This window comes from Sarcophilus harrisii, chromosome 4 (assembly GCF_902635505.1).
Source record: "Sarcophilus harrisii chromosome 4, mSarHar1.11, whole genome shotgun sequence".
Taxonomy (NCBI): Eukaryota; Metazoa; Chordata; class Mammalia; order Dasyuromorphia; family Dasyuridae; genus Sarcophilus; species Sarcophilus harrisii.
In genome coordinates this window covers 188,869,578-189,125,759 of record NC_045429.1, presented here as the reverse complement: position 1 = coordinate 189,125,759, position 256,182 = coordinate 188,869,578, and the positions used below count along the sequence as shown (strand labels likewise).

The 256,182-nt window shown below is 34.3% G+C and overlaps 1 protein-coding gene across 2 annotated transcripts; it reads right to left on the bottom strand.

The window, feature by feature from the left end:
- Positions 1-15,541: 15,541 nt before the first annotated feature.
- LAMA4 (laminin subunit alpha 4) lies at positions 15,542-186,243 on the bottom strand. Of its 2 annotated transcripts, none has more exons than XM_031964386.1 (38): positions 185,382-186,243; positions 136,066-136,167; positions 123,008-123,132; positions 117,413-117,493; positions 104,976-105,190; positions 102,178-102,273; positions 99,460-99,611; positions 97,473-97,583; positions 87,654-87,765; positions 81,455-81,622; positions 78,133-78,326; positions 72,427-72,543; positions 70,290-70,438; positions 66,955-67,096; positions 66,251-66,347; positions 61,606-61,722; positions 59,771-59,950; positions 58,220-58,359; positions 56,358-56,531; positions 55,315-55,460; positions 53,570-53,732; positions 50,588-50,721; positions 49,336-49,507; positions 47,241-47,372; positions 45,670-45,812; positions 42,435-42,573; positions 39,845-39,982; positions 37,292-37,425; positions 35,934-36,098; positions 34,775-34,928; positions 31,943-32,127; positions 30,503-30,692; positions 28,257-28,412; positions 26,192-26,351; positions 23,304-23,434; positions 21,938-22,031; positions 20,875-20,994; positions 15,542-16,006 (listed from the first exon to the last, which is right to left on the bottom strand). In XM_031964386.1, the coding sequence occupies exons 1-38, from the start codon at positions 185,574-185,576 to the stop codon at positions 15,861-15,863; spliced, it is 5,469 nt and encodes a 1,822-aa protein (XP_031820246.1). In that variant the 5' UTR covers positions 185,577-186,243; the 3' UTR covers positions 15,542-15,860. The 2 variants fall into 2 exon arrangements, with proteins under 2 accessions (XP_031820246.1, XP_031820247.1); XM_031964387.1 differs by having other exon boundaries at positions 102,199-102,273; positions 185,382-186,233.
- Positions 186,244-256,182: the final 69,939 nt, after the last annotated feature.

Here is a 256,182-nt window from a genome sequence, read left to right as displayed (position 1 = left end):
GAAATACAAAGGGTAGAAAGAAAGAACTTGAGCAAAAATGTTACTGTAATGAAAAGGGAAGATCAGGACACAAACTCAGAAGATGACTATGAAGGCAAAACAGCCATGAGATAAGCCTCAAAAATAAATGTGAATTTGACAAAAGTTTAACAAAAACAAGAATTCTTGGAGAAGCTTAAAAAACTTTTAAAATCAGAGTGGTAGAAGAAAAATTAGGGAGAAATAAAAGCAAAGGAAGAAAATTATAAGATTAAATAGTTTGGTAAAAGGAGGCACAAAATACTAAAAACACCTTAAAAACAAATTGGTCAAATAAAAAAGGAGAGGTGTAAAAGCTCACTGAAGAAAATAATTTAAAAAATTAGAATTGGGCAAGTAAAAGTAAATGACATAAAATCAAAAGAATGAAAGTAAAGGAAAATGTGAAATCTCTCATTGAAAAAACAGTTGACTTGGAAAGTAGATTGAAGAGAGGATACTGATTGGTCAAGATCCAGAAGGAAGAAGTAGAGCTAACTAAATCCCATAAAAAGGTCTGACCTGGCTTCTGTGTGTGTGTGTTCTCATTTAAGGAATTTGTGTAAGAACATCAGTTCTTACAAAAATGTAAAATCTTTCCTGCTTTCATCAGTGAATCAGTGGAGCTCTTGGTAAGATATTTTGTTTCTTAAAAATGGGGGTTCATTGGGGATGTAGACATTGAGTCAGGGGTCTCAAAACATCAAAACACAAGAAGATATGCATCCCGTTGATTATGGATTTCGATGTCCACATGGATTAGCCCCAGCATCGCCCACTCATAGACTCTCCAAGATCCTAAGATCATGAATCCAGGAAATCAGGAAGGGAAAAAAAAGGCAATTCTGTGCACAGACCAAGGGAGTGTGAGATTGGACAATCTCATATTTGGTAGTTGGGTCCGTTTTTAGGGAGTCTGAGGAGGTGTCAGATTAGTAAAATAGGAAATTTAATGGCATCAAGGAGTGGGAATCCCTGAGACATACCTCTAATATAGTCTTAGAAGAAAGGGGATGCTAGGAAATCTAAATATTAGAGACCTAGTATCACTGGAGTGTGAGAGATCTCCATGCTGGAGTATAGGAAGGATCTTTACACAGAGATTTACAAGAAACTCTAGGGGAGAAAGGAGTAAAGAAGTGGGGGCCTTAGGAAAAAAAAAGGTACTTCTCCAGGAGATAGGGAGGGAACAACTTTGTACTAGTAGACAGAAGGAAAAGCAATTTAAAAGCTTTGTGTGTGTATGTGTATATATATGTGTGTGTTTTGTCTTCTATATTTCTCAAAGTCGAATTTAAAAAGGAAAAGATCTGGCCATTTAGGACATAAAGTGTTTTTTTTTTATATCTCTGATTTGTCTGTTTGTCAATCATTTTTATTCAAACTAAACTGAATTTTTCTTATAAGTTTTCGAGCTTCTTTTCTTAGACTGAGAAATGGCCAGGGCTGCTTTGTGTGCATTTATGTCTAGCCCAGCCTCTCCAAAGAATGGTAAACTCCCTCAGAAACCTTCACCCCATACTCTGGAGGCAGCCTCAGTTTCTCCCCAGATAAATCCCTATATCCCCTGATTCCCCAGAGTCACAAAATTCTTCTCAGGGGTTTTTGGTCTCTATAAAAGGGTGTGAACTATCTCCATGTGGCTTGGGGAAATCTAGGGAAATCCATTTTACACTTTAAAGTATCTTTCCTCCTTATAATGAGCAGTCCATATGGGTTTAGCAAAGAGTACAAAATTTAGGGGGCGAAATAGGAACAATTGCCGTTTTGATCCCAGAGGCCTTGTAACTCCATCTCAGATCTCAAATAGTTTATTGCCATTTCAAAGATTTTTTTTTTTTTGAGAGGGAAAGGGAGTTTTCTCCCAAAAATGTGACCTAAATTTTTGTATTTAAATCGTATATGATATAAGATAGTATCTTTCCAAATTGTATATTGAGCAATTTGTAATATGAGTTTTGCTTTAAAATTTTGTCAGCTCTGCTGGATACATTGTATAAATTTTGTGAAATGTGGTCCAAAGTTTTTTAGATACTACCTATATTCTGTTTTTTTAAAAATAACCTTTTATTGACAGAACCTATGCCAGGGTAATTTTTTTACATTATCCCTTGCACTCACTTCTGTTCTGATTTTTCCCCTTCCTCCCTCCACCCCCTCCCCCAGATGTCAAACAGTCCTATACATGTTAAATAGGTTACAGTAGATCTTGGATACAATATATGTGTGCAGAACCGAACAGTTCTCTTGTTGCTCAGGGAGAATTGGATTTAGAAGGTATAAATAACCCGGGAGGAAGAACAAAAATGCAAGCAGTTTACATTCATTTCCTAGTGTTCTTTCTTTGGGTATAGCTGCTTCTGTCCATCCTTGATCAATTGAAACTAAGTTAGATCTTCTCTTTGTCGAAGAAATCCACTTCCATCAGAATACATCCTCATACAGTATTGTTGTTGAGGTATATAATGATCTCCTTGTTCTGCTCATTTTGCTCAGCATCAGTTCATGTAAGTCTCGCCAATCCTCTCTATATTCGTCCTGCTGGTCATTTCTTACAGAACAATAATATTCCATAACATTCATATACCGCAATTTACTCAACCATTCTCCAATTGATGGGCATCCATTCATTTTCCAGTTTCCAGCCACTACAAACAGGGCTGCCACAAACATTTTGGCACATACAGGTCCCTTTCCCTTCTTTAGTATCTCTTTGGGGGGGTATAAGCCCAGCAGAAACATTGCTGGATCAAAGGGTATGCACAGTTTGATAACTTTTTGAGTATAGTTCCAAATTATTCTCCAGAATGGCTGGATGTGTTCACAATTCCACCAACAATGTATCAGTGTCCCTGTTCCTGGGATGTTCCCACATCCCCTCTAACATTCTGCGTTATCTTTCCCTGTCATTCTAGCCAATCTGACAGGTATGTAGTGGTATCTCAGAGTTGTCTTAATTTGCATTTCTCTGATCAATAGTGCTTTGGAACACTCTTTCATATGAGTGGTAATAGTTTCAATTTCATCACCTGAAAATTGTCTGTTCATATCCTTTGACCATTTATCAATTGGAGAATGGCTTGATTTCTTATAAGAGTCAATTCTCTATATATTTTGGAAATGAGTCCTTTATTAGAACCTTTGACTGTAAAAATGTCTTCCCAGTTTATTGTTTCCCTTCTAATCTTGCCTGCATTAGTTTTGTTTGTACAAAAACTTTTCAATTTGATATAAAAATTTTCTATTTTGTACTACCTATATTCTGAATCTTAAGGTTTGTCTTGCTTTTTCTCGCTTTAACAAAGAAATTATAAAGAACTGAGTTTATAAAATTTCATAGAAAATTTTTGAAAAGGTGGTTTAAAAATAAGGAACAACAAAAGATTGCAAAAACAATTGTTAAGATTAAAAGGGCTATAAGAAGCTTGTATTGCAATTAATAGGACTCAGGTTAATGGGTTTGTGTTGGTGACAGCCTCAGGGTGAATCAGGCACCTTGAAGTGGAATCAGGCATTTGATCCTTTTTTGGCTTGTGTGAATTTGGAAACAAGAGGTAATTGAGTTTGAATGGAATATCTAGTTTGAATCTCACAAACTACTTTGTGTTAATTAATTTTAAAATAACTTTTTCAGTTTGTGTGGTGTGTGAAAATTAGAAACTTGACTCTTAAATTACATGAAATTCCTACACGTTTTTGTGATAGGTTATATTATAGCTATTTGACTGTCACTTATGATAATTGTGAGAACGTTAATTAAGTTACTTGGGCTTATTATCATAATATTGAAACCTAAAATTGACAATTACTATGTGTGTGGGGAAAAAGTCCACAGCAACTTTAAGGGTAGAAAAAGGGTGGTTTGGACAGGTGGGGGAAGCCAACTCAGCTCCTGCTCTGGGGTCCATTTCCCTAATTTGTAAACTTTTCAGGTTTGGAAAAAGCTTGGTTCTAGGTATAAAATTCCAATTTCTTCCTTTTTTATATTTCTAAAAAATTTTGATTAGAATTTTTGGTAGTTAATCTGAAATTTAGGATTGAAAATTTTATACTAGTTATTTTCATGATTTCACGTTTTTATTTTAGATCATTTGGTTTGGGAAGGTGAGGGTATAGTCCCACTCTCCCCACTGAGTGTGACTGCCCCTTAGCTTTGGTCTGAGCCCTTTTTCCTGGAAAACAAACCCACTCACTTGTGCTGACACTCCTCCCCCCCCCCGCCCTTTCTCTGCCCATGCCCTTTTAAATGAAATTCCTTAACAACTGCTTCTGTTGTTTAAAGGAATAGCTTATGTTTACATGGTGTTAATAACGGAATATTTGTTTTTAATTTTTCAAATCTGTGGTGGTTTAAAGTAGTCATTTGTGATGCTTTTTCAGAGTTTGTTAGCCATTGCAAGTTCTTTGAAAATGATCACTTCTACTAGTTTCCATCTCTTGAGCAAATTTAATACTTATTTAAGTGCATTATAGTCTCATTATTTAATGAATATGATAATAAATATGATCTATAGCTTTCTTTAAGTACTTAGAGCAGGATTTCAACTTGACAGTCCTGCATATGGCTATGACTGCTCCACAGATGCCTGGAATTGATAGTTTAGGATCTAAAACTTCTGATTAGTGGAACTTGCTATTGAAATGAAATCTCTTGAGACTATAACTGATACTCTTTTGAGTTTTGAATTTGGGAATGATTGATAAATTAAATCAATAATATTAAGTACTATTTGAGAGATATGATATCCTGAGTCTGGTCATAAGGTGGGATTGTTACTACATGATTGATTGTCAACTATGATAAGGTGGGATTGTTACTACATGGTTGGTTGTCAACTATGACTTACTATGTGGTCTTAGGCTGAAGCCTGAAGGACCAGTTTTGATGTAATTATAATCATACCCCTGCTTTTTCCTCTTAAAGCACATTTCTATAATGATAATAAATGGTCAGTAGAAGCCTAAATTAGCACAATTCAAATATGCAAGATTTTGCTGTTTTCAGTCTGAAATTATGTAGCCTATCTTAAATAAATGAGTATTTGACCAGGTAATCTATTTGTTGCTAGGTGTATATGTCTGTATGAAAAAAGGTCCTTAAAAGTTTCAAAATAATGTAAGAACAACTGTCTGTGGGACCTAACTTATTTTATTGATTATTGAAATTGAAGCTGAGACATCTTTATAGTTTAGAGAAGAGGATTTTAGTGTATTCAAGTTTTCTTAGAGGGATCTAACTTATGGAATATTTTGTTACATTAGTGGGAAAGTCAGTTTTATTTAAGTTTATTACTAATGTGGGAATAACATTTATTTGTATTGCGTGGCCTATAGCACAAACATGTTTTTTCATGAAAAACTTATTTGATATGAAAAGCTGCTGGCCAATCTATGTTGGCCTCTCCCAATTCATCCTACCACAGACCTTGCTTGCAATGGTTTTTTAAACCCTCAGGCCAGTTTCTATTCCTAGGGCCAAGCCAGTGGAAATTTCTCTAGGCCTAAACTAGGCTACATTTCCTTCAGTTTCTTGTGAAATCTATTTTCACTGGTCACAGGGAAAGAGAAACTATTAGGGCAGGATCTTCAGACTGATATTTTGTGCCCAAGTGACTCCTGAAAGTGCCATTAAACCTCCTCCTAAACCCTGTTCAGAAGAGGGACACTTGTCTAGGCAAAAAAAAAAAAAAAATACTGGCAGAGAGGCTTTACACATATGCCTCATGTAGAAAGTTGTGTTAATCTCTTGAGTTAATCTCTCTATCTTAATATCTGGCTTTTGACAGGTAAATGAAACCTGTTTAGGAAGGATTTTGTGAATACTTCTGTTATCCTGAGGGGATTCCCTCTATTTCAAATTTGCTTTTGGGTTATAATATAGCTTCTATTGGAAGAGATAATACCTAATTAACTACTTACAGGATCTTCAGGGAAGATAAAAATCCCCCTCCCAAGGATGAAGGCCCTGCTTTAGTGCTTGCTCTCCTTTTCTCTCCATTCTGTGGGTTCTGTCCATGGGGGATAGGAAAACTCTTTGGTTAGACTAGAACAAAGCTTGATCTTAACCTGTTGTCCTCTCTACCCAATGCCTGAGTCCTTTAGAACACTTTGGCATTATCTCTTATCCCCAAAATAAGAACCCTGGAGAGAAGTTACTTATTCCTTTCTGTGAGGGAATAAAACAGGCTTTACTAGTTGCTTATTTCATCTCTGGGAATCAATCAGTTTGTGTCTCATGGCAGGGAAGAAGATTCCAAATTCTAGGGATTGTAGTAGTATGCATACCAAATCTGGAATGTATCTGAGGGTTTTTCTCAGAGATGAACATACCTCAAGTAAATCTTGGGTGATGATGTGGAGGCAACTCACTTAAACCTGCTTTGCTTGGGAACTGAATGGGCACTTGTGCATCAACCCAGTTGGCTATTCCTTTCTTCCCCCCCCCCCCTGCATTTGATGAAGAATATAAGACTGAATTTGGAAGAATTAAGGATAGTGATTGATGAATTTAAGGCTAGAAATCTAGTTTTGGATTTGGGTCATTCCTACTCTGGTAGATAAATATTATTTGGTAAGTTATACCAGAGAGGCAGTAAAGGGAATAGCAGAGTTGTTAAAAATCGCTAGCATTTAACTCAGCATAAACAGCATGGGAAAAAAGAATGACACTGAAAGATGATTTCAAGATTCTTTTTTTTTTTTTTTTGATCATGACTTTTAGGTAGACCAGTAATTTTAAAATTATTGCTCCTGGATCTATTTTCCAGGTCAGTTGTTTTTCCAATGAGATATTTCACATTTTTCTGTTTTTTCATTTTTGCTTAATTATATCTTGATTTCTCATAAAGTCATTAGCTTCCATTTGCTTAATTCTATTTTAAGGAATTATTTCCCTCAGTAAGCTTTTGTACCTCTTTTCCCAATTAGTCAATTTTGCTTTTTGAGGCATTCTTCTCATTAGCTTTTTTTTTTTTTAAATTGCTTTTGCACCTCTCTCAATTCTTTCCCTAATTTTTCCTCTATTTTACTTGATTTTCAAAATCCCTTTCGAGCTCTTCTATAGCCTGAGACCAATTCTTATTTTTCTTGCAGGCTTTTGATATAGGAGCTTTGACTTTATCTTCTGAGTGGGTGTTTTGATCCTCCTTGTCACCAAAATTATTTTCAAAGGTCAAAAGCTTTTTTTGTTTTCTGCTCATTTCTCTAGCCATTTACTCTGTTTTTAACAATTGTTAAATTAAGACTCTTGTTTTCCAGGATGGAGGGTGCATTGTCCCAAACTTCAAGGATTTTGTGCAGCTGTTTTCAGAGATCCTTTTAGGAATTTGATCCTAAGCACTCACACTTTAGTTGTAAGATCTAGTATGCTATCTGGGGCTATGCCCGGAGTGCCCTGTATCTGGATGGCATATTGGACTCCAGCAGAACATATTGGACTCCAGACTTTTCTGCTGAACTGCTAAATTGCCCTTGATTGGAAAATATCTTACTCTTTCTTATCTTTTGGGGTATTCTGATGCTCAAAAATTTGTTTAGAGTCATTATTTAAAGAAATTTGGAGTGGTTTGGAGGAGAGATTGGGCAAGTTCCTGCCTTTACCATCTTAGTCTCCATGTCCTCAATAGAATGACTCTGGACAGGTTATTAGCAGGAAAATGAGGAATATGTGTTACAACTGGAGGTAGTTTCATTCCTAGTACAGCCCTGTCACAAAAATTAGCAGAGAATTCAGGGATTAATAATCCATTCTATGTAAGAAGATCTGTGCAGAGGTTAATAGACTTTTATTAAGTGGTATATAAAAAGGATTAGCCAAATTTGAGCAGCTAGAAAAAGGATGTGGAAACCAAATTGTTAAAAAAAAAAAGAGGGGAGAGATATTGAGAAATGAATGGGCATTTATTTGGTTTCTATAGTTATGAAAAAGGAGAAATGAAGCCTAAATTAGAAAATTGAAACCCACAAGGACATCAAAAAATAATTAGGATTGGAGTTTTAGATTTGAAGGGAGCACCCTGGATTTTGCCCTTCCCTTACTTGGGTAATCTTCCTTCATAGGAATGAAGAATGTAAACTCCTTGGAGGTACAGGGACTGGCTATGTGATAAGAATAAGAAAAGGGAGTTTCTCTCTTGGAAAAGGAAGGTGATCTACGGTATGAGCTCAACCAAAGGAAGAACTGTTCTATTCACATTTTGCTTAAAATTGGGTATATTACATATCTTATAAGGGAGAAAGGTAACCTGGAAAGGATCCCAATTGGTCAAGATTCAGAAGGAAGAAGTAAGGATTAACTAAACCCCATAAAAAAGTCTTGACCTGGCTTCTGTGTGTGTGTTTACATTCTATGGAATTGGGGTATAACAATTGCAAAATAAATCTTTTCTGAAATCATCAGTGAGTCAGTGGAGTTCTTAATAAGATATTTTGTTTCTTACATGGGCCAAGGAAATCCCCAAACCCATAAGAATGTGGTAGAAACCAAGTCAGCTTTGAATATGTTATAAATCAAATTTATTATATTGTTAATGCTTTTTAGATCCTGAGATACCATTTGAAAGGAATATACCTAAAAGAAAATCAAAAACAATTCATTTGCTACAATAATTGGCAACACTGTGATAAAAAACTGGAATAGGTAGTTATCCATTGAAGAGTGATTGAACAAATTGAATGAATGTAATGGAATATTACGGGTTACACAAAATGAAGAAAAAAATCAGTTTCATGTAAACTAGGACAGAACAGGAAAAGCCCAATTCAGAATAATATACATGACTACAATAATGTAAATGATCACAATACTAAAGGCAATTTAGATTACCTACACTGAATAATATTGGTTCCAAGGCACAGATGATGAATCATACCTCCCTCCTCAGGGGCAAGTCAGAGTTGAGAGAGAGAGTATTATGGATCTGATACCAATATTGCATTTAGTATTGTCACCTTATTTGCTTGGCTTTGATGAGATGTTTTTCTATTTTAGAGAGGAGATATCTATGGGGAGGTATGATGAGAAATGGCTATTGTGTAAAAAACTCAAGACATAAAATGTTTACTTCTATTTGTTCAGTTCAGCAAAACATTTCTACTTTTAGTTCTTGTAAATCTTCTCATGATATTTTATATTCATTTTCATTATTTTTTGCTGCTGTTACTGTTCAGTTTTAGTCATATTTGGCAATGGGACCCCATTTTAGAGTTTTCTTGGCAAAGATACTAGAATGGTTTGCCATTTCCTTCTCCAGTTCATTTTATAGATGAGGCAAAAAGAGTTGAATGACTTGATCAAAGTCACACAGCTATTAAGTGTCTGAGGCTCAGTTTGAACTCGGGAAGATTAGTCTTCCTGCCTTTCAGGCTATTATTCACTGAGTCACTTAGGTGCCCTTACATTATTTATTATTGTACAGTAATATTAATCTACATTATCACAAATTGTTTTGCTATTCCATGATAGATATGTATCTACTTTATTTCCATTTTTTTGTTACTATGAAATAATGCTGTTATATATAATTTAGTGTAAATGGAAACTCTTGGGAAATATGTCTTAAGTAGCAGGATATATGGGTCATAGTTATGGACATTTTAGTCACTTTCTTAGCATAATTCCAGATTGCATTCTTAATTAGTTAGACAGATTCACCAACAAGGAATGTATTAGTTTACCTAGCCTTTCTACAACACTCTTAAAAAGTTATTGAACAATGTAGAAGCTAGGCTAGAATCACACTTTATAAAACCTATAAAAAGAAATACAATGCATTATTTCTATTTTCTTCCCATTTCCCTGTTATATTGGTTCCCTATTATATATGTAGGTTTCTAATGATTTCTTGCCCTCAAGAAATAGCATATGGGATATTGCCAAAATGTGTGATTGGTGAAGGAGGTGAATAGATCAAATTACAATCTGAGTGATAAGAACTGGACATTGAGAGTACTCTAAAAATATAAAAAGACCTAGAGGAAGAATTTTGGTGCAGGATCTATGGAAGAGCACAATGATAAAATGATAAGAATAACACAGGATAAAAAGGCCAAGAAAGGTTTTGATATCTGAACTGCTAGGATTGCCTACGCTGTTGAGATTACATATCCATTGAAGTATTGATAAAAATATCGAATTCTCATAGCGGGAATGAATATGGCAATAATTTCTGACCGAAGGAACAAGATAATTAGTATGAATCTTTTCATTTTTGGATTGTTTTTATTCTTTATACCAAACCTCTGAGAATATAAATATTCAAATCAATGCCAGGGTACATTAAATTATTTGGGTACGTTTGGGCAAAACTATTTTAAATAGACATATGCAGTACAATGTATTTCATAGGGTCTTCCAAATCCCATACATCTGTATTTATATGGATGTGTATGTAATTATAATAATACAGATCCCTTTACCCATACATTTCAATTGTATACGTTTGAGTCTGATAATCATGTTTTTGAAAAAGTTCCTTAGTAGCTATGACTCAGAAAAAAAATAAATCACCCCTAAACCCCAAACTACATCATGGAGCAGCAGCCAGCCTATATTTGCTCTCCAATATTATTGTCACTCAGATGGTATAGGTCCAGTGAGAAAGAACTACTTAGCCAGCAGTCCAAAATGTTTTTGACTTCTATAAGGCTCCAAGCCACAAAGGTAATAGTAAACTTGTATAGAAAAGGGAGATTTTACCAAAATGTCAGGGTACTTACCCCACTGGAAGTCCAAATCAGTTTCCTTTCCAAAAAAAGCTAATGTAATACATATAAGTAAGTGCTTCAGAAGTTTTCTGTATCTGTGGTCTCCCATGAATACTTTGTCTTGGGTTTTGGGTTTTTTTTGATTGGTGAAAAAAAAGTCACATAATTGACATGTGTGGGTAAAGGGATCACAATAACCCTGAAAGCTAGATTCTGTTATTCCATTTTGCAGTTGAGAAAACTTAGACAAAGGTTAAATGATTTGCTCAGAAGGTTGCACAGCTAGTGTTTTAGTCCTTTGGCTGATCAGAATTGATCAGAATCCTAAAGTCTTTCAAAGCTGGTTTTCTCTTCTTCTCTGATCCCCCTCTCCCCTAGCTTTTTTTGTTTTTCTAACATTGTTATTATATACATTTTCCTCCTAATTCTGCTCACTTCATCAGTTCAAAAAGGTCTGTCTGATTTCCTCTAAAACCAATTCAATTTCCCATTTCAATTTGTATCATTCTCCTTATATCTGTTATTTCTATTTCTTTTACTGTTACAACCTTGTTTATATGAAGTTTTCAAATTACACCTAAAATCTGTTACAGCAGTTTAGAAATCAGAATAGTACAATAGGAGACTCTTGATACTCTCCTATTTAGATGCCAATGGCATTTCTTGGGCATGGAATATTTATATATAGTAAATGTACAGGAAGATGGTAGTCAGAATCCTAGGAACTCACCTGGAAGGGCATTTGTGTCTCTCCGTGTATTTCTGCACTAAGGCAATCATTAGGATTGCTCTTCTCCCTCCTGAAGAAAGGTGAAAAGGGAAACAGGTAAAGAAGAGAGAGTTGATCTGTTGGTTCTGTCTTGGAGGCTAGCATAGAATTGATTCTTCCATCCAGAATATGTCTTCCTAAGAAATCCAGCAATCAAATAATCTTGAAACATCCCCATTGCTGAAAACAATCAGACATGGTCCTTTGTACTTGTTAGGTGCCAATGAGGCCAATAAGAATAGATATCTATCTATTGAGGAATGACTGAATAACTTATGATGTATGAATGTAATGAAATAGTATTGTTGTATAAGATATAATGAGCAGGCTGATTTCAGAAAAGCCTAGAAAGATTTACATGAACTGATGCTGAGTGAAGTGAGCAGAACCAGGAGAACATTGTACATAGTAACAGCAAGATTGTGTGGTGATCAACTATCATAGACAGCTCTTCTCAGCATTATAATAATTTAAGACAAAGGACTCATGACAGAAAATGTCATCTGCATCCAGAGAAAGAGCTATGAAGACAATGCAGATTGAAGCATACTATTTTCACTTCTCCAGCTTTTTATCATTTTAGTTTTTTTTCCCTTATGGTTTTTTCCCTTTTCTCTCCCAACATGACTGATATGGAAATATGTTTAAAATGATTGTACAGGTGTAATCTATATTGGATTGCTTGCTTTTTGGGTGAGGGAGGAGGTAAAGGAGAGAGGAAGAAAAAATTTGGAATTTGAAATCTTACAAAAATTTATGTAGAAAACTATTTTTGCTTGTAATGTAAAAAATAAGATTAAAAAAACCAACCCCCCCCCCAAAAAAAAAAAAAAAACAAAACCTAGGATACCAATATCCTTTCTGGAGTGGTGCTTTCTGACCTCAGACAAAGCTTTCCATCCTTTAGGTTCAAATTGATTTGTTAAATTCTTTAATTGATCATCCACAAGAAGTAACCTAAAAACAGAGTTTTAAATTTAATCAACATAATAGATTAATTGTTGGATGAATGAATATGCTTTCAGAGCCATTAGTATCTGTGAGAACTCCTGGAGGCATGGGGTTTTGCTATATCTATATTTGATTCTGTTTGCTCTGAAGAAAGGGGACAAGAGGGCATTCCTAGAGGCAGAGTTGTGCCAATCTCATTGTGACTATTTCAGATTATGGCATTTTTTAATGATTTTTTTTAGGAAAATATTTTCATATAACTGGTTGGAATTCAGTTGAAATTAGGGACCATTTTTTTTTCACACTGTTCTCTATGCAGAATCTTTAGTTACTCTTTCAATCTTCTATTTTGAATTAAATTATTCTCTTCAAAGGCATTAACTCTCTCCTTCTTTTACTATTACGACCTTGTTTATATAGCTCAATTAATAATTTTCCCAAATTATGCCTGTAATATATTGTAGTAATTTAAAAATCATTATAATTTGGTAGGCATGTGAATGAGAAAACATTATATTTCAAATCATAAAGACTCAAATACTAAGAATATACTATGTGTTCTTATAAGTGACAAATATATGTAGTGAGAAGAGTACTTGCTGTTCTAGAACTTGAGATCTAGGTCCTGTTTCCAGTCATGCTTCTGATTCACCAAGAGACCATGAGTCACTGCATGATTAGGGGCAAATTAATTTCTTAAGAATTCAGTTTCCCACCACCTGTGAATTGAAGGGGTTGGAATAAAATTCTGTAAGGACCCCATTTGGATCTAAAATTATTTGTAATAGAATTATTTTTGCCAAAATGGCCCTCATCTTAAAACCATGGCATCATAGACAATTCTACAAAGCTATTTGGACCCTAATCAGAAATAGAAGTGGTTGCATTTAATAAGGGCTATCCTAGAGTTTACCTACCCCATCCCCAAAGTAAATCTGGTCAGGAAGTTTCTATGTTACATCCTTTGTCCCTGATGTATTCTCTTGCTTGGAGTGAATGCATTAAATTAAAATTAATAAACATATGCTAGTTGAGTCTTATAAACAGAATGCTATGCTAGGTCTGAGATACTTCATGTGTTTGTTGTTTAGTTGTTTTCTAGTTGTATTTGTTTTTTAATGACTTCTTTTGGGATTTTCTTGGCAAAAGATACTGGAATAAGTTATTTCCTTTTCTAGATTATTTTATAGATGAGAAAAATGAATCAAATAGGGGTAAGCAATTTGCCAAGGTCACATAATTGGTTAGTATCTGAAGTCAAATTTGAACTCTGGTTGTCCTGTCTGTGGGTCCAGTGCTCCATCCACTGTGCCACTTAGCTGCCCTCAGCTCTGAGATAGAGTGATGAGATAATTCCTATTCCTAGTTTATAATCTGTAATAGAATGTGACATAATAGAACAGTATATTCACAATACACATATGTACATGTCTATGTATGTATATACACATATTTTTTGCATCATCCAGATTATTGCAATATTTTCCTTTATGGTTTTCAGTCCTTCATATACACTTGTAATGGGCTGAGGTTTGAGTTGATGCACTGAGGTCCCAAGTCCGTGAGGCTAAATAGTAATTGGGCTATACCTAAATTGGGCTATAACCCTAACCCTAAATTTCCTATACAACACATCAGGACTTGCACGGAGAGTGGGCAGGGACCATTCTTTATCCAATCATGTATATTAATAGAGTGTAGCCCAATTACTATTTAGCCTCACGGACTTGGGACTTCAGTGCATCAACTTAAACCTCAGCCCATTACACACACTGATAATTATACCATTCAATTATTCAAGATCATTCATTTCTCCAACTTCATAATGAATACTAAAGTACAATTCTCAGACTGGCATTCAAAACCTTACATTCAAGTTAGCTGGGTAGTACAGCAGAGAGATTGCTGGGCTTCAAGAAAACCCAAGTGGAAATCCTGCCTTAGACATTTACTAGCTGTTTGATCCTGGGATAAGTAACTTAATTTCTGTAATGCCTCAATTTCCTCAACTGTAAAAAAGATGATAATACTAGCACTTTTCTCAGAGGGTTGTTGTGAGGATCAAATGAGATAATATTTTTAAGCATGGTGTCTTCAACATGGTGTGGACACTCAATGAATATTTATTTACTGTTTGTCTTATGCCAATATTATTAATGAAGAAGTCTAGCAATAATACTAACCCCTGATTGAATTTTAAAATAAAACAAGAAATACATGTGAGATGAAACAGAAATTTGTTTTCTGTTATTCAGTTGATCTAATTGCCTTTTGCTCTTTTCTTGCCAATTGGATTCAACTCCACTTGTTGTGCCACAGTTCTAATTGTCCCTCAATTAGGGAATTGGTCCTGCCTTGGTTTCCTTAATTGTTCTGCCTCAATCTCCTTACTTGTAACCCGCCCTCCCCCTCTGGTTCATGAAGACTGATATAATTCAGGGCCATTTGCTCTAAGGTATAAATTGTCAGTGTGTAAACTCAAAAAGGGGGACTCCAGACGTTGTGTCTGTAGTCAGACACTTTCTTAACTCCCAGCTTGTTAGAATTTATGGTCCTACCCCCCCAACCTGTCATACCCAAGTTGATGGTTCCTACCTAGAGACTCCTACTCACCAGAGTTTGGACTCCACTGCCCTGCCTTTGTTTAGCTACTGTGTATAAATATGTCATGGAGAACTCACATAGGCTGCTGGATGCTGGCTGGATGCTGCATTCTTGGAGATGCATGCCTTGAGACCAAACCATGGATTCATTTGGTCCCACTAAATCTCTCCCTTTAAATAAAATATTAAAAAAACCTCTCTAATCTCTATCTTGCCTTTGTTTCTCCAGCATTACACACTTTCTTAAAAATTAAAAAAAAACTCTTCATATCTCCTACAAATAAAAAATATGACCATTTTCCTGTCAGAACAACAAAATTGTATCAATAAATTTATTGTCTAGATATATTCTTTAATATGTACTTTCAAAGTAAAGTTTAGAGCAAAGTTTGGGATTGGATAAAGCTTTTATAACATCTTCCTGAAAAATGATGATTAAATTAATCTGTGAATCTTTCAGCACAATGAAAACATATGCCATGACATGTTTAGAAACAAGATTTTTATTTTATTTTATTTTTTACAGACAGGATCAGGACACCTTACCAACATAAAATAACTGTGCTGTCAGTACACAGAAGTTTAGCATTCCTTTGGTTTTCAACTGCAAATATTTAAGATTGAAAATGAGCATTCAAGTGAGAAATCCTAAATACAATCCATCATCTCTAGGAGCTCATGACTCATTTAATCTTGTTTACTACATAGGTACTTCTGTTTAGAAAAAGAGATGCTGTTCTTTGTTGCTGGTAAGTCTTTTGTTTGTTCAGTGCTCTAAAGAACTTTGTACTTTGGTTGCTGCGCTAGGCTTAATATTAGGCTGCTGGACAAGAATTAATGCTCACAGCACCACTGACCAGTGCTGCTTTACTGAAGCTTACTGGACGTTCATCAATCACGAAGTTTCGGATACAGCCAGAGAAGGGTCTACCCATGGTCAAGCTTGGTGTCAGAAGAGACTCTGCAAGGAACAAGAAGAGGAATTATTTCACCCCAGTCCCAGATGTTTTTGCACTGTGAAAAAAAATGTAATGTTTCAAGCAAGAGCATGGTGATTTGCATGTAAAAATAGTAGCTAATAATTGAATTAGATTGGGCAGAATCTGACTTCAGATCGTTAGAACCAAACAATAGAGAGACCCTGACAGTTCACTTGTGAAACACTAACTTTTAGGGAAAGTATATAACAATCTCATAAAGTCCTTAACTACTTGTAAGATTTAGATTTAAGAAAACTCAGTTAAATAACTAGTATTTTTTTGAGTAACTTTTCTTTGAAATATATAAAGTTTTGCTTTGATTTCTATGGTCAAATTTCTATTTGTGATTCAATTAATTCAGTTGTATCCAAGGTTCAAATGTTATTTGTATTATACAGTGACCTTGCTTCTCACTCAGAGATTAGTTTATGGAATCATCCTGTATGGTAAAAATCTCACATTATCAAAATTACTTTTTCAATATAGGATTGTCAAAATAGGTGTAGCTGGAAAGGAAGGAGGGTGGGAGCATGCTGGGCTTTATGATTGTTAATTTTCTATATGAGGATCAGTACTTCAGAAATAAGGGATTGATTTATGGTTTTGTCCATTGTCTAGATTTAAAAAGTGTTAATAATATAGATTACACTTAAAAGTGTGTGTGTATACATTTTCCCCCTAGAGAGCCTTGTTGTTAAACATTTACTAGTACACTCCTATATTGCTTTATAAACATTGTTTGAACTCAATAGGAGACAAGGTTTAGAGACTGAAATTATCACCAGAATTTGTCTTGTAACTGTTACAATGGCTAATTGTAGCCAAAGGCTACAAAGGCATTAATGACTGCTGCTGCTACTGTTTCGGCTGTTGCTCCTGCAGCTACTCCTCCTATGACAACTACTCCTACGATTACTACTATACTACTATTATTACCGCCACCACTATTATCACCACCACCACCACCACCAATATTAATTGGCATATGTATAGTGTTTTAGAGTTTGCAAAGTGCTTCACATGCATTTGAGCCACATGAAACCCCTGGGGTAGGAACTCTTGAATAGAAATCAGTATGTCTCAGAAAGTAGATAGAACTGAAATGACTATAAACAATTGAATGTTAATTTTATTTTTTTCTCTCACAGTCCCCAGCTAAACAACTAATAATCTGGAGAAAGAGGAGAAGTAGGATTTCTACTTGAATAAAAGAAAATAGAAATAAATAAAGGAAAATTAATGATCAAAGGAAAAATTTTTTGAAAGTTTCACGCATAAGTAATTCTTTTAGGAGGTAATCACAGAGCATGGCTTCAACTTTTTTTTATTAGTATTTCGCTTTTTCTAATTTTACATAGAAACAATTTTTAACACTCATTTAAAAAAAATTGAGTTTCAAATTTTCTCCCTTTCTCTTTCCCTAAATTAGTAAGCAATATGATAAAGGTCACATATGTGCAATTATGTAAAACATTTTCACATTAGTCATGTTGTGAAAGAAAAAAAGACCAAAAGGGGGGAAAACACCCATGCATCTTATTTTTTCAAAGAAGAAACAAGATACAGGCAAAATTCAAGTCAAGGAAATCAAAGTTAATATAGCAGGGAGTTTCTAATTGATGATAATTCTAGGAAGATCAGCTATTAGCTTTCCTATTCAAAGAAAAAAAAGATTATCTGTGATTTAGATTAAGATGAGATTGCAATATCCCACAAATTAAGATTAGAGGTCATACGAAAAAGTTTGTGGGAAGCAAGATCTCTAGAGGAAATAGCAGATTCATGTCCACCATCTCATGTTTATTATGGAGATTATACTAGCAGAATTAGATGTGGGGAGAAGAGCCAAAATTATTTAAATTATCTCCTTTTTACTTTTCTTTTTTTGGGAGGGGGCTAAGTATGAATTATGAGTATATGATGTGATTCCATCGTTAAAGTCTCAGCTGTGAATTTTCATGAGCCTCTTAGACTTTGTACAGTTCATTTCATCTTTACATCACTCATTTTGAGGTTGATTTTGAGTCTGTCACTGAATTTTGTTAATTTTTCTGTGTTTCTCTTTATATTATCTATTACCTCCAAGTCTTTGTGTTTTAGTCAGATTCTTAAATCTCATATAAAATATACATATTGATATGAACTTGAGCCTTTTTTCTCCCCAGAGGATGAGATTTTGGATGGTAAACAAAGAAAGTGAAAAATGACTTTCCTCTGAATTGGATACAGATGCCCAGATATCATAGGGACTTGTGTTTAAACTTATTTTATTTTTATCTTAATTAATAATCTTGAAGAGAGCTCACAGATCATGTTTATTAATTGCACAGGCATGATTAAATGAATTGGGAACATAGAAACAATGTAAGGCAAAGCACCTTTGAGAGATTAGAAACATTCAGAAAATTTAAATTCCATTTAGGTAAAGCTTATTCCTTTGTGTGTAGAGAAATAAAAATAGATAGGGTTTGGCATTGTTGATAAAAGATGGAAGATACTTAAACATTAGTAACTCAGAAAGGGGAATAGAAAATGGTCAGGACTACAAAAGGGACATCTTCATGCAATTGTTATAGGTTGACTAACAAAAATGAAGATACATAGCCAGAGAGATCATACTGCATGTAAGTGTGGGGAGAAATCCAATTCCTACTTAAAATTGCAATAGAATCACAAAATTCTAGAGCAGAAGGGGAAATAAGGAAACTTACAAAAAAGCTATGAAATCCACATGAAAGTGAATTGCTATAACTTGACATCTCTCTTCCAAATACTTCATCATCAAAAGTATGAAAATCAATTGCAGAATTAGAGAATACCAATGATAGAGTAAAAAGAGATGAAAAAAAACAACAACTCAGCACTTCATTGGCTAATTTAGAAACAGGTACATGATTTGGTTAAGGGCAAGGACTGTGGGTTAGAGCACAGTCACTGATGAAAGATTTTTTGTACATAACAGGCATTCAGTAAATATTAGTTAATTTGATTGGAAAAATAGGGTCCAAAAGACCAGTAATATTTAGGGAAACTACTATTTACTTTGTTGTTTAGTCATATCTGACAATTTGTGACCTCATTTGGGGTTTTCTTGGCAGAAATACTGGAGTGGTTGGCCATTTCCTTCTCCTATTCATTTTATAGATGAGGAACTAAGGCAAACAGGATTAAGTGACTTGTCCAGGGTCACACAGCTAGCTAGTTAGCTGAGGTCACATTTGAATTCAGCTCTCCTTACTCTAGGTCCAGTAGATCACACCACTACTGGCCCCACTTTTTTACTATTTTCCAGTAAAACTACTTGTGAATTTCACGTACAATATTTTCCCATTAATGTTTTCCTCCCTTCTTTGTTTTGGGGACAGCACCAGGTGGGAACAGAAGATTCTAATATGGTGATATATAAGAAATAGGATTATAAGCTTTAGCAAGTATGTATGTTTTTTGGCACGGCTTTGAATTTTAAACACCAAAGAAAACTGTGAAAGGTAGAAATAGTGTCAATTTTCTGAATGTGCTAGAGTTATATTTCAGAAGAGAATTTTGGTTGCAAAAGGAAGGAGGTGGAGGTTGGATGACTTTTTTTAAGCAAAGGGGTAAGGAGAAAAGGGCACATTTTTATACCTCTATGTATCACTTTCACTAGCTTCTGAAGTACTTATTTTTGTTTCTGCTGCTTTTTGGAAGACTCTCAGAAGGCAAAGGGAACTCAGTGTTTCCAATTACAAGTTTAGAAATTTATTGATGATTCTCACCCCTCATCCTCACCCCAACTCTTTGTCTCTCCCACTACTTTCGTAAAGTATTTGGGAAAGGTGAGGTGAATGCCTTGGAAGGAAGTAGTCTATAATGCTTTTGCAAGAAAGTAAATGAAAAATCTTTACAAATCCCTAATGCAAAGGTTTAGAAAACTTAATCCTATGTCTGCTCTATTAGCTGCAACAATTATACTTAGGACCCAGAATTCAACTTCTGCCACTATTAATAAACATTTGAAATAAAAGTAGGTATAAAGAAGATAGAAAGTTTTGTTTGGTTCATAGCAAAGTTAAAAAAAACTCCAATCCTTCTTAATCCTTAAAACATTTTCTTAATACCATTCTAAAATATTCTGCATTCTTCAATGACAAGCTTTAGTGATGTTTATAGATTTTTTCTGCAGATGGTTGCAGCTGTTGTCTCCATTTAGATTGATTTTGGAGAAAGGAAAATATATGTCCTTCCCCTCCTCCAGTAAGTTGTGGGCAGTGACAACAAACTTAGCTGTTTGTGTGTGTGGGGTCCCCCAAATTCCCATGATTCTGGAACTGTTTACATGACTAATTTCCTCCTTAACTCTAGTTTTCAATGACTGGGGATGTGGGGTTCTTAGGGATTTTGCAAATATATATGGCAATGGCGAGTAGTTAGGATAAAATATTTTATCTTAGGAATTTCATATTTTCCAGTTCTCTGTTAATTTTTCTGTGATTTTGGGTACAATCTCACAACTTTGAATGCTAAGAAATGAAATTATAGAGTGTTCTTTGTTTGGATGAAGAATGAAAATCAATAACCAAGGGATTTTCAACAATGTAATGACAGTTGTGTGAAACTAGTTTTGGCATTCTCTCAATTGAATCAATAACACCATTGCTTCTGAGGAATGTACAATAACTGTACAATAGCTTCACCCATCGTCCTAGTGTCTTCTCAGACCAAAAGTCCCTTTGATGGCCCACATTCTCCTGTAGGTAATGTTTAAATTCCTTGAAGGTAGGCAGTGTTACATTTTTTCCTTCTTGTATTTGTTTCCTCAATGTAAGAGCTTAATAAATATAACCTTAATTCATTAACTTAAAAATCTTACCTGGCACACCTCCAACAAATACTGGTTCTCTGTGATCAACTGATTTTGGATTGAGGGGACCAACCACATGGTTGACTTCAGAATCTACGTCCAGTTGAACCACATTGGAATCTCTAATAACTTAAATGCAATAGAAAAGCTGATTTTAAAACATACCCAAAAGCATTTACTTTGTATGCAAAAACTGAATTTACTTTGCATATTATCTCTTATTTAGGATACTTTTCTTTCCTTTTATATATATTTATATAGGTATCTATTGATATATATATATATATCTACTGACATACATATACACACTGATATATAAGATCTCATTGTTCTCTAATAAAAGTTAAAGAAAAGTGGAATTGGCAGTGGACTTGAATTTGAATTCCACTTCTAACACTAGCTGTGTCAACTTTATCTCTATGAATTGGTTTCCTTATCTGTAAAATGGAGTAATAAATCCAGTGTCTACATCTCTGAATTTGTGACAACCAAATGAAATAGGGATTTCATGGGCTTGCTATCCCAGTAGGAAGCAAGGAGTGATATATTTAGAAATGAAAGTAATGGTTCAAAAAATTAAAAAATGAGGTAGCATGAATAAAGTACTTTGTAAACCTTAAAGTTCAATATAAATATAAGCTATTATCAATACTTTTAAAAATTTAAAAATGACATTTTCAGTTAAGGAATAAGAAAATAATTTGAAGACTTTTCTCATGTTTTAACTTTGGAAAATTAAATGTATAATTATAATTTATATTTTTAAGGTAATTTTAACCATGCACTGAATTAGATAGATATAACAATTAGTAATATGTGTTAATTTAAAATTTAATAGTTTTGATTATATTAAAAACAGTACTATGAATATGCCATGATTCAAAGAATGGGGAATTAACCCTAGAAAAGACTGAGTCAATATATATCTTTAGCCAAAAAGTATAAGCATTTTTTTTGCTACTTTCCTTAGTTATTTTGATCATATGATCATTCCATATGTAATATTGTTCAGTCTACCTTCCACATAAATTTCAACATACATGAGTGCTTATGTGCATTCTTTTTTATTCACCTGTTATTCTGTGCCATCTGCCATCACAGAGACTCTGTTTGGGTGTAACTGAAGTAGAAAAGTCTCTGATACCATTGTTGACCTTTGTTATGACCTGTAAAAATAATATAAAATCACATATCCACTTACTTAACTGAAAATTATTTTTTGTTTCACTTTCCTCCTCAGATACACTTGGCATTTTCCATATTGAAACAGAATTCCTAATATATTGTATAACAGAAAAACAAAGATAAACAACCCATTCGTAGTTTCAGAGAAAAAGATTTATTCTGTATTTGTACACTAGGGGACACTGTTTTGCCAGATAAGTCAAGTAATCTATATATTCAAGTCCCCAAGTGAGAAATTAAAATAGTGACAAATTTTAGAGGGAAAAAAAAAAAAAAGAAAGCATAGGGAAAGAATAGCAAAGACAGACAATAGATGACATTCTCTTATTGGTATTTTATATGATTTAACAGAAAAAAGTATACTTGAGCTTAGATAAGGTATTTAATATATGATACATCATTGAAAATGTAGCTTTTTCTTTATTAGTGCTTATATACAAGACTCTTAGGAATCTGTTAAATCATGTCCTACTGTACTCTGCTATCCCATTTGGGATTTCCTTGCCAAAGATAATAGAGTAGTTTGCCATTTCCCTCTTTAGTTCATTTTATAGATTCAAGAGCTGAGGAAATCAGGGTATAGTTATTTTCCCTAAGGTCAATTGATTAGGTTGGATTTTAACTCAGGTCCCCCTGATTCTAGGGTCCATGCTCTATATCTGTGCCAACTAGCAGTCCTCTTATGAATCTAATGTGATAATATTTTGTAGTAGAAGTCATTTTAAATTATAATTGAAAAGTTTCAAATTGCAAGTCATTAAGAAGAACATACAGATCAAATCTGGTGGTCTCTTGTAAAGAGTCTGATTATATGCTTTTAGGGTCATAGTTTGTTTTATGAAAAAGTACATTCACTTTCTTTGCTTTGGCAAAATTCCCCATGTTTTTTTGGTGGGGACTGGGAAGAACAGGGATGGGAGAGGAGTATCGTGTCACTTTGCTATTCTTAAATACTAAATTCAAATACAACATTATTTATACAGTCATCTCAGTTACTAGGGATCTCAGGTGCCATGTGATACCCCCTCCAACAAACCAAATATTTTGTGCAAAGTGCTCTTGCCGTGTAGCTTTTATTGATATACTAAGGGAAGGAAACTTCAAAAGGTTCATTGGAATTAAAATGTTCACATTCAAATGTAATTTTATTACTTTTCCATTATCTTATTAATATTTTTATTTCACAATTCCATAATAGAAATCATTTTCTAATTAGAAGAATCTAAAGATGGAAGATATGAATAAGTTCCTACCTGACCATTTTTCATGTGAACATTCAGATACTCTCCATTCACACTGTGACCATGGACCAGGATTCCTGAACTACTTCTGGGACGAACTTCAAAGGCTATTTCAAACTTCAATCCAATATTGAAAGACTCATCTGTAGAAAGAAATGTTATCAATATACAATTATGTAGAACATATTGCACTCCCCGCCAAGCTTTATTTGATTCTATGAGGTATAGATTTTACATTTTATTATTTAAAAATTTCAGACTATATTCCAGTAAATATTTACAAAATAAGTATTTTTATTATGCTGTAGTATTATGAACTGTATAACTATAGGCAAATTACAGAACTTCTCCAAACCTAAAGTTTTCAAATTTATAAAATGGGGCTACTACTTGCTATATCTCACAGGATTGTCATGAGCTTAAATGAGATAATGTATATAAAGCAACTTTTAAACCTTAAGTGCCATATTAACATTAGCTATAAGCATCACTATTAAATTTACAAAGCATCACTATTCCCTGGAAGGGAGAGCTAGGTGGTACAGGATATAGAGCGCTGGAACTGGAGTAAGGAGCACTCATCTTCTTGAGTTCAAATCTGACTCATATTCTTGCAAGTTGTGTGACTCTGGCCCTTAACCCTGTTTACTTCAGTTCCTTATCTGTAAAATGGGCTGGAGTAGGAAATGTCAAATCACTCCAGTATCTCTTCCAAGAAAACACCAAATGAGGTCATAAAGAGTTGGACATGACTGAAAAGCTTCTAAACAACAAGAAGATTCCCTGGAAATTAGAATTCAAAATCCTCAGAGGCACACCCTCTACTTGCCCTATATATGCCAGCATCCTTTTTTAAAATTTATCAAAAACTGTCAAGAATATCAAGGATACAAATGAAAAAGATGCGAAGGAAATTAGGCTAGCAGTACCAGATTTTGAGATTATTACAAAGCAGCAGTCATCAAAGCAGATTGGAATAGATTAAGCTCACAATACACAGTAGTAAATGACTTTAGTAATCTAGTATTTGGTAAACCCAAAGATTCAAGCTTTTGGGACAAGAACTGGTTATTTGACAAAAATTTCTGAAAAAACTGGAAAGCAGTTTGGCAGATTTAAAAAAGAATGTTAAGGATAGATCAACATCTCACACTGTATACTAAGAAAATGGCAAAATGAGTACCTGATTAAGACAAAAAGTGACACCATAACCAAAGAAGGGGAATAACAGATGTTACATCTGCTGTTGGTGCAGGTATGAGCTGCTTCAGTCATTCCGGAGTACAATTTGGAATTGTGCCCAAAGGCCTATCTGCCTATCTTTTGATATAGCAGTACTACTACTAGGTCTGCATCCAAAAGATATCAAAGAAAAAGAAAAGACATAGGAAAACAGTGTACACAATAATTGCAATATTGTAATGATGATTTAACTGTGAATGACTTAGCTATTTTCATCAATACAATGATACAAGACAATTCTAAAGGATTCATGAAGAAAAATATTCTTTATTTCTAGGGGGAAAAACTGATAAAAGTCTGAATGTAGATCAAAACATAAACTTTCTGGGGCTGCATGTGAGTGTTTGCAACATGACTAATATGGAAATATGTTTTATATGACTTTACCTGTTTCTCAAGGAAGAAGGAGGGAAAAAGAGATAATTTGGAACTTAAAAATTAAAAAAAAAGAATGTTAAAATATAATTGAGAAATAGTCAATGAAATAAAACTATATTGGGGAAAAATCTAGGTTTTGAAGTTTTAGAGCACATAAAGATTTTATGCAGACAAGGATTAGACAATGCTTTTTATGGTTTGAATGAAACAAAAGGCACAGAGATATGAGTTTATGAGTATAGTGAGAGTGGGTAAGAAAGAGAAAATACAAATTGTGTGCCAGCTAGGAAAAACACATAGTGCTCCCAAGCAACTGTTTGTTCTTTGCAGTTGGGAAATTTTGGGATGTGGGTAGGAAAGTAAGACTTTTACTTTGCTTCAGGAGTTGTCTTTGGAGTTGGGGGCATAGAAAACATTAGTGAGTTACTAGGGATGATCAATCAGGAATCAAAGTTAAAGAAACTTTTTCATAGGCATGGAGTATGGGATCTGTGGATAAGTGGATAGAACCAAATAGAAAAGGGGTGGAGTCTAATGGAATCGGAATAATTAAAGAATAAGAATGTGACCAATTAGGAGCCAAAGAAGCAGTAGAAGAGAGCCACTGTAGTCTGATGGAAACAGGGCTGGGTTTAGAATTAGGTGATCTGGTTTCAAATTCCAGTTCTTTCATTTAATTACTTGTATGACTTTTGGTAAGACCTGTTTAAACTTCAGTTTGCTCATTTGTAAAATGAGGGAAATGAACTTAATGGCTTCTAAGGTCCCTTTCAGCTCTAAATAAAATATATGATGTTATGATCTATGAAAAGAGCTAGAATCTTTTCAGTGCCAGCCCATAGTATTTAATAATTATAATTATCTGGCTTCAAATTTTACTAATAAGTATTCTAGTGAGTAAACACATGATTTGTTAGTGAGTTAACTTTTCCTTCAGATTTCAATCTGTTTTTCATTTGCATTAAGGTAAATTCATCCTCTTTTCTCACTCTGTTGATAAATGACTGTTATCTGCATGGTGTGGTTTTGATAGTAAGGAAGAAAAGAGTTATAGTGATTGGAGAAGAGTCATCTTGGGAACTTTGGTAGGGAGTTTTCTGAAATTCTTATCTTCTCCCCACTTAATAGTATTTTATTTTTTTCCAATTACATGTAAATATAGTATTTGACATTTATTTTTATAAGATTTTGATTTCCATTTTTCCTTTCCTCCTTTCTTCCCCTCATCTTCACTAATACAGGAAGTAATCTGTGAATCACATTATTTAGCATCATATTACCTAGAATCACATATCCTCCTTCTGATGAAAAATACGTTCCACTTTCCATTGGACCTTCAAAACAAGGAGTCACACTGAATGTTTGAGAAGCTGTAGTAATTGAGGTCCCATTGAGCTGAAGATTGCTAAGACAACCACTGAAACTGTAGACTGAATTGATCTGAGGGAAGAAGAGATTAATGGAATATTAATTTAAAAAATCAGTTTTCTCATGTTTTCTATAAACACATTAAAGCAGGGATTGGGGAGAGCAAATATACAAGGCTTACAAGAATTAAGGGAAAATAACAAGGAATATTTGTATTTTACTTATTGAACTATTCAGGTGCCTGGTCCTATCTTGCTTTTTGTCTTGTCTACAGGCTATTTTCTTAAACTTTCATTGTAGATAGAATTTGGTATTTAATAGTGGTAATCTGAGGCAGTTAAGTCAAAGAATTTTTTACACACTCATGAAGTGAATTAAATATTTAAACATTTAAGTATATTTAAATCTATTATGCTTTATTAATTTGTTGCCTGGCTTCTCAGAAATTGCTTATATATTTTGTATTTACTTATATGTGTACTTGCTTTTTCTTGGTAGAGTGTAAGTTCCTTGAGGCAAGAATTGCTTCATTTTTATTTTAGGGTTTAGCTTATAGCACCATGCCAAGTACAGAGCAGGTGCTCCATGAATGCTTGTTGATTAATTTAATACTGCTAACTGTACTTAAAAACAGCTATTACTGTTGCATGAAAATAAGGACAATAGTGCTTGTTGGCCATTCTGGCTAATCAAATATCATAGAATTTATTTTTTACATTTTTATCTATTGACTGGTTGAAAGCACAATGTTATATAGGATGTGAAACTTGAACCTCTCAGATGTAGTAAATTTTCCATTCAACTTTTTGGAAATTTTTTCCTCCAGAATCTTTTCAGTAACACGCCTTAGTATAGTATATCTAATAATTCTAATTCTCTGATTTTAAATGTTACTTATAACTATTTCAGTGAAAAATATAGGGTGTGGGAGTAAGCTGCCTTTTTGACTATACTTTAGATTTAAATCTGTTTTTAATTTGTATTAAGACAAATCCATCTCTACTCACACAACATTGATAAATGCCTGGAAACCATTTTAGTAAGGTAAGGATAAAAGGACTATTTAAGTGTACCATAATTACCACTTTAAAAAAAATGGATTACAAAACTAAGTTCAGAGTTGAATGGGTATATATATTACAATAATGCATTTGCTCAATAATTTAATCTACTAGAAGTGAATTCCCATTGCCATTTCCCCTCCGTTACTTCCTTTGATAAGATTCTACAAGAGGCCCCATGGTTTCATTGATAGAAATGTTGTCTTAAGACCTGTGTTCAAATCTTGCATCTAGAAATTATTGGCTATGCAACCTGGAGCAAATCATTTGACTTTTCAAGGTCCTGGGTAGAACAGTCATCAATCTTCTTTTGGAGAAGGAATTTCTGTACTAGGGGTTTCCTATTGCTAAGTAAACAAGTCTAGTCACTCTTTTCTCAGAAAAAAAAGGATACCATAGATCTTGTCTTTATGTTTCATGGAGATATTAAAATCTTTTTTTTTTTAAATTCATCCTTATATTTATAAAGATCTCAGTGAATGTTGGCTAGATGGCTAGGATTGGCAATTATTTCTGTATTGACATCTGGCTAATGGTGATCTTTACAAAAAGTTTACTTCTCTAGCATTACAGATATGTTTTACTTTTCCTGTCAGTCTTTAGATACTGAAATATACTTCATTTCACCTCTATAGCAGAATGGATGGAGACACTTATGTCCCTTTAATCACAAGATTATCAGAAAACAAGTAGCACTGTATGTCTTAGCTCCTGCCTCTGATACAACAAATAATTATACTCATACTGCTTTCTCTAATCTGTCAAATGCGGTGAGAAGACAGAGTGGTGATGGAAGGGGAAGAATAGATAAAGTCTTATCTAGCTCTAAAATTATAACTCTATGACTCTGTCTATATATGTGGTTTGCTTGGCACCTATTAAGTAATTAACAAATGCTTGTTCAATGATTGATTACCTGGACATTTTTAATAGCTTTTCCAGGAGCAACACCTCCCAAGTAAATAGGTGCCTCAATTTTCCAATCAGCACCAGTAGGAGGAAAACTTTCTTCTAGGACCCGGAGACCATCAATTATCAAACGACCACTGTTTTTTTCTCGAATAAATATCACCTTAATGAAAGAAAATGAAAAATAACACAGGGACAAGGCTGAGGTTACATATAGTGAACAAAAATATTGCATAAGACATTATGGTTAAAATAACAAACATATACTGTGAGATGAAAAAGCATTTTGTAAAAAACACACTACTCCTTTACATTTGAAGTTTTTTATATGTATATTACATCTTATGTGGTTATATTTTTGTATAATTAAATTAATTTAAATGTAAATTAAATTTACAAATATATTTATGTTGAAGCCATTTATAATCATGTGTTTTCTTACCTGGCCAATAACTTCTTAACATGTAATCACATATGCTAATTCTCTATTCTCCTCTGTATTATTTTCAACTGAAACAAGCTTAAGTCAGATGGCATGGTATAATGAAAAGAAGACACGGTTTGGAAATTGAAGAGATTCAAGTTCTAGTTTCAGAATGACCACTGTTTCAATGTGTGACTTGAGGTCACAACTTCTCAAATTCTTGGTTTCCTTGTATGGCTTCTGAAGGCCAATAATTTATGGCCCCAGCTTATCTTTCTCTTGTCATTCTACACTACTATCCTTCCCATATTCTGGGGTCCAGCCAACTGGCCATCTTGCTGTTCTTCCTACATAGCCTTCTATGTCTTATACCTGTGAATTGACAATTTCTTCTTTCAACATCTGGCTCTGCTTCAATCCAGATAAGAATCTTATAAAAATCTACCAGGTTTAGCACTCCCTTACACTTGTTTCCATTCCGACTGCTTCATATATTGCATTTTCTTTGAATATAGATGTCTTCCTTTGCTTTCCCTCTGCTAGCTCAGTTATCTTATACTACATTTTGTCTTGTGGGTGTTCCCCAGTTCTTGTACTATACCAGAGAATCTTGAATCTCAGTCAAATTACATCACGATTTCTCCTTTTCTAAATTATTTTGTATTCATTTACCCTCTCCCCCAATATTTTACATATCCTCATATATGTACATATTGACTCCACTGAGAGAATACAAACTCTTTGAGGGAGGGAAATGCTTAATTTTTGTCTTTGTTGTCCCATCCTTAGCATTATGTTTTGTATTTAGTAGACGCTTAATAAATGCATGCTGTTTGATTGATTGGTTCTCTTGGGAGATTCCCTATAGGGTATGCTGCCTTTTTTGATGCCTGTGGTCCTACAAATCTTCATTAAATTTGATTTCATGTAGACATATATGTATATGCGCATATATGTATATATAAGATATATACAATTATAAATCTCTATATACACATACCTGTGTATGTATATATGTATACACATGTGTATCTATGTATCTATCTATCTATCTATCTATCTATATACTCAGAAAGACAGATATGTATTTCAAAATAAGCTTGCCCTGTTGCTTTCTTGGCTCCCTAAGGCTACACATTTGAGTCATTCTTCCAGCTTTCCAGTGTGTTTTATGATCTTAAAAGTTGTTTACTATTAATTTTCATCTTTTTCTCTTCATGTATTTGTGGAATTGACACTCATATTAATCAAACTCAGGATAGAGTGATTTGGTATTATAGCATTATTTCTATTAAGGTTGCTTATTTCCAAGTATAGTATATTAAAAAGCCCTGTCCAGTTATTCCCACTTAACTCATCTTTGCTTTTTCCAAACTCATATAGAACTATTATCTATACCATTTTATTTTGTCCTTAAGCATATACTGTTTTGTATGTACAAAATAGCTACTTAACTGATCCATTTCCATATGCCTTGCCTTTGTGATTCTGTTTTAAATTTTTCTATATCTATCCTTCACTGCGTCTTTGGACACAATAGGTGCTTAATAAATACTTTAGGCAAAGAAAACATTATAGATTTGAATATATCAAGTCAAGTGGAAATAAGAAATCTTAAGTCTTAATTTTCTTTGACTTCAATCGATGTATCAAAGGATAGGCCTTTGTCTCTTTTCAGATGCCTCAGGATTGTTTTATTTTAGGAAAGTTTTTTTTTAAAAATGTATGCTAGAATAGTGATTTTAACTTATACTCATATTAAACTGTTAATGCCTCTGTGTTTGGTTCAAGATGTTTAATAGTCAACTAACTTTCCTTTTTCAACTTACATCATGCCACAATCCATCATTATACTTCTCCTGACTCCTAAGCTTCAGTTTTTTATGGCCAGCATTAAACATGAAGACTAGCCGTCCATGTGCCACAAAAAGAGTCATGAAATCATTTTCTTCTTGATCAGAGACATAGAAGATCATTCCATGGGAAGAGCGAGTTTTCAAACGAATAGAAAACTGAGACCTGGGAAATGAAAATTAGAAAGAAAAACTATCTGAAAAATGTAATTTACTATAATTTCTGATCTCCCCCCAAAAAGATATTTGTGTTGAGTAATTGATAGATGATTTTAAAATGCTTAGAATAGAAAAATACTACCTAATGCCGATTGGTGATATTAAAATTGTCTTTCTTAGTAGAATTAATGAACATTTGTCAAGTAGCATTGAAAGATAAATTTAGTTTCTTATAAACTTACCTTTCTTAAATGAAAAGTTTCCCATTTAAGAAAATAGTTTTTCAGGTATTAAATTTGGGGCATTTAGTTCTTTGGAAAATATATTTGCTGGTCTAGTTCAAATAAGTGTGACAAGAAATCTCAAACTTAAGGAGAAACATCAACTGGTTTATGAAGATTAGAGGATTTTGCCAAGATTATGATTTTTCTAAATATTTCAGATGTGTTCATGCCTTCATTGATAAAAGCCTTGATTATTATTTTTCTTTTCTGAGCAACAATAAAACATATGATATGCATATGTATATCTATATGTATTTGTAGCTATAGGTATATCATATATAAGTATATGTAAATGTACAGGCTACATATGAATCTTGAACAGAATTTGTGATTTCATTGGTTTAGGGAACTTTTAGCTAAAGAAATCCTTTCTATCACTGTTTAGTCATTTTTTAGTCATATCTGACTTTTCATGGCTTCATTTTGGGTTTTCTTGGCAAAAATCCTAAAGTTGTTTGCCATTTTCTTCTCCAGCTCATTTTACAGATATAGAAACTGAAAAAGGGTAACACAGTTAGGATGTGTCTAAAGCCAGATTTAAACTCAGGAAGATGAATTTATTTGAATCTAGGCCCAACACTATATACTGGGCCACCTGTCTTCCCATAAATTTTCTTCTTCTTTTTGGTGAGGCCCAGCGTCACATAGGTAGCAAGTATTAAGTGTCTGAGGCAAGATTTGAACTCAGGTTCTAATGACTCCAGGGCTGGTACTCTATCCATTATGTCATCTAACTACCCCAGCTTATATCCATTTTATAGCTATCATTATTCCTAGGAAACTATTTCATCTTTTTAAGTCTCTAATTCTGCATTTCTAAACTCGGAATAATGATAGCCTCTTCCTTCCAGGGTTATTATGGTGCTTGAAGGAGATAATGTATGAAAAGCATTTTGCAACATTAAAAGTACTATACCATATATAAGCAAGCTATTATTGTTATTATTATTAGAAGGATTGGGTTTTACTTTACTTTTCAGCAAAATTTCCTTTTAAATGTTCAAACTCTTGGCGGCTGTTAGCTGTCCCTCCATATTGATAGGCATGGGAGATTGCTTTTGGACTGCTAGAAAGTTGACAGTGAGAGTCCCGGAAAACATTCTGTTTTAAGGTTTTCAGGCCAATTGGATTCCGAGGTGAGTCTTTATTTTTCTCATTCTGTATAAAAAAGTAAATGAAAAAACCTATTAAAATATAGAAGTGAAGTAGTAATAGATGAGATTTACTAAAAATTCATGTTTTAAAAATTTTTAAAAGTTTTATTCATTTTTAAACTTAAATACAAAAATAAAACAAAAAAGAACATTTTCATGTAAACAGCACAACATAAATAGGAGATTTAGTATAAAACCATGAATTTTCATTTCACACTGCTAATTTTTTTTAGAAAACTATGTAATAAATACTATACATAATTTTCAAAGCTCCACTTTTTTTTGAGCTTCCTTCTAAGTTTTCTTTTGTTTTCTGCTCTATATTTTTATTTTTTCTCTCGCTGTCTAAAGCAGGTTACCATTAGATACACATATACATATTTGTGTGTATAGGTGTATAAATATATATGTAGATGTATGTGTATATATATAAATACATATATAAAATACATACCATAGATACATACACATAGTCCACATCCACATATTCCATACTATATATATATCTTTCAGTTCTTTCTCTGGATATGGATAGTATCTTCCTTCATAGATCCTTGGTAGCTGATTTAGTATTTATTTCTTAATTGTTCAAAGTTATTCTAAGAACAATATTGCTGTTGTGTATGATGTTCTCTTGGTTCTGCTCTTTTTTGCCCATTATTTCATATACATCTTTATCTTTCTTAGATCAACTAGTTCATCATTTCTTATAGCACAGTGGCATTCCATCATAAAAATTAGTGTTAACAAAATCAACCACCAATAATGGTTTACAGAAATGAAATGGAAAATTTTCCACATTTGAAACATTACCTCATAGTTTATCCAGCTCCCTCATTTTATAGGAAGGTTAAAGATCTTGCTTTAGGTTGCACAGGATCTGAGCCCAAGGCCTCTCTGCCCAGCCCCTGTGTTCTTTACTTTCCCAATTTTGTTTGCTGGTTTGACACAGGACCATTGTAGGTCCTTGATAGTATCTTCGTTGCCTTATCCTTCCCTCAATCAGGTTCTAGGAGCCAAAAGAGCTACTTTGGATTTAGATCTGGATTTGGAATCAGGGGACCTAGATTTAAATACTCACTATGCCACTTACTATTTATATATCCTTGGATAAGTGAGGCACTTAACATCTTTAAACCTTAGTTTCTTCATTTATAAAATTGAAGGGTCTGGACTTAAGTGACCTCTAAGGTTTCTTTCAGTTCTAAACTCTGTGATTTCTTTTTCTCTGAAATTGAGTTTATTTTAAAAGAATAAATAAAAACAGATATTGACAATATAATATGCTAGGAAGTAATGAACTAATAAGTTCTTCATTTTAAAGGAAATGCTGATGTAATTCAGTATACAAATTATAATTGGAAATGAAATATAATTATTATTAATTCCTATTCCTATTAACATAATTCTATATGTTTAAGAACTTGGGATATAATAAGATTTTAAAAGATTGTCTATTTTAATTAAACTTACTAGTTTTTTTTTTTTGCTTGAATTTAAAATTGAGGGATTAAGTAGAATCATAGGCCGATATTTTAATTTGGACTGAATTTCAGAAAATAGGTAAAAGAAAATCACACACAATCACACACACACACAAATTGACTATTCCATAATATATCTTTTTGGGTATGGTAATATTTTGATTCAGAGTTTTTCTTTTTGAAATAAATAATATCGCCCCTAATTACATAAGAGCTTTTTAGTTTTCAAAATACATGCAAAGATAGTTTTCAGTATTCACCCTTGCAAAACCTTGTGTTCCACACAAGGTTTGTGCTTTCCCCCTCCCTCTCCACCTGTTCTCTCCATTAGACAGCAAGTAATTCAATATAGGTTAAACATGTGCACTTCTTTGAAGCATAGCCCCAATTACATGATAAAACTTCCCCACCACCACCACCAATTTTAACACTTAAAAATGTTTTGAGCTCCAAATTCAATTCTTTTGTCACTCCCCCTCCTCCCTGACACAGTAAGCAATCTGATATAGTTATACATGTGCAATCATGTAAAACATATTTCCATATTTAGCCATTTGTGGAAGAACCCAATCATAATACCCCAAAAATGAAAGAAAAAAAGAAAGTGAAAAATAGTTTGCTTCAATCTGCATTCAGACTCTATCTTTCTGAAGATGTTTAGCATTTTTCATTATAAATCCTTTGGAATTTTCTTGGGTCATCTATTGTTGAGAATAGCTATAAAACATTCACAATTGATCACCATACAATATAGTTATTGCTGTGTAAAGAGATTTTCTTAATGAAGAGTTTAAATAGCCTTCATTAACACTGGAAAGGAAAACTCAGATTATGTTATAGGCTATAAATTATATCTTTTTATAGCCTATATTTTAATAATTAATTTTAGGTAGGGAAAGAGGGACACATAGAAGTATTATGATAAGTGTTAATGGAAGATACCAGAGGGTGTGACATGAAGAGAACATATTTAACAACATCCTTGTAGAATCTTTTCTATAACTGAATTGATGTTATGCTGTCTGTAAATTACAGTATCTGAAATCTAGATATATCATCTTTCAAAAAATGTAATGATAGAATAAATAAGTTCCATTAAACACTAGACTCTCCAAATATTAAATAGTTGGTAAGGGGAAATTAAGAAAGTTTCTCAATACAACTTACCTTTTTGTTCTTATTTATTTTGGGCTTTGAGGAATTTTTTCCCTTTTTGTGCAGGAGAGAAATTGGTGCTGTTTCAATGGGGCACTCATAAAGGGAGGTTTGGATTTTCTCAGAGTACCGTTGAAAATCTTCTACCTCTATATCCCTGTCCAACCTGTATTGTGGGTTAAAAAAATGTGTTTTTAAGGGCTGTTGAAAACTGGGAAATTAAATCACTGACCTGCCAAATTTATTGATAAAACATGACTTATATTTACTTTTAAATATTCATATAATCTCAGCGCCTGGAATATAGTAAGTCCTTAATAAATACTTTTTTTTGATTGATAGATCAATAAATTTAAAAAAATCTCCTGGATTCATTGTAATCTTAATCAAGACACATTAAACCATGATTTAGTCAAAAAGCATTTTTCGTGTGTCATCTATATGCTTAGAACTTCTGAGAAGTGACAGCTATTTTCTCCTTCAATATTTCTTTTGTGTGAGTTGAAATTCTTATGTATAACTTCAACTCATTTCTCAATTCCTGAATTCACTAACATTGTGTAAAAGAACTAGTTGTATGACTTTATTTTTATTTTCTATTAATTCCAAAATTTTAATAATAAAACTTTATATCTCTTGATATTGACAATTTTTCCCTAGTACTCTCCTCCCATAGACCTATTCTATATAATAAATAATAATTTTTAAGAAAAAAAGGAAGAAAAGGAAAAAAAATCAGCAAAATAAAAGAAGCCTGAAAATATACCCAGTGTTTCACACTCTTGGACCCTGCCCATCCCCTCTCCCCTACCCCTGCAAAAGAGTAGGATTAAGAGTGTTATATCTCTTCTTTTGAACAGCTTTAAATAAAGCTTTTGAATTTATTTTCAATTTTTTAAATAAAATCATCATCTAGGGCATTCCCCCTTGTAATATACTACTATTCTATTTTATTGTAAAGTTTTAAAAGTTTCCTTTCTTTGAGAAGATCAATTATATAATCTTAGCATTAGAAGGAACCTCATATATCATGCTTAGCAAATCTTACTCAAATGAAAAATCCACTGTACAATATTAATATTGTTATCTCCTACTGGAAAAAATTATTCAGCAATGTTAGCAACTTCTTTCTCAGATACACTGGATAATTTATAATGGAAATAAAACATACCTGGTGAAATAAGCGTTGCTTATGCATCCAGTGAAATTAACATACTGGGGACTGATTGGTGAGCCCCCAAAATAGAACTTGCTCTCTCTGGCAGGAGTCTGGTCTGTTTTTCCTTTGCTTGGATTATTTTTACCCAATCTGTCCTTATCCACGATGAGTTCATATCTGCAAAGAGAAAAGTTTCCTTACTATTGCCCATTGGATATCTTATTCAGAATGAACAAGAAAGTGGATAGACATTGAATTTGGAATCAGACATGGGTTTAGGTCATGTGTATGTCTGCTATTTGCTATTTGTGTGACCCAGGTCGAGTCAAAGTCACTTTATCCCCTGAGCTCAAATTTTATCACAAGTAAAGTGGGGAACTACAATACTGTGCTAGCTTTGTTGTGAGGATCAAATGATCTGTTTTGTAACTATGAACCATGATGAATTATGTCATCAATTATTTGCTCTGCATTATTCAAAGAATCAATCTCTTATTCTTCCTGTCCTAAACTAAGGCTGACATGTAAAGTAAACTAATAAAGATAAAGATTTTAGGTAATCTGACAGTGTCTGCTATGATCCTTTGGGATTTGTGAGGCAAGTAGAACCCATTCATTACTTTTTGTCCATCTTCTAATATTGGGTGGAAGACCATTCATAGTTCTTTAGTTGTTCATATAAATAAAACCTGTTGGGTGGATTTTGATTATGGGAATACAGAAAAATGCTTCTTTTAAATGAATTCTGGAATTGACCCAGGAAAAAAGCAGTTATTTTCAGAACTGGTTTCTAGTCACTATGGTTTCCATTTTTTTTTTTCCATCTAGAGACTTTATTCTTTCAAAAAACAAAATCAGAAGTTTCTAGCTTGAAGATCAGCAATTAAAGATTTTACAATAAACCACAGTTATAGGTTGCTTGATAATTAAATATAGACTCTAAATGTTTTGTTTATTCACTTAATGCATATTCATAGAATGTCTGTCTTTCAGGTTCAAAGATATTCAAAGGTTTGTTAAAAGGCAAATAATGTTAATTGTACTCTAGGGTCTTAGAAAATTGGGAGGTGCTGATCTAATTGTTTCAAGAGTTCTACCAAAGACTCTATACTCTGATATTTTTGAATGTTAGTAATTTAACTTAGATATATATAAACATCTCCAAAATTAAGTCATACCTCTAAAAAAAGAAGTCAAGTTGACTTTTATTTGTCTGAACATATGAAGACCAGAGGTGTATTCTTTATATTAGGTAGTAGAACAATAAGTAAGTCATGTGTGTGCAATAGATTTGCTTATAGTTTACAACCAATATTTCAAGGGCAAAGAAAAAATATGGCAGTAAAATAAGAAACACTAAAATGTTTTACCTTGTGGGTGATATAGAGGCAATGATGAAATGAGATTGACCATCATCATACTTTTTATCTGTTGACTGAACTTTGATTCCCTTTACATTTAATATTACTGTTCCCTTATCCATGGAAATGGAAAATATATCTGACTGAAAAGTAAAAAGAGAAGTTTAAGTATTGAGTCTAGCTATGGAAAAGATTTATGAGTTATGTAATTAAAAAAGTATTATTAAAACATTTGGATCACAAGAAAACTGAATGCAAAATAAAGGACATTTTATTTTTCTGTTGACTTCCATGATAAAATTGGAGCCAGATTTCCATGAGGAAAAAATTAATTCTGCCAACTGAAAATTTTTGGTGAAGAAGGAGTTAAGGTAATGGCCAGCTTCATGTCATAGTGGAAACTATAGTCACCATTAAGCAGTTCTCTTTTTCCTTGTAAAATTTGCCAAACTCTGGGTTTTCTACCTATTGTCAACCTTTCATTTATATTTCCCCAGAGACCATAATTCTAAGGCCATGGTCACCTAGGAGAAGATGAATAGACATTCATCTGTGAGTCAATGCAAAAAATGTATCTTCATGTACAATTGGGTGTTTATAGCTTTCAAGAAGCTTTCCTCTTTGTTGCTGATCTGACCATGACATATTCCAGGCTATGATTTTGTTCTGTGATTCATCCCCTATTTCTTTTGATGCTATGTTCAGGACTTCATTTTAGTGGTCTAATTCAGACTCCCTTGTGTTACTGTCACCTTTCTTCCAGAGCCATCATCTTTAGGTTTTTGATTTCAGCTTAGTAATACTAGCCTCAGTTTCTAATTCTATCCTTTGCTTAGCAGTTTGGTTTGGGTATTCTTGGTCTTGCACCCAAATTTAGGCATAGATGTCTAAGCTGTGTCTTTTGAAACATAGGAATTTTCCCTGTGCCTAAGAAGTCCCTAATACTTAACAATCATCCAGGAATTTTGCTCCCTTTCTGTTTTTGTTTTTTTGTAATACTTATAATTGTAATAATAAATAAAATACTGAGATTTTACTTTTGAGCTGCCATATAATATATAGATTAATCTAAGACTTTGATGCCTCTGGTTAAGCTGAATAAGTTTTTTGTATATTTTTTACCAATTCTTTACACACAAAATTTGAGCAGCAGCATAGTTCAGTGGAAAGAACATTGGAATTGGTGTTGGGAGACTGGTTTTGGAGCCAGCCCACTCCAATTTTGTGATCACGAGTGAGGCAGTTAATTTACTCTACATTTCAGTTTTTCTCATTTGTAATTCAGGGATACTAATTATACTTTCTATCTTATTGTGAGGGAAGTGCTTCATGAAACCTAAAGAGCCATACACTTGTAAGTTTTGATTTTTCCTGTTGCTACGGACATTATGGAATAAAATTAAGTGATTTGCCCAGAGTCATAAAACTAAATGTCTGAAATAGAATTAGAAGTTGTATCTTCCTGACTCTATCCAGTGTCCTTAGTTGTCTTTGTTAGTCCCTTTGGGGCCACATAGACAAAAGGTAAAGGGGAGGACTTGAATCCAGTTTTTTCTGAGGCTTTCTTCAGGCCATGCTGCGTCTGGAATTCCCACAAGAGGCATTCATAGACAATGTAGTTCTGTGCTGACAGTTTGCTGTCACACAGATTTGAATATACTCCAGGTCAAATCACATCTCCTAAGATATAATAAATGTAAGTAATAATCTTCTGATATGATTTGGTTAGCCTATGGTGTGGGTGCTGCCTTCTAACATTAATAGGATAAAGTAGTTCTGCTGTAACAGATATGTTTTTCCTTGGCTTTCAAAACATTTAATATTTATTCTTTAGAACATTATGAAAAAAACAGAAGAAAGGAAAGAGTGAATCAGAGATAAGACTCAGCTTGCTCTCTCTTTATTACGTTAGTCCTATCAACTCCTACTGAGTCTTCAGTGGAAGCTGCTTTCTGGAACAAAGAAGATTCTACCAATTGTGATGTACAAAGGCCTTATCTCAGTAGAACTCACATAAAGTGCTTCTGGTCAAATTTTTCTTGTCCATAGATAGGATATTTTTATATTGAACTCGCTGGGGATGCTGCATATATAGGGGATGTACATGAGAACTGAATCAACCCTACTTCCTCAATAAGCTTTGTGTACACTGAAGCCTCAATTAATGAATCTCACTCAGTGGAGAAACCCCACTGAGCAACCTGCAGCTTTTGTACTATTGTTCTGTTGCAGAAATAAAATATTTCCTTAAGTTAAGTTCTAATGTTCTATAGCAGGCTTGGGAACATCTGTGCATTCCTTTTGATTTCTTCTAAGCTATAGCATACATCGTCTTGCTCTTGATATGCATTGTAGAATTGCTGTATTTAGTTCACATTTTGTATGTATTGTATGTACTTTCTGAAACTAGGCAGGATATCTATCCATTCATTTAAACACAAACACCTTAGATTTAAAATTAATTTGAATTTATTACTAGCTTGAAGTTATTTTTATTTTGGAATCAATGTGACAATTAGGATATGGAATATCCCCTGATGTCCTTTAAAAGCAAATACTCACCCCTGCAGCATAATAGAGTAGTAGTCCATTGGGCTGCAGTGTCCGGAAATTAAAACCTCCTTCAAAGGCATCGAAGAAAGATATTTTCTGGCTTGAAGCAATGAAACCCTGTCCATTGAAATATGCTCTGCGGGATATCTGCGTGCCAATTAAAGAATACACATAGGGCATGCTGTAGTTTTAAAACAATTAGGAAATGCTAAAACAAATGCTACTTTAAAAAAATTTTTAAATCTATATATGGTGATTTTCATGTGAAAAAATTCCCATTTTCCCTAGTCAGCTTACAATGACATTTAGACATATTCATAGCCTGTCAAAAAAGCCTTTGAGCAAAAATAGTTATATAAGCTGCTTAATTAAAATGCTTCCCTGGGTCCTGGAAGAAATGTGACCTTGATGCGAAGACAGGTTTTGCCAAATAAAGATTACAGGCTATAGAAGGATATAATCTATTTTTCATTAAATATAGTAAATGGAGTATATAGAAATGAAAGAGGCCTGCCAGCAATATGAATCTCGTGTACAATATGTCAAAACATTCAGAAAAGGCCAGTCTGCAACACTGAGTAACTTAAGAAATTAATTTGTTGTTTCTTTTCTTTCTCTCACATTTTCTTAATTTTCTCTTGCTAATCGTCAATTAATCAACAAGCATTTATTAATTACTATCTATTAGTGCTGTGTTAAACACCTGGGGAAAAAAAGAAAACAAATTAAAACTCTCCTTGCTGTCAAGAAGTTCGGATCCAATGGGAGAGATGACATTTTTTTAGACCTAGTCCTATATGAGACACTAGAAGGGGGACATACTGTTTGGATTAGATAGATTTAAATGTTCAGATAAATTGAACTAGATTTTCTGCTGGTTTTGCCAGATATTTTTTTTCCCCTAATTGTGTTGAGGAAACATAACCCAAAGAGAAGATATTGGAAAGGGAAGGAGCAGGATTTGAACAAACAGGAAAAGATATTGTAGAGGTTATTGTGATATATTGGGATATAACCTTGGGTCTAATAGCACAATGCCCATTTTTTGGGTAATACTCACTGGGGTTAGGGATTCAGTGACTGCAATCTGGAAAGTCTATGTAAAATTTTTTTGGCCTTCTTTTTGTATCAGAGAAGAAGTCTGAATTATTATGCTATTAAATGATAAAATATTTTGGTATCATCCAATACTATAGATATGTCATGCATTTCTGAGTCTCTGAACTTTTTTCTGTGTTGTCTGCTGACCTTTGCATATTAATTGCAAATTCCACAAAACTCCCCCCAATTTCCATTTAATTTCTCGTGCCAACCTTTGCCATTTCAAAATACGAAATAGGGAAAATTGTGTTGTGGAAGGGGTAACTATATATCATGAATGCATGGGACTGACATTGTTGATTGATGGTTAGGTCTCAGTTCTTAAGTCTTCCAGAATATAGGCCTCTTAATCTGTTGGATAATTTAACTATGCATGGAGGTAAGCTCACCCCTTTTGAGAAGCCTATATGATTTTTCCCATTCTACTGGAACAACTAATATTGCAGAAATTTTCTTTTTCTTGAAAACAAAAGGACTCTTCTAGTGTTAGTATGTCCAGTGACTTGGATTTAGATGACATACATTTTTTCCTTTTTTTCCTGATTTATGAGTATTTATTTTCTCTCCTGTATCCCATTGTGAGGAGAGGGAAGTCATGACAAATATGGATAGTCAGATTGTATGCTGAAAATGACTGGAATATGAAAAGAAGTACTCCCAGGGTACATTTTTACTCTGGGAATTTTAAAACTAGAACTTTATAATCATGTCAAAGACTACAGTATTTTGAAGTGTTGATTTGTGTCTAATCCTTCTTGTTGCCTGGAAGCATTCTAAGTTAGAGATGTGACAGGTTTTGAAGATAATTGACTGTAAGACATCACATACATCTGATGCTAAGTTTTATCAATTGTTTTCAGGAATATTTGCAGCTATTCCGATCTCACCAATTCAACTGAATTTTATCACATTCAAAATAAAAGGCATGTCAAATCATAAATGTATGTATTCAACAACTTAAATGTTATATAGCTGCTATGTGCAAGGTATTGTGCTATATTTTGTAAGGATGACTGTCTTAAGAAACTTGCTAGTGTAATCGAGTAAGTATGTTTATAGGTATGCACATTGTCACTGTATGTCAGCTCTACTTAAAAATTTATTCTAGAAACAAAATTCATTTGCTTCAGATAGAATCAGGCTACATTCAATCTTGTGAATGGAAGGAATAGGGCTTACAAATGAATAGGTCTAGATGTGATGCTTCCAAAAGTATAAGAATAGGAGGAAGAGTAGCTTTCCCAAACTAATTATTTGAAATAACCTCTCATACTTACCTCATTCTTTTGAAAAGGAAAACAAGCAAAACAAATGATTTCCAAGGTTTTGTTAGGCTCAATGATTCTATTTCTAGCTAGGAAAGCCAACTATTATTAGTAGCAGGGAACTCAGAATTTATATACTTTTTCAGAGGAGGTAGACTCTGAAGATTTACAAATGCACTTGTCCTATAAATTAGTGATTTTAACTTCTTTCTGGCATATTGATTGATACTTACAAGTGAGTCTTCTGGGCAGCCATAACCTACTCCTAATGTTTCTGGCTGCTCCAATAAATTGAAATCCTTCTTTTGGAACTGGAAACCCTTCATGCAGCCCCTGAAGTTAACATCTAATGGAAGGTGTACTTTTATATTACTGCAAAAAAGAAAATCAGCTTATAATTCAATTATTCTAATTTAAATATTGCATAAAACATTCAGGACATAGATGTACTATTGAAAAGGACAGGATTTCTTAAATGACATAATTCTTACCTATCTTTCAGTAAAGTAAATATGTTTATAAAACTAATTCTAAGCTCTAGAAAGAATTTGAAGTAACTTTAATCTTCAGGCTATGTGTCATTTGATCATCTACACCAATCTTGAGTTTGAATAGAACTTTAAATATAGAACTTAAAATATAATTTAAAATTTTAAATTAATCTAAAGTTACATAATATTGTTACTTTACAAACTCATAGCCAATGTTGAACTCATAGACTCCCATAGACCATCTTGACTTTATGTTTCTTTCAGGGGCATCACCATTCGCCCAATCACTGATCATGGAAATTTTATCTTCCACCTATCCTATCACTCTTATCTTTCAATGCCTCTCTAAATATTAATGTGATACAATTATCTGAAATAACAACTAAAAAAAGCAATAATAGGCTGTCTTAAAAAGAGAGAGTTAAGAATAAAATAAGTGATAGCTTTGTTATATTTTCCCCTGATAAGATCATGTCTGAAATATTTCAAAGGAGGGCCAAAAGGACAGTGTGAACACTACTAACCATGTTATATCAAAATTGGTTGAAAAAATTAGGGATGTTTTAGCCTAGTGAATGTCATTGGAAAGGTTGTGAGGTAGAGGACAGAATTAGACTTTGTTTGAACCTTGACGGGCAGAACTAGGGACAAGGAAACAAACAATAGAGAGGAAGATTTTAATTTTATGTAAGGAAAAACTTTCTAACAATTAGAGTTCTTTCATGGAATGAGCATCTCAGGTGGATTTTTCGTGTCCTGGAGGTTTCAAATGGCAGCCATGATATCACTTGTTAATAGTATAGAGGGATTTCTACTTAAATGTAGATAGAACCAGTTGACTCCTGGGGTCTCTTCCAACTGTGATGTATAAAATGTTCAAGAGACATAGTTTCTGGATAATTAATCATTTTATTACTCAAATTAGCAGATAATTAATAAAAAGAACCAGTGGCATTCTTAAAGGCCAAAGAACCCTTATGGAACCCATTCAACACTTATACACTCTTGGAAGAATGAATGTGTCCAGTAAACTCTGATTGGTTTACAATTAATGAGAAGAATACATATTATAATGAGAGGGGAACCTATTCTAATGAGGGATTGGGGGATGGTGACCCTGATCACTCTTACTCTTACACCACCCCTAGCCTCAATCTAGACAAAGAAAATCCTCTCCCCCAAATGGAGAGTAGAGCACAATGGGCCAGAATTCACCTTAGATTAATTTTTTTGGTAAGATTTTCTAGTTCGTTGGTCAGTAACTCTACCTATATAAGATGGTCTAGGTAGGGTATAGTTTGGAAAAGTTCTGGGATCTCCCAAATAATTTATTATTTAATAATAATTTCTCTTACAACCCTGTGATTTGAGCACACACACATCTGTATATGGATTATTAAAGAACATCATAGATCACTAATTAAAGAAGGTCTATTAATATCAGATTTTAGAAGCTCACAAGAAAACCTATTTCTAGGTTTTTTTTTTTTAGAAGACATGCTAAGCTACTTTCAGTAGTTCTTTTTGCATATGTCAGTATTTCTGAAATGGTGTCAGGGCAGGTGTCCTAGACCAGGGTTTCTTAATCTTTTTCTACTTGTGACTCCTTTTCACCCAAGTAATTTTTACATGACTCTGGGCATATAGGTATATAAAATAGGTATACAAATCAAACATTTATTGATATAATCATAATTCCCACATTCAATTGCAAGATCCCATATGAGTTCATAACCTATAGGTTAAGAAATTGGATCCTAGACTGTAGTGCCATATTAAGCAATGTCAGCAAACATTTAAACATGTATCAAGACATACCATGTGAGGTATAGGTAGTATAAAGACAAATGTTGGGGCAGCTAGATGGTGCAGTGGATAGAGCACCAGTTCTGAAGTCAGGAGGACCTGAGTTCAAATACAGCCTCAGACACTTAACCCTTCCTGGCTGTGTGACCCTGGGCAAGTCACTTAACCCGAATTGCCTCAGGGGGGAAAAAAGAAATAACGATAAATGTCTCTCTTCTCAAGGAATTTGCATTCTTTTGGGAGTAAAAACATGCACATAAATGAATAAATACATACAAAACAGATACAAGGTATTTTAGGGAGTTATGGCACTAACAGTTAGGGGTGAGAGAAAGGTTTTCATCTAGAAGCTACTGATTGAGCTGAGTTTTTTAAAGAAAGAGAGAAATGAGGAATACAATCAAGGCATCGAAGATGGCCCTAGTAAAGACTTAGAGATGAGAGAACTGTGTGCAAGGAACGGTTAGAAGGTCAGTTGGATTTTATACTAAAAGAAGGGGAATAGTGTTTAAATGTTTGCCTAAAAACTCAAGCAGGCAAGTGATCACATGGAGGGAAGAAGAAGTGACCCAAGGACACTCTCACAGTCTCTCTTTAGAACTTTGGAATCTGTTGCATGACATAGGAGACACTGGCACAGATCTGCCCACATTCAGAGGATCCTGTGCTCTATAAGCAAAGCAGAATCACAATAGCTCAAAAGAAATGTGAGATGCACAAACTTAGAAACATTTCCCCTCCAAATATTCATATGGACTATTTGCTCCAGACCAATGGTAGAGCCTTCCAAATTTTTATTGGTCAGATCAGCCACAGTTGCATACAATGTACTTTGACTCCAATGATACTGATATCATTTTGATTTTTAAGAGTGAAGGACAATAACAAACCAGAAAGTTAGACTCTGGCGAGATTGTGAAAGGCTTTAAAAATTAAACAAAGGAGTTTATATTAGATTCTACATAAATAAAGAGCCCCTGGACTTGACTGAGTAGGAGAGTTCCATCAGAACCTAAGGAAAATCACCTTGGTATCTATAGGAGACTTGAGAATGCAGGGAGACCAATAAGGAGGCTACTGTAATAGCCCAGGTGATAGATGATCTATACTATAAATCAGTTGGTGTTTTGCCTAGTATATGAATAGATACTGATTTAATCACAAAACTCACCTGGATTGTAACACTTCTGGAGGAGCTCCTCCAATGTATATATCTGTAAAAGGTATTTTCATTTTTTCATTATCCATGCTTTTCACATGCCGTCTGTCAACTACCAAAATCATTTTTTTATCATTGTGGTAAATGATTGAAATCTGAAAGGAATAACAGCACAGTCAAGGCCAATTTAGGAAATTGGTAGATCAGAAATGAAGTAGTTTGTTTAAGTATTTGTACCCAGGCTGGGAAATCTTTATCAGTCCCCCAAAGCTAAAACCTGTTTCTTTCAGATTACCTTCCATGTAGTAGGTATATATCTGGAATACACCTAGTTATTCATGAATTGCCTTCTCCATTTGAATGTAAGCTCCCTAAGGGCAGGGATCTGTTTTTTCCTTTCTTAGTAGACCCACCACTTAACTTAGTACTTGGCCCTAAGTGGTGCAGTGGATAGAGTTCCTCTTCAAATCTGACCGGACATTTACTAGCTGTATGATTTATCCTTGTTTGCCTCAGTTTTCTCATCTGTAAAATGAGCTGAAGAAGGAAACGGCAAACCACTCCAGTATCTTTGTTAAGAAATCACAAATAAATTCATGACATCAGGTGATACTGGACAACTTTGTAAGCATTTAATAAATACTTGTTAACTGACTGATAGTCAGTTAACAGGTACATATAAGCAGATGAAGGTGCATATAATGCATTTCTACCACAAGTATGCTATCTTCTCTATGCTGCTTCTGAGTCATGAGTTTGTTCACTGGAAAATGGGCATAATAAGGTCTCTAGGCAGACTGAAGATGGTTGGTGAGGTGCTGGAAAACTATTCTCCCCTCTGGGCCCTCGATGACAGCTGTAAGCTGTTTGCATCTTGGTTGCATAGTAACCATCACTTGTGATTTAGTAATTATTCTCTAAGCCAGCAAAATTGCTATTGCCTTCCTCTTTTATTAAAAACAGAACTCTGGAAATGAAAAGGAATGACATTCCCTAACTGCAAGTTTTCCCTAAAGCTGACTGAATTTGAAAACCCTCATTTTTACCTTTCAGGGACTCCATTAAAACATATAATTCTAAGACAGTTTATAGTGAAGACAGAGCTGGTCTTAATAACTGTCCTCCCCTGGGAGATATTATGATACACATGTATTATACATATTTGTGTATTTAATAAACACTATTATTTACATGCAACTATGTGCCAGGCATTGTGCTAGGTACTGGGCATACAAAGATTAAAAAAAAAGAAAAAAGATATTATCTCTATTCTCAAACAGCTTAAGCTTGATTGATTGATTGATTGTTTTGATGAATTATATTTAGAGCTGTCACAAGCCCTTTAATCAACAAGACATTTTTGAATATGTCAATAATGCATTTTTTATGAAAGCTATCAATCCTTATTTAGGAACTAGTGTGTTGGCATTGGATAAAAGGTGAATGATCTACTTTGTGCCTTAATGAAATAGTCCATTCCATTTCATTAGTAGGAAAAGCTGTTTATGGGGACAGATGTTTCAAGCAATGAATCATTTTGATTCATTTGATTAATTCAGAATTAGGTCTTCAATTATTGGTACCTCGTGGTATTTTGCATCATTAATTGGCGCTTTCTTCTGGGAGTCTTCAAGATGCACAGGGCCATTGCTGAACCCAAAATCATAAAATACATTCAGGTAGCCATTTCTCATCTCCAGGCTGAAAAATGTACTCTGTGGACACAAGACAATATTGACGAATCAGATGATGGACTTCTATAGGAACATAAATCATAGCAAGTCCTTATATGTAAAATTACTTCTACCAAAACATCTGTGAAACAACAGCTATTTCTTAACTTAATATGATCTTTCTTCAAATGCCAATGTATTGTACTAGTCAAAACTACTATCTGTTCTTGTATTCATCACTCTACTTAATGAGTCCATGGGAAAAGTTTTGAAGCTTAATTAGATTAGATAGATCATTTTCATTTCCTGAAAACTGAGTAAATTGAAGTCTATGAACTTAACTGCTTTGTTTATTCCAATAATGTATGAGAATCATCATAGAATCACAGAATGGTAGAGTTAGAAGTAGTCTCACAACTCATGTAGTAGTCTCACCCGAATCTACAAGGGCCTCCCACTGAAAAATATTCACCATATAATCACTTATTCTTTCCCAGAAGATCTTTAATTAGGAGGAACCTCCTGAGGCAACTCATTACACTTTTGTATAGCTCTAATTGTAAAAAAAAATTTTTTTCTCCTAGCTGTCAAGCATAAATTAGCCATTTTAATTTTTTTTAAAATTTCTGTTCTCTGGGAGGCTAACAACACATCTAAATTCCATTTTTTCATGACATCCCTTTAAGTACTAGGAGATAACCAGCAATTCTCATCCTTCACATTTTTTTTGTCTATAGATTATGCATCCATGATCCCTTTAATCAGTTTTGTGTGAAATCTTCTCAAGGCCCTTTACCAACCAGATTACATTTTTTTGGCTTGTAACTTATCAATGTGTATGCTAAAACATGGTGACCAGAACTGAACAAAATACAAAGACCATATTAAACCAGCAGAGCATATGGCCCCTTTCACTTACTTGTTCCTAGAAGCAATGCCTTTAAACATAAATGGAATTCACATCATCATTTTTTGGTTATAACATTATATTGCTGCCTTATTTTGAGTTTTCAGTCCACTAAAGCTTGCCACTGTCTAATCATGTCTTCCCATGTTGTATTTCTGAACATAATTTTTAAAACTTAAATTATATTAGACAATGTGACATCCATAAAAATAAAATGAGAACTATTGAAATCAATGTACACTGAAAAGAACCTTAAAACCAAAAAATGAAAAAAAAATTACTGTCATTGACAGTAAATTCTATACAGAAAGAAAAAAAGAATATAAAAAAGTGACAGAGAATTAAGAATAAAATGATTCCTAAATTCTATTTGTAATCTCCCAGTGTGTTATTAAATGGTTTAAAATCGAATTTGTCTTTAAACTTACATATTGCATTGAGACACTGAATTTACAATAATAACCACAATATTATTGTAAATTTTGGCCACATATGTTCTAATAACATCATTTTGTGTCAGTTAAACTTCTTCTTTACTATGCAACTATACTGGAGATGTTTTATATTAAAATTAGGAAATAGCAAGATTCAAGTAAATGTGTAAAGCCATGGAATTATGACATAGTTCCTATTTCCAAAGAATCAAAATATAGTGGCCATCAGAGGCTTCTTTAGAAATACTGAAAGGTATTGTAATCCTCTTGTTCAAATTTTGCTAGAACCTGGAACACAGGAGGGTCTTAATAAATGCTTACTAATAGATTGACAATGTTGATATTACTTGAGGTCCTATTCTCATATTTTGTTATTTTTCATTTTTCCACTCATTCAACACTTTGTTTTAGCTGCATAGAAGAATTAAGAGAATATCATCAAATTATAGCCAACTATATAATGCATGGTCCATTTGTTTCAAAGAACCAACTTATTTGGTCTTATTGCTACCTTAAAAATAATTCAACTTTTTCTTCAAAAGTTGAAATGCAATCTGATGACAAAGTATGCTTCTCCAAGGGGAATTCTTTAGTTATATCCATGTGAACTGAAGAAAACATAAAAATAGAGATGGCATTATTAAAATGCAGAATTGTTACTCACCCCATTCACCATGAGGAGCACCAAACCATTGGCTGTTGGTGTTCTAACTTCAATGTCAAAACGTGTTACTTGTCCAAATTTTCCTCTTCTTGTGATATCCCTTACCACTGCATAACTTGAACCATCAAAGAAATAACTGGCAGCCCGACTTTGAGTGAAGGCCAGTTTATCCCTGAAATAGTAATGTAAAAAAGCAAAATGAATAAGATTACATGTATTTTTTGTTCTACTCAGGGGAGATGCTAACTATTCAATCTGGTACCTTTTCTTAATGATCCTCACAACATCTTGGTGGGGGACCACTATTTCCATTGGAGTAAAAAGGAAGAAAAGTTAGGAAAATGACTTGTCCAAACAGAGTGTTTTGTCCAGGCCCATACACTAGGAGAGTATTAGAATATTAGCGTTTCAAGTTTCACTGTAGGGTTGTTTCCTTCTTAGTCATGTGACATACAAAACATTTTAAAGACATAATTTCTGGGTAATTAAAAATTTTATTAATTTTTGATGGGGAGTAATTAATAAAAGAATGATCATTTGGGTAGCTCTCATAAACCAATGATAGATCATGGAGGCCTATTGACATATATGCCTTTGGAAAACTGGGTGTTCCTGACAGATGGTGATCAATTCTGATTGGTTGCCAATGAATGAGAATGAATATTATAATGAAAGATGTGGGGATATGACTTTGATATGTCATTCTTACTTCCATTCTTACTTCTTCAGCCTTGTACAATCTAGACAAATGTTCTATTCCCCTGTCCAAGCTGGAGTAGAATACAGAGGATCAGAATTCACTCAGATTAAATTCTTTTTACTCTTTAATCAGAATTAATGTTCAATTGTTGGGTGGGGGCTGAACAAGACTGAAGAGAATGTTAAAATCCAATCTCATTATCAATCCTTTACTTCAGGGACTGATTTGACCTAATAGAGAATGATGAAATAGGAAGGGATAAAAACCTTAGTCCTAATTCAATAAGAAAGAAATAATAATTTCTCTCACTTCACAAAACTATAGGACCACATACTTAGAGCTGGAAGTTGTAGAGTATTTCTTGTCCTGCTCTCTCGATTTGCTCTGTGTACACAGGAAGAAAAACTTAAGGAGACGATATGACCTACTATGCTAGTTCAAAACTAGCTTTCATGAAGGAGATTGGATATAATAAACCTCTGTTTATACCTGACCTCTCTTAGACTATTCTGTAGTTGTGCAGGACTTCCTATACTCTTAACCATATCTTACCTTGCACTGGGTATTGATTTTGAAGGGTCCATGTTGTAGATGTGCTTAAAATTATATAAACTGATCACCTCATTATTCAAAGTAGCCAACTCCAGATAACCAATGAAACCGGGCAGATTCAAACTAGCAGGAAGCTGTGTTGTAGAGAAAAGGGATATAAAAAACACACACATAGACACACAAAACAAGATCTCCAATGCACAGGGATTGTGGACTTAATGACAGGGTCTCAGGGCCTTTAGGACTAACAAAAACCCTAGAATAGAGATGATTGAGTAAAATGACTTAATATTTTAATTGATTTGAACATTTAGATTGTAGGAATGTTGTGTAATCCCCAAACATCTAGTCAAAAGTGAAAAATTCTGTGAAGCCTGTATATACTTAGATATCACAAAACAGCCAATTTCTCAGATCTGGAGAGCAGAGATGATTTAATTAAATTTTTTTGGTCTTGTGTCCTCAGGGCTAAACAGTCTTTAGCACATATTAAGTGTTTAATAATTGCTTATTGATTGATTGATTCTTAGATATTTCCTCTAAGTCCCACCTGGGAAGTATGAGCAGTCAGTTAAAATTTTTATTTGGCTCTCCTGGATGGAAATGATACTTAATTATTTAATACTTAGGGAGTTGGAAGGCAATTACCAGCAGAACTATTAAGGGCAGATGAGGAAAGGTTGTTTGCTCTGTGTGGTGCTGTTGAAAAGTTTTTTATTCTTTAAAAAGCAAATTACCAGCTAGTCTAATGTCATCAGTAACATAGAACAAAAGTGATAAGTTGAGAAGGAAGACTTACAATGTTGCAATAAAGCATTTATTTCATTTTGATCAAATAAACATTTATTTAAAGTCATTGTGTTAGATCTTAGGAATATAAAGAAGCTAAAGATCTTTACTAAAATTGCTTATAGCCTAATGGGGTGTTGGTAGGTGAAAGAAATGATATGTATACAAGTATGTATGATATAAGAGAATATGTGCTAAAGGCAAACAAGATCTGTACAAAGTGTTTTGAGATAATTTGAGGAGAAAGAGATTTCTTTCCTCTGTGTGTGTTTTGGGGGTGTGTGTAAGTGTGTGTGAGGGAGAAGGTAAGGGTGTGATTAGGGAAGACTTCATGGAACAGGTGGTACCTGAACTAGATTTGTATCCAAGTGGGACAGTAGATAGAATTGTGTCTAGAGTTAGGAAAACACATATTTCTGAGTTCAAATCCCATCTAAGACATTTAGAAGCTGTGTGACCCCACTCAAGTTTTCTGTATACCTCAGTTTACTCATATGTAAAATGAACTGGAGAAGGAAATAGCAAATCCCTCCAGCATCTTTGCCAAGAAAACTCCAAATGAAGTCATTGATGAATCAGACATGACTGAAACTACTGAACAGCAGCAGCAGTAACAAAATTCTTGTCCTTGTGGAACACAAGGTCTAGTCAAGGGATATACAGAAATATGGCTCAAATTCATAATGATATGAGAACCACTAATCCACACATGAAGGCCTACAGGCCATATGTTAATTTAATATATATATATATATATATATATTTTTTTTTTATGTACATGCTATCTTTCCTATGGGATATAAGCCCCTTGAAGGCAGGGCCTGCTTAATTTTTGATTTTGTATTTCTAATGCCTATTATATAGGAGAGTAGATACTTAATAAATACTTATCACTTAATTGATGAATTGATTGATCAGCTTAATGGGAATATCTTTTTGACACTATATAACTGTTTCTAAGTCCATATTTATCAAGGACAAGTTTTCAAATTTAACTTGGTCTGCTCAGTGAATTTACTTTCCAAAAGTGAACGTTCTGTATCGTTAACTAACTTCCCCATTCTTGGACCATGTATTTATTTCTTTGATAAGTCTCACAGGGCACTTTAGAGTCTTGTTATTTGTTTATATTCTTTAAAAGTTATATTTATCTGTGTGTATGTTCTTTTTACTATATGCTTCCTCTAGTACCTAGGTCAGGGTATTGCATAAAGTAGCTGTTTAATACATATTTAATGAATAAATGAATTCATATTCCTCATTAGTAAGTGGGTATTTTAATTATGAATTAGTCTTTGGTGGCCTGGTTATGATGAATCAATCCCCTAGAGTCTTATAATCCCTAGAAAAACTGAGTGCAGAATTTGCTAAGCTAAGCACAAGATTGTGATGTTGCTAACAAGATATAGCCTAGTTTAAAAAACTAGTTTATTTGGCCCAGGCCAAACTAGACAGTCTTGTTGCTATCACACATATTATTTCATCACCTATGGAGGCACCTGAGTAAGAATAAGTAGAATTTCAAATTTTACATTGTTGGCAAAGAATGGAATCATTAATAATGGGTTGAAAGTTTGGCATATTAGTGGCAAAATAAATAAAAATGAAACAGATTTCTAGATGCCACATTCAGTGTCCTCGTCACTAAACTAAAGTACCTCTTTTTGGGAGTTTCAGACCTGTGATTTCATGGTTGGGGAGCTTTCCAATGAGGAACTAAATGTAAATTGGCAGTCTTTATTATTTTATAGTCTTAGAGAGAGGTCTGAGGACAATAAGAGCTTAAGTGCCTTGCTCCTTATGTATTAGTCATGAATCTGATCATTTCATCCTTGAGGCTGGTTTGCTGGACACTGACTCTTAAGCTTCTAATGACTTTTTGACTTTGTATTTCTAATGCCTATTATATAGGAAAGTAGATACTTGATAAATACTTATCACTTAACTGATTAATTGATTGATCAGTTTAATGGGAACTTTTTTTTGACACTATATAACTGTCTTCTAAGTCCATATTTACCAAGGACAAATTTTCAACTTTAACTTGGTCTGCTTCTAATGAAAATTAGGGTCACCTTGTAACTGAATTATTCTAAACCTGAGAGGCTTGTAAGAAAAATTGCTTAAGAATTAAAATTTACTTGTAAGAAAAATACCTTTAGCCAAATATTCAGTAGTTACAATTTGTCTTACCTTAAAATTTGGTGGCACTCCTCCAACATAAAAGACAGTGTCCTCTGGACTCAAATCTAGGAGGGAGTCATCGCCAGAGACTTCTCCTTTCTTGATAAACTTTTCTTCAGCTGTGCTAGTTAGGCTTGGAACTGTTAGGAATATTTTCCCATGTTTTCCTACCCTGTTTAGATAAATTCAGTTTGATTAAAAAAAGTTATCAGGCACCTACTATGTGTCATCTATTGTACTAGGCCCAAGATAGGAAGATTTAAAAAAACAACAAAAACCAAAAAGTAGTTCATGCCCTCAAAGAACGGTTTACATTTATTGACCAAATAGAAACTATGAAAGGCTCTCTCTTCCTTATGTAAAATGTTCTTAGCAGATATTTTCCTTTTTGTTAAAAGGCAATGGTTAAATTTTATAGTAATAATAAAAATCCACAAGCTCCAGAAATCAGTTAAAGGAAGAAAAGATATCTTGTCTTGGAATAAATTCATGGTTTTTATTAGCTAAGATCTAATAACTAGGAAGCATCCTAATTGGAGGTGATTTCTCTTAAAATTTTTTTTTCTTAGAAGAAAAAAAATGAAGAAAGCAAAAATTGGGATGAATAAAAGAATGCAAGAAAATATTTATACAGGAAGAGAAAAAGTGTACAAGATACAAATAGAAAAAAAAAGTTCTTGATAATTTTCTTTTTCTTCCTGTATGTGTTTTATGTATATATATTTATATATCTATCTATCTATCTATCTCTCTATCTATCCATCCATCCAGGTAGATCTCCATTCATGAAAATAACGAATCCTGTAGACACATTTTGCACAACATATTTCTATTGGGTTGGAACCAATGATTGTATTTTAAATTATTATAACTTCAGATAGTGGCTACTTCAAGGGATTTATTATTTGCAAGAGTTAGGACTTCTTGATCTTCTATGGTTTCAGTTGTATTCTATTCTTCATAATTCCATTTGAGACTTTCTTGAATAAGATACTGGAGTGGTTTGTCATTTTCTTTTTGAGCTCATTTTACAGATGTGATTTGCCCAGAGTCACACAATAATGTGTGTCTGAAACTGTATTTGAACTCAGATCTTTCTGACTCTAGGTCTGATGCTCTATCCACTGTGTTACCTAGATGCCAATCAGGATATAAATATCTCTCTATCATCTGTCTACTCTATCTTAAAATATCATTAGAGACAGGGTCTTATAGGATAAGGTTGTATCTGTATATATTTATATACTCATATGTTTTACTATAAACAAGAAAAAAAAATAAAATTTTGGTATACTACTGTGCTGTAGAAATGATGAGCAGGTTAATTTTAGAAAAACATAGAAAACTTTGCATGAAATAACAAAAAGTGAAATGAGCAGAACCAAGAAAATGTTATATCTAGTAACAATACTGTTCAAAGAATAACTATGAATTGTTAAGCTATTCTAATACTCAGATCAATACAAAGGACCTATGAAGGAAGATGCTATCTACTTTCAGAGAATGAACTGATAAATAGAAGTATGTAAAGTATGTTTTTATTATCTTTAATATCTTTATCTATATTCACACATCTATATATCATATCTATATTTATCTATATCTGTCAAATGGTGGTCTTTTCTCATATGGAGTGGGAAGGGAGAGAGACAATTCAGAATATAAAATGTAACAAAAAATTAAATTAAAAAAAAGAAAAAGAGAGGCTTCTGATAAGATTTGCAAAACAACCTATATCAGCCATTCATGGTTACCTTTCAATTTTGACAATACTGAAGTGGGCTGGCCAAGTGCTGACTGGTTTAGAGTCTAGAGGAATCTCCACTTCCTTGTTTCCCAGATTATAAATGTATACCAGGTTATCATTTTTGATTGCAAGACCCATATAATCACTTTTTGCCTGAAACAAGAACAAGGCTATTAATGGAATAGTAACAAATCATTTTTTCTGTCTTTTAAAATTCATATTCCAATGCAGGATTGCCAATGCAGGCAGTGTTTAGATTTGTGTGTGAGCAGTCTACCTTGTTCATGTAGGTTTATTTGGCTATATTGGAATTGGCTCCAGCCTGCTGATAGCACCATGGGAATAGAACTGAGTGACTGCAGATGTGTTTCAATTTAATTCTGAACAGCAGTATGCTGGAATTGTTTAGTTGATTAAGGGAGCTAGTGCTGATTGATAGCATAACTCAAGACACTTTCATACAGTATTTCGTGGTAATATAATATCAACAAACAGAGGCTGTTTTAAAGATCTGTGCTTCTGAAAGGTTTATTTGAAACTCCCAGAGCTAGCAGTTAAAAGTTCATGTAAAGTGACCCCCCAAAAAAAACCATACACTGAAAAGCAATTACTTGTCTTTGAATCGCAAATTGGGTCTTTGTCACTAAGTTCACAGTCATTTTGAATGAATCCATTCCAGGGTAGAAATTTTGTATGTTTGGAGATATTGCCTTAGGATAATAGAAAAAGAACTGGAAGGTAACTTGCAGGTTATCTAATTATGGAATCAGAGATAATGGATTTAGAAGTAGAAGTAATCATGGAGGTGGAATCCAAACTTCCAAGTTCTATAGAAAGGAAAATGGAAGTCTAGAAAGTCAGGTAACTTTGCCAATGTCATAGAAGGTCATACTTCCCCAAGGTAAGGGACAGAACTAGAATATGAGTCCAGGACTCCTATCTCTAAATCCAGGGTACTTTATATAATGTTCCAGAAAAAGAGTTTAAAAAATTTAAACCTTTCTGTTATATGCTTTATCTTAAGTTAAAATAAAACTTGATTATGCTTACATTTTTGCTTCCAAGATATAAGATAAATCTATCTGCATTCTCATTCTTCACTGCTGATTTTGCTGGAGGTTTCATGTACAGGCTCATGGAAGTAAAGGCTTTTAAGTCATCCACGCTAGTTTTGGTGTTGACTTCAACTGCTGACTGACCATCAAACATCATGGAGACTTGAATCTAGAAACAGAAAATATTGTCCCATGTTAGATATTGAGTATATGGTAAGAATTATGCTCTGGGGAAATTAGTATATTGATCACTGTTTTTTTTTCTCATCCCTTCTTCCTTGTCTCCATCTTTGGTCATTAGATTCAATTCAAATCAATTCAGCAAACATTTATTGAGTGTTCAATATTTGCAAAGTGAAAGGTGCTGCAGATGATGCAAAAATTAGTAAGATAAGACCCATATTCTCAAGGAATTTGCAATCTATAGTAGTTAAGTGTATAGATAGTTATAATGTAATGTAGGGACAGGAACTGGTGATTTGTGATTTCATTTATTTAGGGAACTGTCAGATGAAGAAACTGGTCAACCAGTTCAGCTCATTATCTTTTCTCCAACTTCAAATCTTAGAGTTGACTAGGACACTGAGAGGTTGTGATTCATCACATAGGTTGTATGTGTCAGGTATACAGTAGTTTCAAAAAATCTTAGTACAATTTTTCTATTAAAGCTTAAAACTGAAAAAAAACTTTGCAATATCATAAATATATATATAATTATATGTATGCATTATATATTTATATATTTGTAATAAATATATTTATAAATACCACATATTTCTGTATAATACAAATGAAATATATCATGCATATAAATATATAATTAAATTTATTTATATAAGTATATATTTGATATCTAAATATATGTATTTCTTCAATCCTGAATTCAGCCAAATTATTGGTTGAATAAGCATAAAATATAGTTATATTTTAGTCATATATTTATATATTACAATTTATATATATCATATGTTTATATATAACAAATATATATGTTTACACACACTTTTTGGGAGGAACTGTAATCTTACTGTTGTGGGTAACTTCCAGTGTAGAAACCCCCTCTGCTAATGCAGATCAGTGATTTATCTGTAATTTTCATATTCTAGAGTTTCCTGGGGCACTTAGAGGTTAAGTGACTTTTCTAGAGTCACATAACTCCTGTATGTTAGGAACATATTTTTCTGGATGTCAAAGCTATTTATTCTCCATGCAATTGTGTTATATGAAATAACTAGGGGGATGATTTTGGAAAAATGTGGGGAGACCTATATGAACTGATGCAAAGTGGAGGGGGTAGAACCAGGAAAACAGTGTAAAAAATAATAGCAATATTATAACAATAATCAACTGTGAAAGATCTAGCAATAGATTATTGCATTTGTTCAATTGTTCAAGACAATTCCAAAGGCCTCATGAAGAAAAATGCTGTCTGTCTCTAGAGAGAGAACTGAAGAACTTTGAGTGCAAACTGAGGTATATTTCTCACTTTATTTTTCTTGCTTTTTTATATAATTAATATGGAAATGTTTTATATGATATCATGTATATAATTTATATCATGTTACTTGTCTTTTCAGTGGGTGGGGAAGGGATGGGTGAGAAGGAACGAATTTAGAACTTAAAGTTGAAAAAATTAAAAAAAATAATGTTAAAAATAAAAGCACAATCAAATTAATGAATTGGGTGCTTTCTAATATTAGTTTTCCCTTCAAATGATGCTGAGATTTTCCTAATTTATGGTTCATATGAGATTATGCAGCCCTAAGAACTGAAGCTAGAAAGTGATCTAAGGTCTTGAAGTTAAAATTTTTGCTTTCAGGATCACAAGGCACCCACTTCTCTCTTCCAGTGTTTTACCTTGCTAGCTACACTCCTGGTCTGTGCAATGAGCTCTCTGATCCTCCGAATGCTGTCTGAAACGTTGCTTGCAGACCTCTTCTGCTCCACTGTACGCAGCTGATCCAGGAGCTGGGGGACGACTTCAGTCAAATTTCTTACTGAAATTAACAGAAAACAAAGACTAGCTATAAATGTCTTGATATCATCTAAATTTTCAGGAAGTTAGATGTATAAATAGACAGATAGACAGAAAGATAGCTAGCTAGACTGGTAGTACACTAAACAATTACTTTGTACCCAAGCATTGTACTGCAACCAAATGAGGAGATTCAGTTTTAGTGAAATATCAGGAAGAGAAAAAAAAAATCAGATACTTTTCATCAGAAGACAAAATAAACTGGAAAGCTAAGCTTATGATCAATATCCATCAAAGGATGCTATTAAGTATTCCGGTCTCTATAAAGTATGAGACAGATTTTCTTAGAATAAAAACGCCTAGAATATAAAATCAATCTTCTGCAAGAAGCCTTTTTCAGTCCTCCTTCCAGTAGATTATTTACTATATAATCTACTGATTATCTACAACAGTAAAAGTCTTAGTATAGTTTCAAACTTTTATAACTTTGGTAATGAACTAAACTAGAAAAATGTCATAGTACAATATATAGAAAAATTTACCTCAAAACTAGGAAGAATTGAATTCAAGTCTTGTCATAAGACAAACTGGGGTCAAACTTTAATAGCTTAAAACTGCACTAAGATTTGCAATATCTTGTATGTCTCATTCAAGGACTGAACTTGTGATTTCTTTAGAATGGAGGGGAAAACTTCCTCTACTAATGAAGGCTGCAACTCATAATACTCTGGGTTAAGTGATTGCCCAGAGTTACAGCTACATCCAGAGAAAGAACACTGGGAATTGAATGTGGACTGCTTGCATTTTTGTTTTTCTTCCCAGGTTATTTTTACCTTCTGAATCCAATTTTTCTGGTGCAACAAGAGAACTACACGGATCTGTACATATATTGTATTTAAAATATACTTTAATATGTTTAATATGTTTGAGACTGCCTGCCATCATAGGGATGGGGTAGAAAGAAGGAACAGAAGTGAGTGCAAGGGACAATGTTGAAAAACTACCCATGCATATGTTCTGTCAATAAAAAGATATAATAAAAAATAAAATAAACCAGCATATCCATCTCAGTATGCAAATTTGCTTTCATCTTTAATAAAACAATTATATATACCAAACAATTATTTTAAAATGCATTTTTATGATTTATTATCAGTAAATGTTTGATTTGTGTCCTTATACCTAGAATCACATAAAAATTTCTTGGGTGAAAAAGAGTTGTGAGTGGAAAAAGTTTAAGAAGCCCTGCTTCACAGAAGGGAAGTAATTTTCCCAATGTCACCTTGTTTGTAAGTGGCAGAGCAAGAATTTGAATACAATTCTTCAGATTTCAAATCCTCCACTCCTCTCTCCACTGTACTACATTGCCAAATACATAAATATAATGGCTAACTCCAATACCTAATCAGATATGAGAATATTCTGTATAATACCTGCAGCTCTAGCAGAGTCTACTGCAGTGTTGTAGGCCGAAGAATCAAAATGGTGAAGACTCTGTGACCAGTTGGTTAGATTGTTCATCATTGGGGTGGTTTCTCGGCCTACCACCATGGTCGTCTTCTCAGCTTCTGCAATGATTCGCTTTGAGTGATCCAGACGCTGCTCTGCATCCCCTAATTTTTCAGATCATAAAGAGTGATTTGCTTTTTAGAGAAACTGAACCTTTAGTTATAATATATACAAATTCATTTATTGAATAGAGGAATAATCTACTATTGAGACTATTAGTCTTCTAGACGAATAGACTATTGAGTTAAACTTCAATATTTAAATGCTATTTGACAGTTTTAGCTCATTTAAAACAGACATTTGTGCTATTAATCTCCAAAGATAAAATGTACATTATGATCCTGAAACCCTTAATAAGGTGTTATGTTCTCTTGACAAGGTTAACAATTTTGTCATGGTTGATTCCTCTTCATCAAGGTTAATTAACACTGATCAAGTCTTTGTTCTGGTATTGCTGATGTTTCCTTGATAAAGAATATTTCCATTGAACTTTTGATACCACATTCAAGATGATTAATTGATTCACAATTAGTTTATATACCTTTGAACTTGAACTTTAAAGGGAAGAGCAGAAATAGACTAGCTAGGACTTCCAGAGGGCTAAGGACAAAGTCTACAAATGAAGATTAACTCAGTTCCCTAGAACAGAAACTCATGCATCTGTGAAGTTCTCTAGCAAAGGAAGTAGCCACTAAGATGATATCTTTGCATCTTTAGAACAGCAAAGAACCAGCTTGGTTCAGGCTGGGAACAACAGGTTTCCTAACCAGCAGTGGTAGAACGGAATATGTTCATGTTTTTGGATTCAGCCTTTTGTGATTTAGAGAGTCCCTTCCTGGACAATGCAGATAAGGCCAGCATTGAACCTGAGTAGAATCAAAGTGAAGGAGCAAACCTGTACTTTTGCTTTGTACTGAGACTGTTAGTTAGGAAGCGTGTTAGGACATCTAAGTGTTTTCTCCTCCTGCGTGGTAAATGGTCAACACCAAGGTAATACTATGTCAGTAGGACTACATAAATTTTAGGATAAGATGAGAATCAATGAAGAAAGACAAAAAATTATATTGACTATTTATATTGTCAATTATATTGACACATAAGTTAAAAAAAACTCCAAAATTGAACATCACATTGTTCTTTTACTAATTTATTAGATCTAGAAATAAATTTACAAAGAATCTACCAATTTCTTTGTATTAAAAATCATAAAGGAAATACCAGGGGTAATATGCTCCTAATGTTTTAATACTATGAATGTTCGAAAAAAAGGAAATCCAAATTACACTTTTTACATTGTTCTTAGGTGAGTTTTTTTAATAACCCCTCCCCCCTTTTTAAATGGGAATTGATTTAGTTCTTTCTTCTCCCTACTACTATCTCATCTTCCATTTTTCTCTTGTAATATATGAAATTTGAAATGGAGTTGTAACCCTTTCAGTGCAGAGAAATGCGTTCCCTAAGAAAACATTATAGTCTCAGTTCAAGCAAAACAAATGCCAGGGTTTTTATTATGGCTCTGTGACTTCAACTACACAATGTTAACATGATAAGAATTGGAATGTGGAGTGTTACAGAGATTTCTATGAGCAGTTAAGGTCAAAGAAATGATGACCAAGTTTGGGCATTAGGTATGAGCTCCACAGAGGCTGCTACTTCCTCAAATGTTTTAAGTACTTATTACAATGTTGTGTTTCATGTCAATTCAGTGGTTAATGTGGTAAACAAAAAGATAAGCCTTGCTTTTACCCATGTCTCTTACCTTTCTCTGCTGCTTGAAGTTTCTTAATAGCTTCATCTAGCCTGCTTTTCAGAAAAGTCTTTCGAGCTTGGGCTCCATCCACACGCTGGCTGGTATCAGCCACAGCCTGTTCGTTGCCTATGGATAAAATGGAGAAAAAATTCTGGAGCTCAGATAACCTAATTCAATTGAAAGCAATGACAACTACTATCAAATCACTACCAAACCTTGCTCTTCTGTTTCTGTGTCATCTGTGATAACTTATTTTTCATATGGCTTTTTAAAGGTAGAAATATGTAAAGAATTTAGAACACACCAATTTGTTGTGACATGAATTATTCCCTGGGGGGACTACATCGATGTAAAAAGGACTTTGATTGTATGTACACAGTCAAACATTAGTTCTGAGAATATCTCTACCTTAAATTTTGATCATTTAATCAGAATGGTCAGTGTAGAGCCAGGGGTCCTCAAACTTTTAAAATAGGGGGCCAGTTCACTGTCCCTCAGGACTGTTGGAGGGCCAGACTATAGTAAAAACAAAAAACTTTGTTTTGTGGGCCTTTAAATAAAGAAACTTCATAGCCCTGGGTGAGGGGGATAAATGTCCTCAGCTGCTGCATCTGGCCCGTGGGCCGTAGTTTGAGGATCCCTGGGACTCTAGACTGTGATACAATTGGAGAAGATCTGGGATGTATCAGGTGTTGACAAATAGCAAATATTCTATAAATAGAATACATTTTTTGATTTAAGCATATTAGTACAAACTTTTGGTTATAAGTTGGAAATTGGTAAAATTTTATTTGTACTTTCCATACATTTTTTTAATATTTATAGACAACTACCACATTCCCTACTGAATCTTCTTTCCTTTAGTCTAAATACACCAAATTCCTCCAGATAATTTTTACATGTCATAGACTCAAGAACCTTCATTCACTGTCCTGTTTGCCCTGCTCTGGATACTCCACTTTATCACCTACGATAGGGATAAGGACTGAATTTGTGATTTCATTAGAATAGAGGGAAAAACTTCCTCTACTAATGGAGGCTGTAATTCACAATACTCTGGATTAAGTGATTTGCCCAGAGTTATAGATCCCACTTTTATCTTCTGACAAGACTTGAATTCAGTTCTTCCTAGCTTTAAGGTCAATTTTTTATATATTGTACCATGACAGCTCTCTAGTTTATTACCAAAGTCCCAGGCAGAACTATACCATTGTTAACATTCAACAAAATATATCTTCTTTATAGCTTTATGTCCCTTTTCTCATCCTGAATGCCCCCTGAAACATCCCTTTGCTATTAAATAATTTAATTTAAGCTCCTTAAGAATATGGACTTTTATTTTTTTTTTATCCCCTAAAACACAGCCTAGTAATAGCCTGGTACATCACAAATGTTTCTTGAATGAATGAATGCTTACTTAGCCATGTCACTTAGCAAAAATTATAATTTGTATTTTACTTTTATTGTTCCCATTTTGGGTGGTGCTGAGTATTTCTTAGATTATTAGGAATTTCTTAATAAATACTATTCAGAAATGTTGCTTAATTTCATTGTCAACTAATTTAAGCAAACATTAATTAAACACTCATACACAGTATGCTGGGCCAGATGCAGAGCATAATAAGTCCAGATGTATAATTTTTGTTTCCAGATAAACTTTCATTTCCTTTACCTATTTCTGTTGTCAAAGGGATCTGCTTAGGCACAGAACTAGAGAAGAATTGGATCAACAAAGTATTTGAAGACTTAGAGAGATGATGAAGAGGATTATTCTCACTGGACACTTATGAAAGAAAACAATTCTGAGGAAAATGGGCCTTTATCAATATTCTTTTAAGTTGTATATATCATAGTGAATAAGAAAATTGTTATACTATTTACCTACTTGATGGAAATCAAGGAAATACAAATTGGACACAGAGAATTATGATACTGTCATATTAGTTTTTCAGTCAATTGAAGGTCAGAAAGTAACAAATATTAAACATTCTGCTAATTATAATAAGAAAACTAGCATTGGATTTTTAAATATTTTATTTAGGCACAACTTTTCAGGAAGTGTGTGAAGTGAGGTACAGCTGTGAATTTTCTCCTCCATCTCCCACCCCTACCAAAATGAGGAGGGATTTGAAGAGGCAAGTCAATGGGATAGGGTTACAAGCCCTATTGTATAAAAGGGCATATATCATTGCTACAGTGAGAATTCTCTGGGTATGGAGCATGGGATCCTAAAGAAATATCCTATCTTTAGTGTATAAGAAGTTATTCCCATGAACTTCAATGACACATTGTTGAAAAGAAAAAAAATACTTTGGCAAAGTCTGTTTTCCATATAAACAAAGAGCAATAAAACCGTTTTAAGAAATTATAGCAAAAACTTTCATGTCCCCCAGTTAATTTCAATTGATTATGGTCTTCAAACCATGGAGAGAAAAGCAATGTAATGATAGAGACGCATTTGACAACAAAATCTTTAGCTAGAAAAACATATCCCATTGTTACAGATTGATAGATTTGCAGTAAAATAACAAATTTTATACATGAAAACAATCAGAATTAGTGGTGAGGTTCAAAAATATTGGCCTTTCAGGTTTGATTCAGTTAAAGAACAGTTGCTTTAAAAAGATTAAATAATTAAATAGACAATTAAAAAACCTTAAGTACACTTGCTATTCTCTAAGATAGCAAAAAATACAAAAGTATTGTTACAGACTTGAAAAATGAACTTTTAAAAAGGTGATTACATGAAAAATTCAAATTCTAGAGTATATTTTTCCATTGGAGAATTGAGACACACTCAAAAGGACCTGCTCAGTAGTTAACACCCCAATTAACTGATGACACAGTCATAAACTATTCCTTATATAAACTAACCAACATTTATTAGATCCTAATGATATGCCACATACTATGTTAGCAATTGTAGATAAAAATACAAAAATCTAGCATCCAAGTAATCAGAAGTTCTGATTGTTTTGATAGTTTCTGATTGTTCTGATAGTTTTTCACAATAATGTTTTCACAGAAGTATTTCTTTCATAGTAGTGTGTCATAATGTAGAGACAGCTTGATTTGGAGTCAGACAGATCTTGTAAAAATTCTGCCTCTGATACTAGCTGTGTGGCCAAGGCCTAATCAATTACTGTCTCTGAACTTCTAAGATGTCTCTGTTAAATTATCTGATTATAAATTCAGAAATGGAAGGAACTTCATTGATCATGTGATAAAAATGATCTCAGTAATAGTTTTGAATGAGCATTTCACTAATGAAATCACAGATCCTTTAGGAATATTAATGTGGTATATTATTGTGTGATGAAACGCATACAGATGAATTTAATATTAGAATTGAGAATTGATATTTCCAATTGTGACTAAATAATTCTACTCTTGTCTATTCCATCAAGTTTTTGACCTCTTGAAATAAAACTATGTAAAAAATAATTTGATCTTTTCATGACAATTCAGACCTTTTAGAATCTTCTGTTTTAGAGAGATACATCTGATTATGATCATAAATTATGATCCCATAATATCTTGTATCAGTCACAATTAATGTTCAAAACAATGACGATCTGGTAAGATCCAGAAGAAATTAATAAATCAGTCAAAATAGATTAAATAATGTTCAGTGAAATTTTATTTCAGAGTCCCCAAACTAGATGGGATGTGTCAGATTTGCCCTACATCAGAAAGATATAGCAGTTAACTTTTTAACGATGGGGCACATAGAAACAAGGGGTTGAAATGATTTAATGTATAAGTTTCCAGAAAAAGCAAATGCTCAATATCCAAAGAATATGACTGAAATTAGTCATACTAAATATAGAGAATGCCAAGGAATATGACTGAAATTCATCATACTAAATATAGGGAATACCAAGGAATGTGATTGAAATTAATCATACAAAATATAGGGAATTGGGGCAACTAGATGGCACAGTGAATAGTGTATGAACCCTGGAGTCAGGAGGATCTGAGTTCAAATCTGCCTCAGACACTTAACACTAATTATGGGACTTTGGGCAAGTCACTTAACCCCAATTGCCTATCAAAATATAGAGAATACCAAAATAAGGGGAATACCACTTCATTTAGTTTAAGCTGCCTTTTGGAAAGAAGAGGGACAGTCCCTGCTCCTGGCTGGGACTCACATCCCTTTTGGTCCTGGGGAGAATATGCTTCTACTTTCTCCTGATGTAGTCACCTATATTAATTATTGATCTATATAGGATGAGCTAAGAATCTGACCATTTGGATAAGGATGGAAACACAAGGACAGATAACTTCAGTTTGGATGCTCAATAGATTTCTGCTTATATCATGCTACAGATTAGAATATTCATATGAATATGAATATTTTTAGGTTAAAAATATTCTATTCTTTGAAAATTAGTGACAACTTGAATAACCAAAATGCTTTGTTATCTAGAACATCCCATCTACTTATAATTCCAGATAATACAAAGTTTACTAGGTTACATTATACTAAAAATAAATTATTTACTTTTTCATTCATTAAATCTTATCAGGAAATACTCATATATAATTCTGTTTTAGTATTATTTATTTTTTAATGTTAGGATTTTGAAATGCCTTTCCAAATTCAATAATGGTAATATTAGAAATATCAGTAGGAAGAGAATATATTTACTAGAATCTGCTGCTGCTTGCAGTGTCTTGGCTTGACTGAGAAGATTTTCACTTTCATCTTTGTGGTAAGTGATCTGAGTGTCAATCCCAACTACAGCCTACAAATTAAAGGGAAAAAGAGAGTGAGAATCACAGCAGAAATTTAGCTTTCCATTGCTTTGGGATTTAGCATACAGTCTAATTTACTTAGGCATTCTCCACCAAATTTCTCCAACTCTGTTTTCATAGCTCAGACTAAGGTCAGATGTGACTATGAAAAAATAAATTTCCTGTTGTTTCTAAGTTTCCTCATCACTACTCTTCTCCTCCCCTACTTTTCCCTCCCCACTAATGTAGAGGAGTCTTTTCAAGAATGGCTCAGCATAGAGTAAGCATCTAATCTACAAGATTTACCTTTTTTTTGTAGTGTTTTCTCCATGGATTTAGGTCAAATCATTGTGTGTGTGTGAATATGCTATTTGATGCCTTTGATCTGCCATTACTTGAACAGCACAATTTCAAAAGCCATACATTTCAAAATTCAATATCATAAATATGATAAATATCATAAAAATCTATCCTTGCTCTTTCCTTTTCCCCTTTATTTTCCCTGCCCTGCCCACATTTCTGCCTTTCCTTTTCATCTCTCTTCATCTTCTTCACCTGCCTAGCCTTGACCTGTACATCGAAGAAGCAGACAATCTGAAGCAAAGCCACAAGACTTACATCATTGACTCTGTCTGTAATGCTCAAAGCTAGTACTGCTGACTCGTTGGCCTCATGGACATAGTTGATGATATTTTCATAGACATTTGATGCATCCAGAGCCTTCTGTACTAATCCATTAGTATCCAATCTGTGGAGACTGCTGTAAAAAAGACAGAGGAAAAAATGTGATTTTCATTTTTATCATTTCTCTTTCTTCATATTTCAATCAATCAGAAAAGCATTTATTAGCTGTTTAGAAAGTGCTAGACACTATGCTAAATCCTGAGGGCATATAGAAAGGCAAAACCAGTTTCTGCCATTAAGGGGTGTGTTTTAATGGGGGAGATAATGTGTAAATTAATAAGATGTATATAAAAGATATATAGAGAAACTGGAGGGTAATCTTAGAGAGGAAAGCTCTAGCAGCTTGAAGATGGGGGGGTTGTGATTGAGAAAGGCCCCCTTATGAAATAGGGACATTTCAATTTTTTTCTTCTCAAAGGAACTAGATTTGCTTTCTTATTTCTATTTTTTGAATACATATTTCCTAAAAGTGATTTTTTGAGCTATTTTTTTCCTTTAGGCACAATTATATATCTTTAGCCTTTTTCCTCTGCTTCTATCAGTATTGAACTGAGGCTCTTACTTCTAAACGCAAACTCAGTCTTTGTGCTACTTATATTCTAGTAGGAGGAGGCCACACAAATAGGAGGTTTTAGCTGTAAGTCAGAGGAAAAGCCTCAGTGGTCCTTAGAGTGCAGCAGTAAAGGAGGTGTAAATGCTTCTTCTTTAATGCAATTTCCATTGAAAAAGCATATCTGTTTGTTGAACCCAATGGTTCAACAAGATAGAGTCTTCAGCAATTCAGGAGATGGGGACTAAATCGCCCACAATGGCAGTTACCAGGCTCCATCTCTACAAGGATTGCTTCTTTGGACAGTGGGTTCAGGACTGAAAGCAAGCATAGTTAGTGGCCTGATTATATAGTAAGCAGTGTTATTCCTAAGACTCTTGGTTTGTCTGCCTGTTGGCAGCATTGGGTATAGGGAACATCATCTTTGTCATTTGTGAGCATATTTCCCTTTTTATATCCTTTGTTTAATATTTATTTTGTTTTTTTACCTTTTTAATATTAAGTATTGTTGAACAAAGTGATGACTGGGATTATAGTAATATAATTGTGATTGTAGTAATCAAGGAATCTTGCACGCTTTTAATGCATACAGAAGAGTTCCTTGTTGAAGGAGTCTTTACAGTAAGGTTTTTAACTTGATCATATTTAAAAAAAAACTGAATAAACAATAAACCCAATGGGATCTTAGGATCTTTATGCCTCCAGGTCAGTGATGTAATTATGGAAAAGTGATATACTACTGAAAAATGTCTGCAAATCCCTTCTTTTCTCATCTCATATTTTCATCAAGGATACTTTCACGTGTGCAGATTATTTTAATAAAGATATTTTGGAAATTGAGAAATAAGAATCTGAGTCAGTAGTTGCAAATGTTGTCAGATGGCTTTTTTGTGAGGCAACAAAATAATTTGTGATAGTTTCCCTTTCTTTTAGAGTCTTCTGTTCTTTGAATGATCTTGAAAATAAATCTTAGAAGGCTTTATTTTTGTGATGCCTTTAAAATGGATTTCTTCAGTATTTATTTGATCAGATTCAGATGATCTTCCCAACTTTGCCTTCTTACGTGTCATTTCTATTTCCTTAAAATAAATGCTTAAATCACTGGTGATATGAACATATTGTTATAGAAATGCTCAGAAATATGTTCAAATTTCTTGTAATTTTGTTTCAGTTTCAACTAGAAATGGCCTTAGAATGTGCCAGTTTAACTGAAACTTACTCATACTAACACAATATAGCACAGTGACTTATGAAACACCTATAAAACAAGTTATCTATTATGTTTATAATATTCTAGGTCCATGAAGTTTTTCATCTCTCCCTTTTCAATTGTCATGTATACTCTTTTCTGTTTGTATCTTGCATATCTTTATGCTCCTTGAAGGCAGGCACTGTTTTGTTTTGCATTGTTTTGTTTTTATTGCCAAAGAACCTAGCAGAGTGCCTTGAACATAATTTGTTGCCCAGTTGTTCTTTGACTCTTTGTGACCCCATTTGGGTCACACAAAATACTGGGGTGCTTTGCCATTTCCTTCTCCAACTCATTTTATAGATGAGCAAACCAAGGCAAATAGGGTTAAGTGACTTGCTCAGGGTCATATAGCTAATAAGTGTCTGATGAATCTTTCTGACTCTAGACCCAGCATTCTATCTATTTTGCTACTTACCTGTCTCTTTTAAGCATAACAGCTTCATAAATGATTGCTAGCTTTCATTGGAATTTTGATTTAACTTAATAATAGATAATTTTGGTTATAATTTTTATTTTTTTTCAAAGTGGGCATTTCTCAATGTATTGTTTCAGTGTTTGGGGCAACTATGTAGCTCTGTGGATAGAGTAATGGGAGTAGAGATAGGAAGACTCATCTTCCTGAGTTCAAATCTGGCTTCAGACAATTAAAATGAGTTGAAGAAGGAAATGGCAAATCACTATCTTTTCTAAGAAAAACTCCAAATGGGGTCACAAAGAATTGGACAGGATTAAAACTAAACAAGTGAACAACAGCAACATTTCCAGTACCTTGCACATTGTAAGTTTATGATAACTATTCAATCAGTTTACTTAAAATCTTTCAATGTAGTAGAAACAACACCATTAGAAATCCTGCAATAAATATTTTCTATGTACATAAGTTAAAAGCAATATTTCTCAAAACTAAGACACCACTTAAAAAGATTTGTGCACCTACCTTGGAGTGATCTGAAAGTCCAAATGTTTAAAAATGAAAAGAAAATAAAAGCTGAAAACATTTAAAATTCTTGATAATAAAGTCATTTTAAGTTTTCTGTTCAAACCAATATTGTTTCTTGTTTTATCCACCAGCTTTTCCTGTTATTATTTATAATTTCTAGTTTTCTGGTTTTTTTCTATAGTGTTCTCACTCCCCCCCGTTGCTTCAGGTTCAAAAAGTCAATTCCAATTCCATTCATACAATTTAGTTAACATTTATTGATTGCCCAAAGGGAACATGGCACTCTATGAGGTGTTATAAGGAAAATTGTCAATTGATTCTTTCTTAATAAGTGTTGAAATCAAACAGTTCCTGCCAGGCATAGTTGAATGGCTCTAATACTTACCAGAAGTCAGTTTCATTCCTAATTCCCAATTAGCTTTACTTAACATCTTGTGTATGAAAAGTTAACTTCTTTGTACAAAATTTATGGCTGATAAAAGGATAAGAACTCAGATTGTTGAGAGCTCATAACAGCAAGAAATTACCTATTTAGCTCATTAGCCTGTTGCTGAAGGTCCTGTGCATGCTCTACAGCTTGCTGGACCAAGTCATGATCGAGAGTGGTCAAATTGGAGAGTTTATCTTGTAGCTCTGTTTTGGCTCCATCGATTTCGGCATAAATCCTTGATGCATTCTAAAGAGAACATCAAAATGAATTTCCTTTTAATTTTAATAGGAATTTAATAGGAAAAATAAATGTAATAGAACATCAAAGTTATTACACACACACACAAACACACCCCCACACCCAAATAAGTTACATCTTCTCAACTTTGAGAACATGCCAGAAACAATGAAAGCTGTTTGAAGTAAATTTCAGTTGAACTGAACAACTACATTGCTGTAGTGTTTGACAATTCTTTACTATTGTGAAGCTTATTCAAACTAAAATTCTATCTTAAGGATGATCCACAAGGTAAACAATAAATTGATTTGAAAAATGAAAATTCCAATCATACATTTCAGAGTTCAAAGACATTTCAGTGTTGATCTACTTCAACACATATCTGGAAATGAATTCTCTTCAGAACATAACTCAAAGTTTTTCAGTTTTTTTTTTATTAAAGACCTTCAGTAAAGGGGATCCCTTCTAGTTTCTAAGGTAACCCATCCTTAATTTGGGTAAAACTACTTATTAATAACAAAATTGCTATTGCTAAGGGTAAGATGATCAAAATTATTCACCCATTCTTATTTGTTCTCTTATGCTACTGTCTTCTTGTTCACACACACACACACACTTTCTCCTCTGGGTGGAAGTAGTATCAAATAATCTGTCATTCTCTTTATTGTTAATTCTGAACCTTCATTCAGGGACAGAATTGATGGCAAAATATCTCAGTGTTACATGCATCTCCATCCCCCATATTTCCAAATATATACTCTGCCATGAGATAGCCAATGTCAACACAAAATAGACATGCTTTTTCTAAGACCAGAGAAAAAGCTTTGGATTCCCATGAAGAAATTCAAAGGGAGAAAGAAGATATAGGATTACCACCTTAGATAGTCTGTAGTCTGATAGGTGGTTTCAACTATATAGCTTCTACTTCCAAATACCTCATGCCTAATTGATCCAAACAGCATGACTTCTAGACAGCTGAACTTTTTCTTTACTTCTTTCTGCTGTCCCAGTTCCAGGTGTTTTTTGCTACCTCCACACGTCTTCTTGTAAAGTCAGGAACAAGATTTCTCTTTGAGTTTCTTTCCTGGACTCAGTGAACTGGCTTATAAAAACTACCCAGAGGCATTGCCTATCATTCTTCCTTACATGAAAATTAACTCAAAAGGCTAATTATATCTAAAGGAATCTCGAGTTGCTCTTTCAGTGTTGTACTTGTATAGTTAACCATCTCATTTTCTGTTCCCTTTTCTGTGATAAACTGTGTGAAAGATCATCTTTCTTAATACCTTATTATTGCTAATAACAATAATAGGCAACATTTAAATAGTTCTTTAAGGTTTTTGAAAGCATTTAAAAATGTTATCTTATTGGAGATTCATAGCCTTGTGAAGTAGATATTATTCCCATTTTACAAATCATAGAGCCATAGGTTTAGAGCTGTGAAGAAGATGATTATAAGAATGAATGAAGAAACAGATCATAAAAGATGTTAAGGAATTTTTCAAAGATCACAAACAAACCCCAAAAGAGTCTGAGGTAGGAATCAAACCTGAATCATCCAGCTCTATCCATGGCATGGACTTCATTTTCTAGGCATTGACTCCAGTTTTGCCCCTTGGGAACATTCAGAACAATTTTAATCTCTTTTCTAGCTGATAGTCCTTCAAACCTGGGAGAATGCTATTATGTTTCTTCTAAGTCTGCTCTTTATCAGGTTAAAAACCACAAGTCCCTTCAAGTGATTCTTATATAGCACTTCATCATTCCAGCTGCCTCCTTCAGTGTGCTTTCCAGATGATCAATGTTTCCTTAAAAAAGTGGCATTAAGAATTGCACATAATATTTGCAACACGATCTGACCAGGAATCAAGGAACTTGTTTTATTTTCAGAATATTAACTAATCAGGTTTTAATTTAACTATTCCCACCCCTTCCAAATGCCAAGTTTCCTAAGTATGTAATCACAAACTGAGTTGACACAGGAAGCTAATTATTACCTTTATGACATCACTTAGTTCAGAGATGGTCAGACGAGGGATTTCTAGAGATTCTGTGGATTCACTCAAAGAAGTGTTCACCACTTCTACCTGTTCTTTGATTCTTTCATGTTGTTTCTGGACAGAGAAAATATGGAAAAAAGGAAGAAAAAGGTATTTTTTTTAACAGGCAAGGAGACCTAAAAAGTAGGAATTACTAAAAGTAGTTTTTCATAGTGAATTTGTGTCCTTATGATATAAAGCAACACAAAAGCAGCATGAGAATACAAATACAATTTTGATTTCTTATTAAGTGATATGCAGTACAATGGATTGTATATTATCTATATATATCTATATAAAGTATATTTATATACTTATATACAAAGTATATAGATATATTTTATATATAAGTATACATACATATATGTGGTTAGTATAAAATGCTAACTTTAATTAAAGCATATATAAAGTACTAGTCTTAAGCAAAATATTGTTTTAATTGAAAGCTGCAAATAAACGGTTCTATTATTTAAAATTTGGTTTGTAGAATTCTGCTCTTTAGTCATATTCTCTGTGAATTCTTCCTAATATCAATGGATACTCAATAAGCATATGGAAAAGGTAATTGCTTAGATTTTGGAACATACAAGTTTATCCTCAGATGTACAGTCTAGTAGATTCTAGTAACAGGTATATTATTTTTCTGAGATCTCTTTTACCAAAGGGTCCCAATCCCATTTGAAATTTGAAAACAATAAAGGTTTAAAAATGTAGCAAGTATTGAATGAATGGAGTTACTTATTAAATGCTTGCTAAGTTCACTCTTTTAGTGATGGAGATAAAAATACAAAAGTGAAGACAGTCATTTCCCTCAAAGAGTTTATGGTTTTAATAGGAAGAGAGCCTCTCCATAGGCTGTACTACTGATTCTGCTCTTGTACTTTCTCTACAATGCCTTAGAAATCTTTTCACCCTGGAAACTCATTTTAATCTAATTCTAAGTCACACATTGTAATTACCCTGCAGATTCTACCTCTGATTGACTGGCTCCTCCCAGAACCTCCATTTTAAGAAGGATGCCCCATATCTTTGTTCCTCTCCAGGTCTTGTTTCTGATTCTCCCCTAGATATTCTCTACTTCTCCACCTTGCCCTGCCCTCTCCAGTTCCTTGAACTTCCCCCTTCCTTTTCTCCCGGTTCTCTAGCAAGGACTGTTTTTCTTTCTGCTTATATTTTTATCCCTAGAATCTAGCTGTTTAAATGTTTGACTTGTTGAAACTCAAGATATATGAGGAATGATAGTTAAACTAAGAGCATTTATTGAGTGCTTATTTCTGTGCTAATCTTGGGATACGAATATGAAAGTGAGACAATCACTGTCCTAATGTGGTTTGCATTCTAATGGGGGAGAAAGCACATACAGGGGAATGGTAGCCAGAGAAAGGAGTAATGATCTGGGAACTCACAAAGATAGTAAGTAGAATAATAAAGCATCCAAATTACATGTTTTTTTTTTTCCAGAAGGGAATGGTGGTGTTAATTCAATTATAGTTCTTAGAACAAAACTGGAAAATAGGGAGATGAGTTTGGAGAAAGGAAAAAGTAAGTAGCAGGGTGAAAAAAATAGCTTGGTGAAGAAACTACAAGAATCTAGGGAAGGCACAGCTGGTTACTTAGCTGTAACTAAGATTTCTTGAGATCTACATTGGATAGTGGTGCTGAAAGGGTTAAGACTTAATATTCATTGAGTTGAACTGGACTGAACTTTAGAGGTGAAAAGTTAAATATTTATTTTATATTTGGTCACAGTATAGAATAAGAAGTTATTTTGGAAATGATAATTTTAATTGAAGTAGGAAGCCCTTAAGTTAAAACTTAATTCACAAAGGCACTATTTCAGACCAAAGAACATTAGCAGATTTATAAGATAATTAGCCATTTGCATATAAAGCCTTCCTTCCAAGCTGTCTTCACTTCCATTTTTCTCCACCTATCCATCCCCGATTAAGTGGAAATGGAATGTGGGTTGCCACTTACTTTAAGCATATTGCTGGCTGACAAAACAGACAAAATATCTCCCTTTCTCCCACCCCTTCATCCCAACCCTACTACCACCACCATAAATAGAGGGCATTCTTTGTTTATCCACTTCTCTTCCCACAGGAAAGGCACTGCATTGCTGCAGGTTTACATCAGACCTATACAGTTTTGTTATTGTGGGAGCTCAATCAGAACCAGCCTATGATGACAGAAAGATAATCCACTTCACTCTTAGTTCCACAGGGACTGTCTTTCACATTTGTAATACAAGAGTTTAGTGCAGTACTTGGCACTTAGCATTTAGAAATAAGCACTTAGAAAATTTCTTCCTCTTTCTATCTTTCTTCCTTTCTTTCTCTCTCTCTTCCTTTCACTCTCTCTCTTTCTCTTTTTTCCTTGCTTCCTTGCTTCCTTCCTTCCTTTCTTTCTTTTTCTCCTCTCTTTCCTCCTTAACTTTAATGCATTATTACTGTTCTTACTAAAGAAGTAAGCACTTAATAAACGCTTATTGACTGAATAATTGGTTGACACGGAAGGGGTAGAAACAAGCAATTGAAAACTTTTTACTATTTTAGTTATACAGTTTGCTGCTGTCTGGACTATTTGCATGACCGCTTATTTAGGGTAGTTTTTCTTGGATGACTGTCTGAAATGGGACTTTGAAGAAGCATTTGTGATTAATTATCTAAAGTAGATAGTTGATCTTTCCCAATTAGAGGTTATAGCATCCTAAACAAGGAATCCTGCTACAGGATTGATCGATTTTTCAATTTAGTAAAGATTTGTTTTCAATTTTTCATGTAGCATTAAACAAACAAATAAAACTAATAGGAAACTTCTATGTGAAGAAGCTTCTACTAGTGTCATTGGACATCTTTGCCACTTATGATTTTAGAGAGTTACTTAAGTGACTTGCCCAAGATCACATAGCCAAAATAAAGCAAAGTCAGAACTTGAATCCAGAAGTTCCTGGCCTCAAAGCTGGCTCACTAATTATTACACCACCAGTGCCTTTCTAAAGTATTAAACAAAGACCACTGAAATGATAAGGTCGTTATGAAGAAATTTGCATTCTCTTTAAAGAAGCAGAAAGCAATGAAGACTAATTTGGAAAAAAGTGAAGTTAATATTTGCATATTACAGCATGAGTACTACTATATTCAGCATGCTTCAGGCTTTATTTCACACACGGGAGGAGTGCTTTGCCAGTTTTGCTAAAAAAAAAAAAAACCTACAAGAATAATGGGAAGCCAGCACAAAGGCAATTTCTATTTATGAGAATTCTTACACTTTCTAAAGATCAGCTTCTAAATTCACATACTGAAGCTTTATTTAGCTGATCAAACCCATCACTAGCCATTTACTCTTGAGAACAATGATCAGGAGAGATGAAAAAATACATTGAGTTTTTCTATGTGCTGATACTGTTTGTATACATAAAACCAAGTATAATACAAAGTTATTCTTGTAGTGTAGTGAAGCAACAATGTTGAAGAGGCATAAAAGTAGAAATCTTGTCATTCTTGTCTCTGTCAATCTCTGTCATTCACTAATGTCATTCTTTGAGAACACATGGTATGTGCTGTCCTATATATAAGACAGGCAAAAGTAAAATAAAGAATCGTAAGACATTCAGGCTGGCTTTGTAAAGGCACAAAATCAGATTTCTCTATAGCCAAAGCAAAGGAATTTGAATTAATTAATTAGGAAAAAATCTGGTCTTAACTATGTTAGTTTGTCAAGAAATAGAATTTTTTTCTGGTGGAAGTATCTAAAATACCTCAAAAGAGACTGACAAAGTGTTACATAAATCTGCTTGCACTAAGAATTTCATTCATTCATTCAGTAAGCATTAATTAAGTGTCTGCTAGGTACCAGACACTGTGTGAGGCACTGGGAATACAAAAAGAAAAAGACAAATTAAAAATAGTTGCTGCCCTTGAGAAACTTGTGTTTTTAGTTTACATAAAAAGCCTTTCCAGACATTTTCAGCAATTACTATAGCAATTCCATGTGAATAAATGTTTCATAGTGTTCAAAGATACTTTAGTCCTTAGAGAAATAATTATTGAGCACCTACTCAAAAGATGCATAAGATAGGAGGTCTCTGCCATAGAAGACCTTACTAGTAGAGATGTTATGAACACAAATTATTATGATGTATAGATAGTACCTGGTAAGCAACAGATGTAATAACAATAGTTTATAATAATGAATAAGAAAGACATCACTTTTAGTGGGATAATTGGGGATAATCATTATAGAGAAGAAGTTGCGTGGGAAAAGAAAGGTAGGTGTGATTTGTGTAGGGCAGTTATGGGACAGGGTGGTATTTCAAGGAGAAGAAACAATATGAACCATGATTCAGAAATTAGAAGAATAATATATGTTTTTGGAATAATTGGTATTCCAGATTCAACTCAATAAACATTTATTAAATGTCTAGTATGCCATTTCTAGAAGCTGATGTTGGGGATACAAAGACAAAATCAAAAACAGAGTGTACTTTCAAGGTATGGAAAAGATATTTGGCCAGAGCTGAGTTAGAAAAAGAGTGAGATTTGAGGCTGGTAAGTGGGAAAATTGACAGTTGGGTTCACAGAATTGGTCTTTATTACTCTCCCTTTTATTATCAGTGAAGGGCATGGGGAATGAATAAATGGGTGTTGGGTGGATCTTGCTGCTGCTATGTTATACAAACGCATATTTCAGAAGAGGTAGCAAGAAGCAGTAATAAAACTATGATATCAGATCCAGTCTAGCACCCCAGGTCTCTGAATTATATCAGCTGGGTTTATTCCTGGTTCCTCTTACACAAAAAGAATGCTAGTAGGTGGTAGTATTCAACTCATTTATTCTGCCAGGCACTGTGCTAAGCACTGGGATATAAAAGCAAAAAACAAACAAAAAACCCCACCTTTCCTTTATTCTTTAGAAGCTCATATTTTAATGAGGGAGATGACATGCAAACAACTTTATGCAAATAAAGTACATACAAGATAGTGTGTGGGAGTGATCCCAGAGGGAAGGCACTAAACTTAAGAAAGACTGAAAAAAGCTTCTTATGGAAGGCAGGATTTTAGTTGAGATTTAGTGAGCATTTATATAATGTTTTAAAGTAGGCAAAGCATTTTACAAATACCTTATTTTATCCATTTATTAGCGAATGCTAGTTTTGATAAAAATTATGCATATACATATACATACATATATATCCCACATACATATATACTTGTTCAATACTTATACTTGTATCCAATACTTTGTAATCCCATTTGGGGTTTTCTTGGCAAAGGCACTGGAGTGGTTTGCCATTTTCTTCTTCAGCTCATTTTATAGAATAGGAAACTAAGGCAAACTGGGTGACTGGTCCAGACTCATACAATTAGTGTCTGAGGTTATATCTGAACTCACATCTTCCTGACTCCAGACCTGGCTCTCTGTCCACTACATCACCTAGTAGCCTTCTATACATATATGTATATATACCTACACACATAGCTCTATCTGCGCCTATCTCCATATAAATACCCATTTACTTAGGAAGGAAAAGAAAAACATTGATATTTGTAATATTAAGAGTCCCACTTTTCTGCTTTGTCTGCTTTCAGTTCCATTTAGTTCTTCCTGATGGAAGGGCTGTTGGGGATTCATACAGTTATTGTTTGGGGGGGTTTATTGTACCTCATTGTCCCGTTGTCTGGCAGCATTGGCCCTGTTCAAGTGTTCAGCATCTCTGACACGGTCAAGAGATTCTTCCAGTGACTCTTGAAGTTCTGACAACTTGGCGTCATAGTCATCAAGCTGCTCTAATACCACAGGAAACAGTGACCTTGTGTCATTGTGGAGCCGTTGCCAGTTTTCAGCGAGGGATAACACTGAGAAAAATGACAAGAAGAAACCAAGTTCATTACTTCCATTCTATCTAGTCTTTTGAAAAAAGTTCAATTTATAAGCATGTTTAATCAAGGATATTCTACAAAGCAAAAACTTTAGTAATCTTTTGATGGTCAGTGGTTCCTTGAGGTGGAGATTGGATGATTAAATTCATGTTCTTCTATTATACAGAAATCATGATAAGCCATTGTCAATTGGATATTTTTGGTCTGCTCAATTTTGCCATTATGATAGAGATCAGGTTCAAATTCTTCTCTGGTTCAGTTTCAAAACTCATATGCTTGATCCAACCCATCTTTCACAGCAGCCTCAGACTCATTTTTTCTAATTCATTCATGGATATTGTTGTGTTATACCTCTACTCAATACCTTTTAGTAATTCCCTATTGCCTTCCAACACTAACATTTTGCACTGCAGTCCTGAATCCATTACTTTGCTAAACTTTGGGATCATGGGTAGGTTATTTAATCCATCTGGGTCTCAGTTTACTCATTAGTAGGGATAATAATATCTGTCCTGGAAATTTTAATTGGCTTGCATGGAACAAATGAGATCTGTATGTTCATAAAGCAGTTTGCAAACTTTAAACATTATATAAATGTTAGTTATTTTATTATAGTTAAAGTAATAATGGTATTAGAAAAGGTTTGGGAACACTTACAGAGCACAGTTAGGGAGAACATAATTGTTTCTAAACATGTATACTTGGATCTAGAAATAAGCTATCAAATTTGGATTTGAATATTTCTTCTACCTAGGTCATTATTTTTACATGGAAAAATTCCCTTTTAAAATGTGCTAATTACTTCCCTGTCAACCATTTATCATACTTACTTAATTATATGAAAGAATAAGAATTATTATGATTTTTTACTGATAGAATTATATGGAGCTAATTGACTGGCAATATACTGCAAAGAAGAGGCAAAACAGTGTTGTTAGCCATCTGTTTTCTGTTTTTTATTCAGCTTGGGTATTTATTTAGCTTCCCGCCTTTCAATTTAGCTTACTCCCTTTGTCAAGACCTAACCATCAAAATTTGTTATGTAATGGAGAGAGAATTTTTGAAGGAAATTATAATACATTCTTATTCTTTAATTAAAATAAGATTAATAAAGTGCTTATCTTAGAGGTACAGTTTAATGAAGAAGAAGAGACACAGATTTGGGATCAGGAAACCTAGGCCTAATTCTTGTCTTTCTGATCATAGTTATACGTGATTGAGTTAGTCACTAAAACTTGCACCTTTATTTAATTTTCTGTGCAATAATAATAAATTACAAATCTTATATAATTTACTTTAAAGGAATGGTATAGGGGAACTGCAAACTTTAACTATGATATAAATATGAGCTATTGCTTATAAATCTTAAACTCTTTATATAAATAGTTTGCTGTTATTGCTTCTTTTCAATAAAAAAATGCATACATTATCTCTGTGTTCCCATTCTGCAGTTTTTTTTAAAGTGAGCTGTAATATGTCCTATTCATGCATTGCATGTTATCTTACAATTAAAATGTGGACAACATTTAACAATTTGCATTGCCCTTGTGAAATTTGATAGATATATTCACTGGTTAATTTCTAGAACTCTGAAAACAGCAAGGAAATCTTGGGAGCCTCAGACTCCACTGCTGGTGAAGATTTCTTTAGGAGATATAGTGAAGTGAAACCATTATGTTCTTACTTGTCTGAATCAGAGACATGTCTTGTTTTCCATGACCATACATACTCTGTATTATTACTTATGCCTGAACTGTCCTATGGTCCTCATCTAGATTTCTCTCTATCTTTTAAAGTTCAATTCAGAGGCAATCTTCCCTGTGAAACCTTTACGGATCATCTGAGTAGTGATGAGGTTTCTGTTTTCAGTTAGGTGATGCAGAGGATAGAGAGCTGAAATTGGGTGTCAGGAAGAACTAGATTCAAATTCTGCCTCAGACACTTAATAGTCGTATGACTCTAGGCAAGTCACTTAGTTTCCTCTACTATAAAACAGTATCTATTATCAGCTTCAAATGTGATGGTATTTGTAAAGTGTTTAGTAAATAACTGGCACACAGTAAGTGCTTAATAAATCCTTTTTTCTTTCCCCTCCTCTCCCTTCACACCTCAAATCACAGGATCAAAGGACCTCAAAAGCCATTTAATTTAATTTTCTTACTTTACAAATGAGAGCACTGAGACTTGTAGCAGGGAGAGAGGGATAAGAACATAATGGATATATTAAAAGATTTGTTCAAAATCACAACTACTAAGTAGTAAGTGTCAGAGGCACTTGAATCCAGATTCTCTGATGGTAGAGTAAATGTTCTTATTATATCACCCTGTTTTTGTTCTGTTTATATGTATGTATATATACATATGTTTACATATATGTGTATCTATTGAGATATCCATAGTTGCAATGTATGTGTGTATATATACACATTTGCTATGTACACATATATACATACACATATATGAGAGTGAGAGCAAGAGAGAATGAGAGTTAGAGTGAGAGTGAGAGAGTGTGAGGGGGAAGGGAGGGAGGGAAGGAGGAAGGAGGTTGAGAAACAGAGAGAAAGGGAGGGAAGGAGGGAGGGAGAGAAGGAAGGAGGGAGAGGAGAGAGAGATAGAGAGAGAGAGACAGAAAGAGAAAAAGAGAGAGAGAAAGAAAGAGTGAGAGAGAGAGAAAGAGAGGGGAGGAAGGGAGGGAGGGAGAGGAAAGGAGAAAGGGAATGATGGAGGGAGGGAGAGAAAGGGAGAGAGGAAAGAAAGGAGAGAGGGAAGGAAAGAGGGAGAGAAAAAGAGAGATGCACCTATATTTGTGTCCCTACAGCATTTTCAACTCCTGGGAACTTGTTTTAGGTAAACTTTGGACTTACCTCCCACACTATATCCCATTATGCTTTTCACGTCCTACCTATGTAAGCACTTCCTAAAAGTTTGAGTTGAAAGGAATTGAGTTCATCAAATAGCTTGTAGACAAAGCTATTTCTGGTTCCACTGCATCCATGACAACAAATGAGTAGCAGAAGCAGTGCCATCAGTGCCAGAGTTGGAGTACTTTTGCATGAGAAACTCTCTCCTCTTTAGGACAGACCAGTCAGAGATAGCAAACCTACGTTCTTGCGCTTCATCAGCCTCTTCATCCACAAGCTCCCGTTGAAGGAAGAAGGGCTTTCGACGTTTGATTTCCATCAGCATGTCCTCTGCTAATACAAGCTTTTCAGAGATTTCTTCGGGACTAAGGTCTTGCTCAACTCCATAATATAGCATCTTGCTGTTGATCTCTAAAAGAAAGAACAGATGTTCATTTTGAGTGAAGAGAAAAGCAGCAGGGAAAATCTGCTTATCTATTTTTAAATTGTGCTGTAGGAGTGCCAAAAGACATCTGGGATTGTAAGTGATGGTCACAACCCGCAGATGGTAATATGATGAAAGCTAGATCCTGTTCCAGGGTCTTTGTCAGGAGCATCCATATAGCAAATCACACAATTTGGAAAGGACCTCGTGAGTGCAATTCCATTTATACGGAATCCCATTTATAACATTCCAAAACAAATTCAAGCTAAGCATGAAGAACTCTAATAGTAAGGAATAAACCATTTCTTTCAGCACCCTATTCTAGCATCAAGATTGTCCAATCTAGTATTAGGATTAAATAGGACATAGGCTATTTATCTATCAAAATTATAGAATAAAAATGAACCCAGCATGGCCCAAAGATAAAGAAAATAAAAACAGAGTCGTTCTTTCCAGATTCAACCATGGTTTGGAATTGAAGGAATGAAAAATTTGCATGATATCTATCTGCCTTTTTTTTTTTTTTTTTTTTTTTTTTTTTTTTTTTTTTTTTTTTTTTTTTTTTGTGCAGTGGGCCAAGACTGATAATATTAAAATACACTAACTGGGCAGTGCTAATCAGTGCTTTGTCGTGAACTACAAATATATGGAAAAACATTCTGGTGAGCTGTGTGTAATTTATGTGGTGTTTCACCATGCTCCAATCCATCCTCCATTCAGTTGCCAAATTGATATTCCTAAAATATTACTCTCAATCTCCTTTATTAGGCCCCTGCTCAAGAAGTTTTCAGGGTTTCCCTTTGCTTTTAAGATAAAATAAAAACTATCTGTTTGGCCTTTACTATCTGACTGGGGAGATAGAGTTCTGGGCCTGTAAGCAGAAAGCCTTGAATTCAAATATGGCCTCATACGTTTACTACCTGTGTGACTTAGACTCATATTCTGTTTCCTCATTTGTACAATGGGTATAATAAAAAGCATCTACTTCCCAGAATTGTTTTGAGGGTCAAGTAAGATATTTGTAATAGGTTTGACACAGTTCCTGGCACATAAAATGTTATCTATTATTATTATTATTATTATTATTACTATCTTTTTTTTAGTCCTGTTTTGTAATATTCTCCCATTGTACTCAAAGCTGTCATCAAATTGGTCTACTTACTTTTCTCAATATATGATAATTCATTTCCTATCTTTAAGTCTTTGTATATGCTGTTCCCCATGCCTAAATGCCTCCCCTACTTCCCTCTGCTTCTTGAACCCTTATCCCCCTTGTACACTCTATCCTAGTTCCATTTCCATTCAGAGACTTTCCCTGATAACCCCAGTTGTCAGTATTACTTTTCAAAATCATCATTGTGTATATACTTTATTCTTATGTGTGAATATTTTATTTCTTTGCAGTAGATTATAGAGATAAAACTTTTTCAACTATGGGATTGAACTAGAATGCTTCCTTGAGGCAGCTAGTTACAGACTTGAAAAATGAACTTTTAAAAAGGTGATTACATGAAAAATTCAAATTCTAGACTATATTTTTCCATTTATTGAATTGAAACTGAATTTGTAATTTTGACACACTCAAAAGGACCTGCTCAGTACTTAATGTCTCAATTAATTGATGACATAGTCATAAACTATTATAGTTGAAACCAACTAGAAAGCATTTATTAAGTGCTAATTATATGCCACACACTATGTTAGCAGTTGTAGATAAAAATGTAAAAATCTAGCATTCAATCAATAAGTCAATAAGTAGTCAATAATTAATCGTTAAGTACCTACTATATGTGCTAGGCAACTGTTTTAAGTACTTGCTAAGACTTGATTTCAAATCTGGCCTCACACATATACTGACTTTGGGGAAGTCACTTAATTTCTCTAAATTTCCTCATTTGTAAAATGAGATGGTTAGCCTTGAAGATTCTTTCCAGTTTTAGATTTATGATTCTTACAGTTTTAACATTCTGAGTGATTTGAATTGCCTCCTAGAAACTTGAAATCTTGGTAGAATACTTCAGAACCCCAGAATCCTTGAGCTGAAAAAGGCCTTTAGAGGTCTTTTAGTCCAACTCTCTCTCATTTCACAGATGAGAAAAATGAAGCCTTACAAAGATTAAATAATGTTATCAGTATTAATGTCAGATGTAGGCCTCTTGACTTTCAAGCCAGCCCTCTGACCAGTACATCATGTTCTGTGATTGCCAACTCTTTCTAGGATAGATACCAGGGAAAGTTATTCTGCCTTCAAAGCATAAATAAAAAGGTCTCTGGGCTTTATTATGATTGATGTGGTTGGTGAGGGGTGATGGGTAAACAAACACTGCAGTCCCATAAATCAAGCTTAGATTAGAAAACTAGGCTGGATGTGAATAATAGCTCACATGTCCTCATCAGTTATTTTATAGACTGTTAGTCACAAGGAATGTCGCTACGGATGCCATAAAGCATTCATATATACTGGAGGAGGGAAAGAAAAATAGATGAGGAGGCTTTTACTGCAAGAATGGTTGCTGAGAAAGCTATGAGGATATCAGGAAATGTGGGTCCAGATAAACTTTATGTCATCTCTGAAATAATATTCAAAACACTCACAATTGGGAGCAAATGTTGCTGTTGTTCAGTCATGTCTGACTCTTTGTGACCGTATTTGGAGTTTTCTTGGTAAAGATACTGGAATTGTTTGCCATTTCTTTTTCCAGTTCATTTTGCAGATTAGGAAATTGAGGCAAATAGGGTTGTTATTTGCCTAGAATCAAATAGCTAGTAAATGTTCAGACTGAACTCAAGTCTCTAGGTCTAGTAGATTGAGCACCTAGCTACTCCCACTTGCTTTTTTGTATTTTATTCTAGTTTCCTTCAATCCAATAATTAAGAGGAATTTTTAAAAGTGGGCTTGGCATTGATTATGTACAGACAAAATTTAAACAACAGCTGTTTTTGAGGAACACGTGAATATCATATACATATATATCCATATATTCTAATGATAGCGACCCTATAAACAAATAAATCATACAGAATAAATACAAAACTGGAAGCAGTGAGGCTCCATAAGGAAGGTGGGATTTGAGCTGAGATGGGAATGCTATAAGAGGTTCTAGGAAAAAGGGGAAAAAGAAAAGGGGGAAAGCCAGTTGGAAAGACAGGAGGTGAAAATGTCATGTGTGAGAAATAGCAAGGAGGCTCATTTGTCTGGATTGTAAAACAGAGTAATGTATTAGGACCCTAGATAGGTAGGTTGTCAAATTGCTAAGAGTTTTAAAAGTCAAATAAATGAGTTTATTTGAGACTTCAGCTAAGAGGAAACCAATGGAATTCATAGAGCAGGGGAGTGACATAGACCTTAGCTTTAGGTGAATCACTTTAGCAGTAGTGTGGAGGACAGATTGGAAAGAAGAGAGGCTTGAAACAAAGTGACCAATTAGGAGGTTATTGCAATAGTCCAAGTGATGAGGGTCTTCATTTAATCTCTGCTTGAAAAAAAACTACTAGTTAACTATCAAAATCTTCCTTTTCTCTGAAATTTTAATATATTATTAATTACTTAAAAACACTGTGAGGAACAAAATCCACAAATTTTCTTTATGAATGTAATAGCCTTAGAGAGTCAGATAAGAGAGATTTCAAATAATTTTCATTTTTTAACATAATAGGCATCAAAAGAAAGGCAACAAATGTTTTAATCACAGCTTGATATACCCATTGGACCAAGATGGGTCCTTGACATCTTAGAATAAAGACAATAATCTGTGATTGTTGTTTTCTTTACTTTCATTTGCTTTGAGCTGCATTTCCTATTGTCAAACCTATCTCTTTATATAGAAAAAAATAATAATTCTGGAAAAGATGAAAAAAAGAAACAACCAGAAAACTTTCATTTTTGTCCGTAGTCTATACCATTATTCTTTATCTGAGAACTTATAAATCCGTGTATGATGGCATTAAAATGTGTGTACTTTGGAGATAAAAGAATACTTTCGAGAATAATTGAATTTTAGAGCTGGAAATAATGGTTATCATTTACATAGTACTTTCTGTGCGCCAGATGTTGTACTAGGTGGTGCAGTGGATAGAATTCTAGGCTTGGAATGAAGAAGACTCATCTTTATGAGTTCAATCCCACCCTCAGACACTTACTAGCTTTTTGATCCTAGGCAAGTCACTTATTCTATTTGTTTCAGTTTTCTTATCTGTAAAATGAGTTGGAGTAGGACATAGCAACCACTCTTATATTTTTGCTAAAAAAAAAAAAAAAAAGCCTCAAATGGGGTTACAAAGAGTAGGGCATGAATGAAACAACTGAGTAAAAACAACAATATGCAGGCTAAGCCCTTTAAATTTATCTCATTTGATCCTCACAAGAACCCTATTTTACAGTTGAGGAAACTGGCAAACATTGATTAAATGATTTGCCCAAGTCACACATTAGTAAGTGTCTGAGACCTTATTTGAATTCAGTACTTCCTAAAACTTAGTTCTTCAATTTGTCATCTAGCTAACCTTATGGACCATTTACTGTAATCCATCCATGAAAAAGAATTCTTGTTTTCAATTGCTGCTCTATTACTGAGAGGCAGTTCCTACTGACACAGGGAAAAGGAAGTACTCATAACACTTTATGATACAGGTACATTCTGCTAGATTTGGACTTGTTACATGCTCTGCTCCAAGTGCCAACTGTCAAGCTAAGAGTTTATGACAGTTTGCATTATCCAATTTCCTTCTATTGACTATAGGTAATGTCTGTAGATGTTAAAAGGGAATGGATACTTTCCCTTTGGTGATACCAAGACATAAAATTTTCTTTCCTGGGTAAGTCCTGGGGTATTCCATTTCTCTGAACCAATTGAAAAGCAAAGCATTCTGAACATTTCTTTCTGAAAATCACCAGTTATTTAATTAGGATATATGTATTGAAACCCAAAAGGAATCAGATTTGAACTTGAGATTTTATTTTCTTTAGGCTAGACTTGGGCTAGATGTTTAGATTTTTCTTCCTTTTCATTTTTTTCCCCTTAGGAATGAAGCTTTTAGGGATTTGTGGGTGATGAGTGCAGCTACTGAGGAGACATTCAGGGTATTGTCTCATCTAAAACATATCTTCTCCCATAACTCTACTGGCATTTTCCCATTTGATTTGCTAATTTCTTCCAATTTGAAGTTTTCTGTTTTTTCCTTTTTTTTTAATGAAAAAAAGGAATTTAATATAACTGTAAGATCCACATATATTCCATTCTGCACAGTAGGAATCCTCTGTATGGGGCATAGGCTAAGTAGTCCAAAGGAAGCCATTTATTATTTAGCTGTCAGCGTTGTCTCAATATTGTAGAATTGTGTATTTGTTTTCTACTTCTGTGAAGAGAAATTTTATATTTTGTATTTACCTTTAAGAGCACTCTCAACAGAAAAGATTACTAGGGAAAAAGCCTGTGATTAGAAGGAAGGCTAACATTCTGGACCAGGGGCATAGTGGAGCCCATGAGAACTGGAAAATCAATTGCTAAATTTTAGAGCAAGCATTTGAACCTCAGAAATTTGCAAATACTACAAATAAAGGCTTAATTCATTGTTTTGTTTATGATCTAGACTTAAGAAAGCGATGCTCACAGTATGAACATTGCAGATTAAATTTAAATCTTTCTATAGTATATTTTCTTTTCCAGAGGGTTGGTTGTTTTGGCAGAATAGCTCTACTATGGTCCCATTATTGTCTTTTTTTTAAAAAAAGGATTTTACCTCCTCAATAGTATTTTATTTTTCCAAATACATAGTTTTCAACATTCATTTTTGTAAAATTTTATGTTCCAAATTTTTTCTCCTTCCCTTACTTACCTCCTCCCTCCCCAAGACAGAAAGCAATCTGATACACATTATATATGGACATTCTTAAAAAAGGAATTTTTCATTAAAGAACTGAATTATTTTTTGTTGGGTAGCTATGCTACTGATACAATAACATTTGCGCTACTGATACAATAACATTTGCTAAGTTGAACCAGAAGAGAATATATTTACCTTGGATCTTATCTCTCATATTATGGGCATCTTCTACAAGTTGGGTTGCATAGTTGATGGTATCCATAGTTTCCTTATGAACCAGCTGGCTTTTTTTTGCAGCTCGATTTTCCTATGAATAATCCATAACACACAAGATCAAATTTGTGAGCATGGGTCTCCTTTATGTGTGTATGTGTGTGTGTTAAATATTCACTTCTCTGGAAAAATAGAAGTCTAATTAACATGTAAAATGATCCAAGAAGACATACTTGAAGACTGATGTGATCAACAATTCTAGTATTAGGAAATAACTTAAAATGAGATCATAGCTCTATGGTGTTAGTGAAATAAACTAAAGCTTTTCCCAACCTCTCTTAATTCTAGTGCTTTATCTCTGTTAATTATTTTCTAATTACTGTGTATATTGCTTTGTTGTTCAGTCATCTTTCAGTTGTCTGACTCTTTATGACCCCATTTAGAGTTTTCTTGTTACTGGAAAGCTACATTTCTTTTTCTAGTTTATTTTTTAGGGAAGGAACTAAGGCAAGCGGGATGAAATGATGCTCAGAACATACAACTAGTATGTGTCTGAGCCCAGATTTGAATTTATGAAAATGAATCTTCCTGTCTCATCTTTCTATCAATTTCCAGGATATATAGTGGTCCTGTGTATAATTTATTTCTATATATTTGTTTGCATGTTGTCCCTCTCATTAGAGCATAAGCTCTTTAAGTGCAGGGGACTATCTTTTTTCACTTTTTGAATCCCTAGGCTTTCATATATGTCTGGTGCATAGAAGGTACTTAATAAACATTTATTGGAAAATGTTATTTTCTCCTTGAAATTATGTTACACATTCTGATTGTTGGACTTTGGATCAGTCAGATTTATTGATCAATATGTTGAATGAAAAATTTAAAGTTCCAAAGAGAATATTGTGATGAGGTGAGACTAATTCACAGTGGGCCAGGCTTGAAATCTCCCATGTAGACTGTTATTCCTGGGTAGTTCAACCATGACTGTAACTGAATTACAGCAGAGATTTCAAGAATTATGCTCATTGGGCTAAATACTGCATTCAGAGTTTCATTCCAAATTCCTATCAACATTGATGGTACTCGTGTACAAATAACTACTCAAGCAGATTTGGCTCCCGGTGAATAGAGTTCTCTCTTCTTAACAGTCAATTCCATTCCCTACCCTTGGGATCTTATGTACAAGAGCTTCAAAATATTATTTGTCAAAATTGTGTGTGTGTGTGTGTGTGTGTGTGTGTGTGTGTGTGTGTGCAGTAAGGGGAAGGATGATTAAGAAGCTGAGCTCAGAAAATGAAAATCTTTCAAGGTATGGATGTTACTTTGCATATTGTGCACAATGTGTGCGAAACATATTCACTTCTGTTCCATATTAGAAACACTGAGTTCTTGGGTGGATTTAAAAAGAAGAAGGAAGTCTTTAGCCTGGCTTACCATTTACTTTGTTTTCTTGATTTACTATGAAACACAATTCTACTTTCCAATATCAAAGAATATGCAGACTGAATGAGGTGCAAAATCAAACCATTGTCCTGGTATCCATAATAGGTAATATTTATATGAGAGACAATGTGGTATAATGGTAGACAATGTTCTCCTACTATCCAGAAGACGCTAGACTGACCTGGGAATGAGATAAAACTGAGCATTCTTTGCTGAGCTTCTTAGAAATTTCTTGACAGTATTTGCACATCAGAAGTTCCTTGCAGTAGTGACATATTGAACCCAGAACTTCTCCTGCTATGCCAGATAATTAGGATATAAAAAGAGGCAAAAGACAATTTCTGACCTCAAGGAGCTTACAATCCAAAGGGATAGCAAAACTGAGAAGTTAGGGAAACAAGAAGGCAGTGAAGGTTTCAAAACAAATGATTCTTGAAGATTTTATGTTGAGTTAATTAATTAGGTCATCCAGTATATATTAGAATAATTGCTCACTCTTATATAGGGCTTCATACTTTATGAAATGTTCTCTCTCAATAACCCTTTGAGATTAGGTTGGTAGTGAAATATTAAGACCTTAATTTTAAATACCAGGAAACTTTCTTAGAAAAGTTAAATGATTTTTCTAATGTTATGGGACTAGTAAGTCTTAGAGTCAGGATTTGAACCCAATACTTTTACTTTTAAGTCCAGGGCTTTTCCCAGAGATTATGTGTATGTTGCTTAGTTACAGAGAAGTTAAATGAATTATACTAAGTTCACTGGTACTCAAATATTAAAGTATAATATAAAGTATAATGAAAATCCTCAGTGAAATGTTTCTTTTTTCCCCATCTTTTAATTTAGCACCTAGCAGAATACCTGAGACATAGTAGGTACTTAATAAATGCAGACATACTTCAACTGAATTTTTGCTATACCAGTGTTTGGGAAGAGGTCTGGTGGTATAGATTTCATAAAAATCGGTCTTGTCTGTACAGAGGGTATCACGTTCTAGAGTATTTTGTTTTTGTTCCTCAAACGAATCAGCTGCTTTCTTTAACCTGATATATTTGATGAAATTATTCTTTTCATCTTTATTTTCTTGTGGATTCTTGTCATAGTTCCTATTCTTTGAAGATTATTTTCTCTCAATATTGAAATGAAAGTGCTAAATTTTACTCAGATTAATTTTTCTTTTAACCAACTTAATTTTAAATGTTAATCTAAATTACAGAAATTTTTGTTCACAATTTGTTCACAATTGTTAAAATACAATGCTTCCTTTTTTGGTTTTGTGACATACTTTTATGGAAAAGTCTCCATTTCTATCATTATTGAATTAGCATCTTTAGTTGTTTCATTTGATTCAAACTGAAATGGTAAATAAAAGACTGCAGCAATACAAGACCAGACCCTCATACAAGTAAATATTTTCATTTAGAAAAGCACCAGAGGGCACTGCAACCTCTTTTTTCATTGGTTAAGTAAGCATCAGTAAAAGAGACAAAAAATATACTTATCACTCACAACATAGCATCTGAATGTAACAGATTTGTTTACCTGAAAGGTGTAATTATTGGCTACAATATAATGATGGTTTATTTAAGTTGCCTTTGTTTTTTTCAGTCATTTCTTGATGATCTTGTAATGCATAAGCTAAGGAACAAGATTATAATAGAGCACTTAGCTGTCCTTAATGAATTCATTTCACCAGGCACAGACAAACTAGTTCTCTATAATTCTGAAAAAAGTAACTGATGTAATTACTGAGCCATTGTCAATAAACTTTGAAAGATCATAGAGAGTGGGAGAAGTGATGCAGGATTTGAGAAAGGCAAATGTTCAGTTTTTTTTTTAAAGGGAAGAGAATAGAGTACTAACTAGAGATCAATGAACTTGACTTCAATACCTGGCAATGTTGTAGGCTTGTTATTAAAGGGATAGTAAGCAAACACCATGAAAATAAGTGGTCATCACAAAGAGCTACCATTTCTTCATCAAAAATAGGCCATGCTGATTTCAGAAAAGCCTAGAAAAACTTAACACGAATTTATGCTGTGAAATAAACAAAACTAAGAGAACACTGAACACATTTTCAATTGCAAACAACAAGGTTATATGATAATCAACTATGTTGGATTTGACTCGTTCAAACAATGAAGTGATTCAAGGTAATTCCAATAGACTTGTGATAGAAAGAGCCATCTGCATCCAGAGAGAGGACTATGGGGAAATGAATGTGGATCAAAGCATAGGATTTTCATCTTGTTGCTGCTGTTTGTTTATTTTCTTGTGGTTTTTTTCACTTTTGATCTGATTTTTCTTGTGCAGCACCACAAATACAGAGATATGTTTAGAAGAATTGTACATGTTTAACTTATCTTGGATTGCTTGCTGTCTTGGGGAGGACAGGAGAAAAGGAGAAAAATTTGGAACACAAGATTTTGCAAAGGTGAATGTTGAAAACTACATTTGCATATATTTGGAAAAATAAAATAGTGTAAAAATAAAAAAAAAAACCCAACATTTAATGCTTAATTTTTTTTAAAGCCACCAGATTAATTTCACTGCATTTTTTGGGAGGGATAGAATTATTAGGCTGGTAGATGAGTTGAATGTTGTTGGCATAGTTTACTTATTTTTAGCACAGCATTTGACTAAGTGTTTTATTTTTGTGAGAAAGATGGAGAGATATGGATTTGATATAAGTAACATCAAGTGATTTCAGCATTGGTTGAATGGATGGACCTAAAGAGTAGTCATTAATACTAGATAGGTAAATATTTAGTAGTAATATACAGGTAAATAAATAGTAGTCATTAATACTAGGATAGAAGTTTGGAATCATTGGAATGGAGTGCCCTAGAGAACTATGTTTGGTGCTGTGAAATTTAACATAGTCTATCAATGATTTGCCTAAACGCAGAGATAACAATTTTATTAAATTTTCAGGTGATAACAAGATGGGAGAGATAACTGAAATGCTGAATGAGAAAAAAGATTGAATAAGATCTGGATGGGTTAGAACACTTGGCCAATTAAATTTTTTGCTGTTTGTACTTGAAGAGAGCAAATAACATCACAAACATATCTTGACTTGAGAGGGACTTGGATTTAAGTGAGAGAGAACTGTGCAAAATTGTGAACTTCAATCTCCTTCATAGTCATCAAAGTGGCAAGACAAAAGTCAAGACAATTGGCTAATTGAATGAGATGAAATTTAATAGTAATAAATTTAATTTGATGATGACAGAGTGATAGATCTGGCTATAGTAGCTACCTACTTCAATTTCCTCATTTTATAGATGAGAAAAACCACAGTCTTGAGAGGTTAGATATTTGCCAATGTGATTTGTGATGTTGATAGTTCTCTTGGAGGTGGGATTTAAACATAGGTACTATGACTTCTTAGTATTTTTCCACCCTCAGAGTAAGACAATAAAGTGGATAAAGCACCAAACCTGGAGTGAGGAAGACCCAGGTCTTAATTCTGGCCTCAGATACTTACTAGCTATGTGATCTTGGGCAAGGGTCACTTAATTTTGTTTGCCTCAGTTTTCTCATCTGTAAAATGAGCCAGAGAAGGAAATGGCAAACAACTCCAGTATCTCTGCCAAAAAAATCCCAAATGGGGTCATGAAAAGACAGACACAACTGAAATAATTGAACAACAGCATAAGTACAAGGTCAGGAAGACATAGATAGCAGGTTCTAAAAAGGTCCATGAGTCTTAAGAGGTCTGCTCAATATTGTAATACGGAAGCCCTAGAAGCCAATATAATCTTAGGATTTATTAAGGAGTTCAGCGTTAGGGGAATGATGGATAAGCTGTGCTCTATCCTGGTCAGTCTACATATGGAAGTAATAGATTCAGTTTGGGGTACCACATTTAAGGGAGGGCATTAATGGGAAAAGAGCAACCAGAGGAAGTCAATTAGGGTAATGAAGAGTTTCAGTATCATACTGCTGAAGGCTGAAGGACGTGGGAATATTTAGTCTGGAGAAGAAAAGACAAAGAGGGACATGACAGTTGTCTTTAAATATTTGGAAAAAAGAGATTATCTGGAAGAGATATCAGAATGACAAGATCGTAGAATCATATATTTATAGTTGGAAGGGCTCTTAAAAGTCATCCAGCTCAAACTGCCCTCATTTTACAGTAGAGGAAATTAAGACTCAGAAAGGTTAAGATCATAAAGTAAATAATAGATTAAGATCTGAATCTAAGTCCTTACTTAAAATCTGGTATTTTTTAAATGTACCTATTGACTTGATCTTAGTACAAAGGTCAAGAAACAATTGCAAAAGGGAAAATTCAGTAGTAATAACCAGAAATTGAAGGTGAGGGGAAGCAAACAGATTTAATACAAAGAAAAAAAATCATTCTTTCTTGCAAACATTTAAGTAAGGTTTGGGATGACCACTCATCAGGTATGTTGTAGAGGGGATTCTTGTTCAGAGCAGGTTGACCTTTGAGAGTACATTTAACTAAAAGTCTGTTACACTGTAATACACAGTTTAGCTTTATGAAAGCCTGATGTTAAAAAATCCAGAATTTCAACAATAGATGTGATTACTTTTATGATATAATTTATAAAAAAAGAGATATACCAAAATGCCAAATTCTTCAAGTATATGAAGTATGATAATTCAAACATTAAATTCCTGACATTTTTAGTAAAATTCTATGAAGTAACCATACTCTCTCTCTCCTTAGTCTTGAAAGGGGAAAGACCATCAGATGCAAAATAAACATTCCACACTTAGAAAGGGATTTGGCTGGAATAACTTAATTGCTCATGAAGAGGTCAACAAAATAGTGAATGACCCAAAGGGAACAATTGTTTGCCCACCCTTGTATTCAACCACTCATCTGTGTAAGACCTAAAAGAATATGGGAAATATAACTGAGCTATAAGTAAATGTATCTTATCTAAAGCAATCTACCACTGATCCAGGAAGAATTATTGTTACCTGAAGGTGACAAAACTTGGAGTCAAGGCTCTGAGGAATTCGAACAGGAAAGGTTTCTGTTAATTCTAAAATAAGAGTTATTACTCTTACTGAAAGGAATACTATAATACTGTGGGCAAATTTAGCCCCATGCAATTTTGCTTGACTTAGCCTAGCACTAGACTTTTGAGAGTCCCTTGGACAGCAAAGAAATCAAATGAATCAATACTTAAAGAAATTAATTCAGACTATTCTTTGAAAGGATGAATACTAAAGCTGAAGTTTAAATACTTTGGCCACATAATGAGAAATCAGAACTCATTGAAAAAGATCCTGATATCGGGAAAGATTGAAGGAAAGGAGAAGGAGATGACAGATAGATAAATAATGTTATGAAAGCAACAAAAATGACCTCGGACAGACTTTGGATGATAATGGAGGATAGAAGGACCTGGAATGCTATGGTCCATGAGGTCATGAAGTGATCATATAATTAAATAACTGAACAGTAAAAGCAATAAATGGACCCATTTGTCCAACCAGATTTATCCAAGCAACAGCATGAATTTAATGGCAAACTTTGTGAGGATCTCTGGAAAAAGAAAGGACAATAAAACCCTATAGTTTTGGAGATGTGAGCTGCCTTGTAAGCTTACATTCACTCTTCCATCCAAGGTTCTATGTGCATTTGCAGGAAAGTGTGCTCCAGCTTTTGGGGGATGCTTTGTAAGTACTAGTATTATTATGCCACTTGAGTAGATATTTTTATTACTGACTAACTGGGTCTACTGGTTGATTGATGAAAATCCTGGTGAGGACTAGTATGTTATAGTGGTAGGGAGGATAGTTATCCATATATGGGGTTATTCCCAGAAACTTCAGGAACCTCTTTGGGGAAACAACCTGCCACTGTAAGAATGAATTAGAAAAGTGTGCTCTTTTCATACATAAAGTAGATTCATACATAAAATATTCCTATAATTAAAAAAATTGTAGCTATATTATTTTAAAGGAATCAGAAGGTTAACAGCAGGAATCTGACTGAAATTATTAGTATACTTTTTGAAAATCACTCTATGGAATTATAAATCTATTCATAAGTTAAGATGGCATCCCTCGTGTCTCTGTCTCTTTCAATCTCTGTGTCTCTCTTTTCCTTTCTCTGTTTCTGTCTCTCTGTCTCTCTTACTCTTTCTCTTTTCCTCTCTATCTCTCTTATTTCCTCTCTGTCTCTTTGTCTCTGTTTCTTTCTGCATATTCCAGGAGCATTTTTGGTAGACAGATATCAGTTATATTCCTTGGATAATCCTCTCCAGTGAAACTTTATTTAAATGCTTCTAAGAATGTCAAGGGATTCTACCGACTCCTGAGATTTAAATGAGTTTTCAGTGAAGAGTACTGCTCCTGAAGAGACAGAGAAACAAAGAGAAAGAGAGATAAACAGAGAGAGAGAGAGAGAGAGAGGAAGAGAGAGAGAAAGAGAGAGAGAGAGAGAGAGAGAGAAAGAGAGAGAGAGAGAAAGAGAGAGAGAGAAAAGTAGAAACAGACAGAAATGGAGGAAGGAAGAAAAAAGAAAGAAAGGGAGGAAAAATGAAAGAAAAGATTAATAGATAAGTATTCCAAAATATATTCATTTTGGTCTGTCTGTTTGTCTGTCTCTTTTAATATCTCCTATATAGTTATTTAAATGTTGCCTTCCTAATAGAATGAAAGTTCCTTGAAAGGGGAAACTATTCTTGTCTTTATATCCATAGCACTTAGCACAGGGTCTGGCATAGAGTAAGTACTTATTAAATACTTGTTGACTGACCAATTGACTGATATTCCTCAGTCAAAAGTATTTTCTCTCTCCTCAAAATTTCCTCAAGCACTTTGAATACATCTCCATCATGCCCTTTGGTAGTACGCTATGACCCAAGATTACAGTTATTTGTGCACATGTTGAATCTCCTTGCCTGTTAGTAATTTTTTGAGGTTAAGGACTTTGTTATTTTTATATTCTCAATGGTGCCTTGTATGTAGAAATAACTTAATAAATGATGAATTTAAGTATCTTATTCTTTACATGTGAGCACCAAATCCATTGTTTCTCTAGTAAAGGCCATCACACGATAAAAGGTTTTTATCATAGAAATTCATGAAAATAATTTACTAGGATATTTAGGGGTTGGGTTTGTACTGGTAGAATAAGCACTCGTATTGATGGAATCATAGAACTTAAAAAAAGGAAAATGCAATAATTGCAGATCAGGATCTGAGCTACTGAATGTGTTATTCTTGGAAAAATGTCAACCTTCCTATGAACTCAGATCCATTTGGGAAGATTCTAGTTATGAGATGAAGTAAAATAATAATGATGAATGCTGTATTCTCTGAAGAAATGACTAGATCTCTATTTTGGTCTTCCAGTTCATTAATTTCACAGCCCTTTAAATACCACTAGAGAGAGGAATGTTTTAGCTTGTGCAAGCTGTCTGGGAGCCATCATTCTAAATAAATATAAACCAAGATACTTGGTTTTCAAATCCTAAATCAGAATCTGCATCTCTATACTGAAAGCACCAACAGAAAATCCCAACCAATTTTTAAAGAATATTTAAAATTCTTAATTCTAAATTATTGATTCTGAAAGTAGCCAAATCTTGAAGGGACCAATCAATGCAATTTATATTTTGGGGAAGTATGTCCCTTTTGAGATCGGATTTCAAATGTTAAAAAAAGGTATCAGTCTTTAAAACCTTGATTTGTAGAAAAATGATCAGATACTTGTAATTATAGCTTAAAATCTTTGAAAAGTAAAAAATATATTGGGTGTATCATTTCCTTCCCTTATTTACTGAAATTGAATGATTTAAAACCAAACAAACCTCATGGCCTATCCAGTGTGACTCTTTTCATTGTCATTTAAGGCAACACAAAGTAGCACTTAAATTGCAAATTCAAAATTATGATTTTTTTAAAACATTGATTCACATCTCATCAATATTTTTATCTTCCTTATAGCACACTCTTAGTAGTGAAATGTTAAACTGGTCAGCAGCAATTCTTCCCAGCAAAATCTGCATTGACCTCAACCAATTTTATTGATACTATCGCTTCTTAATAACCTCACTTAGTCCTCCCTACTGATCACTGGAATAAGAGAACAAGAGCATATGTGGCAAAAATACTCTTCATTTTTCCACAAACAAGTTTTTATTAGACCAAACAATAGGAGATGATAAATAAGAGAGGATTACTTTCAGTTGGCCCTGATTTATTTTTAATATATTTGGGTCATTGTTTATTTTCAAATCTGAGTTAAAGATTATTTTTCTTTTGGTTTGGGCCTGTGAATCCATTTAAAGAATAATAATGCAAATTGTTGCATTTACCCAGGTTTTGGTTTATCTCTGAAAGTGATTCCAGGAGATGAATGCGTACCTTTTCAGTTAGTTCCTCCAAATCAGAGAGAAGATCCTTCATTGTATTCTCAGCATCACTGATCTGTATTTTTCTTAGGAGGTATTGGTTTTCTCTTTCTGAAAACTTTGCCTGTGGGGGAAATGTGTTTTTAAAGATTTGATTCAACTTATGCATCAGTTTTTCTGAAATATTCATAAAGCAATGTTCTTATAAAACTGCTTAGAATAAATGGAGGCACTAAATTCATTCCTGTTAGTGCAAAACCTGGAGAATTTCAGGGAAGAAGGCCACTCTGGGAACTTGCCTCCAGGATCAATGGAAAATGGAGTTTATAAATTCATCTCTTCCTAGTTTATCATAAAGGAGATAATTTTCTAAGAGAGGCTCAGATCTAATGATACTATGACTTCTTCCTTGCCTCTTCTGTCTTCTAGGGTCTTATAAGGCTCATAATAGAGCTATCTATTCCACATTGCAGAGGTTAGGGAATTTGTGCCCCCATGACCTGGAAAATACATATAAACTTTTTTGGCCCTCCCTTTGTATCAGAGAAGAAGCATAAGGCTTCCCTTTCCCCCTCCCCTCCTTTTATGGGCTGTTTATGGTGTCTTATTTATTTATTTTCTTGCTGAGGCAATTGGGGTTAAGTGACTTGCCCAGGGTCACACACAGCCAGGAAGTGTTAAGTGTCTGAGATCAGATTTGAACTCAGGTCCTCCTGACTTCAGGGCTGGTACTCTATCCATTGTAGCACCTAGCTGCCCCACATATAGTGCCTTATTGTAACATTTAGGTTAAGTATTTGGTCATAGGCATATTTTACTGAGTTTCTAAACTTTTTCTGTCTCATATGCTGAATTCTGTATGCTGTCAAGGTTTCCACAAAATTCCTCCAAAATTCCCATTTACAATAATTTCTTATGTCAATCCTCAATATATTAAAAAATATGATGAGAAAAGCTGTGATGTGGAAGGAATGACTGTAGAACATCATCTAGGAATTGTTGCATTCAACTCAGTTTAGGTTAAGGGCTAAGCAACAACAAGGTTATTGCTAATTAAGAACATGACATTAAGTCTCTATTAATATTGTGGTATAATCAAAGGAGAAATTAAAAGTCATGGATACTACCTCTAATGAAGGTAAATCATTTTAACTTTATGTGTCCTAGTTAACCCACCTGTAAAATGAAGAGAGCTTTTCATCTTAATAGGTAACTATGGGAGCTGAGGTCAAGTAAAATTCTACCAAAATAATCCCTTTATTAAAGTTGATTAATTGGAACTCCTTAATGAGAAAGAATTCTGAGGCAAATTTCCTATTGTTTTGACTGATCATGTTTGTAACTCCTAATCACTTTCCTTATATCTTCTGTTCCTGTGGACATCCCAAGGTATATAAAGTAGGTCAAGTGGAAAGACTCTGTCAGGATATCTACTTTCAATCCTGAACTTTAGGGATATGCTGATAAATGCTTCACCATCAGCTATCCAAAAAACAAAACAAAACAAAACAACAACAACAAAAAAACCTAATACATTTTTAAGTTATTTGTATTATTAACATTTTCTCCATCACTTTCTTATGTCTAGATAATTAACAAAACAATTCATTAAGTCCTGATTTGTAGCATATGTTGATTTCTGAGGTATAAATGTTCATACTAGAAATTTAACTATTAGCTCTATGAACAAGCTTCAGCACCATCCCTGTTCAGTTCTGATTCTCTTTAGTTGACCCTCACCAAGTCATTTCTCTCTCTGGGCACAAATTTTCTTCTTTAATGAATAAGGGCTATATTAGATGATCTCTGAAGTTGTTTTCCACTCTAAATTCCATGGGCCTAGGAAACTTAATATATACCTATGTGTACAATCTGTTTTGCATGACTTTCTTGGGCTAGCTAAGCTCTAAGAAATCAGAATGGGACTAGTTGGAGCTGATAAGATTTATCTTACAATGAGAAAATGGAAATATAGCCAAAGATCTATAAGCACAACATACCTTGAGGAGGTAAACAGTAGAATTGATTTCATTTACATGCCTGTGAGCAGCTACTCCAGATGATACACTCAACAAATTTGATTTGCTTTCATCGATAGCAAGAGCTGCTAATCGTAGGTCATCAGTCAAATCCCAGATGCATTTGTCACAGCCTGGTGATAAAAATGGGAAAATGCCATTTTCTCTCGCTATGTAATTTAAAACTGAAAACATTCTGACTTTGCTAGGTCATGCATCATGTATCTGTATTTTTTGACTATTATTGCTTTCATTTAAAAAAATCCAGAGTATGGTTTTCTATTTTTCTCACGGAAACTGGTCCTAATCTCCATGTCCAATTCATTTACATGATACATAGCTCCTAGGCACATCGTTTTTTGCATATTGTCTTCTCCTGCCTTTATCCTCCTCCAAATTAGAATATAAAGTTTGGTATTTCTCTGTATCCTTGGTGTTTAGTATAATGATTGTCACATATTTGGAGCATAATAATTGCCTAGCAATCATAATGAGGAAGAGGAGAAAGATATAGGGTCATATAAAAATGAAGAAAATCAGCAATTTCTCCTGACAAATATTTTTAGATAAGTGCAATCAGACTGAAATGAACTTTGATGGCAAAAAAGAATCCTAAAAACGCAACATGAAGTTTTGAGGGAGCGTGTGGGAGATAACAGAAACCCATTTCATCTGATTTCTCTTGGCATTAAGTAGGTGGTTTTATGGATTAAACATATGTATATTACCAGTTCTTTCTAAGTATTTGTTTATATAGTCTTTCTATAGTCTTTCCAAGTATTTGTTTAATAACAGCAAGGAGCATGGGCTAGTCAAGGGTGGAGGACTAAAGTGATTCTTTATACCATTAGGTATGCAAAATTTATTCCCCATTCCTCATATTTCTTTGAAAATTTTCCCTATCAATGACCATCTTCTTGGTAGAAAAGATTCATTGGGAGTTTGCTTTATTAAGAAACATTCCCTTTTAAAGAGAAAGAGATTTTTTTTTTTACTTAGAGTTGGCCTAGGCAAAATTGTATAGTAGGTGAAGTTTTCATAGAATCACTCCTTACTTCATTACCTTGGTTTGTTTCAATTTAGTGTCCTCTTCTCTGCTTTCAATTTATTTCCAGGTATCTACCTGCTAGTGGTAGAAAATATCCCATCATTTCCCTGATGGAATCTGCCTTTTCTAGAAATTAATAATTCACCTTTCCCAAGGATCACTTCTACCAAATCTCCCTTTGCTTTGAGAGCATGGATTAGTTCATGTTAATGTGTTAATGGTTATTAATGTGTTAAGTCTCTTACATTTTAACCAAAGACCTCATTTTGGATGATATCATGAATAGGGAGTCAATCCTTGAGAATTTCTGGCACCAGTGCCAACCAATAAAATAGGTACTTTGAGGGGCTTTCTATATTCCTCTTAATACATTTTACAAATAATCTCTACTTTCACTAAGCTAAAAACTCTAACTTATTAACTTCTGCCAAAGCAATGCCTTTCAAAATTAACATTATCCTTCATGTCACTGTTTATCTCAATTTTTTATTTCAAGTGGATTTTTATTTTAATCATAAGGTCAAAGCCAAACTCCTAAATGGAAACCTTTCTATCTGGGGGTCATGAATTGATTTTTAAATCTTTAGAGAAAGAGAAATGATTTAATAAAGAATGAAGTCACCAGAGATTCAGGACTCTTAATTTTATTCCTGGTTTCACTCAAGATCTGGCCTCATTTTGGGGAGGTCACATAGTCTGATAATTCAGTTTGCAACTATGCAATTTGGGGCAAGTAATATCACTTCCCTCATCTTTAACATGGGGACTATTGTATCTGCTCAGCTTAACTCTCAGGATCACTGTGAGGATTAAGGGAGAAAATATAGCCCAAAGTGTTTTGGAAGTTGAATTCTTGCACACATGCAAAGTATTATTATTAATAGTTATCCCATATCTCCTCCAAAAGAAGTATTGTGAGACAGTATCTATAAATCATACTGAGATCTTGAAAGAATTATAAAGAAATACTCTAAAGATCCACAAATTCACATGTATGGGAGCTATTCCACTAGGATATATCATGGCTCTTGTACCCATTAGAAGAGGACCCTCTTGTATTCCTGCAGCTGATGTAATTGATCACCTGACCAAGATTATTGATGAGCTTTTTCTAAATTTAGCTAGACTGGTTTTTGGATTATAGTCAACCTGTCATCTACTCATACTCAGAAACTTTCTTATTTGGTAAGATCTAAACGAGTTTCTGATCTATTATTGATGTGGCCTTTGGGAACCTAGGACACACTAGAATATGGATGGATAATGAAATCTAAAATAAAATTAAACTTGACATCTGCTTCAACAGTTTTTTGAATTATAAAGTGTTTGATCATTGACTTATTATTATTATTATTATTATTGACTTATTATTACTATTAATATATTGAGATACTGACCCTAAAAGGGGTTTAAAAATTGTTTTTAAAAAGGTGTTATTTAATTTTAGAGCACTTACTGATAAATTTGTACTAATTATGCCTAATTATTTTCTTCTCTTTGTGGTTCATTCTGCCAAAGGGTGTACAGACAGGGTTAACACCACAGACTCAAGTATTCCTGAAAGATACTAATGCTGATACACTATTAAAAAGCACATACTTGAAGGATATTAGAAAAAGTGAGGTTAGTAAATCAGGTATTGTTATTTTTACTTATAGTTGGGCAGTCCGTGCCTGTAGGAGCTTCGAAACTTTCTTCAAGGCATTCTCCAGTTTCACTGTCACATGGTCCTCCCCTGCAATTGCATACTGTGGAAACAAAAACAAAGAACAAAGATTTTTGGTTTTATTACTCAATAGGAGAAAGAACTGGTGCTTTCATGTTTTCTATTCACATTCTGCATCTGTGTACATATGTGCTCTTTGATGGGGCTTACACCAAGACTTCATGATATCTTACCATGGGGTCCACTTTAATTGTCAGAGAAAGGAGTGATGTTTTTTTTAAGTAGCTAAAAGGAGTGATTTAAAAAAAATATTTAGCTATCTCCAGGAGAATTTTTTTATTGAGGGAAAAAAATTAGCAAAACTACCAAGGATTCTTTCCCTTGTCCTTCCTGAATCTAACTATGTTAGGTATTCTTAACTTTTTTGTATTTATGGACACATTTTGATGTTCTGGCGAGCCTTTTAGACTCTTTCTCAGAATGCTTTTAAACATATAAGCAGCAGCAAATATACTAAAATAAATTTTTGCTAAACCCATGAAATCTATTTACAGTTGCCTTGGAGCTCTATGGATCCCAGGTTAAGAACCCATGGACTAGACTATACAAATGGTCAGATCCCATATTTGGTACTGGGAAAAATTAGGCCATGTTTCCTTGGTTAAAATTTCTTTCCAGTTTATTTCAGGCTCCAGCATTGATTATCTATATGGTAGCTGACAGATAAATGTCACAGGGCAGCTCACTAATACCTAAGGAGAGAATTCAAAGCAATAAATCTAAGCTCTTGAGGTATGGGAACCTGAACAAGCCAGATATGTAACCTCCAAATCTTCCTATGAACACTGAAGAGACCACTAAGACAGGTTATAAGCATTGTTAATATATTTGGATTGCTTGGAAATGGCCAGATTCCTATTGCTTATTTGCCATTTATTTCCTTGAATTCTCCTGTGGCTTAGTCAATGAAATTTAAGACCAATAAAACAAACAAACAAACAACAACGAAGATCAAAATAAAACCCCAGAAACTCACCAGACCATTCTTCTTCACCATATATAAAAGGAGGATTTCCATTTGCAAAATTAAAAAAAAATATATGGTGACTTTTCTATATTTGAATAAAACTAACTTTTTCTACTTCTTAAGTGACTATCTTAAGGATGTGTGACAGCTTAGTGGTTCTAAAAAGTCAGCTTCAAAGAGATAACAGAATTATGATTCTTTAGCTGTTACATAAAATGTAGAATTATTAATCAGTTCATACATATCATGGCTCACTGTTGCAGAATATTATAAAAATAAGCTGATCTTCTAAGAACAATTTGCCACATTAAGTTGAGCTTAATGAAAATCTTAAAAGCGATACTAAGAACAGAGATGATTCAGTGGCATTGTGGAAAAAATGCTAGACTGGGGGCCAGAAAGACTTGAGTTCAAATTATCCTCAGATACTGAGAAGCTGTCTTAGTTTTCTCATCTGTGTAATGAAGTATCTAGCTCTCAGAATAATTGTAAGCATAAAATAAGGTTATATTTGTAAAATTACTTTATGGAAAGTTTTGAGTTACACATTCTATTCCTACCCTCTCCTGTCCCTGAGATATTAAGTAATGAGATATGGCTTATATATGTGCATCTTGTAAAACATTTCCATATTAGTCATTTTGTATAAGAAGGTTTGAATAAAAGGGGAAAAATGAAAGAAATAAAGTGAAAAATAGCTTGTTTCAGTGTGTATTTAATCAATATCAGTTCTTTCTCAGGAGGCAGATAGTATGTTTCATCATTAGTCCTTTGAGATTGTCTTGGATTATTGTATTTCTGAGAATATTTAAGTTATTCACAGCTCTTCATGAACAATCACTCTGCAAATTCTTAAATGCTATAGAAATGTAAGCCATTATTATTATTTAAGGCTTCAGTTGAGCTACCACTGGTCTTTTTTTTTTTTTTTTGAAAGAGGGTTATTGAAGAATATTCACCATCTCACTCCCTTCTCTCAGCTCTCTCTTTGACCCTTGTGTCACTGAAATGTCAAATTTTAGAAAACAATCAGAGAAATAATTGAGCATCTCAGGAAAACTGACCCGTCAATAAAAAAACTCATGAAATTTGATTAATATAAAAAATAAACCACAAACAACCCCACAAAATCATTTTTTAGCATCTCAGTATCTTTGACAAGATTTAGAAGGATGTGAATATGTGAGAATAAGGCAGCTAGGTGATGCTGTGGATAAAAGTATCTGATCTGGAGTTAGGAAGACCTGAATTCAAATTTGCCTTCAGATACTAGTTGTGTGGCTCTGGGCAAAATTACTTAAGGCAGTTTGCCTCAGTTTCCTTATCCATAAAATGAATTGTAGAAGAAAAGGCCAAACCATCTAGTATCTGTGCCAAGAAAACCCCAATGGTGTCATAAAGAGTCTGAAATGACCAAACACAACAATAAACATATAAAAAATTTACATATACATCTATCTATCTATCTAGCTTCTTTCTTTCTTTCTTTCTTTTCTTTCTTTCTTTCTTTCTTTCTTTCTTTCTTTCTTTCTTTCTTTCTTTCTTTCTTTCTTCTGCTCAAATATATTATATATTTGTATCAGTTTCCTACCTCATAACATTTGCTTAATTTTCTATGTTACTCAAGGCATCTTGGCAAAAATATTATTGGTGAAATTTGTGAAGCACTTTACATAGAAGATGGCTTATCAGTGTTTTCCTAGTGGATGTATAAGAAAGTCATGCAACCATTTGGAAATGGTTAAAATATAAAATACCTGCACAGTTCTTAGCTATCCTGGCATCCCCATAATATCCGGGGGCACATTGTTCACATTTGAATCCGGTGGTATTTCGTAAGCAGTTGCGACACTGGCCAGTAACTTCATCACAATCCTCAAATATCAGGTTGGGATCCGAATTTCCACTGCAGTCACATTTCTTGCAGGTGCTCCCAATCAGTAAGGGGTTTCCATAGTAACCAGGGGCACACCTGAATAGGAATCATGAAGCATGAATAATTAACATAACAATTTCCTCACTTTTTTATGAGTCCATTTCTTTTCACCTAGCAGGTTAATTCTCCTAATATTGTGGAATAATACTTTAATAAAAGAAAAACAAATAATCCCTAAGAAACTTTTTGTTTGGCTACTACTATCCTAAGGATAAGAAGAGTCATAATTCTATTTTTCATTCCTATAATGCTTTAAGGGTTACAAAGTGGTTAGGCCTGCAGTGATCTATGCTACTGGGAAAGCAGAGCTGTTGGATTCCTTGGGCATAAAACTTCAGAGCTGTTATGGGCTAAGATGATTTGCAGAGGTGGGGATGGGGTTCATGGATGTGAACATTGCCTAGGTTGTCAGATTTCTTTGATGTATTGATTAGTTTTGCTGATACTGCATCCCTCCCACCAATTTTTTTTTCCTTTATAAATACTTATATGGTATGGCTCTCTGAGAGCAGGGAGGGAGAGAGATACAGGGGGAAATTTGATCAGCATTAAAACAAAATATATCAATAAAATTTTATTTATTAAAATAAAAGGAAAACCTTTGGTCCCAATTGTAGTCTTATGTGCCCCAACTGCACAAATTGTGTGAAGTTTTTCTTTCTCTGGGAATTGTTCCAATTTTTATTAGGAGTGGAAAAGTATTTCTCCCTTGCCTTATGGGGGAAATGATGTGTATATGGCACAGTTGCACTTCATTAAACAGGCTTTTCATTTTCGTAAGGACCAGAACTCAAATCTACAGCAAAGAGTTGAGAGGTTACAAAAGTAAAGTTTTATTATGAAACCAGGAAAATCTCCAAGGTGACTAGCAGAACCTTAACTAGGGTAGAGGGAATGAGGTTTTGCTTTATCGCAACAAATTTTGAGGGAGCTGGAATTATTTGCTTTGGCAACTTTCCAGGGCCCCCAGTGGAGAAATAAAGGTCACAGGCCTCCATGGTGTTGCCTCATACATACTGTGCAGGGATTGATGAGCCCAGTGGGTCTAGGAGCATAGTAATCTGTGTTGTTGCTTCCCAAAGGCTGGAGGGTGGTTGTGTGTATGTGGGTGTGTATGGGGATGTAGGGGTCCTGTTGGACGTCCTTTCCCTTACCTCCATCTACTTTATTGTCTATTCTCTTGGTATTTGCACATGTATGTCATCATCTACCTTCCTCTCCAAGTTGATGATAGACAAGGTCCAGGTCCAGGCAGGGAGTGGGAAAGGTGATATGGGTGGAAACTTATGGTCAGTCTGGGAATCAAGTTGGGTACATGTCCTTCCCTGCTGATGTCAGCAGTCCACACATACTCCCGCTGCATTTCCTTCAGTCCATCCTTATAGTCTCATTCCCACTGGCAAAAGCAGAGGGCATCCATTTATGTGGGTCACTGGCTATAAGCACTATCCTGCTCTCCGCCTACCTTTAAAAATTGATGCAAGGGTACTATTTCCTTTGCTGCTCCTGAGGACAATTTGTGCTGCTTTAGTTAGGATTTTGGGAAATATTATTTTTCTTTGTTTTCAATGTCAGGTCACTCTGTGTCCCACTTCTGACATCTTTATGATTTCTTTGGAATTGATTAGAAGCCAAAGCCATGATGATATTGGACTTGCTTAACTCCTTGGCTTCAATTAATTAACCAGCCAATTCTAAAAGATTTATTAAATGCCCATTATGTTTCAGGTACTATGTTAGAAGCTAGGGATATAAATGTAAAAAATGAAACAATCCTTCTTCTAAAGGATCTTACATTCTACTGGGAAAAACTTTAAAGAATTTCCTTTTTTTTTTGAGGTATCTTTTTTTTTCCTTTGGCTAAAGCATTGGTTGTTAACTTTTCTACTGTTGCTGCTTCTGCTGCTACTGCTGATTACCTTTTGTTTGTATGGAGCTTAATCTTTCCATAGAATTTCCACATACAAATCTCATTTTACACTCACTACAACTTTGTGAGCATATTGAGAAAGAAGACATAATTATCCCCATTTTACAGATGAGAAAAATGAGGCATCCAGAAACTGTTACTTGTCAAAAAGATTACATAGATTGTTAATGAAAGACCCAGGAGTAGAGTTTGGAATTAGACATTCCAAAAGTTGACTTATTAATATTCTGATTGGCTTATTTCCATAGAGGCAGAGGACCTATCTTTCAGTCATGGGGAAAACTTATCAATGACTTAAATTAATGAAATTGATTTCAAAATACTCAATACTTTTATGAATTAAAAAATCTCTGGCTTGGAAAATAAGTTAATTTTCAACCCATTTTAAATTGTCTGATCTAAAAATAGTTTTTAAAAAAATTTCTCATTAAAGATGAAACACTAGATTATTTTTTAACTCAAGTATATTTGTAAACAAACTTCATTATTTTTGAAGTCTTAAGACTCTAATCAAGTCTCTCTTTCTTCTTTGTACAAGTTCCTTCTTCAACCCCTATACAATCTATGAATCCTCTGGATTCAATCTCTATCATTTAAATAGTGAATTATAGATGTTCTTTGGAGCCCCAGATAGAGATCCCTTTGATCTGTGTCAATTGTAACCTATCTATGCTTTTCTTGTGAAATTCTTGTTCATGTTTTACCATAGCTCTTCCAAAGAGGAGCCACTCAACACATTGATGTCATTGTTATTCTTTCTTTACATTTTGAAAATATTTGATCGATTGCTCATTATTTCCCCTTATTCACTCTAGATTCCAGTCCAACTGACCTTGCTTTTCTCCACATATGACATTTACAGTCTCACTGTCTCCTATGCCTAAAATGCTCTATTTTTCATCTTTAGCTCTAACAATCCCTAGAGTTATTCAAGGTTGAGCATAGAAGCTGCCATCTGTAAGGATTTTGACAACAGATTGGATAGAAAGACTGAGAATGAAAAATCAAGGTTGATTCTTAGTGTATGAGCCTTATTGATTGGGAAGATAGTGCTATTCTCAACAGTAATGGGAAAATTAGAGAGGAAAGTTTTTGGGGGAGAAGTAGTGAGTTCAGTTTTAGTAATGTCAAGTTTAAGATGTCTATGGGACATCATTTCCAGATGTCTACTAGGTATCTGGTAAGGAAAGTAGGAGAGTTAATGTTGTACAGATAAATTTGAGATTCATCTGCAGAGAGATGATAATTGAATTCATGGAAGTTGATGGGATTACTAAGTAAAATAGCATAGAGGAAGAAGAGAAGAGGGTCCAGGACAGAACCTTAATGGATGTCTATGGTTGGTGGATATGAGCTAAAGATCCCACAAAGAAGTCTGAAAAAAGCTATCTGACAAGAATGAAATGTTATAGAACCTAGAGAAAAGAGAGTCTCAAGAAGAGGGTGATGAACAATGTAAAAGATCATAGAGAAGTCTATGGGAAGGTTTGAAGAAGAATGAAAAGATCTAGAAAAGTCATTGTGTTGAGTGAGATGCTGAATTGATTAGGGAGGTCTAAAAGGATTGCTTTGTCACATTGAAGACCTAGTTGAACTCATATAACCCAAATTTGTAGTGAATGTAATCTGCACGATTTCACCATTTTCTTTAGCTCCATTAAGCAAAATGTGAGTAGAAACAATGGAAGCAGATAATGGGATTAATTCAAGGCTAAGGATTGGCAAGGCAGTATCATAGGGTAAGAAGAAGGGATTACAGAGAAGAGGGCCTTACAGAGTTGAACTGAGTTCACCAAGGGCCAAGATGGGGAAAGGAGGTAGATGTAGCCAGTGTAGGAATGATGGACTTAAAAGAATTAAGGGATGGAGGGATTCGAGGTCCTAGTGAAAATGATGAAAAGTGTTAAATTTGCAACATAGAAGGAGAATTAGCATGATAACAGATTTTGATTAGGTAAAAGAATTTTTGGAGTCCTTGCAGGTGGTGTCAAGATCAAAGATATGTCTATCTCTTTGTGTATCAGAAGACTTGAGGTACATTACAGCTGTATTACTTAATGCTTATGTAATTTTAGGAAAGCAATGTATTTGAACCTCAGTTTCCTGATCTATAAAATGTAAGAATTAGTAGAAGTGGCAGCTAAGTTTGCTTCCAATTTTAAATCTATCATTCTACGATGATCCTAAAGTTTGATTATTAGTAGCTTTTAAAAATAAACACACTAGAATTTAATTAAATTAGTGAGGTCCTTTAAAGTTGTCCCTTTATAGGTAGAAAACTTATTCTAATATGTATTCCAATTTCATTCAAGTATATTCTTTTGTAATTGCTTTTAGAATCAACCATAACTAAAAATCCAGCTCATTACTTAAGTCACACATAATTTTGTATTCAAAATTTTATTAGTATTATTAAGCACATTATTTATTAGCTAGCATATAGTAGGTGTTTAATAAATGCTTATTTCCTGACTGACTTCTAATAGCTTTTTGTCTTTTCTGAATTGTCAAAGGACAAATATTCATCACCACTTAGGAAATTCAGCATAAGAAGTCAGAGATTCTGAAGGTAATATTAAAAAGAAAAATTATGAAATCCTTTTGAGCAATACCAGCATTGATGGAATAAGTATATAATTGACTATTGTGAAGGGTATGCTGTTCATTGGAACTATAAATTCTGTTTTGGTGGTTAAAAATGAATAATATTATTTTTATAGACTCACTTTGTGAAAGTGCTATTGAAGTATAGAATTGAGGGAATTCAATAGGGGTGGGATATTTAGTTTTTATGGAAGAAATAGAACCTGATATGGGTTTTTAAGTAATGGATTTTATTAACATAAGAAAAGGAGAGAGGAAAAAAACACTTTAAGCAAGGAGAACAATGGGAGAGAAATGGGGAGGTGAAATGGTTATGACTAAGCATGTCCCTAAAGTCTTAGTGCAATCAAAGTATGAAACAGTTTTGTACTAAAGACTTTTGGGACATCCTGAATTTTCAGGTCAAGTGAGTAGATAGACCTAAATAAGACAGAAAATACTTTGAAAAATAGTGGGAAATAAAATGAGGCCATATAATGGAAGGCTTTGAAAACCAGGCAAAAATGTTTAGATTTTATGTGGTAGACAATTCAGAGCTACAAAAGTAGTATAAGGAAGAGAATTTTGACTCAATAGTTAGAGGATATGGATTCAAATACCAGCTTTTATTTCTAGTGTGACCTTGGGCTGTTTGCTCATCTGTAAAATGGAGTTCCTTATGGATCTAAATTGATGACAAATTCTTTGAGTAGGATTGGCAAAATTAAAGTAGGATATAATGATTAGCCCAACATCAATCTATGTTATCAAGTTTCTTCATTCTCTTCCTCTCCCCCTCTTCTTTCCCTCCCTCCCTGTCCCCTGTTCCCCTTCTTCTTCCTCTTTCCTTTCCTCTCCCCTTCACTGTCCCTTTCTCTGTCTCTTTCTCTCTGCTCTTTGTCTGTCTGTCTCTTTTGGGAGCAGGAAGAAGAGAGAAGATGAGTAATAGGGTTGCCAAAAACAAACAAACAAAAAAACAAATAAAAGAGAGTCATTGAAACCTTAAAAAATGTACAGACTGAGAGTATAAGGAAATAGATAAGTAGAACACCTTTGAATATTACAGATTGATTTTAAAAATATATAATCTATACTAGACATATCTAATATGTACATATATAATCTATGTAGATATACATATATAGATATATACATATATATGTACATATAATATGGGTGTAAATATACTGTTAAAAGAGAAGTAAGCTTATATAAAAGATTCATAGTTTCATGGACAATCCTCTTTTTCTCATTTGATATTCGTCCATTTCAGAATATAAAAAAATGAAATAATATAGATGTTCCTACAGATTGGATTATTTCTGGGAGAAACTAGGAAGGGAAGGCTAACTAGGTATCTGCTCCAATAATACAGGAGTGAGGTGATGAGGTCCTGGAACAGGAAGCAGAGGTAAGATATTGTTGAAGAAAATAAAATCAACAATATTTTTAAAGGTTTTGATTTCAAAACTATTGATCATCTAACTCAAATGTATTTTTCTATGGACCTGTGGGAGGAGCAAAGATGAAGGAGACATAGAGACATAGTCTCTATCTTGAAGGAATTTATAGTGAAATATGTCCAATATTTGAAAAATGTATAACAGAAATTAGGGTATTTAGATATCTAAAACAAGAACAAAACTTCAAAAGGAGAATAAATGCTATATGCAAAAAAGGCAAAACCAAAGAAATTGTTAAAATTAGTTCCTCTACTAACACATTCTCATGCTACTGAACCATGAGATTTGAAATTTGAAGCCTGAACCAGCCTTAAGTTACTCCTCCACTAAGTTACTGGGAGGGCTGACCTCCCAGTCCACTCCCTTACTTCCTAGACCATATGGTCAAAGGCTTTCTATTCAATTTCCTTGGCTACAGTCCACTAACCATGAGACTTAATTTATCTTTTCCTCCATTTTATTTTTCTTTATATGGTCTCAAAAGAGTTATAATCCTGTTGCTATCCATTCTTCCATAAGGATAAACTTACCTTGCCTTTTCCTAGGCTAATCCTGTTCACCTAAGGAGCCTTTCTGAATATACCATCAAAATCATAATTCAATGGAAGCTCATGAAGAATATTCCTGGACCTTATCTTTGGCTTAGGGCCTATTCCCAATTCTCTATCCATACGTATAATAAATCCTTCAGATTTTCTTGAGTTAAAATACAGATGTTAGCATATTAATAGTCCTGCCTCTGGTGCTGAGTGTTTCCTTCCCTGGAGAATATGAAACTTTGCAGTTAATTGAGCTTTGGGCTAGATAGAGGAAGCCTCAGTTTTATTTCTAGCTTTGACAAATGACTCAATGAATTCAGGGAAATGAGTGAAAGTAATAAAGTTTTGAAGTCAACGTAATGAGTGTGAGATTTGAATTTCATAATATTAGTTGTTGCTCAGGCTTTCAAGAGTGAATATCAACTAGTAAAACGTTATTTTATGGAAAACAAATTTGACCAAAAATCATTGTTTTCAGCATCCAAGACCACTTTTCTGAAGGTGGTTATGTGAATAAGGCACAAACCTACTTCTGGAGGCCTATTCTTTCTTCTTCCTCCTCTTTTTGCTTAATTTCCCTTTATAGTTAGCTATAAAGTCCATCATCCACCAGTGAGGATTTCTGTGACCAGTTGCAATTCACCAATTATTCTGGTTTGTAAAAACTCAAGGATTGTCTTCATAATCCTTACCATGCAGGTGGTAAAGAGAGAAAACTGGATAATCCCAATTTATGTTTATATAATGCTTTAGAGTTTTTCAAAGCCTTTTTAGATGTATTGTTTGTCACTCCAGAAACTCTATGAGGTAGAAAATGTAATGGGTATAGATGGAAAGATTGAAAAATATGAAGTCACTTGCCCAATATCTCATAGCCAATGAATAACATGCTCATGACTAAACTCTCCAGACCCTCAGAGACTAGCCTAGAATTATTTCCAGTCAAAAACAGACTTGTTATCTTCCTATTAGAAAATTTCACTATTTATCAGAGAAACATTCATTTTAGGAAGATTTTCTGGATAATAAGAAGACTACTTTTCAGAGAAATTTGGTTCATATATTAAAAATAGAAATCATACTGAATTTCTGATCTCCTGCTTAGTGATTTAGGTTAACCTGAGAGCATTCTAAAGGTCACCATTAATTTGGTTCAATTAAATTCAATTCAGTTCATATGATAGTGAGTAGGATGATGAACTTGAGGGAGAAAAACCTATCTTAAATGTTTACAATCAGTGTAGCTTCTCTGATCCTCAGTTAGGAGCCAATAAGGAGTTTGGACCCACTGTTCTGTAAGATTTCTTTCAGATCTAAATGTATGATTCTATGATTTAATTTAATAAACGCTTTGAGATCAATGTACTTGCTTCCCTGTCTTTTTCTTCTGTTCTTAGATGCCAAGAAAATACGAATAACATCATCATCATTAAAAAAGTATAAAAATAAATATCAATTGATTATCCTTCCAGTTGAGCAGAGAAGAAAATGTAATAAAGTTTTTATGGGAAGTACTGTCGATAATAGACCTAAAATGTAGAATCATTGAAATAGGCTTGACCTCATTAATTAGCTCTGTAATCTAGGATGAGTTTCATTTATTTCTCTAGGCTCAGTTTCCTCACTTGTATGTAGCAGTGGTAAGATGGGCAGAATGGTGAACAGTGTTGCTCATTTAAGAGCAAGTGTAAAACATTCTGTTTGGGGATCATAGTCCTTAATGATCTCTATATATCCCCAGGCCCCAATACACCTGTCTAGTCTTCTTATACCTTATATTCTAACACATATTCTTTGATCCAGTGAGACAGTCTCTTTGAGTGGACAAACTGTCTGCTCTTTGCCTCTTTCTGTGTCCCAGTGTTTATCACAGTGCCTGGTACAGAGTACTCTTCATGACCCTATTTGTTTTTGTTTGTTTGTTTTCTTTACCAAAGATACTGAGTTAATTTGCTATTTCTTGCTTCAGCTCATTTTACAGTTAAGGAAGCCAAGGCAAACAGGGTTAAATGATTTGGAGTCATACAGCTAAGAAGTATCTGAGGCAAGATTTGAATTCACAAAGATGAGTTTTTCTGACACTAGATCTGGCATTCTTTCCATGAGTGGGAAGTGGCAGGATAGAAAGGTTTTGAGTAAATAGCTTAGTGACTAATCTATCCATGTCATCTATATCTATATTTACATATCTAATTATCCATGATCAACCACATTCATAATCTCTTTGGGTTCAGGGTGATGAAATTTTATTTATAAAAATTCCTGAAGACCATCTAGCAAGCTGGGGAGTTTGTGATCTGCCTTAGTGAGGAGAATGCTCACAATCAAAACACATAGAAACTTGACTGATATGAAAAGATGAAATGATCTCTCCAGGTTTTTTCATCTCTAAATCTAAGACCTTATGAACTTAATTAAGCCTATTAGGCAGCTAAATTAAAAATGAAAGCTCTTATCCTATTCCAGGGGTCAATAACAAATTAAAAGCAGTAGATATAAAAGAAATATAGGAAGACATCAAGCATTTATAAGCTCCTATTATGTGCCAGACATTGTGCAAAGTACTTTACAAATATCTCATCTGATCCTTACAAACAACCCTGAGAGATAGGCACTATTATTATCCCAATTTTATAGATGAAAAAGCCATTCACAAAGCTTGTAAATGATTGGGATAAAATCTGAACTAAGGTTTTTCTGACTTCAAGAACAGAGCTCTATCTACTATGTCACCAAGATAAACTCTGTTAGTGACCTGAATTGATTACTTCCTTTATGATGAGGTAATCCTTATTTCTAAGATGAGTTCTTGAAATAATATTGCTTTGGTGGAAGTGGAGGGAGGAAGGGTGGAAAGTACAGAGTGTGCTCCACTAATCAGTAAAGGGTTTTAGAAGAAAGATCAGATGAAATGAATCTTCCCCCCCAGCTCTTATCTGTAGTTATAGTCTCAGCCAAAAGTGATACTCATAGCTTAGGAGTAAAATGACAATTATTTTCCACACTGGACCTGGAGTCAGGAAGTCTCATATTCCTGAGTTCAAATCCAGTTTCAGACATTTACTAACTGGGTGACCTCAGGTAAATCATTTAACCTTGTTTGCCTCAGTTTCTTCATCTGTAAAATAAATTGGAGAAGGAAAAATCCAGTATATTTGTCCAGAAAACCCCATATGGATAGGGTCATGAAGAGTCAGATACCACTGAACAACAGCCAAAGAAGAGCTAAACATAGACTTTCCTGTATAGCAAATGCTTAATAGAGGATTATTGATGGACTGATTGTTGACCAACTCCTGTGGTGCAAGTCTGAGATTGGGCCACTAGAAAAGGACTGACCTATTTTCTTGCTGAAAGTCCTGCATTTAATTAGCAGGAACTGGATCAAGGCCTTTAACTTTTTTTCACAGGGATCAGCAAACACTCCTTAGGTAGTAACTTTGATTAATCCTTAGCAAGCTACACTGACTTTAAATCACAGATACACAGGAAAGAGGTTCCAAGGCTTATTAATAATCCTTTCCACTATGCAGTGACCAGAAAATGGGCCAATCAAGGGGCTAGGTAATCTGCTCATTTGCTCCTTAAATAGTAAAGGCTGTCACACAAGGGATCTGATATTCACCATGAGATCTTCCTGGGGGAAGGGAAGAAAATGTAATCATGTTTTTAGCTCTCCATTTTCTATTTTGTCTTGGTAAAAATCTTTCTGCACAGCCCAAAAGATGAATCTTTTGATTCTTCAGATGTTTTTCTCCTCTCTTTACATATTTGACATTTCAAAATGAGTATGTCATAAGTCCTGATGAGAAATGAGTTTTTCTTGTTTTATACTCTTGTACAGAAATTGGACTTGTTCTTTGAACACCGAGCCCATTTCTGGAGCCCCAGACTGGCCTGTTAAGATTTGGAGAGCCTTTCCCCTGGATGTTCCTCTTTTTTTCTCCTGGCCTCAGTGTGTTAGTGGCCTTCCTCAGCTGGCGCACAGCTCAGCTCTTGCTCTGCCCAGGATGTCTGAACATAGTTCCATGATGGCTTCTGGATATGAACCCCCCCCCCCATACTTCTAAGGCATTCTCTGTTGAACTCTTTAAGATCTGAATGGAGCCCTCAAGCCAAATATGGACAGTGACATTTTTTTGAGAAAAATGAAATGATCATTGTGCCAATCTCTTAACTAAAGTTCCTTCATCTTAGAAAACAGCATTTGTTATGGGATAGGATGAAAGGAAACTTTAGAATGCTACTTGGTGGAAAGTCTTATAAATTCTTAGCCAGAATATATAACACTCTGCAAGTTGGTACTGAGCCCATATCCCAAAGAGATCAAAGAAAGAAGAAAATGATACATCTATATAAAATATTGCACCTATTTTAGTGCAAAGAACTAAAAACTAAGAGATTGTCCATTGATTGGGTTATGGCCAAAGAAATTATGGAATACTGTTTTGCCATAAGATGATAAAAAGAATGGTTCAGAGAAATCTGGGAAAACTTGTTTAAACTGATGCAGAGTAAAGGGAGCTGATCAGGAGAATGACTTATACTATAAGAATAAATTGAAAAAACAACTTTGAAAGACTTGAGAACTCTGACTAACATAATGACAGACTATGATTTCGGAGAACTGATGATACGGAATATTACTTCCTCACAAGAGAGGTGATAGGCTAATATAATGAATATTAAATATAATTTTTATCATGGCCAATGTGGGAATTTGTTTTGTTTGACTCAGCATATTTGTTACAAAAGTTTTTCCTCCATCCTAAGGGATGGAGGGAGATGTGAAGAAGAGAAAATAAATACTTAGTTGAAAAAGAATAAAATTTAATTTAAAAAGGGAGGAATGCTGGTTATTCAATCCATCAATCATCCAGCATTTAGTTAATACTATGTGCCAGGAAAATGTGCTAGGTGCACATACAAAGAATGCAACAATCTTTACTTTCAAGGAACTGATATTCTAATTGCAGACAAGTACATATGTAAATATACATTTGTTGCTTACTTGTTGGTCTGACTCTTCATGACCTAATTGGAGTTTTTTTGGGCAAAGATTCTGGAATGATTTGCCATTTCCTTCTCCAGCTCATTTTACAGATGAGGAAAAAGGGTTAAGTGACTTGTCCAGAATCACAAGCTATTAAATGTCTGAGGCTGGAATTGTACTAAGTCTTTCTGATTCCAAATTCAGCACTCTATCTACTGTACCACTTCACTGATTATAAATGTACATAGAGGGCCCCAAAGAGGGAAGTAGGATGCTCATAAATGGGTATAGAATCCTTAAAAGCTTCATGAAAATTTAGTTTCTTTTCAGGAAAGAAGGGAGAGTCAATATATCTTTTTTTTCCCCCCATTCTGTTGCTTGATGTAAGATGCATATATTCTCTGAGATAAGCATAGTGTCTGAGCCTTTGATTTTATTGACATAGGGAATTCTTGGGTAAGGAATATTCCTCTATCAGTGCTGATTAGCACCTTCACTGCAATGCATATCGTAGAGTTGCTAAGATTGATGAAGCATTAAGTGACTGGCCAATGTATCCTGTATGTGTCCAAGATAAAAACCTGAACCCAGGTTCTAATGTTAGCTCTCCATTCATTAGACCATAATGCTTCTCTGAGAAAAGTTTATTGTTGTTTATAAAAAAACCAAATGAACATTATTATTACATTTTAGAAAAGGTGATGTATATAATGTTGAACAAAAATACAAGTATACAAATTGTTAACTCACCTTTCACAGTTAGGGCCAGCATATTTTTCTTTACAAATACATCGTACCACACCACTTTTTCTGTAACAGGATACTGCAAAACTAGATTTTGAGAAGAGAAAATCAGAAAAAAATAATTTAAATGGAAACATATCTTTAACTTTTGATTATCTCTATTGCAAATTACTGCCAGAAAATCTTGCTATCAAGTTTTCATTTATTTCCATCATTTGATCAAGTCCTCTGTTGACCAAAACATTAGTTTATTCTTATATTATTAATAGACGCTTATAGGAGCTTTAAAAATTGTACAACTCTTTACATATATGTCATAATCTATTATGAGTAAAACCCTTTTCATATATTATTCCTTGATTAGAAGCTTGAATCAACCACTGAACATTTTTTAAGCACTTACATATTCTATACCTCATGCAGATATTGGCAATACAAAGACAAAAAGAAACAATTCATGTCTTCAAGAAAAGAACTTTAAAAAAGAACACCTTTGACAGCAAATTTCTTTGATAAATTTCTCTGATAATATTTTATCTGATAAAGATAAATAAAGAATTGGTTCAAATATATAAAAATGACAATTGTTCTCCAATTACATAAATGATCAAAGAATATGAATAATTTGAATGTAAGAAATTCAAGATATCAGCAACCATATAAAAATGTTCTAATAATTAATGATTAGAGAAATGCAAATTTAAACAGCTCTGAGGTTCTACTTCACATCTGTTATATTGATCCAATAGTTGATAAAAAAGGAAAATGACAATTGTTGTAGGGGCAGAGTAAAGAAAGGCTCTATGGAGTAATCTCAGTGGAGCTGTGAATTAGTTCAGTCATTCTAGAAAGCAATGTCCCCAAAGTCATTAAACTATGCCTACCCTTTGACTCAGCCATATTCTTGGTCTTAAACCTCAAATACATCAAGAGGGAAAATACATACACAAAAATATTTTGTACAAAAAAGTTTTAAAGAATATTTTTTAAATAGAAATAGCAGCTATTTTTGTTGTAGTGGAGAACTGGAAACAAAAAGTACAGTATTTATCAACTGGGGAGTAGCTGAATAAATGATCATATATGACTACAATGGAATATTATTGTATAATAAGAAATAATTAAAGGGATAGTTTCACAGAAACCTAGAAAATTGTGCCTGAATTGATGAAGATTGATATAAACTAAAGCAAGATTACAATTTCTACAGTAATAGCAAGAGTGTAAAGAAAAACAACTTAGAAAGACAAATAAATTTGATGACCAACTTTGTCTCTAGAGGATCAATAATGAAGCATATTTCTTACATCCTTATATAGGGTGATGTGCTCATTGAGTAGAATGTGATGTATATTTTGCATTTAACAAATGTATGGATTTGTTTTGTTCAACTATGCTTATTTGTTCCAATTGCTGTGTTACTCCTTTATTTTACTTTTATTTTAATTTTTATTATTTGGGAGAGGTTCTGGAGAAAAAAGAAAGGAAATAAAAAAGATTCTTTAAAACATTTAAAAGTGCAAGCAAGAGATGGAAGTCTAGAGAGACACACAGACAGACAGGATAGCTTTGAAAATAACATGGTGGATTTGTAAATTTCTTTTAAAAACATTTATGATATATTAAAATATTTCACTAAAATTAGAATAAACTATATCCATAGAGTTCTCCTCATCTACTCTTGTTCTGACAAAAAAAGGAAAAAAAAAGAAATGAATTTATTATGGAATGCCCTGTTTTTTTATTTTCTATTGTTTATTTGTTTAAGAAGACCAGAACAATAGAATTTCCAGGCCAAGAGATTCTAATCTTTTATACCTTCTCTGTTTAGGATAATTAATTCTTAATTACTTTCAAGCAAAAAAAAAATCATTTAAAAATGAGATGGAAAGTATTAGAAATGTTTGGGTAAGAAGGCAACATTCAGATTATTAAAGCAGGGAAAATTGAGTGTTCCATTTCTACATTTGTAAGATTTGGCCACTATACATGAATCCATCTACACAAAAAGAGCAAAGATGAATGTTTTAAAGACTTTTAAATTAGTTTTGGCTCTGTTATTGTACAAGCAATGAAATTTGGCCATAATGCTCTCATCTTGCTGCATATACCAGCACCTCTCATCTCATGTTATTTAGGAGAAAACAAATGGACTTGTTTGCCATGTTTGGAGATGTTTATAAAATCACTGAGAAAACAATATGTGATTCTCTGGGAAAGACAATGTTGATAATTTATCTTCTGTAACAGTTAGCTAAAAACATTCCAATCAAATTACTCTTTCTTAATCTTTTAAAAAAATCTATTTTGTTGGTTTGGATTATTGAGCCCACTAAGAGAAACATGGATAGTTTAGAGTACAAACATGGAAAAAAAAAAGCCTCTTAAATAATTCTTTTTGAAAGACAATATAGTTGCTCACTCCTTAGATTTAGAGCACTAAAACATCTGCTAGTGTCTGGAGGAGTATGCCTTCAATTAATTCTTTCTTTTCATGCCTCTGCATTGCAACTATTGCCACAGTGCCCAGTAACTGGGAAGAAAGGGTAAATGACTGGCTAGTGCCCAAGTAAATACATAAAATCTATGCAGACAATCCTTAAGATTAACTGTGTAACCAATGGGTTCAGCCACTTGGAAGCTCTAATACAGCACAGCTCACTTAGTGTTGTAGTCAACACTAACTGTTTATATTAAATTTTAGGGTAAGTTGGTTTTTGTTGGCTAAGGAAATATAAAAACCCTGGGATTATTTCTCAGTATTCCCTCAGTCTCATGCTGTTTCTTTAAGCCAATTGGAGCATCATGCTCTTGGAAGCTCTTTGGAGGCTTTACAAGAGAAGTAGACTTTTTTTTCATTTTTGCTTTAAAAAAATCAACTATTATATTCTTTGCTTTTCAAAATGGCCATTTGAATGGGGAACCCAAATTCTGAATATGTGTGCTCAAATTCTTGATACCTTAATATCTGAATAAAGTCACAGTATTACAAAATCACAGACTGTTGGAATTGGAAGGATAATGGACATCCTTTAGTGATTAGTGGACTAGAGTCTAGCCAACCTTCTCATTTCTCTCACTCCTTTATTCCTTCTCTTTTTTTAAACAGAGAAATGGAGGTAGCAAACATTTAATAATTTGCTCAAGGTCATACAATGGGTTTGTAATGAATAGGGATAGGGACTTGTGACTTCATTGGTGTAGAGAACTCTTAGATCAGGAAACTGCCTCCTACAACTGCAGGCTGGTACTTCAATTTAATAGTCTCAAAAAGTTGCCTAAAACACTGAGAGATTAAGTACCGTGCCAAGGGTCACACAGTCAATATATGTTGGAGGTGAGAATTGAATGTAGGTATTCTTGGCTCTGAGATCTACTCTCCATTATTTATAGAACTGATTAAAAAAAAATAAAATCTCTCAAAACCTGGGCCTCTGAACTTTCAGTTTAGGCTTCTATTCACCATGCTACAATAATTTTCTGAGGGAACTGTAGCTGCTGAGCCCTCTGGACCGTGAATATAGAGGGGGAGAGAAATGAAAGAAATAGAAAAAAAGAGGCTCCTGATTTAATCAGTATCTGAAATTAGTTCTCTAAATAGTCCAGTATGCAGCGTTAATAAAGTCAAGGTCACAGGTTAGATCTTAATATGAATTTATGTATTGTTGATGGTGGGACCAGATGGCAGAATGTGGATAGATAGTGCAAATCATAAACTTCAGTATTTCAGGGCATGCGTGATCTCATCCAAATGGGTTCTCACTTCCATTTTGTTGTTGGTTAGTCATTTCAGTTGTGTCTGACTCTGTGACCCCATCTGGAGTTTTCTTGGCAAGGATGCTGAAGTGGTTTATCATTTCCTTCTCCAGCTTCATCTGTAAAGTGGACATGATGACCTCAGGTCTCTTTCAGCTTTCTTCCCAGGATCCAGCTGTTATTCTTTCCTCTTATACATGAATAATTTACCTTTTCTCTAATTATTCTCTTTCCTCTTCCAGTAAGTCATTATCTTTCCTCCAAATACAGCCTTCTAAATTATCCTCTCTTTATGTAGTTCACCACTATTCCTATATTCACTTGGGTTTGCAATCTCTACATTATACTCAGCTCCCCATTCTCCCTCCCCTCATCTATCCAATCATTTACCAAGTTTTGGGGATTCTACCTTCACAGCACCTCTTCTATCTGCCTCTTCTTCACTTTACACCACCCAATATGCTCTGGCCCAATTCAATTATTTATGTCTGTGATTTGACATCTATCTAGGCAAATTTTCCTGGTGTCTTGTCTACTTCCTGGTCACAATCCATATCCATAAAGGAAAAAAAATAAAAATAGATGTTTGGTACCAGTGGAATTTTTTAGACCAATTACTATGTGACTATTTCTAGATACTCACTACTTTAGTGGCTTGAAAGTGTTAACACAGCTTTCAGAGGAGCCTTGGCTTACTTTGAGCCTAAGGCATTGGGAATCCTGGCTTGAAATTGAGAATAAGTTTTGCAATAGCAATTTAAAAATAATGATGTAGGAAAAGAGTATTGATGCATGGGGAATGAGATTGTGAGCACCTCATCTCCCAACAAATTAGTGTTGGATAATTCAGACAGGAAATTTTTGTCATTCATATAAGGGAAAATGCAATCACAGAATAATATAATTAGAAGATACCCCCAAAGGCTATCATTTTAATTCATCTTCCTCCCCTCCCCCACCTGGAGAATCTGCCTAACAGCTCAAGGTCTGAAAAATGAATGTTGCAATAAGAGCTCTTACATAATAAAATAGTAAGTGAAACTTGGAATCATTAGAATGTTGGATAGAACACATTTAACCCAAATAACTGTAATATGACAGGAAAGCTGTTTTCAGGTAATAATAAAAATACTATCTTGCATTTAAATAGCTATTTAAGTTTTGCAAAGCAATTTACATACATTATCTCATTTAATATTCACAACAATTGGGTGAGCCAATGCTATCATTATATCTGTTCATATAGCTATTAAGTGCCTGAGGAGGTATTTGAACCTGTATCTTACTGATTGCAAGCCTACTGCTCTCCATGTCATGCTCCCTCTCCAGAGAGTAGACAAGTGATCTGACATGGCTAAGGGCTATGCTCAAGTGTACAACCTGGATAAACAGTCAGTGAGAAAAGAGACTAAAAAGTAAGGAAGCATATGTAGTTTATATGAAAAATAAAGAGATGGTGAAAATGGTAACTTTCACATTTGTCATCACCTATTTCCCCACATATTAATATTATTACATATGATAAATATAGGATTGACTTTAAGGAATTGGTATTTTCTGAAAGACTGATGGGAGCTGTTCAAATATTTTCTTCTTTTAGTACATGCTGGAAGCACCAAATGATGGAATGATCAAAAGCAGTCAGGTTAAATGAAATTTTGATTTTTGTTTAAGAGAAAAAGATGAAAGGAGAAAACATTTTGACTTTCTTCCTTTGGATATGAGAAAAGATCACTATTTGACTGTGGAAAAAATTTATCTGTATAACAATACATCAAAGAAGTGAAGGGAAGGAGGGGGAGGAGAAACAAACATATAAGGGGACAACATTTGTATTAAACTTACTTGGCCATATGGGGCAGGGGGCAAGGGCATGGCTGACAGAGTCTAGGAGCTCCTCTGATGACATCCCCAATGAAACCATCTGGACACTTTTCACAGTGTTCTCCAGTAGTGTTCCGTTGACAGTTCTATGTAAAAAAAATAAAAGGACAAAAACAAAAGAGACCAGCATAAAATAAAAGTTCTATTGGCTCATATGAAGGAACCAAAGAATAGTGCCAAGTAGAACGGTCGCCAGACCTGGGTCTGCCAAGATGTTGTTAGATTAGATAGAGAGTGTTATTAATGGGTAAGATAGTAAGATGAAAGGGAAACCATTTTGAACAATTAAAGTTCAGAGCAAGAGAATGTTAATAGTATGATATATGAGACTAAGGCAATGCTACGGGGACTGACCACTTGAGACTTGAGAGTCTCTAATACAATTTAAAAAACAATGAAACTGCAACTATTTTTTTATGTTTAAGTAAAATAATAAAGCCTGGTGTGGTGGTTATGCTGATAATTCCTAAGACTGGGGAGCCTGAGGTGGGTGGATCATTTGAATTTAGGAATTCTGAATTGCAGTGGCCTAAACCAATATTAGCGTGTCTGTGCTTAGTCTGGCATTAATATGATGGTCCCCTAGGAGTCGGAGATGGGAGCGAGGAATGAATTGGTCCAAGAAAGAAATGAAACAGCTCTACGCTCCCATAGTGATCATTAGTGGGATTGGGTCTGTCCGTGGATGCTTTCCTTCTAGCTTCAGTCTTGATCATTAAATAGATAGATGGAAAAGATGAGTGAATAAAGCTCTTGCCTGGATTCAGAAGAAGTCTGATTTTAAATCTGGTCTTAGACACTAGCTGTGTGACCCTGAGCAAATCATTCAATCCTGCTTGCTTCAGTTACCTTAACTTTAAAATGGAGACAATAAAAGTACCTACCTCTGTGTGTTGTTGTGAGGATCACAACATTGCAAAGTGCTGAGCACAGTACCTGGCTCATAATAATACCTTATAATGTTAGCTATGAATATTAGGTATAAAAGTTTAACGTGTTAGCTTCTAAGATGTCTTGCTTACTCCAAATAAAACATGGTTTGAAGTCAGGAAGTCATCAATACTTAAAATTCAAAAGGGTAACAAGATTGAATTCTAGTTCTGGATATTCCAAAAGGATCAGCCTATTTTCCTGACATGAAAATAGCATCAAAAGAAAACTGCTTCTATCACAATGGAATGTGTGGTAAAATAGGAAAAAAAATCTGAATTTGGTTCATTCTAGCTTCTTCACTAATTTCTGATATATGATCTTGAGCAAGTTATTAAATTTCTCTGGCCCAAAGCCTACACATTGGAGTAGATGAAAGTTAATTCTTTCTATGATTTATGGCCCATATGGATAGATTAGAAGACCAACAATATCTCCAATAGAAGTAATTAGAAAATAAAGAATAGGGAAGATTAAAAAAGAGACACACTACTAATTTGTTATATTGTTTCTTATTTCTGAATGCAAAAACACTTTTAAAATATATATAGAGAGAAATACAGCCTTCTTTGCCCGTATGGATTGTTAGAATGTCCGGTAGCCTGCACTAAGTATCTTTTGCATATCTTGTATTATATTAGATATTGGAAGAGCTTCAAAGGCCATGAATGTACAGAGCCTATTCGTAAAGAAATGTCAATCTAGCTGGAAAATTGTAATGTGCACAACAGATAGGTGGCCTACCAATTAGAGTATGATAAATGCATAGGCAAAATTCAAAGTTCTTTAAGTAAGGAGAAGTGTAAGAGAGGATGTACATGGGGCAGTTAGGCAGTACAGTAGAAAGAGCACCAGTCCTGGAATTAGGAGGAGCTGAACACAAATCTGACTTTAGACATTTCTTGATTGTCTCCAAAAATAAATCAATAAAATTTTAAAAAGAAGACAAAAGAGGTACATTTGTATATTAGCGATTTATGAAATGCTACAAAGAGATAGATGATTCTAATTTTTTTGGAGTTGTCCTCTGTATTACATGACAATGGAATTTTAATTTATTTTAATTTTCATTTATTAAAATTTTATTTATTTTAAATTTTCATTTATTGAAAAAACAAATGTACAGGATGCGTTTGCACTGATCCTGTGGGAAGGATTGTGCAATGAGGAATCCAGCTTTAAGTATTAATATTCAAGCAGGAAAGGTAGATTTCTATTTCCCTCAGTAGCATCTAAGCATAAAAAAATATTCCAGGATGTAAACTTTTTTCTTTAATAGAATCTGGGTTTAAAATGAATCAAATATGTCCAAATGAGCCAAATAATGAAAACAAACCTCTGGAAGGAGGCTAGTCATTACTATAGTGTTCACAGTGGATATTTAATTATTTATGAATGTTTTACATGAAAACAATCTATAACCAGCACTTGATGGTGGTTATATTATCAGAGCAGGATTTAAGAATAAATCTGGGTCCTTGTCAATTAGATATATTTAAAGGAACTTGATCATTCTTTTGAAACTAAAATAGGGCCAGAACCAGAACAGTTTATAAAAAGATGGCAACAATGTAAAGAAAAACAATTTCGAAAGACTTGAGAATCCTGATTAATGAAATGACAAGCTATGTCTCCGGAGAACCTATGATGAAGCATGTTAGTGAAGTCTTGACAGAGAGGTGATGCACACCAGCTGCAGAAACATATATATTTCAACATTTGCACTGTGTGGCTTTGTTTTTGCTTCATTATGCATATTTGTTATAGTTTATTTTTCTCCATTTCTCTTGATTTTTCCTTAAGGGAAGTGGGTTAGCACTAGTAATATATAAAAAAGATGACTATTGTCAATATAAATTTTTTGTATTACTATAAATTATCATTTCTTTTTTATGTATTTCTTTTTTAGATACACAAATGAGAACAGAAGAAATTTAATAAAGTATAGGCCAACAGGATAGTTTTAAAAGTAACATGTAGAATTTATTGTATGTATTTTTTCAAGAGCAATATTTGCAATTTCATAAAGATATTCTCTCTATATATATTCTAGAATTATATATGTATATTCTAGAATATATATATGTATTTTCTATATATTTATTCTTTGTGTCTTGCTGTATGGAAATACTGTCTTTTGGTGTTTTAAGTTTGGAAAAAAATTTAAAAGAAAAAAGAAAAAAAGTTGGAAATGAATGAAATTCTTTGTTGCTATTTCCCTTTTCCTTTAATGAAATATAAACAGTGTTTCTTCAGTCTTTTGTGTAAATAAGAAATAGAGATGTAACCAAAAGTCAAAATCGATGACTACTTTATCCCAGACTTGACATTCTTACCACCTGATCATTTCTTGATCTTTTACAATCTAGCTTCCGATTTTACAACTCAAGTGAAATATATCTTAAATACTCTCTGTAACTTTTGGGAATGTTGACTAACCCCACCTCCTGTCTACTTTCTCCTTAGGTTCCTTGATACTGTTTCTTCCTGGCTCTTCTGTTGCCTATCTGATAACTACTTCATAGTGTCGTTGGTTAATAATACTCTGTCCTTTATAACACCAACCTATATTTATTTATTCTTGTACATGTAATGTCTCTCCAGTAGAATTTAATATTCTTGAGGGCAGGGATTGTTCTATTTACTCTGGGTGTCTAGACCTTGCATATGGTTGGTGCTGATTTTTAAAAAATTGGTATTACTGTATTGTTAAATGTTGTCTAAATTATTTTGTCTTCATGATGCTGAGCTACAGGCAGGACTTCCAGGATGTTTGTAAAAGTGTCCTAAATTTGTTTCCATTGTTGGACAGATGAAGCCCATCTGTGCAGGAGAAAATGTAGCAGTTGTAAGCTGTAAGGTCATTCTTCATGCTTGAAGAACCTATTAAGTTGCAAAACTGAGCCAATACCCATTATAATCTCTTATTGCTTGATGGATGTTTGTGAATTCCTTGGCTGCCCTGGAAGTGGGGGAACAATTGCCCTCAAGGGTAAAAACACCAAATCTCTTCCAACCCTTCTAATTTTCACAAAGTACAAACACTTTTCCTCATTTGCTTCATTTATCTAAATGTCTATTATGAGATTTTCTAAGAGGCATCTATACATTTTAGATCATAGATATTTGCTTTGCAATGAGTTTTTCTTGCCTAAATCTTCAACTATTTTGCCATTTAAACATGAAAATGCCATAGAACTTATAGAAATAACATTTGGTAAACAGTAATTTCACTTAAATGTAGGTCTTTGGAAAGTGATTAAGGGAAATCCATATGGAGAGGTGAAGAGATAGTGTGGTATAGTGGAGATTAGAGAGCTGTCCTGAGAGATAGGAAGATCTTAGGTTCAGATCTTAAATACTGGCTGATGGACTCTGGACAAATCACTTAATTTTCAGTGTCTTATGTTACATATATGCATACATATGTGTACACAGGATGGAAAATGTATACATATGTATGTACATGTACTTATATACATTTACACACACATACATATATACATAGACAGAGAGACAGAAAGAGAGAGAGACAGAGAGACACAGAGAGAGACACACACAGAGACAGAGAGACAGAGATATATATAGACAGAGAGACAGAGACAAAAAGAGAGACAGAGACAGAGATAGAGAGACAGAGAGACAAAGAGAGACAGAGACAGAGAGACAGAGACAAAGAGAGACAGAGAGACAGAGAGAAATAGAGACAGAGAGAGAGAAGAGAGAGAGAAAGAAGAGAGAGAGAGAGAGAGAGAGAGAGAGAGAGAGAGAGAGAGAGAGAGAGGTCTTTTTTAGTCAGGAAGAGACACGCAGAGAGAGTTTTTCAGTCATGTATGACTCTTTGTGACCCCATTTGGGGTTTTCTTTGCAGAAAACCTGGAGTTGTTTGTCATTTCCTTCTCTGGATCATTTTACAGATGAGAAAAGTGAGACGAACAGGACTAAGTGAGTGGTCTAGGATCAGAAACTAGAAAAGTCTAAGGACAGATCTGAAGTCAAGAAGATGAGTCTTCCCGACTTCAGGCTCAGCACTCAGTCTAATGTACTACTTAGCTGCTCTGTACAAAGATGTTTACATGTCTCTTCATTGAGGGTATGGAGAGCAAGAATTGTGTCTTCATATCCCTAGAACTTAGCAGAGTGCTTGACTGCAGAGTAAGTGCTTAGTAAGTGCTTATTGATTTTATTCTGGGACCATAAGTTTCAGGACAATTGATCTGCATTGATAAGAGGAATTTACTTTTACTCACATACATGTGTATAGGGATGAGGGTGTGGGGAAGAGAGGAGGTTTTGAACTTGGAAATACTTAAACATAATTCATCCTTATGTAGGAAATGAATGAACCCATTCATCTGACATAAATTATTGATTCATCCATTAGTACCAATTAGTACCCATTCTTTATTTGAGAGCAAGACTTTGTTTTTTGCAAACTACCATGACCATAATTAAGAAAGCAAAAAACAGTGTAATTATATTAATTCTTCATTGTTCCCAGGAGTTCACCAAAATGTGCTGGGCTTCTAGTTTTACACCATAGTTGGTTTTGTCACATTGTAATGAAAAAGTGACCCAATCTTATTTCCAGGAAGTACTCTATGTTTTATTATGCAAGGAACTGATTATCTATGTTCTGTACCCATTTATTTGACTGTTATTATAAGAGGGTGACAGGGAACCCCCACTGTTTCATATGTCCTTTATGTCCCTTTAACATTAAAAGCTGAGGTAAATACTGTTTTATTACTTTAGCTCAAGTTGAATTAAGCTTCTTTTCCCTCATTTGCAGTAGATTGAACAACTGTTCAATTTTAATGAAAGGATTATGCAAGCCAATCCATCTTCCAATTTGATAATTTCATGTAAAATAGAAAAGAGAAGCAATTTCTTCTTGTTTTCAGATCCCAAATAACTGTTCTGATTTGTTGATTGTGTATGCTTAGTCTGGCAGAAATTTCATGTGGATCAATTTTTGCTGAACAAATAATGTTGAAGAGTTGGGAGCCATAAACAAAATGCTGTCTGAAGAAATTAGAGACTGGGCATCTTGGGTTTTAGTAAATAATTTTTTAATTAGACTTTGAGACTAAAAAAAAATTCATTTAGATGTAATGTAATTGAAAACTTACCTTCCCCAAAGTGAAAGAAGCAAACTGGGGGTTGGGGAGGAGGGTATAGTTTTGAGACTTGGATAGTTAGTTATTTTAAGAGTCTTTCTGAAGAGCTGATTTTGATGCTTTTGGCTTCTGAAGCTTTATACTTACTTTTTATATAGTATCCATTTGGAATGCAGACATTTCTTTATGTTTCTCTAATACATTTGCAGCCAAAGAAACTTACAGATACGCAAGAGGAAATTCAAGGAAATATTCCCTCCTTATTATCACACACACAATCACCTATGTGACATTGCCTTCTGAAAGCAATCTTATTTAATGAAAAAAAAATTTTTTAGACCATTTTAAAATTCCTTATTCTATATAATATCTTAGAACTGAAAGAAAATTTAAAGGCCATCCAATATAACTCCTGAAGCAGAAATCCATTTTATCACATTCCCTAAAGGTAATCCAATCATCACTTGAGGTTCTCAGTAATATGATTTCTTCAGTCAACTCATTCCACATTTGTACAACCTAAATTGTTAGGCATTTTCTTCATATGAACTAAATGTGACTTCTCTGGTGCTTCTATCTATTACTTCTAGGTTTATCTTTTGTAGTAATCAAAGTAAATCTAACCCTTCTTCTATGTGGTAGGCCTTCATATACTTAAAAGCAATTATTTTGTGTCTCTCTATTCCCATCCTCCCCCCCCCGCCCCCAAGGATTTAACATTCCCATTTTTTCAATTAATATTCATGTGGCATAACTGTTCATCCTCTCACCATTCCATTCAGTTTGCTCTGGACATTCCCCAGCTTGTCAACTTCCTATCCAAAATATAGTTTCTATACTTAAACATAATGATCCAAATGTAGACCATGATAAGCTAGAGAGGGAATATTACTTTTTTTATTGGATAAAACATGATTATGTTAATACAATCTAATATCACACCAGCTTTTCTTTGTGACTAGGGAACTCTATTGCTTCTTACTAAGCTTGAAATCTACTAAAATCTGAAAATATTTGAAATATGAAATATTTGCTAGTATAGTTGATTTACATTATATTTATCCCTATTGCATATCTATTTGTTACATTTATCCCATCATCTAGTGAGATGATAGCTTTTTAAATCTGTATTTTGATTGTTTTATTTGAGAATTTGATAATGTGTCACTATACCTTCATTTAAGTCATTAATAAACATATTAAGAGAAACAACACGAAGATGAGAGGCCTTGAGCATGGACACTGGCTACTCTTTTGATCTACACATTCAGCTGAGTTTGAATTCTTTTTTTTTTTTTTCATCAGTTCTACAACTCTCCACCTCATAAAAATTATCATGAGAGGTTGTGTCAAAGCCAAATGTGCTTTGGAGAGACAGTATAACAGAGGGGAAAGAGTGCTGAAATTGGTGCCAAAAAGACCTGGAGTTCAAATTACTTACTTAAGTGAGATCTTGGACAAGTGACTCAACTTCTCAATGTCCTAGGTCTTTAAATTATATAAAGTCCAGAGAATGTGCTGACATGTTAATAGAAAAAAAATTCACTAGAAGGTTGTTATTTAGTTTTTTTCAGGTCTAGATCCTGGATCCTATGTCATTTGTCTAGTCATCCAATCTCCTAATGTGTGTGTGTGTGTGTGTGTGTGTGTGTGTGTGAGAGAGAGAGAGACAGAGAGAGAGAGAGAGAGGGAGAGAGATAGAGAGAGAAAGAGAGAGAGAGACAGAGACACACACACATACACACACACACACACAGAGAGGGAGAGAGAGAGAGACAGAAAGAGACAGACACATACACACAGAGAAAAAGAGAGACAGACAGAGAGATACAGAGACAGAGACAGAGAGAGACAGAGACACAGAGAAAGAGAGACACAAAGAGAAAGGCAGAGAGATAGAGGAAAAAAAGGGGGGAATAAACAGAGGAAGAGAGAGAGGGAGGGAGAGAGAAATGCTAGTATTGCCATGACTTGTTTTTGGTGAACCATGTTAGCTCTTGGCAATCATTGCTTCCCTTACTAATTGCTCACAAATGATCTCTTTGATGAGTTTTAGAATTTTCTCACATTAGAATTAGAAAAATTCATTTCCTCGTTTTTGGAAAATTGAGACATTTTTTTCTTGTGACTTCTCTTATTTTCTATGATTTTTCAAATATTTTTCTTTCCCCCAGACACTGCTGATAATTCATCAATAATTATATCTCCAAATTCTTTTAGCATCATGGAATACATTTTATCTTCTGTGCTTGGTAACTTGAACTCATTAGAGACTCATCAAATACTCTCTGACCTTCTAAATTATAGGTTAAAATTTTTACTTTTGAAGAAGTATCATTTTTGTTTGTCTAAATTATATTCAGAATATTTGCCAGTTTACTTTTGTTGTATCAGTTGTAAAATTGTCCTGCTCCTTTTGAAAGTCAATGTGCAAAGAAACTTAGTTACTTTATTTCACCTAGAAAGAGCAGGCTTAGGAGAAAATTAGGGGCAGTTGGAGATAGATGTGTACAATGACTTTTGTTGGTTTCAATATGAAAATAAGTCAAATGATGTTCTTAAAGGGGGAAGATAGATGGGAAATGGAAGGCAGTTTCTTTGGAATGCAAGAGTCAAAAATTGGTTCAACCAAATTTAAAATATTTGAAATATTTATGTTTTTAATCAGTGACAATAGATAGCTAGATGGCACTGGACCTGGCCTCTGAGTTTTTCTGAGTTCAGATCTGACCTCAAATATTTACTGGCTATGCAGCCCTGGGCTAGTCATTTAACCCTATTTGCCTCAGTTGACTCATTTGTAAAATGAACTGGAGAAGGAAATGGCAGACCATTTCAGTGTCTTTGCCAAGAAAATTCCAAATGGAGTCATGAAGTGTCAGACACAACTGAATAACAACAGCAGCAACAATAACAAAGAGACAGCATCGTGCTGTGAATGGACTACTAAACTAAGTCTGGATACCTGAGATCTAGTCTCAGGTCTATCCTTAACTAGTTGAATCCTGTTGTTCAGTCATATTTGACTCTTTGTAACCCTGTTTAGGATTTCTTGATAAAGATACTGAAGTGGTTTGCTATTTTCTTCTCTAACTCATTTGACAGATGAAGAACTGAGGCAAACAGAGTTAAGGGACACAAAGATAGTAAGTGCCTGAACTGCAGATTTGAACTCCAGAAAATGAATCTTACTGATTCCAGGCCCAACATTCTATTTGCTGGACTACTTAGCTACATAACCTGGGGGGCAAATCACCTGTACTTTGCAATAATCTCTTAATTAGTCTCTCTCCATTATTTTTCCCTCTGCAATCTCTTCCTAGTTTCCATATGATATTTCTAAAACACATCTAAGTAAAGCAAAATCTCTACTCAAAAAATCTTAGGTTTATTATTGCCTCTGGGAAAAAAATACCGACTCAATAAATCACAGAGTCTCAGAGTTGGAAGGCCATCTAGGCTAACCTACACCTGAACCAGAAATCCTTTTACAGCACAGCTGAACATAGCCAAATGGAAGTATCCTTCCTTTGATTAAAGAGCTCTAATGGGAGGGAACTACCTTTGTCTGAGGTAATATAATAAAAATAACAATAGCTAACATTTATATAGTACCTTAAAGTTTGTAAAATACTTTGCAAATAACTATTTCATTTGATCTTCACAACAATCCTGGGATTTAGGTCTTATTATTAATGCTATTTTACAGATAAGGAAACTGAGGCTGATCAAAATTAAATGATTTATCTAGGATCATATAGTGTCTAAAATTTTGCTCTTCCTGATTCCAGGTCAAGGTTCTATTCACTGTACTACCCAGCTCTCTAAATAGACAATTTTAGTTTGAAAATTCTCATTTTATGAAGCTTCTCTTTACATAAAATCTAAATTTGTAAATTCTCTGACACTTTTACCCTTTTTACTTTCTTCTTGATTAATCCCTCTTCAAATACTTGAAGAAGGTTATTAGAACTTTCCTAAACCATATTTTCTCCAAGTCCCTTTTAGCCTAAAAATGTCATTTAAAGTAATCCTAAAGTAATCCCAACTCTATTTCTCTCCTATCTTTCTAGTCTTATTTTGTATTATTAATCCTCTTCTCCCACTCTCTGTTCCATTCAAACTGGTTTACTGGTTATTCACTCTAAACATGCCATGCTATTTCTTGCCTCCATGGCTTTTCATAAATGATGACTTTATTCCTCACCTCAGTCCCATATGATCCTATATGTGTGTGTGTATGTATAAAAGCCTCCTGTATATCCTTATATAAATATATATATATCCTATATATATAAATATAAATCCTACGTATAAATATAACTCATCAGTCTCTTACACAAAGACCTTTTATATATACCCAGTTTTTAGCACTCTCTCTTTTTATATTTATATATTGTTTATATTTATTTTCTTGAGTATTCTTCCCCATATATTCAAGGTAGAATACAAGCTCACTGAGAACAAGGACTATTTGTTTTTGGTCTTTAGATCCCTAATATCCAGCCTAGTGATTTTATACATAGTAGTCATTTAAGGATTGTAAATTAAATTAAAATGAATTGAATTTCCACAGATCCCTGTTTCCCCATCTGTAAAATGGGATGAGATTATATTTTTTTTTCTCAGGTATCTTTTGGCTATAAAATGATAAGGGTGCTAGCTGTAAATGAGATGTAATATGTATTGTAATGTAAATGTAATATTTGTTTTCTAGCTCCTTGACAGTTGAGAACAATCTGTAGCAAAGAAGACCAAAATCATGAGTTGATCTGTTGTGAACTGTGAAGACAAGACAAATAAACTAAATGGTTAGAAACTGGACTTAATCTAAATTAAAAGATATGACTCAATTTGTTCATGTGCTCCCAATAAATCATGTGACTTAGGAATGGTTTTTTTTCTTCCAATAAATCATCCTTTTAAAAAAATTAAACAAACCAGAGATGGTGTACCCTGATATATTCTGTTTTTCCATTCATAAACACTACATGAATAGTAACTTAGGTGGGACAATGGGTCCTTGTCTCTTAGGTGTTGATAGCTAGAGTTGTGCAAAACCTCTAGGGGAGTGGGATGCTGTGTTCTTCTGGCTTACAGAGTGGTAGAGTGAGTAACCCTGCTTCCTCACCTGGCCCTACTCCCAGTATCTGGGAGCTGTTCAGTACAATGCTCTGATCCTTGCACAGTATTGAGTGGTTCCCTTGCCTTGGTCCCATGGTACTATTGCTATAGTACAAATATTCCAGGGATCTTCCTTTTCTTTCTATCACCTCAACACCTGCAGTGACTCAAGTGGGGCTGCCTGTGCTATGGACAGATATGGTCTGTTCTCTTTCTTGAAAAAACATCAACAACAACACTTTCTTTCACTTCTACCCCATGGAACTGTCTTCCATAATGGAACCATTATTGCCATGACTCAACTCTTCTTCTTGTCCCCCAGTTTTGAGAATCTCACCCTTGTCTGAGAGCAAAAGTTTCTAGGTACGAGTACTATTTTGCCTCTGTTTCTTTGTCTAGTAATAATGATCAGGTGTTAGCCATTAGAAGTGGCTCCCTTCTAATTATCTAGGAGACTCCCATTTGTCTTTTGAAACTCTATACTGAAAATTCAATAGTGATGAAAATTTCCTTTAAGCTAAAGAGAGGATCTGTGGTGTGGAGAACCACAGGAAGATCTAAGTTCAAATTCTCTGATATTTTCTGGTTGTGTGACCCTGGACAAGTCACTAAATTCTTTATTCTAGGCAAACTCTTAAAGTCAGGACCTGAAAAGTGATGTCCACAGATATTTGAATTTGGATGGAAAAAAATAAAAACTTTCAATATATTTGAATTTCAATATATTTCAATATATTTGGTTTCCTTTACAATGCTATGTGTTTTATTTTATGTATCAAGGAGCCCATGATACAAGAGAAGTTAAGAACCCCTGCTGGAAAGCCATAAATTTCAAAGATGGTGCTGGTCTATATTAATAGAGGGAGTTTTCTCATCTCCCTATTCCATTTTTATACCATTCCCACTTATGCTAATATCTTTATCAGAAAGGCAGATGTGTTTCTCATTGTTACCATTAGGCACCTGGCAGGAGGAATAGTTTTTGTGTGAGGTCACTTGCTATTTTTTTTCCTGTGGGAGAATATACTTCCCCCTACCTCCCCAGCTTTTAGCCTTCCTCGTTTGCCAAGAAAAGAGACTGGGATGCTAAGTCCTGCTGTCCTGGGGGGTTGAATGAATGAAACACAAATTATCAAAGTTGTACATTCACTCAAGCATTTCCATGGGGATGATTTTGGAAAAAAAATAGTCTCTGGTATTAAAATAACAGGAAACCGGAGATGGGAGCATTTGAAAGGGGGAGTAGGTTTTGTCAGCTGCCAATGCCTACACCCCCAACAGAGGACATCCTGAATGTAAGGGTTATTTAAGAAAGTAGGGGGAGGAGAGAAATTCAGCTGATCTAGATTAAACAATGCAAAGATGAAGCTGCTTTAAGGGATTTTATTATTTGTCACTGTCCACAAAAAAGGGAGGGCTCCAGGTTAAAAGAATGAACAAAGAGATTTCCTTTATGTGTAATAAATGAGAAAAGTTGTCTGAATCAGTTTCACTACTGCCTCTTCCCAGGGTCACTTGGGCTTATTTTGGAATCATCAAAATACTAGTGGTAACTGAACTCCCTTGTAGGAAATACAGTACTCATGTATAAGATTTCTGTAACTGAGGCTCATAGAGGTTCATGTAACTTCCTTTAGCAAGGGACGGGTAAGTGTGTTCTTCATAGAACCAAAGTTTGCATGTCCAGCTCCATGGGAGGGATCACAGTCTAGAAGATTTGATTTCTTCTGATTGTAACTGTTCCAAGTGTATTGAATATTCATGAATAAGGTCTTTTTTTTTTTTTACTTTCAAAATATAGAGGTAAAATGAAGTAGATACAGGATTAAGGGAACTGGAACTTACCACACAGAATCCAGAGCCATCCAGACACTCATTTGAATTCCCATTACAATCACATGGTAAGCACTCTCCAGTCACAGAGTGAAAAAATCCCACTCCACAGCTCTGAAAGACACATATACATCAAAGAATTTTTACTTAAAAGGTCAACTTTAGCCCAAATTCTGAAAGAAAGGATAAAACAAATCTTCAAAATCTTCAAATTATCTTATGTTCTCTACAAAACATGCAATCTAATAGGGATCCAATCTTCCCTGTTCTTGTGATCTTTTGTCAAAGTTTTCTTTCATAATTTGTTTTACATAATCCTTTTTACTGGCAACATGGGATACCTCATTCTTTATAAATTTGAGCTTGATTAGTTTCTCTCCTTTTTTGTCTTATTGAAGTCATAGCACTGTAGATTTGGAGCTAGAAGGGAACTTGGAGGCCAGTGAGTACAATTCTTCTATTTTATAGATGAGAAAATTAAAGTTGAGAGATATTAAGTGACTTACACAAGATCATACAGCTACTATGTGTCTATTTAGATCCTTCTTATTCCAAGAAGATACATTCATACACAGATACACATATGTGTACATATGTATTAAATGTATGTATGCCCATTAAATCTCAGAATATAGTATAGATGTACATACATACACATATGTAATGGCTTTTTATATATCTGGGATTCTTTAATTTCTGTTGTGATTTTCTTGACATTTGAAAAAAAGCCGGAATACAGTTAGAACATAATTAACACATTTGGAAACTTTGAACAAGGAAAAGGTTCCATGGAGGAGTATTAGGGATATTAGTCACTGTATTTTATTATCTTTTATTTCTTGGGGAGGAAAGGCATGTTCTCATGTTATCAAAGACATGGATATCTACTCACTGCTCCTTTGGTCAGATCTGCCTTTAAACCATCCCAGAGAGATAATGCTCTATTTTATTTCCAAAGATTTACTGAGGGAGAGGGAGATAATAGAGTTTCCCTCAGGAATTATATTTGGCATACATCCCATTCCCTTTTTTCCCCTCTTAGGGACTATGATGCAAACCTATTTCCTCTTACATTTTCCTCTGTAAAATGAAAAACAACTAGTCACCCCTAGGGTGATGGCAAGTTTGGGGGCCCACCCCTGAAGCTGGTCATGAAAAACTTAGAGGAAATTTAAGCAAGAATGATGCCTACTCTCCAATGTAAAAGATGAAAGAAACTCTTGACATCATTAAGGTCAGCCTCTGTTTCACAAATGAAAAAACTGACTCCCTGGAAAGTTAAGCCATTCTCCTAAGGTCATAATTAGTAAGGGTTAGAGTGAAGATTCAAACCCAGAAGTTCAGGGCTCTTTCTACACAATTTACCACAAGATTACGGCACAGCAACAAGCTTCCATGAAGAAAGGACAAAGGAATTGGCTTTCTTATTCATATAAAGGAAGGCAGAGGTAATATTTTTTTTGCAGTCTACAAGGAGACATTTTATAATTTACATTGGAAAGCCTATCTCCATTGCTAGTGAGGAACAACCAAGAGAAAGCATCTTAAATGGCAGTAGGAAGCATTTAGGTTAGACAAGAGCAAAATATAACCTGAATGGCAGATCCATTATTATGGATTATGAATGTAATTTGCAGTTTCCTTTTCTTGCAGTACAGTCTTGATTTGAGCTAAACATATAATTGAAAGTGGGAAGAAGATAAACTACACTAAGAATTCTTGACACGAGGTCCATGAGTTTTATTTTAATTTTTTAAAAAGTATTTTGATGACTTTAGTTCAACATAATTCGTTTCCTTGTAATCTTCTACATACAAGCAAATAAAACAATCCTTATTTAATGCATTTAAAACATGATTCTAAAAAGATTCTATATTCTTCACCAGATGGAAGTTATATTCTAAGTTTCATTCTGTTATTTCCCAAGAGCATGGGGTTGAGGGTAAAGGGTAAGGGGTTTGATTGTTTGCTAATGTGTTATTGGAGAAACAAAAGGGGCCCATGACACAAAAAAGAACCTGTGGACTAGATGATCTCTCTAGTCTCATGGTTCTATGATACTGAAAAACCCACAGTAGATTTCAGGGCTTTGTTGTTGTTTAGCAAATTATTCATGACCTTATTTGGGGTTTTCTTGACCAAGATATTAAAGTGGGTTGGCATTTCTTTCTCCAGCTATTTTACAGATGAGGAAACTGAGGTAAAGAGGGTTAAAATGACTTGCCCAGGGTTATATACCAAATTTGAACTCAGAAAGATGAGTTCCTGACTTCAGGTTTTGGTACTCTATCCACTGTGCTATCTATTTAGATAGAGAGACTAGGCTAAAATATCTGTGTTTATCCTCTTATTTATTCTTATAGAGTAGTTGACATGCTCTAGGAAGAAGTTTTTGATGAGAGGACATAGCCATTCCATTGTTGAGTGAAAGGTCACACCCGGCAATCACTCATTCTCACTATAGTTCACACATAGAGAGAGGAAAGGTATATGAAAGCTTAATCCCACCCTCAAAACACCTTGAGTGTAGGACTATCATTAAAGAACCCAAGAAGACCTTAATTACTAAAAAAAAAAGAGTTACTAAAGCCTATGATCACCATTAAGAAATGAACTCTTTCACTTTGACTCTAAAAATTTCTGTTTTATCATTCTCAGTTACTTATGAAGCCCATCTAACCTCTTCTGCATATATGGATGGTTCTTGATTTGTTAGTAGGTAAAAATAAGAACATATTTATAGTTCTACTCTTTATATACAGTAGGGAAATGAAAGAGAAGAGCTTTAATTATAGTTGAACATCAATCCATTATTCAATCAACCTACCAATGAGTATTTGTGGGATTTTTTTGTTTGTCTTCCATTTTGGAAGAGAACCAGTGACATCATAGGGTGATGTCTTGACTTGGATTATTTGGATATAATTGGATTGGATATTTATAGAGTACTACATATCCTATGATCATATTGGATCCAAATTGCTATATAAAAAGTAAGATTTCATGTAGTTTAACTCTTCACATCTGTCCCCCTATTATATTCCAAGTGCACTTATGGGGGGCAGGATATAGGGAAAGGGAATTAGTTGTTTGCTAATGCACTATTGGGAAAAAAAAAGGCTTCCCCTCTAGTTTCTATAGATCAGAATTGGGAATTTAACAGCATTTTTATTATGAGAAAATACCATTCTAAAAACCAGTCTCTATGTTATGTTTTATAAATTGTTATAATTTTCTTATAATTTGATTTAAAACAATTATCTTTTGTTTTTGCATTGCCTTAATTTCTAGATATATCTTCTTCCCACTCCTTCCCAGAGATCAGTTTCACCTAACAAAAAATAATAAAAGAATGAGGGGAAAAATTAGTTCAGCAAAATTAATCTCTACATCTATCATATTGAATGGTTCCCCACCTTTTCAAAGAAATAAGATTTTTTTTTCCTCACCATTTCTTTGAGTCCAAGGTGTATCATTATAATTACATGGTATTGAGGTATTTTTTGTTATTGTTGTTATGTATATTATTATAGTTATTGTACATATTATTTCCCTTGATTTACTTATTTTCATCAGTTCAAGCTTAATTGTTGTCTTCATAATCATTATTTCTTGTGACACTATAATATTCCATTATATTCATGTCTTCAATTTACACATTTCTTAAATGATGAGTGTTAGCCTTACTGTATTTACTCCAGCCCTCCTCCTCTTCCCACTGGAACTGGAACTCCCAATTAGTCCCAGACTCACCATGCTACTTGGTCTCTATCTCCACACTGTGCCATCTCCCCCATACCTTTTTACAACTCTAACTTAACTTCCCTTTATGTGTTGTCTCCACATATTAGATTACAAGCTCCTTGAAGGCAAGGATTCTTTTGCTTACTTATTTTTAATTCCCAGCTCTCAGCATAATCTCTGTCACATAGCAAACACTTAATATATTCTTTTTTTCCTTCACTCAAAACTTCATCTATTCAAGTGAGGGGGTTGGATTAGATTTCTTCTGAAGTTCCTTCCCACACTAAATCTATCAGCCGTTGTACCAGATTTTGTTTAGATATTTCCCAATTAATGGACACTTACTTTCCCCACTCAGTTCTTTCCGACTTCAAAAGTGCTGCTATAAATATTTTGGTGCATATGGGACTTTTCTTTTTGGCTTTGATCTCCCTGGAATATTTAGTTAGTACTAGAATCTCTAGGTCAAAGATATAGACATTTTAATCACTTTGTTAGCATAAATATAAATTGCTTTCTAAAATGGTTGGACTAGTAACTTAACCACCTTAATTTATTACCGGGTAGATTTTGACTTTTGTGTTAGTATTTCTTACTTGATTTTTCTGTGATGTTGAGGCCATTTCACATCTTTGTCTTGACTATAGAAATATTTTTAACTCCTAAATTAATTTGCTGATGACATCAGCCATAAAAATGTTCAAACTATCTTGTGACACTGATGACCCAGAAATCAATGTTTTATTTTCCTAAAATTTGTTTTGGCATCTCTCTTTGAACACTGTATTTTAGTTGAGACAATTTCATCTCACATGAAAGACTTTTTTTGTCCAAGATTTGGAAGTGTCAGTGATCCTTGCATTAAAAAACAAACAAACAAAATAAACACCCTAAAACCAAAACCAAAATAAAACAAACAAAAAAACCCAACCCAAAACCAAATCCCCACATCCCCAACACACATACTTTCCCCACCCCAAACCAAGCCTCAAATGTCTCCAGGGAATGATCATTGTAGTCACAACTATTTAACTTTTGTAGTTTAATTGTGAAAGTTGCATTTATAGTCAGATATCATACTGAGAATAGAACTCAAAACAATCTTTCTTGCTCTGAGTGTACCCAGTTTGGCCATGTTGATTTTAGGTTTACTTAAAAACTATCACAAGTTTAGGATGAAAAGAGAGGTCCCAGAGAACTTTATCTTCTTAGAAAATTACATCTCACTCTAGTTTATGAAAAAAACCTGGTAACTGGAAGATTTGAATTGACCACCAGGCCACACTAACTCATTTGACTTTCTATAAAAAACATGGAAGGATTGTAATCTACTTTTATAGAGATAGTAGCCATACTGGTAAAATCCCAGAATCTTGAAATAACATTATTATTTATGTATATATTCAACAATATAACAATAATATATATGTATTTATATGTATATTTGTATGTATACATGTATACATATACACAGTTTTATATGTATATAAATATATAAAACACACAATACACATGTATATATACATATATAAATACATATAATATAGACAATATATTACACATAGCATATACTATGCTAATATATTATATAGAATACATATTTTATTATATATAAAATATATAACACATATTTATGTATGAATTTTGGATGATAGTATCATAGATTTTGAATGGAAAGAAACTTTATAGGTCATTTTATTAAATATTTTCACTTTATAGGAGAGGAAACTGAAATCCAGTCAGGTAAAGGTATTTTCTCAAGATTAAACAGGTAGTGAATATTAAGATTTGAATCTACACTCTCTGATTCTTCATCTAGCAGTCTATGGGAGGCAACATTACAGTATACATAGAGAGTAGTATGTACTTCAGAGGAGTGAGATTCAGAGGTCATCTAATCCAACACTCTGATTTTACAGATGAATAAATAGGAGTCTTGGGTGATTAACTGACTTGTCCAATCTTACACAAGGAGTAAATATCAGAGAGATTTAAATCTAAATCCTTTGATTTCAGAGTATCTTTCTACTGTGCCACACAACTGGGACGAAAATGCATTTATATAGTAACAGCAATATTGTAATGATAATTGACTATGAAAGACTTAGCTATTCTGATCAAGACAACAATCTGAGACAATTCCAAAGAAATCATGATGAAAAATGCTATCTACCTCGAGAGAAAGAGAGAGAGAGAGAGAGAGAGAGAGAGAGAGAGAGAGAGAGAGAGATTGAATAAATAGTATCTGAGGTAAAGCTTCAAATGCAGTTTTCTAAGATGTAGTGCTCTCTCCTTTATACTTTTTTTTTGTTCTTGTTCCAGAGGTTATAGTTCACTGGCATGGGGACCTTGCTTTTCCATGTAGATCAGCCTATACTTTGCACTTTTTAAAATAATCTTAGCTGTCTGGGACATAGAACAATTAACTTGTTCAGGGTCATACAACCATCATATGTCAGAGAAGTAACTTGGACTAAAGTTATTTAGCCTCTTGGGCAGCTCTTTATTCATTGTGTCATGTTGCCTCTCAGTAAATAAGTTTAGTTATTGCTAGGAAGATCCTGAAATGTCCTGAAATGGCGATTCAGATCAAATAATTTTGTCTTTCCCTGTCCAATTAAAATTTAATAAGACTAAACTAGAGATCAAGGACAATGCTCAAATAAAACTGATTCTGCTTTGTTTCATTAGAGGTAATGAGCCACTAATTCTAGCATTTTTCATCTACAGTCAGCATGTGAATTCAGTAGAAAAAACTCAGTAATGAAGTAAGTCCCTGCATACTGTGGTTTCAGTTGGCTGGATGTTGGGCTCTCTTGGCTGATTTATTTGAAATCTGGAGAGAATTATCCATGTATATCCTCCTTCTACTCTCTAGTTCTTGCTTGCATAATTACAAATTCCCCAGTTTTCAAAGGGTGAGGTTTTAGAGGCCAAAAAAAAATTTCACCATTGCTTGACTGATTTTTCTTCCTGTAGCTAGGAGAGTTGTTTCAAATTCTTCAACAGTTTATCTAGTTCAAAGTCTTCCTCCCTACTCAAGTAACACTTATGAATATACACACACAGACACAGACACAGACACAGACACAGTCACACACCCACACAGACACACACCCACAGATTTATTTCAAGATTGATGTGAGAACATTGGAAAAATTACAAAAAGCAATAATGATAGTGCGACTCTCTCTTTGAACTCTTCTGAGTTGGACACAAATCTCCCCTAAAGTAAGGGAAATAGTCCTTTGTGCTTAGAACAGTTTGAGTTCAGATTGCAGCTGCTTCTCCTCTGCTATTGGGGTGATGTCTTTGCTTGTTTGCTAATCCTCCTGGATCTGAAAAGAACTGGTGAAAGTGAGATCATAACTTTTAAGTAAGAAGGGCCTTAGAAGCCAGATAGTTCAACCCCCTCATTAATAATGAGGAAACTGAGACCTGGAGAGGGGCCCAGGGTCACTTAGGTTTATGTTATTGGCCAAGATGAAAGATCCAAGTCTGGGACTTCTGACTCCAAATTCAAGGTTCCTTCTACCATCCCATGCACAATTATGATAAGTTTGTAATTCTTTGCCAAGTAAAAGGACCCAACTCAATGGCAAAATGAGGGATAACTATATTTATTTTAGTTATTATTTCTGCATTTGTGCTTTTGTTCTTCATAGTTTCCTTATGAGGTTCCCTCACATTGCATTTAAGAATCTTGTTTATATGTGAGGAGATCAAAGCTCAGGAAGGTGAAATTTTGGATCCCCTGATGAATGACAAGTTCATTACAATTACAAATATGAGATTGTAGATAGAGAAAAGAGGTAGCAGAGTTCAGTGAAGAGAGAAGTGGTCTGGGAAGCAAAAGTTCCCAAGTTGCACCTTTGATGGAATTGTAATTGAGTGACTCAGACTAAAGTCTCTCAATACTCGCAGAAATTTTCTAAGATGGTAAATTTCAGAGAAGGTATCAATAAAGTTCCTTATGTGGAGCTCTCTATTTAAATCAAAGTACCTACTAAAAAATTATCAACTTAGTGAAGGAAAGGATAGTTTTTTTAGCCTTTTTGATCTTTAGGGGCTTGACTATGGCAGGAGTCTAATGAATGCCTTTTAGACTATACTCAATTATATAGACTAATAATCTGGTGAATATTTTTTATTCTCAATCTTGCTTAAGAACTTTATGCTCCCCCTTTTAGAAACTTAAAGGCTGAAAAAAGAAATCTCAGGCTGAGAAGTGATACTATTTTTCTATTTAAAATGTCACATTTTTATGATGTTTCTGATTTTAAGTCTTTGTTTTTCTGAAAAATGTTTTATTTTAATAACAATTTCAAAGACTACCAATAATTTATTTTGCAGGATGTCACTTTTTATAACAGATTGTGGGAATTGAGGGAACTTGTTATGCAGCTTTCTTGTTATAAAACCCTGACTGGATTCTATTCTAGGCACCAGCTGAGAGGTCTCCCTAGAAGCATTTTAATAAATAGCATTTACTATATGTAAGGTATAGTACTAAGCACTAGAAATAAAAAGAAAGGTAAAGGAGTCTTTATTCTTAAGTAACTCACAGTCTAGTGAGGAAAGATAATATGAAAAGACTTATACTAACAAATTATATATAGTATAAATTGAAAATAATCAACAGAGTGAGAGCACTTATATTAAAGTAGATTGGGAAAGGCTTTCAGTACAACATGAGCTTTTTAACTGGGATCTAAAGGAAGCTATGGAAACCAAGGAGAGGGAGAATATTCCAGGGATGGGGAACAGACATTAAAAATGCCTAGATTTGGGAGATTCAGTATCTTGTTTGAGGAACAGCAAGGAAGTGTGCAGGGTATTTTGTGAATGAGTGGGAATAGGGAGGAAGATGTATGAAAACTAGAAAGGTAGGAGGGGGTCAGGTTATAAAAGGCCTTGAATGCTAACCAGAGGATTATATATTTGATTCTGGAAATTATAGGGCAACATTGGATTTTTAAAAATTGGAATGGAGGGAAGCCTCAATATTAAGGTCAGACTTGTGCTTTAGGAAAACAATTTGGTAGTTAAGTGAAGATGAATTGGAGTGGAGAGAGGCTTGAAATAGAGAGATCAATCAGTTGGTAAACCAACCAGCTGGTTATCACAATAATCCAGGACCTGGTCAGAGTGCTAGCAATAATGAAGGCAATAAGAGAGCATTTATGAGATGCTACAAAGATTAAAATGGATCTGGCAACACATTGAGTATGGAGGATGAGGGAATGAGGAATCAATGATGACGCCTAGGGCTGTCAGTCTGGTAACTATAACCCTTTCCATTGCATCATTATATTGCCAGCTGTTTTAGCTTACTTATTTTTCTTACTTTTTGTTCTCTAAATCATGAGAATACAATATATCATTTACCAACATATTACTAATCTGAAAACTGAGTCATAATTAAATTGGGTTTACTGGAGAAAAAAAATCACAAGCAATTTTCTGAGAGAAAAAGGTTGTACACTCTTTGAAAGAGTAAATAGGATATGATGATTAAAGAGATGGAGTGGCGTGGTAAAAATTGCAATGAATTTGGAGTCAGAAGTCTTGGATTTCAATTCTGACTGCTACTTCTTAGGTTTGTCACTGTGGGAAAATGTAAATCTCAATTTCCTCATCTGCAAAATGGGAATAACATTACTTATACTTCCTACTTCTCAATTTATCTATTTTGCCAGGAAAGTGCTTTTTAAATCAAATACATACATACATGCACGCACACACACTCATATTCACTCACTCCACTGTAAAAGTAAGTTGTTACTATTACTCTGATCTCAGTTTATAAGGCATATCACTCTTATGTAGATGGAAAGAACACTTAAAGTCTGGATTTCAATTTCTTTATATGTAAAATGAGAGAATTGATTCTTTTATATCCAAAACTAAAATCCTGGAGTCATTTCTATGGGATGAGAGGAATCTTTCTCTGCTTGTCATCAATATCCTGGTTTAAACTGAAATACTATCCTGGAAAAACCTGTCCACACCATATCTTTCCTTATCTCCAAGTTTGGAAGTTTAATTTTTCATTAGTGCTTTATTTTCTGAACATATTCTTCTGTAGCAGCTAAAATGTGTGTGTGTGTGTGTATGTGTGTGTGCTCACATATGTGTGGAGGTAGCATTTTGTCTCATTATTTCATATTCCACATTTTACAGTTCTTAGGGACCTCAAGGATCCCCTAGTTAATTCCTTCATTTCATGAAGAAGAAAAATGAACCCTATTTAGGACAGCTATGGCTTTCTCAGGCTCACACAATTAGGTGTGATAGAGCTTGAACTAGAAGCTGGCTTTCTAGCCTGTGCTTATTCCAATAAACCAAATTGCCACTAATCTCTCACTAATGATTCCCTGACTTCTCTGCTTGCAGAGGAAGATGCTTCTATCTTGAGACATATTTCTACTCACATATTTCTATTCTTGGAATGTTTCAAGTTTCACTCATTCATTTAACTATATATAGCTTGTTAGTTACACACCCAGAGCATTGTACTAGGTTGTGTATGTGTGTATGTGTAGCATCAAAAAGTGTTATAAACTGTTAAATTAAATTTAATATTAATAACTGTTAATTTAGCATTTATACCTTGGACATCAGTAAATGTTATAAATCAGACTATGTCTGATTTTTTTGATTGTCTAGACTTAAGAAGGTAATAGAGAAAATGTCAATAGTGCAAATAAAATTTAAAACTGTATCATCTGTATATTTTCTCCCTCCAAAAAGCAGTTGTTAAATATTTTACCATCAAATCACTAAGTACACAAAATTTCTATAAGACATTTCTGTCATAGAGGCACAGGATAAAAATATACTAAATAACATTACAAGATAAATTTAGTGAAATTGCAAAACAAAAAGATCTGTAAGAGATCTAAGGAGGAAGGCATTAAGATCAGTGTTACCTTTTATCAAAATGTAGGTATCCTGCTTATCTTTTAAATTAAATTTATTTTAGCCTTAATTTTAAGATCATGATTGCGCCCTGCTTTTGTTTTTTTTATTTGCAGTAGATGAAACCTAATAAATTTTACTCCAATACTCCATTTTAACTCTGTGTATATCTCAATTATCTCATAAAAATGGGAATGAAAGGAAGAACTGATACAGAGGAAACAGGCGGGGGTGAATGATTGGCAGTGTTGGAATTTTATTTTCAAAGTATCTGGATTAAAGAGAGAACAACCAACATATCTAAAAGGATACAAAAGTCTTCTAAACTTATAGAGAAATAAGAGGGATAGAAGCTAATATTGTATAGAGTAAGTTTAGGAGGATGTGGGGAGAAGATAAGGGAGGGAGGGAATTTTAGAAAATACATTAAAGAGAATAACTATCACATATTTAAAAGGAATAACAAATAGTACATAATAAATCAACAGTTTTATGTTTAATTATTGTTCTATTCTATGATGTGGAAATGCTTAATGCTTATTTCTTAAGTTCAGAATAAAACAAATAAAATAAAAAAGAAGGATCAGTGAGAGTTTCATGGAGGACGAAGCATTTAATTGGTAGAAATTCAATAAACAAAGAGGACATTTCAGGCAAAGGGAATAGTATGAGCAAAGAAACAGAAGTGGGCAACTTTAAAGAATGTTCAGGAAACAAAAAAAAATGATACATATTGACTCAATAATAGAAGATTACAGAAGTAATGTGAAATAAAGTTGGTATGAAAGAGTACTGATAGGTTATGTAGATCCTTGTATACTAGGGAACCATGAAAGATTTATCTATTTATTTATGTTCTATACATTTATTTATCTACCTATTTATCCATTCATTTATTATTTCTTTATCCACCCATTTACTTATTAATTCATCTATTCATTTAATTATTCATTAACATCTTTCTATCCATCTATGTCTTTATTTATTCATCCATCCATGTATTTATATATTTATCAATTTATCTATTGATTTACTTATTTCTTAATGAATAAATGAATTAATTAATTGCAGAAGAGTGTAAAAGGTTTGTAAAAGATAGACTATATTGGCAATGAGATGATCAATTTGAGGACAAAGTGGGGTCAGGAAGTCTTATAAGAAGGTTATCTCAACTATTTTAGACATAAGACTGGCTGGAAGTAGTATTTGAGTACCATAAAAAGACAGGAAGATGATTCAGAGAAAAGCTCGTCTTTGGCCATTTAGTAGGGAAGACTATAAACCTGATCTTTGACATGCTAAATTTGAGGATGTAGTGTTGTCTAGTGGATAGAGAGCTGGCCTTAAGACCTGAGTTCATATCCTAACTCTGAAATATATTGGCTGTGTGACCCTGGGGTAAGTCAATGAATGTCTGGTGCTCTAAGTTGTGGAGAACATGCAGATCTGCAGCAGTAGAAGAAGTTTACTCTAATTATTCCTAGGTTTGAGGTGAAGATGGAACTGTATCCATTGCTCAGGAGATATCTAAAAATGCTGCTTTTGAGTGGAGAAGTAGGATTGAGGGGGAGGTCTGATAGTGTTTCCTCTCCTGGTATAGAACCGACTCCAAAAATTATTAGGAATAGGATCATTTGCCTTTGAATCAGTAAATAGACCCACCTTTCACAGTTGTACATTGGGTTCCCAAAGTCTGCCTGGTCTAAAAAGCAAGATCTTGGGAAGTGACTAATATAACCTTGACCTTGACAATGGATTAAACTCTTGCTTATTATTTCCCCAACTTCCTTGTTATTCAACTAATACAGGGTTAGTCATAATATAAATTAATAAAATGTATTTTCCCAACACAGTTATTTTTCTTTTGCCACATCATACTTGGTACAGAAGTTGGCAGCTAAATGGTTCCATCAACAAAGTGTTTTATGGGTTTGTCTTAGAAGCATATTAAAGAAGAAAAAATAAGTCACAGTGGAAAGAACACTAACTTTGCAATCAGAAGACTTGGATTTAAATCCACTTCTGTATATCTGTGTGATATTGGGCATATTATGCCATCTTTTTGGACCTCAGTTTCCTCATTTATAAAATGAAAGGAATGTAGCTAGGTGATGTAGTAGATAAAGCACCGGACCTGAAGTCAAGAAGATTCACCCTCCTGAGTTCAAATCTAGCCTAGCTGCGTGACCCTTGGCAAGTCTCTTAATTCTGTTTATCTCAGTTTCCTCATCTGTAAAATGAGTTGGAGAAGAAAATGGCAAATCATTTCTTTGGCAAGAAAACCCCAAATGGGATCACAAAAAGTTGGACATGATTGAAATGGCTAAATAAGAGGTCCCTTCTGATTCTAAAGCTACAATCTTACAATATTCTACATAAAACCTTTGCAAATCAAGGCACCATATAAACATTAGTTGTTTTATTCACTCCAATGAGTATTGATTGAACACCTTCTATGTGCTTAGTCTGTCTGAAAGGTATTTCAAAGATTATTAATATGCCTCCTTTTAAATAGAAAGAAACTGATGCTCAGTGATGGTAAATAACACGCCTAAAGTCAAATGTTGACTAAATGGTACAAACATTCAAACTCATCTTTCCCTGTTCATGTACCACACTGATTATTATTTTATTCTATCTCATTTTACAAGCTGGAAAGCTTTTGTGAAGAGCTTGTATTTACTTTGTGGACTTTATTAGGTATAAGATTAGACCTATCTGGAAATAATGTAAGAGATAAAATAGTTCAAAGTGTGCTCAAAAACATTATTTTTCTATTATTTGTGAAGATAAAATTTTAAGATCGAAATAGCATAGTTTTCTTATTTTAGTTTTCTATTAGTCTATGGCATTTTTTAATGTAGGTGGCAGTAACATTGATGGACTGATTGATACTCCCTGTTGCTTCAAGCTTCCATTCTGGAAAAATGTCCAGAATGAGATATAGCCTATGTCAACCACTCCTAATCCCAATTTATAGGTGAATTTAGGAACAATCTCAGTTTGTGAAAATTGTGAAAATAAGTGAAATGAGATGCGGTTCTCTCTCTCTCTCTCTCTCTCTCTCTCTCTCTCTGTGTGTGTGTGTGAGATGGGACTTAAATTTTAAGAGAAAAAGGAATAAAAGTATTTAAGCATTTTTATAGCACTTATCATTTGCTAGGTATTGTGCTAAGTGCTTTACATTTATATTAACAGTTGATCCTCACAATATGGGAAGTAGGAGCTATTATCTCCATTTTTCAGACAAAGAAACTTAGGTTAAGTAATTGCCCAGTTTCACACAGATTGTACAAATATGACACTAGATTTGTACAAAGGTCTTCCTGGCTCCAGGCCTGGTGCTCTATATACTATGTCACCTTTCTATCTCTAGGGTACTAGACATACTCAGGGAGGAGATACAAAAAGTTTAAGGCATACCCTGACTTCAAACAAATTACTAAAGATTTTTTAAAGAGAGAAAACATGAATATATGAAAATTTAAATGGCAATAAACTAAAAAATAGCAGATATATAATAAAGTAATATTTTATTTGTTGCTAATAAAGGACATTTTGAGATTTGTTTAGGGATAGCAAAGAAGAATTTAAGAAAACTCTGGATAATTATAGAAAGTGATATTTGCTTGAGCACAGCAGGAGTGAATTTTAGGAAACTCTGTATGATGAGCTGAGAATGGTTATTGAATTAGGGTTATAATTCTGGAAGTGTTCTTTCAACTTGAGGAGGGGGAAAAGCATGGTAGGGAACCTGAAACCTATATGGAAATATATTTCTAATTCTACAGTAACCAGAGAAGCTACGAGAAAACTCTGGTATTGGATTGGAATGTAAGAGTAAACTAATAAAGAAGAGAGAGATTTGGGAGTTGGCTGACTTGGAGATAAAAAAATTGGAAAGAGGCCAAGTTGAACTTTAACTTAATGAGTCTATTCCCCTATGGAAAATATGAACAAATAATTCTCAAAAGAAAAATTACAAAATGTTAGCAACCATATGAAAAATTGATCAAAATCACTAAAAATAATAAAAAAAAATACAAATAATTTATATACTTTAAATAGCTGACTGCTATAAAAAATAGGGGTGGGTGGGTGGGAAGAGCATTTTTGGATAATAGGTTATAAAGCTATAAGAGATCTTGAAGTTAGAACCTCTAATTTTATAGAGACTTTTAATACTTGTAGGGATGGTGACATTTATTTACATTACTGTCAAGTATCAGACTTGGCATTCACACCAAAATTTTTTCACATCAAATCTAGTGCTCTTCCTTCTGCATCAAGAATTTTAAATTAAAGGCTAGGAATATCAGAGATGCTCTCTTTGATGGGGAAATGCCTTCTTCCTTTGGGCATGGTGAAAGCAGAAAGTTACATAAGCAATGATCATAAACCACTGAGGGTTTTTTTTTAACCCATATGTTTTCATTCCCTACATTCATTCATTTATGTAGGGAATTCCTACTGTGGAAACTTGTTCACTCAATGCAGACAGGTACCTGCTCTGCAAATTTATAATTTTAGAGAGTTGTCTGAAGTGTTGAGAGATTAAATGATTTGCTTATCAGAAACAGATTGTTGCTGTTTAGTTGTTTTAGCCCTGTCTGACTCTGTTCCTGCCATTTGGAGTTTTCTTAGCAAAAAATACTGGAATTGTTTGCCATTTTCTTCTCCAGCTCATTTTACAGAGGAGAAAACTGAGGCAAATAGGGTCAATGTTAAGTGACTTGCCCAGTGTCTACTAAATGGCTATATTTGAATGCAGGTATTCTTGACTCCAGGACTCTTTTGAGACAGGAAGAATACCTGTACTTCCATAAACTAGCAGGCTTGAATTTGTCCTGAATGTTGGGTATAACTAATGGTTGTCTCCACACTCCCCTCTTCTTTATTTCCAGTCTTTGGTCAAGGGATCCCTCACACTGCTGGGTTGAAATTTTTAGTTTTTCAAAATATATTTTTTAAAAACTAAATTCACAAGTTTCATGTGCTATACTAAAAGCACAAAGATTTTAATATAAAAGTCATTTTTAACAATGTTTTTATCTTATAGCAGAGTGATTACAGAATTTGTTCAGTTGTATTTCAGTTATATTTGACTCTTCATGACTCTATTTGGGTTTTTTTTGGCAAAGATATTGCAATGGTTTGCCAATTTCTTCTCCATCCAGCTCATTTTATAGATGAGGAAACTGAGGCAAGCAGAGTTAACAAACTTGCTCAGGGTTACATAGTAAGTATCTGAAGCCAGATAAATCTTTCTGACTCTAGGCCCTGTACAATATCCACTGAGCTACCTAGCTACCTGATGATACAATAAGAGAGACCAAAACAAAAGCTTCAGATTTATTTGTAGTCAGACATCCCTTCCAGAATCTTAAATCTGAAGATAAAAGGGACCTTTTAGCTCCTTTAGTCTGACCCTTCATTTTATACATGAGGAAACTAAAGTTCAGAGAGATTAAGTTGAAATAATAGTAACTGGCACAATAAAAATCTGATCCCAAGTCCCATAATTCTAAGTTCAGCCTTCTAAGTTCAATGAACTTTCCAATTTCATTTTCAGTGAATAATCCTTCTTTATAACTTTAAGTTTAGGCTTAGATAATCAGTATCACGTTACCTTTTCAGTATTGGCTTTTTCCAAAACCCTGAATTTACTCTTCTTCTTCAGGTGTAATGCTTCACAAACAAAGTCGACATAATAACTTTATGTGTCTCTTCTCCCTTAAAATTTTGCCAAATTTTAATCAAAAATTTATGCAATTTTAAAGTTATTTCTAGTGATCTCTTTAGTTCTTTTGAAGTAAAAAAAGTCACATTCTGGCAGTAATTATTTTAAAATTAATTCTTCAGTGACAGGACAGTTAGATATTTAAGTATTCTCATCAGGGGACATGTAGTGATTAGAAAGTAGCCTAAAAATATCTTTTTATAAAATCTATGTTTTTGGGTAAAAGTGATAGCTGACCTAGTTGTCATTTATGGCTTATGAAAAAATTTATATTCATTGACATGAAAGAAAGAATATTTGAAATAATCCATCTGGTAGTAGAATTAATTTTTAGATTTATTTTAAAATGTTTCTGAGAACAGAGAAAATAAATGGAGATAATCAAGACATAGAGAGAATTGGACACAATAGCCCAGTATTTGATAAATCCAATCACAAAATTCATTTTGAAAAAAAAAAACTCAATTTGATAAAAAAGCAGTTTGGAGTTTGGCAGGGACTAAATTTAGACCAACAACCTATACCATAACAAGTTTGAAATATATACTTGATCTAAACATGTATTCACATTTGAAAAAGGATACAACTTTCATATTTATGGTTAAGGGAGAATTTCAAAACAAAAAGGGATAGAAATTATCACAAAATATAAAATAGACAATTTCAATTACATAAAATTAAAACTAGTTTTTGCAGAAACAAAATTAATGTAGCTAGAATAAGAAGATAAACTGTTGAGAGGGAAAAATTATATACCAAATATCTCATAAAAATCTTATATCCAAGATCTATATAAAAATTAATTTAAATATAAGCTAGTTTCTAATAGATAAGGGAGCAGAGAATAGGAATAAATAGATTTTAAAAGAAGAAATGCAAACTATCACTAAAAATGCTCTGTCACTAGTAATGATAAATTTGAATAACAGGTTTCATCCAGAGACTCTAAATTTACTTACCTTGGTTTTATATTTGATGGATATGCATATATATATATATATATATATATATATATATATATATATGTTACCATATGTTTGTTATATGTAATGGTTGAATATTTTGCTCTCTGATTTGTATGTACCATGTATGTACAATATGCATGTATTGATGTCAGTCTCATTTTTTGTAGAAGGTCCATTTCCAGTGAAATAATATTGTATAGTGGATAGAAGACAGATCTTGAATGGAAGAAATATTGTTTTCAAATTAGGGGTCTAGAGGAAGGGCAAGGATGTATTCTACAATGAATGTGACATAAAAGCAAAAGTAAGACAGTCGGGTGTGGTGATATAGTTATGGAGCCCCTGCAATCTGGGAGGCTGAGGCTGAGGCTGGTATATAGATTGAGTTGGGGAGTTGTGAGCTGCAGTAAAGCCAGATGAGTATCCATTAAGTTTAGTACCAAGATGATGAATCCCTGGGGGCAGATCAACAGGCTGTCTAAGAAGGGGCACACTGGCCTAAATGAAAGCTTCTATGCCCATCAATATTGGAATTAAACCCATGAGTGATTGCTGCACTTCCAGAAAAAATAAATGAGAAGATGCAATCTAAAAAAAGACACCGTGAAAACTGAAAACAAAACAAAGCAATTTCTTTTACAAGAAAGCTTAGCTTACACATTTAAGAGTTTATTGAAGAGATTAGAATCTTTTCCAAATAGAAATAATCTCATTGCAAATATATCAATAACATCTAATCTTAAAAAGATGAAGACCATCATCACCATTAATTTAGAGATTGCAAATTTATTAATCTTTGTATCTTCTCCAGTATCTAACCAAGCATTGGGATTTTGAATATAGTAGATGCTTAATAAATATTTACAACATAGATGTTAAATCATCATCTAAAAGTATTTATTTGCCTTCCTTAGGATTATTGTTCCACAATTTTAAAAAGTGCAAGCTCCAACTGACCTATATCTTAACAGAGATCTCTTCTAAAACATCCCTTTAAATAATTATCACAATTCTGCTTAGAGTCAAGAAGAAGCCCTTACCACTGAGGTAGCCTGGTTCATTTTTTGGATAGGTCTTCTTGTTAAGAAATCTTTTTTTTCCTTATGTCAAATTTAATTCTGTTTTTCTATAACTTTCGTCCCTTGCTCCTAGTTCTGCCCACTGGAGCCAAAGGGAACAAGTTCCATCCCTTTTCCCTATGGTAGCCCTTAAATACCTAAATGAAACTAGCATATTCCTTCTTCCCCACACTAAACCTTTTTTTTTCTCTTGTTCCTTCTTGTTCTCACCATCAATTCTCAGACAACATAGTCTTGAGATCCTTCACAACCCTAGTTGCCCTTCATTGTCTACATTCTAATTTGTCAATGTCTTGCTAGAATATAGGGCCCAAATCTGAACACAATACTCCAGATGTGTTCTGGCTGTCTGGAATGCCATTTTATATACTTTTTAATCTCTTACTGTAAACTAAGATTAAAGTAGCTTTTTTTGCCTGCTGTGCCACATTGCTCAAGTTTGTTTAGAAAATCAGTAGCTGATTTGGTGTAATAATGATAATAATATCTAGTATTTACATAGCACTTTAAATTTGCAAAGCAGTTACACACATTATCTCATTTGATCCTCAAAACAAGCATGTGAGGGAGTTCTATTATCGTATCATCTCATTTTACAGATAAAGAAAATAAGTCTGAGAGGCTAAAATTTGCCCATGGTACAGAGTTACTAAGTAACTGATGAAAGAGCTGAATTCAAGTCTTGATGACTCTATCTTCAGTGCTTATTCCACAGTACCATCTCACTGCCTTGGAATAGAAAACGTTGTTTATGAGACTGTAAAAAAAATCAAGCCTCAGACACTTATTAGTTATGTGATCTTGGGCAAGTTACTTAATGTTTATTTATTTCAGTTTCCTCATTGGTAAATTGAGTATAATAGTACTTATTTCTGAGGATTATTGTAAAGGTCTAATGAGATAAATGTAAAATGTTCAATGTAGTGCTTGGCACATAGTATACACTATATAAATGTTACCTATAGTAATAAATTAGTATTGAATATTTATAATTCACATTTTAAAAAATTTAGAAGTTTTGAGCTGAAACATACCACAAAACAAATAATATGTATGATATTCCCCCAGAAAGCCCACATTCATTAGGAGTCAGCCTGAAACCATATGGAAGAGACCATCTGTATCCATGATGCTTTGCTCTCTCCCAGTTGAAGGGATTTGATAACAAGGGTCTGAAAAAGGATGCTCCCTTGGAGGAATACACTCAGTGTGCTTGCAGGTGTTTCCTCCTGTTGTTTGGAAACAGATGTTTGGTCAGGTACAGTTTGTGACAACTTGAACAATGAACATTTTTCAGACATCTGTCCAGCTCAAGCTGACAGGGAAAATTGTAACTCATATATTAAAGCAATAGAACTTTAACTCCATAGAGAGGCAAAATCTTTGCCAGGATGCCAGCTTTGTTTGGAAAACAAAAGAAAATGTGACTACTCCCTTCTGTACAATGCTACTCCCAATACTTTCATTCTTTACTGTGATGATAAGTTAAAATAAACAAACAAAAAACACTCCATGGAAGACTAGCATCTGACTGACCATAATGATGTTCTGAATCTTACTTCCAGCTTGATGTGAAACACCTTGGATAAATCATTTAACCTGACTTTGCCTTATTTTTCCTTCTTTAAAATGTAGGTCATAGAATGGTAGTTCACTTCAAGGAGCCAAATGTTACTGTAGTAAGCACTCTAAAAATATACATCTATTTTTAAGCTAAGGGACTCCAGTGATGGTGTCATTTTCAAACATTTCATAAATAAACCTGTCAAGAATGGAATGATTGTTTGAAATACTCAGATGATGATTTACTGCTTTGAATTTATAAGATGTTCACTATTGATTAGATTTTTCAGATAATTTCTTAATGGTTTGAGTTTATTTTTGAGAATTGTTCATGGTCATAATTCTTTTTTCTTTATTTCTTCAAGCCTTTATTCATTCAATATACATTTATTAAGCATTGTGAGATGTGTAAATTTGGACACCTCCTGTTCAAATATTCATAATGGACTATTTCTTCCAGCCTAGGGTAGAGTCTTCTGAGCTTGTATTGGTCTGATCAGTCATGATCAGTCACACTGTATCTTGACTTCAACATATGATGTCATTTTGGTTCTCTTTAGGAAAGAATTACAGGGGAATCTAAATAGTGCAGTGGATAGAACACTAGCCCTGAAATCAGGAGGACCTGAGTTCAAATCTGGTCTCAGACACTTAACACTTCTAACTGTGTGAACCTGGGCAAGTCACTTAACCCTAATTGTCTCAGCAAAAAAAAAGAAAAAAAAAGAGAAAAAGAAAAAAGAAGAATGAAATACAACAACCAACCGCTATTTAAGGATTCTAGGGCATGGTAAGGTACAATAGGGCTAAAATATGATCATGTGACAATGTGAGGTGCAACTATCTAGTCCAGCCCTTACCTAAAAATGAAAACACTTTGTAACATACTGCAACAAGCAAATTTTGCCGCTGATCCTTCTATCCATTGTTCCTAATTCTTTGCTCTGGGGAAAATAATAAAATATCTCATAACTTATTTCACATGAATATCCTTTAAATATTGGAGATAATTATCATAACTTTCCCAGATCTCTTCTTAAGTCTTTTCTTCAAGATGAGAATAATTAGGTCCTTTAATCAATACTCAAATGGCATATTTTGGCCCTTGATCATAGCAAGATGCTCTTAGGCTACCTGTTTTCTTTGAATGCTTTCTTGATTATTACTATGGTATTCAGAAATAAACACAGTATTCCTGCTAGGTCAGAGTACTGTTACTTCTCTAGTCCTGCATGTTTTTATTGCTCATCTACTTCTAACTCTTTATAACTGCATTTGAATTATTTTTGGCAAAGATACTCAAGTGGTTTGCCTTTCCTTCTTTAGCTCATTTTGCAGATGAAGAAAGAGGGAAACAGTGTTAATTGACTTGCCCAGGGTTACACAGCTAATAAGTATCTGAGACCAGGATGGAATTGAGGTCTTCTTGATTCCAGACCTGGAATTCTAACACTGTGCCACCTAGATCCCCTTTTTACATACCAGATCTCTTAGTGCAACCTAAGATTATATTACCTTGTTTCAGAATCATATAACAGAGTTGACTCATATTAAACTTATTGCATACTGGAACACTGTAATCTTTTTCAGATAAACTTCTATATAGCATTACCTCACCTGTCATACTTATGAAATTGATTTTTTGAATCAAAATGTAAAACTTTACATTTAATGCTACTAAATTTTATTTAGCCTGTGTTCCAACAGTTCAAAATCTTTTTGGATTCTTATTTCATCATTTATCACATGCCCTTTAGTTTTCTGCCATTTGCAAATTTAGAAAGGATACTCAGGACAGTTAAAATGAATGCTAGAAGATTATAAAGAGCAAGTTTGGCCCCAAGAGATATAAAAAGATATTTCTCTCTGATCTGTAACTCAAATTTTGAAATCTTATTCCCAAACGTCATGTCATTACTCTGGCATGACTTGCTTTTGATGAAATTGACAGTTTAGTTTCTTTTAAAAAGGGATTGGTTTATTATTTAAACTTGTACCTTTAATACTTGGCATGTAGTAGGAGCTTAATAGATGGTTGTTAATTGATTGATCACTTTTCTTTCTAGATGTTTGCTGTCTATGTAATAATTGTTCATACAGTATTGATAAAAATCAAACATATGTGAGTTCTATATTTTGAGGATTTCTTTGTCTTTCCCCCCTTTTTAAAGATCAAGATAGTTATTTCCCCTTGTTCAGTCCTCTGACACTTCTCCATAATCACTCAATGATTATCAAATCATAACCACTAGCTTTTTCCGGAATTTTGGAACTATTTTGTCTGAGGGTTTGAACTTATAAAGGACAACTAGATGATTTCTTACTATGTCAGTACATGTCTTTTTTTGTCAGATAACAAACATTTTTAGTGATTATATTTTGCCAGAAATTGTGCTAAGTACTAGAGATACAAAGAGAAGCAAAGCTAGGTTACAATTCTTTATTAACAAATTTTTGTTTCATTCTTTGAAACAAAATTGCTATTCTTGACAGAGAGAAAAGAAAGAAAATTAAAGTTGCTCTCAGGTCAGTATTTATTATTTGCCCCAACTAACCTTAGTGATGGTCATGTTCTATTTTTGATCCTCCTTTTTCCTAATTTTACTCAAAAACCTTTGAACTTTTTTGTTGTCTTTAATATTTCTCACAACTATCAGCTTACTCTGACCTTCAGTGCTTCTTATATTCTTTAATATACCATGATATTCTTTGATATTCCGTGGCTTTATAATAACCTCCCATGATCTGTTCCTATCTCCATCTTGTATTTGTTCATTTTCAGTCATGTTCAACTTTTTGTGATTCCATTTGGGTTTTTTTTTGGGGGGGGGCAGAGATACTGAAGTGGTTTGCCATTTCCTTATCCATTTCATTTTACAGATGAGGAACTGAGGCAAACAGGGTTAGGTGACTTGCTCAGGGTCATACAACTAGTAAATGTCTGAGACTAAAGATGATTCTTACTGATTTCAGACCATACTCTATTAATATGCTACCTAGCTGCTCAGTCTTCTATACATGAAAGCATTTAGGTTGATTGATAAATTTTTTAGTGTATATATATATATATATATATATATATATGTATACATGTATATCCATCTCTTTTGAAAGAAGTTATTCCTCTTGAATATTTAGAATTCTACTTTTGAAAGTTTCACAATTTCCTGCATTGATTTTTCTTTGTAGAATTTTAGTCCATGGGATCTGATCCTTTTTCTGAACCCTTTGAAATCTGGTCTCTCAAAATCTAGACCTGAATCCAGGTCTTCCTAATTTTAAGACCAGATTTCTATTGATTATACTGTGCTGCCTTTTACATAGGGGTCTATCTTTTCATACATTCTCTCTGTCTCTCTGTCTCTGTCTCTATCTCTCTGTCTGTCTCTCTGTCTCTCTCTTTCTCTCTCTCTCTCTCTCTGTCTCACACACACACACACACACACACACACACACAGTGAGAGAGAGAGACAGAGAGAGAGAGAGAGAGAGAGAGAGAGAGAGAGAGAGAGAGAGAAAGAGAGAGAGACCCTATGCTCTAGACAGTTCTTTAAATTATGGAGAAAGTACCAAACTACATTGGTAGGTTTACTCTACCTTCCTACACTAGTGAAATCATAATTCCATTTCCTACCTATCATATATGGAGACTACCATGCTTAAAATCTTGCTAGATTCAAAGATTTAAGACACAGTTTCTGCCCTTGAAGAGTTCATAATCCAATAGTACTAATTAAGTGAGTATAGAGACAGACCATGAAAAGCAAAGGGGAAATAACTACATCATTTTCTTCCTCTAAGAAAGTTTTGATTGGAAAACAACATAAAATGCATCCCATCTTGTCTCATCCAATCCTGCTTTCCCCTTCTCAGTTTTGAATACCATATCAAGTTATATTATACAAAGGCTTATATCTGTGTGTATATTTCTCTGTCCAATCTTATTAGTAATGTATTTAGTCAGAGCCCCTATGTAATTCTGTCCAATTTAAATCATTATACTTGTATAATTTCAAATTGATGAACTATGCAAAAGAAGCAGCATTTTTCCTCACCTAGGATTTTGGAATTAAGTTTTCTGAAATATTTGCCTGCCAATATCATTTGCTTGCAACATTAAATTTTACTGAGAACTGTTTGCTACTCTTCAAATAGTCATCCTATTATATAGCAGGCCCTACGTTTCCCACTCCTCTGCCCCAACGTTGAAGGGATAGGATTGAAAGATTTCTGTAAATAGTGGGGTTGAATAAGGATTTACTGAGGTTATCTTTCAGCCTTAAATATGGGATCTTCTGATTTACACAACAAATCTTGGTGACTATAAGTTTAGTGTGTAAGATCTGTAAAATATACTTTGTTACTCTAACAGGAACAAAATAATGCATGGATTTAAAAACAAATAGATAGTGCCAATGACAATGTTTGATTTAAAATAATTCTGTTATCTATCGTTTGAAGAACAAAAGTACTGATTTAAAATATAGTTAATAAAATTTTTCAGTTACAGATGTTTCCAGACTCCTTTCCGGAGCCAAAAAAACAGAATACCATTCAGCAACAAGCCCAGATTTAGAGATGGGGTTAGTTCCAACATAAACATTTCTCAGCTAGGCATTCACCATAAAAGTGCACATTCAGTTTTTCCATATACAGTGGAAAGACAAAGGCTTTAGCTTAAAAGGCATTCTTTCTTTCTCCCATAGAGAAATACTCTTTGGCTTTAGTCTCCGGGGAAGCATCTGTGTATTGTTTATGACAGGTTATTGTGTTCATTTATTTCCCAGACATGACAAAAGACATTGGAGCGTGACCATGAGTACGGCTAGAAAGTTAGGCATAACAATTACTTAGTAACATGTCCTGTGTCTTCTTCTAGGGTTTGAGGATTTGTGTGAGTATGTATGTCTGTGCTTCTTCCTTCATAGGAAGTACTGATAAAATGAAACTTGAATTATTTGTTATGTTTCTATGGCTTAAAGCAAAGGTGCTTTCCTTCATTGGCAGTTTGCTTTTGTATTTTAATTTTTATTTATTTTTTATTTTTTTGCTGAGGCAATTGTGTTAAGTGACTTGCCTAGTGTCATACAACTAGGAAGTGTTAAGGGTCTGAGGTCAAATTTGAACTCAGGTTCTCCTGACTGCTCTATCCACTGTGCCACCTGGTTGCCCCAGCTTGCTTTTTTTAACTGAATCTTCAGTAGATATATTTTTAAAAACATTCAGTTTATACTTCACTTTAAATAACAGAAAAAATATTTACTATAAATTTGAAAATTAATTTTACTATATAACATAAAAGAATAGGACATTCATTTTCACACATGGTCAATGTGTTGATAACATGATCTTTTCTATATTTATTCCAAGAAAGGAGAGCATCTAGTTAGGGAGCAACAAGGAAATTAGCAGGTAAGTCTAAAGATACAAAAAGAAAGAAAGAAAAACATTCATAAAGCATTAAAAAACAGAAGCAAAAGTGGACTCATAGTGGGAAAATTTGTTACTATTATGCTTCATTGAATATACACTTAAAACAGTCAAAAGAAATTCATGGCTTTATTATAAACTTCTTTTTTGTTCTTTGCTGAAATATCTGTGTTGATGTTTATGAAATTCATAATAAAGAAGAAAATTTATAAAGAATAAGACATTAGGGTGCTTCAGCATGACAAGTATGAGTTACCTTTCCACATGTATTTATTATGAATAGGCCTCTTCAGCATGATCCCTGTGATTTGTGGTAGCTTATGTGCTTGGTTTATGGGGAAAAAAGTCTAATGCAAATCTTCTCACTACACTATTCATTAAGTGTTTTGTTTTTAAAAAACAAAGAAACAAACATATTCAGTGTCCAAAACAGTTCATGAATTACTTCAACTGTCATTATTTTCCTTTGGCTTTCTATTTGTTTTTCATTTCCATAATTGTACATATATTTCTTTTTCTTTTTTCGTCCTAACAGTTGTTCTGACATACTTGCTATCATTTCTGAAATCCCTAAGCACTTAGGGTCACCTCTGTGCCCTGATTGGGCATTAAAACATGACTTTAGTGGAAGGAATTAAATGATATTTATTCCTATTGTAATTGCTCAGTCATTTTCAGGTGATTTTGACTCTACGTGAGTCTATTTAGGGTTTCCTTGGTAAAGATAATGGAGTGTTTTGCCATTTTCTTCACTAGCACATTTTACAGATGAGGAAAATGAGGCAAACAGGGTTAAGTGACTTGCCCTGAAACACACATGCAGTAAGTGTCTGAGGTCAGATACTTAACAGACTGTCTGAGGCTATTTGCCTCAATTTTCTGACTTATAAAATGGTAATAATAATAACACCTATCTCACATTTTGTGAGAATCAAATGAGGTCTTTGTAATTTATATTTACCATATAATATTATATTCAGGAAGATGAGTCTTCCTGACTCCAGACCCAGCACTCTATCCACTGCACTTTCTAGCTGCCCCTTCCCAACTTGGGTTACAGAGACAAGTTATGCTAGCTATTCGAGGGAACAAAGTATTTCCTGAGGATAAGTTAGGCACTCCTGAAAAGCCTATTGATATTTTAGAACATCATGGTTCCATTAGGAAGATTATAGTTTCATTGCTTTATAGAAACCTCCAGTGACCTGAGAGAATGAGGTACATTTGGAAGATGTGTTAACATACTTCCAGGATTTAGCTAATGCATTGAGAAAATCTGGATCAATCTTAAAATTACAGTGATTTCTATTGCTCTAAAGTATCATTGTGATAGTATGTTATAATAAATATTGATTGGACTGAAGAGACCAATTGTGACTTCAGAGGACTGATGGCAAAACCCCTTGGGAAGAGAGGTAGTGGACTATAGATACATATAGATATAGATAAGCTATATATTGACTTGGACAGTGTGTTGATTTGCTGTCTTTGATATAAGGAAAGGTAGCATGGGGAAGCGAAAGGGGTAAACAGAAAATCATCAATAAAACATTAAAAAAGATAATGCTGAATTTGAATGAAACTAGGAAGATCTAAGTTTAAATCTTGTCTCCAACCAGCTGTGTGACTATATTTAATCTTTCTGAACCTCAATTTACTCATCTGTAAAATGATTACTTAGAATACTTATTTCACAAAGTAATTGTGAGGACCAAATGAGATAATAAGTACAATATTATGTATAAAAAACTTTCTGCCCAGGCAGCAAGGTGTTGAAGTGGATAGATAGAGAGTTAAGTCTGGAGTCAGGAAGGACTAAATTCAAATATAGGCTCAAGACACTAACTAGGTCAATGAATCTTGACAAACCACTTAACTGCTATCTGTCTCAATTTTCTGAACTGTAAAATGATAATAATAATCACACCTATTTCACATATTGTGAGAATCAAATGAAGATTTTGTAATTTATATTTAGCATATAATATTTAGCATATAATTGGTTCTAAATAAATCCTAGTTATTATTATTATTATGTTTCATATTGATTTATTGTGTGCAGCTGCTGTTTTTCTTTATAGAACATAAACTCTTTGAAGGACAGGGAACATTTCATTTTGGTTTAGTATCTATTTCTTCAGAGTCTATGATAGTGTCTGGCACAAATGATTATCAAATGAATGAATGACTAGCTAATCAATTGAGGAATGAATAAGTCACTTATGGCCTATGAATGATAGAATATTATTGTACTGTAAGAAATAATTAATGGTTCAATTTCAGAAAAATCTGGGAAGATGTTTATGAACTGATACAGAGGAGAATCAAAAGAACAAGGAGAATAATCTATGCGATTACATTTTTGTCTACAGTACCATATTACTGTAAACACAGTTCACTTGATTTCTATTTAATAAGCATCTATTAATCACCTTCTGTGTGCCTGGTAGACACTATGTTGGGAATTAGATATAAAATAACAGAAAAAAAGGAATAACTAGAAAAAAGTTTCCCTGTTTTATCTGCTAAAGGCACAATAATAGTTTTAGTCTAGAAAGTAAACTCTGACCTCTTAATCTAAATTCAGGTGAGTCAGTCATCTTATGAAAAAATTATTTTCTGTGAGGAGACGGGAAAAGAACAATATACACTAGCCCCTTTCCAAAAATTAGATTCTATGTGGTTCATACAAAGTCATTCCATGACTCAATGCCCTTCCTGTTTTATGGACATTGCCTAAAAGTCTCTGCTATCCTCTCTGATATCTGCCCCTATCCTTCCAGGATGTTTTTTAAGTAGATACTGTTTTAGGGGAAAGGGAGGGAAGTAGTTCTTTGAAAAATACCAGGAAAAAAATCAGACCCAAGTAGATGCTTTTCTTTTCAGAAAGAAGGAAAAAAAAGGCAGTGGAAGCATTCTGAAGTTTTTAGAGTTTCTAGTAAGGGCCAAGTTATTTTTCAGAATCAAGTAGTCTATTTTTCTCATTCTATCTGTGAGACCCTGAAGTATGACATCCATTGGAGGGTGAATATGAGAAGGCTGTCATTGAAAATAAGGAGAGTAGATAATTATTGTCACAAAGCCTCAGGCTGTAAACATCATAGCACAGTACAAGTCTCAGATTAGAGAACTTTGGTCTGGTTATTGATTTCTTTAGCATGTCATTTGTTCTTAAGTCCTCTCTTGTGGTCCCTGCTGATGGGGAAGCTGAGGCTGATAGATGCCTTGAATTTGGGAGTTTTGACCTGTAGTAGAGCTAAAGCAATTTGAGTTTCTTTGCACTCATATGGTGAGCCTTCAGGGGAGAAGGGCTACCAGGTAACCAAAGTGTATATGCGTGTGTGTGTGTGTGTGTGTGTGTGTGTGTGTTTGTGTGTGTGTGTGAATGAATTAAAAGTTGTAAAAATGTAGAATATTAAAGTTCAGTGCAGATTTTTGTTGGAATAGGGCTTACAAATTACTGTCAGAGATAGATAGATAGACAGACAGACAGATATAATCTGGGGTAACGGATTCAGAATTGGTCATATTTTTATGAGATTTTAAAACATTCAGTTGTCTGAATCCTCACCCCACCTCCTTCTGAAATTCCTTTGTTGTGTGTTTCCAGGTGATGCTTGTGACAGGAAGTGGAAGTTCCTAAATTCCTAGGAAGGGGCCAAAAATATCACCAGACAGGCAACAGGAAGCATTAAAATATCTCTCAGGAGAAATCCCATTATTGTGAGATTTCTAACTCATTGTTTCTAGATATGGTAAGTTTGGAACAACTTCAGAAATGGAATCAAGCTGTTAAGACTCCCTATCCAACCTTACAGCCTGGGTGTTAGGCTAAGACTATTTGCAGAATGTGTCATGTTATCTACAAGAAATTGGTCAAAGGACACTCTGGGGAAATTTTCCATTATTTGTACTGACTAAGGGCATAAATCCTTAAAGTTCTAGCAGATATTATAGTCTAGGGACACTTAGCTTATGTGGACTATTATAATAAACTCCCATATGAAAAGCACTATGAGAAAAGATATTGTGCTAAATTTGGGGGGTATAAAAAGAAAAGGAAAATAATCCCTGCTCTCAAGTAAGTTCATAGTCTAATTGACATAGATAAGGATTTCAGATAGAAATAGCTATATCTCTATATCATACTATCTATCTATCTAGATCTAGATCTAGATCTAGATATATATATAGATAGATATAGATATAGATATATATAGATATAGATATATATATAGATATAGATATATATATATAGATATATCTATAGATATAGATATAAATATCTATATAGATATAGATATATCTATAGATATAGATATAAATATCTATATAGATATAGATATAGATATCTATATACACACATATACACATATAAACATATATATATACACATACATATATGTAAATTTAAAATCTTTATTTTAAAGAATATTCAAAGTCCTTCATAATTTGCCCCTCCCATCTTTCCAGTTTTTTTAATATCTTATACATCCCCTGCAATGCATTCACTCTGGTCTTTTTATTGCTTTTCTTTTTATTCCCAGGGCTTAGTACAGTGCCTGACATATAGGAAATGTTTAATACATATTATTGACTGACTGGTTGTAATATCCCACAGTCCATAGAACAGGCCTTCTTAAACTTTTCCCACTTGCTGTCCCTTTTTGCCTGAGAAATTTTTACGTGACTCTGAGTGTATCCTCCTTTTTTTTTTTTTTTAAACTGAACAGTGATATTTGACATATCAGCTATACCTTCCATCTTTTAGTCATTATGGGCTAGGACACAGAGCACAGTTCTCATCCCTGGCATAAACATCATCCTGAGTTGCTAAGACAACTCTGTCCTATTAATGGAAATATTATATCCTAGCTGCTTCCTGAATTCTCTGAGCAATATTCTACTTACAAGTATCCACCCCAAACTACCTCCCTTCAAAGACAGAGCTTCTACTGTTACAATTACAGTGTGAAGAACAGGGCTGAAACTGGCAGGGAAATTTTGAATAATTGCGTTATTGTTTTTGAACTTCCATTTTATTCACCCATTCCCTCATTCATCCATTCATTGCAAAGTATCTATTAACCGTCTGATACATGGAAGGCACTATTTCAGCAACCTGTGTGCTACTCCTTCAAACAGTAAGATTTCAGAAAGTAATCAGTAGTAAGTTCAGGAAGTGGTTTGATGCTCATTATATGCATGAGGGCACATCCTTGGGTTTGGGGTCTGGTAACTAGGCAAGTTGAGATAAACTATCAGTCCCAAATAAGGTTTCTTGTAGTGACTTGGCAAGTGTAAGCTCTAAGGCCTATTTAAAATTATATTGAATCAAATCCAATGTAATTACAATTTAATTAAAAAGAATTTATTAAGTTTCTATTATGAGAAGCTTAAAAGGCAGATGTTGGGCCTTTGAGTCACAAAGAGCTGTGTTCAAATCCTGTCTCTACTATATAACAGCTATATGATTATGGGCAAGGTAGTTAAGTACTCAGTATTCAGAGGAATTCTCTAAGACTATTAAGTTACAGAGAAATAACCAGTCTGCATTAGTAGGAGTTTTTATACTGTACATTCTTCTGTATACTGAAGAAATTATAGAACTGAATTTAAGTATGTGTGCATCTGTCATGTGTATTTGTCTATATGTAGATGTATATATGTATGTTTATATATGTATGTGTGTATGTATCTCTATCCCCCTCCTCTCTTTCTCTTTTTTTTGTCTCTCCATCTGTCTGTCTCTGTATCTGTCTCTCTCTCTCTTTTTTGTTTCTGTCTCTCTCTGTCTGTCTCTGTCTCTCTTTCCTTCCTCTTTCCCTCCCTCCCCCCTCTCTCTGTGTCTGTCTGTCTCTTTGTTTGTCTGTCTGTCTCTTTCTCTCTTTATTTTCTTGTCTTGGGCTGTGATTGGTTGGCTTATTTTTCTGGCAACTCTGGGTGGTTCTCAAGAGCGGTGTCTATATGGACATACAACTCAACTCTTAAGATTTTGGTATATACATGGGGACACAATCCTAGTACTTACCATCACAGTTCCTGTGTCCCCATCAGTGTGCTTCTCATTTATACAAAATCAGCCACAGGAACAACACTATTAAAAATGGAACATTTTCTTTTCTTTTCTTTTTCTTTTTCTTTTTGAAAGGCAGTTGGGGTTAAGCGATTTGCCTAGGGTTACATAGTAAGTGTTAAGTGTCTGAGGCTGGATTTAAATCCAGTTCCTCCTGACGCCAGGGCTGATGCTATATCCACTGTCATGTAGCTGTCCCTGAAACATTTTCTAAATAATAAGGTAAAAATAAGAATAATAATAACATTGATTTGTTACAAGACAAAATTACTAATCAAAATATAATAACCTATATCTAAACTTGTGCCACACATTCCCACTAATACATATATTTTCTGTGGGGATATTGAGTATATATTTACAAAAAACTAATAAGGAAGGCATATGAATAAGGAAACCCATTTACCTAGGGACAATTCCTAACACCAGGCTGCTATCACTGATTTTCTTGATCTCTTTAGGAAATAGTTTGTATATCGTGAAGCATCTGCCAGGCAAAATGGTTTCCCTGATATTTGCTCACTTTTTAGGCTCCATTGTTATCCTTTTGGGCAAAGAGATTTCCCTGTTATTCTTGGGCTGCTAAATTAATGCTAAATCTTTTTTTATTAGCATACAATTACTCTTGTCATGGTGTTTAGAAAATATTATATTCTTCTATTAAAATATATTAGCATTATTTATAGCAAAACAGCAGCAGATCCTTTTATTCTCTCTCTCTTAAGTTAGAAAGGGTGATGGATTCCATCATAAATGCACTCAAAAGATTTCTCTCCTCTCAGGCTGTAAATGGCACTATAGAGCAATACTCTAAATAGTTCTTCACACAATACCAGGATTCATCTTATCTTCAATAAACTCCTAGTAGTTTCAGAGCCTTCTGGGCTGAATCTCAGTTGACATAACCCTCCTTTAGCCAATCAGCCCTCATTAGAACAACACCTCTCTTTTAATTAACACAGTTCTCAGAAAGTAGTTCAAGAATTATCTAGTGGCTTTTTTGTTAATCTTCTGAATCTTCTTTTTCTTGGCTTATTTTGAGTCCCCTTGTAGTTAGCTTCTCCTCTCCTATTTTCCACTTTCACCTGGTTATCTCCTTCTGACTTTCCATGCCTCAAATCAGGGTTCCCTGTTGCTCCTTAGTTCATTTCTACCTTGTGATAAAAAGCTAAAAAAAAATCACCTTTCTACCAGGTGCAGTTGTAATAACCTGTATATATTTACTTCATATTCCCCATAGCTATTTGATTTATAGATTATCAGTTATATCTTTCAAAACTCTGTAAACAAGGATTTGATAGACCACAATGCATTACAATTTTCTTTATCCCAGTTATGATTGCTTTCAAACAGGTTGTCTCAGTACATTTATCTGAAGGACACCTTTCTCTCAGGACAGTCTGTGTTTCTCTTTAAGTACCTTGATGTGGAGGGGATATTTTTCTTCTCAAGTTGATTTTGTCAATGTTCTACATACAAGTGCTCTTTTTCTACCTTTTTCAATTACTAAAATGTCCATATTACAAAGGGGCAGACTTTACACTATGATCTTAGTAACTTCCAGTTGGGCAGATCATGGATCAAAGTGAAACTTCAGTTGTTCCTTAAAAGAAGAAACTGGATTTCAACAGAGTTATATGGAGGTAGGAGGAGAAGTAGAAGGGATGGTGGTAATCCATTTCAGGTATGGAAGATGACTTTAAAAAAAGATACAGAGATGGGAGAGAAATGAGAATGTGAAGATGGACAACATTCCAGTTTAGCTAGAACATAAAGTGTATGAATGTGAATAATCTGAGAAAAGGCCAAAAAGACTTTTGAGCAATGGAGTGTAGCAGCACATTAAGAATTGAATATAGAAAGCAATATAAAGGAGAGACTGGAATTGGGAAATTTGGAGATTGGAATGACTTGTTAGGAAGTTAACTCACTTAAGTGAGTATTACATGTCTGAGGCTGGATTTGGATTTAGGGCCTCTGATTCCAAAGCTGGTACTCTAGCCATTGTGCCATCTAGCTGCTCTCTAAGCTTCAGTTTCTTTATTATTTTTATTATTATAGCTTTTCATTTACAAGATATATGCATGGGTAGTTTTTCAGCATTGACAATTGCAAAACCTTTTGTTCCAATTTTTCCCCTTTTTTCCCCCACCCCTTCCCAAAGATGGCAGATTGACCAATACATGTTAAATATGTTAAAGTATATGTTAAATACAATATATGCTTACATGTCCTAACAGTTATTTTGCTGTACAAAAAGAATCAGACTCTGAAATAGTGTACAATTAATCTGTGAAGGAAATCGAAAATGCAGGTGGACAAAAATAGAGGGATTGGGAATTCTATGTAGTGGTGTATAGTCATCTCCCAGAGTTCTTTCGCTGGGTGTAGCTGGTTCAATTCATTACTGCTCTATTGGAACTGATTTGGTTCATCTTCATTGTTGAAGAGGGCCACGTCCATCAGAATTGATCATCATATAGTATTGTTGTTGAAGTATATAATGATCTCCTGGTCCTGTTCATTTCACTCAGCATCAGTTCATGAAAGTCTCTCCAGGCCTTTCTGAAATCATCCTGTTGGTCATTTCTTACCGAACAATAATATTCCATAATAGTCATATAATACAATTTATTCATCCATTCTCCAATTAATGGGCATCTACTCAGTTTCCAGTTTCTGGCCACTACAAAGAGGGCTGCCACAAACATTCTTGCACATACAGGTCCCTTTCCCTTCTTTAAGATTTCTTTGGGATATATGGTCTTCAGTTTCTTTATCAGCAAGAGGAGGGGGTCAGATTATATGGTTTCTAATTTCCCTTCTAGCTGTAACTTTATTTTTTTAAAAAAATATTTTATTCTGAATTTAAGAAATAAAACAAGCATTTTCATTACATAATGTAATAGAAAAAAAGAGATGATTGCACATGAAACTGCAAATCTATTATGTACAATTTGCTACTTCTTTTAAATATATAATAAAGTTATCATTTATTCTGCCTATTTTCTCCCTCTTCTAAGAGATGGCTACAATTAGGCATAAAAATGTATATGTTTATGGATATTGATACTTAAACATATACAAGTGTAAAATCATTCTATACATCTTTTTATCAGTACTTTCTTTGGATGCAGATAGTGTCTTTCTTTATATTTCCTTTGTAGTTAATTTGAGTATTTACAATTGTCAAAATGACCTTATGATTCTAAAATCTTATGATACCGTGAAGCAAAAAAGGCTGAACTAGAATTGTGGCAGCTGCTTTGCAAAGGAGAGATGAATTTGAGCATCATTATAGTTGAAGCAATGATAGGACTTACTGATTAGATGAGGGAGTTTAGGGAGAGGGAAAATTCAAAGGGGACTCTAGGGGTTTTAAGCCTGGGTTCTTGGGATCATGGCAGTACCAATAGAAACAGAGAAATTAGAAGGGACAACTTTTAGGAAAATAATGGAGAATTTAATTTTAGACACAAGGAGAAATGTACTATTGAGAATAGGACACACTTCTCGCTGAGTCCATTTAGAATCAGAATGTCACTTTTTGTCAGATTAAATCTACCTCAGAGTCACCACCACAGGAAGTCATAAACCTCTGCATGATAGACATAAATACTGGCTTCTAATTTAACTTCTGCCCTCCAGAATTTCTCTCCAAAATGCATCAATCAATTATTGTGCTCTGAAATGCTGGAAAGAAGTCTTCAGAGGGAAAATTATGGAGTTTGAAGATCAGTAGACATATTAGGTTAGATTCTCACCACTCATTATTGTTAATAACTCATTGTGTACTCTATTATGTTCAAAATGTGGCCATGGAAAAATCATTTGGGTCAATTCCTGTTTTATGTCCAATTAAATCGTTCACTGGCTCCCTGCCTATTTTACAACCAGTTCACACATATTCTCATCTCTAGATACACTGTCCTTTGGCATTTACCTCTGTATTTTCATTTTCCCCATGTCATCATAATAGATTCTTCCAAACTATTCACTTTTTATTTCCTTGTCATTACTGAGTATTCTGTCTTTGGGGCCCCTGCAAGATCAGAAACAGGTGTTGATCAGTTAATTGGCAAAGAGCCGGGAAACTTGGGGGCAGGGCAGGGATAGAGAGAGCACGTACGTGCTCATGTCTACATCCTTAGCTTCTGGGAATACAAATCCTGTGAATTGTTCAGGTCATGATGACTATGCCCGGCATGTAAATTCTAATCCTAGTTCTGTCATTAAGACACTATATGACCTTGCAAAAGTTGTTGCAGCCAACAACAGTTGTCTCCGTTGTCCAAAATATCATAATTCTGCCTTGCTGTAAGGACAGTCTATTGTAAACCCTAAAGCATTATCCAACAGTGAGAGACAACATGGCAAAATGGACAAAGAGCTGCCCTTGGAGTCAGAAAAGCCTGGATTCAAATCTTCCCTAATATAGTCTACCTGTATGACTCTGGTCAAATAATTTAATCTCAACAATTAACTAATAATTAATTATTTCATAGTAATTAATAAATAATTTAACTTGATCTCTCAGTGTTTCAGGAAATTCCCAAAAAAGTATAAATTGCAGCAGGTGGTTATTTGCATTGATGAGGGAGTTCCTCATTGGAAGTTCCCTAAACTAATGAAATTACAGGCCTGGTAAAAATATTTGTAAAAGGAGAGAATTAGTCTAGATATCCCCTAAACTTTCTTCAGCTCTAAAATTCCACAAACATACATGTGCAGAAACTTAGAGCTCCAAAGGATTTAGATTATGCATCTATTGCCAATACTAGATTTTTCTCTGTATTTGGCAAGCAGATATTGTCAAAGAATATAGAATCTTCCTCAGATTGGTGTCTGAGTAGCTTTCTAATTTCTATATGCTCAAATTTTAGAGGAATGAATAACTTGAGCAGTGCACATGTTTCTATTATTAATCTAATGTCTTTTTTTAGGGTTCCTATTCTGATAACAATACTAACATTTTTATAGCATTTAGCATATGCCAGGGCATTGTAATTGCTTTGCAATTATTATCTAGTTTAATTCTTACAACAACCCTGAGAGGTATATACTATTATTATGTCCATTTTACAGATGAGGAAACTGAGGCAAACAGAGATTAAATGATTTGATCAAGGTCACACTGCTAGTAAATTCCTGAGATCAAATTTTAATTCAGATGATTCCACACCCAGAACTCTATCCATTGTGCCATCTAGCTTCCCCAAATACTTTCTCCCTTTAAAGAATATATATATATATATATATATGTATATATATATATTAAATATATTTTAAAACGTATTCATTTTAGAATCATAAACAGGTTATGGGATCTAGAGGTCATCTTGTCAAGTTCCCTTATTTTACAGAAGAGGAAAATAAGTCTAAAGAATTAAAATTGATTTGCCTAGCAACATAGCTAACAGAATAACCTGGCATAAAGGTGAGGATTTGATTGGTTCAATCAATCAAATCACCTCCCTATTATATTGAAAGTAACTGACAAGATGCTATACCCTATTACCTCAGATAAAAAGACATCTCTACGGGGAATCCATAAAATATAGGCTTTAGATTAAGTTATTGATTTAGATATTCTTTGAAGTCACTGGATTGAACTGGTGTGATGTGGAATAGGAAATGTGTTCATATTTGTTGAGCAAAAGTGGCATCTTCAGAACAGATAAAGCACTTTTACACTGCACACTAAGAACAAACTTTCTAGCAGCTTCAAGACTCTACAAAGAGTCCAACAGAAAGTTGCCACCATATTTAAAGGGAACTTACTAAGTACTCCATGAAGGAGAGGAAATGAATTATAGCAACCAGTTAACTATGTATTACCACTTTGCTGCTTGTGCTCTCTAAGCTTGAGTACATTTACTTCTAAACTCTCCATTAACTTCTGGGGAAATTTATTACTGATAAACTTTTTGGGGGAAGAAGTTTTGTTCTAATTCTTATTACTACATTACCTTAGTAAATACCTCTTTCTAAAATCTAATTATTTCTGACTGATATTTGATAATCAATGGTGGAAGCATATCAGTGGGGGCTCATCAGCTTTGGTGTTATTCACATACCCTTAATATCTCAAAGCTCTCCCTAGAACTCTGATGAGAGATATAGCAGATAGACTTCAGGGGTCCTACTTGCTAGTTCAAATAGGGGTTGGAAAAAAAATCATATAATATGTAGCTTTTCTAATTATACTACATTCCACAATAAATCCCGAGAGATAAATTAATCTAAGAATAGAGTGAAATATCAAAGAGTAATGATGAGAAAACAGGATAATCAAAGACAGCAATTTCTCACAAAAGCTATGTACTTAGGTTCATCCAATTATCCTTATGTCTAAAGTATAAGAGTCAACAAGCAAACATTTAAAACAAATTAAGAAGAGCACTGGGTCTTGTAAATCAAAAGAATTGATTTCTAATATTGGTTCTACCAGTAATTAGCTGTTTAACATTAGGTTTTTTGGAACTCAGTTTCCCCAATGGATAAATAGATTATGTCATAATGATGTAATGCTATAAGGTTTCAAAGATCTTTACAAATATTATCTCATTTTATCCTCACAACATTCTGAAAGGGAGGTGCTACTATTATTCCCATTTTACAGATGAACAAACTTGGGCAGATAAATGTTAAGTGGCTTGCCTAGGATCACAGAGATAGTAAATGAGGCCAGATTTGAATTCATGAAGATGGGTCTTCCTGATTTCAGGCCTGGAATTCTATCTACTATGCCAGATAAAATCCTTGTTTGACTTTTAAAGCTTTTCATAAGCTGATGACCATTTATCGTTTAAATTTAATCTGTTTTACTCTTCTTGTCACACTCTATGGTCCAAAGTAGTCTTCTCTTTTTTTCCTTACACATGACATTCCATCTCTCATTTAGATGCTTTTGCATGCCTGAGATGTGTTCCCTTTTCATATAGCCTTTCTTTCTATCTATAAAACTCATCTTTATACAGCTCCACTTTCTACACAAATCTTTCCTCATTACACTAGTTGTTGATATCTTCCTGTCAAATAATGTTTTTGAAATTTATTTTGTATGTCATTATATTTGGACATGCTTTCTCCTCTATTCCATTATAAACTCCAGGAAAGTTAGGATTTTTTCATGTTTTTATATTTATATCCTCATTTACTAGCACAGTTACCTAGCACATAGGAAAGCCTTAATAAATGAATGTTGATTGATTGATTAGCCATTTGAAACTACTGTCAATGATCATTACATAACTTCTCATGCTTTGTTTATCCCTCTTTCCCTTCTCTTCTGAAATGAAACAATTATTATTTTTTTTACATTTCAAATTCATCATAGTAACATGCCACAGTTACTTTTCTTTTTAGATTAATTTTATTTTAAAGTTACTTTTCACAGGGGATTCTGACTTTACACATTTAATAGCTGTTTTTTAAACTATTGCAATGAATATTTATTCTTAAGATTTAAGACAGATCACTAGTAGTGAAGGTGGTATAATAAACTATATTATACTTACATTATATCAAACTATATTATATTTAACTATATTATAAATAATCACACTATATTGTATTTATTGAATTATTTTATACTTAATCATTGTAATCACCCACCACCTAGAGTTATGTTTAGCTATTTGAAGTTCTTGACTTTACACTATACTTTTGTGTTTTGGTGCAGGATAGCTATTCCTCCAAATAACCAGCCCTCAGAATGCAAAGATATTTGAATAGACAGTTAATTTAAATGCTTCTTGATTTCCCATCCAAAATAACTTTTGAGTCATTCTTTGAGTGATGTCTCCTTTTACTGAGGCAGCTTATTCCAGAATCTACATGTTCCTATGTTATTTTTTATGGAGATAAACAATATTAAATATCATCAGTTTGGAGAATAGGATTTAGTTAAGGAGATATTTCACTTCTTGGGAACTTTGTTTTCCTTAAGGGAAATAGTTCATTAAGTTAACTGAGAGAACAATTGAAAAACAAAGTCTCAAAAAATGGAGCCTAAACAGACCTCAGAGCCCTTTTAATTCCATGTTATTGGTAAGGTTTGCAAGGGGCTCCCTAGAGACAGCTGCTATTGTTATGGAAGTCATCCTTCCTGTTGGGTCTCATGGAGTAATAAATATAAGCACTTTTTTTCATTTATCTCAAGCAGAGACCAACAAATTTCTCAGGATGCACAAATCTCGGTGTCTGTTTCTCTGATGAAGCATATTGTTATTATTATTTTTTTTATTAAAACTTGCCTTACTCAGTTTTTTCTCTCACTCTGAAGACATAGCCTTGCACATGTAAAAATTCCCACTCCCATTTAGCCCAGGAATGCTGTTGCTCCCAGATTCTCATGATAAAAAGACGAGGATTCATGGCTGAACTGCTGGCAGCTGATTTTCATTAGGACTTTGATGAGAAACTTAAGTTGGAATTACAAACATCTGTGGTTACACTTCCCTTCAGTGAACTGTTTCCCAGAACTTAACTCTACCACACCAGGAGGAAAAAAGACAGCCAAGAACAGTATACTGTCAATAGACTTAAGCAGCAATTCTTGTATCTGTGGCAAGCACTAAAAAGTAGGCAGTTAACTGGGTGAGAGGAAAGGGAGTATGGAAGAGGAGTATGTTAAATACTAGAAGTTGGTACCCAAGGTCCTGGTGTGGAATGGGAAGTAAGAGATACATTTAGCAGGATAGGGATGGAGATTCCACAAAGGTTAGCAGTGCTCATGAGTGGAAACCTCCAAGATGCTTTTAGACCATCACTGTAAAGGCTACCATCAGAGAAAGGAAGCAGATCCTGGAGGACTGAACTGGGGTAATACACTATTGTATGTAGGATGGTAGGAACATACCATCTGCTACCTTCCTTTTGAAACTAATTATTTTTCCAGCATAGCATAGTGGATAGAAAGGAGGCCTTGGTGTCAGTCAATTGACTATGTGATCCTGGCCAAGTCATGTAACTAGAGCAATTTTTAAAAATTAAAATTGCAAAGTATATTAAATTAATAATTATTTATTAAGTACCTACTTTTTGCCGGGACTATGCTAAGGACTGGGATTAAAAATACAAGCAAAAAGGAAAAAAATGGTGGGAAAAGAAGTCTGGAGAGTTAGAAGAGTCCAGAAAAAATGGAAGAAACACGGTTGGTTTGAGCCCTTCTACAAAATGAACATCCTGAAAGGAATTCATCATTGGGAGAAGAATGCCACAGAGGCAGAGAGGTTGAGAAAACCATAGATAGTGAGGCAACTTTTCAAATGAGAAGACTATTGAGAAATAGTGGAAAAATTAGTGTCAGAAGCAGGGTTGGTCAAGGAGATGAAGGATGACTGGTCTGGTCTTTCAACAAAATGGAGAATTTGATAAAAACTCACCAATTGTGGGAATAGGCAGAGGAATGACAAGGAACTTCTGTTGTAAGAAGACAAGTAAGACATGTTGATAAAATCAGGAGAGTCAGAAATAGAATTGGGGGAAATGGAGGAAATTGTAAAACAATTGTCATCTGTATTGATGCATGAATTTCCTTTTTCGGAGCTCTCTATGAAACCAATCTTTGCCACAGAAAAAAAAATTTCTTAGTAACTTCTTGGTAAAATAGATGGTGTGGTATTATGGTTAGAGAACCGTACTTGGAGTCCTACAGAATCATAGGATCATAGTTTGAAAGGTGCAAGTAATGTAGAAAGAGATAATCAAGACCCTGGGCTATTATAAAGGAGGACACAGGGACAGAGCCAAGCTAAAGTCATCACAAAGCTGGTAAGAGACCACACACCTCTCAGATGAGCTAAGATGACAGGAAAAGATAATGGTGAATGTTGGAGGGGATGCCGGAAAACTGGGACATTGATGCATTGTTGGTAGAACTGTGAATGGATCCAACCATTCTGGAGAGCAATTTGGAACTATGCTCAAAAAGTTATCAAACTGTTCATACCCTTTGATCCACCAGTCTTTCTACTGGGCTTATATCCCAAAGAGATCTTAAAGGAGGGAAAGGGTCCTGTATGTGCAAAGGGCTGTGTGGCAGCCCTTTTGTAGTGGCCAGAAAATAGAAAATGAATGTATGCCCATAAATGGGAGAATGGCTGAATAAATTGTGGTATATGAATGTTATGGAATATTATTGTTCTGTAAGAAATGACTAGCAGGATGATTTCAGAAAGCCCTGGAGAGACTTAGATGAACTGATGCTGAGTGAAATGAGCAGAACCAGGAGATCATTATACAGGGCAACAGCAAAATTATACCATGATCCATTCTGATGGATGTGGCTCTTTTCAACAATGAGATGATCCAGGCCAGTTCCAAAGGTCTGTGATGAAGAGAATCATCTACACCCAGAGAGAGGACTGTGGAAACTGAGTATGGATCACAACATAGCACTTTCACTCTTTTTGGTGTTTTTTACTTGTATTTTTTTCTCATTTTTTTTCCCTTTTTGATTTGATTTTTCTTGTGCAGCAATATAATTGTATAAATATACATATATTGTATTTAACATATATTTTACTATGTTTAACATATATTGGATTATTTGCTATCTAGGGGAGGGGATTGGAGGAAGGGGGGAAAATTGGAATACAAGGTTTTGCAAGGGTCAGTGTTGAAAAATTATCCATGCATATGTTCTGAAAATAAAAAGGTTTAATTAAAAAAAAAAGCTACTGAGAGAAAACACTCCAAGAACTGGACTCCAAGTCCAGGATATGCCATTCTATGACTCAGAAAGACCCAGTTAAATTCTTTCTGAGCATTAGTGATGTGGGCCTGGCAAGTTAGTCAGTCTTGCTGAGACTCAATTTCTTGTTCTGTAAAATGAAGAGGTAGAACTTGATGATAATGTTTAGCTTCAATTTTATATAATCTTCTGAATTGAATTGATTCTCCTTGTTGAAGAAGTAGTAGTGTTACATTCTTGTCAATTTTTCAGTGCTTTGATTCTGATACATTTGTGATGGAGCAAGCCATTCACATTCAGAGAGAAAATTTTGGAGACTGAGTGTGGCTCAAAGCATAATATTGTCACCTTTTTCTTGTTGTTTGTTTGCTTGTTTTTTTTTAGTTTTCATGTTCTCTACCCCTCCCACCCCCTACCCCTGTTTAATCTGATTTTTACTTATGCAAATATGTTTAGAGGAATTATACATGTTTAATCTAAATTTTGTTGTTTGTTGTCTAGAAGAGGTTGGTGGGAAAAAGAAAAAATTGGAACAAGGCTTTGCAAAGGTAAATGCTGAAAACCATCTTTGCATGTATTTGGAAAAATTAAAAAGCTGTTATAAAAATAAATAAAGTTATTGGACTAGGTAAAAAAAATTATGCCCTTGTACAAAGACGTAGTTACCCCATTCTAGTTATAACTCTTCACAAATACATAGATACAAATATAGATATTTTGATGAACCCTCCCAACATCTATTCAATTTATTTCATTCAATTTTTTCTTTTTGCTGAGGCAGTTAGGGTTAAGTAACTTGCCTAGGGTCACACAGCTAGGAAGTGTTAAGTACCTGAGATCAGATTTGAATTGAGATCCTCCTCAATTTCTGAGAAGAGAGTACCTCTCTGAAGTCAGAAGGATCTCAATTCAAATTCAACTCTGAAGTGCTTACTTCAGGATAGTAAGAATCCTGAAGAGAATTTAACTACATGCTTAAAGGGTACCATGTGTGACAAACTAGATTTGGGAAAGAATGAATTTAATTATTGTTGAAAAAAAAAAGAGGACTTTCTCTTAATATTTAAGGGATTTCCATGCTTCTCAAAGAGTTTTTGTTTTCCTCTCCTCTTTCCTCTCCTCCCCTTCCCTCCCTTACCCTCCTCCTTTCCTATCCCCTCCCCTCTCCTTCCCTTTCTCCTTCCCTCCCTTCCCTTCCCTCCCTCCCTTCCTCCCTTCCCTTTCTTCCTTCCCTTCCTCCCTTTCCTTCCTTCCTTCCTTCTTTCCTTCCTTCCTTCCTTCCTTCCTTCCTTCCTTCCTTCCTTCCTTCCTTCCTTCCTTCCTTCCTTCCTTCCTTCCTTCTTTCCTTCCTTCCTTTCTTCCTCCATCCCTCCTTCCCTCCCTCCCTCCCTTTGTTGATCAAAGTTTTCTATTACAAGGGAATTAGCAGGAAAGTTTAGCAGGAAAGAAAGAAGTTTGGCAGGAAAAGATGTCAAGTTCTCAGCCATATTCCCTTTCCCTGGCTTGATATATATCAACTTCACTGTGGATCAGCAAACAAACTTTGACCTGCTATTCCAACATGGTTGGTTTCCTTTCTTCTGACAGCTTACTATATTGATGCCAGACTTAGTGCAGACATCTAATAGATTTTGGCCCTACTTACTATATCTCAGAGCTCCTGGATTCAAGTGATCTACCATTTCAGCTTTGCCTATAGCAGGGATTACAGGCATTCACCATGATTATTGGTATATAGATATGCTCTTTATTGCAGTAGAATGTAAATGCTTTGAAGGCAGGGATTTTGGGTGTGTGTGTGTTGTCTATGTATCCCCGTAGTACCTCATACATAGCATTTACTTATGCATTTGGGGAAAACAGTTTGAATGAATAAATATATGTTGAAGGACAACATTTGCCAGAGAATAATATATTTTTGAGGAAGAGCCCTCCTCCCCCAAAATATCTTTGTGATAACTTGGCCAACAGCTTAGAGAGGGACAAGACTATTGAGGAGAAGAGGTGGAAGGGGAGGAAGAGAGAAAGAAGATAGAGAAGGAAGGAAGGAAGGGGAAGGGAGAGGAAGAGGGAGAGTGGGAGAGAGCAAACCAGCACATGAGCACAATGAACTGTTTGGATCTCCGTGTCTTGCTAGATCTCTTTCTCTCTCTTGCTAGATGTGGAGAAATATGGATCCTATAAGGAAAGGAATTTTTTATTCTTCAAAAACAACTTGGGCAAAGGAACTCACTGTTAAGTGGCAGCATGCATTATGTCTCTCCTTATACATAGTATTGTGCCAAATACTATCAAGAATAAATGCAATAGCTATTGCCCTTTGGCTTACTATAACCATTGATGTGTAGGAAAAAAAGTGTGCCATACTTACAAAGCAAAGATATATAATGGTTCAGAGAAAAGATCCATAAAGAGAAGATTATTCATGTCAGCTAGACTTTTAGATAAGAATACATTAGATATACTTGGATAAAGGAAAGCGGTTTCAATTTTTTGGCAACTTCAACATAACACAGTCTAACATTAATACATGATACTTGAATTGAAATGTGTGTATATACAAAAATTGCACATAAATATATATATATAAATATTATAATTTATTAAAATATGTTTCCAAATCTTTGAAAAAATATCCTAACTGATAGGTCTTTAATTAATTAAGTAAAGAGTTGAGAATCAGTCTTTTTTCCCTGTGCTGATCAAAGTTTTCTATAACAAGGGAAGAGATAGAAGTTTAAATAGAAACTATTTGCAGGAAAAGGTATCAAGTTCTTTGGTTCTGGATTCCAGTTCAACGCTGCTACTACTAAATACATAATATATTAGTTTGGATAATACCCTTTTACTCCTGTCAGGCTTTAGTTTGCTCAGTGGCAATATGAGAAGTTTGGACTGCATAGACTTTTAGTTCCCTCCCAGCCTTAACAACCTTTTATTTTAAATTCATCTTTTCCTTTACTCATCTTTTCCTAGAGACTGTTTCTGCTTTGAAAATAAGATCTTTAAAACTTGTCCTAAAAATCACCAACCTTACTGCTATAAATTAGGAATTCCTGAGGGCCATAAAATGATATAGTATTGTATGCCAACAACATTTACAATCCACTGTACAGAGTAGGCTCTTAAGTGTTAAAGTATGACCAAAGATTGATTTTTTTCTTAATCCTGAGAAGTTTTAAGATGAAGAGATCATTTTTCAGCTGCAGAGGTCAGAGAAATCTTTGAGAGAGCACCTAGGATATGATGTAAGTTCCTTGAAGGCAGGGACTTTCACTTTGTACTGTCAACAGCTAGTATAGACCTGACACATAATAGGCACTTTGTACAGGCTTAAGGATTGTTGAATGTAGCCTTGAAAGGAGTTACTTCAGTAAGCAGTGATGAGGAGGTCATCCATTCTAAGAAGAGAGAACAATATAAGTAAATGTATAGAAATGAGAGAATATGAAATGAGAAATGAGAAATAGGGTAGGAAAGTTAGTCAAGAACAGTCCACTTTGGTCAGAATACACAAAGAAGAGTGAGTAAAAGCTGAGAAATAGGATTGGAGTCAGATTGTGCTTGTGTTATCCTGTCAGTGATTGGGAATCACTAAAAATTTTTGAAAAGATGAATGCAGTGATTAGAACAGCTTATTAGGAAGTTTTTCTTCGTGTCAGCTCTATGAAGTAGCAGAAAGAATGATAGCTTAGGGGGAAGGAGACCAGTTAGGAAGCTCTTGGAATAGTAGGCAAAGAGCAATGAGGACCAGATTTCAATGATTGATTGGAAAGGAAGTGGATTCTGGAGATGCTATAGGAGTACCACATCCTCTTTCTATATTTTTAAAATTTCTCTCCTCCATTCTCCCAAACCTAGTCTTTTTAGATCCACATGGAAGTGATGGTTCTCTTAAACTTTTTACTACAAGCTGGAGGAAAGTAACCTTCTTCTCTCTATTCACCATACCTTAGACTAGTAAAGCCCTACTGAACCACTACTTTCCTTTCAAACTCTGTCCTAGAGATTCATTCTAGGAGAAAAGAAGCCTATATTTTGACCCAGGCAATGTCATCTGTCATGTCAGTTCATAAAGACCTAAACAGTGAAAAGTGAAAGGCAGAGAGAAGGAATTCATTCAGTTCTGGGTACCTCATTCTCTTCTCTGTTAGTTATGCTTTCCCTTGCCTTTGAAGTGCTTGTGGTACTGGAATCCCAGGGGAATTTGAGAATAAATCATTCATATAAAAAGGGGAATATATTTTTAGGACATTCCATTATTCTTATTTCAAATTTTCCTCATGGAAAAAATGTGTGTATATACAAAAATTGCACATAAAATGCACATTATATATATATATATATGTGTGTGTGTGCATGCATATACTACACACACATATATATATAATATTAAAATATATAATTCTAGATAGACTGTAATTTGAACACACAAAGATGTGTATATATACAAAATATGTATAAACACACATTTATAACTATATTTAGAATATATATATGGGCATGTGGTCTTCATGATGAATTTTCATGCAGCTGTCTTGTTATTAAAAATGGAGAATGTATGTGGCTTGAGGTCTGCTTGTATTTTGTCTATGAAAGGAACTTGTAAACGTTGTGGCAGGGGATCAGCCTCCCTTGTGGGATCAGTATAACATGAGGCATTATGTGAAAATATGTAGTGGAAACGTAACTACAGCAGTCCCCTCCCTCTATCCCCCTTTCTGTAACATGTAATTTGACTCTATTTGGAATGACTAAGGGCCTCTGTCTGTCAGTTATAGAAAACCACTGGTCTCTTCTAGTATTTGGCACTATTTCTTTAGAGAAATTAAGGTATCATTAGAATCAAACTGGGTTATGAAATTAACTTCCTTTGGGACATTCTTTCTGATTGGCAGGTAAAAAAAAACTTAGCAAGAAGACTGAATTTATTATTGTCAAAAGGACACAGTGGAAACAATGCTTTAAAACAGATAAAAAAAACTTAAAGCTATCATCATAGGATTATAAATGTAGATGTAGCAGGGATCTTAGAGTAATAATGAGCAGTATTATAGTTTTCAAAGCACTTTAGAAATATTTTGTCAAATGATCCTCAATCCTGAGGATCCTATAATAATATCTCTATTTTACAGATGAGGAAACTGAGACTGAGAGCAGTTGAGTGACTTTCCTGAAGCTACACAGACAATAAAGCACTACAATTGTGCATCAGATGATATATGAAATCTGCTTCATGTTCCATCATTTAATTTCATGTTTTCTAAATATATACATTACAGGCAGTGCTCTTCTCCCCTCCACCCCGCCCCATCCTGGGAAATTACGAGAGAATGTTTTCAGCACATTCGACCTTGTCTCCCATGAGCAGGCATTTCATTCAGGGACTTTCCGTTTGGTAAGCAACAGGTGGAGATAATGTTTCCCAGTGGTTAGTTTCAAGCCTGTGAAGAGGAGGTTCCCTCCCCACATTGTGGAGCGTATCCAAGCCCCAGCTTGTTCCCCAGTGTTGAGATATTAAATTGACCATAGTTCATGCTCATTACTTTCTCCTGTAGGTCTCATTTCCCACCCTATAGTGTTGTTGGTTTGGAGTTCCCATGCAGGATTTCTTAAATGGAGGCTCAACTCCCTTCTAAGACAAAAGATGGGGATTTGTGGATCTTCCTTTTATGCTTTTGAAGTTTTTAAATGTAGTCTGAATTTTAGGTTAATTAGCACTTAAGATCTACTTGGACTTGGTTTCTGTCTTTGATGCTTATTCTACCTGTGTATTCTTGAACTAGTTAAATTCCTTGTGCCTCAATTTCTTTACTTTGAAGAAGGTTAGTTTAGACTAGATGACCTGAAGCCCCCTTTAACTTTAGAACTAAGATTCTGAGATACAGAATTCTATAGAAGCAGCTAGTGCATAGTGCAAAGAACACCAGTCTTGAAGTCAGGAGGACTTGAGTTTAAATCCAGCCTTAGATACTTAACACACTAGCTATGTAATCCTGGATAAGTCATTGAACCCCAATTGCCTTGCCAACCCTCCCCCCAAAAAATCCCCCCATCAAATTATCTCTTCCTCTTGCTCCTCCTGTCTCTTTCCCCTCTCCCTCTTTCCCATAAATTTCAAAGACTTTCATTTGCTTCCTACTCATTATCTCCCACTGTCTGATTTATAAGGACCTTCCACTCTTTCTTCTTAGCTTTTGATCTTCTCCATCACCAAATTTCTATACTTTGTTGTTGTTACCTCCATAAGTTAAAATGAGTGTTTGACATTCAAGTAACAGATTTTTTTCATAAATATGACACTGAAAACACATTCGGAGTTTAAGGATTATTTTTAATTTAGTTTAAAACAAATCCTGGGAGCAATCTTAATTTTTTGCTTCATGTTTGGGATTCACAGTGATTTTATTACAAGTCATAGATATGAGTAAATGTATAGAAACTTATAGGTATAGAATTATGAATCTTGAACTGTAAGTACTTAAGAGTCCGTTTAGTTCAATCTCTGTATTTTAAAGTGGGGAAAACTGAGACCCAGGGAAGTTAGATAGTTTGTTCAAAGTCACCCATACAGGCAGTACATATTAGAAGTATTCAGTCACAATTGACCCTCTCCCTGCCCATCTTCTCTTAGAAGGGACTTATCTGTCGTCTAAGATGGAAAAGAATATTACCAATAGTGGATTTCCTTTCACATCAAAAACTTTACTGAAAGTCTGAATCAGGGAGAAGTCAGTGACTACCTGGGAACGCTAAGGCACGCAGGTTCACCGGGACAGAATAATTCTATTGGGCAGGAGTTTGTCCTAAGTGCTGGCAAGAAACTCAGAGGCATTCTTGGCCAGTGCCCCCACGCCACTCTGCTGTACTGTGGGGTGCAGGCTGAAGGTACACGCCTTTTGTAATTTGGAAAATAATGTGCCAAATGTGAAAACTTTTATCACAGAAATTTTCTTGACCATTTTACAAAACCTTTCAAAACTGACTTTCATTCAGGTGAGAACATCATGGGGAGAAGATAGGAGTGAAGAAGGGTGGGGAAGAAAGAAAGAAAACACACACACCATGCAAGGAGAAAGTTTTCACTTGAGAGATAAAATAGTTACTATACCTCAGCAAAAAGCACCGGATTCCCAGCAGCTAGTGATGGCTCTCTGTTATCAGTCAAGTCTTGTTTGCTGATTGCAGAACTACCTTCAATGTCAAACTGAAAAGCGCTGCCTTCCACTGCTGCATTGCTGGAGGACAAGCATCCCAAAAACAGCAGTATAGGAAAAGCATAAGACCAGGCAGAGATCAAAGCCATTTCCTTCTTTTACATCCAGGAGTGTGGTCTTTTTAGAGCTTAGTAATTGTTTACCCCCTTCTTCAATCAGCCCCCCTCGGTTCAGTGGTGTCTCAGTTATTTTAACTTTCTTTCGGTTTGTAGTTTCCAGATGTGGCACTTTAAGACAGCCTAACCAGCTTCTTATTTAAAAAAAAAAAGATGGGGGGAAGAGAAGAGTCTTTTGCTTCCTCTGCTATGTAAGTCTCTCTCTCTCTCTCTCTCTCTCTCTCTCTCTCTCTCTCTCTCTCTCTCTCTTTCTCTCTCTCTCCTTCTCTCCTTACTCTACCCTCCCTTCTTTTGTGTGCTTGTAGTTCTTCTTTTTCCCTTAGTCTAGTTGAATAATATACAGATGCTAAAATGGAGAGTGTCAAAATGCAGATTGTATTCCAGGAAAGCCCCACTCTCTCCCCAGCCACCTTATCTCCCCTCAGTCAGGATACAGACTGACTATTCTGCCTCTGGCTTCCTTCAGGCAGTCCCATCACTCCCTTTTACCTTTAGCTATGGGACCCTCCCACTCTCAGTTCACCAGTCAGACACTGTGTTCTGGTCATTCCCCTTGACCCTCATCATCACCTTTCCTGATTTGGAGATAGTCCAATGGTTCTAGATGAATAGTCAGCTCCTACAGATTTTCTTAAAAAAATAAATAAAAAACCCAAACCCACTGCCATTTATTTAGTCAAGGTGCCAAGTTTTTTTTCCCCCTCCAAGAACCACAGAGAGGAGTGGAAAAAGATTTTAGGGAAAGGGGCCAGATTTAGACTATCCCAAATAACACAAGGGCAGGATGCCCACTCTCTTGACCAAGTTTTCTTCTTTTCCACAGGGTTGGGTTGTGGGCTTGGGTTTTTTTTTTTTTTTTTAATACCAGAGAGTAATACCTTCACTTCAAACTCCCAGGCCCACCCTTCTTGATTCTGACAGCTACTTTTTTCCTCATCCAGCACGAATGTAAGAAGAATATCATTCATTCCCTGCAACTTTGGAAAATGACTTCATTACTCAATGCATGAACTTTATTTACAAAGAACATCTTGTTTTCTCCCTAAAGAGGTGCTTTGTAAGGCCCCAGGAACAAGGCTTGCAGTGTATGAAAGACTGTCAAATATACTGCTCACAGTCTATCTCAGTTTTTTTTTTTTTTGCTTGTAATCTCATCAAGACTTCATCTGTCTAAGTAATATAACCTTTCCAAGACTTCTCGACACAGTTAGGATATAATTATAATGATGGTGACGTGTTAGTGGCCACTTGTATCCACTTGTATCCAATACGTACCTTGTTTTCCATTGCTTTCATAAGTCAGACTTTTAAATTCTCATGAAACCTGGCATTTGGGAGATTAGCTGGAACAGCACTTTTCATTTGCATAGAACCTTAGCTAACTTAGAAATTTGGCAATGTTTTTTCCAGTCACCCGAAACAGGAAAATCGCGAAATTATTCATTTTCATATAACCTTTGCTGAATGACTATGGAAGTATTTATTATCTTCATTTTGCCAAAAAGGGACATTCCACCCAAGGAGGAGTAAGTTACTTATCCAAGATCCTAGTGACTTAGGTTTTGTGAAATCCATAATATTTGTAAAGTTTTCTTTCTTTTTCTTTTCTTTTGAGGATAAAAAATGCCCCTTACACAATCTGTTCTTCTAATCTGCAAAAACGTTTCCAATGGGAGTAGAATGATTAGGTTTTTTTAGATAACATTGAACAACAAAGCTTTAGGAATATTAATTGAGTTCTCTAGTGGGAACTTTAGGAGACTGGCACTAGAAGGTGGAACTTTAAAGAAGAAAAAATGGTAATGGTCAGTATTCTTATTTCTATTATTTCTTACTGCCATATAAACCTTATAGAAAGTACTGAAAAGTAAAGTTCAATCCAAATTTTACAGATGACACTGACCTTTTTACTTTTAGGAAAACAAACTAAACAAACAAACCAAAACCCTACAACTCAGCCTAAAGAATAAACGAATAAACTACAGTTGACTCTTAGTTATCAGTATATGTGTTTTTAGTAGTTTTTTTTTTTTATTAATTATAGAAGCTAATGCCTCTTTTTCATTTCCACCTATTGAGATTCCAGCTCTTTAAAAGAGAATAAAGTAGGGAGCTGTGGAAATTAAAATATGTCTGATCACAAATATGCTTATTTTATTTTTTTGAGAGGCAATTGGAGTTAAGTGACTTGCCCAGGGTCACACAGCTAGGAGTTGTTAAGTGTCTGAGGTCAGATTTGAACTGAGGTCCTCCTGATTCCAGGGCTGGTGCTCTATCTATTGTGTCATTTAACTGCATTCTTTATGTATACTTAAATGTATAGCCTCCTATCCTCTGCCTTTCAGTACCCTTTTATCTGTTGTCTTCCCTTACTGAAATATAAATTACTTGAGGGTAAGGACTTTTTTATTGCTTATATTGGGATTCCCAGCATTTTGCACAATATCTGGCATATGTTAAAACTTAATAAATGCTTGTTCAGTCCTTCTGTCATTTATCTAATGGCAGTTGGTAATGTGGCAGAGTACTGAGATTGGAATTAGGAAACCCTGAGTTCAAATCTAATCTCAGACACTTAACCTTACAAGCTATGTAACACTGGGCAAATCACTTAACCCCAATTGGTTATGTGATGCTTGGTAAAGCAAAGTACCTATAGTTGCCTCAGTTTCCTCAATTGTAAAATGTGGATCATAATAACACCTACCTCCCATGGTTGTTGTGAAGATTAAATGAAGTAGTATTTGTAAAGTGCTTGACACTGTTTGGCAAATATTAGGTGTTTAGTAAATGCTTGTTCCCTTCTCTACCACACCCTTGTATTTTATCTAATTTTGAATGTAGGATCATAGGATCACAGACCAAGTTCTTTGGAAAGGATCTTAGAAGCTCATCTAGTCTACTACTCTTATCTTACCCATAAAGAAACTAAGACTTAGAGAATTAAATAACTTGCCCAATGTCTAAGAGGTAATTAGTATCTGCAGCCAGCTCAGATCTTCTTGACTCACCATAGGCTGCAAATATGTCTTGGCTGTATTTCAAAGTCAATACAAATAAGGTTTGAAATTTCTGCTTCATGGGATCATGGGATTTAGAATTGAAAGGAAGAGGCCTTAAAGCTAATTGCTTTTGAACATTTCTTTTTATAGAGGAGGAAACTAAGGTACAGGGAAGAGATTTACCAGAATATATGCACACACTAAATGACAGAGCTAGGGGTCAAGACCATTTGCACTGGTACCAAATCTAGTGTACCCTCTCCCTTCCCTCTCTTTCCCCGCCCCATTGATATATAACCCAGTCTCTAGGTTCATTGATATAACACACTTTCCTCATTGGTAGAAGTTAATTCTTCATGCTTACATAAGGTAAAATAGAGTTCCAAATACAGGAAAACTCAAGTCTCTTCAGTCTTCAAACTATTCAGTTTATTCAGTTACTTGAAACCTTTCTGGCTTCTATTTTCCATCTTTAAGAGAGAAAGTGGAAAATGCCACACCCTATGTGCATCTTTTTTCTGTTTTTTGAAAGTTAGGCTAGTGAGAAAATTAGAGGAAAATGAGATAAAAGCAAAAAAAAAAGTGATTTTTTGATGATTTTTGAAAAAAAATCTCAAACTTATTTAACATGTAGATCAATAATCTCATTCAAGAAGAACAACAGCCCTTGTATATATGTATGCATATGTGTATGTATATATGTATCTCTCTAATACTTGACTTCTGCCTTAATGAAGTTATTATCAAAATATAATTAATATTAATATATAAATGTTATTGATATGCCAACATATAACACAAACACAAGTAACTATAATGCAAAAAATGCATAAGTAAGAGAGAGAGAAAATGTTAAGGAACTAGATAGCCTGGTAAATAGTGTTAGAATTGGAGTTAAGAAGATCTGCGTTCAAATTCTTCTTCAGATATTTATTAGCTGTATGATTCCAGGCAAGTTGTTTAAGTTCTCTCAGGCTCAGTAAAATGGGACTAATAATAGCATCTCAGATAAGATAATACATAAAATATTTTGCCAATTTTGAAGTGCTCTCTAAATACGGTGATGATGACAATAGATTTGGGGAAGGGAATATTATTATAAATTAAGAATCCAGAAGATCTCTTGGAGGAGGTGACTTGTGTTTTAATATTCAATCAGTAATTTGATAAGTTAGGGAGAAGGAGAATGCACAATTCAGGAATAGGGAATATTGAGAAAAGACTAAAGCAGGAAAGTATAGAGTGTATTGATATTTGAAAGTAATATAGTTTGGCTAAAGCACAAAGAACTGGGAGAGGAATAATGTAAAACAAGGTTGAACAGATAAAGCAGTGGACTAGAGGCATAGAATGAGGTACATTTTCAGGCTCTCTGCCAATATGTTGATTTGTTCTACTTATTTGTTAAAAAGGAAGGACTTTATAGAGGGTGGAGCAGTGAGTTAGTGAGTAGTACCAGTGATACGACAATAACTACAACAAAGAGAATCAATAAAACATCTAAAAATAGAGGAAAAAATATTCAGAAGAGGCATGAGTAAACAGAACAATTTTTTTCTGGTTATGTTAAATTTAACTTTGATTTAAAACAAAAAAGAAACCCAAAGTCTAGGTAGCAAATGACATTTCCTATCATTTCCCAGTGCAATGAATTCAAAACAGAAACATACAGCTTCATATAGAATACTTTTTTATACTGAAATAATTATATTTGTTGATAATTGCTAAGTTTACAATAAAAAAATTTAAAAACAAAACAAAAAAGAAAGGAGGGTAGTGATTGAGTGCCAGGATAACGAGTTTGAACTTTAATCAAGAGATAGTAAGGAATCACTAAATTATTTCAAGCAGGGGAGTGAAATGAGCAAAAATGTAAGTTTCCAACAGGGCATGAAGGATGAGCTGGAAAAAAAGGTAAGACCATATCACTCCCTACCTTTAATAAATTCCACTGGCTCTTTATTATCTCTAGAATGTACAAACTCTTCTGTTTGGCATTTAAAGCCCTTTGCAGCTTAGGTCCAATAAACCTTTTTAAGCTTTTGGTAGTTCCTCCCTTTTGTGCATTCTACGATCCAGCCAAACCTTCCTTGCTGTCCCTCATGGATGGTGTGGTTAAATTTGTAGGGTTTGTTTTCATTTTAGTCTCTGTAGCCCTAGTGACTGGCACATTCTTGTTGCTTAGTTGGGAGTTCAACTCTTTGTGACCCCATGGACCATAGCATGCTAACAATGACCATGGAGTTTTCTTGGCAAAGATTCGCTTGGCAAAGTGATTTGCCATTTCCTTCTCCAATGAAGTAAGGCAAATTAAGGCAAACAGGTGAAGTGACTTATGCAGGATCACATAGCTAGTAAGTGTCTGAGGATGGGTTTGAACTCAAATCTTTCTGACTTCAGTCCCATCACTGTATCTATTGAGCCACCTAGATGCTTCTTGACTGGCACTTAATAAATGCTAGTTGGGTTGAGTTGAGTAGAATTGAATTGAATTATAATGAGTGCATTATTGACAAGATTAACCGATGGAAAAATAAAGTGCTAAAATGTGTTACTATGATATCCTCAGTGAGTAAATAAGCCATAGGAGTATCAGAGCTGGTAGCTGGGTTAATTTTTTTTTTGGTCTACAATACTCTACTGTAAGAATGTTTTCCCATTTATGAATGAATGGTTGAGGTTCAGGCTGTGTGTATATGTATGAGTACTAGAATCAAAATCAAGGGAGGCATTGTAGGCTAGAAGAAAACACAATGGATGTGGTATGAAAAAAATCTGATTTCAAGTCCAAGCTCTGCAGTTTGCTGACCTTATGAACCCAAGCAGGTCATTCAAAGTCTTGGAGTTTAGGTTCAATAGCAGGAAGGGTTCCTTGGAAGCCATATAATAGCACTGTTTCATTTTATAAATGAGGAAACTAAGTCTAGAGAAATTCAAAGTCACCCTAGTCATAAACTGGACTTTACACCCAGGTTTTCTAACTCCAAATTGAGTGTAAAATGGAGATAATAATATTTATACTTTCTATCTCATGGGTTGTTGTGAGGGCCAGTTGAGATAACGTCTGCAAGGTTTCATAAACATATAGTGTAATATAAATCAGTGAAGACGGTATTAGTCAGAAGCTTTATAAACTTTGAAGTACTACATAAATTCTTGATTCTATTAGTACTTATTGCTATCGTTACTGGGAAGGAGTTATTGGTATATGTGCATGAATGGAGAACATTTAGTAGTTACTGTTGCCTTTATGTCTTCTCTAGGTTGCTACTTGTTTTTTTCAGTATTACATATTTTTCATTCCTATTCCACCACTCAGTAATTAATTTCTCTTTTCAGTTAATTTATCTTCTCAATATTCCTTTGGAACTTAAGATCCAATTCAGTTAGCTTTTGTTAAACACCCACTAGGATGCCAGGCTGGAATTCAAAGGCATGCAAAAAAGGAAAATAGTTCTTGACCTCTAGGAGCTTACACTCTACTAGTAGTTAGTAGTAGCCTTTTGTAGTTATTTACTTTTTATCTAATTTGTTTTAGTCATGTCTGACTTTGTGATCTCACTTGGGGTTTTCTTAGCAAAGGCACCAGGGTTGTTTGCTATTTTCTTCTCCAGTTCATTTTCTAAATAAGGAGACTGATCCAAATAGGGCTTATTTTTCCCAGAATCACATAGCTAGTGTCCAAGGCTGGATTTGAATTCAAGTTTTCCTGATTCCAGGCTCAGTACTCTTATCAACCATGCCTCCTAGATATTTAAGCAGGTCTCATCTTTACAACTAGATTATAATCCCTCTGAGGGCAGGAACTTTATTTCATATTTCTTTTTATCCTCAGTGTCCTGTACTGTGCTCTATTGACAATAGGCACTCCACAAAATTTGTTGATCATTTTTATTATGATGAAGTAAACAATAAAATGAGGGAAAAATCAAAGATTGAACAGAAAAAAATTCCCCTGATTTAATATTAATCAACATTTTTTTTTTAGCCAATCCTGTGATCTAGGAAAGTGATATGACCTTGAATCACTATAGAATAGAAAATGTAAGGAAAGATTACATGAGTGATGAGATCAATGAAAACTAGAAAAACTCACTGGTCAATGAAATGATGTAATCAAGAAAAAATCTAGAAACTGGAACATAATGCATGGAAATTTGAGTTCAGAAATGAAGATCTGGAAAAATGGTAGACCACCAGTGCCATCCCATCCACTGAGAAAAGGAATGACTTGCCCCACAGTAGTTGTTCTGTAACTTGGAGTGATGTTGCCCCCCTGTGGAAGATAAAGAAGAGGCCTTATCAAGCATCTACATGGAATTATCTCTGAAGAATACCGCGCCCATTTCTCTAACGATTCAATCATGAAAGAATATTTGAAATATTATGAGTTGATCACAACTAAGGAGAAAACTATTCATCCCCAAAGGGATTGCACAAGACAAAAAACACAAAAAAACTGATTTTGGATTACTAAGAAAGTATGTGGGTAGTAATTACAGATAGCTAAAGGGAAAGCAAGGAAGCTAGAGTGGAAATAGCAGATTCTGTGGATTTGAATTTTGGCAATTTGTGTTAAGTCACAACCTCTCTGAGTCTTCGTTTTCTCACCGGGCTGCTATGTGGGTCAGATGAAGTGCTTAAAGAAAGTTCTTTGTAAAACCTGATATAAATTGAAACCTGATGTAAACAGCAGTTATATTCATATTAGAGCTGAGAAGCATTCTGGGCTTGGGCTGGGGTCAGGTGAAGATGAAGAATATCCTTATATATCCCAAGGACACAGGAATAAGACTTATCCTATATAGTCTTGGAGGACAGAGGGAAAATGATAAAATCATAGAATTTGAAGCCATCAAGTCTGATCCTTGTCTTTTATAGGAAACGAGGCTGACTGGAGACACTTACATGAACTGATGCTGAGTGAAATGAGCAGAATCAGGAGATCATGATACAGGGAAACAAGATCATGAGATGATCAATTCTGATGGGTGTGGCTCTTTTCAACAATTAGGTGATTCAGGCCAGTTCCAATGATTTTGTGATGAAGAGAGCCATCTACACCCAGAGAGAGAGGACTGGGAGAACTGAGGGTGGATCACAACATAGCATTTCCACTCTTTTTTATTGTCATTTGCTTGCATTTTGTTTTCTTTCTCATTTTTTTCCTGTTTGATATTTTTCTTGTGCAGCAAGATAATTGTATGAATATGTATGCATATATTGGATTTAACATATATATTTAATATATTTAACCTATTGGATTATTTGCCATCTAGGGGAGGGATGAGGGAAGGGGGGAAATTTGGAACACAAGGTTTTGCAAGGGGCAATGTCAAAAAATTATCCATGCATATGTTTTGAAAATAAAAAGCTTTAATAAAAAAAGAATTTGAAAAAAAAAAAAGGAAATGAGGCTGGGACAGCTCAAGGGACTTGGCCAATATCATATCTCTGGTAAATTCATGAAGCAGGATCTGAAATCAAGTCAAATGATGATAATGGTCATTGTGGGAAAGTTCATGGGAGATTGATATTAGCTCAGCATGAGAAAACTTCTAAAAAATTTGAATTATCTATAAAGAGAATGGCTCTCTTGGTAGAATAGTGAGATTCTTTCTCTTGCAAATGTTCAGAAAGTATTCTATCAGGATATAGAGTGAATTTCGTTTTAGTTGGAAGTCTGGACTGGCTCAGTTTCCAGCTGTAAGATTCTATGAATCCATATGATCAGTGCCAAATTTAACACTGTGCACAAGACACTATTCTGGGCAGAATACATATCTTGATTGCTTAACATAGGGTAGACTAATATAGAAACACAATTGCCAGGAAGGAAGAGCCAGATACCTCTCCTCCAACAAAATGGTCATGTGAAAGATTGATCTGAGAAATGGTTATCTGATTCTAAAGAGCAAATTGCAGAGCCAAATCAGCACAGGAGAGATTCTTAAGGTATTGTTTTTCATATACTTTAAAGGGAAAGACTTTATAACCTCTGACCATTTAAAACTTTGCAAGCAGCATTCAGAAGACTTGACTCAAGCTTTAAGCTTTTACTATCTTCCCATTATCCTATTTTTAAGCAGTAGAACCTTTTCAAAATTTATTTTGCTTTCATTTCAAATATATGTATATATTATTTAATATTTTCTCCCAATTATGTGTAAAAATTTTTAACATTCACTTAAATTTTTTTTGAGTTCCAAATTCTCTTCCATTACTCCTCATTGAGAGGTCAAACAATTTGATATAGATTATACATGTCATAAAACATATAAAATAAATTATCCTAAAGCTCTCTAGTCCATTATCAACTGCTTATAAGAAGTTATTGCCTTGAAAAAAGAGAAAAAGGAAGTTCAGAGGGAAAGACAGACAAGTAGGACAACTTTGAAAGTTCTAGGTTATTTACTTAAAGGCCTTCAAAACTTCCAGAAGATAGAAAACAAGAAAAATACGGCCTTCAACATAAGTAGGAATAATCATAGATTTAAAGTTGGAATGGACTTTTGAGTTCTAGAAATGAGGAAAAATAGTGAAACTGAGGTAAATAATAGCACCAGAATTGAACTTAGGTTCCTCTGACTCTGTATGTATTATTCTTTACATTATGGTACCTATAAAATTAGGAACAAAGCAATTTTAATCAGTCCCTATGAATGAAAGTATGTAGTAGTTCAGAGTTAAATTTCTGGATATAATCAAGCTATTATATTATTATATTGAGTGAACCATCATCTCTAATGAAAGTTTTCTTTATATTTTTGAGGTAGCTGGTGCTAAAGAGAGATTCAAAAATCTAGATGGAATAAGGTTAGCATGAATGCAATTACATTCCAGAAAGCATTCATCTTTGAGTTTTACTCTACAACTAAAATAAGTGACGCTGATAATATGTAATGTTCTATGTCTAAGTATTTATGATAAAGCAATATTATATTATATGTCTCAGAAATTGTAGAAAAGAAAAAATAAACACAAACCTTGGAGTTAGAAACTACAAGATTAAGAATATTTTCCAATATATTTTATTTGTTATATAATGAATGAGCAAATAGAATTTTGTTCTTTATGCTTGCTCTTTGCTAAATTAAAAAAAATCTCTTAAAAAAGAAAGTTACAGGTTAAATTTATTATGTGCTCAAAAAATTAAGCAGTATACAAGAGATTTGCAGTATTACATATAATCATTTTCATCTGTTCTAAGTATAGGAAAATGTTGCATCTTTTCTTTTTGGATGTTTGTTAAATTCAGAATTAAAAAAAATTAAAAAAGGTTAGTGCCTTGAAATCAGGAACTTTCTTTCGTGTCTTTATATTCTCTTGCTTGGCACAGTGCCTTACCCACAGTAGAAGCTTAATAAATATACTGAGTTAAATTGAATTATAGTATTATGACTCTTTAGACCACTAAGGAACTATTTTTTTAATTATCAATGATTAGTTTAATCCTATACAGGAATTTCTGTTCTACATTTTAGCCAGGCAGGACTACTGTTCCCCAGACTGGACATTCCATTTTCCCACTTTATATAACCAGTTAACAACCATTTGATGAGTGTCATTCCTTTTTACCTCTGCTTTTTGGAATTCTTAGTTGGCTTCAAGTCTTAGCTCACATGCCACCTACGCTGTGAAGTTTCCTTTAATTCCCTCAGGTTATTAGTAATCTTTAATTATCCTCAATTTACCCCAGATTATACTTGTTTGTATATATTTATGCATACTCTTCTTCCTACCCTCATCTAACCCCAATAGAATCAGAGATCTTTGAGGGCAAAAATGGAATGAGGGAACAAAGTTAGCTTTGAAAAAGCTTCTTTGGAGAATGAAATGAAAGGGAAAAAAAAGAGTGGAAAAAGATGTAGTGGGGCAGCTAGGTAGATCAGTGGATAGAGTGCTATCCCTGGAGGCAAGGTCTGAATTCAAATGCGGCCTCATATATTTATTAGCTTGGGACCCTGAGCAAGTCATTTAATGTGTTTGCCTCAATTCTCTTATCTAAAAAGTGAATTGGAGAAGGAAATGGCAAAGAATTATAGTATACTTTCCAAGAAAACCCTAAATAGGGTCATGAAGAATCAAACACAATTAAACACTTTTTAAGTTCAAATCTCTATCTACTATGTTGCCCAGCTAGCTATATCCAGAAGACCACAAGTAGTGTATTCCATCTCATTGGAGATCTCCAAAAAAGACTTAGTTGTAAAAAATATTCTTGATCAGGTATGATTTGGACTAGAAAGTGTGTGAGAATTATTTCTGATTCTGTGGAAATGACTGGGAATTCTTACTGGACTGCAGTGAAAACTTGGGTCCTAAGAATATAAATATAGCACAAGATACCTACAGATAACATATGTTAAGATTCCAGTGAAGTGAGAAGATATGAATTAATCAGTTGCCTACTGATCTCTGAGTCTTGAGCACCACAAGCACTTTTGTACTTTGGGTACGCTGAGATTCCATACCTCTTATAGGTTGTTGACAAGTCTGATTCCCTGGAGGTGGCAGATGATATTTCTGGTATTTGGGTTCTTAGAGCCTCGACTATGTTCAGCCTGTGCCAGCTCCAAAATCTCATCCCAAAAGCTAGGATAAGCTAGACTTTAGATACTGCTAAAATTAAGAGCCCAATTTTAGCAACATCAAGCCTATTGGTCATAATCCTACCTAATCAATGCTGAGGTGTTGACAGGATCTGTTCTTATCCTAGAATTTGGTAGTATTAAAGCTTATGAAATTCAAAAGTTGGTTTGCATATCCAACTGACTAATAGTTGGAATTAATATGGAAACTTTCCACAAGTAGCTACTCTTGGAATATTTGAAAAATTCACTGTAGTACATTCAGCAGTATGGTGTAGCAGAATGAACACTAGATTTGGGATGAGGAAGACATGGGGTTCAAATCTGATCCCAGGCAGTTAGTAGTTATGTCAATCTGAACAAGTCATTTAACCTCTTTCAGCTTCAGTTTTCTCATCTGTATAATAGAGATAATAAGATCTATAGTAGGTAGCTCACAGGATTAGCTTATATCAATGCTTATTATGTCCAAAAGTCCTTTTCTTAATGCCAAATTTTTAATCTCCATTTGTCTAATTTCAAATTGAATATCCCATATTCATCTTAAACTAAATATATACAAAATGGAATTCATTCTCTCTCTCTCTCTCTCTCTCTCTCTCTCTCTCTCTCTCTCTTTCTCTTTTTCTCTCTCTCTTTCTCCCTTCCCCTCTCCCTCTCCCTCTCTCTCTTTTCCTTTCCTCTCCCTCTCCTTCTCTCTCCTTCTCTCCTGTCTCTCTCGTAAATAATCTCTTTTGTATTATGATACTATCCAAGGTTCACTTTGGAGCATCAGAATTTACTTTATGTCTATGTTTCCATAACAAAGGCTGAAGGATTCTTGGCTCTCATGAATCTACACAAATATTTAAAGCACAAGACAGTTTATGCTAAGTGCCACAATAGAGGTAAAAACGAAGAATTATAGAAAGCCAGAGGAGGGAAGGAAGACTCATATAGGAAGTGATGACAGAAAGCTCCAGGGATGTGACAGGTGGTATAAGCTGGTTCTTGAAGGATAAGTAGGATTTCCTTAGGCAAAGGGCATAAAGGTAAGGGAGTGCATAACAGGTAGAGAACAAAGGAGAAGCAAAGACAAGGTAGTAGTTTTAATTTGCATTTCTCTAACAATAAAGAACCTGTAAAGGGGGACACTATCTGCATCCAGAGAAAGAATTAAGAAAAAAAAGTATATATAGAATGATTTTACATATATTTCCGTATTTATGTCTAATGGTAACCATCTCTAGGCCTGGGGGAAAGGGGAAAATAGGAGGAAAAATGAAATTTATATGATAATCTTATTATATATTTAAAAGGAATAATGAATTGTACATAATAAAATATCAGTTTCACATACAGTTATCTTTTTATAAAATTATGCTATTATGAAAATGCTTATTTTATTCCATAAATTAAAACTTAAGAAAAGAGAAAGTGGTAGTTGAAAATGTAGGGCATGGCATGCTCAAAATATATCTTTAGGAAGATTTATCTGAGGTGGGATAAATCATTTAGGAGACAATGTACAGATAGTGTCTTTATGTGAGGCTTTTATAATAATATTGATGTTACTAGGCCAGAAGTAGGCTGTTATTGATTTCTTTGAAAAACATATTTTGCTCCCCCATTACATGTCAAAGCTATGTTATTTTCTAAATTTTGAGTTCTAAATTCTATCCCTCTTTCTCTTTCTTTCTTCCCTCTCCCTGAGATGGTAAACAATCAGATATAGGTTATACATGTGCAAGCATGTAAACAAAATTATTGATTTTACTTTGCTACATAAACTAGAGAAAAAACTAGGTTTCTAAAATATGAAATTTTGGGGAAACCATTTGTTTCCTTTAAAATGCGTAGAATTCTGTCTCACATAAATGACATCTTAATGAAAGAGGATGTCTGTCACTGTCTAAAAAGGGGAGGGAGGACTTTGACATTTGTTTCTCAAGTTTTGCATAGTCTCTTGGGTTTATCAACAAACTAACAAATCTCTGAATCACATTCGTGTCAGTGGAAGGTGTTGACTGATTCCACTTCTCTAAATCAGCTCCTATCACCTCCATTCCCCCTCCTAGATTTTTTAAGAATTAATTGCCTTGACCTATTATTAGGTTTATCTTTGAATACTTTCAAGTAATCTACTACCAGACTATGTGGTCCTTATTTGTCTCCTGAAAAACTACCCTGATTTTAAATAACTTTATCTTTGGCTGGAAAATGAATAAGCTTACTAGTTTTAAAACAATTTTTATATTATTATCTTATTTAATTCATTTTAATTTATCAAATACCTGCTTTGTGAGTGACATTGAACATACAAAGATAAAAATAGATCATCCTTGTCCAATGCCTAGTATAATGACTACAATATAGGTGATGGGAAAGGGAGGTAGGGAGTACATATCTATTAAGTACCTACTTTATGTCAGGCACTGAGCTAGGAATTTCACAAATATTATTTCCATTTGATCCTCACAACAACCCTGTGAGGTAGGTGCTATTATGACCCCCCATTTTATAGATGAGGAAACCCAAACAAGCAGAAATTAAATGAGTTGTACAGAGTCACATAACTAGTAAGTATCTGAGGTAATATTTGAACTCATGACTTCATCCCTAATGTATTATACATTAATAATACATGCTTGTTGATGGATCAATTCATTAGTTTAAAAGAACATTTTATCATTCAGGGTGTTCAAGTTTCCTCTTGATAGGCCATGGCAGAAAAATTACTCTGTATATATTGGAATGTGAACATTGTTGTTAGCAGAGAACCCACAAGTTAGTCATGTTTGCTGAGTCTCACTTTTTTCCATTAATAAGAGAGGAGTTGGACTATTTCAGTATCTCTCAATCTTTTTAGACTTTTTATATTCTTAAAAATTATTGTTTTGTTTGTATGTATATTTATCAATATTTGCCATAATAAACATTGAAACTTGTTATATTTAAAATATTTGTTAATTAAAATAATAGCCCATCAATAGTAGTAAAAAGGACATATTTTTGTGGAATTTTTTTCAAAACCAAAAAAAATTTGTGAGAAGTGACATTGTTTTATATAATTTTTACCATTAATATCTAACTTAGAAGAAAGCTGCATATTAATTTCTACTTTAATATTCAATGTTTTAATGTTATTTTGGTTGAATTTTAAGATAGTCTAGTCTCATAAAGACATATTGAGACAAATGATTATTAATAACTAATGATTTGGGGAGATTCAGAGTTCCTCCTTTTCTAAAATCTTGTCAAAGTTCAGTCTCTGAAAGACATTACTGATAATGGAACTGAATTAATTACCTCCTCAATCTAGGTATTGTTACCCCACCCAACCTCATAAAGAATTTAATCTAAGGTGCACCTCATGGTTCATTGCATTCTGCTCAGATTTATAGGGGATATAAATTTTTTGAATAGATTGTCCAAGGCTGGGAAATTTAGAAGTAAATGACATAATTATATCCCTGGCCCCTTATTGAAATGGGTCTGCCTCTCTTTGTAATATTCATTCTCTCATTAATTGTCAACTAATTAGAGATGATCTCCACTCATTTTTCCAAGGGCATATAAACAGTGATCTCATCTTCGTGATTGGTCTTTGACATTTGAGAGTATCCCTGATCCTTTTATTAATAAAATAATTAGTTACCAAGAAATTATGTCTCTCAAAGTTTTTAATTATAACAATATGGGTGGAAAAGGATGAATATGTTAATAGTCAAATAACACTTCAGTTTAAATATGAAAACAGTTTTGATCTAGTAGTAACCCTGAAAGTATCTTGGTGACCCCCAACTATGGACCACACTTAGAGGACCAATAAACTAGAAGATTTCAAATATTCTGTGGTTATACTGCTTTGGCTTATCAATCACTTTTATTAAATAGATGAGGTAGAATGTGAAAAAGTAGGAATAAATGATGAAATTAAAATAACATCTTACAAGATTACTCAATAATATAATGTTCAATACAGGATGTCTTTTTCCTCCTCTTAGTTAGTTATGATAAAGTAACTGTTTCTTAAATGAAAGCATGTAAAGACTGGATCTAATACACATCTCTAGGAGCCTTAGTGGTTGTAAGAAAAGTGAGATTGTTAGGAGTATGTGACATTTGAAAGGGGTTTGCAACTTGGATCATTAAAGTTAAGGGATGGACAGATTTTGGAGGAAGTATGGCTTGGGTTTCTAGAAAAAGTGATTAGGAAAGCAAAATTATATCTTAGAATTCAGTCCTGACAATTATGAAATTTACATTTTAAGGACAGTACCAAAGACTTTCTGCTCCCTATTCACTTGGACCTTTTCTACACAGATTGTAACAGTGTGAGAAGACTTATAAAAATCTCTGTAAATGAATGCAAATTGACAACTTACATTAAGGTCACTTATTCTATAGAAAGTGTGGTGGTACAGTAGAAAGAAGACCCAATTTGGAGTCAGAAGATCAGGTTTGAATTTGATTCATCTACTTATTACCTGTGCAATGGAATTGAATAAATTCTTCTAGGAAGGGTAAAGGAAACAAGACTACTCATAAGATCCCTGGAAGATAGGTGTCATTGTTATTCCTATTTTACAGTTGAGGAAACTGAGGCAGGCAAGTTACTTAACTAGTAACTTGCCCAGGGTCAGCTAGTACATGTCTAAGGCAGGATTTAAAATTTTCTATCTGACTCCAGGACCAACAGTTCTACCCACAGAGCTATCTAACTTTCCAACTTAACTTGTCTTGGGCAAATCATAATCTCTCTGAACTTCAGGGCATTTTCTGTAAAGTGAGAGGGTCCCAACATTTTCTTCCAATTATAAATCTATGGCCCTATGAGCCTAATTAGGAAAAAAAGAAGAAGAATGGAATTTTCTATCAGTTATAATTAGTCAAAATGGTTCCAAAAAAAGAATTTATTTTTTGAACTTCAAAATTAAAACAAATTAAGATAATTTAAGGGTTATTTATATTTTCTTTTATATTTGTATTTCTCAAACTCACACTAAATATGATTGTTCTATTTTATATTTACAAATTATCTATCATGAAGAATTTTATTTTTTTATTTTTTTAAATTTTTTTTTTCTTCTTTTTCATTTCTCTTTTTTTTTTTTTTATTTTTATTTAATAGCCTTTTATTTACAGGATATATACATGGGTAACTTTACAGCATTAACAATTGCCAAACCTCTTGTTCCAATTTTCACCTCTTACCCCCCACCTCCCTAGATGGCAGGATGACCAGTAGATGTTAAATATATTAAAATATAAATTAGATACACAATAAGTATACCTGACCAAAACATTATTTTGCTGTACAAAAAGAATCAGACTCTGAAATATTGTACAATTAGCTTGTGAAGGAAATAAAAAATGCAGGTGTGCATAAATATAGGGATTGGGAATTCAATGTAATGGTTTTTAGTCATCTCCCAGAGTTCTTTTTCTGGGCATAGCTAGTTCAGTTCATTACTGCTCCATTAGAAATGATTTGGTTGATCTCGTTGCTGAGGATGGCCTGGTCCATCAGAACTGGTCATCAAGTATATAATGATCTCCTGGTCCTGCTCATTTCACTCAGCATCAGTTCGTGTAAGTCTCTCCAGGCCTTTCTGAAATTATCCTGTTGGTCATTTCTTACAGAACAGTAATATTCCATAATATTCATATACCACAATTTATTCAGCCATTCTCCAACTGATGGACATCCATTCAGTTTCCAGTTTTTAGCCACTACAAAAGGGCTGCCACAAACATTCGATGCACATACAGGTCCCTTTCCCTTCTTTATAATCTCTTTGGGATATAATGCCAGTAGTAACTACTGCTGGATCAAAGGGTATGCACAGTTTGATAACTTTTGAGCATAGTTCCAAACTACTCTCCAAAATGGTTGGATTCGTTCACAACTCCACCAACAATGCATCAATGTCCCAGTTTTCCCGCATCCCCTCAACAATCATCATTATTTTTCCTGTCATCTTAGCCAATCTGGCAGGTGTGTAGTGGTATCTTAGAGTTGTCTTAATTTGCATTTCTCTGATTAATAATGACTTGGAGCATCTTTTCATATGACTAGAAATAGTTTCCATTTCTTCATCTGAGAATTGTCTGTTCATATCCTTTGACCATTTTCAATTGGAGAATGGCTTGATTTTTATAAATTAGAGTTAATTCTCTATATATTTTGGAAATGAGGCCTTTATCAGAACCTTTGACTGTAAAATATTTTCCCAGTTTATTGCTTCCTTCTAATCTTGTCTGCATTAGTTTTGTTTGTACAAAACCTTTTCAGTTTGGTATAATCAGAATTTTCTATTTTGTGATCAGTAATGATCTCTAGTTCTGCTTTGGTCATAAAGACCTTCCCTTCCACAGGTCTGAGAGGTAAACTATCCTATGTTCCTCTAATTCATTAATAATTTCATTCTTTATGCCTAGGTCATTGATCCCATTTTGACCTTATCTTGGTGTACGGCGTTAAGTATGGATCAATGCCTAGTTTCTGCCATATTAGTTTCCAATTTTCCCAGCAATTTTTATCAAACAGTAAGTTCTTATCCCAAAAGCTGGGATCTTTGGGTTTGTCAAAGACTAGGTTGCTATATTTGTTGACTGTTTTATCCTTGAACCTAATCTATTCCACTGATCAACTAATCTATTCCTTAGCCAATACCAAATAGTTTTGGTAACTGCTGCTCTATAATATAATTTTAGATCTGGTACAGCTAAGCCACCTTCATTTGATTTTTTTCATTAATTCCCTTGAAATTCTTGACCTTTGTTTTTCCATATGAACTTTGTTGTTATTTTTTCTAGGTCATTAAAATAGTTTTTTGGGAGTCTGATTGGTATATCACTAAATAAATAGATTAGTTTAGGTAATATTGTCATCTTTATTATATTTGCTCACCCTGTCCAAGAGCATTTAATATTTTTCCAATTGGTTAGATCAGACTTAATTTGTGTGAAAAGTGGTCTGTAATTTTGCTCATAAAGTTTCTGATTTTCCCTTGGCAGATAGATTCCTAAATATTTTATATTATCAGTAGTTACTTTAAATGGAATTTCTCTTTGTAACTCTGACTGTTGGATTTGTTAGTGATATATAAGAATGCTGATGACTTATGTGGGTTTATTTTATAACCAGCAACTTTGCTAAAGTTGTGGATTATTTCTAATAACTTTTTAGCAGAATCTCTGAGGTTCTCTAAGTATACCATCATGTCATCGGCAAAGAGTGATAATTTGGTTTCCTCATTGCCTATTCTTATTCCTTTAATCTCTTTCTCAGCTCTTATTGCTATAGCTAGTGTTTCTAATACAATATTAAATAGTAACGGTGATAGTGAGCAACCTTGTTTCACTCTGGATCTTATTGGGAATGGTTGCAGTTTGTCTCCATTACATATCTCATGAAGAATTTTAAGACAAATTGCTCATTTGCTAGGGATTTCATGAATCACAATTAAAAAATGTTAAATAAGACCCTGCCAAACAGATTATGGCAATTTCACCCAAGAAATCATTCCATTATACCCAAGGTGAATTTTTATTAGCAATATAAGAATTGTTCAAATTTAGGAAAAATGAAAGTAATCAATCATATTAAAAACAAAAACGTCCTAAATCACATAATGCATCAATGATAGATGTATCAAAAATCTTGACAAAGTATACCAATTTGTGATTAAAACCAGCAAAAGATAGGCACAGAGGGATCTTTTAAAATATCATAAAAAAGTATCTATGTAAAATCCAAAGCAGCATCATTTGCTGCTAAACTAAAAGCCTTTTCAATAAATATAGAAGCAAAGGATAAATCCTTGTTCTCCGACTATTATTTGATGTAGTTCTAAAAATAATGCCTGAAATGTTAAGACAAGAGAAAGAAATTAAAAAATGTAAAAACAGGTTAAAAAATACAACTATTCATATTTGCTGGTGATATGGTTTTCTTAGAAAATCTGAAAGAATAATCAGAGAATCAGAATTGAGGCAACTGATAGCTTGAATAAAGTTATAAGCTATGATTAAATCAACAACATTTCTGTAAAATATAACAGAATTCAAGAAGTAAACACAGAAAGAAAAATTCATTGAAAATCACTACAAAATACATAAAATATTTGGGAATCAATCTGTATAGATTCAATTATAAAATGCTTCTTAAAAAACAATTTAAAAAGCCATGTCATGCCAATATAATAAAAATGACAATATTACCAAGATTAATTAATAGTTTTAATGCTATACCAACCAAAGAGATATTTTGTAGAATTTGATAAAATAATTAGCAGAACACATTTGGTAGAATGAAATACCTAGACTTTTAAATGAAGTAGGGAGAAAAAACCTACAAAGCTTTTCCATACTTCAAATTATATTGTAATACATCAGCAACCAAAATCATTTCATTTTGGTAGAGAGAGGAGAGAAAGAAATGCCAATCAATGGAACAGACTAGACAAGGGAGATTCAGAAATAAGGGAATTCAATAACCCAGTATTTGATAAACCTGAAAATGTAAACAACTTAGGAAAGAACTGTATTTGATTTTTTAAAAAAGAGAAAAATTCTTGGGGAAAGTACAAGTAATCTGATATAAATTAGGTTTAGATGAACCCTTTTCAAAATATCTCACAATAAATTGAAAAATTACTATATATTTTAAATATTAAATATTATAATGTAGAGGAGAAACAAATCAAATAACTTTCACAGCTTTGGGTAGAAGATGCAATGTTAACTAAATAAGGGATAGAGGCAAATTAAAAAGATGAAACAGAATCATTTATATTGCATGAAATTAAAAAGCTTCTGCACAAACAAAATTAAAGCATTTTAGATAAGAAAGGAGGCCATAGACTAGGCTCTGTAGAGGTTTTTGTAATACCTTTTCCACTCCCCAACCTCTAAAGTAAGACTTTTTCATTTTTGATATAGCAAAACTCAGCCAACTTAAGTAACTTGCCTAAATGATAATAACAGTAGCACAGCAACTAGAATAAGAGAGTTCAAGAACTGTGTCCTTGGGATTTTGCTAAATTACTGACATATGTTAGTATCCCATTAGGAAAAAAAATGCTTATTCCAAAAAATATATGAGTGGGATGGGTTGAGATGGGGGGGAATAAGGAAATGACCCTTTTGAGAGAAGACCCAAGCTAACCCTAAATAACTGTGGTTTGTAGAGTTAGAGAAAGGAATATTATCTGTTTTTTAAAGCTAGAAAAACTAGAATAAAGAAGTACAAGGAATAAGTTTCTGGAGTAAAAATCTGGTAGAACAAGAAACAGATAATCTTGATGAAAATGACCATTCAGTTCCACAATTTTTAAATATTAAAATGCAAAAGTGTTGAAATAAGATTCCCTTGGCCACTGATTGAGGATGGATCATAAAATCTCTGCAATGACAACAACTAGATTTGATATGGTAATTGTTAATAACAGCGCTTTTTTGAATGTTGTCAGTACTGGGTATTTCTAAGATTTATAGGCAAAAGAATGAAGGAAAGAACACAGAATAGCATAGTAATTTTTAAAAATTCTTTTGACATTTTGACATTTTTGTTTCTTTAATACATTGACAATTTATATAGGAATAAGGACAGACCTCTGATTTCACTGGTTTAGGGAATTTCTAGATGAGATAACTTCTTCTGCTCATCTAGTTCATGAACCTTCACTGCGACTTATTAAGAAACTACCGAAAGTTACAAAGCCATGGTGTGTCAGAGGCAGAATTTGAATTTAGGTCTTCCTGGTGTTAAGTCTAGCTATTTATATTTACATTTACTTTTATATATTTTTTACCAAATACTTTCTTCACAGTAACTTTATAAGGTAGGGAGGAGCAGACAATTTTATCCCTATTTTGCCAATTAGGAAACAATCTCCAAGAGGTCAGTCTTCCCCAACATCCTTTGATTTTGATTTGATTTGATTTGAACCCAAATCTCCACTTGAAATATGAATTCAGATCTCAATATTGCCATTAATGAGTGTATGTCTGAGAGATAACTCAACGTCTCTATTTCCTCATTTATGGAATAATGGATTTGAATTAATTAGTGTTTAAGATCTATTTCATTTCCAACAGTCTCTGATTCTAGGTGGGGCCCTCAACCCTGGACATTTCAACCTTTTGGCTATAAACCCTTCAGGAGCAGATGTGTAGTTCTCCAGAGTAACACTGGAAGGAAGATCTTATGACCTTCTCCGCAGGAAGAATTATGCACAGAGGCTGTTAGATTGTGACTGATACTACTTTCAGGTTCCATACGGGTGTCTGGGAATATTTCAGATGACGCATCAAATGCAACAAATAGAAGAGAAATATGAGTTACTTTTGAAATTGTTGCCAGACTCAGAACTGTAGGCCAAAAAAGAAATGATGCCGCTTGAGACCACAAAAGGAAAGGAATTTAGAAATTAGTGTCTGTCCCCAGTTCACCCTTCCATTATTTAGCAATCAGCTGAGTTCTATGGCACTGTCTCTGAAAACAAGAGGTCATCTAGTCATGGAGTGTTAGAGAGGGAAAAAGGCTGATGAGGACATTTGGCTCATTCCTCCCCAAGAGAGAGCACTTTGCTTGGCCAACATTCAAGGGACAGTCCCAGACAAATTTCCAATTATTTCCCTATAATATTTTCATCTTTTAATGTTCTCAAGATAAATAACATTTCCTATAGATTTTATGAAACTTGTCCTTACAAGCGGTATGTGGGTCAGTAACTTTAATTCTTTAAATTCATCTATAAACAGACATAATGATATCTCCCCACTAACCTGTAGGGCTGTTGAAAGGATTAAAATCAACATCTTAGAATTCTTAGCTACCTTTACAATTCAATTCATCTCCCATTTTCTATATGAGACTTTCCCTAATTTCTCCAATTTTTTCTATTTATTTTGGATATATCTTATATTTATTTATCTGTAAATATGTCATTGGCCATTAATTGATAGTAAGCTTGTTAAGGGCAGAGACTGTTCTGTTTTTTGGTTTTGTATTTCCAGAGTCCAATTCAGTGGTTAATACATAGAAGATACTTAATAAAAGTTCGGTGGATGAGATATTTCATATGAAAATGCTTTTTAAACCAATGCACTGTTCTCTGTCAGATAGCCCAGAGAATGTCTAAGGTTTTTTTCTCATTATATGACTTTTTGATTTTATGATAGAGATAGATACTGGTAATTGGTTTTCTCATAAGACAAAATTTGGACTATACTCATAATTGAATAGAAAAAGAACTGAGCTGTTTTCACAATTCAGAATTAAGTGTTAAAAGATGGAGTCAGTGTCATTCACTCAATTCCCACCAACACTTGCTGCTCCAACTTCTCAGTTCCCTAAACTCCCTTTCTTATCTCAAACAAAATCTTGTTTTTAATCATTTAATTAGGTATCAATAATTGTACAGGCTGAAATTTATATTTCATTTTGGTAATTCCATACATATATGGTTGGACTTTAGAGACTGGTGGGGAAGAGAGAAATTTGTCCAAAAGCACAATGCCATCAGGAATGGTTTCATCCTGGATGGCTGCCAGCAGCAATGGGTGAGCAGCAATTCTTTATTCCTCTGAGATAGCACCAACAAGAGCAACTTCCACAGTTTCTAGATAATTGTCTCCCCAGTTGATGCTTAACAAGAATAGTTCCCATTGCTGCTTAACAAAATGTTAAGGTGTTATCTGTGTTAATGTAAATGTTAATGTGTTATCTGAAACTGCTTAGAATAGTGGGGAATGACTCAAATGTTCAAGAGTCTAGGAAATGGGAGATATTTTGCATCAGGGACTAGGAGAAACAGTGCAGAGTTTTAGAAACAGTATGAATCAGAGATCTTAAGTTTGGCTCTTTCTCTGGTACTTACTTTTCATGCAATCTTGGTATCATTTTACTGATATAGTTCCCAGTTTCCTCATTAGTAAAATGACAGAATTGGAATAAATAACTTCTGAGGTCCTTTCTAGTTCAAAATCCAATGGTTTGGAAGAGAGCCTGATGTGATAGTAAAAATATTAGAGAATTTAGATTAAAATCTTGGCTCTTCCTGCCTATCAAATAACCTCTCCAGATCTTAGTTTCTTCATCTCTAAAACAATAGAGTAAGACTAGATGACATCCAATGTTTCTTCTGGATCTAAATCAAAGTCTGAACAAGTAGGTAAGCAATTACTTCCATTTTGTTTTTAATTTTGAAGAATAGACTTCTTTTGCTTTATCCAAGTTCGTGGTGGTATCTTGTTTCCCCTAAGTATATTTGTATATTTATCATGCTGTGCAAGAAAAATCAGATCAAAAGAGGAAAAAAAATTAGAAAAAAAACCATCCAAACAACAACAACAAAAAAGGTGAGAATATTATCTTGTGATAGTCAAGTCTCCAAAGTCCTCTCTCTGGATGCAGATGGCTCTTTCCATCACAAGTCTATTAGAATTTCCTTGAATTACCTTATTGTTGAAAAGAGTCAAGACCATCACAGTTGATCTTCACAATTACTTCTATTATTAATAGGTTTATGACATTAAGAACTATGCTATTAGCTCAGAGATTTGATAAAAATGTAGAGATCAAGAGAACTTTCAAGAACATTATATAAAGTAATCTCTCACTTTCCATATATATTCATATTGTTATATATCTGTATATATACCTATATAAAAATAAAAATAAAAAGCATGCTAAATATATATATATATATATACAACATATGTGTAATATGTATACATATTATTTATATGTATTCATACATAATATATATGTTTTATATATATATATATATATTTAGCGTACTTTTAGTTTTTATTATATTTTTTTGTCAAGGCAATTGGAGTTAGGTGACTTGCCCAGGGTTACATAGCTGTACATGTTATGTGTCTGAGGCTGGATTTTAACTTAGGTCATCTTGACTTCAGGACCAGGGCTCTATCCATTGCACCATCTAGCTGCCCTATAACCCTTCAATATTATAATGATGACCTACTGTGAAAGATTTAGCTACTTTGATCAAAGCAATGATCCAAGACAATTCCAAATGATCCATGATGAAAAATGATATCCAATTCCAGAGATCTAATGATCTCTGAGTGAAAATTGAAGCATGCTTTTTTCACTTTCTTTATTTTTCTTGCTTCTATATGTGTATGTTTGTAACATGACTAAAATATCTGCTTTGCATGACTTCACATATATAATTTGTATATTGTTTGCCTTCTCAATGGTTGGGGGAGAAGTGAGAGGGAGGGGAAGAATTGAGAGCTCAAAATTTTTAATAATGATTGCTAAAAATAAAAAAAATGTAATTGGGAAATATTTAATGAAGTAAAATGAAAACTTTTACTATCCCAATTCATTCTTTTATTTCCCACTATCAAAAGACAAAAGACAAACAACAACAATAGCAAAACATAAATCAGAAAATCACATCAGGAATCAAAAAGAAATGACTTCTTGATTTTATGATAATATGGATGACACTAAAATAATTCTAGGACCTCCCATCTCTGTCTAGTTTTTTCAAGTTAAATTGGCTTCTTGCTGGGATTTAAAAAAAAAAAAAAGGTATAACTGGAAAACACCTAATAGAGTGTATAGGAAACAAGGCTACTTTCTTCCTGGGAGATCATTGCCAGAAAGTAGTTTCAGTTGAGAGGGAATAGCCAGTTCAATTTGTTTCTGATGATATATCATGCAACTTAACCATGAGAATAATTATGGGCCGGTCAAATTTTCTCATCTGGACTATCTCAATCTGGCATACTTTTGCAGGGAATTTTGCAATGGACACACATTAAAATCTATGTTTCTGAAGAGACAAAATAAGATACATTCTAGTACAGCTAACAAGATGTAGTTATTATAACATTAATATATGTTCTTCTTAGAAACTAGAAATTTCCAATTTGGGAATATTATTCTCAATTTTATTGGATGTAGTAGAAAAAAAGATTGCATTTGAAATTAGGATAAGTGGATTTGAGTCTTGTTATTCCATATACTAATTATGTAGCTGGGATAGGATCAATGTTTGCTCCATTTCCCCCCCCCCAAAAAAAAAATGGCTTTCCCTTAAAGCTATTTCAAGGATCTGATTGGAGCCAGCTTTTCTTGACCAAACTCCCATGTCACCTAAAAACACAAAAAGTTCTGCCCATGGGAAGGATTTCTTTCAACTAGGTGGCTATCTAAAGACTGTACCCATCAATATACCTCACTCCCTTCCGAAGAGACTTCTTTCTAAATGGCAAATAAGTGGGGAGGAGTGTGGTGATGGTACCTGTATAAAAAGTAATTGCCATGTTATCCTTGTTGCAAAGTAAATAATTTGTTAATTGTTTAATAATTAGAGTGTGCTTCATTTCATCTTAACACCTAATCTGAACTAAAAAAGTTTTAATAGTATATTCTTCTGAAAGAATTTACTTCTGAAATAGTACTGAAATACTTCTGAAAAGTAATTTTGGAAAACATACTTAACCTTTTGATCTTTGATTTTTACATCTGCAAATGAAAATAGAATACTTAAAAGATTTAGAGGTGGAGGGGATCTCAGAAGGCCATCTAGACTAACTCATTCACTGTATGGATGAGAAAACCAAGACCCAAGAAGATAAAAGGGGCTTGCCCAATGTCACAAAGATAGTTTCAGAGGCACCATTTGAACCTTGGTTTTTGATTGTACAAGGAAGATTCTTTCTGTTCTATCATTTGTCTCCTACTTGTGAGAAATGGGGTGGAATAATGTAAAAAGAGTAGACTCAGGAAGACCTGAATCCAAGTGTTGCCTTTCCCACTTCTAAACTTTAGAGTAACTCTGGACATAGAAGTTTTCAAAGGGATGCAATTGTGTCCTTGATTGAGCCCAGGAGTTCTGTTCTGGCCCTAAGCTTTCAATTACCTCAGAAATTCAGAAGTCTCTGATGAAGTTCCTCATGCCAAGGAGAAGTTTTGCATTGTAAAGAACAGCTGTTTAAAATACACACTCCCAAAACTTTTACTTCCTCCCAGGCTGTAACAAGAAGGAGGTGTATAACTAAGTCAGCTGGCCTCCTAATCCACACTTCTCAACATCTGGTTTCCAGGATATTCAGACTAACTGGATAAGGAAAGCATCTAGCCTGATTCATTCATTGTATAGATGAGACAACCTGGGTCCAAGAGAACAAAGAGAATTCATTCCCCAAGGTTGGTAAGATTGTTTCAGAGGCAGAATTTGTACTTTGGCTATCTGACTCTACAAACAAGGTGCTTTCCATCGCAGCAGACTGTCTCCTACTTCTGATAAATGGTTAGGGGAAATATATAAAGAGCAGGCTCACAGTCAGAAAAAACTGAATTCATGCTGCCTTAGGTATACATATATTGGCTTTCTGAAAGTGAGCAACTAAGTGGTATTAGTGTCTAGAGCATTGGACCTGGAGCTCAAGAACAAGACAGGAAGAAATATTCTCCTGCATAGAACACTGGATTGTAAAATCTGATTGACTCATTTATGTTTAGTTAGAAGTAGACTTTAACATGAAGATTGGTTCAAAGTTGATGGCTGGGGTAAATAGATTACCCTGTTGCCCATCATTACTCTTGACTGCAGGCCAGAAGAATTTGTGTGCTTCATACCTAATTATCTCCATAGCTGTATCACTATTACAATGTCTCTGGAGTGGAAGGGGACTGGTTAGCCCCTCTATAAAGTATCCAGCAAGTGGTTATGCAGATTCTGTTTAAAGATCTTTGAGTAAAGAGGACCATTCCCTTTCAAGATAGCCTATCCTGTAAAAGTGTTTAAGAGGGAATAAGCCTTATTGGAACTATGGATAGCCAATCCAACATTTATTGAAATTATTTATATGAAAATAATCTGTTCCAATGGCTATGAAGGCAAATGAAGCAGGTGTTGTAGAATGCTTAGAGATGATTCAAGACATCAGACACAAAGGTGATCTACTGCATTCTGTTATGATGACTATTTTGTCCTGCTGCTGGACTTTGATACTCTGAGAGAATGAGACTGATGACTTTGCACAAATCACTTAATTCCGATTTACTTGCAAGTCAAGACATTGCCCAGTGATGTCATTAGTCTTCTTCAAAAACAAAAGATGAACAACAGCAATAGACATTTATTATAATATCCTAATATATGCTCAGTAGCACTCAGATTGAAAATTCTTTTCAGTAATCATTGGATGTTTTCACATTTTCTTAGCATCCCCTTGCATAGTTCTCTATACCAGACTTTTAATGGTTGCTACTGGTTTCTGGTAAAAACTCCATAATTATCCCCATCCACTGTTACAAAGAGCCAAAAAATATGTTCCCACATATTTCAAAGAACAATAATGAGGTTTTCTGTGAGTAATAATAACTGGTATTTCTAATGTCCCTTGCAAAATTATTTCATTTAACTCTCCTCAATTCTGTGTGATGGATACCAAAATCACCATTTTACAAATTTTACATTTTACAAAAATAAACAAGTCAGAATAGTTAAGTGACTTGCTAATATAATAAGTCAGAGCTGTTGATAATAATAATAATAGGTACCAATTACATAGTACTTTAAGGTATAAAGAGTGCCTTGAATATATCATTTAATCCTCATAAGAACCCTGGAAGTACAACCTATTATTATCCTTATTTTACAGATGAGGAAACTAAGGCTAAGAGATGTTAAATGACTCCTCCAAATTATATAGCTAGTGAGTTTGCTGTTCATTTATATAACAAACCCAGATTGATAGGATTTGAACTTTTAAAATTAAAATATTCTTTTAGTTCTCTTTTCATTTGTGTGTGTGTGTCAAAGTGACCTTATCCTGAATTCCTGTTCTGTTCCTTCCCCAACTGGAAACATAAAGCTCTTATAACACACATGTTTAGTCAAGCAAAACAAATTTCCTCTTTGGCTATGACCAAAAATGGAAATCTCATTCTATACTTTTCTGTCAGAATGGGGATAGTGTGTTCTATCATAGGGCTTCTGGATAATGGTTGGTTGTTGCATCAGTTAGAGTTTATAAGGCATATAGGACCCATCAGCATAAGATATATGTCTATCTGAAAGACTAAGACAGAAATGACTTATTGTACAGCAGGCAGAATGTAATAGTAGTTAGAGTGCTGGATATGGATTATAGAGGGACCCAAGATCAAATTCTACTTCAAATACTTACCAATTGTGTGATTTTGAGCAAGTTAGCTAATTACAGTAAACCTCAATTTCCTAATCTTTAAAAGAAGGGGGGTAATAATAGTACTTATCTATCTAGGTTGTTATAGGGATGAACAAATGAGATTATATATGTAAAGTGCTATGTAAACATCAACTATTGCATATGTTAGCTTCCTCATTTGTGAAATAAATGAAAGAGTTGGACTAGATAGCTCCTGAGGTTTGTTCCAGCTCTACACCAAAGATATTAGGATTTTTAATCCTATTTATATAGGATTCCATATCCTATATAATCCTATATAAACCACTGGGCTTTTTTTTTTAAAGGGTAAGGTTATAGAAGGGTAGAAGGATAAGGAGGCAGTGAAGAGAGAAGAATGAAGGCACATGGTACAAGATCAAAATCTTCCATTTTAAATTTTCATAAGTGAATGTCACCAACAATATTGCTATTTAGTCATTTAAGTGGTGTCCAACTCTGTGATCCCGTTTAGGGTTTTCTTGGCAGAGATACTGGAGTGGTTTGCCATTTCCTTCTCCAGCTTATTTTATAGATGAGGAAACTGAGGCAAACAGGATTAAGTGATTTACCCTAGGTTCCCATAGTGAGATTGGCTTTTTAACTTGGGTTTTCCTGACTCCAGGTCCAGAGAGAGTAAAGGAGAGTATAAGATGCAACATGAAGACCAGTTCATCAGAATATGCCCTACCAGATACCTTTTATTGATGATTGACTTTGCCTTTGTGCTTTGAAAATAGAACTATTGTAGCACAGGAATGATGTAAACTTTGATCAAGTCCATTAGTTATCCACTTTATCATACATAAAAATGGGCCAAATTCCTTGTATTGTCTTGAAAGCATGACTAAGGGGTGGCTAATTCATCACATCAAATAAGGGAGCCCTCTTCCTTGAACAGGCACATTAGGCACATTCTCACTCTACAAATAACTTTTATGACAAAAGCAACTTCATTATCCTGTATTACTATAGCTTTCTTCCTCCTGCCCTCTCATGCAATTGTTGATGTAGACACAATGTGCAAGTGAGTTTTTTCTTAACTAATACCCTAACTCTTCTGAAACTCCCTATATCTTGTCTTTACTTCCTCTCACCATTTTCTCTCTGACTTTTAAAAAGCCCACTGTTAAAATCATTTATAATAATACCTGATGTGAATTTTTCATTTATCAAACCCCTCTCCCACTGCATCAGAACCTTTGGGAAAGAAAGGTTAAAATAAGGGTCTTCAGAGAATTTAGTAGATGAGCACTCTCCTAAACTGAACTGGCACATCCTATAGCCATACCCAAACAGGAAACAGTGGCTCAGGTGCAGATTAGTTTCCTTTACTTTAAGGGGTCTTAAAGTGTTCATAGATAGATTTCAGGGGGATCGCAAGTTTGGTCTTTTAAATATCATAATTATCTTAATATAATGTATATGATATCCTTTGTAATCTAAAGATCATGCATTTCAATATGTTATTCTGAGAAGGGGTCTCTCAGTTTCACCAGGCTACCAGAGGTTCATGACACTTAAAAAGATTAGGAACTCCTGCTCTAGTCTGATTTTTACTTCTCTAAGGAAAGGTAACTCCAAAACCAGATGCCCAGAACCAGTATTTGAGACCTAAGGAGGGCAATGCTTCTGTTCCTTCCTGAAATCAAAAGGAAAAAGAGTCCAGGAGGACCGAAAACTCCAGTGTTTGTGAGAATACTTGATCCCTGCTGCTCTTGGCCAATTCTCTTCTCAGGCTCCACCCGGAGCTAATCCATTCCAGAACAGCTGCCAGTAAAAGATGCTGCAGTTCAATCAGGCTGAGTTAAGAGTGTTCAGCAGCTGTTCCTTTGTGTGTTCCATGGTAGACTTACAGTACATGGAACTTCAGAATTGTATCCTTTTTTTCCTTCTCCACCCAAATGAAATCACTTCCTTTCCCAGTCTGATTTCTTAGAAGTTTTCACAGTGAAGGAGCTAGGGCAATCTGGGAAGCCAGGGAAGGAAAGAGCAGTCAACACATAAAAATGCCAAGGATTTCATTTGTGAGTTTGAAAGAAATCTCATACATTCAAAAAGACAATGGCGCTTTAAAAGCTAAAACTCTAGTTATTAGGTTTCTGTATAAGAGAATGGAAATCAATGTCACACCCTGAAATCTTTATTTGCATTGTAATACAGCCCTTTTGAGTAATCCCATTTGGGTCTATTTTCTTCAAGATATTTAATGGATAAGGCAAGTTTCATGGGGTATTCTTTGCCATTTCCTTGCTGATAAAGGAAAGAAACAGGCACTTTTTGGTTACAGACATGGAAAACTGGCAGGAGGCCATCTACTCATTTTACAGACATGGAAATGGAGGTATGGAAAGATAGTTGATTCACCCAGAATCACCTTGCTAATAAGTGCCACAGGCAGGATTTGAATCCAGTTCATCCTAATTCCAGAATTTCTAACTACCTTGCTCTGGTCTGACTTTTAACTCTATATGGAAAGGTAGCCCTAGCACTAGAGGCCCACAACCAGCATTTGAGACCTAAGGAGCGATGCCTTCAGTTCCTTCCTGAAATTGAAAGAAAAGAGAGCCCATAAAGACCGAAAACTCTAATATTAGTGAGAATACTCCATCCCTGCTACCATGATTTCTAACCATCATGACACACTCTTCTTGTCCCCCTTTTTCATCCTCATCTCCATCACTTTTCAGTTTGCAAGGTTGAAAAAAATGGATAATTGAACTCTTTCCCATGGGTGTGGGGACATGACTCCTACAAGTAAGGAAAAGTCTACAGATAAGGGGTATGTCTGCTCATTCTCAATCAGAAAGCCAAAAAGGTGAGCTTCAATGAGTAGAAATAAAAATAAATCTATCTATCTATATCTATTTATCAATCTATCTATCTATACACACACACACACACACACAATATATATATATATATATATATATATATATATATATATATATATATATAATGATTCCCTCTATATATGGTATCTTTTTTGATATATATTCACATATATAATCTTTTTTGATACATTTATGTGTATATATATATATATATATATATATATATATATATCCCTCATATATCTCAAGCTTCTTTCCCTCTTCTCAGACTTGTGTCGAAATCTAAAGCCTATTGTCAAATACTAAAATAAAAATGCTTCCAATGTTATTTCCTCAAGCCACATTCTATATTTTTGGCAAATGAGAGGAAAGAGCATTCTTCAAATAGAAAGCAAAGCCTGGGGACAAAAAGAAAGCATATTGAAGTTACTTACTTCCCCTCCACTGCCCCCTCACATTTAAAGTGGGTGGAGGAAGAGAAACAGTCTCTTGGCTCTAGAAAAAGTCAATCCCTCTATTGTCCCCTGAGTTGGCATTTGGCCCTGGCTCTGTAAGGCATCAATTCCTTACTCCTATCTTGATAGCCCGTGAACAGAAGAGGGGTTTCTCAGTTTGGGTTTACATGGATCAGTCCAGAAAAAGGAAGGAAGCAGGGCCTTTGTTACTAATCTCCAGACAGGGAGAGTGGTACAGTGGTCCTTTGGAATCATGTCTGATGCTTACCACTTGTGTGAGATTGGGTAAGCCCTAAATATCTCCATAATTTAGTTTTCTCATCTCTGAAATGAGAAGATTTATTTATTTATACATATGCTTTATGTATAAATAAATATTTATATATTTATTGATTTATAAATATTATATATTATTAGATTATTATTAGATATTAAGATTTTACATTATTATATAGATTATTAGATAGATATTAAGATTTATATATTTGTACATATATTTATATATGTATTAGATGGTCTCTGAAATCTTTCCAACTTCAAATCCAAGATCCTATTACTAGCAATTTCTAGGCAGATGGGTACCCAATAATATTAATATTTTTAGTGAATCTCTTTCTCATATAACTAAAAGATATTTGGTCATGGACATGTTACCTAAATTTGTTGAACCTCACTTTCCTTATCTGTTAAAAAAAAAGAGTAAAAATCCTTAAATCATAAAATTGTTATAGGAAAGCCCTTTATAAGCCTTGAAAGAAAATGTTAAGTAATTGCTAGCTTTTTGGGGGAGGCATTGGAGAATAGTATGCATAAAATTGAGATCTAGATTTGAGTATTTCTGAATCCAGTACTTAATAACAGTGTGATTTAGGGCAAGTCACAGTAATCTGAGTCTCAATTTATCTAAATGTAAAATGGATAATAACACATATTAGTTATGTCATAGGGTTTTTGTGAGGTGGGTATTTAGTAAACTCCTGAAGAGATATAATGAGAGCACTTCAAAGTTTGCAAAAGCATGTTTTATATAAATTATTTCGTTTGATCTTCACAACAATAACAAGGAGATGTTATTTTAATTTTCATTTTATAGGTGAGGAAACTGAGGCTGGGAAAGGCTAAATTACTCATTAAGGATCATTTAGTTAGTGAGTGTTTAAGATAGGATTTGATAAATATTTTTAGATGATGGTGGTGGAACAGAATTTAAATGGCTTGCTCTAAGCCTGCTACCTCAATATGAACCCCTCAAAAGACTTGAATTACTTGTCTCAGTGCTCCAGAGGAAGGAGAAAAATCCTTTCAATGGTACCCTGGAGAAAGTTTTCTTCTCATAAAGCTGAACAACTTGCTTGACTATGAATATAGGAAAGTGGAATGGACCCCACTATTGGCTGTTGCTGAAAAAGGCTTTATTTTCAGGAAATTACTGTCAGCTTATGAGCGATGCCAAATAAAATGAAGTAAAAGTGAAATATCCCAAGGGGAGTTTTTTATGCTTCTCCCTAGAACAGTCCAGCTCCCTACAGTGAGATCAACATTCTCTTCTCTAAATTTCCAAAGGTTGAAGCATTTTATTTCTCTTCTTAGGTTTCTTGGTAACTTTAGAAACAGGGCAGTCCAAATTTTTGTTTATTCCCAAAGCAGAGACCAGACAATTTCACCAATTCACAGAAATACCATGGCTTTAGGGGCTCTCTAGACCAAAAGTCCTTAATCCAAAGCCTGTAAACTTATTTTTAAGAAAAATTTTGCTATGTTATTTCACTCTCCTACTTTCCTTTGTAAGACTAGATCTTTTCTTTTATGAAACCTTCTCAAAATATTATTCTGAGAAGGGGTTATAGATTTCGCCAAACTGCCAAAGGGATCCATGATGCATAAAAATATCAAGAAATCCTCTCTACTCATTTAAAACAATTCTCTTATTTCAGAGATGATAAAGTTGAAGTCTAGCGAGATTCATCAATTTCCCCAAGATCACACGACTTATTCAGTGACATAAGCTGAACCTAAAGCTGGATCTCCTGATTCTAAGTGTCAGTGTTCTTTCGGCTTTAACCAATTCAAATTTGAACCCCATACATACCCAGAGCCAGGGGACTTTATGGGAGTTTGTTACAGTCAGCAGAAAAACATCTGGCATAGATTCTGCCTGACACAGCTGACATATATTTGAAACGTGTAGTGTTATAGTCATTTAAGGACTAGCAATTTCCTGGTCAGAGATGAGCTCTTGGCTTTGGAAGGGAATATTTAGTTTATATAAGAACTAGGAACTTAAATTGCTGTCTTAAGCAAATCATTTGACCTCTAGTTTGTAGCCTGAGCCACCCTAGGTCAAGATCAGTGGCTTTTTTGAAAATAAGGGAATAAATGTAGTTTAATAGGGGTCAGAGCTATTGACAAGGGAAAGGAGGCACTCTTTCTCCAAGCTCTATTTAGCTTTTGCATTTTCCTTCACAGAAATGATTCCACCCAGAATTCCTGTTTCATCAGGAGCATTTTCCTGATATTTTCACAATATGAATTTATTAAACTAAACTAAGGGATTATAATTAAGGGTCCGTTGCTTTAGAAGAATGCCATTTCCTCTGATTGATGAAGAACAACCCAGAGCCATGTGGTTGCTTTTGACTCTCTGAAGTTTGTTCAATTGTGTAATAAAACAAATATCCCTCATCTAAAATGAGAGAGAAAATCTGGCCTAGCTGGTCCCTGAGCCCACTTCCAACTCTCCATTCTATGATTCCATTCAAGCATTTATCACAGTGTCTGGCATGTAGTAAGCACTTAATAAATGTTATTGATTGATTACAGAATGAGCTCATTTAGCTCAGCCTCTTGTAAGAAAAGTTATTTTCTCAAAATGTAAAATTTAGAAAACTGTTAAGAGCTGAGCTGGGACAGAGGTAAGGTAGGAAAAGGGAAAACAATAGAGAAGGAAAAAAGGGAAAACAATAGAGAAGGAAAAAAGGAAAAACAAAGTACTGTTGAGGATTTATGGCAAAAATGTCAGGGCAAATTCACCTAATGATTGACATTTTCCAGGACTGAAATAAGTGAATACTAATTATTTTCACTTACAAAGTGGAATGAGCTAAGTTTTTATGGAAAGACTAGTTATTTCTAAGACTATTTATCTAAAAAAATGTATTGCTTGTCAAGTCTTTGGGAAAATACCTATTAAATCTTTATAAACTCTAATGAGTCTGTGATCTTATCAGGTAGGGGTGCTTTCCAGTGGCGCTGGATGCAAGTTATCCAAGATTGCCCATTGTATTTGACTTTTTTCCATGTCTTCTCAGACCAAAGAATTCATCCAATTTGTTGGAAGCAAATCATAAGGCTTCCAGTAGAGAGATCTGGCCTCCCCCTGGCACCTGAGGCAGCTAGGAAGTGAGTAGATAGGGTGCTCTGGCTAGAGCCTTGATATTTAAATCTGAGTCCTGATCTTTACTATATGATCTTAAACAAATCTCTAAAACTTTTTTTGCCTTAATTTCCTCAACTGTAAAAAAGGGGATAATAATAGCACCTGCTTCACAAGATTGTTGTGAAGATTGAATGAGGCAATATTTCTAAGAATCGCAAAATTCCTTGATGGCACCTTTTTTACCCCTCTTCTTCAGAGGCTCAGTGTTCCAGTCTGCTTATAACATGCTTTTCTCCAATACCCTCTGCTTGATATTCATTTTTAATTTAATTTTTCAGACAAATATATTCAGAGAACTTATTGTCATTAGGTTATATCAGTACAAAGTTATAATAGAAAAAATGGGCAGGGAATATTAACATCATTTAGACATCTTTTGAATTTCTTGAACCGATAAAACATAGCACTTTTGGTATTGAATGAAAAATATTCTCTGCCTGACCTTATCCATCTATAAAGTATATTTTCATATCACTTTGGCTCTCTCCCCTCTCCACTTTTTTCAGGGGATAAAGGTCAGGATTGATAGTGTTAAGTTAAAAGAAACAGATAAATAAATTATTTATATAAAAACTTCAACTAAGTTTTAAACATTAGCAGCTTTTCCCTTTTCCTCCCTGTGTTATGCCATGAAAATACAGGATCGATTTAGAACTGGAAGGGAACTTAACATCTTCTAACCTATCGCTTTCTTTTTACAGAGGAAGAAACATAGTGCCAGGAAGGTAAATGAATTATCTGAAGTCAGATAATAAGTGATAGAATTAGAATTTGAACTTAAATTCCAAATCTAGTGCCCTTTCTTTATCCATACTCTTAAATTAGTTTTTAATTGTGTCTGACTCTGTATCCCCAACTGAGGTTTTCTTGGCAAAGATACTGGACTTGTTTACCATTTCCTTCTCTAGATCATTTTATAGAAAAGGAAACTGAGGCAAGTAGAATTAAGTGACTTTCCCAGAGTTACACAGTTAATTAGTGTCTGAGACCATATTTGAACTCAAGAATCCTAGTGCTCTATCTTCTGCACCACCTAGTTGCCCCTTCCTTATACTAAAAATTCATGATTTTTTTGGCATCAAAGTTGCTTTTGGCATTCTGTTGAAAATTACAAACTGCTTCTCAAAGTGGTGCTTTTAAGTACATAAAAATAAAGTTTCTTTGTCTCTTTCCCTGCTTTTCGCCCAAACTCTAATTACTGCAATGACTTAATTGCAGATAGGTATTCAGGTCTGGTTTAGGGTTAAAATAATTTACATAATTCACATCCTCCTCCTAGCACTTCTCTTGTAAAAGATGGAGTTTTTAATTTAATTTAATATTTTATTCTCACCCCCAATTTCATGTAAAAACAATTTTAACATTAAAAAAATTTTTGAGCTCCAAATTCTAAAAGTATTGTTTTAGATGAAAGTCTGATGCAGTAAACAAAAAATATTCTTTTCTGGCAGTAGGAAAACCAGAATTTAAATCCTGACACTTTTACAATAACTTAGACATATTATTTATCCTCTCTGGGTATCAGTTTCCTGATTTATAAAATGAAGGAGTTGAATTAAATTTCTAAGGACTATGCTATGATTTAATTTCTGTTAGAATTTTAGGCACTTTGGAAAGGAAGGGAAAGTCAAATACTTTTTGGAGAGCAGGACTTTCTGATGACCTGCAAATCATAGTCCCTAGATAATTAGTTTGCATTATACCAACCTAGATCTTAATCATTTTAGACTATTCACCACTGGCAATGGAATCCAATAACCTTAAACAACTTTGCTGACCTTAGACAACTCCTATGCTTGGGGAGTGAGCTTTACTTTTTTTGGTCATTAGCAGGAATGGTTATGATGTAGCTAGAGCTTGCCAAAAAGGAAGAACTTAAATGTTCTTTTTAAGGCATAAAGAGTCATTCTTGGCTTAAGAATCCCCAGTTGTGTTGAAGTGATTATAATATTTAGTGATGTAGACCCCATGACTATGTCAATTGCTGCATACACAAGGGAACCCCAGATGTACAGTTCCTAAACTCCAGGGCAAAATGGTAAAGCAGATAAAATTTATTGTTGGTACCTTGTTCTGCCTTTTCTGTGGTACTCTGTTTGCGTCTTTGGTTTTACTGAGTAGGTGGTATAGTAAACTTCATCTCTGCCCAAGGATAATAAGGCAAGGTCAAAGAATAAAGTTTTAGTGATACAGGTTGAGCTATATCAACAGTTAGCTCCCTGACACTCTCTATATTTGGTCCCGACTTCCTGACCTAAATGTCTGGTTCTATAGTTGGTTCTACTTCCACTTTAATCCATTAATTTTTTTTCTTCCCATTTCTTCTTGCCTCATTCAGGGTCTTCCTTACTACATCATTCTTCCTCTTTGTCTCCTATTATCTTCTGTCCCTCCCTCACTATTATATCCTTTCTATCTACCTAGAAATATGCACAGGTTTCTCTGTTCCTAGAAATGCATTTCTGTGGTCCTCCAGGCTCTCATTCCAATTTTCTTATCTCTTTCTAGGCTAAATTTCTTTAAAATGTTCAAACTTATGGCTTCCACTTTTCATCATTCATTTTCTTTGTTCTTTGTTTTATTATAATTTGACTTCAACTATTACCTTTTTACTGAAATTGCTTTCTTTAAGGTCAACAATGATTGCCTAATTGCCAAAAACCAATTAAAGATTTTTCATCTTAATATAGTTTCTGATTTTGTTGATCAAATATTCCTACGTTACACTTTTTCTTTCCTGATACTTCAGAGAAATGACACTCTCTTAATTCTCTTCTACCTCCTCCTAGCTATTTTCTTTCCTGAGCTTCAGAGAAGTGATACTCTCTTGATTCTCTCCTACCTATTTAACTTTTTAATTGCTTTCTTTCCTCTCTCTCTCTCTCTCTCTCTCTCTCTCTCTCTCTCTCTTTCTCTCTCTCTCTCTCTCTTTCTCTCCCTCTCCCTCTTGAACATTATCTCCATTTTCTTTTTTTCTTTTTCTTTTCTTTTCTTTTCTTTTCTTTTCTTTTCTTTTCTTTTCTTTTCTTTTCTTTTCTTTTCTTTTCTTTTCTTTCTTTCTTTCTTTCTTTCTTTCTTTCTTTCTTTTTGTTGTTGTTGAGGCAATTGGGATTAAGTTATTTGCTCAGGGTCACATATCTAGGGAGTGTTAAGTGTCTGAGGCCAGATTTGAAATCAGGTCCTCCTGACTTCAGGGATGGTGCTCTATCCACTGTGCCACCTAGCTGCCCCTATTAGCTCCATTTTCAACAATTCAATTCAATAAATATTTCTTGAGTGCAAAGTATGTGCCAAACACTAACTAGGTGCTGAAGATAGAAACACAAAAATAAAACAATCCCTGATCTCAGGAGGTTTACATTCTACCATCAGGATGATGGACCACCTAATAATACAGCAGAGAAATTTACCCTAACTGACTAGTAACTTTTTCTTTGGGACCACCATTTTACAACATGTTTCTCCTTACTCATTCCTGGTCTCTTTCCAGAATCCTCTTCAATTGCTTCATTGTCATCTTGAGAAATGTCCTAATATCCCTTTTTTCCTCACTGGTGACTCCATCCCCTCAACCACCAATTTAGCAAGATTCCCAGCTATGCTTTTCCTCATTCAGGTCTGAATTGTCTTCAGAATCTTCTTCCTTTTGCTTGATTGACAAGTTATTCCACTTTTCCCTTCCTAGTTCTTCGTTATATGTTGTTTTCCCAGATTTATGAGTAAGTTCCTTGAGGGCAGGGACTAAAGGATATGCTGTTAAATATTTAATAACCTGCTTTCTCATAAGTTCAATCTGAATTATTAACATTTTCTCCATTCTTTAAGTTTAGACAATTAGCAAACCAGGAAAAGAAATGTACTCCATGTACTGTGGCCTCTTTAACCCATGATTACTTGGAAGAGGTGGAGGCTACCAGTTCAAGTGATATATAAATAGAGGTTAACTTCTGTAGTTATGATTATGCCTTGAGTATATGGGGACAAATTTTGCTTGCTTTCTTTGACTAAAAAACCAGTGGACCTTTTTAGAGATGGATGGAGATGCTAGTAGACTCCTTCTGGTTCTTCAGATAATGAGTTATGTGGTTTCCAAGCTTGATTTACCATCTTAATTATATATTTTCCCATGTTATATTAGGAGAGAAGAAGAAAGGAGAGGAGAGGAAAGGGAAGGAGCTGGATTTCCAGTAGGGCAACTTCTACTTTTACTCACAGAGGTTATTTGTCTTTCAGTCTTGAAGAGGACCATGACATCAGGAAGGTGATACCATGACACGTAAGTGGATTGGATTTAAGTGAGGGAATAGCTGACTTACTTTCTCCTCCAGAGTCATCTGACTCTAGTGGCAAAATATGGATCAGGACGACTTTGGCAAGAAAGGCTCAAATAGACTTCAAACTTCCAAATACTCTACACATGTTTTCTATGTGTATTGACTCTTTTTTGTTGTTGTTTGATGCTGTGAAGAATGGTATGCCTTAAGTTTATGGGAAAAATATTTAATGATTACTTTTCTTATTATGCCATTTGTTTTGCTATTTGTTGTATTATTTGTTCAACTATGTTACTTGGTTTGAGGACTTTATGTCTTTTGTTTATTAACAGTAGAGACAAAGTATTTGGAGCTCATGAAAATTTTTGAGTGGATGTGAATCTGGGGTAGCTTTATCTATTCTGAATCCAAAGGACTTCATGCAAAAGTTATTGTGAAGATTAAAGATAAGAAATGTCTTAGTGTTCTTGATAATGGATCCCAAATGATTGCATTCCAATCTGAGAAAAATACCTTTACAACCCATAAAAATGTCTAAAGCTCTGTGGCTTGAGTGATTTAAATGCTCCATTCCTGGGGCAAATTACTGTGCTTGAAATTTGCTGGGGATATTATTTGTGGACCACATGGTTCTGATATGCCCAAATAATGAACATCAGTATTTTATAAATTTGACTCGAATGAAGCTATTAGCCTGCTTTTCAACATTTGAAAATTTTGATAGTCCAAACACTCTGTATAATTTTATAATCAATCTCATTTGATCCTCACAAATACCCTGAGGTAGATGTTACTATTATTACCATTTTACAATAGAAGAAAGAAGCAAAGAATAGTCAGCTTGTCTAGTATCACACAGCTAGTATGTATCTGAAGCTGAATTTGAAATCGGTTTTTTCTTATTCCATGAATACTGCTTTATTCATTTTGCCACGTACTTGATCTGGGTAAAAAAGAAGGTTAGCTCAAATTTCAAAGAATGAGGCCTTGAAATAAGGATAAAACTTATATATCTTAAGATTCATGTATAATGTTATGTATGAATCCTGTATAATCTCATGTATTCAAAGCAGTGTTTTTGATGATAGCAAAGAACTCAAAACAAAAGAAGTATTCACCAATAAGAAAAAAGCTTAATAAATTGTGATGCATGGATATAATATTACTGTGCTATAAAAATAATGTATGCAAAGAATTCAGAGAAACATGGAAAATCTTATATGAATTGATACAAGAATCAGTAAACAGAACTAGGAATAGAGTATACAAAAGAACTACAACAAGCTCTATAGGTTGTGAAAATGTCATTTCTATATTAATAGAAGGAATTTCCTCATTGGGAGTAACCCATTAATCAAATAAGTTCAGACCAAAGTAAAATTGTTACTTATGATATCATTTATTCAATTCCAATGGTTCTGTTGCTCTTTTCTAGTACCATTAATAACATATTTCATCTAGTATCCTTTCTTTTCCTTTTCACAAGTGGCAATGAGTGGGATCTGACTATCCTGTATTTGAAAACAAATTTAGACCTTTTTACCTCTAAATTTGTTGATGTTCACACTTCTTTTTCTCTACTTGGGACTTTTACTTTTCCCCTAATTCCTTCAAACTTTTATTTATGGGAGATACATAAGCAGTGCATCTCTGAATGGGGGAGAAATTGTGAGTATAGAATTAGAATTGCCTTATATTAGCAAGAGCATGGATGTCTTATCGTTGTTGGTATGAACTATTCTTGTGAGTATATTTACAACTACTGTTCATGAACCATTTTCTCTGGTGTTGGTGTTTTTGTGTGATGTGAAACCTGTATTCAAGATTACCATGTTTCTATGTCTGAAAATATCTTGTAGATAGATCTTCCTTCTTCCTCTTCTCCTAAAAGACTTCTCCACTTTGTCTCTTGCTCTCTTTGTCTCTTTAGGGTTCTGACAAAAGGGGGAAATAGCTGAACTCAATATTTGTTGTTGTTGAAAATTTTCTTGCTTGGGAAATAGGCTTAAATTTAAAGGTATTGTTCATTGGATTTTGACAGATGATAGTTTTAGAGCTGAAAAGGATCTCATTGATTATTTAGTTCAACTCCATTATTTTAAGAAAGAGGATACTGAGACCTAATGATAAAGTAGTAGGGAGGAGAGGTAGGATTTTCCCTTAGATGCTCATATTCCTGAAGCAATACTCTTTCCACTATACCTCATCAACTTCATTCCTCACCTTTGTAATGCTGTAATGAAATTTAATACCTATTTCCCATATAATGGGATTAAGACTTTGTATCTTTGGAAGGCTCTACTCATGAAGAAAAGTTACTGAAGAGAGCCAGAAGATAGAGAAGGCGATGATATTATTCTCTGTCCCTATGAATGTAGAATGGAAACAGGGAATATTTAAGGATATAAAAGGAGAATACAAAATGGCAGTAAGGGTAGGGAATATTTGTTCTGTATCTGCCCCACAGATCTGTGGTCTATGTCCATTCTAATGCAAAAGTACCAGGATGAGCATTAAAGATTTACTCTGAATAAGGAAGGCTAGTGTCTGCTTTAGCTACTATAGGATCATAAATTTAGGATAAAAAGTGGCTCTAGAGTTCCTTGAGTCCAAATGTTACTTTGTAGTCTAAACTGAAGCCTAGAGACAGGTGACATTTTAAAAGTTTGAGAAAGATAGTTTATGGGTAATTTAATAATTTTTTATTAATAATGCCAGCATGCTTATTAATAAAAGGTAGCCATTTAAATGTCTCTTTCTTAGATAAGAGACAATTATTATGGTGGGCTCATGGCTTAGATGCCCACTGGAAGAGGGGTATTCCTGAGGGTGGTAATCAATCAATTAATGAGAGAATGAATATTATGATGAGAGGCTGGAACTATACTATGATTATATCATTTACATTAAAGTTACTTCCAGCCTTGGGCATTTCATTCAAAGAATTTATCCTTACCCAAATGTGAGTAAAGGATAATGGCTTCCCTTGTTGGGTGGGTCTAGGTAGAAGAGAAGGTTAGCTCAACCTTCAAATATTGAGGTCTTAAAATGAGGATAAAAGAGGAAAAATCTGAGTCTTCCTAAATCATTGATTATTAATAATCATTTCTCTCAGATAATAATATTAATATTTGCATAGCACTTGCTATGTACTAAGCATTTTATAATTATTATCTCATTTGGTCCTCACAGAAACCCTGAGAGATAGGTGCTATCTATTGTAGTACTACAGTATATTAATATAATATAGGTACTATAATATTATCCATTTTATAGATGAGGAAGCTCAGGTAAAGTGAAGTTAAGTCACTTTTCCAAAAGTCATACAGCTAGTAAATATTTAAACTTAAGTCTTCTTGACTCCAGGTTCTGTGTTCTAGTCACTACACACCTAGCTAAGTGACTTGCCTCAGTTCATACAACTAGTAAGTATCTGAAATAGGTTCTGAACTCAGATCTTAGTCTAAGGTCAATTCTCTAGGTCAGTGGTTCTCAAACTTTTGTTTTCAGTATCTTTATCCTATTAAAAATTATTGAGGATCTCTCCAAAGAGTTTTTGTTTATCTGGATTATATTTATAGATATTTACCATATTGGAAATAAAAACTAATTTTTGAATTTGTAGAGCCTCTAAAAGGGGTCCCAAGGATTCTCTAGACCACACTTTGAGAACCACTGCTCTAGGTACTTCAAATCATACTTGAAGAATGGATAGTAATAATATAATGAGCTTGGGTAGGAATGGAACTTCTATCATTCCTGGTTCTGGAGACATGACCACTGTCACATGAATAGATTGTACTTTTCTCTGACATTGCCTTGGCTCGTATAGCCTACTATTCATACAATGCCCTCCAATCCTGAGAGCATTTTTGGGAAAGGAGGGTGGGTTTATCTCAAAATTTAAAAAATTCTTAAAAAAAAAAGAAGAAAATAGAGCAGAACCTTTTACTGTCATTCTCCTTTAAATAATAAAATCTTGGCTGTACTTGAATTATTTTGTTGTCACGATCACAGCCTCCTGCCCCTTCAACAGACTTTCCTTTCCCTTCTCACTTATTGAATAGTAAAACTACAATATATAAAATTTCTGTGAGGGAGACACAAGATTTCCTATGATACCAACATAGTGAAGCTGTGTCTTTTACAAAACCTTAACAGCTGACTTGGGACAATGCTATTCTAAAAAAACAAAAACAACTCCCTCCCCCCAAACCTCTCAAATAACATCTCCCCCAAAAGAGAAATATGTCCAAAGACAACAGGGTTGCGGCCAATTTTGTACCACTTGACCCATGTCACTGTCCTCCCTTGACCAGAAATGCCCCAGCTAAGTGTTCCATCCATCAGTAAGATTACTCCTAATATAGTCATTCAGTAGACTCCACTGGGTTTCAGTAATTACAATACTAGTAGTAAGAAGACTGGTTTAAAGGCTATTTCCAAAGGCCAGGCAGGATGGTAATTAGGGTCTCTCTTAGAGTAGTAGCAATAGGTCAGAGAGGAGAAAGATGAGACATTTATTGACAATATGTCACAGTGGCAAGAGTACTGGCTTCAGAAGCAAAGAACCTGGCTTTAAATCCTGCCTCTCTGTACCTGTAAAATGAGAAAGATGGACTAGATAGGTTCTGAGGTTACCTTCTAGCTCTAGATATATGAGCCTGTTATCAGACTGGCTAATTGTTTAACTATGTGAGCCACAAATGTATGTTTGACATCTCCGCTTTAAACAACCTGATATGTGATTCTGGCATCTTGAGGGAAGTTAACATGGGGAATATAGGTTTGCAAGTCATCTGCATTAAGAAGTTATTTGGAAAGCCATAAGTATGAATGGGATTGTTGAAGTAGAAAAAAAATAGAGCTGAGGATAGAATTTTGGATGATATACACCAAAAGAACCAGGAAAGATAAAGGGGATTCAGAGGGGGAGATATAATGCATGAAGTAAGAAAATTCAGAATGTCCTGAGAGTATAAGAGAGAAGGTAGGATGTGGATGAGGAAAATCAACAGTGTCAAATACTATAGGGAAGTCAAGAAGACTGAGAATTGAGAGAAAAATCATTGGATTTGGTGATAAGGCAATCAATGTTGTCTGTGAGTAATTTCAGTATAATGGTGTGGATGGATTATAAGTGGTTGAGAAATGAATGTGATGTAAAGTGTTTGAAAGCATAATATAGATTAGATTTTTCAAGAAGTTTGGAGTAGCATGGAAAGTGATAGAATCAAAGGGTATTGAGAAGGCTCCTTTATAACTGGAAAGACTTGAGCATGTTTTTAGGCTGATGGGGGGAAAATTCAAAACAATAGTGACAGAAAAACCATGAACTTCTGACGTATCATTTTGCATCATTCATTTTACAAATCATTTTGTACTTTCAGTTGTTATCTTTTCTACTATTGTGCTAAGTGATGAAGTCGATAAAATACTGGGTTTAGAATCAGGAAGTCTCATTTTCATGAGTTCAAATCCAGGCTAAGATACTTACTAGCTATATGACTCTAGGCAAGTCACTTAACCCTGTTTGCCTCAATTTCCTTATTTGTAAAATGAGTTGTAGAAGGCAAATCACTCTGTACCTTTGCCAGAAAAACTCCATATGGGATTATGAAGAGTCAGACATGACTAAAATGAATAAATAATAATAACAAATTATTTTATTATTTAACTTTTATTATTATTTTATATAATAGCTTATTTCAAAAAATATGCTAAGATAGTTTTCAACATTCAACATTTCAACATCCAGGCTTTTCTGAAATCATCCTGCTGATCGTTTCTTATAGAATAATAATATTCCATAACATTCATATACCATAGCTGATTTTGTCATTCTCCAACTGATGGGCATCCACTCAGTTTCCAATTTCTTGCCACTACAAAAAGGACTGCCACAAGCATTTTTGCTCATTTGGGTCATTTTCATTTTTATATGACCTCTTTGGATCACAGATCCAGTAGAGACACTTCTGGATCAAAGAGAATGCATAGTTTGATAGCTCTTTGGGCATAGTTCCAAATTGTTCTCCAGAATGGTTGGATCAGTTCACAACTCCACCAACAATGCATCAGTGTCCCAGTTTTCCTACATCCCCTCTAACATTTATCATTATTATTTTTTCCTGTCATCTTAGTCATTCTGAGAGGCATGTAGTGGTCCTCAAAGTTGTCTTTATTTGCATTTCTCTAATCAATAGTGGACATTTTTTTCATATAACTAGAAATGGCTTTAATTTCTTCATCTGATAATTGTCTGTTCATATCCTTTGATCATTTATCAATTGGAGGATGGCTTGTATTATTATTTAATTTTTAGCATATTTACATCTTATCTCCATCTGGGTTTTATTTTATTTTTTTTCGTTAGATTTATGGGCATCTTTTGTTTCTACATCATACTAATTCTGAACAGGCTCAGACTTTCATCTAACCATATGTCATCTCACAGTGCAATAGTTCTGAGAAAGAGGAAAGTTAGCAAGAAACAGAACTTCAATTTCTTATAGAGGAGGTTCAGATTCCATCTTCTGGGTCATCTCTTGCCTAGTTCTAGCCTTCAGAAGAAGAGGAGGAGAGAAATGGGTCCTTTCTTCTAATTATATGACTTCCATCTTGTGATGTATGTGTCTTCCAATTGATCTTCAACCTCTTCTGGGAGGACTGGTTTAATGCTTAACATATTCCAGTGATTCTGACCCCTATAGGTCACCATCCAAACCCTACCCCTTTGACCTGATTCATTATTCTCATAACCTTTCTACTTTAAAATCTCATTCTGCCCAACCTTTTAAACTATACCCTCTGCAATACTTGTTCCATAGACAATAAACTTGCTTTTATCTCCAATCTTTTTGGGATTAAATCTTCTTTTTAAGTGTCCCATTCCTTCTATTTGTGAACAATCAATGAGATCTAGCTCCTCCTGTGATGCAGCCTCTCTGGCCACTCTTTCCAGTACTGATTTTATTTTCATTCATTCCCCTTTACTCTCTGGTCAAAGTAGAAGAGTTGGAATATTCTTTGATCTCTATGACTACTTCCAGGTCTTTCCCTTACCTCTATCTCCCTCCTTCCCTTCCTCCTTTCTCCTCTTCTTCCTCCTCCTCCTTCTCTCTGTCTATCTCTGTCTGTGTAACTTCTCCGTCTTTCACCCAATCAAAATCCTGGTAGCTATTCTCTACAGACTTCCCTTCCTTTCTCAAGGAATTTACTACCTGGCTCATAATCTTTTTCTCCTCCCCAAATGCTGTTCTCATATTAGGGGACTTTTTCATACATTATTAATACTCTCTCAAATACCCTGACCTTTAACTTTTTAGCCTAATTCTTTCTTCATGACCTATTCCTTTATCTCACGTTAGTGGAACATAAAAATTCATACCTTTTTTCTTGCTGTCACTTATAAATGTATCAGCTGCATGTTCAGGGACTCTGAAATCCCCTTAATTGACCATAATCTATTAGTTGTCTGCCTCTCCTTCTGCCTTTTTCATATCAAAGTCTGTTCTTTGTTTATAATATGGCCTTTAGTCCCTTAAAAATTTGGTTTTATTCCAGGTCATCATCTCTGAACTGGCCATTCTCTCTTGTCTTCTCCATTTGACTGCTTGGTGCATGTATTCAATTCCATATTGTTCTATTCTCTTAAGTTCTTGGCCCCTTTATCATACCATGGACATCATTCTACTAAGCCTCAATCATAGATCACTCCCACCATCCACTGACTTTGCTCCTACAAAATTGCTGCTGATCAAAGATGGGAAAAAAATCACACAACTGTTCTGAGTCCGTTACAAATAAATATATGTTACATAGCCTCAACTGGATCCTCACTGCCAGCAGGCAATCTTTCTACACTTTGCTTATCAACTCACTATTCTACTCTTCACTTCTATTCTAAACCTTTGCATCCTTCCTCAAACCTCCCATAGTTTCCCCTCTCCCCACTCTCTCAGCTAAGTACCTTGTCTCATATTTTACAGAAAAAAACTGAGGCTTTTGATATGACTTCTTTGACATGACTTCCTAATCTCAGAATGGTTGGATCAGTTCACAACTCCACCAACAAAACATTAGCGTTCCCATATCCTGTCTAACATTTATCACTGTTCTTTTTCTTGTCATATTAGCCAATCTGATAGGTGTGAAGTGCTATATCAAGAGTTGTTTTAATTTGCATTTTTCTAATCAATAGCAATTTAGAACGTTTTTACATGATTATAGAAGGCTTTAATTTCTTCAGCTGAAAACTGCCTGTTCATATCCTTTAACCATTTTCCAATTGGAACTTGTATTCTTATAAATTTAACTCAATTACCGATATGTTTTGGAAATGAGCCAGAAACACTGGCTGTAAAAATTATTTCCCAGCTTTCTGCTTCCCTTCTAATCTTGAATACATTGGCTTTATTTGTGTAAAACTTTTAAAATTTAATATAATCAAAATCATTCATCTTGTATTTCATAATGTTCTCTGTCTCCTGTTTGGTTATAAATTCTTCCCTTCTCCACAGATCTGACAGGTAAATTATTCCTTGCTCTCCTAATTTGCTTATAGTATTACCCTTTATGTTTAAATCATTTATCCATTTTGTTTGAGATGTTGTTCAATGCCTAGTTTCTGCCATACTATTTTTCAATTTTCCCAGCAGTTTTAGTCAAATAGTGAGTTCTTATCCCAGAAGCTAGAGTCTTTGGATTTATCAAACAATAGATTGCTACAGTCATTGCCTATTGTATTTTGAGGCATGCATACACATATGAATACAGATGTGCACACAAGGCATGAATACTCACATGCATACAGATGTGCATGCAAGGTATGCACACTCATGTGCCTAACTTGCAGCACATACCTGTTACAGTACAACATATACCTGTACAAACATGCACATATATAAATATACTACACATACTGAAGCACTGTTATGAATATTTTGGTATGTCCTGTCTTTGACTCTCCATCTAGATTTTAAATTCCTTAGCAATAGGAGCTACATCTCTCTGTATTACTCAGTGTTCACAACTATAGATATTGAATATGTTGAATATGTTTTATTGATTGATACCTGCTTCTCAAAAGATGTATGGTTATATTGCTTGTGCAGTTTTTTCCTCTTTGTGTTTCTCTGAGTTTTATCATTCATCACGCTGCCTTCCTGAAAGCTGTGTTCAGGAGTAAATACAATTCTTTTTTTTACTCTATATTCCCACCCAAACCCTGGAGAAAGCATATATTTAACCTTATAGCAGGAGAAACTCACATGGGTCAGAATGTCTATTAGCATAGGAAAATATCTAAGTTCTCTGAACAATGTATATTGTGTGCCTTTTGACAATTTAGCTTAATTGAAAAAAATATGCTGGGAGATCCTTGCCCTGGGCTAAGGCTCCATCCCAGATTTGTTTCTTGAACTTTTAATGTTCTTGTACTACTAATTACCTGGATGACTTTGACCATCTGCTTTTTCTTCTTGAACAGGGGAGAAGCCTGGAGGAAGTCAGGAAACTGCTGAATAGATTTCCTACAGATTTATGTTATCTAAAGTCAGTTGTGTCCTCATTGCTGCGTGGTAAAACGTGTCCTTTTTCATCCCCTAACCATTCCCCATAGGGACAGTTTTAAACCTCCTCATTTCTTCTCAATCTCCTAACTCTCTCATAACAATCCATCTGCTTTCCCAACCAGCAAAAGATTTTATTGTAGTGAAAAATTCAAGGCTATTAAGTGTGCTCTTTTTTAATCTCCTTCTACAAGGTAAAGTTTTTGAAATCATAGAAGGGAGCTTAGAAATGATCTAATTTGACTTTATTATACTAGTGAGAAAATGACTCTGAGAAAAGAATGGACTTGCCTAAAATGGCATAAGTAACAACTGAATTGGGATTTGAATCCAGATTTCCTCTCTTGCTAGGTCTTATCTTATGATCGATCAATACTTCCAATTTTTCTCAGATGATGCCATGGTCTTCCTCCCGATGTAGTTAGCTCTCTTCCTTGTTCCTTGTTCTGTCATAACCTCTTGCCTCTCGAACCCTTGCTCCATCAATTATTCCATCTCTCCCTTTTTATTGGCCACTTTCCTTTTGTCTATAAACTTGGAATTTTGTGTGTGCTGAAAAGCATCTTTTACCATAATCCTTAAACAACAAAGTACCGAACAAAAACTTTTCCTTAAGTCTGCTATTCCCTTACCTATTGACTAATCTTTTTCCTGTGCTCTAACTACCCCACTATCTTTGCCAAGAAAACTTCAAATGGAGTGATGAAAGTTGGACTTGACCAAAACGGCTAAGTAACAACAAAACTTCTGTGTCATGAATCTCTCTTGAAATAGTCAAACTTATGAATTCCTTCTCAGAAGAAGGCATTTAGATGTATAAAATAAAAAGTAACACAAGGAAAATAATTATGTTGAATTAAAGATGTATTTTTTCTCTACCCACATTTATTGAACTTCTGAAAGGGCTTTGTGGACCATAGGTTAAAAATTTCTGTCCTAGAGTATATAGTCTCTGCTCATCGACTATTTTATTTTTAGTCACATCACAGATCTATGCAATCTGGTCTGTCTCCAAAACTACTGCATTTACTCTTTTCAAGCACATCATTGAGCTACTGATTGCTACCATGTCTCCTAATTGTTCTATATCTCTCCCCACTTTCTAAGGCAAATTACTTGCAAGAATGATCTACTCTTCCCAATCTCATTTTAACTTCTGGCAATGAGGCTTTATTCACTGAATTGAAACTTCTCTCTCCTGTGTTACTAGTAGTCTCTTATTTAGTAAAAAAAAAATGGACTTTTCTTAATTCTTATCCTTTGTCATTTCTGAAGCATTTAGCACTGCTTATCACTCTTTCCTCTTAGATATTTTCTCCTTTTTTGGGTTTTAATGATGGCTCTCTTGTTTTTTTTACCTGTCTGATCATTCATTCATAATCTCCCAAGACTATGTCCTGGGTCTTTTAAACATTTTTAATACTTTCTCATTTGTTGCTTTCAACTCTTTCAATATGAAAATTGTCATCTCTGTGTTGAAAACTCCTAGATCTATTTATCTGTTTGTCTATCAGTCAGTCTGTCTACCTATCTAACTTGTTTATGTCTGTCATGTCTATCTATCTTTTCTGTATTCTATTTAATGAGATTCAATTCCACCTTTAGCAATTGCCTACTGGATTAATGGAAACTCATTTTCTGGCTTCAGACACTTAGCTGTGTGACACTGAGAAAGTTATTCAACCCTGTTTGCCTCAGTTTCCTAATTTATAAAATGAACTGGAAAAGGAAGTGGAAACAAACCATTCCAGTAGGTTCATGAGGAATGAGATACAACTGAAACTACTGAACAACAACAACTCTTACTTTCCCTCTAGACATTCTTCTTTTGAATTCCCCTATCATTTTTGAGGGCGGCACCCAAATTCACAGCTTCAGGATCATCCTGTTTTCATTTTCACTAAGAATTTCATCACAAAACATTGTAGAAATGCAAAAAGATCTTTACTTAATGTTATTACAGCAAGGTAAACAAAGAAGGGTTAATTTAGGAAGAGGTCCCCTAACATCTGTTTCCTCAAAACTCCCTCCTCCCACAATCCAGGGTAGGGAGATTATAAACTGATGCATCCCTGTTCCCTAGTCTAGTTCATAAACAGAACATTATAAGCATGGGGAGAAGAAAGGGTATAAAAACTTGTCTGGTGGACAAATGTTCAAATCTTGATGCTTGGAAGATGTTGTTTCTCTTCATTGGCATTACAAATTCTCAGTGACTGAGAAGTATTGTTGCATTAGAGTTCTGAAAGGCAAATATTAGTGCCTGCTTCTGCTGCTGGAAGGGTGGGAAGCATGTGGATCTCCTGTTAGTGAGGGACTATATTCCTGACATAGTAGCAGAATCACTGGAAGGGCATCCTATTAGAAGCAACAGAAATTAAATGCAACCTTCTTCAGCTTCCTTGCTCCACACAAAGGTACACTGCAGTTGGCTTGTACAGGCTCTCAAATGTCAGTTGTTAACATTTTCAATTAAAAATCAGGGTTTGATTTATAGATTTGTTGGTTTTCTCTTGACTGAAGAAATAAAAAGGAAAATAAAAGAAATAAAGAAATAAAAAGGAAAAAGGTTACTAATGCAGATTAAATATAAAAATGTGTTATGCCTTTGGAGAGCCTCTTGTTAAACAGACCTCTGCTTCACATCCAATGATTCCCTCTTTTTTATCTTTAGATCTCTCACCCTTTCCTTTTTTGCTTCTTCCTACATCTGTCACTTGTGAGAACTTTGGCAGCTATTCAGATCTCGAGTACTCACATACCTACAAATAATATCCTTAGGGATTTCCTTACAATGAATGAGTCTCTCATTCACTGAACTTGGGAGTTCTTCTCTGGAGCCACTTAACCATTCTTTCATTTTTAATTAATTAGATAATTAATTACTTTTTCTCCTTAGCTGTACTGTGGGACAGTGTGAAGAGTACTGAATTTGAATTCAGAAGTTTGGGTTCAAATTCACTTACTAGGTGTACAATCCTGGGCAGGGATACATGGTACAGTGAATATAATTCTGGGTCTGGAGTCAGGAAGACTTGATAGCCTCAGACACTTACTAGTTGTGTGATTCTGGGAAAATCACTTACTCGTTACCTGCCTCGGTTTCCTCAAATGTAAAATGGGGATCTTAATAGCACCTACCATTCAGGGTTGTTGTAAGCATCATCTGAGATGATTTTTTATAAAATGTTAATATGGCACCTGGTACATAATAGGTGAATAATAAATGCTTTCCCACTTCTTCTTTTCCTTACTCTCTAATGACCACTGTTTTCTTTATCCAAAATGTGAAGGATTTGGAGCAAAAGATGTCTAGTTTCTCTTCAAGCTCTATCTCTTGTTAATCTCCTTGGCTCCAGTAATCATCTCCATCCAAATGACTAACAAATATATATGTCCAAATATATATGGTCCTTTGAACCAGTCTTCTGACCCACCGTTTGAATTCCTTGCTCATTCTTTTCATTTAGATGTTCCACGAGAATGGAAGTTGGGTGAAAAGGTAGGTTAAAGGATAAAAGTGATTAAATTCAATTTGAAGCAAGTTAAATTTAAGATGCTCTTTCAGTTATCTGATCTCTAAACCCTGAGGTCAGGGCAAGTAGGTGGCACTGTGGATAGAGTGTTAGCTCTGGAGTCAAGAAGACTCATTTTCCTGAGTCCAAATCTGGCCCCACTTACTAGCTCTGTGACCCTGAGCAAGTCACTCAACCCTGCTTGCCTCAGTTTCCTCAGCTGTAAAATAAGCTGGAGAAGGAAATGGCAAACCACTCTCATATCTTTGCCAAAAAAATCCCAAATAAGGTCACAAACAATTGGATGTGACCAAAAAACAAGAAACCTTGAAGTCATTCTTAACTTCCATTCTCCTTCCCTTATGACATTTTGTCACAATGATTATAGCATCTAGCTAATTAATTCACAGAATTATAGATTCAGGGCTGGAAGGAAATTAGAACTGGAGAAGCTACCTATTAACAATCTCCCCTGTCCAACAGTGTGCTGGCGTCAGCTGAGTGAACCTCTGAGAGCTGATTGTTCAGTTTTCAGTCTGAGCATTTACACCTTGAAAATTGATAAATATTGCAAATCAATGCTTGATTTGATTTATTGTTTTGCTAATTATCTACACTTAAGAAATTGATGGAGGAAATGTTAAGGATGGAATGTGTCTTGCATACATATTTTTCCTACTGGAACACTGATTTTCCCATTTTCTGTCAGATAAAAAGAGACAGTATGGTCCAGTGGACAGGTAATCTGTCCACTCATAAACTCATAAAGATTTAATAAGTTTAAGTACTGATTCCAATCTGTACTGGCTACGTGACCCAGACACTGGAGCAGTTTGTTGCTGTTTCCTTCTTGAGCTCATTTTACACAGGAAGAAACTAAAGCAAACAGGGTTAAGTGATTTGCCTATGATCACACAGCTGGTAAATGTCTGAGGACAAATTTCAACTCAGAGAATTAGAAAGACTCCAGAGCTAACACTCTATTTACTGCACCAAGTACCTACCAATATCTAGAATAGATTTCTTTTCCTCATATTGTTATCTTTCCCCATCTTCAAGGTCCAGGTCATTAACTATGGCTTCCCTGAAGACTAAGAGTCTTCCAGATCACTGTGATTGGCTTTTCCTATGTACTTAATCATTTCCTCATTTATATTATAATTATTTGTGACTCTTTCCTTTTAGTAGAATCACAGCATGGGACTCAGTATTTTCTTAGTGTCTTTGTTATTTAGCAGAATGTCTTGCACATTGTGGTGTACAATAAATGTTTATTGACATGGATTAAATCACAACCTCTACATTGTGTGATCCTTCTGTGGCACAAAATATCCATCTGTAAAATGGAATAATAAAAACTTCCCTTATCTAGTTTAGGAGATTGTATTAAGAAATGAGTTAGGATCAGGAAAGCTGACTCTATACCATATACTATACCAGTATGGTATACCAGTGTCGTGATATTAGTACAAATAAAGAAGAATGAAACAAGTACCACTGAAAGAAATGCATTAAAAGTAAATAAGAGAATAGAAAGAAATCTGGAAGCAGCTTCACAGAACTTGCAGTCAGGAAGACCTTACCACTGACAGTTACCAGCTATGTGACCCTTTGCAGATCACTCTGTAGACCTCAGTTTCCTGTCCTATAAAATGAGGAGAATAATAGCACCAATTCCCTAGGGTTATTGTAAGGATGAAATGAGATATCTTGTTTAATGAACTTTGCAAGTTTAAAAAGCTAAGTAAATGCTAGCTATCATTAATTTAAAACGACATAAAATTATTTTATTATTTAACATTGTTATTAAATATAATAGCACATATTAATCTAATATTATTTTTATTAAATCTAATATGTTTTTATTAAATCTAATCTTATGTCATATATTATAATTTTATTATTTAATAATCCTAGTTTTATTAAAGATTATATATTATATATTATTTTAAAAGTTTTTCTTAATACTGCATTAATATTATTGGGACATTGATCTATTCCACATTTGTATTCTTCTTTGTATATTGAACATTCAAGTTTAAATTCATAATAAAAAGAAATTTAAAAAAATAAGAGGTGAGGTATGTGAGTAATGTGAGCTGTGTAGAAGAAAAATCTTTTATAATGTCTAATAACCATTAGGATCTGCTTCTCCCACTCACATGTACACTGGCAAGTTGAATCCTTAGAAGGCAATGATTTTTTCAGGAAGGAATAGTAGTCTTTGGCCTCTGGGTCCTGTTACAAATGTAAATTATTATTTTCTTCAAATCCACTTGGTCAGTCCAGACATTTTATCTGATAGCAATGATAATGTCATATGTTAATTTTGTGTCTGCCAGTGGATAAATTGGAGGTAATTTATTCTGTAGCAGAAAGACCAAGGAAAATCAAATAGAAATGTACAAAAATAAGAATTTTCCCTCCTCCACACTGAACAAAGGGGGAATGAATATGCCAAATTAATTTCTTATCAGGATTATTCCAGTACATGACAAATTGCTGTCCCATCTACCCCCCCCCCCACCCAGGTCTTTCACCATAGGTGCTTGAATCGTCAAGCAATTTATTATTTTTTTTTCCAGCAGATTCCTGGAGCTTGCCTGGTGGTAGATATCCATTATGCATTGTTGCTTCTACCTGCAAATAACATTCCTAGTTCTTTCTCCTCATTAGAAAGTTTAAATTTGAGGGGAGGAGAGACTCCTACCGTGTTTACTTCCTGGGCTTCACCTTTGCAGGCAGTAATTATGAAGAGTTCAAGCCAAATATAATTTCTGTAAATGAGAAATTCCCATTTTCATGCACTGATTGACTTTATTACCCATTAAGGTTAATTGGGAAGCTTCTCAGGCTTATCGGAGTAATGATGAACAGCTGGGAGGGATCACACTCCCCTGGGATCATGATGAAGGAGCAGCACCCAAACAAAATCTAAACCTTGGTCTTTCTACCACCATGTGATCCATGCAGGAAAGAGTGACTGCAGTTGTATCTAGACAGTGGCAGCTAGATGGTGCAACAGATAAGGATGCTAGGAGAGTCCAAATCCTGCCTCAGTTCCTTGCTGTGAGATCTTGGGAAAGCATTTATCTTCTTTGCCTGCCTCAGTTTTCCTCCTCTCTAAAATGGAGATAATAATAGTATCTCATTACAGGACTGTTGTGAATTATTTAAATGAGGTAATATATGTAAAGTACTTTGCAAAATGGTTGCTATTTAGATTATTACAAAATATTAGAATATTATAGTTTTATAATTTTGTATAAAATATGCATGTAATGTAATAAAATATATATGTAATAAAATATATATGTAATATAATAGGTATGTAACACTGTAATATATATTTATATAGCACATAATAGGTATATAATATGCATGTAATATGTTATATAATATATAAAATATGCTTTTCATGTAATACAGTCTGTAATAGTATATAGTATGTTACATAATTTATATATAAAGTATATATTACATTATACATGATATGTAATAAATATCATTACATAATAACACATATCACATATAACACATTATACATAATATATATTATATAACTTGCACATATAATACATAATATATTACATATGATATACAATTATATAATATGTATATAATTGATGATAGCATTTACCCAGGATATTGGTTAAGAATAATCTGCCTGGAACCAGGAAAACAATATTTGCAGGGACTAAAATGTAACTGAAAACAACAATAAAATGGAATTGATGACTGTGTAATTATAATTAGCCATCTTGGCACTAGTGGAATGGGAAAATGCATCTCCCTCCTTTCACTGGAGAGGTGGGGGACTATCAATGTGGAATGTTGCATATGTTGCAAAAGAATCTTGGATTTAGAGCTAGGAGGGGCTTTAAAGGCTTTCTGGTCTAGGCGTTTCATTTTATAGATTAGGCCTAGAGAGTTTAAGGGACTTGCCTGTGATCACACATGTTGTAAGCACAAGAGCAAGGATTCAAATCCAGGCTCCCTTGAGACCTTTGCCTCCAGATTTGTTAATCTTTCTATTTTACTGCATTATCTAATGCATGACTGGTGTCAGTCCAACATAATACAATATTTTCTTTTTTTTTTTTAGTGTAGGAAATGACATAAGTTTTACTGTATGCCCTTTGAAGTCCTTCCCAGATCTGACAGTAAATCTGGATCTCCCCTCAAACCAGGGTGTTTATTCTTCCCTTTTTCTTTCAGTTGCAACATTCTCTTTATGGCTTTCTCCTGGAAATAGCACACCATCTCCTCTGAGTATTGGTATAGTTATTGGAAGTGGATCCCATTGAGCAATCATTTCCTCCTTGGGATCTCCTAACCTCATGAACAAGTTCTGAAAATGCCCATTTTTTAGCATCACAATTTGTGATCCAGATTCAAGAAAGGAAACATGAAGCAGAAAAGTTAGCCAAGGTACCTGAGATTTAGCCTTAGGCTTTTTTTAGGTGAGCAAAGGTTTTTATTTCCATAGGTGTTGTGAAGGGTAGCATATTTCTAGCCTAGAAAAAGATTTATATCATCTTTTCTCATTGCTAGAAGTCTAAAGAAGGAGTGTTTTGTTCCAAACCGAAGAAAAGAGGTTTAATTTTTTAATTTTTTTTTCCAGTGGAAAGAAGTTGAAAATCTATTTAACTCTGACAACAGAGTTCAAACCCCTGTACAAAAAACATCAAAATTTGTCTTTGGGGAAATGATGCACTGTAAATAAAAACCAACTTGGTGGGAGAGAATGAAAAGCTTTCCAATTGATTGGTGGAGGAGGAGGGATATTCCCAGGTCCTTCTGAGGGAAGAGGGGACCTAAACGTTGGGAGCATAGGAGTTAGGGGATATACTCCTGGGTTGAGGGTATATACCCTGGGGCTTGGAGGTGAGTCCCTGCAGCTTGAGAATGAACCTCTAGAGCTTAGGGATGGATTCCAGGAGTCTGGCAGAGAACCCAGAGCTTGGAGATTAACTGTAGGAGCTCGGGGATGAACCCCAGGTGTTTGTGGATATACTCCAGGAACCTGAGGATGAACCCAAAGTGCTTGAGAATATACTCCAGAAGCTGGGGGATGCACTACAGGAGTTGGGGGATCTACTCTGGGAGCAGGAGGGCATACTCCAAGGCTTGGGGTGTGAACCTCAGGAGCTGGAGGATGAACCCCAGGAGCTGGGCATATACTCTAAGTGCAGTGGAAGGCATCTGAGGAGGTCCAGGAGGCCTGGGGGTACAGGTCCACTGGAAGGGATGGGTGGCAGAGATGGTAGTGGCAAGGGCTCTGCCAGAGATGGTTGAGGAGGTAAACCATTCATCAGTGGGGGTGGGCACTACATCACTCCACTTTACACACAGCAGAAGAACTGGGGGAGCAGGGGGGTTGATTTTTTTTGATAGCTTTTATAGCATACTGAGAAGGCTGCTTTTCCTGGCCCATAATCATATAGGACAATCCCCACATTTCTTTTATAGAGCTTTGCCAAAGCATAGGGCAATAGATATGAAATCCAGTTATTTTTTATTGAGGGAGCCCTATCATATTAAAAAGCCCCCTTGTTTTCTCATTTAGATTCCTATAAAAACATGGGATATTCCACGTAGCAGTCCAAACTCATTCATTAACAGGTTAAAAAAACTTGCTCCAGAGAAGCAAAGTAAATTCAGTTGAGATCTGGGCAACATAAAATGGGATTAACCACTTGGAAATTAATCAATGGTTCATCTCCATTATGAGATCTCTGTTATGCACATTTAATCTCCTTCCCTCTAGGAGCCCTCCTTGTGGACTCAAATGACCTAGGTTTAGTTTTGGGAAGGATTGACTCTTAAAGGAGTGGAGTCAGACTCTCCTTGCACTCTGTGATTTCATTCCGGAATGCATAACAACTCCTAGTAACTAGCATTTATTTAATGCTTTAAGGTTTGCAAAGCATTTTACAAATACCTTTTTTTTCCCTTCTATATATTTTTCCACATTTATCATGCAGCACAAGAAAAATCAGATCAAAGAGAGAAAAAAATGAGAATGAAAACAGAAAGCAAGCAAATAGCAACCACAACAAAAAAAGTGAAAAAAACTATGTTGTGATCCATATTCAATTTATATAGTCCTTTCTGGGTACAGACAGCTCTCTTCATCACAAGTGTATTAGAACTGGCCTGAATCACCTCATTGTTGAAAAGAGCCAAGTCCATCATTTGATCATCACACAATCTTGTTACTGTGTACACTGATCTCCTGGTTCTACTCACTTCATTTAGCATCAGTCATGTAAATCCCTCCAGGCCTTCCTGAAATCAACTTGCTGCCCTGGGATTATTATTATGTTCATTTTAGATGAAGGAAACTGTGAAGAGGGAGATTTAAGTTCTCAGGGTCATCCAGATAGCGTGTCTGATGTTGAATTTGAACTTGGGTCTTCCTGACTTCCTGCTGCTTCTAGTTACTGAGAAAATATTTTAAATGAAGCTTCATTTTGGCGCTTGCTTAACATCTTCTCTAAAAAGGATTAACAGGATCTCTTCTAGAAATGTACAAAGCAGTTATCAGGTATAGGAATGCCGCTTTTTCCGGTACACATACACATGCACAAACAAACCAAAATAATCAACTCACAAGCATGCATTAAAAGTACAAAATGATAACCCATTGCCAATTACACTCTCCAGAGGGACTGCTGAACAGATATTTTTTCTTTTCCCTCTTGACCTGCACTAACTGTGCAGCTCATAAGTCTGGGTCTTCAGGCCAGTCAAGCATAACTCTTTATTCCCTCTGGGTTTAGGATGATCCTGTTAATGGTCACAATGTAGTAGGAAGACTGGAGTAGGAGTGAAGGAGGTTATAGTTTTACCTCTGTCACCATGCCTTGCTATGTGACCTCAGGGAAATTACATCTCTTCTCTGAACCCCAATTTGCTCATTTGCAAAATGAGAGCTTTGATGAATTGATCTTAGCTGTCCCATTCATCTCATATTCTATGATCCTGCCAAGAAGCATTGCCTCTAGTGATGAATTCATAACCCTGTATTGCTCCTTGACTTTCCACAGAGACATAAAAATCACAAACTCAATCCCTTCTCCCCTATTTCTTGTCTACATTTGGAATAATAATGTAGAATTAGATCAGTCTTTGAAGGTTTCTTTGAAGATTGAATTTGTAAAGGGCTTGCCTCATCTCAGGTGAGCCTAATGAGTTAACTTCAAGGTCTTTATGGAAAAGTCAATTCAGTTTACTCTTAACTCAGAAGGCTTGTTCTTTATTATTTGCTGAAGAAACAATACATTCCTTTTCCTTCACAAAGGAGATCAGCACGGGATACAGTGGTTCTCAAACTTTTGTTCTCAATATCTTTATCCTATTAAAAATGATTGAGGATCTGTCCAAAGAGTTTTTGCTTATGTGGGTTATAGTTATAGATAATGATCACATTAAAAAATAAAAACTAATTATGAATTTGTAGACTCTCTGAAAGGATTTCAGAAATTCCCAGGATGCTCTGGACCATACTTTGAGAACCACTGAGATAGAGTTTTGGGCTTGGAGTCAGGTAGATTCAAATTCAAATATACCCTCAGATACTTGCTACCTGTATGACTCTGGGCAAAAGGAAAGATATCATGATAAAAGATTATGATCACATGAAGGAATTTCAGCATTCATGGATATGAAAATAGAACACTCATGTGTGATGGCAAGATTAAGAGCATGATCATCTCTGTATGTAACTGAGGTGGAATGGATAAGAGGGTAATGGGAGGAACTGAGATTTAAGAATGCTTGAAGGAGTACCAACATATACAATTATCTCCTCTACCTTCCAGCTTTCTTCTTCATGACTTTGCTATATCATGGAAAGGCCTAAGAAACCAAATGGGAATTTCTTGGAAATTTTGTATAACTTGCAGATGACACATGAAGGTCAGCAAAAGACATAGAAAAAAGTTTAGACATTCAGAAATGCACACAATATATGTATAATGTCATACTATCAATATATTTTATCTTTTAATACCATTGAATGCTTTAGAACTGATTGTATGATATGGAAGACAATGGTACAGAACTGCTCAGAGAAGGTGCTGTGCTTTATAAGCAAAGCAGAATTGAATTAACTCAGAAGAAAGTGAGATGACTCAGTTAGAGAAGTCATCCTAAATATTCATAGGAACTATTTGTGTCCAACCTGCGGCAGAGCATCTGAGATTATGTTGGTCTGATCAGCTACAGCTGGGCACACTGTAACTCAACTCTAACATAGTGGTTTTATTTTGGTCCTCTTTGAGAATTAGTAACAGTAATTAATTAATCAATTCAGATTTATTTTCTGGTACTAAGGACAAAAAAAAATTTATGTGCATTTTCCAGGTCTCAAATGTGCCATATTCCTAAGCCCTGTGATGTAGAAGGGATAATTATACATTAAAATACCATAATAGTAGAAATTTTGCATCTATTGACCTTTGTGGTGACAGGAGCATTTAGATAGTGTCATAATACAAATAATACCAGGCTTGGAGTCAGAAAGACTCTCATGTTCCTGAGTTCAAATCTGGCCTTAGATACTTAGTAACTGAGTGACCCTGGCCAAGCCATGTAATTCTGTTTGCCTTAGTTTCCACACATATAAAATGAATTAGAGAAGAAAATGGCAAACTACTCTAGTATTTTTGCCAAGAAAACCCCAAATAGAGTCAAGAAAAGTCAGACACAACTGAAACAGCTCAACATTAGTAGGTGGGTTTATGGGACTAAGATGGGAAAAGATATTAGTGGCTATCTAATCCAGTCCATTCATTTTGCAGATGGGGAAATAGGACAAGGAGGTTAAATAACTGCCCAGGGTCACACAAAGTAAAAGCAGCAGATCCTGGGTTTGGATGAGTGGTTTCTGATGCCAAATTCAGCACTCTTTTTATTGTACCATGTTTTAGGTTTCTCTGGAGAATTCTTCAGGAAGAATCTCCCACTTAAAATCATGCATATTTCAACACCCTAATTCATTGGATTTTTTTCAGTTATTATTGAGAGAAATTTTCTTACTTAAGAGGAAGGAATTTTATAGATGCCCTGCCTTGTTTTTCTTTCTCTAGGGCTTCTCTCCAACCTCACCCTCTTTTTCTTGCTAATGAACTTAATTTTTTTGGCAATTATTGAAAGAAACACATTCTCACATCTTCACATAAGAGAGAGGAATTTTAAAGATGGGCTACATATTTGCCCTGCCTTACTGCTGTGTCCTGCTGGTTCATCTCCAACCCCACTAACTTTTTTCATCCAAGAACAAAATAAAAAGTAAAAGAAAAAAAGCTATGTCTTCTGTAGATAACTAGTGACAACTCTAGGAGCTTTGCCAAATAATTTTCAAAACAAAAATATGATAAATCTTCTTCTCTTGGTTGCTTTCCAGCAGATGTTCCTACTGTCCAGAGACCCAGCTTGCAGTTTAATGGCTAATGGGAAAGTCATTAAGTGAATCTGACCTGTTTGGTGATGACATCCTTAGGTGGACATGGCTCATTTACTTGCAAAAGTGCAGGAAGGACTTTACTCCCCCTTGTCTTTCTCCCTCCATACATCGTTTTCCCTTAGTCACAGTTCTCTGGAATAAGTAAAACATGAACTTCACAGGAGGATTCAGCCACTTGAAATATCCCAGAATGCTGTCTGACTTTAAATACAAACACCACATGTGGCTGCTTGGGGCCCCATTCCCTCCATTGGCAGCTTCACAATTCCCAGGCTTTACCTCTGAGATCTCAGATGCTTCAGACTATAGAACTGGCTTGCATTGTCCTTGCATAAAATAAGCTTACATAATCAAAGCATTGAATCTTTTCCTTCCTGTGCTTAAACTTCATGAATGTCAGGGGTTTAGGCACATAAAAAGGTACTATAATGGAGGCTGTGGCAGCTTATGTGGAAGATTAGCGTTTGAGGCAGTGAAAATATTTGACGTGGGAGACCTGATTTTAATTCTAAATTCTGCCACTTGTTAGCCATATGTTAAGGGACAAGTCACATATTTCTAGGCTTCATTTTCCATATTTGTAAATAGATATGAAGATACATTAAGAAGTTGTCATTTCTCAGGCAAATTTAATTTGTCTATAAGAGACATGTTTGAATCTCAGAATGATTTGTATGTGGCCACACAGATAATAAATTGGACAAAATAGTGAAGGAGACAAAGTCTGTCCTTAATTTCTCCATTATGGACCTCTTTCCTGCTTGTCTAGTGTTTTTTTTCTTCTTCTGGGATTCAATAGCTATTTCTCTCTATTGAAGCCTTCTGTTTCTTCCTTTCAACTCTCCAGAAAAGATCCAAATAACATCCACACTGTTTTGCATCCTAGGCCATTGCCTGTCACTTGAATTTTGGACTTTGTTGATTCTGGAAGAGAGAATAAGGCTGATGACTTTGCTCAGCTTTCTTCACTTTAATCCAATTTATGTTCAAATCAAGAGCATAACTTGACTCTTTTTTAAAAAATTTTAATAGCCTTTTATTTACAGATTATATGTATGGGTAACTTTACAGCATTTACAATTGCCAAACCTCTTGTTCCAATTTTTCCCCTCCTTCCCCCCACTCCCTCCCCCAGATGTCAGGATGACCAGTAGATGTTAAATATATTAAAGTATAAATTAGATACACATTAAGTAAACATGACTTAAACCATTATTTTGCTGTACAAAAAGAATCAGATTCTGAAATATTGTACAATTAGCCTGTGAAGGAAATCAAAAATGCAGGTGGGCAAAAGTATAGGGATTGGGAATTCAATGTAATGGTTTTTAGTCATCTCCCAGAGTTCTTTCCCTGGGTGTAGCTGGTTCAGTTCATTACTGCTCCATTGGAACTGATTTGGTTCATCTCATTGCTGAGGATGGCCAGGTCCATCAGAATTGGTCATCATATAGTATTGTTGTTGAAGTATATAATGATCTCCTGGCCCTGCTCGCATAACTTGACTCTTGAGATGTCATTGATCCACTTTGAGAATGAAGGATGAGCAACATTATATACAACACAGCGAATACACATCTGAGATACAATTTGATCCCAGGTCCTACTGATTTCAACTCCAGCAACCTATCTAATAAATTACTATTAATTAAAAGGATTTTTCTGCTCCTCAGATCACATTTGATTGCCATTTCCTACTTTTGGGTCGGCTTTGGTTGTTCTCACACCTGGGATGAGCTACTTTTTCACCTGCCAGCATTTGTCACTTCCCTCAAGATTCAACTCAGGAACAACTTTCTAGAGGAAGATTTTTTTTTTTTACTTGAAGACTCACCCCAAATATTGACCTTCAAGTGTCCAATTTTACATGTTCATTTATTAAAAATACAATTGTTTTCTCCAACTGTTTACTGCCCTTCTTCCCTAGTATCCTTGGATTTAGATATTCAATTTACAATAATTCTGTGCCTAATTATACATGTACACCCTGTCTCAATCAATAGAATGTAAGAGGTTGGATATTGTTCCATTTTTTTTGTTTAAGTGTCCCTAGAACCTAAGTGCTTGAATGTTTGTTGGTTGATATTCATATTATCTCTGTTGTAAACTAAAGTTAGGTTATTATTTTAAAAACATTAACAATGCCTTCTGTTGTTTAAACCAGTCATTTCCTATTATAGCCTCTTTCCCTAAATCTTTACTTTTAACAAAGATGAACACTTAAACAAAACCAATCAAAACTTCAACTCTGTCCATAAGCACATACAATATTTTACTCTTGTGATCTCCTATCCTTCTACTAAAAATAAGGAAGCATATTTAACCTTTTGTTCTCAGGAACCAGTTTTGACTATTGTATTTAGTTATGTTACCTTTTAGAGATGTTTTCATGTTCACTATGGAACTCACGTAGTTTCTGCTGTCATAGAAGAGATCCTGCCCAGACCCACAGTCACAGAGGGATTTCTAACAGCTTTGTGAAGTCCTCCAGATGCTCCTGTTTGCAAATAACATTGTGCTGATTTGTATCAAGCTTTTGAAAGTGCCTTAAAAAGAGAACTATTGTCTCTCTAAAGAGTATAATCTAGCCATTTATAGAGAAAAACCTAAAAAGTAAAGTGTCTATTGCCCAGACCATGATAAGTAATTGAATAAATAACCTATTATAAGCATATTGATTAGTACATATATCTTCAGTAGACACTGTAAATGGACCATGAACTAAGACCGTAATTGAACAGGAGGAGGAGAAAAGGCTGGATAGCTTTTGGGAAATTGCAGGGTTTTTTTTTTTTTAATGAACTCCAAATCTCTTCCTGAAATAAGGCCCCTCTCTCTCCCTTTTTAAAAATGAAAATTCTTATATGGCTGTGGGTCATAGATCATTACAATTACCAAGTGATTCTACTTGAAGATCACCCCAAAATAATGGAGATATTCATAGTGAGTGTAAAAATAAGGAATTGCATAGAAGAAATGGTGCAAGGATATCATCAAGGAAACATATGTTTGAAAAGAAGATGAACTTACCTTGCAATGGTGAAGGATAACTTCAGGGAGTCATATGTTCCAATGATATCCTTGTGATGACAATAGAGCTAAAAGAAAACACCCAGTATCCAATATCCAGGTGAATTCCCTGTGGTGAACTTATGGAAGGAGATGGACAAAGATCACATTGAATGGGCATGCATAAGTGAAATGTAACCTGCAGCATTGGAGGGAAAATAATGATCAAAATAATACTATTAATATTAATGAAAATGGTAATGATGATGATTATAATGAGATCTAGCACTTAAATAGTTTTTTTTTAATTCAGTTAAAAAAACATTTATTAAGCATCTAATATGTTCCAGACATTGTGCTAAGCTGGGATATCAAAAGAGGCAAAAGACAATTCTCACCCTCACAGAGCTTACAATCGAATGGGAGAGACTATGTGCAAAAGCATATATGTAACGTGAACTATATATAGGATTGATAGGAAGTAATTAAAAGAGGGAAAGCACTGGGATCTTGAGGGATGAGGGAAAACATGTAGAAGGTAGGATTTTAATTGGAACTTAAAGGAAGCTAGGGAGGTCAGTAGCTAGAATAGAAGAGGGAAAGAATTCTAAACATGGGAAATAGCCAGAGAAAATGTTTTAACTAAGAGATGAAGTTTCATGTTTGTGGAACAATCGGGAGATTAGTGTTGTTGTATTGAAGAGCATATGTTGGAGTGTAGGGGGTAAAATGGCTGGAAATGTAGGAGGGAGTAGGTCATAAGGACTTTGGATGTCAAAATGAACATTTTGTATTTACTCTTGGAAGCAGTAAGAAGTCACTGGAGTTTATTTAGTATGTGTGTGTGTGTGTGTGTGTGTGTGTGTCTAATGATCAGACCTGAATTTTAAGAAAATCTCTTTAATGGTTGAATAGATCAAGGGAGACTTGAGATAGGTTGATCCACCAGCATACTAGCACTAGAGTCCTTATCCATATTGTTCTCCTGGTTTTGCTTTCTTTATATTATTTCCTAAAATTGTTCAGTAAGGTTAAATTAGATAACTTCTAATGTTCTTTGATCACTAATGTTCTATGATCTCTTCTCTTTCATTATCTCAACTTTTCTATTGTATTATTGAATATGATAGTTAACTGCTTTACTTCTTACTTTCTTCCACTTGTACTTAGGGATACATTTACCTTCTGGAGTTATTGTGATAATGAAGTTTTAAATATTTGAAAAACTTGTGAGCTGCAGGGAATCAAGGAATATTATGACTAGAAGGCATCTTAGAAGTTTTTAAATAATTAGTATCACAAGGTCATTGCATTTTGAGCTAAAAGGAATCTTGGAAATCATTGTACAGTAGTTCTTAACTTGGGACTGTCACATTTAAAAAAATGATTACTATATTTCTCTATAATTGATTTTCTTTGTAATTTTATGCACTTAGAAACATTATTCTGAGAAGGGGTCCATAGATTTCTCTATTCTGTCCATGACATAGAAAAAAGTTTGAGTCCTTCTTTAGTCAAACTCCCTCATCTTATGGGTGAGAAAACAGTAGGCCCCAAAAGTTGAGAGACTTACCAAACATCACTGTTATTTAGCTACTGAACTGGCATTTTGATTCATAATCCAGTTGTTATTTTTATCACATCATGTTTCAGAAATGGTCCAGAACCCATTTTATTTAGAATTACAGTGACTTGAATTTCTATTCAAGTTTTGATTGAATTTTGAACAGAATTAGGATAACTGAAAACCCCATCTTTTTGCATTTATAAGGTCACTTCTGCCTCTACATTTTCTCTCCCTTTTCTCCTTTCTTGAAAATAGCTTTGTGTCTTTCCACATCAAAAGAAATTCCAGGTTACATTCCAGGAGAGGAAATAAACTTCTGTGCCCTTACATGTGAAAAAAAATCAACAAAACTTTCATTCCTTTCCAGGAAACCACTAAAGAAAATAAACCAACAGTCCATATTTTACTTGGTAACTGTTTGTGTTTTCAATACATACTTCTAACACGTATTGTATAGATAAATAAGTCAAGATTGTTTATCCAGATGAATGTAGAACATTGACTTCCATTTGGGCAATGAAATACAGACATTTCCTTTAATACTTAGATGTTTTTAATAGTTGTTTAGAACGTGCTTGGAATCCCATATTACATCCAGGGGGCTCGAAGTAGCTGAATTCCCCAGGGAACATAGTGTACTCTTATTTTGGTGTATAATCTGCTTCCTCAGTACAAACCACAGTGCATAGGTATTTTGTTAAAGTTTTCCTTTAGTTCACTTCGGTCTTTCAGTCTTGATTCTAATTTTGTCTGACAATATGAATTCTAAGATCAAGAGCTTTGAAGTCACCCATCACACTTGCTGTATCCTCTTCTATGTTTTGTGTGTTTAAGGAATAAAACCCCCTACCTCATTTAATTCTGATATATTAATCAGGTAACAGCATATCTCAGTTATTCACTTGTCAGTCAGCCAATCTATTTGTCTTTTCACTTGTATGTTTCCATAAGCATAGCTTATTTGAGTAAAACTGACAATTCTGAAGCCCTATTGTCCTCAGAAACTCATGGTATAAACCAGTGGTTCTCAAAGTATGGTCTAGAGAATCCTGGGGATCTCTGAAACCCTTTTAGAGGGTCTACAAATTCAAAAATAGTTTTTATTTCCAATATGGTAAATGTCTATAAATATAATCCAGATAAACAAAAACTCTTTGGAGAGATCCTCAATAATTTTTAATAGGATAAAGATACTGAAAACAAAAGTTTGAGAACCACTGGATAAACAATGAACATAATGTGTTTTTTGTAACACATATATAATATATATTTGGTGATATATGTGGATCATGTATAGATGCCAGAGTGAATCTCCCAACTCATGTTAGACATGGTAGATCAGATCCCCAGTTCTTTTCTTTCCTCCCTCCCTCCCCCCTTTCTTTCTCTCTCTCCCTCCCCTTTTCTTCCTCTTTCTTTCTCTCCCTCTTCCTCTCTCTTTCCCTCCCTTTCTCCTCCAAAATACGAAGAATCCAGAGAAAAGTAAGCTTGGAAAGCACATGTGACCAAAAAAAAAGTAATTCACTACTCCTAGATGTTCAGCCCTCTTAGGTATGGTATAGATTTTCAGTAGGGTACTTTGCAGAGTCTTGAATATATTTTCCTCACCTCAACTAGTTAATCTTTGTGAGGATATCCCAGTGAGGATACTGTTATCAGCTGTTACTGTCCCTAGAATATTGCTAGGGTATCAGTGGGAAGTTAGGAAATCAAAAAATTCTCTTAACCCTTTGAAACCCAAAGGTCTTCTTCCAGCCAAAGGAAGAGAAGAAATCTAGTATTCTTCTACCCCATCTTCTCCCACCTCCTCAAAACACTGTCTATACAATATGGCTTCTTCCAGGTTTTCTTATCCATCATGACTCCCCTGAAGCCCAATTACTTTCTTGAAATAAGGCAGGGGAAAAAGACAAAGAAATAAATCTATCACTAAATTGAGGGATTAACCAAGATCAAAGGTTCTCAAAACTTATGCTCTCAGATCCTCTTTATACTTTTAAAAATCATTGAGAATTCCCCAAAGATAGTTTGTTTTTGTTGGTTATAACTATGAACATTTTATTTTATTAGAAGTTGAAATGACTTATTATTATTAGGAAAATAATTCTGATTGTGCTGATCCCCTGAAAAAGAAAGGAAGCAAATAAGCATTTATTAAGCTATTGTCATGTGCGAAGTATTTTACAATTATTATCTCATTTTATCCTCACAACAATATTGGGTGATAGGTGCTATTATTATTCTCTTTTTACAGGCCAGGAAACTAAAGCAATCAAAAATTAAGTGATTTGCTCAAGTAGGCAGCTAAATGGTGCAATGTCCCTGAAGTCAGGAGGACCGGAGTTCAAATGTGACCTCAAGCACTTAACATTTACTAGGTGTGTGACCCTGGGCAAGTTACTCTGACTTGCCAAAACAAAAAACAAAAAACCAAAAACCAAAGTTATTTGCTCAGTCACACAGCTAAGTGAGCTGGATTTGAATTCAGGTCTTTCAAACTACAGGAGAAAGAGACTTGGCTCTCCATAGAGTACAATTTATCTACGGTGATGACTGGTAAGACAAATGTAACTTGAGACCCTTTCTTTTTAAAGTCTTCTATGGATAGCATACTCTTTTGTGCCCTGATTGTTCCTGAAAGGAGAAGAATGACCAATGAGGATCTAACCATTTACATATACAACTGTAAACTTGGTGAGTCTGCTTTGGGAAATGACCTGATTCAGGACATGCTCAGTAATTGTCTATTTTCTGTCAGATTACTGTATTGTGACCAAAAGACTTTTTTATTGATTGCCTAGCCAGAATGGAGTTTTTGTTCAATAGTCTTAAATAGATGGAACTCTTTTCTGAAGGTCTTGAAAGAAAGAATTGCTATGAGCCTCAGATTATTTCTCTCTATCCTTCCCACCCCCCTCATCCCAGCTGCCATATGGCTATGAATATGATCTCTATTTCTTCTGTCTTTGTTGGGATTCATTCTTTTCTGATGAGTATTGGAGATGGACCATACCAGTTTGAGCTTCAAAAGACCTATCAAAATTACCTAGGCAATTGAACGCTATAGCAGCAATAGTTGAGTGTGATAACCATTTTGAAGAAGGATCTTGACTGAGTTCAGTAGAAAATCAACCTGCCAAGAGAAACCACTATGTACTCCAAGCAAGAAAGTGACTAATAGCCAAGAGCAGTGTGAGCTCCCAAAATATAGTTGGAATAGCATTAGGAAAGTCTAAAGACTTTTGTGCTATACTATTAACAAATGACATTTAGCACAGTTTCTTATATTTATGGGTGTATTCTTTCATTGTATACAGTGAAAGATTTCTATTGACAATTTCTTTCAGACCATAAAGCAGCAGAGTTTCAAGTTAATAAAGCTTTTTGTAATTTTATACCAAAGTGTCCCTCCTTGGGACTTCTATAGAATATAAATTCCTTGAGGGTAGGGTCTGTCTTTGTTATTATATTTGTATCTCCAGAGCTTAGCACAATGCTTGGCATATAACGTGTTTTTTCTCCCACAATAATACTAACTATCTAAATTTATATTTATTGACTTTTTTTTTTCAATTTACAACATCTCCTTAAATATGACTTCTGATTCAATAAATGAAATTGCTTTTTCTAATGTTACTAATCCTTTAAAATTGCTAATGTAG

Excerpts from the sequence above, each read along its gene's own strand:
- LAMA4 (XM_031964386.1), bottom strand. The coding sequence starts at position 185,576 with ATGGCTTTGATCTCTGCCTGGTCTTATGCTTTTCCTATACTGCTGTTT. Across the intron at positions 55,461-56,357 it reads TATATCTTGGAAGCAAAAAT|GCAAAAAGTGATTATATGGG; the intron begins GTAAGCATAATC and ends TTCTTGTTTCAG. Across the intron at positions 16,007-20,874 it reads ATTTGTTGGAGGTGTGCCAG|AGTCTCTTCTGACACCAAGC; the intron begins GTAAGATTTTTA and ends TGTTCCTTGCAG.